The 241,542-nt window shown below is 46.1% G+C and overlaps 4 protein-coding genes, 1 long non-coding RNA gene and 2 other non-coding genes across 30 annotated transcripts; 3 read left to right on the top strand and 4 right to left on the bottom strand.

Annotated features, from left to right (window-relative positions):
• Positions 1-18,190: 18,190 nt before the first annotated feature.
• Positions 18,191-48,779, top strand: OLFML1 (olfactomedin like 1). The gene is made up of 3 exons (XM_043481837.1): positions 18,191-18,807; positions 21,672-21,960; positions 46,686-48,779. The coding sequence occupies exons 1-3, from the start codon at positions 18,679-18,681 to the stop codon at positions 47,474-47,476; spliced, it is 1,209 nt and encodes a 402-aa protein (XP_043337772.1). The 5' UTR covers positions 18,191-18,678; the 3' UTR covers positions 47,477-48,779.
• A 2,841-nt stretch (positions 48,780-51,620) lies between these two features.
• PPFIBP2 (PPFIA binding protein 2) lies at positions 51,621-217,827 on the top strand. Of its 17 annotated transcripts, XR_006272024.1 has the most exons (29): positions 51,621-51,974; positions 84,680-84,773; positions 108,583-108,797; positions 142,353-142,445; positions 146,538-146,651; positions 158,784-158,915; positions 168,311-168,493; positions 171,692-171,784; positions 176,928-177,039; positions 179,168-179,229; positions 180,580-180,655; positions 181,786-181,889; positions 183,898-183,965; positions 185,547-185,604; positions 186,554-186,595; positions 190,207-190,345; positions 191,508-191,540; positions 191,960-192,098; positions 192,753-192,881; positions 200,763-200,913; positions 201,193-201,304; positions 201,513-201,601; positions 201,892-202,014; positions 203,178-203,303; positions 203,945-204,133; positions 205,038-205,214; positions 207,290-207,355; positions 208,438-210,204; positions 216,884-217,827. XR_006272024.1 is itself a non-coding variant. In XM_043481821.1 (28 exons), exons 2-28 carry the CDS (start codon positions 84,710-84,712, stop codon positions 208,507-208,509), a joined length of 2,961 nt encoding a protein of 986 aa, XP_043337756.1. In that variant the 5' UTR covers positions 51,621-51,974; positions 84,683-84,709; the 3' UTR covers positions 208,510-213,414. The 17 variants fall into 17 exon arrangements, 16 of the variants coding, with proteins under 16 accessions (XP_043337756.1, XP_043337754.1, XP_043337759.1 ...); XM_043481821.1 differs by lacking the exon at positions 216,884-217,827 and having other exon boundaries at positions 84,683-84,773; positions 208,438-213,414; XM_043481819.1 differs by lacking the exon at positions 216,884-217,827 and having other exon boundaries at positions 208,438-213,414.
• Positions 105,786-106,446, bottom strand: LOC122449804 (prefoldin subunit 4). Its single transcript, XM_043481845.1, has one exon. The coding sequence runs from the start codon at positions 106,444-106,446 to the stop codon at positions 106,042-106,044; it is 405 nt and encodes a 134-aa protein (XP_043337780.1). The 3' UTR covers positions 105,786-106,041.
• LOC122449805 lies at positions 147,710-153,145 on the bottom strand. The gene is made up of 2 exons (XR_006272027.1): positions 153,070-153,145; positions 147,710-147,911 (listed from the first exon to the last, which is right to left on the bottom strand). It is a non-coding gene; the product is annotated as an uncharacterized LOC122449805 (long non-coding RNA).
• Positions 148,011-148,139, bottom strand: LOC122450678. Its single transcript, XR_006272177.1, has one exon. It is a non-coding gene; the product is annotated as a small nucleolar RNA SNORA3/SNORA45 family (small nucleolar RNA).
• On the bottom strand, positions 201,929-224,942 carry LOC122449802 (NADH-cytochrome b5 reductase 2). 8 transcript variants are annotated; one of them, XR_006272025.1, is made up of 14 exons: positions 224,824-224,942; positions 223,213-223,356; positions 222,897-222,969; positions 219,791-219,897; positions 219,387-219,516; positions 218,768-218,851; positions 217,982-218,067; positions 216,780-216,879; positions 215,843-215,925; positions 215,114-215,216; positions 214,827-214,897; positions 214,297-214,370; positions 211,018-211,095; positions 202,001-202,060 (listed from the first exon to the last, which is right to left on the bottom strand). XR_006272025.1 is itself a non-coding variant. In XM_043481840.1 (13 exons), exons 1-12 carry the CDS (start codon positions 224,935-224,937, stop codon positions 214,311-214,313), a joined length of 1,155 nt encoding a protein of 384 aa, XP_043337775.1. In that variant the 5' UTR covers positions 224,938-224,942; the 3' UTR covers positions 201,929-202,060; positions 214,297-214,310. The 8 variants fall into 8 exon arrangements, 6 of the variants coding, with proteins under 6 accessions (XP_043337775.1, XP_043337774.1, XP_043337778.1 ...); XM_043481840.1 differs by lacking the exon at positions 211,018-211,095 and having other exon boundaries at positions 201,929-202,060; XM_043481839.1 differs by lacking the exons at positions 202,001-202,060; positions 211,018-211,095 and having other exon boundaries at positions 214,071-214,370.
• Positions 224,943-237,688: 12,746 nt separating this feature from the next.
• Positions 237,689-237,791, top strand: LOC122450649. The gene has a single exon (XR_006272155.1). It is a non-coding gene; the product is annotated as a U6 spliceosomal RNA (small nuclear RNA).
• The last annotated feature ends 3,751 nt before the right edge of the window (positions 237,792-241,542 follow it).

Raw genomic sequence — 241,542 nt, 5'->3', positions numbered from 1 at the left:
CTCCCCACTCCGAAAGGTGATTCTCTTTTTTTCCCCCAACAATTCAAAGCAAAGGAGAATGAACCCATGTCACCAAACAGAATCAGAACAAGGACAACCACTGTGCATGCATGCAAGGGATTGGGGGGGAAACTCTAGAGCCAGCCCAAATGCCATATTCTTTATTTTTTTGTATGTTTTAAGTTTATTGATCTTGAATTTTTCAGGGACATAAAGATGGAATTTCAAAGAACATAAGCAGTGGACTCAAAGGAATCCCAAGGGGGCTATATCTGTGACTTGAAAGAGTCCCATAAAACCAGAAAATTTCGGTAAATTATCCAAATACTTATTCTGTCTGGTAGACCAAATACTGACATTTGATTGCATGACTCCCTTACATCAGTGTTCCCAGTCCAGGTTAAAAGTTGTTGGCAGGTGCCTTCTTAGAGGACTGTTTCTATGCATGAAGCCTCAGGGGGACCCACAGTCCCTCAGAGGGGTCCTTTCTGGCTTGGGAGAGGAAAGCAGACTCAGGAGACCCCAGTGCTGTCTTCAAGTCTTCTCATGCTTTTAAGTGCAGAGGGCAGGTCCTTGTGGGAAAAGGCATTTATGTAAATGAGGGGAGAACTTATGACCTTTTCTGACTCCAGAGAACAAGATAAAATCAGTAGTTTGGAGAAGGCAGATTGCAGGTTTGAAGCTGTAATTATGCAGGAGTTAAGGACTGGGAAGGAAGATTAAACTTTTATCCACCACTTGAAGCTATTCTAGTGCATGATCTCACTGCTTTGGGTCCTAATCATAAAACATGCGCCACATTCTGGTAGACAAGCTGGCAGAGACCAGCTGGTCCTTCAAGATGCAGAAGGAACTCAGACCAGCTGAGTGCTGCTTAGACACAGTGCTGCCCACAGTGGAGCTGAGCATCTGCTCTGCCACTGACCAGCTCTGTAACCTCCAGCCCTCATCTTCCTGCTGCTCTCCCAGCCTTCAGGGGGCCCTGCCTGGACCCTTGTAGATTCTGGTGCAGGCAGACCACAGACACAGCCGAGGAAGAACAGCAGTGCGCCTGTGGCTGTACTTGGCTCCCACTCTTCTGGGCTTCAGAGGTCTTCCTGGAAGAGGCAGTCCCCAAAGGACTCAAGCTCACAACAGAAATAGGGCCATGGGAAACCTCTGCCTCGAACTTCCTACGCTGCCCCAGCCCCTCACTCATCTTTACCTCATGGTGCTTGGTATCCCCAGGCTACCATACACAGACACAGGCAGAAATGCAATCATTGCACAGGTGCGGCTCAGAAGAGGCTGGTGCCGGGCTTCGTGTCTCTCCTAGGCTGGTGGGAATGACTTAGAAGAGCAGGGCCCCATCCAGAGCCAAGAGACCAGAGTTCGTGCATCTCTTGGTAGCAAGGAGCCCTCTAGTTCTTCCTATGACCCTCAGTCATGCAACTCTCTGCTCTCATTTTATGCAAGGTTCTACCTCCGTAACCTGGCCTGTAGCCAGGAAAGAAGTCACTAGGGGTGACCCTGCCTCTCCAGGGCCATGGTGTGTAGGTTCAAAAAAGGATCGAGTCGAAAACTACAGCATCAGGTGGAGGGTTTGTTGGGGCTACCATTTCTGATTAAAGGCTGTCACTCACATGCAGGGTTTTTAACTGGATTGCTAGCCTGAGGAAGGCTGAACAAAGACGAGGTGTAGCAGGACACAGCAGAGAGGGCTGCAGGCTGGGCCGGGCCCCAGGACTCTGCTCCTGTCTCTGAAGCTGGGGCCACGCCAACTGCTCCCAGCTGCTTCTCACTTGAAGGCTGGCCTGTTCGTTCTGTGCTCCTTCCATCTCCTGGGTCAGTGTGTCCCTGAGTCTGAGGAACTGCTGTGCCTGTCACTGGGAAAGCCGTGTGGCTGGGGTGTGGCCCAAGCCGTCTGAGACGCCTATCGCCCAGACACCCAAGTGCATACCCTCTGGAGGACGGTTTTCTGTGATTCTCAGAGAACATCAGCTCTCTGGCCACCTCTTCCATTATTTGAGCTCCTTTTTCTGTGGGTTTGTATTTTTAACAAATGAAAGGAATTTGATTTTGAGGATTTCCTGAAGAATCTTTTAATGATCAGTGATGTCTCCTGTGCATCATAAAACCAGAACTGAAACCCTTAAAGCAGAGGAAATTCCATTCTGAATTTAATACCAGTACAGATTCTCCCAGTCCACCCCCAAGAGTTCATCCTTGTTCTGCTTCTTAGCTGGAAGGAGGGAAGAGGGCAGCTGCAAAGAGAGCTCCCTGCAAGAGGAGAAGCCCTGCAAGGGCTTCTAGATGGAGTCATGTGAGATGAAGAAAGGGGAAAGACAGTCTGCATTTGGTTCAGAGTCAGGGCAGGAAAGAGGGAAGATGCTGAGGCTTCTTCCTGGACTTTCATCTTCAGCAACAGCCTGTAATTCCTCGCCTCCGGCTGTAATAGAAATCTTGATCCCAGGAAGCTCTGTGGATTTGTCCATAACCCTCTGGGAGGCTTAGCCCTGTGCTCCTGATAACATTAAGTCAGGTGTCTGGGGCATGTACCTTCCTTCTCCAAACTGCGTAGCTCACGCAAGCCAGCACTGCCCATCTACCAGACCCACATGAGCACTAGCTTGAGATGTGGATTTCTAGGGCCTAATGCTCTGCAGACTGTGGGAAGGATTTTGAAAACAGAACCATTCTATCCATTCTGTCTGTTTAGTCAGTCTGGTTCAGAATATCAATTTATTGAGGGAGGAGGGAGAAAAGTGAGAGGATTTGTGGGCATTTTTTGTAGATGCCCACTCAATTTTTTTTTTTTTTTTTTTGGGTAAATTCCGATTGAAGTCTAAATAGAAAATGGACTAGGACCCTAGCCATAGTCAGAAAAGCCTCTGCCCTCTAGTGGAGAAAGGCTCAAACAAATATTTGTGTTGAATATTTCATTCAGTGTTTGGGCTTGGAACCCTGAACTGGTACCATCCAAGTTGGTGCTCTCTGGGGACATCAGGTAAACCCTTGGCTTTAATTCCTGGGGCTCTGTTCCCAGGGGGTTAAGTGTTCACAGGGCCCCAGAGGCCTCACTTACTTGGGAACCTGCTCAGCAGAGAGGGAGAGGCCAAAAGTAGGTCCTGTTCTGGGGGAGACCCGGAGCCTGTGTGAGACTCAGGTTCCCTTACCCCGACCCCCGCCCTTATGCTGACCACCTGGCCCCGGCGCCCACTGGGGAGGGAGCCTGAGCTGGTGACGTCACCGCCCGGCCAGCCCGTCTTCTCCAGCTGCACTCACTTCTCTCACACCGCCTGAAATCACTCATCTCATTCCATCCTGGAGCCCATTAATTAGTTCCCTCCCCGCAGCTCTCCGCCCTCCATTCCCAAACATCCCCAGGCTAAGCAGACATCGGCAAGACTTCAGAGGCTTTTGGCTGAAATGAAGTTACCAGGCGCTGTAGGAACAGAGACTCCAAACAGGCCACCTGAGTCTGACCAGCCACAGCTGCCTCCACGGCATTTGGTGCCAGCTGGGACCCGACACTGTCCTCCGGGGAGACTCAGTTCATAGGAAACTGCCAGGTGGGTTTCCAAAGCTAAACCAGAGTGATCACTAGCCAGGGACTCTGGTGCACGTGGTGTTTATTTCAAAGAGCAGAGTGAGGCTGTGACTGTCTACCAAGTGATGCCGGGCTGACTGTCCACCCTGGGGCCTGTGGGAAGACAGGGCCAGCTCCGGCGACAGGCAGAGAACAGCAGCACTGCCAGGCACTGGAGACGGTTCTGGCCAGAAGACATTGCTAGTAAAGCATGGGAGATGGGGGAAGAGGCCCAGAACTGAGAAGTCTGTGCTCTGAGTGGATTCAGGCCAGGAATGAGGAGGGAGGAGGGTAGGAAGAGGTGAATGAAGTCAAGGGAGCATCCTGGGAATTTCTCACTCCTATCAAACTGTGAAGTTAATGATAAATGAAGAGGTTGGTGACACAGCAGAGGGTGTGTGGGCGAGAGGGTACCCACAGGTACCCTAGGTGTTTAGACATAGCACAAGCATTTACATATGACTGTCTTGTTTGTTACCTTCTTGGGGATTCTTCCCTGACTTCCCATTTCTTCACACAAATCTCTAAAGTGTTTGAAATGATCCCCCAAATGTCTCATTATCCACTAGAAAAATACCAACCTGCTTCAATAATCTCTTACCCCCAAATTCTCAGAACACTCTTCTTACTGTCTAATTTAAGTCCCTTCTGCAATATGTCTGTTCTTTTTTATTACATCTTGAAACAGCAGTTAGTTTCTGTGGCCACTCCTTATGGCTTCATTTCCACCTCCTTCCTTTTCACATAATCCAAAGATTTGAAAAGATAAGAAAAGCAAATTAACGTGAAAATTAATACATGGAGGGGAAATCATAGAACTTAAGAAAAGAAGAGGCTGTTTCAAGTCACCTAAACGCATCACAGTTTCATACAAGGAGAAGACTCTTGAGAGTCCCTTGGACTGCAAGGAGATTCTACCAGTCCATCCTAAAGGAAATCAGTCCTGAATATTTATTGGAAGGACTGATGCTAAAGCTGTCCAATACTTTGGCCACCTGATGCAAAGAACTAACTCATTGGAAAAGACCCTGATGCTGGGAAAGATTGAAGGCAGTAGGAGAAGGGGACAACAGAGGATGAGATTGTTGGATGGCATCACCATCATCATCACTCAATGGACATGAGTTTGAGTAAATTCCAGGAGTTGGTGATGGAAAGGGAAGCCTGGTGTGTTGCAGTCCATGGGGTAACAAAGAGTCGGACACGACTGAGTGGCTGAACTGAAACCCATATCATCAGGCTTACCTGGTGGCCCAGTGGTAAAGAATCTGCCTGCAATGCAGGAGCCACAGGAGATTCGGGTTCAATCCCTGTGTCAGGAAGGTCCCCTGGAGTAGGAAATGGCAACCCCCTCCAGTATTCTTGCTTGGAGAATTCCATGAGCAGAGGAGCCTGGCAGGCTACAGTCTGTGGGGCCACGACGAGCGAGGAGTCATACGCAACTGAGCCTCCAACCCCCATCTTCACAACTTTTATATTGCTCTTTTATATTGCTAAGTGGGTGGGTGGGTCAGTGGGTGTGGGTATGTGTGAGTACTAGTAAATTATAAGCTCCTTGAGGGCAGGGTCATGTCCTCTTAGCACACTGGCTTCAATAAAAGGGATTGGCTTCATGCAGCCATCCCTTGGCATGCTTATTATAAACTATGCTTAACATTCTTTTTCCTGGAGGAGGAAATGGCAACCCACTTCAGTATTCTTGCCTGGAAAATTCCACGGACAGAGGAGTCTGGCGGGCTACAGTCCACAGAGTCACAAAGAGTAGGACACGACTGAGCACCCACACACGCATGCACTGTTCTTTTTACTTTTTTTGCACCATTCTTTTTTGTCACTAAAACCAGCCTCCTAAGGATTCTAGCTCCGGTTTTCTTACATACTGAAAGGTACTAACCCTGATATTTTTTGACAATATGGTATTTCAGCCCCCCTCGTACATCCCAAGTGGTCTGCATTTTCAAGGTTTGACAAGCATTGGATTGACATCCAATCATGGAGGCTGGAGGATTCAGATTTATCTTTTGCTGTCTCTCTGGGGGTAGAGCAGAGGTAGAAGGGAAGATGGTTTCCTTCTTGAAATGTAGAAGTCCGTCTGGAGTTTTATGCTCCTTATTCAGGGAATCCTTTACAGCCCAGTGAGTGAGAGTCGCTCGGTCATGTCCAACTCTTTGCGACCCCATGGACTATAGCCTGTCAGGCTCTGCTGTCCATGGAATTTTCCAGGCTAGAATACTGGAATGGGTTGCCATTTAGCCTAAGAGGAAACAAAACAAACTTCAGATCCAGAAAAGTCCTTCCTGACCTTCTCTGCCTGTCAAAACTGGCAGAGTTTCCTTGGGGCAACTTGTGGCAGAGATTGGTGAGCAATGCAGATGGAATTGGAGCAGCACTCAGAAGACAGAAGAGAGTGAGATTCTGAAGTTAGCCTATCTGAGCAGGTCCCAAAGGACTCTACTGCGGTCACTGAGTGGGGTCCCCCTTACCCGCTACTAAGGCATGAACCTGGAGTAAAGATACTAGACCCCAAGGTCTAGAAAGGTGCTAAGATTGAAATCAGAATAATGAGCCCCAATCCAGTTCTAGATTCTATACAAGGCAGAGCCAGAAGGAGTTATTGAAACAGATCATGAGCCCAGGAGACAGGGAGATGCAGAGCAGCTGAGTAGTACAATTAGGAAGTAACCTCAAATATTTTCTGAAGCCTGAGTTTAAATAATCCCAGACTATTTCACATGCCTTGAAGGTTGTGTTCAGTCGCTAAGCTGTGTCTGGCTCTTTGAGATCCCATGGACTGCCAGGCTCCTCTGTCCTCCACTGTCTCCAGGAGTTCACTCAAATTCATGTTCACTGAGTTGGTGATACTATCTAACTATCTTATCCTCTGCCATCCTCTTCTCCTTTTGCCTTCAATCTTTCCCAGCATCAGAGTCTTTTCCAATGAATTGGCTCTTTACATCAGGTGGCCAAAGTATTTGAGGGTACCAGCGTGATAAGGAGCCAGTTTTTTTCTAAAAGGATTGGGTGAGTCAGAGAAGGAAAGGGAAAAAGTCAGAGAAAATATAAAAAGCAGATCCTAGAACTAAAAACCCCAGTTGTCCTTACCCAGTAAGTATCAAAGCAAATGCCTAGAAATACCTTAATCTCTGAGAGGTCCCTGTACACAGTATGAGAGCTAATCTTCATAATGTCATGATGTCATTAAAATAATAATTGGCTTTTAAAGAAAATAATGAATGGCTGTAAATATTTGAAAGATAGTTGGGAAGATTTCCATGGAAATATTTAAGGTTCAAAATATTTTTACATTTTCCAAGGAAAGAGAAAATTCGTGCTTTCTGAAAATTGGTTTATGAAGAATATCTCATTCCCCAGCAAGGATAGAGAAAGGAGACTTTGTGTCCTTAGCACTGCATGGCTTGTAAAACTGACACATCCTAGGACTCAGTCTTCGTAGGCTTGTGGGCTGTGCTGAACCACAGTGAAATGGGTCCAACTTTCTGAGGGGTGGAAGGCCCTGAGCCCTTCAAAATAAAATAAGATTTTAAGTCAGTGCTAAAACCCATGAAGTGGGTGTGGGTGTCTGTAATGGAGCTGACGTTTGTACATCATCCGTGTGAATTTCCAAGTGTCTTTCAGAGAGCCTGCTAGGTGGTATGTCCTGGCTGCCAACTGGAAGTGAGCATGGTTTAAGTAAGGGACCAGTTCTGGAAGCAGTTATGAGCCCAGCTCAAGAGGAGATGTGCATTTCTTTCTTTCAGGAGTTAGTCTAAGCAAGGTTGTGTATCTGCACAAGGTTCTAAAGGCTGAGTGGGAGACCTATGGCAAACATAAGCAGAGTAGCAGAAATCAGATCCCAAAGAGGCATGCTGAAGCCTGAGAGGTGTCTTGCTGGCCAGAGCTACTCTTAAAGGGCTATCCGCACTACCTCTTCACCACAAGGGTACCTCACTCACCCCCACTCCTTGGCCTACTTTCTACTTCAGCTATAGATCTTCATTCATGGGTAACTTACTTGCAAAGCCTTCCCTGAGCCTGAGAAATTTATTAGAGAGGAATAGGCAGACAGCCAGGGCTTCAAAACAGCAGAATTACATAATGAGGTTTGCAGACTGTCTCCATCACCCTGTCTGCTGTCTGATTGTTAGACTAGAGGGGTCCGAATGGAGGCTGTTGAAAACAATGCAGACTCTGGCCATCAGCCTGACTCCTCCCTCCCCTTACCCCTCATTTGGTCAGGAACCAAGTTCTGTTCTACCTCTAAATATTTCGCAAAGACTTCTGCAGTTCTTTGATGTTCTTTACAACGCATGTTATCTCCCCCATACCATCAATTCTCCAATATCAGCTGGGTATCCTACAATTCAATTCTGATACCATCTACCTGGAGATAGGGTCAAGTCCCATAGGTTCAGGCCTCAGTCCCACAGGACTGTCCCCACTTCAGATGCCAGTCAAAAGTCTGGGTTCTCACGTCACCTGTGCTTCTGACCATCTGGCTATCAATCAGTGGTTCCCACAATCACCTTCTTGAGTTTGCTTAATTTTCTGGAGCAGCTCACAGAACTCAGAGAAACATTTTACTAGATTACATGTGTTTTATAAAAAGGATATAACTCAGGAGCAGTCAGATGGAAGTGATACAGAGTGCAAGGTGTGGGGAAAGGACATGGCACTTCCGTGCTCTCCGGGATCAGCCTCTCCTGAATCTCCACATGTTTACCAACCGGGAAACTCTCTAAACTCTTTCTCCTTTTAGGATTTCCTGGAGGCCTCATTACAGAGGCATCATTGATTAAATCATTGGTCATTGGTTGTTGTTGTTCAGTGGCTCAGTGTGTGTGACTCTTCGTGACCCCGTGGACTGCAGCACTCCAGGCTTCCCTGTCCTTCACCATCTCCCAGAGCTTGCTCAGGCTTATGTCCATTGAGTTGGTGGTGCCATTGGTGACTAACGTCAACTTCCAGCCCCTCTTCCCTCTCCCAGATAAGGGGATGGAAATGAAAGTTTCAACACTTTAATCACAAGATTGGCTCCACCGACAGCCAGCCCCCATCCTTAGGTGATTTCCAAAGCCATCTCATACGTAATAAAAGACACTTTCATGGCTCTCATCAAAAAAAAAAAACCTCCAAGGATTTTAGGATCTCTGACCAGGAATAATGATGGAAGACCGAATATATGTATTTCTTATCATCAGTCACAATACCACAGCACCCATTTGTCTCACTCCGCTGACACTACTTTTCTTCTGGCCCTCATGATCTCTCCATGAGCCACTGCAGCCTCCTCATCTCCCACCTTGAATTCAGTCTTGTTGCTTTCACCTAGCCTCCAGAGAGGACCTATTTGTGTAACCCACTTCCTTGAAACTCTAGTTGTTCTCTCATTCTTCTTCCCATAGCATCTAAAATATCTGGTGTGTATGTCTTACAAATGTGGCAAAGCCTGGCCTCTGCTTATCCTACTGAAGTGTGTACTATGGCATGTTGCCCAAACCTACCCTTCAGGATGAGGACACTCATTCTCTGAGTTGTGTGAGTGTTGCCACTAACAGCTCACAGCTGAGTCCTTCTCCAGGCCTTGTCCTCAGTCAGAGGAAGCTGCCGCACTTGAGGCTGTATGTGCTCCCTTCCCAGGAACAGCCCTCACCATTGAGTGCTCGGTGTGGGGCTGCCAAGGCATTGGCCCCTGGCCTCCATTCAGGACACATCTGAAGGACCCGTCTAGGGCGAGAACTCCTTGTGCGATCAGTTAGGTTCTGTGTTGCAACTGCATTGCAGTTTAACTTCTCTCTCTGCCCACTCATGCTCCATTCATCCTCCCACAGGTATTGTTCTGGAGAATACAGCCCCAGAAATGTCTTGCATTTGTAGGGGAGCAAAATTTGCCACCCTAAAAGCTCTTTGGCATTTGGATTATTTCAAGTTTAAAACAATCAAGGCCCAAGACTCAAGAAGAACCTTTGACCTTGCCCCTAACTACCTCAAAGAGGACCTCTTCCCTTTCAGGCAGGGAGCCATCTCTATAGAAAACAAAGTATGGACTAGGTGTGATAGATAGGGAGGAACCTAGCAAAGTCTGTTTGTTAAAATTTCTCTCTATGTCCCTCTGTCTCTACATGTCTCAGCAAATGTTTGGTAAACATTTTGTTTACCAAACATTTGCTATTTCATCTCCCTCCGTGTGAATTGCCTTCCTCTCCTCTGAATTCCCAAACTGAAACAGGAGGGAGAGGGGCAGGGCACAACCTTTAAAAGAATGGCATAGCCATGTAATTGTTCAGTCGCTCAGTCCTGTCCGACTATTTGCAATCCCATAGACTACAGCATGCCAGGCATCCCTGTCCATCACCAACTCCCAGATTTATGCTAGCTAGTTGCTCAGTCGTGTCTGACTCTGTGTGACCCCATGGACTGTAGCCCATTAGGCTCCTCTGTCCATGGGATTTTCCAGGCCAGAATACCAGAGTGGGTTGCCATTTCCTTCTCCAGGGGATCTTCCTGACCCAGGGATCAAACCCATGTCTCCTGTGATCCTACATTGCAGGCAGATTCTTTACCCTTTGAGCCATCAGGGAATCCCTCCCAACTCCCAGAGCTTGCTCAAACTCATGTCCATTGAGTCAGTGATGCCATCCAACCGTCTCATCTTCTGTCGTCCCCTTCTCCTCCTGCCTTCAACCTTTCCCAGCATCAGGGTCTTTTCCAATGAGTCAGTTCTTCACATCAGGTGGCCAAAGTACTGGAGCTTCAGCTTCAGCATCAATCCTTCCAATGGATATTCAGGATTGATTTCCTTTATGATTGACTGGTTTGATCTCCTTGCTGTCCAAGGGACTCTCAAGAGACTTCTGCAACACCGCAGTACAAAAGCATCAATTTTTAGGCATTCAACCTTCTTTATGGTCCAACTCTCACATAGCCATAGGACTTGACAAAAACTGGTTAGAACCAACTAGGTCCAAAATGACAGGTTTGACTTCCAGTGGGTTTTGAACCTCATACACTCATTGTAATACATTACCTTATGTTAAATGACACACCCACAGGGGCTATGACAGTTCTGAGGCCAACCATAAAAGGTCAAAATTTGGGTGGTGGACCAGTTCCTGTAAGTCTCCACTCTTTCCCCTATATAGTTGGAATAATCCTCCTACTCATTAGCCTATGAAATTATCCAACCCATGAAAACTAACCACCCCACATTTCAGGGCCACTTGCCTTTTGAGATGGCCCACACTCTGTGGAGTGTGTTTCTCTCTAAGTAAATCTACTCCTTACCTATCATTTCATCTCCCACTGAATTCTTTCTGTGATTGGACATTAAGAACCTGAACTTCATTAAGTCCTGAGATCAGGTGTGTGATCTCAGTTAAAAAACATATGAGTTCGAGTCCCAGTCTGGATTTTGGCTGAGTTTCAGCTATAGGGTTCAAGTCTCAGTCTGAGGTGAACAGTTTCAAGACCACTATCCCCAATATCCTCTTTTGCCTTTTGCTGAAATGATATGTAAGGTGAGGATTTTGGCCATTTTGGTGAGTTACTCTGTTTTCCTGGGTCTCTCCCATGGATACATGTTATTAAACTTTTGTTTGATTTTTCTCCTGTTAGTCTGTCACATTTGAGAACTGACTTATTTGAAAAGACCCTGATGCTGGGAAAGATTGAGGGTGGGAGGGGAAGGGGATGACAGAGGATGAGGTGGTTGGATGGCATCACTGACTCAATGGACATGAGTTCGAGTAAACTCCGGGAGTTGGTGATGGACAGGGAGGCCTGGCATGCTGTAGTCCATGGGGTCGCAAAGTGTCGGACAGAACTGATCGACTGAACTGAACTGAATCTGTCACACATCAATTTAATTCTTAGGACAATCGGAATAACCTAGAGGGAAGTTTCTTCCCCCCTGACACATGCAGATTGCTCTCAGGGTTTGTTTCCTGGGAAGCCTGACCTACAGTACTCTCCCAGCCTCATCACTCAGTCGTTAAAAGGTCACACGGAACTTGTATCAGTTCCTCAAGTCCCTAAGTTCTCATTCATGTGTCTTTGCATTTGCCATTGCTTCTGCCTAGAGCCTTGCACACCTCTCCTTCCTGCTATCCACTTTATAGGACTAATTCCTATTCATCCTTCAAGTTTCAGCTAAGACATCACTTCTTTTGGGAAGTCTTCCCTGATTCTTGGAGCTCAGGATGCGCCAGGTCTGTGCTGACATGGCATTCAATACTACCTCCTATCACTGCGTAATTAAAATAACTGTAATGGATTACAGTTACACATCCATGTGATTGTCTTCACTACTTGACTACATCCTCTGTAGGGCAAGGAATGTATCTACCATGTCATCATATCCCTAGTGTGTAATCCAATACTTGGAACATATTGGGAACTCTAAAATATTTTTAAATAAGTGAATAAAAAGTAGGAAATAAGCCCTAAGTAAGGAAGTAGCAGATAAAGATAAAATAGAAGAGCAAATATATATCTCAAATATATAGGTGGTAAAATCAATAGGTCTTAGTAACCAATTAATTGACTGACAAAAGATAGAAAGAGTCTAGAATAATACTTATATTTCCATATTTATAAGTAGGTAGAAGATAATGCTATTTGCTGTGAGAGAGCACATGGAAAGAAGTTTATGTTTGGGTAGAAATGATAAATAGACACAGCCCAAGTGTGAGATGTCTATTCTCTATACAAGTGTAGATGTCCAGTTGGCTGTGAAAATGGGGTTTGGAGCTCAAGACTCAGGCCTGCACTTGGAAATCATGAGTGTGTCACTCAAGAAATTCCCTTTTCAATTTACTTACTGAGAGCGTCCTGCAGACCTCACTGCAATCTCTCTCCATTCTGTCCTCATATTGCTTCCTCTGCAACTCAGTGCATGCTCATATTAATTTGCTGGAGCTGCCATAACAAAGTACCACAAACTGGGGAGCTTAAAAAAATAGGAAATTACTTCTCACAGTTCCGGGACCAGAGGTTCAAGTTCAAAGCATCAAGAGGTTTGGTCTCCTTCAAGGAGTCTCTCCTTGGCTTACAGGTGGCCTCCTTCTTACTGTGTCTTCACAGGGTGTTTCCCTTGATGTCTCTTTTTGGGTTCAAATTTCCAATTTTTATTAGGACACTGTGAGATTAGATTAGGGTCCACCCTAGTGACCTCCATTCAACCTCATTACCCTTTTAGAGGCTCTGTCTCCAAGTGCAGCAACATTCTCAGGCACTAATCAGCTAGGACTTTAACATCTGAATGTCACAGAGGGACACAGTTCAGCCCATGACACGCCTATGTTTCTTCTCCTCCTCCTTCCTCCCTGCCATCCCTGGGGCAACCAGCCCACACCTCCCCATCAGGGCACCCATGACCAAATGAACCTTCCTCTCAAACTGCCAAGATTCAGACTTAAACATGACCCTGGAAACAGATAAATGAGGAGGTATTCTGCCTGGGATGGGGGTGAGGAGGTGGTAGGAAAACTTGAAGTCTTAAATTTCATAGAGAATGTGGGGGAAATTAGATGTGGCTCTTGTAGAGGCTGAATGTGGGAGATGATAAGAGCTGAAGTAAGAGGATGTAGAGGAACAGAATTTTCTGCCCCAAATTGTGTCTTTTTGGTGTGAGGATTAATTTTGGCTGATTGTTTTGATTTTCAGGCTGCACTGCCCAAACTTAGTTCCTTGACTAGGGGTAGAACCCAATGCCCCTGGGCAGTAGAAGCGTGGAGTATTGACCACTGGACTACCAGTGAAGTTCCACTTAAGTCGTTTGTTTTTAAGGTCCCAAAAGACTCAGAAAGACCATTTCAGTCTCAGTTCAGTCACTCAGTCATGTCTGACTCTTTGTGACCCCATGGACTGCAGCACACCCTGCCTCCCTGTCCATCACCAATTCCCGGAGTTTACTCAAACTCGTGTCCATTGAGTTGGTGATGCCATCCAACCATCTCATCCTCTGTCGTCCCCTTCTTCTCCCACCCTCTATCTTTCCCAGCATCAGGGTCTTTTCAAATGAGTCAGTTCTTCACATCAGGTGGCCAAAGCATTGGAGTTTCAGCTTCAGCATCAGTCCTTCCAATGAATATTCAGGACTGATTTCCTTTAGGATGGACTGGTTGGATCTCCTTGCAGTCCAAGGGACTCTCAAGAGTCTTCTCCAACACCACAGCTCAAAAGCATCAATTCTTCGGTGCTCAGCTTTCTTTGTAGTCCAACTCTCACATCCATACGTGACTAATGGAAAAACCATAGCTTTGACTAGACAGACCTTTGTTGGTAAAGTAATGTCTCTGCTTTTTTATGGAGAAGGAAATGGCAACCCACTCCAGTACTCTTGCCTGGAGAATCACTTGGACAGAGGAGCCTGGTGGGCTACAGTCCATTCACTCACTCACATACCTGAATGGTCTGGTGGTTTTTCCTACTTTCTTCAATTTAAGTCTGAATTTTGCAGTAAGAAGTTCATGATCCAAGCCACAGTCAGCTCCTGGTCTTGTTTTTGCTGACCGTAGAGAGCTTCTTCATCTTTGGCTGCAAAGAATATAATCAATCTGATTTTGGTATTGACCATCTGGTGATGTCCATGTGTAGAGTCTTCTCTTGTGTTGTTGGAAGAGGGTGTTTGCTATGACCAGTGTGTTCTCTTGGCAAAACTATTAGCCTTTGCCCTGCTTCATTCTGTACTCCAAGGCCAAATTTGCCTGTTCCTCCAGGTATTCTTGACTTCCTACTTTTGCATTCTAGTCCCCTATAATGAAAATGACATCTTTTTTGGGTGTTAGTTCTGGAAGGTGTTGTAGGTCTTCATAGAACCATTCAACTTCAGCTTCTTCACGTTACTGGTCGGGACATAGACTTGGATTACTGTGATATTGAAAGATCATTTGACTTGCCCTAATTGCCTAAAAGCATGTAGACAGAGGACCTCTTCCAGGAAGGGAGCTATGGCCATAGATAAGGAAGTATGAACTAGGTGTGTAGATAAGAAGCAATCTAGGAAAATTTGTTAAAATCCCTTTCTGTGGCCCAGTGTCTCTACAAAGCCCAGAAAACCTGTGTTTACCAAACACTTGCTTGTTCATCTCTATGTAAATTGCCTCTTTGAAGTCCCAAATCACTACCCAATCACTTTTGTCTTTAGCTGAGGATGGTATTTAAGGTAAGAACTTCAGTCATTTTGGTGAGTTACTCTGTTTTCCTGGGTTTTTCTCCCATATACACATATGTACATATATTTTTAAATTTTTTGTTTGATTTTCCCCTGTTAATCTGTCTCATGTCAGTTTAATTCTTAGAACCAGCCAGAAGAGCCTAGAAGGATAGAGAAAATTTCTTCCTCCCCACAAGGGGTCTGCTGAGGTCACATTTTCAAGCACTTTCCTTTTGGCACAAAAGCAGCCAATGTTTTATCTAAAGAGACATAAGTAATTAGAGACCACTCCAATCACTCAAGCAGGAAACAAGGCAGTTAGTTGTAAAAGGTTGGAAGGTTGGAGAATGATGTTAAGGCAAAGAGCTATTGGGGGTTGGGGGACAGGCGTGGTGAATAAAAGATAAAGGGGAAAACCAAGGGAAAAAAGAAGAGAGACTTCCTGTTCAGAGCCAAATGATGGATTCTGGTATCCCAGATGGGTTCTGTTGAGTTGGCCTCTGCCTCCTCAAGAATACAAGTTCTCCTCCATACAGACTTTCCCAGAGTCAGCCAGCACCTCTCAGTAAAGTGGAAGGTGCAGGGAGTAGAGAAGGCTCTAGAAATCAGTAGGGTCAGTTAATATGGAGGCGCCAAGCAAAAGGACCACCAGTGATGAAGATGGCGAAGAATGAAGTAATGAAGATGGCAGTGATGAAGATGGTGAAGAATGCCAAGAGGACTGGGGAACTGAGGGAGGGCAGCCTCAGTGGGCTGGTGAGGCTGGGCGTTGATGTGTCCAGTTCTGACTTGTCGCTTAAGGAAAAAGAGCAACTCAGGGCTGGTCTTCCAGATCAAGGACTAGTGACTCAGATCCAGCCACACTGGGGACATGATCGTAGTTGTCAAGGGCTTACGTTTCCTCTCTCAGGATACCAGGGCAGGAGAGCAGAAGGATCACAAGTGTCACACACACAAGTGTTAGTCGCTCAGTCCTGCCCGACTCTTCGCGACCCCATGGACTGCAGCCCACCAGGCTCCTCTGTCCTTGGGATTTTCCAGGCAAGGATACTGGAGTGGGCTGCCATTTCCTTCTCCAGGGGATCTTCAGTTGCAAAGGTGAGGAGCGAGTCACGTGCTTGGTCACTGTCCTCCCCAAGGAGCTTACCGCATTGGTCAAGGCCAGAGACTAAATGTAAGGGAGGCAGAAGAGCCAAGTGAATGATTTTATCCCAACAGCAGGCTGAGGGCACCAGGCCATCTTTTTCTTTCCATTGAGTTAAAGTCTGCTCTGAATAAGAAAGGCCACAGTTAGCCACTGTATATCAGTCAAAGCTGTGACTATCTCCGAGGTGAGTTTAATTTTCCTTTGTGAGATTTCTGGTCATAAGAACATGAGGGTTTCCACTCTGGTTCTGCCTCATGGCTCATCAATCCTAATGGGTTAGGGAGGGGTTCCAGCCGCAGACTTTACTGCCTTGTGAATCACGAGAGTAAAGGTCACCAAGCAAGACCAGGTGTGGGCAGTTAGAGGTCAGAGGCCCGGCGTGTCTCTACAAAGCAGGTGAATGAGGAGAGAGTGTGTGGGGCAGAAAGAGGGAGTGTCTGCCAGCACTGAACTGAGGGTCTCTGAGGCCAAGCTCTTTGGAGCCCCTTTCAGAGGCATGTGGACAAGGGCAGCCCTGGAAGCAGCCCAAGGACACCTGGTACAATAAGGCCTCCTGCTTCGTTCTCACCGAGTCTCCAATGATCCTCTACATGCCATTAGTATTGAATGTATGTGTGTGCGTCTGCGCTCAGTCTTGTCTAATTCTTTATGGCCCCATGGACTGTAGCCCATCAGGCTCCTCTGTCCATAGAATTTCCCAGGCAAAATTACTGGAGTGAGCTGCCATTTCCTACTCCAGGGGATCCTTTCAACCAGGGATCAAACCCGCATCTCTTGCATTTCCTGCATTGGCAGGCAGATTCTTTACCGGTGTGCCATCTGGAAAGTCCCTAGTATTGAATGTATATTTCACTGTAAAAATAATGTAAGCATGCTATAGAAAACCAAGGAAAAGTGTACCCCAAGAAAATGCCGCCTCCTAAAAATTGTGTTTCACCTCCTCTGGATCTTATCCATCTTAGTTCACTATCTCACAGTTAGGAGTTGAGGCATTCATCAAGAAAATCAACCAGAGAAGTATTGGCATAAGACTTATTTTATTTATTTTTTTTTTGGGGGGGGCGGTTCCCAAACTTTTATTCTTTTTTTTTTTTTCCATTTATTTTTATTAGTTGGAGGCTAATTACTTTACAATATTGTAGTGGTTTTTGCCATACATTGACATGAATCAGCCATGGATTTACATGTGTTCCCCATCCTGAACCCCCCTCCCGCCTCCCTCCCTCCTTTAAAAAGGCAGGCGTGAGAGGTTTCCAAAAGAGCCTTCTTACTTGGGGAAGGAGGCTGAGTGGGGCAGTATTTTTAATGAAAATTTAAGAGGAAGGGTCAGCAGAATTTCACCTATTTCAGAGAATTTCTGTGCCCCTTGATGTCCACAGAGAATTTGTTCTAGGACCAGCCCATTCCCCGCACTGCGTCCCAAAGACACCAAAATCCCACAGTACTCACATCCTTTATATGACATGACTTAGTACACTTATATCCGCAGACCATAGGGGCCTAAATGTCATCAAAGATAGTTCTTAGAAGTAGTGATTGTCCTTAAGGATGAGGAACCACTGTCTGCGATGATACCAAGAGGGTGAGGAGGGACAGTTAGGGGCTAAAGTCACTTGAAAGAGAGGTAGAGGAACAACTAATGGGAACAAGGACATGCAGGGGCCACCCTGGAAAATTCTTTTAGTGTCTTTTGCAGGGATCAAATACAAACCCTGGTCTTCTGACTCCTTCTGACTCTTTTCACTTTTCATAGATGCCCCAACCTTCTCCACTTTGGTTAGTGATTGAGAAAGAATCATGAGTATCCTGGACCCAACCACAGTAGGAGAGGTTAAAATAAGTAGGTCTGAACAGAAAAGGCAAAAAATTTGAAGATTTTATTTTACCACTTTGTACTAGAGATGTGAGTTGAGTCCTTTGTATGGCTGGCCTGTTGCTTCCGGTGAAGGGAATTCTGCTACTGGAGAGTGAAAAAACTCAAGGACCTCCTCACTAAGGAGTTCCATTCCTGATGATTTGGCTCTGAAAGTGCCCCTGAATCAGTGATTGTTTGGTTCTTAATGAAACTCTTCTGAACTTGAATTTCATATTCCTCAGCTATCTCCCTGGGTGGGTAGGCCTGTGGCCCATTGGAGCTCTCTTCCCCAAGGGGCAATGGGGCTTGTACCCTGCCTGCTCAAAGACAGAGGTGTAAGAGAGCTTTCATTTTTTTTCCTTGCTGTGCCTTTAAGAGCTTCAGGAATGCAAAGAGAGTCTGGAGGCGGGGTGGGGTCTCCCAAAAGGACTTCTGGGAAAAGGATCTCGGGAATTTTGGCCAGAAACTAAAATGAGAGTCCAGCTCTGAGAAGTTGGGGGTGGTGTGTATGGGGTCAGGGCTGTGATTGGACTGCAGAGTTCTCTAGGGAGGAGGAAAGCAAAAGTAAAAAGGAAAGAGCGGGGGAGAGGGGAGAAACCCTCCCTGCCCCCCTCCCCACCCCATACACGCTCACCCATGCCTGAAGAGGGGGCAGCCACTATCTGCAGAGGGTCCCCTTGTGTCAAAGGTGATTGTAGCAGATGCTGGACCCAGGGAACTCTCTACCCCGAGTTGGCCTGCAAGGCCTCCGGGGACGGACTTGCCAACAGCTGGACTTGATCACCAGCTTGCAAAGTGAGATCACGCATCAGAGGGAGTAACTAGCAGACTTTGCTGTCCGGCTGTTTTTGGAGGAGTTTCTCAGCAGCGGCTAGAAAGCAGACCACCAACTGGACCCTCGAGTCTTCTTCGAGAAGCAGCAGCAGAAGAGATTCCCACCCTGGGTGGTTTGCAGGATGATGCTGGCTCTTAGGCGAGCTTGTATTTTCAGGGCTCTGGTCTTCATGGCCTTCCTGCCCCCACCGCAATGTGCCCAGGACCCGGCCATGGTGCACTATATCTATCAGCGCTTTCAAGTCTTGGAGGTAGGTGGCATCCATGCCCCTGACCCAGAAAACCTGCCTCCCAGAAGTCACTTTATCTTACCCACACTTTCCTACCTATTAGGATGTGTTTTTCCAGATAGTGAATGATAAGATTGCTAAGGGTACACTGAATGTTTTCCATTGTCTAGTGGTTTCTTGAGCAGGGCTTTCCTCTGTTGTCTGATCTGGCAGTTTTTCTCATCTGTAAAATGGGGCCATTAATAGAATTTCTCTTACTAATATTCAGAAGATTTAATGAATTATTTCCTACTTAGAACATTGCCTGGCATGGTGGTAAATGTCTAAAATGTTATTATTGAATTGTTCAGTTTTTAAATTAGGAAAATTAAACATTTTGGTCATGTTTTCTTCATGTTTTACAATTTCAGGAGAATAGCATATTTTAGTTTTCTTTGTGTCTTTTAATGGTGAGACTTTAGGTCACTGTAAATAGTCATGATACTGGCTTACTGAGAAGCTTGTGCTGCTTTTGCTGAACTGGATTTGGTTTTAGAAATGAGCAGGTTTCAGCAGTGTTAAACAGGAAGTTTCGGGGCATTTTTCCCTAGCGTTATAGCTGCCACTTCATTAAAATTTGCAAAACCCAACATTTTTGCAGCAGGGACAGACTCCCTGGGGCAAATGTAACCCTCTGTCCTAACCTTTGACACACCCTGGCATTGACATCAGCTATTTCATATGTCCCGTCTTGCTTTTGTACAAGTTAAGTTTTGATCAATTATTTCCCTTCTCTGAAAGACATGCTTATCTCTGGTATTTATTTTCTATATTTCCTGAAAACTCTTTAAGTCCAAACTATTTGGTTACAGTCAGTGTAGAACACTTCCTCAGAGCAGGCTGCAATGGGTTTCTGAGGTTCAGTGAACCGAGGCCTGGGAGCCACAGATGGAATGTTCCCAGGCCGATGGCCTCTTGCTGCTGCCTCGCTGGTTCTCTCCTCAGAGACCTTCCCAGTCTCACTTTCTTACATGTGCTAGAATTATGCTCAACTGTGGTCCCTCTTCATTTACCACAGACCTGCCTTGGGGTTCAGTGCCAGTCTCATCCTTGCAAGCTCTCCACAAGACTTGAGTCTGCCTGCAGACAAGGGTATTGAGTACAGATGAATACTTTCATAGCTGTGAAGGTGGGCTGAAAAGAAGAGGGTATGATTTATGTAGGTCTTCCCACCCTGACTGTGGTGACCTTAGTAGGGAGTCAAGTCCCAGGTGTCTCCACTGTTGGCCAAGGCAAACCCGTGCAAAGTGATGCGATCCCACATCCAGGGGTTTGTGTGGGGAGGGGGTGGGATAAGAATAAAAGAGGATAGATTTAGACAATTTCTCTCTCCTCTCTCTCTTTCCCTCTCATCCCCTCTGTTTCTCTCTATCTCTGTCTGTCTTCCCTCCCTCTCACTCACTGTCTCTCTCCACACCTTTCTCTCTCTCAAGCTTCTCTCTTTCATTCTTCAGTGAATAGTTTATATCCTGCTGTTCAAAGTATATATTTTTACAGCTTTTGTGGACAGCATTTTGGTAAACCACCAAATGATCTTTAAGTATGCATGCTGACCCAGAAACCCATCCCATTTTCATCCTTCATTCACTTATTCCTTTTTAAAAAATATTTTTAAAAAATTATTTAATTTTCGCTGCTCTGGATCTTTGTTGCTTTGCACGGCTTCCCTCTAGCTGGAACTAGCGGGGAGGGCTTCTCATTGTGGTGGCTTCTCTTGTAGAGCACAGGCTCAAGGTGAGCAAACCACAGTACTTGCAGCATGTGGGCTCAGTACTTGTGGCTCCAGGGCTCTAGTGCACGGGCTCAGTAGTTGTGGCACACGGGCGTAGTTGCTCCGTGGCATGTGGAATCTTCTTGGACCAAGGATTGAACCTGTGTCCCTGCAATGGCAGGCAGACTCCTAACCACTGGGCCACCAGGGAAGACCCCTTAACTTATTCTTTTATTCAGTAAGTTCATATTAAGTGTGGCTATGTGCCAGGTGCTGTGCAGGTGCTGGGGGTAGAGCTTACATCTGGAAATGTATCCTAAGAAAATAACCAGAGAAGTATAAATATGTAAAGACAAATATTTTCTTCACCATTGTTTGAGTAGTGGATCATTGAAAACTATGTAAATGTCCTTTATGTATATGTGTATGTTAGTCACCAGTCATGTCTGACTCTTTTCGACCCTATGGACTGTAGCTCACCAGGTTCCTCTGTCCATGGGATCCTCCAGACAAGAATACTAGACTGGGTTGCCATTTCCTTCTCTAGGGGATCTTCCCATCTCAAGGATCGAACCCAGGATTCCCACATTGCAGGCAGATTCTTTACCATCTGAGCCACCAGGGAAGCCCAAATGTTCATTAGAAAGAGTCTAATGGAATCGATAATGGGATATCAATTTAATGGAATTGTGTTATTAAAATTATGGTATAAATATATATTAATTGGTATTGAAACATGTTCACAATATATCAGCAAATTAAGAATATGTTATAAAACACACATGTAGCAAAATCACATTAAAATATGTTTATATGTGTATGACTAAATGCATAGGAAAACCTAAAGATTTGTACACTAAAGTGTCTATAGTTCTTTGAGTTAAGGAATTATGGGTGATTTTTAGTCTACGGTCATACCACCCTGAACGCGCCCGATCTCATCTGATCTCGGAAGCTAAGCAGGGTCGGGCCTGGTTAGTACTTGGATGGGAGGAATTATGGGTGATTTTTAAAATTTCACCCCCTTTTAGCTGTTTATATTTTAAAAGTCTATTTCTATGAATGAGAGCTATTGACATTACTTGGGCAATTTAAATAACTGGAAATAATTTGAGAATTTATTTTCTGACTGAAGCAAGGACTGCAGAAATGTACCCAAGCAACAAGAGCATACATTCAAGATTTCCAAGAGTTCTCGAAAAACATATCCACTATGCTGGGACGATGTCACACCTACACAAGTGAGTACAAGAGCGCAGTGCACAACCTGGCACTGAGAGTGGAGCGTGCCCAGCGGGAGATCGACTACCTGGAGTACCTGCGGGAAGCTGACCTGTGTGTGGAGTCAGAGGACAAGATGCTGGCAGAAAAGCTAGTCCAAGAAGCCGAGGAAGAGGAGAGGATCCGGACGCTACTAAATGCAAGTAAGAGAACTACATCTTTACCACCCCTTCGGGGGACTTTCCGAACACAGACCTCACACAAGTAGGGAGACTGACCAAGTAAGAACTGGATGTGTGCTCTTGTGGGCACGTGCTAGGAGAGAAATCTTATCAAGGAACAGGTATCCAAAGGAAAATGTATTCTCAGAAAGCAACTTTCCCTTTTCCAGAGAGTTCCTAAAACCTCCATAGAAGATCAGGGTGATGGTGTCAGAAGTCAACCCAGGAAGGGCTTGGTTTGGTAGAGGTGTGTGGTCCCATCCTTCCATGGAGAGCGGCAGGTTGGTGGATTCTCTCCATGCCCTGGGAGTAGGGAGAGTGTGCCAAGAAGCAATATAAAATTGGAAATAGCAAAAGCCAATCCTCAGGGCCAAGGACTACTCTGAATTATTATTGTTTGTGCTGTTGGGATGGTAATGTATTCAAGGTACTTGTCTCCAATCTTGGAATCCATCAAAATCACTTCCAGGCCATTAAGAATAAGGATTAGGAGCTCAAATGATAATAACAAGTATCAAGCAACAAAAACATAAATAAGAAGGAAAATTTCCTGTGCATGAGTCCATCTCATTAAAAACATGAGGGAGACAAGTCCCTGCCTCAGGGGCTGTATTCTGAGATGGTTTCATTGAAAATAGGAAAATGTTATGTGCTAATTATGCCTGCCCCAAATATGAGAAAATTACATCAGGTAAACAAGATATAAGCAGCTGAATGCCATCTTTAGGCCAAGCGTTTCATGTATCTTTTCCATGTAATCCTTGTAAAAGCCCCTTCGGTCATTTATAAGAAAGGTCTTCCAAAAGGAGGTGACTTCTGATCTGAGTTTTGAACATAGTAGTTAGAGAAGGATGAGCAGAGGCCACGTCAAGTGAGGGTGGCAACAGATCAAAAGCGAGCAGCACTTCCACACGTAGATCTGCAGGGAAGGCTGAGTGGAAGCTGTGTGGGGCGGGAAAGTGCCGGGGACCAAGGCTGAAGGGTCCTGTAGCACCCAGATAATAAAAGACCTTGCTTTTTAAGTTCAGAGGGTTGAACTTGACTAAAGAAACAATTGAGAACCATTGAACAATTTTTGAGGGGTGTTTAAAATTTTCTTTTCTTCTTTAAAAAATTCTTATTATTGGAGTACAATTGTTTTACAATGTTGTTCTTAGTTTCTACTGTACAACATGAGAGAATCAGCTGTATGTTCAGTTCAGTTCAGTCACTCAGTCGTGTCCAACTCTTTGCAACCCCATGGACTACAGCATGCCAGGCCTCCCTGTCCATCACCAATTCCCGGAGTTTACTCAAACTCATGTCCATCGAGTCGGTGATGCCATCCAACCATCTCATCCTCTGTCGTCCCCTCTTCCTCCTGCCTTCAATCTTTCCCAGCATCAGGGTCTTTTCAAATGAGTTAGTTCTTCGCATCAGGTAGCCAAAGTATTGGAATTTCAACTTCAGCATCAGTTCTTCCAATGAATATTCAGGGCTGATTTCCTTTAGGATGGACTGGTTGGATCTTCTTGCAGCCCAAGGGACTCTCAAGAGTCTTCTCCAACACCATAGTTCAAAAGCATCAATTCTTCGGTGCTCAGCTTTCTTTGTAGTCCAACTCTCACATCCATACATGACTACTGGAAAAACCATAGCCTTGACTAGATGGACATTTGTTGGCTAAGTAATGTCTCTGCTTTATAATATGCTGTCTAGGTTGGTCATAACTTTCCTTCCAAGGAGTAAGCGTCTTTTAATTTCATGGTTGCTGTCACCATCTGCAGTGATTTTGGAGCCCAAAAAACAAAGTCTGTCACTGTTTCCCCATCTATTTGCCATGAAGTGATGGGACCAGATTCCATGATGTTAGTTTTCTGAATGTTGAGCTTTAAGCCAACTTTTTCACTTTCCTCTTTCACTTTCATCAAGAGGCTCTTTAGTTCTTCTTCGATTTCTGCCATTAGGATGGTGTCATCTGCATATCTGAGGTTATTGATATTTCTCCCGGCAATCTTGATTCCAGCTTGTGCTTCATCCAGCCTAGCGTTTCTCATGATGTATTCTGCGTAGAAATTAAATAAGCAGGGTGAAAATATACAACCTTGATGTATTCCTTTCCCAATTTGGAACCTGTTGTTGGAAGTCTGTTGTTTCATGCCCAGTTCTAACTGTTGATTCCTGGTCTGCATACAAATTTCTCAAGAGGCAGGTCAGGTGGTCTGGTATTCCCATCTTTTTAAGAATTTTCCACAGTTTGTTGTGATCCACACAGTCAAAGGCTTTGGCATAGTCAATAATGCAGAAGCAAATTTTTTTTTTTTGCTTTTTCAGTAATCCAATGGATGTTGGCAATTTGCTCTCTGGTTCCTCTGCCTTTTCTAAAACCAGCTTGAACATCTGGAAGTTCATGGTTCATGTACTGTTGAAGCCTGGCTTGGAGAATTTTGAGCATTACTTTACTAGCGTGTGAGATGAGTACAATTGTGCTGTAGTTTGAGCATTCTTTGGCATTGTCTTTCTTTGGAATTGTAATGAAAACTGACCTTTTCCAATCCTGTGGCCACTGCTGAGTTTTCCAAATTTGCTGGCATATTGAGTGCAGCACTTTCACAGCGTCATCTTTCAGGATTTGAAATAGCTCAACTGGAATTCCATCACATCCACTAGCTTTGTTCGTAGTGATGCTTCCTAAGACCCGCTTGACTTCACATTCCAGGATGTCTGGCTCTAGGTGAGTGATCACACCACCGTGATTATCTGGGTCATGAAGATCTTTTTGTATAGTTCTTCTGTGTATTCTTGCCACCTCTTCTTAATATCTTCTGCTTCTGTTAGGTCCTTACCATTTCTGTCCTATATGTATGTGTATATATATATGTGTATATATACATATGTGTGTATATATATATTACCTCCCTCTTAGGCAAAAGAATAAGGATGAGCCAGTGGAAAATGAACAGCTCCCTAAAAAGCTGACTGGGAGGGAGGATTGGCTATTAATGTAGCCTGAGCTAGAATGTGCCTGAACTTCCATACCGAGGGTCAGGGAGGACCCCAAGCCTGAACCATGGTGCTGGATTGGATCCCTGAGACACTCTAAACCCCTCAGGCCTTGAGGTGGCCCCTTTCTACTCCAGCTAGAGCTCAACAGAGGTCCTGAGTCTGGACTTTCTGTTTTTACAACCCTTGTCCTCTGCCTCATCCCTCACACCCTGGATGCCTAAAATATTCTCTTCCCAGCTCCATGGTGAGTGAAAACTCTTTCAACTTTTTAGGGATTGCTGCTTCCATGGCCATTGCCTTGGGAGCCTTCTTTTGATGATCTGTCGGTTTATGATTCAATAAGCACTTTCTGCCCCCAACTCTTAGGTGGGCCCTGTGCTCATAGCAGGGACAAAGGAGCAAGTGGAACACACTTGTATCCTGCGCTGGCTTTCTCACCCCTTCTCTTGCCTCTGGTCTTGCCTCCTGCTGCCGTCTACTGCCCCGTACATCTTCCCACAACACACACACATGCTCTCACTCCTCGGTGTAGACGGGTTTTGTTGTTTGTCATCAATTATCAACAGCAACAACAAATCCACTCAAATCTCAGCATTTCAGATGGGGAAGGCCCATCACAAAGTGGCCCAAGCTGATGTCTCTTTTCTTCCCCCATAAGTCACCCATAACTTCCCCCATAACTCAATGCTGTAGCAGTTTTTGTACGTATGTATATAGGGTAGCCATTCCCTTCGCCAGGGGATTTCCTTGACCCAGGGATCGAACCTGGGTCTCCTGCAGTGCTGGCAGATTCTTTACTGTCTGAGCCCCCAGGGAAGCCCTGGTGGAGAAGCCACCTTACTATATATAATAATTATATATATATAATTTATATGTATAAATATATATAATAATTATAATAAATATTATATATATAATATTTATATTTTTATAATTATATTTTTATAATTATTATAATTATATATTATTTTATATTTATATTTTATATAAATATTTTATATTTATATAATATTTATTAATATAATATATAATTATATATTATAATTATTACATTTATTATATTTATAATAATATAATAATTATTTAATATAATATATATTAATTATATATATATAATTTTTCTGCCCACCCTTTATGACTCAAAAATGCTGTGGATTTTCCATAAACATTTCTGGGGCCCCCACCAGACGAGTTGGCTCCTAGTGCTCCCAGAGCACCTCATTCAGTCTTCTGCGGCAGCACTAACACTCAGCTACACACATCTGTGTGTATTTGACACCTCACCCAGACTGTGAACATACCTGCCGTCTTCATTCCTGCACTCACAGATCCAGGGTCAGGACCTGCTGAGGAGAAGTCTGTAAAAATTGTCTATAGAAGAGATGCTGATAGCGGCACCCCTCAGAGCGTGGCTTAGGGGAAGATGTAAACAATCACAACAGTGTGGTTAGTGCTCTGACCTGATCTGGACTTTGGGATGCCAGTGTATTCCCCTTCCATGCACTGTTTGTGTTTTACATATTGTCCCCTCCCCGATTGCTTGGGCCGTTTCTCTTAGTAGCTTTGCCTATGTTAGTTATGCTAATACTGTGTAACAAATTACCACAACTTTAGCAGTTTAAAATAGTATACATTTACTATCTTAGAGTTTCTGTGGATTCAGGAATCCAGGTACAGCTTATCTGGACATTTCGTTCAACAGTCTCTCGAAGGTACAGTCAAGGTGTTACCTGGGCTACATTCTCACCTTGAACTTGGGGCCCTCCTCCAAGCTTATTGATGTTGACAGAATTTACCTTCCTGTGCTTGTAGGATGGAGGCCCTCAGCTTCGAGAAGCCATGCCTCTCCACAGGCAGCCCACAATGTAGTTGTTGCTCCTTCAAGGCCGGGAGGAGAGTGCTCCTCTTTGGGAAGTGCTCAGTCCCTGTTTTTTATCTGATTTAGGTCAAGCCCACCTATAATCATCTTCCTTTTGACTAACTCAAAGTCAACTGATTTGGGACCTTTAATATTTTTTTGGCTGCCCTGAGTCTTCGTTGTGGCACTTGGGCTTTTCCTCCAGTTGCAGCGCATAGGCTTCTGATGTGGAACGTGGGCTCTCGAGCATGTGGGCTCAGTAGCTGCAATGCCTGGGCTCTGCAGTTTGTGGCACACAGCTTCTCTAGTTGCAACGTGCAGGCATGGTTGCCCTGAGACATGTGGGCTTTTAGTTCTCTAACCAGGAATCAAATCCACATCCCCTGCAATGAAAGGCAGATTCTTAATCACAGCACCACCAGGGAAGTCCCTGGGACCTCAATTACATCTACAGAATTTCCTTAGTTTTGTCTTGATTTGTAACCTAGTCAAGCAGAACTATCATCTTCACAGGTGCTGCCCTCATTCAAGAGGAGCAAGTTTGTAGGGCATGACCGTGGGAGTGGGAACCTTAGAATTCTGTGCATCCCAGCTGGTGCTGTTTCCTCTACCCACCTTCTTCCCACAAGGCTCCCATCTTCCTGTCTTCTAACCTTGGCCGCTGGAACTGTGCCAGCTCTGGAACTTCCATGGGAATTCTTAAGATTCAAGTCAGAACCCTTGTGTAGCCAAATATGGGATTATGGGCTAGGGAGGGTCACTGGAGGTCACATTAAGAGTTTCTTTCATATATACGTGCTGTCTCAGAGAGTGTCTTTGAAAAACTTAGAAAGATAGGATATCATAGCTTTCTTGGAAAGTTCAACATTGTGTCTTGGGAGATTTCCTAAGAAATTTCAAGCATCAGTCTAAATGGGATGCTGCTGCTGCTGCTACTGCTAAGTCTCTTCAGTCGTGGCCGACACTATGCGACCCCATAGACGGCAGCCCACCAGGCTCCCCCGTCCCTGGGATTCTCCAGGCAAGAACACTGGGCTGGGTTGCCATTTCCTTCTCCAATGCATGAAAGTGAAAAGTGAAAGTGAAGTCGCTCAGTCATGTCCGACTCTTAGCAATGCCATGGACTGCAGCCTACCAGGCTCCTCCATCCATGGGTTTTTCCAGGCAAGAGTACTGGAGTGGGGTGCCACTGCCTTCTCTGAATGGGATGCTAGGGATAATAAATAAGGTAGAGTTACTCTGTAATTAAGCCATTTTTTCTAGTAGTGTCCTCCAGTCTTTAGCCTTTATTTAGACGTAACCCTCAAATGAGGTTCATGTGAGGCCCACAATTCCAGGGATTTTTGGGGCCAAGGTAAAATTCTTAGAGTCTTAACTCTAACCCATGTAGACTGTCCTCTTTCTCCTTCCACCCCCCTCTCTTTTTCTGTCTAACACATAATTTAGAATGCAGTGAGTGAAAGTTACCTAAATACAATTTAACTTATAGTTTAAAGTCACTGCAAGTCTTTGGTACTATAATCACTATAAGTAAAAAAAGAAATTTTGCATTGCACTTGGCAACTTATGGAAAAGCACCACTGGCTCAGATGCCCAGATTAAGAATTTATCTAACAGTCTTTGGCAGATTCCACAGGCTGCATTCTTGTGTGAATCAGAATAGTATTAACCTCTTTTTAACTTGTAAATAGCTTGTAAAGAAAAATTCTCAAGGCAGTGAAAAGAAGTCATTATAGCATTATTTTATTTCCTGTTTTAGTCCAGCTCCTTTATTTGCAAGGGTGCTTGCAAATAACCTCCAACAACCCTCTCCCTACTGAAGTAAATAACTCATATCTTTAGTTAGATCATGTTTCAGAGAAGAAAGTGTATTGCTGCAAATTCACATGCCTCTGGGATCCACTCAGATAGTATAAATTTGAGTGCCTCACATTCAAAACCATTAAAAATCAAACAAAATAAAACAAACAAGCAAAAAACCCACTGGACGCCAAATAAAATGTATTTGTGAGCCAATTCCCAAGGTCCATTAGTTTGTGATGAGTGGAACAAAACATTAAGAGATGTATAGCTCTTAAATTGTAACAGAGAAGAATATCTCCCTCAAAGGAGTATACACAGGTGTAAGCGCAAGATAGTATGAGAGTACTTGTGTTTGTGTATGCACCGTGTATGTGTATATGCAGTACCGTGTATGTGTGTGCACATGCGCATACACAGAAGCTGCATTCACAGGGCAGCAATACCAAAAGTGTACGTCCAGCCTATTCTATGCTGCCTACTGGAGAGTCCCATAGGTTGCTATGCTGCATTCAAAAAGGCCAGTGTACTTCTTGTGTATCCAGCTGGAAGGCCTGTGATCTATGAGGATACCACTAGGACCATCACACAGGTATTAATAGAAGGTCTGAAAATTGTTTATTTATTTATTTTTTAAAATATCTTTTTGGCTGTGCTGGGTCTTAGTTGCAGCATACGGCATCTTCAGTCTTCATTGGGACATGCAGGTTTCTTAGTTTCGGCATGCAAACTCTCAGTTGCAGCACATGGAATCTTAGTTCCCTGACTAGGGGTCGAACCTGGGTTTGATCTCTCATTGGGAGCGTAGAGTCTTAGCCACTAGACCACTAGGGAATCCCCCCTTAAGCTGTTTTAGCTGATGGCTTTTGGCTCCAGGTGGAGTGAACCTCCCCATTCATTCTCTCTCTGACTCATTCATTTATCCATTCACTCAACAGAAGTCTAACTGAATTCCAGAAATATGTTGGCATTATGCCAGGCATTTGAGATGAAACTTTGACTAGGATAACATTCTTGTCCTCAAGAGGCTTGGAGCCAAGTGGGGAAACCACCTAAACCCAGAATAACAGATGGGGTGATGGCTGCTCTGATGGAGGGTGTCACAGAAGCACAGGGGCAGGCGTTAGTGTGTGGACTCAGCAGTCACAGGGCGAGGGCTTAGTTGCTCTGTGGCATGTGGGATCTTAATTCCTTGACCAGGGATTGAACTTGCATCCCCTGCCTTGCAAGGCAGATTCTTAACCACTGGACCACCAGAGAAGTCTCAAACTGAATTTTAATGTTGGAAAAGAACTAATTAAATGGAGAAGAGAGTAGGGGGCACTTCAAGCGAATAACCAGCATATGGAGGTACATAGGCCTAATCGGGCTTAGTGTTCTGCAGACGTCTGGTGTAGGGGGAAGTGGTAGAGAGGAGAAGAAAGAAACAGACAAAAGCTAAACTCCTTTGTGCTGAGCCTCTTCACCTTCTAGCTGTGGAGGATGAAAATACGATGAATAACAGTACTTAATAGTTATTGAGTGCTTATGATGTACCTTGTAATATTTAAGCATTTAAAGGGGTCTTATTGGATTACATCAGGTAATTCTCACAATAAACCTATGTGATAGGTATTAGAATTAGTCCCCATTTTATAGATATGGAAATCAGGGCACTGTGTGAATAAATCATGTGAACTGTGAGGAGCTAATCCCAGAGGAAGATTCAAACAAAGACAGGCTGACTCCTACACATACTAACCGTTCCCACTGTGCTGTTTTGCTTACTCCTATGTAAGCATGGGAGTGTCCCGGCTCAGGTAGGTGTTTTTGGAAGTTCATTCTGGCCCCAGTGTTCAGAATGGACTGGCAGTAGGGGAGTTTGGGTGCTCATAAGAGGGAGAGACTGGAGCCAGGCAGGCCATCACAGAGCTGTCACAGAGGTCCTCAGGTAGAAGCCCTCTGCTCTGGGACTAAATGCCTGCACCCAGGGGCCTTATTATTGCGGGACATGCATGAACACCATGTCACACCTCTGGGTCATTATTTGATGATTCCTACTCATAAACAAATTGCTTTAAATCATTCTTTCAAATCTTGGCCAAGAAGGGTCAATTCCCCTCTCCCTCTAACCCTTGGTTTTTAATTCCCTGCCTTTTCTTCACTTATTTTTAAACAATGAAATTCCTTTGCTTTCCCCACTGTTTGCTCAGTGAACAGAAGAGCCCCACCGCACACTCCTGTGGTGGTAATCTCAGGTGCATTCCTTTGGGCCTCATCTGATAAGTCACCACATCCAATAGATTCTTCCTTCTGAATATCTTTCAACTTTATTCTTTCCCTCTACCCTGCTCTCTCATCATCTCTAGTCCTGATTATTGTACAAGACTCCTAACTGATCTTCCTGTTCCAAGATTTCGTCTTGCATTGCTACCAGAGTTATCATTGCTTTATCATCTTTCAAGGCAAAGCAAACCCCATAAAATAACATTAAGTCCTTTACAACTGACCCTGATCTAACTTTCTTCAAATAATTTGCTTTGTTATTCTCTCTAAAAGTAATATCTGCTGATTAAATAAAAACTATGGACGTAGTATATACTGTATCTGTTGTATTTACGGTTTTATAAAAGATAACAAGCCAACAACTGAACACAGCACCTTTTTCTAGTTTTCTTAAAAATTATTTTTTTATTGAAGTATGGATGATTCACAGTGTTTCAGGTGTACGGCAAAGTGATTCAGTTTTATACATATAAAAATTTGGTTATATGTATATATTCTTTTTTCATATTCTTTTTCATTATAGGTTATTATTATAAGATATAGACTATAGTTCCCTGTGCTGTAGAATAAGTCCTTGTTTTTTATTTAATACATGTATTACTGTCATATCTGCTACTGCTGAGTCACTTCAGTCGTGTCTGACTTTGTGCAACCCCATAGACGGCAGCCCACCAGGCTCCCCCATCCCTGGGATTCTCCAGGCAAGAACACTGGAGTGGGTTGCCATTTCCTTCTCCAGTGCATGAAAGTGAAAAGTGAAAGTGAAGTCGCTCAGTCGTGTCTGACTCTTAGCGACCCCGTGGCCTGATTCCTAATTTCTCTCTCCCGCCCTTCCCCCTTTGGTAACCGTAAGTTTTGAACACAGCAGCTTTGAACATTTCCAGCTTAGTCTTGTCCTAGTACTGTCTATCCCCATCTACATGATTCTCTATGCTATGTTGAACCTGCTATTCTGAAAGCTTACTTTCATATAGTATACTAAAATATACTCCATGCATCTCTACACTGTACATGCTCTTTCCTCAAGTCTAACACACAGAGTAGGGTTCAGTGTTTTCTGACCTTGAGGAGCAGTTTATTGGAAAGTGGAAGCAACTATTTACCAGGGATTCCATTAAGCCTCTTTTTTCTGGTATGTTGTCCAATACTCCTGACAACTCAGCTAGGTAGATACTATTATGACTTCTATTCAGATGGTGAAACTGTGACTCAGAGTTTCCTGCTGTGTTGAAGAGTAAGCACCACCCCCTAGACGCCATCCCCTAGATTCATCTCATTCTCCCTATCTGCTCACAGTTCCCTTACCCTGACCCTGCACCAGGTATCTGCCACAGCAGTGCTATATGACAAACCACATTGAAACTTAGTGGATTAAAACAATCATTGATTATTTCCCAGGACTCCACAGGGCAGCTGGGCAGTTCTATCAGCCTGGGCCAGTCTGAGCTGTTCTCAGCAGACTCCCTAGTGCATCCACAGTTAGTGGCATGTTCCCCAGTGGATGACCAGCTAAGGATGGCCTCAGTGGCTTGGTTCTTCTCCATGTGACATTGGATCTTTTGGAGGCGAACCTGGGCTTATTCTCATGATTCAGGAAGGTGTCTAAGGGAGAGGGCACAAGCATACCAAGATCTGGTTGCTTTCACCAAGTTTTTTTGGCCAAAGCAAGTTCAAGTCTGGCTCTGGAGCCCATCTTTCCAACAGAACCTCTAATAACATCTGTATGAGACTTTTGGTCTTGCTGCTCTTGGAAAGAGGCAGTCATCAAGATGAGTTTTAAAGTATGCAAATATCTATATGAAGGCAATGGATGGATCATTAATGTGACTGAGGGGAGACTGAAGAACCTGTCAGAGGGCTGCTGCAAAGTTCAGGATGAGGTAAGCAAGTGCTACACCAGCACACTTTGAGACAGGATAGAACAGCGTCAGTAGGAGTGATTGCATAGGAAGAATTCATGGCAAAGTGTCAATGACTCTGTTTTATAGCTAGATAAATGGGAGAATGACAGTATCACACCTTGACATTGAGAACATTTTCATCCTTTTCTGTTTAAGTAAGAATATTAAAGGAAGAAAAAAATAACCCACTATGTAGAAACCAAAACCCAGCTTAGTCTTTAAATAAAAATTAAATAAAAGCAAAAAGTGCATAAGTATAAACTTGAAATGCTTAAGATGTTGCAACAGTTAGATAACTAATGCAAAACAGAGGCTGTTTTATCAGAAATTCCTTGGAGGACTGCCCAGTTCCGTGCTTCACTTGTTCATGAGTGTTGACCAGCTTGGATCCTCTAGGACAACAGTTCTCAAACTTTTATCTCAGAAACTCATTACATTAAAAAAAAAATTCAGGACCCTAGAGAGTTTTTGCAGACATATGTTAACATCTCTTGATATTTAACAAATTCACAATTAAAATAGAAAATTTGTAGTATGTGCCAGATGCTAACCTAGGACAGGATATCTAGCAGTGAACATAGCAGATTAGACAGAAAGCCCTGCCTTCATAGAGCAAATATTCTGAGGGGAGTCAAACAATAAATATGTTAGCATGAAAATTTACAATATGTCAGATAGAAGTTCAATACCACAGAAGAAAACCAGCTAAGGTAAGGAGGTTATGGAAAGCTGGTCTCTTCTGAAAGGACACATGTGAAGGAGGTTGGCTGTGTTGAACTCCAGCTATAGAGACTCACAGTGGAAGCTGTGAACTCACTCCCATTCACAGGTCTTCCCAGCTTCCTCACACTCCATGCTGTTGAGCAGCACATAACCATACAAACCAACAGCCATGCATCCTCTGTTTTCTCTCTCAGACTCGATGGCTAATCACCAATAAAGGGAAGCTGGCAGTGCTCTATACTGGGTGCCGTGAAATACTTTTAGAGTTGGGAACCTAGATAAACCTTTGATATGGTTTTGCTGGTCTTCCCAGGTGGCGCTAGTGGTAAAGAACCTGCCCGCCAATCCAGGAGACATAAGAAACACAGACAGGTTCAATTTTTGGGACAGGAAGTTTCCCTAGACAAAGAAACAGCAACCCACTCCAGTATTCTTGCCTGAAAAATCCCATGGACAGAGGAGCCCGGAGGGCTATAGTCCACAGGGTCACAAGCAGTAAGACACGAGTGAAGGGACTTAGCATGTGGTTTTGCTAAAGAGTTCTGTGAAACTCATCAAAATACATAGAGCACGTATTGTATGCCAGGCTCTTTTTAAGCACTCACCCTGGATTCACAGCCCTTCTGCAGAGCCACATCTTCCCATGGCTCACTGTACCATTTCATAAAAGCTGGTCTTCCTGCCCTCCTGCCTTCCATCTAATCAGGCTTTCTAGACAGTGAAATAGCACTTGCTATTGTCCACATGTACCTCTTGTTATCTGAATCTACTTGATTTTTAAGTTGGCCTAGCATGCATTGGGGTAGCAACTGACTGATACTACATTATCTGAATCTAACTGATTCCTGAGTTTGGACAGTAAACAATAAGAATTTCAATAGTGAGTGAGATATATACCATGTCCCAGGTCCTGTGGATAAAAAGACAAATAAAGCATAGCTTCTGTCTAAAATGCTTGCAAGGAAACAGTGAGTATGCAATTCCAATTCAGCCCAAGAATTGCCCTGGAAGAGGACTGCACAGAATGCTTTGGACGCACAAGAAACAGCAAGTAGCTGCTCTGCAAGAGTCAGAGATTTTGTTTTAAAGGACAAGAAGATGTATCCCAAGCTAGCGAAGATGAGCTAAGGAAAAGTAGAGGCAAAGTCTCAAACTTGTGAGAGGCCGTGGCAAGCTTGGTGATTACTAATTAGTCCTGTGTGGTAGGGAAGTGACAAAAGAGGTCAGATGAAGGACCCTGGGTAGCATGCTGACATATCAGAAGTGTATTCTGTGGGAAACAGACTCACAGAGAATGAACTTATGGTTGCTGGGGGAATGGATGCGGGGAAGGGACAGTTAGGGAGTTTGGGATGAACATGCACACACTGCTATATTTAAAATGGATAACCAACAAGGTCCTACTGTATAGCACAGGGAACTCTACTTAGTGTTATGTGGCTGCCTGGATGGTAGGGGAGTTTCAAGGGGAATGAATAAATGTATATGTATGGGTGAGTCCCTTCACTGTTTACCTGAAACTATCACAACATTAACATTGTTAATCAGCTATACCCCAATACAAAATAAAAATTAAAGTTTTGTATGTATGTATATTTACATATATATTTATATATATGTAAATGTAAACATATTGTGATGTAAATGTAAATGTAATGTAAATGTAAACATATGTAAACATATGTATATGTAAACATATACATATTATATATATACATGGGGAAAAATAACTGCCACTAATTTCCAGGACATACCAAATTACTTCAAGTTTTATAATTGACTACTCATCTGAGAGCTGTCATTTTTGACATCCCCCTGTAACTGTCACTTGCTAGGTACTGACAAATGTTTATCAACATGAATACAATTCAGGTGGTTGAAGGAGTCCAGATTTATTTATTTTTGTTGCACTAGGTCTTCCTTGCTGTGTGAGGGCTTTCTCTAGTTTTGGTGAGCGGGGACCTCGCTTTATTGTGGTGCACGGGTTTCTCATTGCAGTGGCTTCTCTTGTTGCAAACCTCAGGCTCTAAGCACATGAGCTTCAGTAGTTGTAGCACATGGGCTCAGTAGTTGTGATTCCTGGGCTTTAAAGAGCAGGCTCTGCAGTATGTAGGATCTTTCTAGACTAGGGACCGAACCCTTGCCACCTGCATTAGCAGGCAAATTCTTAACCACTGGACCACCAGGGAAGACCCAAGAAGTCAAAATGTTATCTTTCATGGTTGATCTCAGCATTGTCATGGCACTGGTGGGTGTGCCGTTTAACTTGCTGATGTATTACAATGAGTGTATAATGAGGGTCAAGGCCTAGTGGAAGTCAAATCTTATGCCATCTTGGGCCTGGTCATTTTTAATCAGTTTTTGTCATATCCTCAATGTCATTCTTTTAAATGTTGTGCTCTGTCCCCTTCCCTTCTGTCTCACAACCTTGAGTCTGGCTTATCACTCAGTTCCCACAACCTAATCAGTTACCTGACCTCTCTTTTTCTGTTTCTTGAATCTGTGCCCATTTTTTCCCTCCCATCACTATTTAGATCTTTCTCATCTGAATTATGCTTACAGACTCTCCACCTGTCTCCCTGTATCCCCTCTCCTCCAGCTCTGCTGCTGCTAAGTCACTTCAGTCGTGTCTGACTCTGTGCGACCCCATAGACGGCAGCCCACCAGGCTCCCCCGTCCCTGGGATTCTCCAGGCAAGAACACTGGAGTGGGTTGCCATTTCCTTCTCCAGAGCATGAAAGTGAAAAGTGAAAGTGAAGTTGCTCAGTCGTGTCCGACTCTTTGCGACCCCATGGACTACAGCCTACCAGGCTCCTCCATCCATGGGATTTTCCAGGCAAGAGTACTGGAGTGAATTGCCATTGCCTTCTCCTCCACCTGTACCCCCAGTTAATTCTCTACTAATAACCAGCACAGTTTTTATTTTTTATTTTTAAATATTTCTTTGGCTGTGCCAGGTCTTTGCTGCAGCATGTGGGATCTTTAGTTGTAGCATGTGGGATCTAGTTCCCTGACCAGGGATCAAACCCCAGGCCCCTGCATTAGGAGGACCAAGTCTTAGCGACTGGACCACCAGAAAGTCCTACATAATCGTTTTTAAAATATAACTGATTGAGTCACTCCCTTACAGAGGGAAAAGTCTCACCAAGTCTGGAGAGTATTACTATTAAATAAGGGGAAAAATATTAAGAATATTCAAATAAGTGATATTTATAAATGAATTCACTCTGAGGCCTTGGGCCAAATTCTATCCTAATTGCTTATCTACAATTCTGCCTGAGGGGTAAACCACAGATTTTCATTCTCTGGTTTGCAAAATGTCAGTATCTCTGTTAAATAATTTGCATCTTGGCTGGACTCAAAGGTTTTCAATTTATTTCAGATCTTTCCTCAACCTTTTACTCCCGCTAATTATCTCTTCTAAGAGAGGCACAGCAGGGAGTTTTAACTTTCCCTGTTACTCAAACATTAGACGTATATTCTCCCCAAATTCCAAAAGAAGAGGAATTTATGAAAAAATTATAGAATATTCACCTGAATAAACTGTACAACATTGAGGCTAAACTTCTCATTTTACAGGTGGGAAAGCTAAGGCTTGATTGATCAAGGGACTTTTAGGGAGTCACATAGAGAACCAAATAGAGTTTAGACCACTGAGGTCTCTGACTCCCAGTCCCAGATTCCAGCTACAAGGGACAGGAGAAAGCTGAAGGGAGCACACAGGGGAAAATTCTGTGCTTTCTTCCCCAGAACTGTTTCCATGATTAAAACCACCTAGCACTCTCTTGTTTTGCAATTTCTTCAAGGATTCTATATTAGAAAAGAGGAGTAGAAGAAGGAAGAAGAATGTTTGTATTAATTACTGCTGTATTTTATCATTTTAAAAAAATATTTATTTATTTGGCTGTGCCAGGTCTTAGCTGTGGCACGGAGTTTTAGCTATGGCATGTGGGATCTAGTTCCCTGATCAGGGATCGAACCCTGGCCCCCTACATCGAGAGTGTGGAGCTTAACCAGTGGACCACCAGGAAAGTCCCATTTCTGCTGTATTTTAAATGAATATTTTATCACTGATGAGACATGGATTGTGCCTTGTTCTTAGCCATAGTCCCTCATAGCTGACTGCAAGTCTGCTGACTTTCCTCCAAGAGGAATGGGTAGGCTGGGAGCTCCCTAGTCAGGGCAGATATCTTATCACCCTGCTAATACACCCCAGGGAGTCCATTGCCCTCATCTCTCCTTCTCTAGGCATACCCAGGCTCACCCATTCTCCACCCCTTCCCTCCATGTGCACATGCCTATCTACCATGTCTCTTGAGCTGACTGGGGGTGTCCTGGCTAGCCCTGCCTTCCAGCTCAGATTGAGCTCAGAGGTTCCCTTAATTGGGTGATCTATCAGGTTACTTATCCAAACCTTTGTTTCTTTTTACTTGGAAAATAGAGATTAAAATATCTACCACTTAGATGAACTATAAGATCTAGATAAGCAAAGAAGTACCTAATCACAGTACCAAGCATATTACATGTATTTGTAGGTGTTTAATTTTGCAAGCTTTTGGACTTGTTCCTCAATAGGGAACAGCTTCTGAGCTTCTCTCATGGCCCATGGGACCACCTCTTTCCCATTAAAGGGATGACCACGTATAGTCCTAAATCCTTGTTTGTTCATCATCTGTCATCACAGAGCTTGTGGGAAGAGGAGAGCATTCACATAAGACAGATTCAGCTGGTGAAACTGAGAAAAGGCATACTGAGCCCTGGCAGAGATAGGTCCTGGTAAACAGGGCAGCCCACCCCTCTCTCTTCCACACCACAGCTCATAGCCCTCAAAGTTCAGCATGGAGGGTGATCCTTCTGTTAGCTGCTCCTGCAGGGCAGACAAAGGACCTTGAGTGCCATGTTGAGATATTTGAAACTTATTCTAAGGTTCCCAGCTGTCCCAGGCTTCTCTACCTTTCCTAGGGATTTGGTCTCTATAACCCAGGCCAACCAGGATGAAGCTGACCCAGAAAGAAAGAAAGAAAGAAAGAAAGTGAAGTCGCTCAGTCATGTCCGACTCTTTCTGACCCCATGGACTGTAACCTACCAGGCTCCTCCATCCATGGGATTTTCCAGGCAAGAATACTGGAGTGGGTTGCCATTTCCTTCATCCAGGAGATCTTCCTGACCCAGGGATTGAACCTGGGTCTCCCACATTGTAGGCAGACGCTTTACTGTCTCAGCCACCAGGGAAGTCAACAGTTGACCCAGAGGCCATAGGAAAACAATCCCTTCATCTGGTAAAGCAGGTCAGTAGTGGGACATGGTGGAAACTGCTGGCTGAGAGACTTTCATAATGATGCTCAAAAGTCAACCTCTGTGCACCAGCGTAGAATTGAATCTCAGAGACAGAGTTTTGGGTGAAGTAGAAAAGAATAGCTTTATTGGTTTGCCAGGCAAAAGGGACACAATTGACTGTTGCCCTGAAAAACTGTAGTCCTAACCTGGGAGGATTTGGCGATTCTAGGGCAGTAGCTGATAAGGATCAAGGTGTGTGCAGGGCCTGCCCTCCTTTAATACAGGCTCAGGTGGTCTCTTGATGAGCTTCTCAAGGTTATCAAACTGTGACCTTCTCTTGAATGAAGAATGCTAACATCTTCCAACCTGACCAACTTTGACAGCATGCTAAAAAGCAGAGACATTACTTTGACAACAAAGGTCTGTCTAGTCAAAGCTATGATTTTTCCAGTAGTCATGTATGAATGTGAGAGTTGGACTATAAAGAAAGCTGAGCACTCAAGAATTGATGCGTTTGAACTGTGGTGTTGGAGAAGACTCTTGAGAGTCCCTTGGACTGCAAGGAGATCCAACCAGTCCATCCTAAAGGAAATCAGTCCTGAATGTTCATTGGAAGGACTAATGTTGAAGCTGAAACTTCAATACTTTGGCCACCTGATGCAAAGAGCTGACTTATTTGAAAAGACTCTGATGCTGGGAAAGATTGAAGGCGGGAGGAGAAGGGGACGACAGAGGACAAGATGGTTGGATGGCATCACTGACTCAATGGACGTGAGTTTGAGTAAACTCTGGGAGTTAGTGATGGACAGGGAGGCCTGGTGTGCTGCAGTCCATGGGGTTGCAAAGAGACATGACTGAGCGACTGAACTGAACTGAGCATCTTCCATTTGTTGGGGATTTTAGTTCTGCAGAAGAGCTCAAAGATACTATTATAGGTATCTCTTGAAGTAAACCAAGACCCTGCCCCAAGGCTGCACTATTGTTTCTTGACTTGCCTTCCTTTTCCCTTGTTAGCAACTGTTCGAATCTGCCCTTTGGAACTCAGGGAAGGTCATGGAGGCTGGAGTCTATTCCCTAGAAACAGGGGACACAGAAAGTCTTTTGAGCCCAGGAGCTCCAAAGGGTTCTATTCAGCTTCAATAGCTTTCCCCAAAGTTTGATCCTGGCCATGGTGTGAGCCATGCAAGTCCTCTGGGAGCAGCCATGGATGGCATGACTGTTGGAAGGACTGACTCTCTAGGACTTGGCTCTCCCCAACCACACCCCTGCCATATGCTGCCTTGGTGACAATATTGTGCCACATTTTTAAATAAAATAGTGCATTTTAAAATATTATAAAAACCCTAAAGTGCTTTACAAATTATTATTACTTAAGTCAGATCTGCAGTCAGAACTCTGGGTGTGCAGCACTATTTAAACCCTAGAAAAACATCTGCTTGAATGAACCTACCTTCCTTACTAATTCAATAGATGTTTATTGAACCCACAGAGCTCTCAGGCAGTAGAGTACAATAGTAAACATGAACACAAAGGCCTTGCTTTTGTGGATCTTATAGTCTGGTGGAGGAGAAGGACAGTGCACTAGTAAATAAAACAGATAACATAATTATAAAACTCAATAAATGGTCTCAAGGAAATAAGAGAGATGCTACAGTAGATCATTTTAAATTTAGATACAGTAGTCACAGGAAGCCTCTTAAGGAGATGAAATTGAAACTGAGATTTGAAGGATGAGTAGGAGCAGACTGTGGAAGATCAAAGTAAAGAACACTCTCAGCAGAAAGAATTTCAAGTGCAAGAGCCCTGAGGCAGAAACAAACTGGACAGCTCCCAGAATAGCCGGAAAGCCAATGTAATCTCCACACAGTGAGGCAAGGTGGGAGAGTAGGGAGGGAGTAGAGGATCAAGTCCCAGCGACAGTGAAGTCGCTCAGTTGCGTCTGACGCTTTGCAATCCCATGGACTGTAGCCTACCAGGATCCTCAGTCCATGGGATTTTCCAGGCAAGAGTACTGGAGTGGGTTGCCATAAGCCAAATCAGATAGATGTTTTAGGCCAAGTTAGGATTTTATTCCAAGAATGGTAGGGAAAAGCTTTTAGAAAGTCAGTCACGTAATTCATGTTTTTATACAGATAACTCCTACTGCTTTGTGGAGAACATTCTGTAGATAAGCAAAAGTAAACTTTCATGTTTTTATACAGATCACTCCTACTGCTTTGTGGAGAACATTCTGTAGATAAGCAAAAGTAAACTCAGAGAGACAAATTAGTGGTAGTGGTCCAGGCAAAAGGTGAGGATTCACAGAGTGCAAGGGGAAAGGAGGGGGTGGAAAGAGGAGGATATAGAAATATATTGAGCATTTTAATTTAAGTATAACATCATAATTTAAAGATAGGTTTACTACCAGCACTTGCCAGTGTGGAAAGATGGAAAGAAAGGAATTAAAGATGACTTCTGGACAGGTAATTTGATTGATGATTTTTGCTTAAAATGGGGAGAGGAAGAGAGTTTGGGGAATAAAAGCAAGAGTTATGATTTGTACAGAGGAAGTTTGAAGGTAGCCAAGTAGGAACATGGAAAAGGTAGTTGGATGAAAAAGTTTGGGGCTAAATTGACATCCAGATAAGATGTCATTCCAGATAGAAATTTTGATTTATTCATTATTCAGAATTTACAATGCTATTCAGAGCCATGGGAAAAAATGAAGTTACTTGGAAAGTTATCGTAAATAGAGAAAAGGTCTGAGGACAAAACACTTAAAGGTGGATGATGATAAGGGACCAGTCCTGAATGACAAGAGAAAAAAAATCCAGAAAGATGGGAGGACAAAGAAAAGCAGAGGTGTTCTACAATCAAGAGAAGAAAGAGTTTCAGGGAGAAGTAGCAATCAAGTAATCAAAGTTTACTGAGAACTTGATTAGGATGAAGACTGAGAATTGACCCTTAGATTTTGCAACATGGAGGTTGTTGGTGCCTTGAGAAAAGCTGATCCAGTGGAATAGGCAGGGGAATTTAGACCTCTGGAGACCTGGAGCTGATCTGCGTAGCTTAGGGCATAATTGGAGGTAAGGAACCTCCTCTTTTAAGGAGTTTTATTATAAAGTGGAGCAGAGAAATGGGGTCACACTAGAAAGCTTCTAGGATGATCTTATAGCCTGGTTATTTACAGAGTGGGAGGTAATTTCAGGTGCTAAGTCCTTGAGTTGGTGAAAGGAACAAGATTCATTGCAAAAGTAAAGAGAGCAGGAGGAAAGGCAAATAACATGGGTTCATGTGCAATTGATTAATAGATTGGTTAGTTGGAAGACTCATTCACTGAGCAAACACTGACTTCCTATGTGCCAGTTGCTATCCCAGGGGCAAGATACACAGCAGTGAATGAAACATAAGACAATGCTCATGTCCTCATGGAGTTTATACTCTATTGAGGGGAGCTGAACAATAAATATGTTAACAGATGAATTTATAATACATCAGATAGAAGATCACAAGCCCTATGGAAAACAATGAGCTAGGATAAGGGGGTTATGCAGAGCTGGAAAAGGGGGCTGCTATTTTTAATAGGGTGATCAGAGGAGACCTTAATGATGAGGGAACATTTGTGAGCGGACCTAAGCGGAGCGAGGGAGGAAGGCATGTAGTTATCTTCAGGAAGAGGGTTCCAATCAGAGGGAACAAAATGTGCCAATTTCCTGAGGCAGGAGTATGCTTGGCACAGTCTGGGGCACAGCAGGGAGGCCAGTGTAGCTGAACAAAATGCTCAAAGTAAGGGAGCTTGCAGAAAACAAGGCAGAGAGGCAGTGGGCAGACAGACAGCCCCGGATGGCCTGGAAGGTAGACCTGAGCTTTACTCTGAGTCAGATGGGAAGTCACTGGTGAGTTTTAAGCAGACAGGGGACATGATCTGACTTATATTTTTCAAAGATAACTTTGGCAGCTGTGGGGAATGGCCTCTGAGGCCAAGGATGGAAGTGTGGCCCCAGGTAGACTATTGCAGTAATCCACGCTAGAGATGATATTGTTCTCTGATTGTGCCTGTTTTCTTAGTGAAATCAGAGGTGAGATCTTCCTAGGAGAGTGAGGAGGCTATGATGGAGGCTTGAGGAAAAAAGAAAAGGTACGGTCATTGTGGGTGATGAACTGATGAAAGAACTGTGGTGGGGTTCCTCACCTCCAATTATGCCCTAAGCTACTCAGATCAGCTCCAGGTCTCCACAGGTCTAAATTCCCCAGCCTGCTCCACTGGATCAGCTTTTTTCAAAGTCACCAACAACCTCCATGTTGCAAAATCTGAGTCAATTCTCCATCTTCATCCTAATCAACTTCTCAGTAAACATTGATTACTTGATTGCTACTTCTCCCTGAAACTCTTTCTTCTCTTGATTGTAGAACACCTTTGCTTTTCTTTGTCTTCCCATCTTTCTGGATTTTTTTTTTTTTTTTTTCATTCATGACTGGTTCCCAAATAACTGGTAGTACATGCAGTTTGCTAAATGCTTACTCACCTCCACCTCTGGTACTTCTCTGGCCATACATCTTTCCTCCTTGTGTCCACTCTCTCTCCTTTCACCATATTTCTTTTCCTCTGACTCCATTTGGCCTCCAGTTGGCCTGGAGAACCTAGGTATTTATTAAGAACAAAATGACAACCCATTGGCACATCCAGTTTCTTATATTGAAGCTTTTGGAAGGATTTGCCGAGGCCCTTGGGATGTTCAGTTCTCCTCAAGAGGCTGTTATACATTCGACTGTCACTCCACCACCTCACCCTATAGCAGTCAGTGAGGGAGACCCAGAGACTTCCTGTGCTTTTCTTAAGACTTTCCTCTCCTACCTGTGATACAGACCTCGGCCCGATTTGAGGGAGACGTACAGGATTTCTCATGCTTCTAGTCAGGCCACCACACCCTGCCTCTGTGATACTGCTCACCTCACAACAGACTGTCTGAACAGGGCCATCCCAGCAACAAGCTCATGACTGGAGCGGATGACCCACTTTTCCTAAAATGACGAGTTGGCATTTACCTAATCTTGACCCATATCTCTCTCTAACTTGTTCACCATGAGAATTCCAAGACCCTGAGGTCTTCTTGAAGATAGCATGTGTAAGGGCCAGGTGGAAAGGAAAGCTTACACCACTTCTGTCCACATCCCATTGGACAGGACATAGATCAATGGGTGCAGCTTGTGTACAAAGGAGGCTGCGAACGTGTGACTGGAGAAGAGGAAAATGAAATGGCACCTGATGAACACAGACATTTGTCTCTGTGGTGACACAGAGATCAAGGGAGGGCTTCTCTGGTGATTCAGTGGTAAAAAAAATCTGCCTGCTATGCAGGAAACAGGGGTTCGATCCCTGATCCAGGAAGATCCCACATGCCAGGAAGCAGCTAGGCTTGTTTACCACAGTTACTGAGCCTGTGCTCTAGAGCCCAGGAGCCACAACTGCTGAGCTAATGTGCCGCCAACTGCTGAAGCCCGTGTGCCTTAGAGCTCATGCACTGCAGCTTGAGAGTAGCCTCGACTTGCTGCCTCTAGAGAAAAGCCCACACAGCAACAAAGATCCAGCACAGCCAAAAAATACAATAGAAATAAGTAAATATATATATATATATATTTTTTAAAGATCGAGGGAGAAAAAAATCTTCAAGAAGGAGGAACTAATCAATATTGCCATTCTATAGAAAGGTCAGCTAAGATACAGACATAAAAGGTTTAAGTTTTCAGTTAGGAAGTCCCTGGTCATGTTATAAAGGGTCATTTTTGTGAAGTTATGGTGAAGTGAAATAATGGGAGGTGAAGAAATGGGTGCAGAGAGTACAAACTATAGGAGACTCTAGTTCTATAAAATGGTAGAGTGAAGTAAGTTGAAAAAGTTGTCTAATTGTGAGAGAATTGATATTTACAAGCTAAAGAACTAGTCGTGAAGGAGAAATCCGAGATAGAAAGGGGAATCATTCATGGAGGAAATCTAGAAGGCAGGAAAGGATGAGACAGGAGTGTAGGTGAACGAATTAGTCTTCACAGGAGGAATGACGTGGCCGCTTCTAAGATTTGTGGGAGGGTAGCAAGGTTAGGAGTTGAAGAAAAAGTCTGTAAGTGAGGAGCAGAAAGTTGAGGAAGTTCATGTCTAATAGTATTTATGTTTGCAAAGGCGTTATTATGAAGGATTGATGGGTTAGTTGTGGGGCAAAGGAAGGGATTTAAGATAGCTGCCATGTGGAAGATGGGCTGAGCATGGAGAGCAGTATAGTATTTAGGGCTCAGTTGACGTTGAAGACCCCTTAGTGTAATGATACCAGTAGGCACCAATGTGAGATTTTCTCCACCAACACACAGCTCTCAAGGGCAGAGGCAGATCTTTGTATTGATCTAGGATCAAAGAAGGAAGGGAATTTTGAGAGAGTAATAGTCTGAGTGGCAGTGAGGAGCTAGAGAAATATAGGCCCCTTCTTTTTACTTCATCTTCTTCCACCTAGTTTAGACCCTTTCATCCTGTTTGGATTACAGAAATTCCTTCTGCTTGGTTTCCCCGATTTTAGTCTCTTTCTCATGTATCTATTGTACACGTGACTACCAGCTTAATTAGTCTTGTAGAATAGCTTGGCCATGTTTCATTCTTATTCAAAAGCTTCAATAGCTCCCTACCTTCCTGGAGAATTAAATCCATATTCCTTAGCTCCACCCTCAAGGTTCCAGGCACAGAGCAGATTTCAACTAGTTTGTTTTATGCATCTAGTTTTATACACAAAGGATTTAGATTATACTGGATGAAACTCTATACTACTTCACTAAGTTTGAAGGACTTTCCCAAATGCAGTTTTGTTAACTATTGGGAAAGTTTCTCCAACCCCTTTCAGAATGTCCTTCAAGGTGACTTTCAAGGGCTAACTCAAAGGCAGGTTCTCCCCTGTATCAAATGACATGTCTCTTCTCTATCCTCTTTTTTGAAAAAAAATCATTTTAAGCTTTATATCTAAAGTCATGCACCTATTAAGCAAGGACCATGCCTAATTTATCATTGTACCCCAGCCCATTGTACCCCCAGCTCATAACACCTAGCTTAGTATCTTGCTTTTTGTTGGTATCCAAAGTCAGCTGACTAAAGGCATGCACACATTCATGAGTACATGAGTAATGAGTCAATGGACATGAATTTGAGCAAACTCAAATTTAGTGAGATAGTGAAGGACAGGGAAGTCTGGCATACTGCAGTCCAGGGGGTCTCAAAGATTCAGACACGACTGAGCAACTGAACAATAACAACAGCATTCTAGTAGGGTTAATAACTGGAATCCTTCCTAGAAGGTCATCTTCTCAAGTTGTAGGGTTGATAGTATAATCGTTATCCTTAGTACCTAATACTGTTCTAAGACAGTACTGTAAGCTAAGTATACAGCAGAAACCTAGTAAAATCTTGGCAAACACAATTGAGTTAGGTGGTTCCATACTCAGTGTGTCACCTTGAAGTGCTCTGGAGAGTGAACAGGGCCTGCTGCTGCTGCTGCTAAGTCACTTCAGTCGTGTCTGACTCTTTGCGACCCCAGAGACAGCAGCCCAACAGGCTCCTCTGTCCGTGGGATTCTCCAGGCAAGAACACTGGAGTGGGTTGCCATTTCCTTCTCCAGAACAGGGCCTAGGACACAGCAAATAGTTATTTATATCTTGATTTGATTAACTTGATTAATGAATGCTCTTATAACTGGACAGCAACTCCCTTCACAGACTCAGTTACTCTTTAAAGTCTTTGATTCATTGAATCCTACAATCATTGACTGATCCCTGTGTGATAATTTAACATTAGACACTGAAGGAAAAAAAAAAAAAGCTATCCATGAGAAAAGCAGACATCTCATATGTTAATAAAGTAACCTCTCCTTTTCCTCTTTTGTGGCCAGGCTGTGACAATATGCTGATGGGCATAAAGTCTCTGAAAATAGTGAAGAAGACGATGGACACAGATGGCTCTTGGATGAAAGATGCTGTCAGTGACTCTCCAAAGGTTTATGTCTTCATTGGGTCCAGAAACAACACTCTCTGGGAATTTGCCAATACACGGGCCTTCATGGAAGATAGCACCAAGCCAGCCCCCCGGAAGCTGATTCTAACACATTCCTGGCAGGGAACAGGCCAAGTGATCTACAAAGGTTTCCTGTTTTTTCATAGCCAAGGGACTCTCAATGAGATCATCAAATATAATCTGCAGAAGAGGATTGTAGAAGACCGGATGCTTCTCTTTGGAGGAGCAGGCAGAGCCCTGGCCTACCAGCACTCCCCTTCCACTTACATTGACCTGGCTGTGGATGAGCACGGGCTCTGGGCCATCCACTCAGGGCCAGGCATCCACAGCCATTTGGTTCTCACGAAAATTGAGCCTGACACGCTGGGAGTAGAACACTCATGGGACACTCCATGCAGAAGCCAGGATGCTGAAGCCTCATTCCTTTTGTGTGGGGTCCTCTACGTGGTCTACAGTTCTGGAGGCCAGGGCGCACATCGCATCACCTGTGTCTATGATCCTCTTGGCACCATCATTGAAGAGAATCTGCCCAACTTGTTCTTTCCCAGGCGGCCGAGAAGTCACTCCATGATCCATTACAACCCCAGAGATAAGCAGCTCTATGCCTGGAATGATGGAAATCAGATCATTTACAAACTCCAGACCAAGAGAAAGCAGCCTCTTCAGTGATGCATTCCAGTGGGCCAGGGATGCTGCGCTCCAGGATCGGGGGCCAGGGCCCCTCTGCAATATACTATAGTATTAATATATTAATAGCATCCCACTAATGGCACACAGGGAGATGAGGGGCTGCAAGTGGGGGATGCACACACATCCTTTTCTAGATGGTACTGCCTTCAGTATCTTCTAAGAGCTTAGATGACAGTCTGTCATTCAAGAATTATCAGGAACTTCCATTACCCATCCCAATGCCCTGGTGCTCAAGGCTTTCCACATCCTGATCCCCCCCACCCAAAAAAAAGAAAGAAATCAAAATATGCATAGAAACGAATGAAAATGAAAACAAAACAACACATCCTGATCCAGCTTACTTCCAACCTTTTCTTTTTAGTCAAGCATTTTAGCATGTACTTTAATAACTCTCCCCACCCTCACCTTCTCAGCCATTAGAAATGTAGGCCACGCCCTCATACTCCTGGCTTTTCTCCCCTCTGGCCTTTGCCCAAGCTCTTTCCTCTTTGACAGTTGCCTATTGATATTCTTCTATTATTCACTGCCCAACTAAAGTCCTATTTTTTTGGATTAATTTTTATTGGAGTATAGTTGCTTTCAATGTTGTGTTGGTTTCTACTGTACAGCAAAATGAATCAGCCCTGCATACACACATGTCTCCTCCCTCTTGGACTTCCTTCCCGTTCAGGTCACCACAGTCATTAAGTAGAATTCCCTGTGCTATAGAGTATATTATCATTAGTTATCTATTCTATACATAGTATCAATAGTGTAAAGTAATATTTCTTGTTGATGTTTAATTTTGATTTCCCCTGGTACTGTCCCTACACCAAGCAAGGCGGTCGCAATAAGAAAGTGAACATATTACCATTTGAATACCACTTTCCAGTTATAAAGTGCCTGCACCTGTGTTAGAACTCATCTCACCCTTATGAGATAGACGGGACAAGCCTTTATAGACAGAGGGTTTCGGTGAGCCATTCCAAGTACCAAAGCTACAAAAGGAAACAGCTAGAAAATACCGCACAGCCCATAATCTTGTCATTGTCCAAGGAAGCATCAAATATGTTTGTTCACCCAACCTTTTCTAAGCAATTTGTTAATTGTTTCAGCCTAAAAATAATGACCTGCCCCTTTACCTATTTCATGCCTGCACAAGATCTTCCTATAGGCCTTTGAATAGCTACTTCCTCCAGAAAACCAGCCTAAGGGTGAGGACCCCCCTGTAGACTCATCTCGCCTTACCTTCCCCTGCTGCTGCTTGCCTGAAACACAATAAAAGTGACACTAAGCAAATAAACCTCATCAGGTTCTATTTGCCTATACGGCCTCAGCAGAAAAGTTTCAGGGAGTGCTGCCTGTGCCTGGATTTACTGTGAACAATCCCCAACCCACTGAGGCCTTCAGTAAGTATTCTGGAATCTGGATGAACACCAGAGAGCAAGCAAGGGCCTCCCTGCCACAGCAGGCGGGCCGCGTGGCACAGGGGACACAGACCACCTGGGCCTGTCTGGAGAGGCCTCTTCCAGCTCTTTCCCACGCATTTGTTCACTCCGGCTGGTTCGGGTCACGCGTGCAGGCTGTGGTGCCAGTCTGTGTCATGTGCTGGGGCCCTGTCTTCCCAGGTTGGTCACATGAGAGGGTTTGCTGTGTGTGTTTGCAGCTGTTTTCCAGCTCTGCCAAGCCCAGGCTGGGACCATGGGCAGTGAAGAGAGGGGTGGTGGTTTTTTTCTTTTTCTTTCCCATAGCGTCTGAGTAGCTGTTTGGCAGAATGGAATTGCTAACCCCATGGACATAGCACAGTTACCCGCAGTTCTAACAGAGTGATACAGAGAGCTCAAATCCATTGTGGAATGAGACAGGTATGAATAAATAAATGTGATATTACCCACTCCATGGAGTGGGGGCCATTTGCTGCCCCATGGGTAAAATAACATTACCTATTTCACAGGGAAAAGGAATGTGCCTCACAGATGAGGGTAGCAGGGGAATTAATCAGAGTGGGATTACACATAAATCCTGCATACACGGTTCCTTTGGAGGCACAGAGAGGCTGCCTGTGATGTGCTGTCTACCATTCATCCGTGATATGCTTTGCTTTGACAGTTATGCAGGGCACACCTGCCACTAACAACCCACTCTCATGCCTTAAATGTCTGCAGCTAGAATCACCTTTTTAGGTTAAGACATTTTCTCTCGGAAGCCCCAGTTAACGGGGCACTTTGTTTCCTGGGAGCCAGGGGTAAACATGTAGGTCTGTGGACACTTCTTGGGCTTCTTTCAGATGAACTTTTCAGTTCTGGTCTCTTGTTGGGTTTTACTGAGGATTGAAGCTCCTAAGATCTAGACCAGTGGTTCTTAAACTTCATTGCACCTAAGAATCACCTGAGGAGCTTTTAAATATTCTGATGCCCAGCTATACCCCCAGACCATTCAATCAGAGCCTCTGGAGGGGGGACCAGACAGTGCTGTAATTTTTAAGTCCCCTCCCTTAAAATGGTCCCAAAGTGTGAATAAGCTGGAAAGTCAGTGATTTACACCAGTTTTAAAAAATTGAAGTATAGTTGATAAACAATGTTGTATTAGTTTCAGGTGTATAGCAAAGTGATGCAGTATATTCTTTTTCACATTCGTTTTATTATAGGTTATTACAAAATATTGAATATAGTCCCCTGTGCTATACAGTAAATCCTTTACATATATATATATATATATATATATATATATATATTAATGTGTATCTGCTAATCCCAAACTCCTAATTTATTCATCACCCCCCTTTCCCTTTCGGTAACCAGAATTTATTTTCAATGTCTGTGACTTACACCATTTTTAAAGATGATTTTTAAAAAGTAATTGTATAGTTCTAAAGAACAGACTAGCATTTTCTGAGGACTGCACGTCCACTAGGGCAATAATACGTGGGATTTGGAAACACCCATGAACTCGTGTGAACCATGGCAGCCTCCTCTATAAAAGCCTCTGAGCTGCTATTTTAAGGAAGTGAAAGAGAACTGAAGAGTGTCCTGTTGTAACACAACTCTTGTGGGCCCCAGCCTTCCTCTGCTGACTTTGCCCTTGGCCTGCCTCTGGCCAGGTTCCTGCAGTGACTAGAGTCTCATGTTTGCCAGAGTGGCTTAAGTTTTGTTCGCATGTACAAGTCTTCTGGGCACACTAGTAATTTCAGACCATCAGGATAATATAAAAAAAGATGTGTCCTGTGGAGTTGATCAACAATCCAGCCTGTAGAAATGTAGATAAAAACTGAGGATAGGGAGGTAGTGACTCCTGCCAGAACTGGGGACTATGCCAGAGTCCTTGGTGTCGATGCCATCTGAGGCCCACAGGGATTTTAATCCGCTGAACTGAGCCACCAAGTTTTGTGGGCCCAGACAGGGCAACAATATAGCAGTACCACCAAAGGGGATTCACGCCCTACACCGGGGAAGGCCTTGAACTAGGTTCCCAAAGGCCCAGTCCTGCCCCGATCCTACAGTCCATTCCTATGCTCAGCAAAGCTTTTGTTGTGCCTGTGGAACCCCCGCCTAAATGCTGGGCGCGGGACAGGACTGCTCCTCCCCAGCTGTTCACAAGAGCGGGTGCCGGCGCCTTTGATTGGCGCTGACCGCTAGAGGGACCTCCACTCCAGGTCGCGGGGTTCGAGAGCGGCCAGATCCTAGGGTGTCTCAGTCTTCCGAACTGCGGGCGCTCAGAGACAAGAAGTGAGATTGCCTTCAGGCCAACCTCAATTTGAACTAGATCGCCTGGGCCCAGAAGTCCGCACACCCAACGGTTGCTGCGCTGGGACTGCCTCTAAAACATTCTTTCTATGACATCTCTTTTTGCAATTCTCGACACAAGTTCCCTTTCTGCTTTTCGCTTTTATTCCCTATGGCCAAGGAACGGTGCTCAAGGGCCGGAGAAGCCTAGGGAACGGGGAGCCGAGGACCGCCAGGCGTCACCCCGGGCCGGAAGGGTGCTGGAGAAGGAGGTGACAAGAGCAGGGGCGGGGCTCTGAGGGGCGTGGCCGCCAGAGGGAGGCGGGGCTTAGGGGGACGGTAAAGTCGGCTTAGGAGGCGGTGCCGGAGCTGGGGCTGGGCGGGGCTGGGGCTGGACCGGCGGGGGCTAAGCAGGTCCGAAGGGGCGGGGTTGGCGAGTCAGGTCGCTAAGGAACTAGAACTCTTGGCGGTTGGGTCCCTGCGGGCTGCCACGGAGCCTAGAGGGAGGGGGCGTGGCAGTGGGGGCGGTCCCGGGGGAAGGTGGGGCGGTCTGGGAGCTGGCGCTCCGGGACGAGCCTCCCGAGTCTCCCGTGGGTCCCCGCCCCCGTCACGTGGGCTCCGGACGCGGCCGCTGCCGGTCGGTCCGCTGGTTGGTCGGTTAGTTGGTCGGTGGGTCAGTAGCCTGCTGCTCGTTTCTCGGCTCTCATGTTCGGAGGTGGGGGGACAAGTGAAAGGCCCGCACACCTGAGCTGTCCGGAGAGGAGCCCCGCACTCAGGTCAGTGGGTTCTCCCCACGCCCCCCGGGCCCACTGCGCAGGCTGAACTGGGAGCCCCCGCTGGGGAATTGCCTTAGGAACCGAGATCCCCGAGTGTGTCCCAGACGCGAGGGCGCGGACCCTCCTCCCCTTCTCTTGCCAGATTGGGAGAATATAACTCCTGGGGATTTGCTTCGCGTCTCCTCCCAGTCCTGTCCGGAGTCTACGGAGTGTCCGCACCCCTACAGGTGCCGGGATGGCCTGGAGATGCGCAGGGTGGCCGGTCATCCCAGTTGTGTGTAGTGTGTCAGAGCTCTGCTCAGTCTGTTGGAGCGGCGGCGTAGTCTAGAGATAGCCCATGGTGGTCGGGAAGCTTACGGTCCGTTTTGCCCAAGCAGATCGGTGTTCCACAGAGCGTGCGTCCAGCTGCAACGCCTTAGCTGAAATCAACTGTGTACTGTAATTAGAAAAATGCAACATGCTTTTCCAAACCTCAAGCCACTGCGTCCCAATATACGGCAAGACGGGGATGGTTCTGTTTGAAAGAGGGTTCATCTCCTTCATGACATCCTGACTCCAGACCTTCAGTTGTTCCTCAGATGAAAATAAGATTATATATTTAAAGACTAGGGCTTCCAAAATGTGCATAAGATCAAAACAGGCACTCTAGCCAGCATTTAGTCCTCTTAAAAACAAATCCAGAGTATTTTTACTTTTAGAGCAGCTGGATGTTTAGTACAGATATGTCTCCCTTTGTATATTTTTGTTCACTTCCTGTCTCATATCTCTTTCTCCCAGTTCCTTAATCAATTATACTACAAATCTGCAATGTTACCAAATTTTATGTTGCATTCTATGAAGTTTAATGCCCAACAACGGCAGTTGGCTGTACACAAAGTTCATCTTCTGCGTGTTCAGTCTTTGATTGTTATTTGTACTACATGAAAAAAATACTTGATTTAGAGGTTATTTCTTTTTTACTTGAGGCTTAGGTAGTCTGTATGTAATCTGCTTAAATTCATATTTAGATGACTTTGAAGTGGGAGATGAGGGGGACTGGTGAACTTTTACTACACTCATTCATAATTTTTACTTAATACATTATTGTTAGTATCACTTGAGATTCAGTGATGTGCCAGTTATTAGCGTATTGCTACTACAGAGATAAACAGCATCATGGTCTCTTTACTGGTTCAGCTATGTGCTACAGGTGCCTGACAAATAGAATGAAATAAATACTATGAAGGAGGTAAGAGCAATGCATTGTGGGAATTTATCTTTCATCTGACTTCGTAAAACCTGGGATAATTTCAGGAAGGGGGTGACACGTGCATGGTCCTGTTGTGTGACATGTGCATGGACCTCGAAGGATTTCTCCAGGCAGAGGTAGGTAGAGTGTGACCTGCCCTGTGAGAACTGTGTAGGCAGGCAAGCACTTCATAGCCTGAGAAGTGGCAAGTGGCCCAGCTTGGCTCCAGTGATAAGTGAGAGACAATAAAGCTGGTGATGAGGAAGAAACCTGTTCCCAGCAGGCCATGAAGGCCAGGTGGAGAAGTCTGGGCTTTGAAATCATGAGCCTCCATAATGGCTTTTAAGCAGGAGATTGATTGATGGTTCTCTGAATTTAAAGTCTGGGACCTTGCCCCTTGACCCTTTCAGCCTCCCTAACCTCTAGCCCAGTGGAGAAAATCCAGTAAATATTTGTGGAATGAATGATCTGGCAACACTTGGTAGCAGTGCTTTTCAACTTTTAACAAGCTTAAGAGTCACCTGGGGATCTTGTTCAAATGTAAATTCTGATTCCTAGGTCGGGGTGGAACCTGACATTCTGCATTTCTCAGAAGTTCTCAGCAGTGCAGCCCCTTCATTTATCTATAGCAAGGATTGAAAAAAAAAAAAAAACAGTTTGCAAACCTGGCTGAGCCTCAGAATTGCCTAGGGAGTTTTTAAATTACTCAGATTAAGTAGGTCTGGCATGTTTTTACCAAATTCCTCTGTGATTCTGATGAAGGCCAAGTAGAAACTGCTTGGTAAGAGACCCTGGGGTTGGAGAAGCCCAGTGGAAGATCAATTAAGATAGAAGTGACTAGGGCCTGTGCTGGACCCCAGAGAGGATACAGGTAGGAGAAACTAGAGAGAATCTATGGGCTAGGGGGCCAGATGGAGAAGTGAGGAGGGAGGAACAGTCCTGAAAGAATTGCGCTTTGGACAAGGAATGGCGTAGCCTTTAGACTGTCAGATTTGTGGTAATATTTGGAAGCTGTTTTTCACTTGGCTATCAAAAACATTTCCTTCCTGATACATAGATTTGTTCATGACACTTCTGCTTGAAATCTTCTGGTGGATCCCCTTTTGCAAAACATGGGGAGGAATAGCTAATATGAACAGCACCGTTGAGGCATTTAAACATTGAGGCAATAAACTTAAAGGTTTATTAAGTTCCCAGATTGAGCACCCTCATTCAAGAAGTATCACTCAGGAAAAAAAAAAAAAAAAGATGTCACACTGTCATCACTTGGTGTGGGCACAGCTAGGCTGAAACTCTTGGCAGCTTTGTATTTTCCTGAGTCACTATTTTTCCTGCTTCCTCCTTCCTCAGAGCAGTTACACTTGTTTTCCTAGCATCATTCTTTGGTTTCAACACTTGATGACACCTCTGTGTCTCAGTTTTTGCAGAATCCACTGCTGGTCCCAGAAGGGTGGGCTGTATCCTTTATAGACTTTGAAAGCCAGGTCTTGCAGATCTTCATGAGGGCCATTCTTCTCTCTCACGCAGTGAATACTCTGCTAGGAGATGCCATCTTAGAGCGTCTGTTTACCTTTAGACCTAGATCTCCTCAAGGCTTTGAGAGTTCCAGGGTGCTGCTCACTCTCAGCTTTATCTTCGGGAAATTTATGATTTCTATTTAGTGCTCCTGGGTAATCCTTACTATGGTGCTTCCTGATAATTCTTACTTCGATTTCCTCTCTCAGTCACAAATACATTTATGCACATGAGAACCCAGCTTTCACTGTGCACAGTGCTTTTAGTCATCATGTTACATGTTGTGTAGTGACCTTGGCTTCTGTAACACATTTGTAGATGGAAGGTATAGACAAAATGGGATAGGCTTGCCTCTGAAAGGTCTAAAGTATACCATCCTTGTTTGGCATTCAGAGTTCCACAGAGGCTGGCAATAATTAGACTCATCAGCTGCATCTCCACTGTTCCCCAAGCGGAGTAGCTTAAAAATGTCTACATTTTGTGCCTCTCTGCCTTTACATACACTATTTTCTCTTCCTGGGAAGTCCTTTTGTCTCTGCTCTTCAAGATGCGTGAACTCTTGCTAATCCTTCAGGAGGTAGATCAAAGTCTTGAAACACCTCTCCCTCCCCAACCCCCAAGTCATTTTTGCTATAGCATCCGGTACAGATCTCTGCTTTGGTACTTAATGCACATCATTTGCATGTCTCTGTCCACACTCTCTCCAAACTCTGAGCTGCCCTGGGGCTGCATCAGCCCTTATGTTCCACCCAACACTCAGCAGATATTGAGGAAGAGTTTGTGGCAGACAAGGGCCTTGAGCTGGCTGGTGTTGCAGTGTTGACCTCAGTAAAAGGGGAAAAAGGCAGGTGGTTTTGTGCTGGAGATAAGGCAAGGAACAAGAGTAGAACCTGAAAGACTAGGACAAGCCTGATGAGTGACCTGCAGAGCTGTAGTCATGGGGTAGGATGGGGAGGGGACTCTGGGAGAAGTGAGGCTGGAGTCTCAGGCTGGGGAGAGATCCTGGAAGGTCTTGAAAGCTGAAGTTAAAGAATTTAAATGTAATGTCGATGACCTTGAGACTAGGTGAAGGCTGTGCTTTCAGGAGGATTCCAGGCTAAGAAGGGTAGGTTGGAGAGACAGGGAGGGGTTTATGAGAATGTACTGTTGGAATAACCCATTGCGGTACTTTAGGACCTAAATCAAGTCAACGGGTGGAGAGGAGGGAACAGAGCTGAATGAGCTTGCCAAGAAATCCTGCAGGATTTGGTAACTGATTGGATTTGAGGGAGAGAGAAAAGGGTCAAACTGGACACTGACATTTTGTGCTAGTTTGCTGGGAGAAGAATGAAGCAATTGTTAGCAGCAAGAGAGCATGGAGGAGCTCCTTGGAAGGGGGAAGGGAGATGAGGATGGTTGACTCCCTTTGGAGTTAGGAGGGAGCCTTGGGTAGTTTCTCGCATGCACCCTATATTTTTACCTGTGAGGATGATGACATCCAAAGAAACCTACCCAGGGTCACCCAGCTGCTGGTGGCAAAAATCAGGCCTTCTGGCCCTCTGGCCCTGGGTTCTGTCCTATGTAGCTCAGTGGGTTTGAACAGATGAGCGCTATCGGAAAGTCCAGATGGACACTCCATTAGGCAATGAAAAATGAGAAAGAGACCAGGTTTGGGGCAAATTCAGCTTGCAGAACAGCTAAGGCTGGAGACTTAAAGGTCAAAGACTCAGAGGGAAGTGTCTGTAGCAGCTAAAGCCACTGCGGGTGTGAAGGCTCATGAGATCTTTCTGTTTTGTGGTGATGGGAAGTAGGGAGTGCTTTGTGGTATCAGCACTCTTATACTTGTGCTTAATGCAAGTACATGGGTATTAAATGGTTTTTCTGGGAATGCAAGCATCAGTTCCATGGAAAGATGTATTCCAAGGACCCAAATATCCCCCACCTTGCCCCCTCCTTATCACCAGCAAGTTTTAGGGACACATCCAAACAGTTATGAGAAGTTGCCTGTGTAGTATTGGAGTGAGGGTGGTGGAGACACCTATCTGGGGAAGGCAGTCAACCTTGAGAACCTTTTATAAGCAAAGACCTGTGTGTAGGGCCAGTATCAGGGATTTAGATGGTTGAGTGAGGGACAGAGCTGTCCGATAAGGAGGGAGGGCCTTGTCTAGAATCTGCACTGCTGCCAAGAGACTCAGTGGCCCTGAAGTTGGATTTCCTCCCCTCCTTACCTTTCCCTTCCACACCTCTCTACCTGGCCAGGCTCCCCAGCCTTTCAGGGTGAGTCCTACCTTTGCCGTGACACAGTGGTTACCTCGATTTGCTAAAGCAGGGCTGGGTTAACACGTGTGAAGCCTTTAGATGATTTCCTGGCATATGATAATTGCCCAATAAAAACAAAGACACAAGAAATGCTGGGATTCAACTTTCAGTCAAACTTGCAAGACTGTTGGTTCTTTTAAGTTATGTAGCTGGGTCTGACAAGTTTCTATTTCACCTTGTTTTGAGTGTGTTTGTATTTTACTGAGACCAAAGTGTGTGCATGAGCCTGCTCACCCATGCTAAAGTATCAGTGACAGCCCTAGATTGCAGACTGGATATTTGAGTTGTCCCTGTCTCTGAAACAGCTTATTCAGAGTCAAGTGGGTGGCAGGCCTACTAACAAACCTCCAGGAAGAGGTTGTCAACCCAGGTGAGGCTATGGGGAACTGATCCTGTCACAGCCACTCCCTCACTCTCAGGGCCATACTCTTGAGCACCTCTGTTTCCCCCAGGATGAGGATAGGTGTAGGCAATGAAGTGACCCAAATCCCAGGATTGCTCTGCTGGTTCAGGGACACCAGTGCCTGCTGGTCACTAGGCATTTTTGGTGGGCATAGTCAGAAGCCCCGCCCAGACCCCCAGCTAAAGACATGAACGCACAGTGCCTTATGAGCATGGTTGGAAGAGCCCACTCAGTTGTGGCTGGGAAGGGAGCACTCTGACAAGGAGGATCATTCCTTTGACTGCACTGGGGTGACCTGAGAGGTCTTCTGAGCAAACGTTTCCAACCTGCTGCTGATAGAAAGGTCCAGAGAGTCCACCAGAAGGAACTCCTTGGGTTGACAGTATGAGTATGTATGTGAGAGAGAGGGAGAGAGAGAGAGTTGTGTAGGAACCAGGGGATCTTCTGTAGGGACTAAGGGAGCAGAGAAGGGCAGAGCCACAGCTCAGGTTTGGAAGACCAAAAACAGGTTACTTTTGTTCCTTGCATGCACACGTGACAACTCCTCTCTTCAGGGCAACTGTTTCCTTCCCGCAACAGGCTGTGTTTCCCCAAATCAGAGGTTTCTGCATGAACAGCTAGCTTGACACTGAACTACTTCCTGGATGAAACAGAGCTGTGTGTAGACTGGCCTCAGAAAGCTGCCTCCAGAGGGAAGGCAGAGAGGAACTTCTGGCTTTGGTGGGTTTTACAAAGGGCTAGTCTCCTGAGGCGGGCAGTGTTATTCCCATTTATGCGAGGGGAACAGGTGCCAGGGAAGGAAAGTTTGTGTGTGTGTGTAAGTTTCCAGAATATTCAATTTAATTTATTGTCCAAACTGGGACACTTCTGAGAGTGAAAGGAGGAGGCAGATGCTGAGCTGGATGGGATCCTGGGATGACCGGACTGTCTCAGGCATCCTGGGATGTGTGGTCTCAAACTCCAAATTCAGTAAATAACTGGGAGAGGGGACAGGGGAGCAAGGGTTAGTGTAGGGAGGGGGCAGGGAGAAGTTAGAACTCAAATTCGGATGAGAAGGGAGAATTCTTTTAATTCGACATTTTACCAAAGCAAAGGAGTAGTTCTTGGCTCTGACACCTGACCTCAGCTCCTTGTCATGAGAAAGTTTTATTACATAAGCTCTTCCTGCAACCAGCCAAGACATCTGGTTCTTCAATGCAATGACGCTCTCCCGGTAACAGCAGGCACCACTGCCCTGCGTGGCCGGCTAGGTTTTCACTGTGTGGCTCACTGGAGCTGCACAAAGCCTCTGACAGATGTGTTGCCCTGCTGCTGGAGACGAGGAAACTGACTCCTCACCCATCCCCTCCAGACAAGGGTATGGCGGGCGGCGGGTGTCCGCCATCCTGGGGACTTGGCCTCCCTCATCTCTGAGGGCTCTGCCAGCTCAGACAGTCCTTCATTTAAATCCTGGCTCTTCTCAGACCTGCTGCTGTTCCTTTGAGCCAGTCTCTCCCTCTCTGAGCTTGAAATTCCTCTCCTGTTATATGGGAACAATAATAGGTCAATTTCATTTGGATGTTGTGAGATGATGATGCGTATTAAATATTGGCTACAAGAAAAAAATATTGGCTACAGTGTTTGGCTCATCATAAGTACTAAGAGGCATTATTAGCCTCCTTGGCTCAGGAAGCCTGGCAAATAGACTTTGTCAAGAGGAGTGGGTTCCATCACCCAGAAAGTTTATTATGAAAGTTCAGAGGGCAAGTATTATCATCTTGGCCTCCAGGTGTGACCCCTACAGTGGAGATGAGCAGGAGGTCCAGGAGGCAAGAGTTCATGGCAGGGTGAGCGGACAGGCTGATTGCTGATGGCCAGTCACCAACGTGCAGGACAAGGACAACAAACAGAGAGAGCTCAGAGCTCAAACCAGCTCGATGGGACATGGCGGGATAAAGGCAAAGTCCTGTCCTTAGGCTCCCAAAATCAATTTGTGCATTTTCTACCCAGCCTCATAAACAGCCCACAGAACTTGACTTAGCTTGGCTGCATTAATAGAAGTCCTGGCTTTAGACCTTGCTGGGGAGGGGGTCATCCTATTTTTCCCTGAAGTGGCCAAGGCAGGTCACACCTGGAGGTGGTTCCCTGGGCACCACACTTTGGGAGCAGTAGAGGAGAGCCCCTTACTGCATCAAAACTGGAATCCCTGTCTTGTAAGCCCTGTAAGGTCCTGGGACAGACAGGAAATACAAAGGTTGTGACTGTGAATTTCAGCTGCCATCTTCTGTGTTGCTCAGAGAGCAGGACTGAGGAGTCACAGTGGTGATGGTAGAAAGGATTACAGAAGAGGCATGTTTCAGTTTGACATGATGTAAGAAATTCCAAAGAACTCAAGCTTCTCTCTAGGGCCAGGTGACTGTTTTAGAGCATGTATTGGAATCTACCTGTAGAGGGTATTGTCCAGCCAGTATTGACTAGAGAGGAATTCGTAAAAATAACAGAGGAGGCAGGCTTTGTTGAAAGGTTGGAGGTCTTACTGAAAGTGCTGTAGGATCTGGAGGGATGAATGGTGTCTTCTGAGCAGAGAAGTAGTGACGTGCAGCCAATGTAGGTGGTGGGGAACCAAGGTGGAAGTCTGGGGAAGGGTGGCCGTGAAGCTGTGAAGAAGCTTCTCCATCCCAGGTCATAGGCTGAAGTCCCACCCAGTGCAGGAGCTGGGAGACTGGAAAGGCTCTGAGGATGTGCCTTTGTGGGCTGAACTTTTGAGGCCATGATCCCAGTGTGATTGCACTGCAGGTATTCCCTGCTGATGCCTTGGCCTGACAGCCTGACTGGGGCACAAAGGCTCTCACAGACTCACGGGCCCTTCCTTGAAGGTTTCGAGAACACAGAGTCCTGGTACCTGGAGGACCAGGGCCACATGGTCTGAGACACTGAGCTCACAGCATCCTAGAGGGAATGGCGGATGTGGAAGGGAGAGGTCCAGTAGGGCGGTGGGCACAACACTGGGAATTCCGACCGACTGTCTGCAGCCTGGGCCACAGAGCCAGCTCCCAGCCCTGAGAGGAGGCAGGGAAGGGCTGTGGGCAGCAGGGCCTTCTTCAAGTAGGCTGAGGTTTTGGGTGGGACATGTGGTGGATTGATGGAGAGTGCTGTGGTTACGCAACGTGGATGCCTGACGGACACACAGTCCCGTCCAGGGTGGCAGGGAGGGGAGCCTGGTAAGGCTGGTAGGAGGCCAAGGAAGCCCCCAGATGAGCATTGTCCCACTGGATCTAGGAAAACTCTTTTAGCTGCAAAAATGGAACATAATTCCTAAGTATCCTAGAGTCAATAGACTTGTGACCTCATTTATTATTTCAGTCATTTTTATGATTTTTTTTTTAAATCATCTTCCATGTGGAGAGCTGTTATAGTGGGAACACAAGATGAGTAAGAATATGTCCCCTGCCTGGATGGAATTTAAGGAATGTACCCCCCACTCAAAGCAGACAGTAATAACCGCAGAGAAAGCATAATGGATGCTCAAGAGAAAAGAGAGGTTGGGGCACCTGGCTTGCCAAGGAGAGGGCATTTGAGGTGTGTCTTGAAGGAAGATTGAACCAGAGACACCCCTTTCTATGGAGGTAAAGGAGGGCATATCTAGCAGAGGGAAACGCAACATACAAAGAAAGGCATGGATAGTGAGTTAAGGGGCATGAGTGGAAAACAGCCAGTGGTTTGGTTTGGCTAGAGCTGGAGGAATGAGGGAGGTTAGTGAGGGGTTGGGGGACTGGGGACTGTCATTTCCTAAGTGTGCAACGTGCATCACGTGTGCTCACTTGCATCTCACAGGAGCCTGTCAGGGCTCTAGCTGAGGACACCAACTTAGGATAGTGACTTTCCCACAGTTCCCTGGCTGACGAGTGGCTGAAATAAGACTGATGCCCAATCTACCTGATCCTCAAACCCATGATCTTTCCACTGTATTGTGCCACCGCATTGAGAGTTCAGATTATTCAGAGTCTTAGGTTTATCAGGAAGATCAGCTCTTCATGTTGAGGCAGGAAGGTGGTCAGACAGCATTAGCCTGTGAGAAGCACTTGGCGGACAGCGCCAAGTTGCCGTGATGTATACTGGCCCCAACATAATATATGCACACGCTTGCATGCACATGCACATTTATAAATTAAATCTCTAAAATAGCAGGAGGTTGCACAGTTGTACATGGTGTCGCAGAAACTGATGTTTCCTGAGCACTATTGGCACTTGCTGATTTCCAAAATTCCTCTATTTTCTCTCCCACTCAAAATATAATCCAAGATAAGCCAGAATCTTTTCTAATTTGTACAAAAAATTTCTTGACTTCAGCTGCCTTATCCTTAGTAACAAGTTCCTTATACCCCACCTGTTAGGACCCCTATGGTGTCAGCTGTCAAGGGATGTTAAGCAAGATGGTGGGTTGGAAGAGTGGGGTGAGGGTGAGAGAGAAACCTGGGTGGTGGCCTCGGTGGAGGTGGGGAGGAGAGGCCGACCATTCTGGAAGCGTTTGCTGGGAGCCTGCCTGTGCAGGGGTGTGGAGTGGGCATGGGGATACCTGTGTGAAAGGAGCATCGTTCGCATTGTTCCCATAGTGTCATGTTCAGGGTCTGAGCAGGGGTGCTGCTGGTGGCTGCCTGCTGAAGTTGGGAGCTCTTTCTAGTCCTGTGGAGTCACCTGTCCTCACCGCTGATCAGTCAGGCTTACACAGGGCCGCTCCTGTCCACTTTGGCCTCCCTCCTGGAGCTGAGAACGCAGACTCAGCCCTGGCAGCCACACCCAGCCTTTGTCCTCAGGGCAGTTCTGGGGTCCTTCAGGCTTCTAATCAGAAGGATTCCCTCAGCCCAGGGAGGAAGCCAGAGGAGACTGCTAAGAAGGCCGATGTGCTAAGGAGGGTGTATGTGGGCTGCAGTGTCTTGGGATCTCGTGTTAACAGGGCACTTAAGGGGTGACAGCGCTCTACCTTCTTGTCCCGTCTGCTCATCCTGAGCACTTGGGAGACTGTTAGGGGCTGCTCCAGGGTCACAAATCCAGGCCTCACATGTCATGATTACTTACATTTCAAAGAAAGGTTTACTTTTAATTTTTTTGGCCATACCATGCAGTTTGCAGGGTCTCAGTTCTCAGACCAGGGATTGAACCTGGGTCCCAGCGGTGAAAGCCTGGAATCCTAACCACTAGGCCACCAGGGAACTCTTGAAAGAGAATTTCAAATAAGCCTGGTTACAATCAAGCGAGGAACGACATTCCCAAGAGGATTCTACAGGCCACATGAAGCATGCGTCTCATTGCATCCCTGTTACACACGTGTATGGAAACCGTTCCTTAGTGACTTGGGAGTATTGCCTGTTTGACTCTAGGTGTCTGTGACAGTGCGATGTCCCCTGGAGCAATCGTGGGCCTCTCTGGGACACCAGTACAAGTTCTCTGTCTCCTTGCAAGGCCATCTCTGAGTTACTAAGGGCTTGCCTGACATCAGTGCCTGGGGCTGGGGACCTTCAGCTCCATAGATATGGTCAGGATTTGGTCCTTCCTCTTCTCAACCCCTGGAATTCAGCCTCCATGTTTGTGATCCCCCAAGTCCATCTCCCCAGCTGTGACTTCTCCGACAGGTGCCTGCCTCCAGATGACTCTTGAGCATCGTAAACTCTGCCTTTCCCCCTCCCTAAGCTGAGTGCTGGGTGAGACTGGCAGAATGGCTGAGGAAGGTGCCGAGGTGCCCTAAGAGTGAGCATGTCATCAACAGGAACCTTACCTTCTGAAGGCCCTGCTAGAGAGACCTAGAAAGCCCAGAGCATGTGCATTATGTTGTACCCAAGCGTCCCCCTAATTAATTGCAGGCTGGCCTCAGGAGATTTGGCAGTTTCTTAAAGTGAGTCAATGTTGCATATATATTTTTTCCTGATCCCATGATTTAGGCCCTGCTAAGGAGTCTTGGCTAACTGGAACAGTACAGTGGGGACATGGTCTCCAAGAGGGGCCAGGCTCTGAGCCATGTGGTTGACTCTGCACCCCCTCCTAACCCTCTGACCAGCCCTGTGTGAGACAGATGGTAATACCTCCAGTACACAGTAACCTAGAGGTTCACCTGTGTTACCCAGGTCAGAAACTAGCCCAGCTCTAAGTAGTGGAGCCAGGATTTAAACCCAGGCCGGTCTGACTCCAAAGCCTGGACTCCGTTGCACTGTGCTCTGCTCCTTCAGGAGAAGGAGGAAGGGGCCACAGAGACCTGGAGCCCGGATTGGGCGGGCGCTGGGCCTCTGGTGTCAGGACTGCCTTCCCCTTCTGTGGCCACTTTACAACACACAGGCTTCCACGCCTTCCACTTTGAGATCAAGGAACTTTTCGGGTGTCTCCCATGGGGTAGTAATGGCCCTGCTTGATGGAAAAGAACGGTTGAGAAAGGTGGAAGAGAGGCCGCCCGGAGCTATAATAGGTGCTCCCACTCCCCTGCCATCAGACTGGCAGACTGCCAGGAGCCAGACCTCATGGATGCCCAGGGAGGCGACACCTCGTGCAGGGCAGTCCCCAGCCGGCTGGCCTGTGAGTGTGTGTGCAGGTGGGGGATTCCTGGATCGCTTTTCTTAGGAAAGTCCCTGAGCCACTCCGGCCTAAGTGCCCTTAAGGGAGGGAAATGATCTGAGTGGCAAGTGTCTTGTGACTGGTGAGCTGTGGTTAAGGGGACTGGCTTAGCCCCTCCCTTCACCCATCAAACGCTGGATTGTTGAATCGCCTTGAAGAGAAGAGGGCTGGGCTCAGGGCTCATGGCTCCTTGAATGCAGCTTGACAGCTGGTCAAGCTGTGAGGTCTTTGGGTTTCCTACCTACAACATACCAATGGTCTCACTGAATGGTCTTCGTCCCCAGGCATGACTTGACTCAGAGCTGACTTACAAAGAGAGAAAGGACTGCTAGAAACTGTCCTTACCTGGATGTTATTTAAGGTCTGGAGATGCAAAGCCATCTCTCTTTGACTAAGAGGGAAGAGAAAACCAGTGGATGAGAACAGAAACCCATGACTCTGGAGAGGAGACTGCCTTCTTCCCATAGGTTTGCCCAGCATACATCCCAGATCAGATGGGGGAGTGTGTTATGTACCCAAGATCAGATGGGGGAGTGTGTCAGTTTGTTAGAGCTGCCTTAACAAAATAACCACAGACTAGGTGGGTTAAGCAAGAGAACTTTTTCTTCTCATGATTCTGGAAGCTAGGAGTCCGAGATCAAGGAGTTGGCAAGATTGGTCTCTTCCGAGGCCCCAAGCTTTGGCTTGTGAATGTCATCTTCTCTGTGTGTCTTCACGAGGTCTTCCCTCCGTATCCGTCTGTGTCCTTATAAGGACACCAGTCATATTGGATTAGGGCTCACCCTAATCATATCATTTTAACTTAATTACCCCTTTAGAGATCTTATTTCTAAATACAGTCACATTCTGAGATCCTAGGGGTTAGGACTTGAACATCTGAGTTTGGGAGAGGGGGACACAATCCAGGGTGTCCCCAATAACAGGGTGTTTCCCAGATTCTCAGTGAACAAGGCCAGGTGTCATGATGAGGGTTGGAGAGGCATCACTGCCAGTTCTGCCAAGGGACCAGAAGAGACAGGTAGACTCGGCCCAGCTAGTGGAGGAAGTGTGATTGGCTTCATCCAAAGGCTCAGCCCAGAACAGTCCAGGCCAAACTATTCCCCGTATGCTTGCTCTCTGGCAGCAGTGGGTTTTGATGGTGTCTTCACCCAATTTCCACGTCCCCTCAGACCTCCAGGGAAGACAGAGTTGCTAATCCTCCACTAACACTCTCTAGCTGGGCCTCCAGAGAGAGCCCCCTTCTCCACTGACCGAGGTAGGAGCCAGGCTGTTGCTGGTGCACATGTCCTGTCTTTAAGGAAATCTTTGGTTGTCTCCTACTGATTTAAACTTTTTATATACAAAAGGAAAGCTATTGCATTGTTTCAAAACTAAACTCTTTAACACATGTTGAAATGAAGCTTCAAAATACAGAATAAATGTTGATTAATTCAATTAGTATTTACCAGGAGCCTGCCAACATTCTGGGGCCTGTGCTCCTCTCCAGGCAGCTTGGGAGGTTCGTAGGAGGTAGCTGGCTGAAGGCGAAAGTTAGGCATGAGGCCCTGAAACTCTAGATGATAGAGAAAACTTGCCAATTCAGATCTGTTTATTTCCTTGTTGCTTAGCACTCTCGAATAATAGAATCAAGAGAAATGCCTGGTTTTATCATCCATTAAGGGAAGTTACATCTTCTCCTATTGGTGCTTTGTGACTATAATTGCATTCATCAGTTCGCCCACGCCAACACCAATCATGGCCAGGTTCCTCTAATGGCAGAGCTGCTTTCGCCTCTGTGTATCAGACCACAAAGAGGGGGACTTCAGGTGTGGTGAAAGTAAGGAAGTGGATACTGGTTGTGGTTCTCTGAGAGGAGACAAGTGAATAGCACATCCTCCTTGCTCTCAAGCATCTTAATTTGGAAGGGGAGCCAGATATATTGAGAAATCATATAAATAGAGCTAGAAGGGAGATGATAAAGGAGAGTACAGCTGTGTCAGGAGCAGAGTGGAGGCAGTTAGCACCTTGGGGCCCTGGGGGAGGGGTGTCAGGAAGGGCTTCTTCAGGTTGGTGCATTTGTATAAAGACTTAAAATGGGTGAGTTTTGAATGTTCAGATGGAGAAAAGCGTCCCAAACAGAGGAGACAGAGAAACAGGAAAATCTTTCTGTATTGAGGGAGTAGGAAGTGACTGAGAGGTGGCTCAGTGGTAAAGAATCCTCCTGCCAATGCATAAGATGCAGGTTTGATCCCTGGGTCTGGGAAGATCCCCTGGAGAAGGAAATGGCAACCCACTCCAGTATTCTTGCCAGGAAAATCCCATGGACAGAGGAGCTGGTTGGATGGACCACAGTCCATGGGGTCACAAAAGAGTCAGACATGATTGAGTGACTCAACAACAGCAAGTGATGGAGAGCATGGTGAGAAGTGCAGCTGGGGAAGTGGGTCTTTTCTGAGAACTTTGATGGCAGAGCTACAGCATGCAGCTTTGTTCTGAAACAGTGGAGAGCCATGAGGGTCTGAGAGCCAAGGAGGAATATCAGGAGCTTTGGGAAACTTACCCTCCCTTCTCTGGGAAAGATGGGTTGAAGAAGGTTGAACTAGAAGCAGGAAGTTGAGGGAAAGCAGCTTTGGAAATCCAGACAAGAGACAGTGAGGGTCTGGATGGTGGTGGGTGAGAGTTTGCTCCGACGTGAGGACTTTCAGGAAAGCTGAACGGTCCTGCAGAAGGAGCATTATCTGCATTGTCAGGAACTTAGGTTCATATCTCAGTTCTGTTGGTCTGTTGGTCCCCAGCAAGGGAAGGTAGAATCTGATGTCACTCTCTGGAAAAGTCCAGATCCCTAAGTGGTGGATTAAAGAAAACAAACTTGTGTTACTTTAAAGAAAGCCTCAAACATACATACAAGTGGAAGGAATAGTTTAATGAATCTGCTTACCCAAAACCCAGGGTCAACACTAACTTCTCACTGGCTCTGTTTTTTTATGGGGTGATCTTTGAGATAAAACTTTTGAAAGTATTCAAGCTGAGGCTGCATTGCAGCATGTCTCTGACTCTGTCTACCATCAGGCCCAGGTGGTGAAATGACTTGATGTCCATTTGTTCTTCCCGGGGCCTAAATTTGTGTGCACATGTGTGTGTGTGAGTGTCCATTTTCTCTGCCATGAGAGGAATTGAGAGGGTAGCTGTCTTTGAACAGTGTGTGCTGGGGCTGAGGAAACAGTCCCCACCTGCTCCCTACCACCAGAGGCTTCTGTCAGTGAGATAGAGTTCTGTCTGCTACGGGGACAGGTGGGTGTGGACCGGAGAGAGAACAGAGGTGAGGATGGAGTGGGAGGTCGGTGTGCTGGGTCAGACACCCTCCCTCATCTTCCTTTCATCGGAGCCTACTTGTGGCCTGGGGTCTGATTCACGCTGACCAGACTGACAGAGCTGGGCTATAAACCAGACACCGACAGACTTATTTACTTTGGCCGATGTCATCCAGTGGCCACTATGAATGCCTGTTTTCCCAGACCGCCTTCCTGGCATGACCACAGCTGGGAAAGTGAATTACAAGGTCATCTGCAGGTGGCTCGGGAGCCAGGCTCCCAGAGAGAGGGCACCCTGTGGGTGGTGGCATGTCACCCCAGGCTGCCGTGGGGCTGCCTTGTAGTGATCACTGCTCATACCCCCAGAGATGGTGTATCTGTGCCACAGACCAACCCTGACCAGTCCTTCTGTGGGCACTGTGGCTTCATCCTTCACTGAAGGTGACCCTGGTTGTCAGGGTGGAGGTGTGTGTGGTAAGTGTACACTTAAATGCCCTCTGAGTTTGGCATTAATTGAAAAATAAGACCAAGAGTCAGACAAGTAGAGACCAAGATATCAATTCCAGGGCTAATTAAGGTGTTTAGAGAATGTGGCTCATAGCACTCTCAGTGTATCTTTTTTTTTTTTAAGGTAAGTTTATTTATTTGTTAATTTTTGGCTGTGCTGAGTCTTTGTTGCTGTGTGGTGGCAGCGTGTGGGAGCTACTCTTCCTTGCGAAGTGCAGGCTCTAGGGCACACAGCTTTGAGTAGTTATGGCTCATGGGCTTAGTTGCTCACAGCGTGTGGGATCTTCCTGGACCACTTCCCTCTGGCAAGGCGGCCCTGGAAACAGAGGGAAGGATAAGGCTGGGCTGGACGGCTCAGTTCCCTCTTGCATTCCCCCCAACCAGATACTCAGTTGCCCTCAGTGAGAATGATCAGGAAAGAGAGACTGGCACGGTCCTCCCACTGGCTGTCCCCATGGCAACACGAAATGGAAACTGAATGAAGGTGTGAGCATGTGCTCTGGGTCTCTGCAAAAGTTCTCGTGCACAGGTAGTGGTGGGAATGCTATCTTAGAGGAAGGAGAATCATCTGGACCTTAAAAAATTAGTTCTGTTGGACAGACTGGAGAAAGGAGCTTTAGCTTGAGGGGACAACATGAAAGGGCATGGCAAAATGAGCGTGCTCACCTGTGGCTGGAGTATCAGGAATTCAGAAAGATGTAGTTGGAAGTGACCAGGCTTGGAGAGGAAGTGCTGCAGAATGATTAAGAATATGACCTTCCAGGGAACTCTCTGGCAGTCCAGTGGATAGGACTCTGTGCTTCCACCGGAGGGGACGCGGGTTCAATCCCTGGTTGGGGAACTAAGATCCTGCATGCCATACACCACAGCCAAAGAAAAAAAAAGAAAATGACCTTGAGATCAGACTGCCTGGGTTCACATCCCATGTCATCTGCTCCCTGGTTGTGTGATTCGACCATGGTGGTTAGTGTCTCCAAGCTTCAGTTTCCTTGTCTATAAAATTTGGATAGTAACAGTTCTGACTATTGAGATAAAAAGTACCATATACATGCTTAACTCAAAGCAGGGTGAGTGCTCAACAAATGGCAGCCATTATTATTACTGTCCTAAGGAAATGGCAACCCACTCCAGTACTCTTGCCTGGAAAATCCCATGGATGGAAGAACCTGGTAGGCTACAGTCTGTGGGGTCGCAAAGAGTCGGACACAACTGAGCAACTTCACCTTACCTTACCTTATGTCTAGGATAATTTGGGATCAGGCTTGGATGCCAGACTCCTGAGCTTGAACTGCCATGGGAGAGGCCAGGTACTGCTCGGGTGAGAGGGGGCCCTCCAGTGTCTAGTTCTAAATACCTGAACCCCAGCTGGGCCAGCTGGAGTGGAAAGGTTGAGACGGAGAAGTGCACCCTTCAGAGAGCGAGGCCCAGGGACGTGGCCTCTGTTTGAAGGTGCGGGAGGTGGAGGGGAGAACCCCAAGAAGTTCAGGGTATGCAGTTCCAGGAGTCTCGGAGCTCTCAAGCAGGGGCAGGACCATGCTGAGCGTTTCCAATCATGCTGAATCTCGGGGAATGCTAAGATGTAGCCAGAAAGTTGGTGAGTATTTGGGTATTTGGGTCTGGAGCTTATGGGAACGTTCTAGTGTTACATGAGTTATAACCATGGAGATGGAATATGGTCTGTCCAGGGGGAAACCATAGAAGGAAACAAGAATCAGCCCCCCACTGCCCACCGCCTCCCTCCCCGGGAAGTGAGTGTAGTTGAAGTGCAGGACATTCAGTGAGGGAAGGACCCCAAGAACAGTTGTTCCCAAATGCCAAAGGAGGAGAGTCCCTGGGGTTTGCCAAGGAAGGTGATCCCAGCCGATGCTGACTGATCTCTGGTCTCATTTAACCTTCACAACCACCTTTGAGGAAGTATTTTTATTTTTCTCATCTTCTATCTGAGGAAGCGGAGGCCCAGAGAGCGGGCGTCCTACCCTAGGACTTGTACGTGGCCAGTGAGGGTCGGGAGCGGGTACTCTGACCCAGGCAGTCTGGTTCTCCAGCTTGTGCTTTAATCTTACCCTGCGTGTACTGCCCCTCTGGGAAATCCGAACTGAAAAACCTCACTGATGAGAGAGCCCGTCAGGCGCGAAAGTGGAAATCTCATCAAGGAGGGAGTGGGAGGTGAGCTCCTTGGCAGCGAAGCAGAGGAGCATGAAATGGTAGCTGTGGGATGCGGGGCCGAGGAAGTGTTTTAGGGTGGCAGAGCCTTTGATGTCTGTAGGGTTTAGGAGGAAAGAGCAGAAGCGGGGTAGAGATGAGGATTCAGCCCAGAGAGGGAATAATTAAGAGGTTGGGCCTCAGGGGTGACAGATTAGGGGGTCAGAGGGGACGCAGGGGAGGTTTGAGGTGGAAAAGGAATTGAGGGATCCCGTTTCTAAAGATGCATGGCTATTTGCTCAAGAGGAGTCTGAGAGGAAGGAAGTTCGAGGTTAAAGATCGGGTGCAAGAGTATCTGATGGAGCTATAAGCGTGGTTTCATGTCGGTGAGCAGGAGGAAGGGGAAACACACCTGCTCTCCAGCTCACTCTGCCTCTCTGATCACGACTTGTCCTGACTCTTCCCCTCCACCCCCACCTTCACATCTGGAACGCAGAGTGAACCGGGGAGCAGGTTTGGTATAGCAGGGGGTGTGGGAGGAGAGAGGTAGGCAGAGATTTAGGGGATGGTCCTGTATGCTGACTGCAAATGGGCCAGAGTAGGAGGCCTCCATCCTCACTGTCCAGAATGAGGGTGTGGTGGAAGGGGAAGGTGAGTCAGAGAAGTTGGGGAGAGTGTTGGAGGATTCCTGAAGTGGGGAAGGGGAGGGACCAGGCTGCCATAGCCTGGTTTACTCTGGGAGGAGGCTTCCATTGAGCCCTGAGAGCTTCTCTGAGAAGGATCCTCCCCCAGGTCCTTGCTTTCGTTGTTATTCTTCAGTCACTCAGTTGTGACCGACTCTTTGTGACCCCATTGACTGCAGCACGCCAGGCTTCCCTGTCCTTCACTACCTCCCGGGGCTTGCTCAAGTTCATATCCATTAAGTCGGTGATGCCATCCAACCATCTCGTCCTCTGTCATCCGCTCTTCTCCTGCCCTCAATCTTTCCCAGCATTAGGGTCTTTTCCAATGAGTTGGCCCTTCTCATCGGGTTGCCAAAATGTTGGAGCTTCAGCTTCAGCATCAGTCCTTCCAGTGAATATTCAGGTGGATTTCCTTTAGGATTGACGCTTTGATGATCTCCTTGCTGTCCAAGGGACTTTCAAGCATCTTTTCCAGGACCATAATTCGAAAGCATCAGTTCTTCAGTGCTAAGTCTTCTTTATGGTCCAACTCTCACAGCTGTACGAGACTACTGGAAAACCACAGCTTTGACTATACGCACCTTTGTCCGCAAAGTGATGTCTCTGCTTTTTAATGCACTCTCTAGGTTTGTCATAGCTTTTCTCCCAAGGAGCAAGTGTCTTTTAATTTCGCCGCTGCAGTTACCATCTGCAGTGATTTTGGAGCCCAAGAAAATAAAGTCTGTCACTGTTTCCATTGTTTCCCCATCTGTTTGCCATGAAGTGATGGGACCATATGCCACAATCTTTGTTTTTCTAATGTTGAGTTTTAAGCCAGCTTTTTCAGTCTCCTCTTTCACTGTCATCAAGAGGCTCTTTAGTTCCTCTTCGCTTTCTGCCATTTAGGGTGGTGTCATCTGCATATCTGAGGTTATTGATATTCCCCCCAGCATTCTTGATTCCAGCGTGTGCTTCATCCAGCCTGGCATTTTGCATGGTGTTCTCATGGTGTACTCTGCATATGAGTTAAATAAGCAGGGTTGCAATATACAGTCTTGGTGTACTCCATTCCTTGCTTGCTTCCGCATTATTGTTGGATAACAGGCAGCATCTAGGTAGCTCCTGTCAGTGGTTCCCCATGTCTGATGGATAAAGGCCAAGTTTTCAGGGTGAGATCCTGTGAGGGGCCCTTCACAGGCTAGTCCTGGGCTCATTTGCTGCCACTCTTCCCCAGTTGTTCTCTGGCTACACAGAGCTCCATGTATACCCATCCCTCCCCATACCTTGAGGGTATGCTCTTTAGTCTTGCAATGTATTTGCACCAATGCCTGCAGTCCACCTGGAGAAATCTCACTTCCTCCGCGAAGCCTTCTAGGATTTCCCACACTGCACTGGTCCTTCCTTCCTCCTGCTGCTGCCCTGCTGTGAGCCTGCTGAACTTCCCTCTCCCAGGAGCACACCTCCTGCTGTGTTGTTGCTTTGTGTGTGTGTGTGTGTGTCTGTCTGTCTGTCTTTCTCCCTGGAAATCCCCAGGGTCTCCATGGTGCCAGGCACCCAGGACCTTCCCCTTGGATGTCGATCAGCTTGAATGAATGGATGACAAGGTGAACCTCATTGTCCATTAGATGCTCAGGAAATGGCTGATTTTTGCAATTCTACTTGTGTCTGAAACTAATACAAACTTGCTTGTTGAGCTAGTGACATTGGAGAATTGACATTTCACAGTTAATTGCCATCTGAACTTAATTTTAGAGAGGATGGGAATTTCAGGGAAATGATGTTTTTCTTCTCACAAAAGCATACCATGGCTGCTTTAAAATTAGACCATTAATTTATGAATTTCTGAAGTCTAAATTGGCAAAAGACAAAATTTGTTAGCTTTGGCTCACAGATCCCAGATAGAGGCCAAATTCTACACGAAGCCTTCATAGTCTAATTGACATGGATTAGAGATGAAAGATTTGTGGTCTGGGGGAGAAAAATCACATAGTCTTAAATTCACTTTTTCTTCCTCTCATAGTATCTACCACAGTGTTTCACCGATGAAAGGGGGGAAAATAGTATTTGTTAAATAGATAATCCAAAAGAGATAATATATTGATTTGGGGGGGGGGTCGTACATTTTTATGAGAACTGTTTCTGTGTGTCTTTTCTCAGGTAAGATACTATCTTGTAACAGAGTTGGAGGTGGGCGATGGGCAGAGTCCCCATGAATAATCACAGAGCAGTGATTAGTCTCATGTCTGTAGGTGGTTTGAGCTCTTTTGGTTTGGACGTGGAAACCAACTTTGCCATCTTCCAGCTCTTTACTGCATTGAGCAAATCAGCAGGATAGGGCAGTGTGGCCAGGAGAGCAGGTGCGGACTTAGGTGAAAAACAGGACCTTGTGGGTAAACTTCAGCCGTGTGACCTTGGCACTGTTTTAATATATTTGTAATCTCAGATGCTTTTTTTGTTCATGGGGCTGGTAACTGCACTACATCCCTCACAGGATTCTATATTACCAAGAAGATTACATGAGATAATGATGTCACAGTCTATTTACAGGGGCTGCTGCCTCTGTAGGAGGGAGGAAGGAAACCCTCTGTGAACTTGCAGACTGGCTTTTACAGCTAGATGGAGACTGCACGAGCGTGGTGGGAACTGCCATCATTTGACGGATGGTGGCTGGCCAGTGTGGGGCTCACCATGATCTCAGTTACATCTTCCAGTGAGGGAGGTGTTTGTTGTCTGGGATGATCCTTCACATCCCAACCTTGAAGGGGACACCCTCAGACAGGCTCTTCTGAGACTCTCGGCAGGAAGGAGAAGAACCTCCCATCCCGACTTCTCTGGGTGGCTGTAGTGAGGATACAAGGATGTACTTGTCTTAAGCACAGTGTTGAGAACCAAACTGGTGGGGGGCTTGGTGATGCTCTGCCCCCTGGACACTGTCCAGCTATCCATCCCACTCCTCCCAAAAGCTCAGATTCCTGCCTCATCACCTGGTCTCCCAATCCCTCTCCTTGATGGAGTACCTGTATCCTTTGTCCTTTGAGATCTGCCTAAGCCATTCGTTGGCAGGCCCACTTTAAGGCCCATGGCCTTGATCCCTGAGATTATTGTGGCCTCTTTACCACAATAATAAATCCTTGAATTGGGGAAAAAGACCAGCTTGGGGGTGAAATGTCAAGAGTAGAAAATGGAAAGTGAGAACAGTCAGGCAGGTAAAGCAGAAGCACTGAAGGAGACTCAATGTCAGCTTTCCCTGTGCCTTAGCCTGGTCAGTCCGCCGTGCTGTCTGGGTGTGAGCCTCACAACCTCTCACCGTCTCACACCCGTTTCCCAACCAGGCCCCTTGCTCCTCCTTGTGGGCGGGGCTCGTGGTGTCTCATGCTCCTGTCTTTGGGGTGGTGTTTCTCTGAAGAAGCCTGCTATTCCAAGGAAGAGAAGCATGCCAGTCCTGCGTCTGGGGAACAGCTAAGCCGAGGGGAGTCAGACTCTGGTGTCTGGAGGTGAGGTTCAGTACCCAGTGCTGTTCATTCCTTTCTTCAGAGAATCATGTTCAGCTTTGGGACTGAGTCCCCTATGACACATTGGTGGAAGAGCTGTTTGGGATCATGCAGCCCTATTTATAGGGCTGTGGTTTGGTGAGAAGGGTGAGTGCTTTTTGGGTAAATGCTAAGTGGAAGCATCTGGGTTCAGATGTGCCAAAGGAGGCTGTTGGAGGAGCAGTGACATGTGACAGGAGCTGGGCAGGGCTTTAAATGGAAGGGCCAGAAAGCAAAAGGACTCCTTCCTGTGGGTTCAGCAGAGCCGGGCTCCAGCGCAGATATTCTTAGGGATCTTTTGGAACTTGCCCAACAGGGAGTGGCTGGGAATGCCCAGTGCACATAACTCACTAACCTGGTACAGTGGGGAAAAGACACTAGGCAAGAAATATTGCATCTGTCCATTGTTGCCAGCTGGCACCACCAGCCTGCACCTAGGTTTAGGACCCTTTGGTGATTCTGTTGGATCTTGGCTCCCACTGGGCCCACTGTCTCACTAATCTGAAAAGTCTGATCTGGGATGTTTAGGTGGGAATGAGAAGCCTTGTGTGTGAAAAACATTTCTGAAGCCAAAAGCTTTAAACAAATGCTTGTTATTAGAGTGACTGATACCATGATTAGATGAGGACAAGTTAAACGTGCTTGTTCACCTTAAGTGGCATTCTTTTATTTTCTCCTGTGCAGTTTTTCTTAGGCTGTTTAAACTTCTATTCACTGACAAAAGAAATCAAGGCTCCACCTCTTTGCTTTTATTAGACTCAGATAGGCAGCCACCAGTTCTGATGGCAGCTTTCTCAGTATCCTGGTCCCTCTGCCCTGCTCTAACTCCCCTGTAGTGTCCTGACAGGATGTCTCTCTGTGTCTGGCTCCTCTGTCCTGGTGGAAAACTATTGGCCATGGCCTTGTCCTTGGGTCCTGATACTACATGGATGTCTGTGGGCCCTGCCATGGCCCTGCAGCCAGGTGTGATGCTTTTCTGCACCATCAGGCCTGTCCCCTTGGGGCCAAAAACCTCAAGGCTGGACAGGATCTCAGCCAGCCTCAGAGTCCCGTGTGCAGACTTGCCTGCCATCCCTGGAGCCTCTCAGCTTCCAGTCAAGGCTAGTGACCTTTATTTCTTCCATTTTTTCCCTTCTGGAATGGGAATGTCTATCCTTTCCCTGTCCAGCTGTATTTTGGAAGGAGACAACTTATTTCACTGATACACAGACAGAAAGGAATTTTGCTCCTGGTCAGCCTCCAGCTGCCTTCCTCAGACAGATGCATGGTTCTCTTCATCCATCTAACAAAAGTAGCTGACCGGCTGCTATGGGCCGGGTGCTGGGCCCCACTCTGGGCTCAGAGACATGGCTCTGCCCACTAGGAGCTACTGCTCAGATGAAGGACCCCACATCGCTAGTGCTCTAGAGTTCTATGAGGGAGTCTGGCATGAGTGTGGAGGGGGGACTGAGCCTGGGCAGTCACATGTCTGAGGGAAGGAGAGGATCCTGGAATCAATGATGCTGGAATTGGGCCTTGAAAGAGGAGAGGGAATGGAGCAGGTGGGAAGGGGGTCTTGGCCAAAAACATTGTATCCTGAGCAAGCCTTAGAGTGAAAGCAGTGGGGGTAAAACTAGTCTGGCTGTTGTATCTCAGGAATTTTAACTGCTGTGGTTGTAAACTCTCACCCAGTTACATGCAAAGGGCTTCCACACTCATTGTCTCATGGAATGTCCACAATCCTACCGCATGTATGTTTCCACCTACATTTTATAATAGGGAAATAAGCTCAGCATGTTAGGAACTTGTCCAAGGTCTGGCCCATGATGGGAAAAAAATGGGCTCAAACGGAAGCCTGGCTACAGAGCACACACTCTTGACTATCTCCTGGGTCCTTGACTTCCTCTCTGGGTGGTTTCCTGGGTGACAGGAAGCAGGTGAATTATTGTACAAGAGCTGAGGTACTATTGTTAGATTTGTGCAAGACCCAATGTGGACGATGAGCCGGGCATGGGGGTGTGGCTGCAGGCAGTAAAACCAGCCAGGAAAACATGGCAGCCATTTTGATGGGAGACGATGTGGCCTGAAGCCAGATAGGTGAGAATGAGAGGACAGATCAGAGAGTGGGTGAGGAAGGAGACTTTACTGGATATGGTGACCAACTGGATGTGGGTGAGGGGCAGGAAGGCTAGGGATGACCCCTGGGTTTCTGGCTTGGAGACTGTGGTGGCATCACTGAGGCAGTTTGGGGAAGACCCTATGTATTGGGGCCCTCTGAGTGTGAGGCCAAGAAGGGGGGAGGTGGGTGTCAGGTGTGGGGAAGGGGATGGGCCACCTCCTCCTCCAAGCCCCCACAATCTCCCAGGCTTTAGTTTCCCGCTGTTTTATGTTTGTTGTTCAGTTGCTAAGTCGTGCCCAACTCTTTGCAACCCCATGGACTATAGTCCGCCAGGCTCAGCTGTCCATGGGATTTCCCAGGCCAGGAGGGGGGATGCTCTCAGGGGCCCAGTCACATGGGAGGCTTGCGGGGAGATGGCTGCGCACAGCTGCTCTCGGCCTTTTCCTGCAAGATCAAAGATGGGGAGATCACATTTAGGTGAGCAGGTTAAGCATGGTGCATTTTGTAAGCCTGTAAGGCCTGTGCTTGCCCAGCTTCAAGATGAAAGAAAGAGCCCAGAGTCAACAATAGAGATACAAACATGAGTAGTTTAATGGAGTAGCTTACATGTCTGAAGCAAGGTCCTGGAGCGACACCCTACCCTGGACAGCAGACAGCAGACAGGACGTGGTGGCAGTCTTTGCTCCCGGGAGAAAGAGAGATTACTAATTATAGGGGGAATTGATGTCAGGTGGGCTCATTAGTTACCGGGAAACCACTAGAGGGACACGCCCCTCACCATCCCTTTGATAAGCTATCATTACCTGGGGCCTGGGGCAAGTACGTAGGAAGGTCAGTCCTGTACTTAAGATAAGGGTGAAGCAGGCACTGGTTGGGCAGAGATGTACAGAGAGCAAGAGAAGAGCCATCTCAAGTGACCTGACTGTACACAGGGTTTTCTGGAAGAGTTGGCTCAAAGAGAAGATGAAAAGTTAGCCGGCATGGGCATAAAAGCTGGAAAGCTGCTGGATTCAGACAGTTAATGCTTAGAATCTGCCTGCTGATGGTAAGACATTGGTTGGGATGGGGCTGAGGTTTGCCATGGTGTATGATGGACACATAGAGTTGCAGCTGAGTAGGTTGAATCAACTTGGTAAGAAGCATAATTCTACCCTGGCTGGTGGTGGGCCCCTCAAACTCTCCACAAGCAGTCAAGTGCCCGGTTGGGAGCTGTGTTTGCAGCCCATCAACTTTGGTCAGTCTCAGGATCACCTGGCCCTCTTCTTACCGGAGCCTGGGCCTCTTGCGCCATTGACTCTCCAGGTGCTTCTAACAAACACCAAGGTTTGAGGAGCGTTGAGTCAGTGAGCCTTCAGTGCAGAGCGAGTAGAGAGGCTGTCTGGAGGCAGGGCAGTCAGTTAGGCTCTTGCCATCCAGGGTGAGGTAATGCCAGGGCAGGTGAGGTTGTGGAGCAGGTGAGATCACCCCCAGCGAGTCTCTGGAGAGAAGATGGCCTCTGGGCTGACTCAGCAGCACTTGGCATCCCTGGTTTTGTCTCCACCGCGAACTTTTCACATGGTTTATAGTGCACCCCGTCTCAGTTCTCCTGGCTGCTCCTCCTCCATCCCTATCATTGGTTCTCCTCCTTGACTGCACATTTATTTGGAGTGTTTCAGAGTCCTGGAGACTCTTTTTTTTTTTTTTGGTCTTACACTACTTTATAAGTTACTTCCTGTGGTTGTTTAAATACTGCCTTTATGCAGACAGTTCCCAGAATATCTCCAGTCCAGATTTCTCCAAATACCTTGAATTTCCAAATGGCTACTATACTCAGCATCTCTGTCTAGGTGTCCCTGGGCATCTTAAACTGAATATTTCCAAAACTAACCTCCTAATTTCACACCCTTCCCACCCCACCCCCTCCAGCATTGTTGCTCCTGCAATTCTCCCCACTCTCCCAGAAGCTCAGGGCAAAAGCCTGGGGTTTTACTTTCTCCTGCCCACGCCTAGCCTATCAGTAGAGTTTACAAGCTTTGCCCTCAACATATTTTAAGGATCAGAACATTTACCACAAGCATTACGGTCCAAGCTACCTTTATCTCTTGCCTGGTTTTCTTGTGTTCACTGCTGCACCCCTCCCCACCCCTTCAGCTCCCCCCCCCCACCCCCAGTTCAAGCAGCAGCCAAAGTAATCCTTTTAAAAGGTAAGTTAGACCCTCCTGTGCTCAAAGCCCTCGACTAGGTGGGTTCCCGCCTCAAAGGAAAAGTGGAAGGAAGGGAGGAAGAACAGGGCGAATCCTCACGCACTTTGCTTTGTCTGTCTGTAAAGGGGGAGAATAATTCCTAAGTGGCACGTGGGGATTAAGTGAGAGAATGTTGGATAAACTCTTAGCAGGCAGCTACAGACACTTGCCTGATATATAGTAGCTACAAGGAGAAATGAGCACCCAGTAATCAAATCTTGACTCTGTGCCAGGCACACCACGCACATTATCTCTTTTAATCCTTCTGATTTTTTTTTTAATCACTACTATATATAAGCACAATGTGAAGGCTCAAATAATCGTATACGATTTGTTAAAGTGGCCATTTCCCCATCTACTCACCCCTATTGCTCTTCCTCAGATGGAGCCACTTCAAACTCCTAGTATTTTTATCCATGTTACTAGAAAAAATGCTTGTTCTGCTACTTTATTCTTTTTTCAGTTGTCATTATCTAGGTGACTTCTGAATTCCCACCCTGGAAGATGAATCAGCTGTCTCTCCAGTCTTGTTTCCATCACTCACAAGCACTTTTTCATCCCCACATCCTGTCAGTGCCATTTCTGTTAAATTCGCGTGTATGCGGTGTTTTGTTGCAAGGACTAAGATTATTTTTACTTTTTGGTTTTCTCAGAGTTCTTTTGTCATTGCTTGGTTCACATTTTCTTATCATGGAATTAAATTCTTCAACTTAATAAATTTCTTAAGCTGTTTAGATGCATTAGATATTCCATTAATTTCATATTACTGAAGAAATCTTAGAGCTTTTGGAAGCCCTCCCACATGGACCAACTGCCCTTTCCTGCTTCTGCATAGCTGTTGCCCTGGCATCTCCCTTGTGTCTCTTATCACATTCTCCATGTCCTTGTGGGTTTATGTCTTTCAAAATAAATTCCTCTGCTATTGTTTCAGTGGGTAGCTAAATTAGATGTTTGACTTCAATCTCCTGTATTTTTCTGAGCTCTGTCTCTTGTTTACTTTCGCTCATAACAATGGTGTCTGTTTTATACTGATTTTATGGAAGAGACAGTTGAGGCTCAGAGAGGTTAAGTAATCTGCCTAAAGGCCCATGGTCATCATGCTGCAGAGCCCAGGTTTTAACTCAAGACTGTTAGGCTATAAACCCTATGTTCTTTCTTGTTTGTCCTTTAAAAAGAACGTTAATCTTGGTTGATATGGGATGTTAGAGAATGTAGGCACTGCCATCAACTGTCTTTGTATATCATCCTTCATCTTTATTGTTATTGTTATTTTTTAATGCTAAAAATGGCTTCTTGCTCTATTATCCCAAAGAAAGAAGTTTCCCATATACTTTTAAGAAGCTGTCTCTTCAGCTGAGGACTAAAAACAGGTATTCCTTTAAATGACCATTTGAAGAGCCAGTCAGTGTGGTTTATGGATGACCAGTAAATTGTGGGGAAATTCTCCGGTTTGTGGCGATAAACCACAAAGTATGTGGTGATACTTCTTTACCACCTGTTGGCCACTGAGGGCCAGAGAGGTCTGAGATGAATCTGAGTTCAGTAGTGGTGGATTCTTGGCTGAGGGTGCCCCCCCGGGTCTTGCTTTGTACAGGGATGCTGGAGCCTATCTGGCTGCCGCTGTGAGGAGTCAGCAGACCCTGGAGGGACCAGGCCTCTAGACCTATTCCTGATCCTCCATGCGGGACACTCTGAGCCTGCCCAAAACACTTGGCATCTCTAACCACCTTTACTGAGAGAAAAGTGGTTTACTACATGGACGTGCAGCTTGCATTTCAGCCTGGATGGAGACAAGTTAAGATTTACTTGCTCAAGCCTTACCTTAGTCAGCTGTTCCTGCCTACTTCTGATCTTCCTTTGCTGAACACAAAGGTATTTAATACCGTATCTAAGTAACTGCCTTAGAGGCCACCAGGTGTTGGGTGGCTAATTGTGGCTCACTTTCTAAACGTCACCTAACCCTGCCCCTTATTCAAGTTCAAAGTGCCAAACAGGCCTTTGTGTGGCGCAGATCACTTGACTCTGACATATGTCACAGCTGGACTCACAGGTGCAGGGTTGGTTTCTCCCTGGCTGGTAGCAGACAGGAGGGTCTGTTGAGGGGAGCCCAACATCGGGCACCATGACAGGTAGGAGGATGACAGCATCTAGAGAGGCCTGTGGGGGAAGAGAAGGATGCATGAGCAATGGACCACACCTTTTATTAAACAACATTCCTTACCTTATCTCTGTAGCTCGGTGTGAGCCAATTTCTTGGCGTGAGAAGACTGCCTGCTCATCAGGGTCAAATGCAGGGCTCTGTTAATAGTCCAAGTGTCCAGAGAGAAAACGGCTTTTGACTGATTTAACTACTGTCACTAGACCGTAGATGGTGTTAAGAGCACTGTGTCCCCCTCTGCCTGCACCTCTCTTTCTTGGGCTTGTGGGGGTGCCTTCGAGTCCTCAGGGCATACCATCAGTGCCTCTGCCGTCCAGCCTGAGTGGCTGTCGCAGCCCGTTCTCATGGGTGGAGAACACGATTTCACTTCCCCTCCCCACCACCTGCTTGGGGGCTGTCCTGCGTTACTTACCCCATTGGTGTAGGATCCCCCTGGATCCTGCTCTCTTTCTCAGCCCTGGGGTTTCTGCCTCTTCCCTGTGCGCCCTCTTCACCTTGCTTCTCCGTGGGGTCCTCCTCACAGGCAGCTGCTGGTCTCTGTGCACATAACCCCCACATCCCCGACGAACCCAGGTTGAACCCCAACGAACCCTTGGGAGATGCTGTGTCACCGTGGGGATGAACAGACACACCAAATTCAGCTGGATGACACGTTTGCTTCCGAGACCCCCAATTCCGTGAGAGCAGGGTCTGTCCCAGGGTGTGTTACTGATGGGGAGCTCGAAACTGGTGAGGGGAGAAAATGACTGAGGCTGCCAGAATGGGAATGGTTGGCAAATGGAGTCATGGCTTCCCTGTTCAGTCAGTGTCTGTGTTCACAGATGGGCCTGGAGGCATCACTCCTGTGGTGTGTTTGGCCCTTCAGTGGGTCCCCCGGTACCCCACACCACTGACTCCTCACAGGGGCTGGCAGAGCCTGTTCTCCCTGCATCCTGCCATCACCTCAGACCCAGGACTGAGCTCATCAGTTGCCCAAAGCAGGTTCCGGCTCCTGAGCGCTCCCAGTCTTACTGGCCCAGGTTCTGGACCGTAAAGATGATACACCTTTGACTCATGTTTCACTTCTTGCCAGCTCCCACGGGTCCACCCAACTTGCCACCTGCCAAGTACAAACTCATCCTTGGGCAGAGGGCCCGTGGGTCGTTTTTATGGCCCTTCTGTTGCAGGTGTCCTAACTGGGCCCTCTGCGCTTGGCACTTTCTATCTGACCTCTCACCTTGCACCCCAGGACTGAGACCCCCAACGGAGCCAGTCTGCTGAAATACAAGGTCCTCTTAAAAAATGCCGCTCAAGCTTACATCTGAGGCCACTTGAGCTGCCGAGTGCGCATCCAGATCCCTGATGCTGTGGGTGTGATTCCAAAGCTCCTCTTGTTGAATTGCCCTAGTCACGCTTACGTAGATCCCATGGAGGGCTTTGACTCATAGCGAGCAGCTGGGTGCTCCTATATAATCTCGCCAACTGTTTTGACGTTTGCCACCTACATCTTGTCTTTACACGCTTCCTTGCCTTTCACACACTGCCCCCCTCTGCCTGGACTCACCCTTACCTGCTGAGAAAGTTCCTTCTCAGCCGTTACAGACCAGGGAAACTGCATACCAGCCTCAATCAGCATACCCCACATTGCATCCTAATTATTCCTAATTCTGTCTTCTCTACTACACTGCATGGTCTGAGGGAATAGGGTTGAGGTCTGATTCATCAATGTCCCCTCCGCCCCCAGTACCCAGCACAGTAGGGTTTAGGCAGTGTTGGCCATACAGATCCATCATTTATTCACAACTATTTACTCTTAAGTTTCCTTGGGCTAGTCACTCTGCTGGGCACACAGGGGTGAGCCAGGCAGACAGGGTCACCAGCTTCCACGCAGAGGGTTTGCAAGGCCAATCAAAGAGGAAACATAGATGGACGAGATACTTTGGAACCGCTGTGCTGCCAAGGGGCTGCTTTAGATGCAGGTGTGCAAGGAAGGCGTCTCTGAGAAGAGACTTCAGAGCTGAGGCCTGAAGGATGAGGATGGATCTGCCGTGCAGAGACCCGGGAAGGTGATCTCAGGGCAGAGCAATGGTAGGTGCACAGTTTCAGGGGAGGCAGAGGGGCTCGGAGTGCTGGGGGAGTGGACAGGGCCTGAGGCTGCCAAAGCAGGACGGTCAAGGGGGTGGGCCTTGTGGGGTTGTCCCGGCCAGATCCTGCCGAGCTGCTTCTGCAGGTCATGGTATGGACTTTGGCTTTCTTCCTGGGAGCGGTTGGGGAGGCCTTGGAGGGTAGGATGGATTTCACACTTGTACTATCTGTATGGCTAAGCAGGTGAAGGTGCTGAGACCGGCTCTCTTCTCTCCTCCCCTTTTCCTGCTGCCTCTTCTCCAACCCCAACCCCCCAGCCTCGCTTCCACTCAGACCCTGAGACCTACATTCACATGTGCTCTGAGCCACCTGGCTGCTCCTTGCTGTGGCCTGCCTGGCTCCTGCCACGCCCCGAGGTGCCAGGGAGGCTCCCAACCCCTCCACGAGCCCCCATTCTCACTCCCCTGAGCTGACTGCACCCTGGTTCTTGCATTTCTGACCCTTTCGTGGCCTTTGCCCTTGTGACTCTGAGCCCTCCCCCTCCCCCCTCCAACAGGTTTGCCTTGATTTGCTGTGCCTACCGCCCCAACAGGGCCAGCCGCTTGGACTTACCTAGGTTTCCCCTCCCTCCCTAAAGCTGACCCACTTTAAAGCCCCTCATCCTGTGAGCTGTCCTGGCAAAAATACGTCATTTAAAAATGGCTAAGGTTTATTGAGCCCTTACTGCATGCAAGACCTGCATTGTTAATGAAATGTTAATTACTCATTTAACTATGACATCAACCCTGTGAGTCTGGTACTGCCATCCTCCCCACGTTGCAGAAGAAGATCCTGAGGTTCAGAGATCACACAGGAAATGGCAGGGCCAGCTTTGAACCCAGGGTATTTAACTGTTCCTGCCTGGTGCCGTCCAGCGTGGTTCTTTGTGGTCTTGACATTCTTATCCACACCCTCTCCAAACCACTTTCCTGTGGTTGCTCAAGTTCCTCTCTTCACTCTGAAGATGTAACTCTGTGGGGGAAAGGAGCAACAGATATGTTGCCTGACCTGCGCTATCCACCCTTGGATCTAGGAGCCCTGCCTCTCTTCTCCGCAGCACTTAGGCCCATTGGGCACACTTGTGGGCTCTGCTGAATGAGCAGACAAACAATAGCACCTGCCTCCAGTTTACAGATGCGAGTTAAGTCTCAGGATTACAACTGCTCTTGTCTCTGCCTGACACCCAGGGAGGGGGTGGGAAGCGAGAAAAATGAGGCAAGGCTGCAGGAAGACAGTTTCGCTTAAAGACCTTGATGAGAGGCAGAGTTGTCTGGAGATGGAACCAATTGCCACCTCTCTCATTAGAAGGGAGGCTCAGCATCAGAGGAGTGGCTAGACAGTGTATTTTTGGAGAAATTCTTCCACGCTGAGCAGATGGGATTCTGCGCCTTGAGTGGTCCTGGGTGGAGTAGGAAGGACTAAAATAGTAAGAGACCGTGCTCTCCCCACAACAGTGTGCCTGAAACCTTCCTAGACGGGGCCCACAGGCCCACATGAGAAGTGAAAGTGGCAGCTGAGGCCTCTCAGCCTGGATCACACCTGCTGTAGGGGAGCACCCCAGGAGTGGGACAGATGCGGGTATAAGACCGCAAATGCCTGCTGTGACCCAGGGCTGCAGGGCACGTCCCGATGGAGTTCTCGCTAGCTGTGTGCCTTCTGCAGCCCTAGGGGAGCCTCGAGCCTTCCCCAGGGTGGCTGCAGCTTCTGGAGCCGGGACTGTGATGATGGTGGCAGTGGCAATTGCTGCCTCGCTGCTGCAGGCGACCCTGGAGAGCCCCAGTGGCTTTTCGTGACAGAAGCAAGTGGGATCACCTGCTAAAGATTCATGGAGTACCCGTGCTGGGAGGTGGCAGAAACCCACTGTGGGCTACTCAGGTTCCTATGAGAGTGCGGTTTCCATGGTGGAATGAGAGGGCTCAGTGGTCTTGGGTATGTAACATGAAATACATGTGCTGTGTTTGAATTTTCAGTAGGAGGAGACAAAGGACAGAAAAGGACTCATGGCTTCTGACGCCAGTCACGTGCTAGAAGCTGCCCTGGAGCAAATGGACGGCATCATCGCAGGTATGCTCAGGGGTCCTGGAGACCTCCACACTGAGAAACATTTTCCTCTCATTGGACTTCTCTTTTGGGTGCAGAGACAAGGCCGCTGTTGGATTTCTTTTATGTTACTGTGTGTGCGCTCTTTTTTAACAGGGCAAACTCAGACTCTCTGATAGCTGGTAAGGGTCTAGGTCTCTGCTGAGATTGCAGCTGCGCCATATATTAGCACATGAATAACTGTCCCACTTTGGATCCTGGCTGCAACAGGTGCAGTGGCTGGCACTGATTTTATCGTGAAGTTTTCAGAGTACAGCATGGTTTCAGTCAAGCTGAAACTTGCAGTCTTGTAGACTTTGCCCTCTGACACCGGTGTCATTTCCCTTCCCTGGCTGGTCTCCAGTATGTCTGTCAGGAACTGGTTTGATATTGATTCACTTAATCACCTGAAGAATGTTCTTTATGCCATATTATTGCAACTGTTTGGCTTCATGTTTGTACAAAGCAGTTAGGAACATTCTCTTGAAAAGATCCAGCAAAGCTGTTTAATTGGAAAGGACTGCAGTGGGCTGTTTGGGCTGATTAACTCCTTGATGGGGGACAACTAAAGCCCATACTGATTGGAACAAGCCTGTCATTGGAAATTTTTCTCTGCAGGCCACAGGCCTTCTTTCTGTCCTTACCTGATACAAGTCAGTGACCTTATTTGCCGACTGGGCATTTCTTTGGGACTTTGCTCCTCGTTGTGTGGAGTTATGGCTGCAGGAGGCATGTTTGGGCTGAGTGTAACTAGAACCCAGGGCGTGCACAGCGCACCTGACATTGCCTGCTGTCTGTCCTTCCATCCTGCAGAGAGACACCCAAGGCACTGAGGGTTCTGGGTGTTTGCGCCTGGGGCAGAGGAGGTAGGTGTTCTGTGTCTTGAAACTTCTGCGTGTTGTGGTGCACCGTTACACGTTCCAGCTGTCATCTGTCAGGCTCTTAATTTCTCAGTGAACAGAAAGGGTCCTCAGGAGGCCAACCAACATCCGGGTTTTCAGAGACTCTGGAGACTGGGATGTCCTGCTCCAGGTTAGGGTCCCGGAAGCCCTACTGAGAGGAGGTGACCAACAGTGTGGGTTTCCTGGCAGTCTTTTCAGAGAGTCTCCCCCGGAAGTTTCCTGTGCATCGTGATCAGAGTCACAGAGTCAGGCTCTCAGACTAACTCAGGTGGTCAGCACTGCCGAGCCCCCGGCCCAGGGGCAAGAAGGAGACTGTGAGAGCCCCTAGAGCAGGCAGAGCTCTTAGACAGCTGGGACAGGTGCGTGGGACACCTCCTAAAGAAGGCAGCCTGTGTGGGGTCACTTCCTCCTCCTGCCTCTGAAGTTCCCCGTGAAGACACCCCTGAAATGACGAAGCGTCTGGCACAGTCCCCTCTGTCTGTGAGCGAGGACTGTGGGTCTGAATACTTGGGGCCTTGGCTTGGTCGGGTGTGGTTCCTGCAGTGGGTGTGGTTCCTGGAGCAGAACCAAGGACTCCCATCCTTGTTCCCTTCTGGCATTGCGTGCTCCCCCCTTCTCCTGCTTCGTTAGGCCTCCACCCTGGCAAACTCCTTTTGGAAGGGCTCCCTGGGCGTCTCTGGAACAGATCCAAGAGTTTTGCTGAGAGGTGGTCTAGAACATTCCAAGGAGTTCTTTGGTTGGAGGAACACCTGTAGCCAGACTGCTTGTTTCAAATCCTAGCTCTGAATCAAGTTACTTGCATGATATGTGCTTCAGCTTCCTCATATTTAAAATGGGTATAATAATAGAACCCGCCTAAGAAGGTTGCTGCGCTTATACATGTAAGGGCTTAACACGTAGCCTGCCATATAGTAAGCACCATAAAATGTCAGCTCTTGATAAATTGAGTTCTCATTTATTCAGGTCCTTATTTCACCCATTTGTGTGCTATGGTTTTCATTGTCTAGCTAAGGCTTGTGCATGCCTCTTAGGCTCGCCTGGGGTCTACAAGATTAATGCAGTCTCTGAGGGGGCTCTGCTCTGCTCTTGCCCCCTTGTAGACTGTCTTCCACAGAGCAGCAGAGGAATCAGATCACACCCCTCTCCCCACAACTCTTCAATGGCTTTGCACTTTAGGATAAACATCTAAAGTCCCGATTATAAGCAACAGTGCTGTATGCGATTTGGCCTTTGGCTGCCTGTGTGGCTGCACCTCCTACACCTTCCATCTGGCTTGTCTCGCTTTAGCATAGGCTGTCTCAGGGCCTGTGTGCTTGCTGTCCCTCTGCTGTAATGCTCTCCAAGTACACTGAGGTCAGATCTCTGCTGAAATGTCACCATGCAGAGGCCTTCCCTGACACTCTCTCAGGTAGCATCCCTACATCCCCTCCCCCATCCTCCCATCCTGTTTTTATTTCTTTATAGCACTTACTACCATCTGACCCATGAGGTTCATATTCGTCTGTTTATTATCTGCCTCCTGCCCCAGAATGTAAGCTCTGTGACAGCAGAGGCTTTGCTGCTGCATCTCCAGTGCAACACAGAATACGTGTTTAATAGATGTTTGGGTCCCATGTGTATTTGATTTACTTTTGTGAATAAGCTCCCCTTTGCATTTATTAGGCGGCAGTTACTGGTTTCTGTACCTATCCCCTGTCTGTCTGCATGCTGAACTTCATTGATTATTTTCTCTCTTGTGTCTTTGGCTCATTCTTGTGGAATAATAAATCACTAATTTTTTTTTTTTTGAAGACTCTGTGGTTAGCATGTCCTGTGAGCCATCTCTTAAGCAGTAATTGGCTCACCCAGACATTTGACAGGAGCTATTTGGCAGATAATTCAACACTGAGGTTATTAGCGAGTGTCTGGAGGGCATATGTTCTATGCCATTTGCGATGAAAAGAGTAATAATTATTGAATACTTTTGTGTGGGATACTTTTCCTCAAGATTATTAAAGCCACCCTCATTTTCAAGTTGACTGGGCCAAGGAGCTTAGGGATTTTTGTGGTTATTAATGTAAACTGCAGTTAGACTGTTGGAGTTCAAATCCCAGCTCAGCCACTTATTACTGGCTGTGGAGTCTTTGGGCAAATTGCTTGATCCCCTTGAGCCTCAGTTTCCTCATCGTGTATAGACAATGGTAATAACAGCGCCATCTCATGTTATTGGGAGGATTAAATTAAGGTAAAGAAGGCAGTTAGAATAGTGCCTGTTACCTAGTAAGTGCTCACCGGGTCTAAATTACCTTGGTTTTGTTGATATTACTATTGACATTATTTTTGCCACCTGAGCTATAGTGCTGGTAAATGACAGAACTAAGATTTGAGTCCAGGCTATCTGAGATCCAAATGTCTTCCTGGCTCGTTTCACTCCTGGGTTGATCTCATGGTGATGTGCAGCAGAACCCCTGGGGTTCTGCAGGACCATCTAGGGAGTTCACTGGGAGGAGGGTCAAAGCCTGTCCTTGGACCCAGTCTGTTGGTCACAGTGGCTTTGCTCTCTTCCCTTCTACGTTCAACTTCCAAGTGAGAGCTCGTTTGCTTGAGCATAGAGCAGCTAGAAGGAAGCTGAAGACTGTGGCACCAACATCATGAATCACGGATTCTGTAGAGGTTATGTCTTTGTGTGAACATTTATATTGTCCTTTCTTTATTTCTATTCTCACACTAATTTAAAGTCGAAGGGTTGTCAAGTACTACTTCCAGCTGGTAAAGGACTCAAACCACTGCATCCTCCCACTTTATGAAAACACAGTTATGCTTATCTTAGTGAAGAAGTTTTTATGGGCTTCCTGCGTGCCCTAAATAGCAAGCATTTATGTAGAAACAAATGGATTCTTACCCAAATGGACACAATTTCCTTCAGTAATGATTATTAATGATTATAACACTGTATAACCAGAACTTTCCCTTATTAATTACTCTACAGTATGACAGGCTACTCTTCATTTTCCAAAACTCTTTCCAAAAGAGTTTCCAGAAGAGTATACTTAGGGCATGTGATATCAATGTGTATATAATTAAGCCTTTAATGCAAAAGAAAAAAAGTGCCCCCTTCTTCTATTCAATGTAAACAGTACAGATGGTGCAAGAGATGATCACTTACAGAAGCAACCAAGCCAGGAAAACTCAGAGGACATCCTGATACACAAGTGCCAAATAGGCCCCTGCAGAGGCAAGCATGGTAACCCTCATCATCGGCAGGCATTCGTCTGCTCTGGAGACATGAAACAAAGAAATGCCTTCTAAGCAGAAGCAGGAAATGAAGCAGAAACATGAAGTGAAACTCCTTGTAAAGCTGAACTCTTGAAATCTGAATGGGTGTATCCTGAGTGTGATTGTATTTAATTAGGACCCGAGAATTTTATACCAGAAAGTTAGGACAAGATGACTTCGAAAACCCAGAACCTTTGTCCAAATGAGTTGTTTCTAATACAAAAGACCAGTATTATAAGTTCCAGTACGATGTTAACCTTTGATCTGGCCTTCCTGTTGATTAGTCCCTGTGATTCAGCCTACAAATAACACCATAATTGAATCACACTGTTGATGATTGAAATTGAACACTATGCTGCTTAATTGCATCCCTGTGGATGACTCTGAGCAACGACCACATACGCTAATTTTATGTAGGGCTTCATCTTTGGGCTAATGGGGTCAGCGGCTGCTCCAGGAGGCTGCGTGTGTATATGACCAGAGAACCTCTGGTCAGGACACAGAGGGCCACTTATTTTTCTTCACTGTGCGGGAGGTTACTCATGGGGTTATCTGCAAGCTCTACCCATCAATGGAGAACAGTTAAAAGAAATCTGTTTAATGACAGTTGAACAAAGAGGTTGCTCTGTCTGGGCCTTTCTTCCAACTCTTCTTTTCTTTTTTAAAGTTTTTTTTTTGGTGTGGACCTTTTTCTTTTTTTAAAGTGTTACTGAATTTGTTACACTATTGCTTCTGTTTTAAGTTTTGGATTTTTGGCCTCAAGGCATGTGAGGTCTCAGCTCCCCAGGCTGAACTTGAAATTGTACCCCTTGCACTGGAAGAAAACTTAACCACTGGACCAGCGAAATCCCTCTGCCAACTCTGATTAGTGTCCATTTTTTGGTTTTTGTTTGTTTGTTTGTTTTCAAGATTGTGTGAGGGCAGAGAAAGTTCTGGTCAAGCCTGGAATTATTCATGTTGGCCCATGAATGATTTTAGCTGTGGCGTTCAAGGCTGATGATGCATCCACACTCTGAACAGTTAGTTGGCTTTATCTCCAGCCTCTCCAAGGCCAATCAATGTGGAGTGGTCATCAGTAACAAAGCCACCTGTTTCCCAGTCAGGACTCAGGTTGAGAGTCCTTTGCTTTGACACTGACCCAGGGAGAGTCGGCAGAATTTTGGAGGTGTCTAGTGGGCTGAGATGTTAAAGGCTGCCCTTGGTGTAAACAGGTTGAGCTGGCCCACAGTGGGGCTGGGAGCCCTGTTGAACAGCTACATTCTGTTTTTTACCCTTGCTGGCAGAGCCTACATCTCCAGCCTCATTTTCTATTCTCTGAAAGTGTGTCAGTAAATTTGGAATTATCATTTGTTCATTAAATATTTGCTTAAGTTTATATTATAGGAACTGACCTGCAAAACTATCTGGACCTTGTATTTCCTCATGTCTTTTCTTAATGGTTAGGGATAGTCAGGTTTTAATTTGTTTTCTATTGAGTTCTTGCATGCTGTATTTTTCTAGATATTTGTGTATTTTACCAGTATTTTCTATTTTGTTAGCATATGGTTGCTTATTGTATTTTATCTTTTTAAGGTCTGCTACACTTGTTATATCTGTTTTTATTCCTAGTATTGCTTATTTGTTTGCCTTCTCTTTATTTTTGGATCAGTCTTGCCAGAAACTATTTTTTAATGACTATTTTCAAAGAATTATTTTTGCTGATCAGTCCCCATAGTAGCTGTATATTATTTATTCTATAAATAGATAAATGTGTGTATGTATTAGCTCAGGTTCTTCAGAGAAACAACCAATAGGGTGTGTGTGTGTGTATGTATGTATGTGGAGAGAGAGCAAGAGACAGAGAGAGACATTTATTTTAAAGAATTGGCTCACATGAATGTGGAAGTTGGCAAGTTCAAAATCTGCAGGGTAAGCCAGCAGCCTGGAGGGCCAGGGAAGAGCCAGCTTTGCAGTTCAAATCCAAAGACCATCTGCTGGCAAATCTCCACTTCTTCCAGAGAAGTCAGGTTTTTTTTTTTTTTTTCTTTTCTATTAAGATCTTCCACTGATTGGGTGAGGCCCACCCATGTTATGGAGAATGGCAAAGGCAATGGCTCCAGTACTCTCGCCTGAAAAACTCCCATGGACGGAGGAGCCTGGTGGGCTTCAGTCCATGGGGTCGCGAAGAGTCGGACACGACTGAGCGACTTCACTTTCACTTTCCACTTTCATGCATTGGAGAAGGAAATGGCAACCCACTCCACTGTTCTTGCCTGGAGAATCCCAGGGATGGCGGAGCCTGGTGGGCTGCCGTCTATGGGGTCGCACAGAGTCGGACACGACTGACGTGACTTAGCAGCAGCACCCATGTTATGGAGGACAGTCTGCTTTGTCAAAGTTTACTGATTTAAATGTTAATCTTGTTGAAAAATGTATCTTCACAGAAACATCTAGAATAATATTTGACTAAATATCTGAGTTTTGTGATCTAGCCAAATTGACACATACAACTATCCTTATATATACGTATATGTATATATAGACATTACGTATTTATGCTTTAACATCCTTGAATATATATTCTTTATCACTTCCTTCTACTTACTTGAATCTATCTGTTCAACTTCACAAATCAATAATATATAATATTATGTATTTAAAATGGACTGCTAACTTAATTGTAGTGGTTAAAGTGGTTTCTGACTCTTTGGGATTTATTGATTCTTGCTTTGTCACTTTGACTGCAACATTGTCTGTTTCTGTTTTGTAAATAAGTTTATTTGTATCATTATTTTAGATTCCACATTTAAGTGGTATCATATGGTTTTTGTCTTTTTCCTTCTGACTTACTTCACTTGGTATGATAATCTCTAAGTCCATCCATGTTGCTGTAAGTGGATTTTCTTTCTTTCTTTTCTTTGGCTGAGGGATATTCCATTCTGTGTGTGTGTGTAGAACATCTTCTTTATTCTTTCATCTGTTGATGGACACTTAGGTTGCTTCCCTGTCTTAGCTATTGCAGATAGTGCTGCTATGAACATTGGGGTGCCTGTATCTTTTCAAGTTACAGTTTTCATCCTTTCCAGATATATGCCCAGTAGTGGGATTGCTGGGTCATGTGGTAACTCTGTTTTTAGTTTCTCCATTCTGTTCTCCATAAGGGCCCCACCAACTTACATTCCTACCTATAGCATAGTAGAATTCTTTTTTCTTCACACCCTCTCCAGAATTTATATTTGTTGACTTTTGGATGATGGCCATTCTGACAGCTGTGAGATGGTATCTCAAGTAGTTTTGATTTGCATTTCTCTAATAATTAATGGTGACATTGAGCATCTTTTCATGTGCCTGTTGGCCATCTGTATGTCTTATGGATAAAAGGCTAGGTGTTTTGCCCTTTTTGGAATGGGTTGTTGCTTTTTTGTTGTTGAGTTGTATAAGCTGTTTATATATTTTGGAAATTAATCTGTTGTCAGCAGTGTCATTTGCAAATATATTCTCCTGTTCCTTAGGTTGTCTTTTTGTTGATGGTTTCCTCTGCTGTGTGAAAGCTTATGTTGACTAGGTCTCATTTGTTTATCAACTATTTTATTTTTTGATTTCTGCACTTCTCTTTCTGCACCCCTTCTTTCTTCACTTCTTACCCTCTTTTAATGTTTGAAAACACAGAATTGTTTCAGTTGCTCAGTTCAGTTGCTCAGTCGTGTCCGACTCTTTGCAACCCCATGAACCGCAGTACGCCAGGCCTCCCTGTCCATCACCAACTCCCGGAGTCACCCAAACCCATGTCCATTGAGTCAGTGATGCCATACAGCCATCTCATCCTCTGTCGTCCCCTTCTCCTCCTGCCCTCAATCTTTCCCAGCATCGGGGTCTTTTCAAATGAGTCAGCTCTTCGCATCAGGTGGCCAAAGTTTTGGAGTTTCATCTTCAACATCAGTCCTTTCAGTGAACATTCGGGACTGATCTCCTTTAGGATGGACTGGTTGGATCTCCTTGCAGTCCAAGGGACTCTCAAGAGTCTTCTCCAACACCACAGTTCAAAAGCATCAATTCTTCGACGCTCAGCTTTCTTTATAGTCCAACTCTCACATTCATACATGACCACTAGAAAAACCATAGCCTTGACTAGATGGACCTTTGTTGGCAAAGTAATGTCTCTGCTTTATAATATGCTGTCTAGTTTGGTCATAACTTTCCTTCCAAGGAGTAAGCGTCTTTCAATTTCATGGCTGCAGTCACCATCTGCAGTGATTTTGGAGCCCAGAAAAATAAAGTCAGCCACTGTTTCTGCTGTTTACCCATCTATTTGCCATGAAGTGATGGGACCAGATTCCATGATGTTAGTTTTCTGAATGTTGAGCTTTAAGCCAACTTTTTCACTCTCCTCTTTCACTTGCATCAAGAGGCTCTTTAGTTCTTCTTCACTTTCTGCCATAAGGGTGGTGTCATCTGTATATCTGAGGTTATTGATATTTCTCCCGGCAGTCTTGATTCCATCTTGTGCTTCCTCCAGCCCAGCGTTTCTCATGATGTACTCTGCATATAATTGTTTATGTGTGTTCATATTCCGGCATCAAGGCCAAGTTCAGTGGGTGATTTTTTTCTAGTGATAGGCTGAGGGTATTGCCCTTTGCTTCCTGGCCTTATGCAAAAGTCTCCCATTTGATCTCTCCCTTTGCTCTGGCCCTAAACTTTGTCTCCTGTTCTCAAGCGGCCCATTCAAGCCCAGGTGTGCAGGGAATTGACCTACAGCAACATCAGCTCAAATGCTCTTTTTCTCCGAGCTACTGAGCTCTGAAAATTTCCTTTAGTTCAGTTGCTTTAAAAAGTATATGTATTTGTCTTTTATAATTTTAGGGTGTCCTTTGGTATTTTTCTGAGTGCAACTAGTCTGTCATGACCTGCCCTATTGCAGCTGTAATACCGTCACCTTCCTTGGTTCACAACCCCTTCCTCCACCTTCAAAGCCAGCAGTGGCAGGGCAGTCCTCATGTCTCTCTCTGAGCCATTCTTCTGCATCCCTTTTCTGATTTAAGAGCTCATGTGATTAAAAATCCAGGATAATATCTCCATCTCCTGATTCTTAATCACATCTGTAGAGTCCCTTCTGCTATATTAGGTAACAAACACACTCATAGTTTCCAGGGGGTAGGATGTGGACATCTTTGGGAGGGTCATTATTCTACCACAAAGGTAATAACTAACATCCCTTACAATGTTGTAAATCAACTATACTTAAATAAAAAATTTAAAAAGAATGGCACCCATTTATTCCCCTGCTTATTTGGCCCTGGTGGCTCAGAGGTTAAAGTGTCTGCCTCCAATGTGGGAGACCCGGGTTTGATCCCTGGGTTAGGAAGATCCCCTGGAGAAGGAAATGGCAACCCACTTCAGTATTCTTGCTTGGAGAATCCCACAGTCAGAGGAGCCTGGTGGGCTGCACTTCATGGGGTCGCAAAGAGTCAGACACGACTGAGTGACTTCACTCACTTTCACAAGGAACAGACAAAGGAGTCAGATAGAAAGAGATCAAAGTATCAGCTTTATCATTATTTAACTGGCTAGGAACCTTAACTTGACCTGAGGCCACAATCAGGATCTTGAATCCACTCATCCTACACACTTCCTTGAATTGAAGATAATCCCAAACTTATAGACTTCCATCTTGCTTGGGGTGGAGCTGGTCTCAGGAAGCTTCTGTGGAAGATAATGCCTGCATATGGGGACAGGCATCTCTACGGAGAATTCCGTCTTTCAGTTCTGTCATCAGAAGGGGTATTCCTCTGTTGAGGAAAAACTCAGTGAGGGGAGATAGGTGGAAACCATTCTCTCCTCCCACAGAAATATGGAGACTGGAATAGTACCCATAATAGCAATTCTTGATTTTTGTTGAGACTTTCTGTATGGCCTAGTCTATGGTAATTTTTTTTTTTTTTTATGGTCATTTTTGAAAAAGGTTTTATATGTGCTTGAACACAATGTACCATCTCTAGTGTTTAGCACACAGTTCTTTGTATGTCTTTTGCTATATCACCACTAAAGTTTTTATTTTGGGGTCTGCTTGACCTGTCATTTCCCAAGGGAGAGGGTATTTTTTATACACTGTGGGATTTGGTTTGTAAATTTGTATTTAGGATTTGATATGTAGGGCTTCCTTGGTGGCTCAGACAGTAAAAATCTGCATGCAATGTGGGAGATCCAAGGGAGAGGGTCGTTTTTATACTCTGTGAGATTTGGTCTGTAAGTTTGTGTTCAGGATTTGATATGTAAGTTCATCAGTGAGAAGGCGTGTAATTTGCCTTTGTAGTACTCAGAACTGCTGAATTGTTCAGTTACAGGGGTCACTATTCACTCTGGTCTATAAGTTGTATTGGCAGCTATCCATATTGAAGCAGTTTGGAACAGTCCCTCTTTTTCTGTACTGGACACAAGAGTTAGATGAGAATTATTCACTTCATGAACATTGGCTAGAGCTAACTTGTAAAAGTATGTGGCATGGTATTTTCACTGTGGAAAAATATCAAATTATGGTTCGACTTTTTATAGGTTTGTTCAAATGGTTTTTTAAATCATTTTATCCGGTGACTGTGTGTATGTATGATTAGTCTTAAATTTTTTTTTGATCAAAAGTATCTATATCAATGCATGAAGTCCTTAGTTTTATCTTTTGAATACTTCGAATTTCACTAATTCAGTGTCATAATTTTTGTATGTCTTTCTTAATATCAACTGGATTCCTTTTTCTATTACTTATATTTTTGCATTTAAATAAGTTAGTTTAGTGCATTAATAATTACAATAGTTACTAGTATATAGGTTTGTTGTTGTTCAGTCTTAAGTCATGTCTGACTCTTTGGGACTTCATGGGCTGCAGCATGCCTGGCTGCTCTGTCCTCCACTGTCTCTTGGAGTTTGCTCAAATTCATGTCCATTAAGCTGGTGATGCCATCTAACCATCTCATCCTGTGCCGCTCCGTTCTCCTTTTGCCTTCAATCTTTCCCAGCATCAGAGTCTTTTCTAGTGAGTCAGGTTTTGCATCAGGTGGCCAAAGTATTGGAGCTTCAGCTTTAGCATCAGTCCTTCCAATGAATATTTAGGGTTGATTTCCTTTGGGATTGTCTGGTTCTGTGTCCTTGCTGTCCATGGGACTCTCAAGAGTCTTCTCCAGCACCACAATTCAAAAGCATCAATTCTTCAGCACTAAGCCTTCTTTATGGACCAAATCTTACATCTGTACATGGCTACTGAAAAATACATTGCTTTGACTAGATGGACCTTTATCGGCAAAGTGATGTCTCTGCTTCTTAATACACTGTCTAGGTTTGTCATAGCTTTCCTTCCAAGGAGCAAGCATCTTTTAATTGCATCACTGCAGTTACTGTCTGCAGTGATTTTGGAGCCCAAGAAAATAAAGTATATCACTGCTTCCACTTTTTCCCCTTCTATTTGCCATGAAGTGATGGGACTAGATGCCATGATTTTAGGTTTTTTGTTTTTTTTCTAAATGTTGAGTTTCAAGCCAGCTTTTTCACTCTCCTCTTTCACCATCATCAAGTGGCTCTTCAGTTCCTCATCATTTTCTGTCGTTAGAGTTTTATCATCTGCATATTTGAGGTTGTTGATATTTCTCCTGGCATTCTTGATTCCAGCTGGTGATTTATCCAGTCCAGCATTTCACATAATGTACTCTGCATTTAAGTTAGATACGCAGGGTGGCAGTATAAAGCCTTATCCTACTCTTTCCCAATTTTGAACCAGTCCATTGTTCCATATCCAGTTCTAATGGTTGCTTCTTGACTCACATACAGGTTTCTCAGGAGACATGAAAGTGGTCTGCTACTCCCATCTCTTTAAGAATTTTCATGATTTAAGAGAATAGCATTGAAACATATACATTACCATATGTAAAACAGATAGCCAGTGGGAGTTTATTGTAAGATGCAGGAAACCCAAAGCTAGTGCTTTGTGACAACCTAGAGGGGTAGGATGGGGAGGGGGTGGGAAGTAGGTTCAAGAGGAAGGGGATATATGTATGCTACTGCTGCTAAGTCAATTCAGTCGTGTCCGACTCTGTGTGACCCCATAGACGGCAGCCCACCAGGCTCTGCCATCCCTGGGATTCTCCAGGCAAGAACAGTGGAGTGGGTTGCCATTTCCTTCTCCAATGCATGAAAGTGAAAAGTGAAAGTGAAGTCGCTCAGTCGTGTCCGACTCTTCACGACCCCATGGACTGCAGCCTACCAGGCTTCTCCGTCCATGGGATTTTCCAGGCAAGAGTACTGGAGTGGGTTGCCATTGCCTTCTCTGGATATATGTATACCTATGGCCAATTCATGTTGATGACACAAATGACATGAATGTGATGGTATGACAAAAACCATCATAATATTGTTAAGGCAGTTCATTTCAGTTGCTCAGTTGTGTCCAACTCTTTGCAACTGCATGGACTGTAGCATGCCAGGCTTTCCTGTCCATCACCAACTCCTGGAGCCTACTCAAACTCATGTCCATTGAGTCAGTGATGCCATCCAGCCATCTCATCTTCTGTCATCCACTTCTCCTCTCGCCTTCACTCTCCCAGCATCAGGGTCTTTTCCAATGAGTTGGTTCTTCACATCAGGTGGCCAAAGTATTGGAGCTTCAGCTTCAGCATCAGTCCTTCCAATAAGGATTCAGGACTGATTTCCTTTAGGATTGACTGGTTGGATCTCCTTGCAGTCCAAGGGACTCTCAAGAGTCTTCTCCAACACCACAGTTCAAAAGCATCAATTCTTCGGCCTTCAGCCTTATTTATAGTCCAACTCTCACATCCATACATGACTACTGGAAAAACCATAGCTTTGACTAGATGAACCTTTGTTGGTAAAGTAATGTCTCTGCTTTTTCATATGCTATCTAGTCATAGCTTTTAACTTTTTAAAAGTCATAGCTTTTCTTCCAAGGAGCAAGTGTCTTAATTTCATGGCTGCAGTCACCATCTGCAATGATTTTGGAGCCCCCCAAAATAAAGTCTGTCACTGTTTGCATTGTCATGTCATGCATGTCATGTCATTGCATTTGTCTGTCACTTGTTTGCCATGAAGTGATGGGACCGGATGCCATGATCCTAGTTTTCTGAATGTTGAGTTTTAAGCCAACTTTTTCTCTGTCCGCTTTCGCTTTCATCAGGAGGCCCCTTAGGTCTTCTTTGCTTTCTGCCATAAGGGTGGTGTTGTCTGAATATCTGAGGTTACTGATATTTCTCCCATCAATCTTGATTTCAGCTTGTGCTTCATCCAACCCGGCATGTCATATGGTGTACTCTGCATAGAATTTAGATAAACAGAGTGGCAATATACAGCCTTGACATACTCCTTTCTCGATTTGGAACCAGGCTGTTGTTCCATGTCCAGTTCTAACTGTTGCTTCTTGACCTGCATACAGATTTCTCAGGAGGCAAGTCAGGTGGTCTGTTATTCCCATCTCTTGAAGAATTTTCCACAGTTTGTTGTGATCCATACAGTCAAAGGCCTTGGTGTAGTCAATAAAGCAAATTTTTTTTTGAGCTCTCTTGCTTTCTTGATGATCCAGCAGATGTTGGCAATTTGATCTCTTGTTTCTCAGCCTTTTCTAAATCCATCTTGAACATTTGGAAGTTCACGGTTCACATACTGTTGAAGCCTGGCTTGGAGAATTTTGAACATCACTTTGCTAGTCTGTGAGATGAGTGCAATTGTGCGGTAGTTTGAGCATTCTTTGGCATTGCCTTTCTTTGGGATTGGAATGAAAACTGCCATTTTCCAATCCTGTGGTCACTGCTGAGTTTTCCAGATTTGCTGGCATATTGAGTACAGCACTTTCAAACATCATCTTTTAGGATCTTAAATATTTGAGCTGGAATTCTGTCACCTTCACTAGCTTTGTTCCTATTAATATTTCCTAAGGCCCACTTTACACTTCAGGATGTCCAGCTCTAGGTGAGTGACCACGCCATTATGGTAATCAGGGTTATTAAGACCCTTTTTCTTTCCCTTATCTTCTTTCCTCAGGTGTTTGTAAAGCCTTCTCGGACAACCACTTTGCCATTTGAATTTCTTTTTCTTTGGGCTGGTTTTGGTTACTGCCTCCTGTGCAATGTTATAAACCTCCATCCATAGTTCTTCAGGCACTCTGTCTACCAGATCTAACCCCTTGAATCTATTTGTTACTTCCACTGTATAATGATAATGAGTTTGATTTAGGTCATACCTGAATCGCCTAGTGGATTTCCCTATTTTGTTCAATTTAAACCTGAATTTTTCAATAAGGAGCTCATGGTCTGAGCTAATCAGTTCCAAGTCTTGTTTTTGCTGACTATATCAGCAAAAGATGAGATTCTCTATCTTTGGTTGCAAATAATATAATCAATCTGATTTTGGTATTGACCATTTGGTGATATGATCATGGTATCCAGTCCTGTCACTTCATGGCAACTATATGGGGAAACAGTGGAAACAGTGACATACTTTATTTTGTTGGGCTCCAAAATCACTGCAGATAGTGACTGCAGCCATGAAATTAAAAGACACTTGCTCCTTGGAAGAAAAGATATGACTCACCTAGACAGCATATGAAAAAGCAGAGATGTTACTTTGCCAACAAAGGTTCATCTAGTCAAAGCTGTGGTTTTTCCAGTAGTCCTGTATGGATGTGTGGGTTGGACCATAAAGAAAGCTGAGTGCTAAAGAACTGATGCTTTTGAACTGTGGTGTTGGAGAAGACTCTTGAGAGTCCCTTGGACTGCAAGGAGACCTAACCAGTCAATCCTAAAGGAAATCAGTCCTGAATCCTCATTGGAAGGACTGATGCTGAAGCTGAAGCTCCAATACTTTGGCCACCTGATGGGAAGAAATGACTCCTTGGAAAAGACCCTGATGCTGGCAAAGATTTGAAAGCAGGAGGAGAAGGGAATGACAGAGGATGGAATGATTGGATGGCATCACCGACTTGATGGACATGAGTTTGAGCAAGTTTCATGAGCTGGTGATAGATAGGGAAGCCTGGCGTGCTGCATCTAGGTGGTCACAAAGAGTTGGACATGACTGAGCGACTGAACTGAATTGAACTGATTTGGTGATATCCACGTGTAGAGTCATCTCTTGTGTTGTTAGAAGAGGGTGTTTGCTATGACCAGTGTATTCTGTTGACAAAACTCTGTTAGCCTTTGCCCTGCTTTATTTTGTACTCCAAAGCCAAATTTGCCTCTTGACTTCTTACTTTTGCATTCCAATCCCCTATGATGAAATGGTCTTTTTTTTTTTTTTTTGGTATTACTTCTAGAAGGTCTTGTAGGTCTTTATAGAACCAGTCAGTTTCAGCTTCTTGGGCATCAGTGGTTGGGGCATAGACTTGGATTACTGTGATGTTGGATGGTGTGCCTTGAAAACAAACCAAGATCATGCTGTCATTTTTGAGGTTGCACCCAAGTACTGAATTTCAGACTCTCTTGTTGACTATGAAGGCTATTCCATTTCTTCTAAGGGATTCTTGTCCACAGTAGTAGATATAATGGTCATCTCAATTAAATTCACCCATTCCTGTCTATTTTAATTCACTGATTCCTAACATGTTGATTTTCAATCTTGCCATCTCCTGCTTGACCACATCCGATTTACCTTGATTCATGGACCTGACTTTTCGGGTTCCTAAGCAATATTGTCCTTTACAACATTACTTTACTTTCAACATTGTACTCTACTTTCACATCTAGACATATCCACAGCTGAGCATCATTTCCACTTTGGCCCAGTGGTTTCATTCTTTTTGGAGCTATTAGTAATTGCCCTCCAGCCTTCCCCAGTGTTAACTCTTTGCAACCCCATGGACTAGAGCTCGCCAGGCTCCTCTGCCCATGGAATTCTCCAGGCAAGAATACTGGAGTGGGTAGCCATTCCCTTCCCCAGGCAATCTTCCTGACTCAAGTAGCGAACCTGGGTCTCCTGCATTGCAGGTGGATTCTTTACCATCTGAGCCATCAGGGAATATACTGGACACCTACCAATCTAGGGGATTCATCTCCTGGTGTCTTGTCTTTTTGCCTTCTCATACTGTCCATGGGATTCTCTAGGCAAGAATACTGGGGTGGGTTGCCGTTCCCTCCTCCATGGACCATGTTTAGTCAGAACTCTTCACTATGACCCATCTGTCTTGGGTGGCTGCAAGCATGCTCATAGCTTCATTCAGTTACCCAAGCCCCTTTGCCATGACAAGACTGTGATCCTTGAAGGGGAGTATATAGGTAGGTATGTGCTTATTTCTCCATTTTATGTTTTTGTTTCTTTTTAACTTTTTTTTTAAAACTTGTTTTTCATTTTGCCTTGCTGGCCTCTGTCGTATTGATCAAGTTGTTTTTATGTCTCTGTTAGGAAGTCAGACATCTATTTCTGTATTTTTAATGCTCATCCTTACATTTTTAGCATGAATCCTTACCACAAAGGTGAAATACAAATATCTTTGTAGAATAATAATTTTGTCTTCCTCTTCAGTAGTATATGAGTCTTATAATGCTTTAATTCCCATCAGTGCCCCGTCTTTCATTGTTTTGTATTCTGGTATCAGCTTTATTTATAGTCCCCCGAGTATTGTGCTATTTATTACTATTCATTGAACATTTATTTTTTATCAGATATCATAATGCATTATTTTACCTAATCTTTATGAAAATTGTGAAAGATAAACAGTGTTTCTGTCCCTTTTTTACAGACAGAAAATTGAGGCATAGAAAGATTAATTGGAAAGCATAATTAGGAAAAAATACTAGATCCATTGGATCTCAAAATCCAAGTTTTTTTCATCATCCCATATTTCATAAACTAGTCTTAGCTGTCAAAGAAAAATGTTGAAATAAAGACCTTAGGTCTGAGTAGTTGTTAGAGAATGTACAGGACATGTGGTCCAGTGGTCTCCATTCTGGGTCTTCAGTGGAGATGTCTGATGGTGCCCAGGGGGCTGGAGATCTGTGTCTTGAGGGTGAAGCTACAGCTCCTCTCTATTTCAAAGGCTCCGCCTGAGTAATAACTATATATACTCCTGTCATATGCATTTTGTCATAGTGTATACCACTGAAGAGCATCAAAAGAAATGGAAAATAGTTCTGGAGGCCGAAAAATCTGAGATCAAGGTGCCAACAGGGTTGATTTCTGGTAAGACCTCTCTAACTGCTTGTGGACTACTTTCTTCTCACCGTGTTCTCACATGCTCTTTCTTCTGCTTGTCTTGGAAGAGAGACAGGGGGCGGCTGCAGCTGGCCCTGGGGAAACAGACCCTGGGTTCAACCACTCTTCGGAGCTGCCCCCCTCCCCTGCCATGTGTGTTTTTTAAACTGACAGTATTTGTTTTGTTTAATGAACAATTTAAACAACTTCTCTGACAGAGTTGATTCTTTTATCCCCCTCCTTTTTGGTTGGTGCAGTTTTTCCTGCTTCATGAAGTAGATCTTTTAAAATCCCTTCAGAAGTACTCTGCCAGCAATAAATTGCATGCATCATTTATGTGAAAAATGTCCTCATTTTATTCTTAAATCTTGAGTGGTAGTATATCTTGTACAGATTATACGTTGGTACCTACCTGAAGATATTTTGTGGTCATCGGGACTTATTGCTGATGAGAAGTCTTTGACAGTCTAATTGTAGAATATCTTTTATCTCTGGTTGCTTTTAAATTTCTTTTATCTTTGTTCTTCAGTTTCACTGTGTTGTTGCGAGGATTTGTTTTAATGTATCCCTTCGGGGACTCAATGTGTGTCTTTAAACTGAGAAGACTGAAGTTTTTTGTTTTGTTTTTTTGGGTGGGGGGCTATTCTGGGTCTTTCTTGCTGCGAAGGCTTTTCTCTAGTTATGCTGCATGGGCTTCTCATTGTGGTGGCTTCTCTCGTGGCAGAGCACAGGCTCTCAGGCGCTTCAATAATTGCAGCATGTGGAGAAGGAAATGGCAACCCACTCCTATATTCTTGCCTGGGAAATCCCATGGACAGAGGAGCCTGGCAGGCTACAGACCACAGGGTCACAAAAAGAATCAGACATAACTAGCAACTAAACAATGATAAATAGTATCCAAACCGCATGGGACTAGCATAAAAATAGACACAAAGACCAAAGGAAAAGAATCATGAGCCCAGAAATAAAACGTGTTTAACACCAATCATCAGAAAATGCAAATCCAATGAGATATCACCTCACACCTGTTAGAATGGTTATAATAAAAAAGACAAGATAGAAGCATTGGTGAGGATGTGAAGAAAAGAGAATTAGTGAGAACTACTGGTGAAAATGTAAATTGGTGCAGCCACTGTGGAAAACAGTATGGAGGTTTCTCAAAAGAATTCAAAATAGAACTACCATGTGATCCAGCAATTCTACTTCTAGGCATATGTCTGAAGGAAATGAAATCACTGTCTCTAAGAGATATCTACACCCCCATATTCTTTACAGCATTACTCATCATAGCTAAGATATGGAAACAACCTAAGGGTCCTTCAATGAATGGATAAAGAAAAAAAGAAAAATAATATATATACATATACACATATATGTGTGTGTGTATCACAATGGAATATTATTTAGCCATAAAAAGAAGGAAATCCTGCCATTTGTGACAATATATTGTATGGATCCCGAGAGCACTATGCAAAGTGAAATAAGTCATACAGAGAAAGACAAATGACCTCATTTATATGTAGAACCTAGAAGAGCTGAACTATAGAAACAGAAAGTTGATTGTTGGAAGCCAGGGGGTGTTGGGAGAAATGGGTCGATATTGGCCAAAGGGTACAAATTTGCAGTTATAAGATGAATAAGTCCTGGAGATTTAATGTATGCATGGTGACTATAGTTTACAATACTGTATTGTATATTTGAAAGTTGCTAAGAAAGCAGATCTTCAAAATTTTCACCACGTAAATAAAAAGGTAACCATGTGTGGAGACAAATGTGTCACTAAAAAAAAATAATAATAATTGCAGCATGTGGGCTTAGTAGTTGTAGCTCCTAGGCTCTAGAGCACAGGCTCAATTTTTGTGGCTTAGTTGCTCCGCAGACTGTTGGGGTCGTCTTGGATCAGGGATGGAACCTGTGTCTCCTGCGTTCACAGGCACATTCACTACCACTGAGCCACCAGGGAAGCCTGAATGAAAATTTTATTGGTGACAAATCCATAACCATTTTCTTTTTCACTGTTGCCTCTGCTTCAATAGCTTCTTCCACCTTCCACTCCAGTAATTCTCTTATCTGTTGTTTAACCTATGCACTTAATTTTCTAACCTGAGTAACTGTATTCTTTGTGTTTTGGTTTCCAGTTGGTTCTTTTTCAAATTTTCCTGTTCTCTCCTCATGCTTTCTTGTCCTTTCATTAAAGTTTCTGTATCTTCATTTTTTACTTTCCTTTAGGTAAAACATATGTCCAAATATATTCCAAAATAGACAAGTACTCATAATATTGATTTAATCACATGTGTATTTATTTATAGGCACTAATTTGTAAACAATTGTGAATGTTTTGTCTCACCAACACATTTTAAATAATACTTTTATTCAAGCACTTTACCTTTATCCGAACGTAACTATTTCTATCATTATAAGAGCTAGTTTCTGAATAAAAATATAGCATCCCAGAGCAGTTGAAGAGCACTTGGGGCTGTCGATAAAATGTAGAGGTGGGGCCTGAGAGTCTGCATTTGCACCACACTCCCAGGTAGTGCTGGAGCTACCAACATGCATCATGCTTTTCACGTGCAGAGTTTGAGAGTCCATATTTTTACTTTTAAGTGGTTGTAAACACAGCACTTTGAAAATTCACATACAAGCCTCTCATCAGTTATTTCATCTTATGTCGAAGAACCCCATTTGTATGATGAAGATCATTTTTAAAAAGTTTACCTTGTTTGTATATATGTATTTCTGAATTGTATAACATATATCATGTAAATGAAGACAGGCTAGTCATCATGCTGCAGTAACAAACAGTCCCACAAGATCAATTGCTTTGAAACAGCTTATACCACAATTTCCCCCACTGCCCCGGGTCTGCTTAGGGCTCTGGTCTATGTCATCATCTCTTTGGAACATGGGTAGATTCAGTTCCCACCATTGCCAGAGGCCGGAGCAAGTGAAAGAGATAAAAGGAATTGTGTTCTGGTTCCTAAAGACCTTCTTCTAGAAGTGACAATGTCACTTTTCATGTTTATTGGTCAGAGGAAGTCATGTGGCTGTGAGTAGCTTCAAGAGGCAGAAGTGTTGTCCCAGTATGAGCTTACGTAGAGATCCAAAACATTTCTGAATAATCCTAATAACTGCTACACATACTTAGTTGCTTTTGAACATGACCATTGAAAGGCTTTCAATAAAATCCTATACTTGCATTGTAGGTTGTTTCATCTCCCCCTAACAATTACTGAATCTGTATTAAATTTTGGTTTTAATGTCCTTCAGATAAAAATTCTCAGGGGTGTCCTCTCTCAATATCAAAACTTGGCATTGATTAATTTGATTTGCTAGTCAATGGTTTCCACTTAAACTGCACACTGGAGTCACCTGGGGAGCTTTTTGTTATCCCAGATCAGCCTCAGACCAATCAAACTGGAGCCCTGGAGGCGGGACTCTGGCATCTGTAGAGGATTTCAGTATGTATATAAAACTGAAGCCCTTTGTGTTAATCTGTCTTCTCCAAAGAATGCTTTATTGTTCAAGATAAAGTAATTGAGAGATTGCCCCCAAAGAGAAACTCTATTAGGTGAGCTGCTGTTTTCTGAGAGGGATTTTAGGGATCAACATCTTGCCTTCTGTTATTGTCACTTCTGTATTTGTTAAACCCAGGTATGAGGGTATGCATTTTCTTTTTTTTTTATTGCTTAACTGATTTTAATAACATGACATAAAGCCCCTACACTTGATATAATTGTTATGCAAAATACATAGATGAATACTGTCTTCTTTTAAAAATATAAAATAAATAAGCAAGACGTGAAAATAGGCAAGTTTCCATTAAATAAATGAAAAATTTAAAAAAAGTTTTGCTTTCCATTTCATTTGAAGAAGGGAAATTATCATTTTAAACAATATTCCAAGTTTATTAAACAAATTAAAAAAAATTTATAAAATGTTTAACTTTCATCAGCTTCAAGGTTTATGTTACTCCCAAATTTTGCATATAACTGAACTTTCAAATCTGCTAACACCCGCTGAATTGATTCCACTCTGGATTCTAAGGCGTCAATTTCTTCTTGCAAATTTTTCTTGGCTTCTTCTAACATTTCTTGTGTTTCTTCTTGAGAATGACTAATGAAAACATCGCCGATCTGATAAGGTATCATTAAGCAGTCATCATCTGCAAGCATGATGTCCTCACAGGCATCTTCTAAGTTTTGTAGTTGTTTCTTTTTTACTTCTATTTCTTCCTTCAGCTCTGTGATTCTACTTGTATTCCGTGCAAATTTGTTTATCTTTTGTTGATCTTCAAAAGTGACATTGACATCTTCTGCAGCCGCCTTCTTCATGGTGGCCGCCATCTTGGGACTGCGCTACGGCGCGAGGCGGGGAGGGCGGCCGAGCGGCCCCGCGCCCGCCCTCGCTCGCCCTCGGCCCGGACCCGCGGCGGACGCAGCGCCGGCTCCACATCCCCACGACCGGGCCTCCGGCCGGCGGCTCCTCGCGCCCGGGCTCGGGGGGACCTGCCGGTATGCATTTTCTTATTTGTTGCGTCTGATAGTCCTGTTTTTGTGTTTCCCTCTGTGATTGTAGTTTTTCCATAGCAGTCAGTTGGCTGTAGAGAATCTGTGTGGCATGTGGAATTGAGTCTTCTGGGTAATTGTTACCTTTGCTGGTGCTAGGTCTAAGGAGTTTCACCATTTTGGACCATTTTCTGAGCCTGTGTATTGATGTAAATTATAAAGAAATAGAAATTAAAGTCTTTTATGTATGTACACATTACATGCAAAAATGGACACAGATACACATGCATTCATACACCTTTACACACACATACAATATTTGAATGGTAAGAAAAAATCCCAAGGCTTTGGGGGCAGGGAGTGGCCCACAGAATGGGAGGGACTTGTCCAAGGCCTCACTGATAGAAAGTGAATGAAAATCTCAGCCTTCCCACATAATTCTGGCCTGACTTATCCTACATTTGTAAATGTGTGTGTGTGTTGGAGTGTGTTCAGGATGGAGAGGCATGACTTAGCATTTGTTTAGAGACTGGGGGTCTTGCTCTACTTCTGTCCATTTTCTTTCCTGAAGTTTTTGACTGTGACCTTTCCTAGGCAACTCTTAATTGGATTTGTAGAAGCCAGAAAGTGCTGAGCACACATCAGAGTGGGGTAACAAGGCCGTCTCCTAGCTCCCCAGAGCCACGGACTTGTTTGTGGATTGTGATCCATAATTCCCTCTAACCTGCACTTTCAGAAAGCAAACCAGCAATCTAAAAGTAATTGTTTCCTTCTGTGTGGATTTCTCATTCCAAAGACTGCCATGGCAAGTAGGAAGTTGGCTTTGAAAAGAGTAGAGGAACCTGGAATTAGACGACAGGCTTGCAGTGTAACCGTGGATGTGGTGGCCCTACAGCCCACATTTTCCAGCAAGAGTCCTGATTTCAAATATTTTATTCTGTTGGCTTTATAAACAATTCAAATGCCCTGGAAATTCCACCATGAACCATATTTTCTAAAATGTTTCTTAACTGATGAAAGCACAGAAATCCTTTGTTAGACTCTGTTGCCCCAGTTTTGGTTTAGAAAATATGTCACCATCTATGCAAAGAAGACTTTTTTTTTCTTCTTCTTTTTTAATGGTGGGGTTTTGAAAGGCAAACACAGTCCTATTTGGGACATACCAATTTAGAAAAAGCTGACCCAGTATCCCAGATCTCCGTGGAAATCCAGGCCTTCTTCCTCTTAGCTATTCATCCAAGTGTGTGTACAGACATCCAGCCAGTTCCCCCTCACAGTCTACTGGGCAGGGGGCATAACTGTGTCAGCCAATGATGACAGGGGCTCTGCCCTCAGAGACTTCACAGTCCATGAAGGGAGATGAAATATGGATACACACAGTGTTAAATACAAGTCAAAGATGTGAGTGTATCAGAGGATATAGAATCACCCAACTGGGAAGATCTAGAAAGATTTTGATTCACTTCTCCTCACCAGATCCCAAACAGCATCACTTCCTCTGCATCCTGTTGATCGGAGCAAGTCACTAGACCAACCCAGAGTGAGGATCCACCTTGGGGTGAGGGGGGTGGAATGCGCACACAAGGATATGCGGCTCTCTGTGCATACAGTTTACCACTTTAAATTCAAAGAAGACACTTTTATTCATCTCACAGCTGGGACTGGCGTCTCACCATTTTAGCACACAAGCACTTGGTCGCAGGTGAGGTCTGGCTGTGCCCTCCTGCTTGTCTGAGCATGTGAGCTTCCCCCAGCCACTCACAATGGGCACAGTCATCTCCTCTCTCATGCCCAACCCAGGATGAAGATTATTCCTGCAAAGTTCACTTTGTGAGTGATTCTGCAAGGCAGAAGTGGTCATGTAGTCTTCTGATCGGTCCCTCTCCCTTCCCCTTTCATTAACTTTGCTCTTTACCAGTTCCTTGCCCATGGCATCCACCATTCTCACCCAGGTTCCTACCTCTCTCGTTCCAGGAACTAAAACAGGGGCAGATATTAGCGATGGTACCTGTGAGCCCGGACCGGCCTCCCCAGCCTCCTACATGAACCCCTTCCCGGTGCTCCATCTCGTCGAGGACTTGAGGCTGGCCTTGGAGATGCTGGAGCATCCTCAGGAGAGGGCAGCCCTCCTGAGCCAGATCCCGGGCCCCACAGCTGCCTACATAAAGGAGTGGTTCAAGGAGACCTCGGTGAGTAGGCCCATGGCCTGGGTGGGGGAGCATAGTCATGGAGTCCGTGGAATGCCATCAGGTTTATCTGAGGTGCCTAGCTCCTCCTCTTTAGGAGTCTGTCGATAGTCACATCCTCATGCTTCCCTCTGAACACTGATGAATTCTTTGTCATGATATGTGTTGTTCAATATTTTCATTACATAGGCTGTCAACCCAGGGTTCTGTAACATGCCCATGCCAGTGTGGTAGGGAGAATAATGATCTTCTGAAGATGTTTACATCCTGATTGCCAGAACCTGGGAATAAGTTTCCATACATGGTGGAAGGGAAGGAATCAGGTGGAATTAAGGTTGCTAATCAGCTGAATTTAAAGTGGGCAGAGTGGCCTGAGTTATCCAGGTGGGCCCAGTGTAATCACTGGTGTCCTTGTAAGAGGAAGGGGAGGCAGAAGAGTCAGCATTGGAGTGATGGGATGGGTGAAGGACTCACCCCCCCACCCCCCGACTGCTGCTGGCTTTGAAGGTGGAAGGGCCAAGAACCAGGGAATACAGGCAGCCACCAGGAGCTGGAAAACTGGCCTCTCCTCCAGAAAGGAAAGCAGTCTTACCCACAGCTTGATTTTAGCCCAGTAAGAACCATTTCAGACTTCTGACCTCCAGAATGGTAAGATAATGAATCTGTGTCATTGCAAGTCACTAAGTTTGTGGTAATTTGTTACAGCAGCAACCGAGATTGCCCACAGAGGAAGGTGAAGGCTCCTGGGGGGGTCTTGGGGGGTCTTGGGTGGGCCTGTTATAGTTCTGGTTTGCAGACCAGCTTCTTATCCCTCCCTCACATGCAGGTGGTTCTTGGTGGTCCTCTCAGACTGATGATAGAAGTCCCCACCTGCTTCTCCACAGGCACTTTTTATTTATTTATTTGCTTCTTTATTTTTGGCCGTGTTGCTGCGTGCGGGCTTTCTCTAGTTGTGGTGGTGGGGGCTAGGGCTACTCTCCAGTTGTGTGTGGGGGCTTCTCATGGCAGTGGTTTCTCTTATGGAGCACGGGCTCCAGAGCGTGTGGGATCAATACTTTGGTCTCGAAGGTTCTAGAGTAAGGGCTCAGTAGTTGTGGCTCACGGGCTTAGTTGCCCTGTGGTACATGGGATCTTCCCAGACCAGGGATCAAACCCGTGCACTAGACTACTGGGGAAGCCCTCCACGTGCTCTTTTAACTAGGTTGGAAATTGCCGGGGAATGGCTTAGGTAGGTTAGTCCTCTTTTTCCCCAGCAGAGGATCCCCTTTGCCTGCCTAGAGAGGCCCTCTCTGCCTGTTACTGTGTTTGCTTTATGCTGCTGGTCCTGGCTTCTGCCCTGTCGTGTCTGACCATCTTCTGCTCACCCCTCTGTGCGGCTGCGACTCTCTAGCTCACTTTACGCCTGGCATGGACATCTGTCCCTCCTTCCAGTCCTGCTAGTGCTGACTCAGGCTGCAGTGTTCACAGAAAATTTTTATGAAGCCTCAAGAAAATGATATAGGTTCATAATTCATCAGCCTGGAATCCTTGGGTCTAGATGCATTTTAGAACTCAGAGCTTATTAAACTTTAGAAAGGTGAGACGGTGCACATGTATTGTATAATATGTACCATTTCTAGCCAGTGCAGGGCAGGAAACACTGAACATTTCTTCAGCAAAACTTGTGAATGTCTGCATGAAGCAGGATAAAGACAGACTACCAATACATAATGTGCAGTGACTGTGTATATTTACCTTGCACAGATGTGCCAGAATTTATGTAGCCACTCCTCTAATATTGAATTGAGATATTTTTTAATCTTTCACTAATAGCGTGGCATTGCTATAGAGACTTTGTCTAGAAATATTTATCTCTAAATATGTTCTTCAGATGGACTCGTGAACGTAGAATTATAGTTAAAGCAGGCTTAACAGATAAAATGCAGGATGTTCTGTTAAGTTAGAATTTTAGATAAACAATATTTTTTAATAAGTGTGTTTCGTGCAGTTTGCTAAGTCTGGCAAACTCTGATCAAAGGTATTAATATCTTTAAGCCTTGTGACACATTTTTTCCAGACCGCTTTTCAGAAAGATTTTGCCCATTTCTATTATCTTTGGCAGGGCTTGAGGTACATCCTGATCAACAACAAGCACTAAGATTGAAAAAACAGCTAATTTCAGAGGAAAAAGAGTTTCATTTTATCTTTCCATTTCTTTGTTTAGTAGAAAGGCTGAATTTTAAAATAAGCTTATTAATATTTATTCTTCTGTATGGTTTCCAAACTTTTGATCTCATACCCCAATATGAAAAAAAATTCATTCTCCAAATATACATATTCATGTATGGAGAATTGTCCTAATGTATGTAAGTTATAAAACATAGTCCCAGATAGAAGATCCTTTTTAAAAGACTGGTTAAGAAAATAGTTTTAATATTTTCTTCACATACACAACCCAGTGATTATTTTGAGTGTCTTGGCTGTGCCTGCTGTAGTCTGATCTGTTAGCATCTATATTCTTGCCTCCCTGACCCTATTTGGGTTTTAGTGCTTTTCTTATATTTAATGACTTTTTACTAGCTCTTTGCTTTGTGGTGTTCCTTTTCCTCACTTTTGTTTTTAAATGTTGTTTTTGGTGAGGTTTTTTTTTTTTTAAATTATAAAAGAATTGTAATTTTATCAGTCTTTCCTGTTTGAGATTCTTTTCTTTCTAGAAAGGCCCTACCTGACCTCAGATCAAATAATATTCACCTGTATACTGTCTCCAGTAGGTTTATAGTTTGATTTGTATTCATCTGCAGTCTTTTTAGTGTGTGGTATGAAATAAGGATCTAACTTTTATAATTTACCAAAAGAGATCCTTAAAAGCTATTTTGGATCTAAAAGCAGTCATGGTGGTGGTTGGTTTTGCAAGATCCATTCCAGAAAACAGCTTGCGTTCAGATTTGCAGATCTGTTTTGGTGGCTGTTTACAACAGTTGGGGAAATGCTTGCCTTGGGATAGATGTTTCTAAAAGTTGTTGCATTCATAAATCTTCTGGTGTAATTATGGCCATCAGCAACCTATGAATGGTGTATTTTGAGGGGGGAGGTCAAAAGTTCATATAAACATTCCAAGATACCAGGGTTGGTTGTTAAGGTTTTGATTCTGGACAGAGACCACCTGTGTGTATTTTCGTTTTCCCAGATTTAAAGTCATTTTACAATCTGGTACACACACAGTCCATAGCAGGTCTTATCTGTATGGAAATAGAATTCAAGGCAGTGAACAAACCCACAGCTCCTCTTTAGATTAATTTTAGATTGCCTTAGCTTGGTACTTTTATTTATTTATTTAAAAATTTTATTTATTTATTTTTGGCTGCACTGGGTCTTTGTTGCTGTGTGTGGGCTTTTTCTAGTAGTGGTGAGGGGGGCTACTCTCTAGTTGCCATGCGTGGTCTTCTCATTGTGGTGGCTTCTCTTTTTGTGGAGCTGGGCTCGGTAGTTGTGGGGCACGGGCTTAGCTGCCCTGTGGCATATGGAATCTTCCCAGACCAGGGATCAAACCCTTGTCGCCTGCATTGGTGGGCAGATTCTTAACCACTGGACCACCAGGGAAGTCTCGATTGGTACTTTTAATTAGAATGTATTGCTGTTCAAATTGTAGTCTATGGACCAGCAGCTTTGGCATCCCCTGATAGCTTGTCTTAAAGAAAAAAAAAGTTAGACTTTGCCTCTCCCCTCCCCAATCCACTGAACCATTTCCAGGTGATTCATATTCACTTTAAAGTTTGTAAAACACTGCCTTAAACCACAGAGACTCACGTGAATTATTACCCACCCCACCAAAAAAAAAAACACACAAAAACACATGTGACTCAGAATTGGAACTAATAAGATAGCTTGAAGCCAAGCTTGTGCCTTCTCATTTCTCATTCATGGTATCTGTGCATCCCTTAGATGTTTGCACTGTTCTCTTTCATCATAAACCTCACTTGTCATAATCTGGCCTAGCATGACCCAGCCCTGCCTCATGACATCTTTCAGTAGGGATTCTTTCTCAATAAAATACAAACAGTAAGGAGGTTTATATGTCACTAACGTTATATGTTATGTTACTAACATATAACTAATATATATGTAATGAACATATAAGTAATAATACATGTATTAGTTATATATAACTAATATATGTCCAGGGGATGGGTGGCCCCAGGGTTAAATCAGTGGCTCTGGGATGACCTCAAAGACACTGACTTTTCGTATCTTTCTCCCTCCCCATCCTCAGGGGTTGGTATTTCCTCAGGGATGTCCCCTAACACAGGGGTCCCCAACCTCCAGGCTGTAGACCAGTACTTCCTGTCAGATCAGCAGCAGAATTAGGTTAGAAATAAAGGGCACATAAAGGTAATGAGCTTGAATCATTCTGAAACCGTTCACCCCACCCACACCCATGGAAAAATTGTCTTCCATGAAATTGGTCCCTGGTGCTAAAAATGTTGGGGTACTGCTGCCCTAAGAAGTTGTGCAAGTTGCAAGAAGGCTACTTGCAGTTCTGGGCAGCCTCCCTTCACACAGATACAGTTGTGTCTAGAGGTAGAACATGTCCTCTTCTTATAAACTAGGGAGGAAAACGTCTATCTGAAACCTCCCAGCAGCTTCCCATATGGTCCCAGTGGTCAGGATTTGTTTGCATGTGCATACCCTAGCTGCAAGGGAGGCTGGCACTCTCATCACAGTGGAGGGGAACCTCTGTCAGCAAGGAACCAAAAAGTGGGGGAAACGAATGGCCCTTAGGAAGATAGCTCACAGTGACTGCCACACATCCTTTAGGTTTGATGTTAGTCGTCTTGTTGACTGACAAGTTCATGTTTTCTGTGTGTGTTAACCCCTGAAGGAGAGAATCTCTTTGACCTAATTCAGAATTTTTGGACTAAGTCCTCCAAGTATATGAAGAAATGTTAAATGCAAAAGAAATAGAAATTAAAGACATTTTCACTTACGCTCAGCTATGGATTAGCTGCTTTTGGGTCAAGTGTCCACCCCAGGGCCAATAATTAGCTGTGGTGAGAGGGAAGAGGATCATGTGGTAGGAATCGCCGTCTTCTGTTCATCAGTAGCTGCAACGGGGATCTTCAGACTCAGATGATGGCGACTGCAGTGCACAGAAACAGGGGCTGCTGAAGGGGCCATGGTGGACGCAGGGGTGTGGTTGGTGCTTACAGCAAACAGCAGGCTAGTCCTGGGCCCCTGCCCTTACATCTTAAGTGGTGAGGGAGCTCTGGTCCTAGTGCACTGTGGTCAGAAAGACTGTGTGTGGGCAGCTGTGTTTCTTTTCTTTTTTTTTTTTTTTATTAGTTGAAGGCTAATTACTCCACAGTATTGCAGTGGTTTTTGTCATACATTGACATGAATCAGCCATGGATTTACATGTATTCCCCATCCCAATCCCCCCTCCCACCTCCCTCTCTACCCGATCCCTCTGGGTCTTCCCAGTGCACCAGGCCCGAGCACTTGTCTCATGCATCCAATCTGGGCTGGCGATCTGTTTCACCATAGATAATATACATGTTTCGATGCTGTTCTCTCAAAACATCCCACCCTCGCCTTCTCCCACAGAGTCCAAAAGTCTGTTCTGTATATCTGTGTCTCTTTTTCTGTTTTGCATATAGGGTTACCGTTACCATCTTTTTAAATTCCATATATATGCGTTAGTATACTGTATTGGTCTTTATCTTTCTGGCTTACTTCACTCTGTATAATGGGCTCCAGTTTCATCCATCTCATTAGAACTGATTCAAATGAATTCTTTTTAATGGCTGAGTAATATTCCATGGTGTATAAGAAGGAGCAGATATACTTGGCGTGCTGGCTGATTTCAATTTTCTTCACCATTTTCCTGAGGGAGGCACCATAACGGGTCCCGTATTTGCCCACAATTCCGACCTTCTTGGTGCGTTTAGCCATGTTAACGCAACCTAGATCCAAGCCCAAGAGCGCAGCTGTGTTTCTTTACAGTGGGGCTGGTTCCTCCTCTGCTGAGTGCTGGCAGAGGTGGGCACAGAGTGGCCATCAGCAGCAAGGGTCCTTGGCGTGGAAATAGTTATAAACAGACCAGACTTGTGGTAAAGATACAAGTGGAACAGAACTGCCCAGAATTCAGGGGTACTGGATTGTGAGCATATCTCCAAAGCTTTGGGGCCTAAAATAGGATCCTCCCTTTCTGGGCAACCAATAGAATGATGAAGAGTAGGCTTTAGGTCTGGAAGGGTGTGGCGGGGGGCTCTCTATGCTGGAGACACCCTCGGGGGCTTCAGTGATAAAGGGAACAAAGGGTCTGGATTCCCTTGTTCTAGGAGAAGTGCATGCTCAGTCGTGTCTGACTTTTTGTGACCACATGGATTCCTCTGTCCATAAAATTCTCCGGGCAAGAATACTGGAGTGGGTTGCCATTTCCTCCTCCAGAAGATCTTGCTGACCCAGGGGTTGAACCTGTATCTCTTGCATCTCCTGCATTGGCAGGTGGATTCTTGACCACTGAGCCACCTGGGAAAGGAACAGTACTGTTACCCAACCAGATTTGTTTGTCTGACACACAGCAAGTCAAACACTGAGGTACCATAGTTTACAGCCAAGAAAGAGTTTATTCTCAAGGTAGCCAAGTGAGAAGACAGGAGAATATGTCTCAGATCTACCTCACTGAAGGTGAGGGAGTTGGAGTATTTATGGGATAAGCAGGGTGGAATGTGAAGTCAAGTGGGCCTTAGAAAGCATGACTACAAACAAAGACAGTGGATGTGATGGAATTCCAGTTGAGCTATTTCAAGTCCTGAAAGATGATGCTGTGAAAGTGCTGCACTCAATATGCCAGCAAATTTGGAAAACTCAGCAGTGGCCACAGGACTGGAAAAGGTCAGTTTTCATTCCAATCCCTAGGAAAGGCAATCCAAAAGAATGCTCAAACTACCGCACAATTGTACTCATCTCACACGCTAGTAAAGTAACGCTCAAAATTCTCCCAGCCAGGCTTTAGCAGTACATGAACCGTGAACTTCCAGATGTTCAAGCTGGTTTTAGAAAAGGCAGAGGAACCAGAGATCAAATTGCCAACATCCGCAGGATTATCGTAAAAGCAAGAGAGTTCCAGAAAAACATCTATTTCTGCTTTATTGACTATGCCAAAGCCTTTGACTGTGTGGATCACAATAAACTGTGGAAAATTCTGAAAGAGATGGGAATACCAGATCACCTGACCTGCCTCTTGAGAAACCTGTATGCAGGTCACCGAAGCAACAGTTAGAACTGGACCTGGAACAACAGACTGGTTCCAAATAGGAAAAGGAGTACATCAAGGCTGTATATTGTCACCCTACTTATTTAACTTATATGCAGAGTACATCATGAGAAACGCTGGGATGGAAGAAGCACAAGCTGGAATCAAGATTGCTGGGAGAAATATCAATAACCTCAGATATGCAGATGACACCACCTTTATGGCAGAAAGTGAAGAGGAACTAAAAAGCCTCTTGATGAAAGTGAAAGAGGAGAGTGAAAAAGGTGGCTTAAAGCTTAACATTCAGAAAACTAACATCATGGCATCTGGTCCCATCACCTCATGGGAAATAGATATGGAGACAGTGGAAACAGTGTCAGACTTTATTTTTTGGGGCTCCAAAATCACTGCAGATGCTGACTGCAGCCATGAAATTAAAAGACGCTTACTCCTTGGAAGGAAAGTTATGACCAACCTAGATAGCATATTAAAAAGCAGAGACATTACTTTGCCAACAAAGGTCCGTCTGGTCAAGGCTATGGTTTTTCCAGTGGTCATGTATGGATGTGAGAGTTGGACTGTGAAGAAAGCTGAGAGCCAAAAAATTGATGCTTTTGAACTGTGGTGTTGGAGAAGACTCTTGAGAGTCCCTTGGACTGCAAGGAGATCCAACCAGTCCATCCTAAAGGAGATCAGTCCTGGGTGTTCCCTGGAAGGACTGATGCTGAAGCTGAAACTCCAGTACTTTGGCCACCTCATGCAAAAAGTTGACTCATTGGAAAAGACCCTGATGCTGGGAGAGATTGGGGGCAGGAGGAGAAGGGGATGACAGAGAATGAGATGGCTGGATGGCATCACCGACTCGATGGGCATGACTTTGAGTAAACTCCGGGAGTTGGTGATGGACAGGGAGGCCTGGCGGGCTGCGATTCATGGGGTCGCAAAGAGTCAGACACGACTGAGTGACTGGACTGAACTGAACTGAGGGTGGTCTTAGGGGAGAGGTGACTGTGAGGAAATCCATGTTCTGTGCAGGTGTGTTTGGGTTCATGTTTCCACATATTGGAGATGGAGACCCTTAGCATCATCTGAGGGTAGAGTTTTCCAATCCTCTGACGTGAAAAGGTCATTTGTTCAGACATCTGCACAGAGTCAGCTTTAGGGTGGTGCCAACCAGCCCCTGCCCAGCTCATGCTGGTCAGGTAATGATTCCAAGTAATTGGAAAACAGCTGGGCTGCATGAAGCTGGAAAGATATTAAAGGGAGGGAAATGGAAGGAAAGAAAGAAACCAAGTGAGCTTAATCAATGAGGGCAGTTTATAAGCAAAAGAGTTTTAACAAGCTATTCCCTTATCTGTTGTTCTATAAGACAAATTCAAGAATTTCTATTATTAGCTTCTGTAAACTCTGTGGGGCACAGTTTTAGTATCTGAGTCTGAACTCTGGGCTTATCCTCAAAGTTGGTGGCACACCAGGGAGCTTTGGACGGGGCTTTTGTACGGGAAAGGTTCCGGAAGTCCAAGGCAGGCAGGCTTCACGGAGCCTAGCCTGCAGAGTAGCATCAATGAGGCCACCCTTTGGCAGTATAAGATTGAGCCCCTCTTTCATGGCTGGCAGACCAGGCCAAGCTCAGGGTCAGGACCTGCAGGAGATGAAGCTGAGGCCCATGCCAGAAGGCTGCAGCATCTCTGCTTTAATGGGAATGGAGCCAAGTTCCAAAAAGGGGCCGCCTCTTTTCCCTCCCTGCAGATAAGCTTGTGGTGACCTGGGGGTGAAGCCCTCAGGGAGAGTGGAGCCTGTAAGGGTCTGGAAACGGCCAACTAGTGAGAAGCCAACCAATAAGACCCTGATGCTATGAAAGATTGAAGGCAGGAGGAGAAGGGGACGACAGAGGATGAAATGGTTAGATGGCATCACCAACCCAATGTCCATGAGTTTGAGCAAACTCTGGGAGTTGGTGGTGGACAGGGAAGCCTGTGTGCTGCAGTCCATGGGGTTGCAAAGAGTCAGATGTGACTGAGCGACTGAACCGAACTGAGTGAGAAAGGGAGGGGTGATTAGACCCAGTGAGCCTGGTTCCTGGGAGCTGCCCAAGCGATACCAGAGCCAGCAGAGTCTCCAGATGGAGCATCTCTGGGGGCTTCTCTAATAGCTGGGTACACACATTCTTCATCCACAAGGCACCAGACTGTCCCATTGTTTAATCAGTTCAGATGTGGGTCTACGGGATTTTTGGTGAAGACCCAAGGTTTTAGGGGCTAAAGTCTGAGGAAACACAAGTAAACCCAGAAGCAGCAGAGGGGAGGGTGGGTAAGGGGAGAGCTTGGCAGAGACCCTCCAGAAGGACTGTATTCTGTGCTCCTTTCTGGAAGTAGGGTTCATGGAGCAAGTCTGGTCCCCCAGGGGAACCCAGGCTCTCCTTGGCCAGGCTGCAGTTTTCCTGCTCGGCGTGTTCAGGTGGAAGGGAATGGACCAGATGAGGCAGTGTGGGAGGGAGTGATGAGCCAAAAGGCCAGCTCTATGGATGTGGGTGAACCTCGTTTCCCTCTTCTGGGACTCAGTTTCCCTACTGGAAACAATAGCTGGTTTGACAATCTCTCTGTAGGATCTGGCCACGCATTCCAGTCCTGCAGGTTAAGGGCTTTAGAGCAGCCCCCTGGTAGCCATCAGTCCCTGCCTTCCTCAGTCTGGACTTTTGTTAAAAATATATTTATTTATTTAGCTGTGCCGGGTCTTAGTTTCAGCATGCAGGATCTAGTTCCCTGACCAGGGATTGAACCCTGGGCCCCCTGCATTGGGAATGTGGAGCCCCTGGACCACCAGAGAAGTCCCTCCGTCTGGACCTTTAAGTTTGCAAAGTAGAGGCAGGTTAGGGAGCCTCTCTTGGTATAGCTGCTCCATGTCAGGGCTCAGCCGAGGCCGTCATCTCTGGAGCGGTGAAATGGGATGCCCTGACTGGGGAGCCTCCTCTGAGCCTGCCCAGCTGGTCTGGAGAAGTGAACCCCATCTTGGGTCTCAGCTCTGTCAGTCCATATATCAGATATTCATCATGTGCCCTCAGTTACCTTCTTAACCAGTCTCTCCAGAAACAAGGAAATAGACCAGGCCCAGGAGGGCACACGGCCACCCCCCGCCCCCCATCCACACAGCCACCTTGTCACAGATGGCAGCTCCTCAAACAAAGGCCCTGCGTTTCTGCCAGAGTCGGCCTGCAGTCTTTCATTCTGGCCAGAGGAGAGCAAATCTGTTCACCATATTGAAAAGCCAGAGGAGTTTAGAAAAAAAAAAAAAAAAAGGTGGGGAGAAGCTGTTTTATGAATTATAAGCTGTCAACTTGAGTTTCTCATGCCCTGCAATTCTCTGTATCTCTGTCCTCCACCCAGGGCTTGGAGTAAGAGATGGATGGGGTATTTGTATGGCAAACATGTTCATTTTGAAAGTTACAGGCAGAAGTTTTATAGGAAGATGTTGGCTTTCTGGATGTTAGAAAAGGGGAAATTTGGTGAATTATTTTTCATTAAAAAAAAAAAAAAGAAGGCGTTGTGAGTTAGTTTCCAGTGTGTGTCCCTCCATAGGTGTGAACCTGAGAGCTCAGACTTTTCTCTCCCAATGGACTCACGCTGGCCTGGTGTGCTGGTTGGAGGAGGGCCTTTGTCTCTGTGCAGTACTGGAAAAAGCCACTAGGTGGGAGTCAGGGACAAATGCTGGAAAGTCTAAAGCTCAAGGAACCCGCTTTCTGTGAGAAAATAGCTGCCTGTTTCCCCCCATCCCCCGCCAGCCACGTTGAAAGAGGACATAAGCTCCTCTCATTAATGAAGCTGCTGGACAGTGTACCTGAGTCAGCTGGCAAAAAGAATTATTTTCCTTGGAATCCAGTGGACCAAGGGTGGGCCTGGGATGCCTCCACTGCGTGTGCTCCCCCCCTTCTCCTTGGGGGAGGAGACCAGAGGGCTGTCTGCTGGTCCTGGGAGCACAGACCTGACCTTCCATTATCAAAGCTAAGACGCTCTCTCCAGACACCTTTAATCCCAGTGCCTTTTACTGGCGCGCTATTACTTAGGATGGCTCTCCATTTCCCATTTCCTGACCTGTGTTTTTCAGGCCCTGTCCTAGAGAGTTTTCCTGTACCTTGGGGACTTTGAAAATATTTTTTTTTCCTGGCATAACACCCCAGACTGGGGGCCTTCAGCCATTACAAACTTAGCAGTTTTAATTTTCCTGAATTTGGGAATTTTTTTTTCTTTTTTCTTTTTTTTGCCTTCTTCCAAGTAATTGTACCTTACTAAAATTCTGGAGATCTGGACTCTTTCAGACCTGACTTGAGACTAGTTCAGTCCCTAAGAACCAATGTTTATAAATGAGCAAGAATGTGCAAACACTGGTGGAAGAGCAAATAAATCCTTCCCCACTCAATTTCCTGCTCCAGGCCCAGGGGACGTGGTGGGCGATGTTGCCGGGTTAGCATGACCTGAGGTCTGAGCATGTAGACACCCGCCCACCCTCTGCTTGCAAAGAGGGCATGCCACAGCCACGGCGCCGGGTGTCCTTCCCTTTCAGGCAGGTAGGAAGGCTCAGGAGGAGTTGTACTTTAGGCAAACTGCTCAGTAGCCTGTGCTCCAAGAAACTTCTGAAAATAGTTTCCTGTTACTCCTCAAATACGGTCATTAAGACTGGCAGGATGAGCATCACTGGGGAGACTGTTAGCCATGCCCAGTCTCGGGCCCGATTCCCGACCTGCTGGGCCTGAATCTGTATTTTTACAAGAGTGCCCTCTGTCCCTAGAGATTCATTATAGAGAGAGAGAGAGACAGACAGACATCATCCTCACCCGGGGGTCAGCAATCTAGGGTCTGTATTTGGCCTGCTGCCTATCTGTTATTCCCTGAAAGCCAAGCATGATTTTTTGTGATTTCCAGTGATTGATGAGAAATCACAAGAAGACTAATTTGTGATGTGAAAATGATGTAAAATTTAAATCTTACTGTTCACACACACAAAAAAAATGTCACTGGAACACAGCCACCCTCACTGGCTTCCACGTTAGCTGTGGCAGCTTTTGTGCTGTAAATGAGAGTCGACTGTAACAAACCAGATGGCCCGCAAAGCCTGAAACGTTTGCCATCTGGCCCTCTACAGGCAGAGTGTGCCACCCCTTCTGTTACCCGTTTTGGAGATGGGTCTTCATGCCTGGACACTGTGGGCACCTGGGCTGTGGGGCCAGGATGCTGTTGCACAAGCAGGACCTTGCAGCCCAGAGGACCGGTGTCCTCAGGCCGTCCCTTCCTCTCCCCAGAGGTAGGCTCACGGTGCAGCATGCCTGTCGAAGGACATAAGCCTGTGTCTGACGTATCAGGGTGTCTTGGCACCTATCACCATGGCCCAGAGGCCAAGGCTCAGCCCTGAGCTGGAGCTCAGGATGCAGGCGAGAGGTCAGCTGACTAGCTCGTGACCATTCTCGGTCCATAGTTGTGCCTGATTCCTGGCCACCAGCAGGAGGAGCAGATCTCAGAACTCCATCCACAGTCATTCCAGCATACATGGGATTCCAGCCAGATAAGCAGCTCTCCTGAGGTCTCCCCACTGGACCCTGGGATGAGTTCCCTGACAGCTCTGACCTCGTAGGTGTGTTTTCACTCCCGCAAATGATCAGGTGCCTGCTCTTTGCCCTCAGCTGGCTGCTTCATGTTCCAGACAGTAATGAGTTGAGTCTCACTGACCTTGAGTTGCTTTTGCGAAGGCTCTGAGGGCTATAGGGTCACTGTAATGAATCTTATTGGTGTATCCTGTGTGGCCCCTGAAGACTTCTCTCTCCAGTGATGGATCCAGGGAGCCCCTGAGGCTCTGCCTCACAGCAGTACAGTAGAAGTGGGACCACCCCCACCCTGCTTAATAAGAGCAGCCTAATCCTTTCCAAGTAACTACTTAGGTGGGATAAAACCCAGGCTTTCAATCTTTGGGGAGTCATGGATCATTTTGATGATCTGATGAAAACTATTTCAGAGAAATAGTGATTTATACATACTCTTAGTGCTTTGTATACATTTTATGGACATAGTCAAGGGCCTGTCTGATCCCCCAAAGCTCCTCTATGACTCACTGTGAGGAGCCCCTGGCTGGGTGGCCTTCTGAGTGAGGGGGTGCAGCTATGGGTTTGATCCTAAGCCTTTTGAGTGCTATTTGTGGATTGAGTTGATTACAATATAAAATTTAGGGTTTCAAAGGAAAAAAAAGAACTGAGGTAAGAATTGCTACATGAGGGTACCATAAAAATATGTCAAGAATTTAGCTGCAGTTTATCTGGATTTCCTCCCTCCTCCTTTCCACCCTCCTCTCCTCTCTCTTTTCCTCCTGCCTCCTGTCCGGCTCCTCTCCTCCCATTCCCTCCTTCCCTCCCCTTCTCCCTGTCCCCTTCCATTCCTCTCTTCCCCTCCCTCCCCTTCCCTTCCTCCTCCCCTCCCTCTTCTCTTTCCCCTTTCTCCCCCTTTCCCACCCCCCCAACCTCCAGTTCATCACACCTGAGTTGAGCTAATAGATGAAGTTGACCCTATCTCTCCTCTCTGAGTCAAGCGTCTTTACCTCTGGGAAACTCATTCCCTCCAAGTAGTTTCAGGCTTATCTTGCCAGTTTAACCATTTGAGCTTCATTCTTTCATTCAAAGATCATTGAAGTTGTTACTGTGTGCTAAGAATTGTGCTAGGTGTAGAAACTGTGCTGGCTGTGAATCAGAGCTCAGACACGTGTCCTCCTGTCTGAAGTGGGAACAGGTGTGGTTGAGTACCACAGGGCCGGCAGTGATGTGGGGAGGGGCTTGGGTACCAGGGAGCCAGCCCCCACGGGCAGTGGGAGGCAGCTACGTTGCTGCCCAGTCCCCTCTTTTCTCCTCTCACACTGGAACCTTCCAAAGGATACCAGTCTTTCTCCAAGGATGTACAGGCCTTTCCCTGTACAGATCCTCAAATTAACTTTGCTTCTTCCTCCCCAGCGCCCCAGAAATACCTTTAATACATGCCATGTGGAAATTCTTCATTTGCCCAGAGCAGGAAGTTGGTTTCAGTTGGTTTGGATGCTGGGCAAATGTGTATTGACCAAATGAAGACTTTTCCAGGTTTTTAGACAGAAAAAAAGAAAAAAAAGGTCTAGCTACCCCTGCAACCTTAGGGATCTTGACTAGCACATCCTGCCCTAGTCCAGGTCAGGGGACCTCGGCGAGTAGGGCCCGCACTGCACTCTGTAACTGGGCCAGAGGCCAGGAGCAGGCTCGAGAGCTCAGGGCATGGGCCGCTGAGCCTGCTTTTTCTTTCTGGCCTCTGATCTGGGTGTGTCTCCAGGAATCTACTCCTCCCCCTCGTGCCAGCTGCTGGCCAGAGCCCTCCTCCTGCCGCCTCTGTGTTCTCTGCGGACGGGGCCAGCCTGCGGGGGACTGTGCTTGTTTTCTGCTTTGTCCTCAGGCCCTGCTTCTGGGTTGTGGACAGCGAAGGTACCGTGATAAGCGGCATGCCTTCTCTTTAGTCTGGGAGCTCCAGGAAACTCCCTGCTGACCCCCAAGGTGCACCGGGGAGGCCCACGCAGTCACAAGATGTGTGTCTGCAAGTCATTTACAGCAGTGGAGCTCAGATCCCTTGCATGTAACCACAGTTCCCCTTGCACCCACATCAAAGACCGCTTTCATAACCAGTCAGAGCCAACAGCCACACGTTGCGGGCTGGGCAAGGGAGAAAAGCTGTTTTTAAGAGAGCTCTTGAAGGAGGTGGGAATGTGAAGAGGAGGGGGGCAGCATGTGGGGAGCGCTGGGGAGACCACCCTGGAAAGCCAGCATGGGACCTGCTAGTAGGAAGGCAGGCCCAGCTCCCGTTTCTTCAGGATACTGCCTTCCCAGGGCTCCTACCCGGAGCGCTCCCTAGACCTCACGGACACACGTCTGGGGTGGGGACCGCCAGCGAGGCAGGCCTGGGACTCGCTCTTTCCCACCTGTCCCCGTGCAGAATGCGGCCCCAGGGAGCCCCGGAGCGATGGCTGGCTGCAGCTCTCCAAGGCGGCAACACGGGATGGTGCCGCCAGCGCCCAGGTTGGCAAACCCCCAGCTGGGCCAAGAAGCCAAACTGGAGCTGGTTCTGAATCTGTTCTTTTTTGGAAACGATCAACTTCCCTCAGGGCACAGTCCGACGCCGGCCTGGAGGAAAAGGGGTAGGCGTGGGCTGCTGGGTGGGGGTCAGGCTGTGTGTGGGAACCAGCAGTCCTCCAAGAGCTGCGCTTATTTTTAGTCCTCTCCCCAGTCCCAGATAAACCAAGAGCAGCTGGGAGCCTCTGGGTAAATGCAGAATGGAGCAGAGACAGGAAACCGGGGTCTCTCCCTAATGAGTTCCAGCCACTCCAGAAGGGGGAAGCCAGACGAGGAATTTTCTTCAGGACTGTTTCCCTCTGGCAGCCTCTGGTATTATCACCAAAAAGAATGTTCCCGTGTGTGTGTGTGTGTGTGTGTGTGTGTGTTTACAACTCTTGTCCAAGTCTGTCTTTCTCCCCCACCTTTTGCTAGGTTCCCTCACTCTGCAGGCTCTGCGTCCCAGAGCTGGTGCCTGTGCGCGTCTGTGGGGGCGGATACGGGAGCAGCACAGTCTGGTCTGAGCTGCTGTGTCTCTGAAACCTCTCAGGGCAAGGCTGAAGGACGCAGGCCAGGGACGTGGGGAAATCTGAACACGGCTTGACGTTCCTGAGGGGGAGGGGGCAGAGGCAAGAAAGAGGAGAGAGTTTGGTATCTGGCCAGAAAGAGGGCTTTTTCAACCAAGGAATCTAACTGCTGACATGGGTGCCCAGCATGGATGGGGACATTGATGTTTACAAGCATTTCGCGTGGCTGAAGCGGGTAAGTGACTGACTGCTTTGTGTGGGTCTCCATCGAGATGAGTGAGGAGAGAGACACTGTGTGTGTGTGCGCGTGTGCGCGTGTGTATTGAGGGGGGAGGTGTTTGTCCAGCGAAGCCCTGTTGCCGCCAAGTTCTCCATGAGAATCTAATTATAGACACTAGGGGAGAAAAGAGTCAGCTGTCTTTGTTTCTCCTCTGACATTCTAGTGAATGAGCCTCTGTGCAGAAAGGCAACAATGAAGTGAGGAAAGTTCCTTATTTTTGACTCTGGCACTTGAACAGTTGGAGGGTCCAAACACCGTGACCCGAGAAAGGCATCCACTGCTTTTTGGTGTGAGGACTCGGAGAGGAAGCCGCTGCCTTTCAACCGCACAGGGTTCACAAGTTATCGGGCTTCTCCCCTGCTCGGAAGTTATCCGGCATGGAAATTAGTCAGCTGTCAGCTGAAAGAGCTGCCGCGTTTCCGGGGGAGGCCCTCGGGAGTTCTGCATGTTTTCCACAGGCCAAGGGTTTGGGTTTCAAGTTGCTCCTGTCTACTCTTTAGGGGGTGAGCTTGAGTGTGTGGGGTGAGCGACTGGGCGAATACTGGGGGCTGGAGTCGCATCCACGTTCACAGAAACCATGCTCTTGCTTTTTTTGTCACCATCTCTGAACTGGCAATGGCAGCCCACTCCAGTATCCTTGCCTGGAGACCACATGGATAGAGGAGCCTGATGTGGGCTACAGTCCATAGGGCCGCAAAAGTGTCGGGCACAACTTAGCGACTAAACAACAACTAAACTGGCAAAGATGGGTATCCATTAATTTTCACATGGAGGCAGGATGTTTCCAGAAGCAGGAATGGCAAAAGCAGCTGACAGATAAGAGATCTGACATTGTAGAAGAACAGAAGGGACACAAAGTGCCCGGCTTGGAAGGTCCCTGACCCCCACACCCCAACGCTAGGCCTGCTGGCGTCTGTGGGCATCCTGTGCACCTCTCACTCAGCAAATACTTACCCAGTTCTGTACTGGGTGTCCAATCGTGAGCAAAAAAGTAGAACCAGTCTCTGCTCTTGTGGATCTTCCATACAGTGCTTGGGGGATGGCAGTCAGTTAAACAGTCCCCAGGAAATAAGCCTGAAATTTACAAGTTGATAGATACAGCCAAGAAGAGGGACTGTTAAGTGGCCATCCCAAAGGACTGTTACTGATTGAGAAGGAGTGGTCAGGACCCTCTTTGTGGAAGTAACATTTCATTGAAAAGTGAAGGAGAAGTTGGAGTGAGTCCGGTGAAAAACAGGGTAAAGAACACACGTCTGAACTCAATGATGGAGGGGAGACGTGGGCGGGTCCCGGAGCACACAGGACGGGGAGGACGGCAGGCAGGGTTGTGGGGTCATGGTTTGTATAATGGGAGACTTGCTGCTTGGAAGTGGCATGAGATACGTTGAGGGATCTAATTTGTATTTTAAGAAAATTACTCTAGCTATGATGTGGTGTATGGTAAGCTGTGCTGCGAAAAGTGAGGCAAATGAACCAAATTAGCTCAAGGGTTTGTTGGGATCAACTAGTACAAACCCCTCATTTAAAAAAGCCCAAGAGGCTAAGAACCTCATAGCTATTAGTGGTGCAGCCTGATCTTCAACCCTGTTCTCTGTCTCTCAGTCCAGTTCTCTACCCTCATTTCTTCGACCAAGTATGTAGAAAATTATGGGTTTAGAACCCAGCAGGAATCCTGTTTGTGCTCAGCCCCTGTCCAGCTTAGGAATGGGGTCATTGTAGCCACCAAAGAGTGTGCTGAGGTGACCAGACGTTTTGGCAAAGATTCACATCATTGTCTTAAGAACTGTAAAAACCTCATTGAAGAGGTTTTGGAGGAGATAAGAGGTGCCCTTCCCATCACTTCGTCTTTATTGTCCTGTATCCAACTGAAGTTCTTTAACCAGGAGTTCTTCCAGCTATGATGTGCTTGGGATCACGCCATGTCCCAGCTGCTAGGATAGATGTTGTACCTTGTGCAGAAGTTCTGTCTGCAGAGAAATGAATCCTGCATGTGAAGCAATGTAAGAAGGCCCTTTCTGTCCTGAGGCCCAGGTTGGCAGCTCTGGCTCCCATGGAAGGAAGGGAAGCGCTAGGTGAGGAGACTTCAGGCCCTCCCCCATAGGTGACTCATAGCAAAACATATTTTTCTTCTAGTTTTAAGGAGCATTAAAAAAAAAAAAAAAACCACACAAAATATTAGATATGTCATAGGCAGTATAATTGATATCTTTCCTATTTTCTACCTGAAACACTACTGTCAGATTCTTCTTTTTAAAATCCCCTTTAAAAAAAAAACAACAAAAAACAAATTCCCCTCTATCCTGTGACCCCGATTATAAGCCTAGGACTTGCCCTTAGTCTGAATGAGAAAGCTCAGTTTTCTGCCTGGTAGGCTTTAAGACACTTTTTTAACCCGGCCTCAACTTACCTTTCACTTTCACCTTTTATATCTGCTCTCACGAGCTCCCAAGTGCACTCCCTGCCTTCTCTGTCCTTTGCTGACCTCATCCCTGTTCTGCACCTGGTGGACTCCAGTCTCTAGTACTTTCCATTTGCCTGGCTCACCCACCCCTTCTCACGTGCTTTCTTAAGTCTCAGTGGCTTAGAGAGCAGGTTTCTCTTAGCCCAGGTTTTGTTTTCTTTTCCCATTTGGCTGCTCTGGGTCTTCATTGCTTTTTTGTTGTTGTTGTTGCGTGGGCTTTCTCTAGTTGCAGTGAGTAGGGGCTACTCTTCTTGTGGTTCTCGGGCTTCTCATTGTGGTGGCTTCTCTCGTGGAGCACAGGCTCTAGGCATGCAGGCATCAGTAGTTGTGGCACGTGGAATCTTCCCAGACCAGGGATTGAACCTGCATCCCCTGCATTGGCCGGTGGATTTTCTATTCACTGTGCCATCAGGGAAGTCCTTAGCCCAGGTTTTTGAAGGTGGAAACACGCTCTCTCTTTCATGTTCCCATGCAGAGGGGGTGGTTGCAGCAGAATAGGTACCTGGATGAGGTGTGACCTGGTAGGAGCTTAGGAACACTTGCTCTTGTACCAGTCCAAGAGGGTAATGCCTCAGAGCAAGACAGTCTTTCAATTTGGAAGCTATAAGGGAGATGTTTACGGCCAAGAATGCACTGAGATAGAGGAAAGCATTTGTGAGAAAAGAGACATTGTCTTGTGGCCTTTAGGGGATGGGATACTGCATATTGTTTTAGTTAAGAACATGCAGTTTGCAGTAAAGCCTAGGTTGGGCTCTTGGCTTTGCTGTGTGATTTTAGGCAGATTACCTCAAATCTTGGATTTCTCCATCTATAAAATAAGGAAGATAAAAGTGCCTGCCACATACAGGTTTTATGAGGATCAAGTAAGATAATGCATGTCAAAAGCTTTAGCAGAGTACCATGCACAAGGGAACATTCAATAAAAGTTAACTGCTACTGGCCATAACCGGGAAGGGAGATCTTGAGCAGATGGGATGTTTGCTTCTCTCCTCGGAGTGCATCTTAGGCCATCATCCCTTCCACTTAGGGCCCCTTTCCATATTGTAGGTCAAAGTCTCAAACCAAAGCCCTATGGGATACAGCTGGGACCTGGCCCACTGTGAGTAGCCGGAGGCCCTGGTGGCTACTGCTCTGGCCAGCTTGGCTATGGCTACTGAGAGAAGGCTGACCAGGGCTGGGCCTCCAGCTCCTTCCCCAACAGGCAGAGCCCTGTGATAAGGTAATCTGCCACGAGCATCCAGAGGGCCTCCGCTGTTCAGCTGTCTGGTTCCTGAGTGACTCGCAAACAGTTCACACCTGCCCTGCTTTGAGATCAGTGGCTCTAACCCACATAGTCCTGAAAGAGCCTCTTAAAATAGCTACAGGCAGGGCCTGTGGGGTTCACCCACTGCCCCCTGAGCAGGAGCTTTTTCCCAGGAACGGAAACCCCAGCACTTGTCAGCATCTTCACACTGCTGCTGGCTTCTAGAAATCTGTTGAAACTGAATTCCAAACTAAAGTCACAACCCTGTCCACCACCGCCCCCCCTCCCAAAAAAAAGAGTCAAAAATGGAGTCACCATGACTCCTCCATGCAATTGGCTTGGGTTCTGTAGTAGAATGTGGAATGAGGTCAGACCGTTAATGTAAGACTTTTTTCTGTGTCATCTGGTGCTCAAATGGTTGATCCAGTAGCCTGGCCACTTGGGCCAGAAGAGCTGGGAAGACATCCTGGCTCCAGACGTTGACTTGTCTTGCTCTCAAGTCAGACTGCAGTGAAGTTGAAGTAGCGGCTTCTGTGACAGCTGCTCCTACTGGCTAAGAGCACAGATCCCTGCGTCCAACTCCTTGGATTCATATCTCAGCTCTGTGTGACCTTGGACAATTGATTAATCTCCCTAACATTCAGCTCTCTTGTTTGTAAAATATGGATAAGTAGTTCAATGTCTGTAAAGTGCTTAGAAAATGCTTCATAGGTATTACGATGATGATCACCTTGGCCACCACTGACAGCTTCTGGTTATTCCAGAGTCATGTGCCCAGCCTTGATTCTGGACAGAGAGATATTTTCAGACCAGAAGGAGGGTGACAGTGGGTGTGGCTACCCAAAGGTTCTCCTGTGCTTGCTTAGTCCTTCAGTCGGTCCAACTCTTTGTGACCCCATGGACTATAGCCCTCCAGGTTCCTCTGTCCATGGGGATTCTCCAGGCAAGACTACTGGAGTGGATTGCCATGCCTTCCTCCAGGGAAAGGCATGTCCCCTGTTCTAGCTGTCCCCAGTTTCCCAAGGGTACATCCCATTTTTAGCCAATGCACCCAGCGTACCCACCCATTATATTCCCCAATATAATTTAGGAGCTCAAATTCTGCCATCTCTGACCACCAGCGCCTGTGACTCCTGTGTACCAGCCGTTTGAAGAGGCCCTCATGCCTCTTCCCAGCTGGGTGTAAAGTGGCATCATACCAGCGTCATTTGCTGAGTAGCTTGCAGGTTCTCCAGAGCAGTGCAGCCACTGGCAGTTCTGTGAGCTGGCAACAGCACGTGGTGGCTGGGTGGGGGGTGTCACTTGGCTCCTTCCTGCATTCTCCGTCCACCTCACCCCTGTATCAGCTCTTTCATACTTTCCCATCAGTCCCCTACCTTGACCCCCTCTCACTTGATGTCACCACCTACTAAGAAATTAGCCACATAGATGAGTGTCTCATCTTCCTTCCCCTTCACCACAAAATGTAAGTGTTCACAACCATTATTTATTAGCTTCCTCTGATTTCACAGATCAAGAGTCCCCTCTCTCTGCCAAGGCTATCCCAGTATCCTGTCCTCCTGACCCAAAGCTGTTCCACATCCTCTTATTCTCTGATTGTTTCTTCTGTTTATTTACTCTACCCTGCCTACTTGTCCCTTGTCCTTGGCAGAAAATGCCTCTGTAATTCTTAGAGAAAAACAAAACTCTCTGACTATGTTCTTCTCTCTCTGCTGCCTTATAGGACTTACGTTCCTTTCATCATCGGGAATCTTGAAATCGAAAGCAGGCTAAAAACTCACCATCTGCACTCCTTCCTGGTTACTTACCCCCAAACCCACCTCACACTGGCTTTGTCCCTAAGAAAGCTTTCAAAGTCCTTCTGTAATGTTCTTATCACCTCTAGTTCCCAAGCAACATTTCTCATTCATTTTCCCCAGAATTCATTCCCATTTGGGCATCTTGTAGGGCTAACAAAATTCTTTTGACCAAAGGATCAGCCCCTTACTTTGGCCTTTACCTACTCCCATATTTTCCACCTATGGATCTTTCATGCCTGTTTGATTCTTGGATTGTCTGAACCTTCTATCTGAAGGGCCAAGAAACATCAGGCAGTTTACTTCTAATGATTCCAAGTGAATCATTAAAAGTCACAGTGCCCCTGCTATCCCCAACCCTGACACCTGATGCTGCCCGTCTCTGACAGGTGTTTTTAATAATCATGAATTAGGTTTAGAGTTGGCAAGATGAGGAAAGAGCGCTACCCAAAGAGGCTCCTGTTTTTATTCTGCTTCTGGTTTTAATATAACCCCTTTGCAAGACACCAGCACACTTATAAATACCACTTCTACAGTCAAGTGCTGTAGGTTCCTTATGCATCCAGCCATGTGATCAAGAGAATTAGCAGAGACTAAGCTCATGCAAGGCTGCTATTTTGGAACAAGATCTTGGTTAATCAAATGCATTCCTCTCTCTTCTGATTCTACTTTCCAGGATGATCAGTTACAAGCCTTCATGCACATCACACCAGCTCCTTGATTGGAAAGCTTACAGATAGTCTTCAAGACATCCTTTGTTTTCTGTGTTAGTTCTGGGAGACCAGAGTAGCTGAAGGGTGGCGATTGGCATGGTTTCATGAATAGCCTAGCTGTATCAGGAAGACTCTCTCCAAAGGTGCTGTTCTCTCTTCTCCTGGGGGAATTCCTTCATTGTTTTCAAGACAGTCTTTCAAGTGAGGACTCCACTATAAAGTCTCTTCACTCCCTTGAAGGTATCATCATTTCGTCCATCCCCTGTGCCCCTGCTGCTGGCTTATCACATCTAACTGTACAACTACAGAGCTTTTTCAAGGCAGGGACTGCCTAGCACAGAGCGTGGCACCTCATAAGTGTTCAGGAATATTTGAGTCACTGAATAGATAAATGAATGAAACATGATTGCATAAACATTGGTTGACCCCGTATTTAATTTGCTGTTTGTGAATTTTGCTTTGCTCTTCCCTAATGGTGAAATATTTGATAGTGACGACCCCACCAGCAACCCTCAGTAACCTCTTACAAAATTGCAACCAAGGGCATAAGGAGGTCAAAGTCAGGATAAGATCTCTTGTTGGACTCCTGGTAGCTAAGGATTTGATTGTGCTCTGTTCACACTGCATTTCAAAGAAGCTCTGTGCCAAAGATAGTGGATTGGCTTAGCTGTTCCTTATCTAGAAAAAGTGGTTTTATAATAACTCCCAGAAGGCCCTTAAACTCCTTAACCAAAATATTGAGGAGAGGTTTTCCTTTTTACAAGCACCTGCCTGCACTCATTCCATTTGGCTTCCTTGCCTGTTACACCTGAACCATGTAATAGGAATTGTAGCTTTTATCTAGTTTTTATTTTTAAATTTTTTGGTTCCCCCCTTTTTAATGTGTAATTTTATTACTTTTTAATTTATTTTTCGCTGCACTGGGTCTTCGTTGCTGCACACATGGGCTCTCTCTAGTTGAGGTGAGTGAGAGCTACTCTCCAGTTGAGGTATGTGGGCTTCTCATTGCGGTGGCTTCTCTTGTTGCAGAGCACAGGCTCTTGGGTGCCCAGACCAAGGATTGAACCAATGTCCCATGTGTTGCAAGGCAGATTATTATCCACTGGACAAGGGAAGCCCCCTCACCCTTATTTTTTAAGGTCTACACTTTCCAAGTTTCTAAAAAGCTTGATATGTGAGTGGTGGTCCTAAGCTTGAAGTATAGCCTTAGTGACTTTGACATCTCCCTGGGCCTGGCAGCCATGGCTCCCTTGAGATGGTTTTCTGGATTTGATATGATCCCCTTGACTAGGCAGCCTGGAAACATGACTGGAGCTGTCTCACTGGCGAGCTGACTGCTTTAGGCTTTTCCCACACTCCATGCCTGCATACCAAATGATACCCCCATGCGACCTCTCCTCCACCCCACCTGACTCTTCTGGAACCAGCTCTTTCCTCATATTCAGTGAGGAGCCATGCTGACAGGAGGTCCCCTAGGACATGCCCCCAAAGGAATGCTGCAGAACTGCCCTCACTCAACACCCCTGAGAATGTACCAGAGCACAGGAGGAAGGCACACCCTCCCGGCAGAGGCCAGCCAGCCTGTGAAAGAGTCAGACTCCTGGGGATTCCTCATGGCCTGCATCTGTGGCACTCTCCCCCTCCAGAACTCTGCAGAGACCTAATATGGCCATCCCTTGGCCAAGCTACTCAGTACAATGGAGGGACCAGGCCAAGAGTGAGCAAGCATTGGGGAATCTGACTGGCCACTAGAGTCAGAGGGTGATGACTCTGAGGAAGCTGCCAGGGGCTTGGCTGGGGGTTCAGCTGGAAAACTCATGTTTAACTAATTGACCTGAGTTTCAGATTGGAACAGAAAAAAAATTTAGGTCTTTATGATCGGTCATTATTAGCTATTGAAATTCTCTTTGTGGTGATCGTAAGCATGTATGTAGCACCGAGGACTTACGGTAGTAGGATGCTCATAGAAAAGAAAGACTGTGGCCATGTAGATATGACTCTGAACGTGGGCACGTTTTCAGGGACAATGGAAAGAACAGGTTCTCAGCTGTTGGCACAGGTTCTCAGCTGTTGGCACCACAGGCGTGATTCCAGAGCTCTTAGCTAACAGTGGGTTCTATGTTGTTCCTTAGGCACTTTGTTTCTTTCCAGCCCCAAAGCATTTGGGTTATTGTTCCCTTGGGTTGTTTGTTCAGATCTTTAGATACTTCATAGGTGTCTATGGGAAATGTTGCCCTTTTTTTATTCTCTTGCACAAAAAGAATGAGTTAATTAAAGTCATCAGTGCAAGGGATGAGCTGTGTCTAACTACGTTTTGGTCTTTTAGCTTAAACAAAGCCATTTAAATGAGTTCCATGTTTCCACGATCATTCAAAAACTGTTTATATTACACAGAGGAAGCATTAGAGCATCTTGCTCAAAAGAGCACTGCACATTTATTCCCACACGTCTTTGTGTTTAATGACCTAACTGACCCTCTCTGTCCCTCTGTGAGGTATGACTTCCTCTATTTAAGCTTGAGATGAGGTGACCTACCTGAGCTTGGGCATGGTTAGTGCAGCCCCGCCTCCTGATTATTCCCAGCTGCCATTCTGCACAGGAGGTCCTGCCTTTTGGAGGAGGAGGCTGTCGGAATTCTGTACATGAATAGGGAAGCCCCGTCCCAACAATCTCCCCAGGGACTCCCCTGCCTTGAAGTCCAGATGAGCAAAGGGTGGGAGCAGGGAAGCTGTAGCTCAGACCTGGCATTTGTACAGCTATGTAGGGCAGGTTATTCTTTCAACATAACTTCTTAAACATGTTGTTAGGTATTGTGTGTTCTTTTTTTTTTTGGCTGTGCTGGGTCTTTGTGGTGGTGCGTGGGCTTTTCTAGTTGTGACACATGGGTTCTGCAGTATTCAGGCTTAATAGTCGCTCCACAGCACGTGGGATCTTAGTTTCCCGACCAGGGATCGAACCCATGTCCCCTGCATTGGAAGGCTGATTCTTAGCCACTGGGCCACCAAGAAAGTCCCTGTTTTTGTGTTCTTACTGCCCTTCATTTATTCATTTCCCATCCACCCTATGTCTTTTAGCCCTACTTTAGATTCCTGTTCATTTTTGTTGTGTTTAACCTATTTTTCTTTGTTTTATCTCTCCTCCACACACATCTAGTTGATGCCCATGGGCCTAATGCATCTTGTATTATTCCCTTCTTAACCTTCTTGCTCTACTGGAGAGGTAGGAATGGAGGCAAACAGGTAGTGGACGTAAAGTCACCTGTCTCACACATGAAGGAGAGTGGGTGCCTCTTTCCTCCCCATGCATCCCACACAGACACGCCCTGTGCCACAGAGCAGATCCCTGTTAGCCCTTGATGATAATCCTGGTTTTAGCTATAGTTGGCTCCGAACTGACAATTCTTCCTTAACAATTGCCAGTTCAAGCAATTCAGGAAACAGTAGGCAGGATCCCTTTGTAACTCAGTACTGTATCCAAGTAGCAGGAATGCTTTCTAGTGAGTGTGTTTCCACAGGAGTAAATTTCACTTACTGGACTGGTCACCATCTGAGACAAATGCTTTAGCCAGGACTTTGGTTGCCTGTAACTGAAACTTGGTTTGAGCCACTACAGGCCAACAGGGGACCAACAGGAAGCGCAGGGTTATATCATTGTCTTTGGACAGCAAGAACCAGGGTGAGAATGCCACCAATCTCTTTCTTGGCTTTCATTTGTGTTTCCATGAATGCTGGCTTCCTAGCTGACTCCTGTCACAAACCAACTTCCTCCACTGGCAACCTCAGAAGGCATGGCCACTGACAACCTCAGAACCTTCTAGCACAACTGCTACCATTTTCTGTTCCTCAGTTTAAAAATTCAGAGGAAGGATTCAACCATCCAAGCTTCGCATCAGAGGCTGGGAGGGGTGAGAAAATCTCCAAGAAGATGGTAACCCTCACTTGTGCCAAATAGTTACAGCAAAGGTAATGATCCCAGCCTGTTGCTTTCTCTCAGCAAGAAAGCAAGAGGGAAACTGAGGGTTTTGTTTTTGTTTTGTACAACTAATGATGCAGGTTTGGGGGGGCATCTTAAATATCCTCTGATAACTCACCCCTAATAAAAATGAAATACCCCCAAGATATGGAAAACCCGTTATTTCTCAAGTCTGCTAACATCCAGCTCTTGGTGTGTGAGGAACTTAACTAAGGGTAAACCCCTTATTCACTGACCCATGGAAGAGGTAGGAGGCAGGACTCAGATTAAGCTTTGTGTAGCCCCAAATGCCCTTTCTATAGAGACTCTGTTCATGCTGGAATCTTGGTGGTCAGTCCTATGTGTCCTGGGCCCATACAGTCCTCTCTCCACCCTCCCACTTCTCTCCTAATGACTGAGGCTGATTAGCTAGCATGCTCAACTCCATGACCCCCAACCATAGATCACCCTGCATGCCTGCTCCCTCATTGTGAAGTCTGTCTCTTCATTCAGAGATGGCTTAGAACATAACCCCACTATAGGCTGTAGACTGCTGGAGCTGTACATTAGGCCTGCCCAGTCCCAGCATCAATAGTATGTTGGGTCTTCTAGAAAGAGAGCCACAGCCTGTGGAGTCAAGACGCTGTATTGTCACTGTTCCCGAGGACTCATCAATGTCACTCTCAAGGCCTGGGAAATACTTTTATTTTTTAAATTGAAGTATAGTTGATTTTATAATGTGTTTCTGTTATACAGCAAAGTGATTCAGTTATATAGATACAGATATTCTTTTTCAGGTTCTTTTATAGGTTATTACAAGATTTTGAACATAGTTCCCTGTGCTATACAGTAGGATCTTGCTGTTTATCGGTTTTATGTACACTCGTGTGTGTATGTTAATCCCCAGTTCCTAATTTATCCCCTCCCTGCCCCCTTCCCCTTTGGTGACCATAAGTTTGCTTCTATGTTTGTGAGTCGGTTTGTTGTTGTTCAGTCACTGTCATGTCCAACTCTTTTCAACCCCATGAACTGCAGCCATGCCAGGCTTCCCTGTCCTTCATTGCCTCCCAGAGCTTGCTCAAACTCATGTACTTTGAGTCGGTGATGCCATCCAACCATCTCATCCTCTGTCACCCCCTTCTCCTCCTGCCCTCAATCTTTCCCAGCATCAGGGTCTTTTCCAGTGAGTTGGCTCTTCACATCAGGTGGCCAGAGTGAGTCTGTTTATGCTTTATAAATAAGTTCGTTTGTATATTTTAGATCCATAAGTAAGTGATATTACATGCTATTTGTCTTTGACTTGCTTAACTTAACATGATAATCTCTATGTCCATCCATGTTGCTGCAAATGGCATTATTTCAATCTTTTTATGGCTGAGTAAGACTCCATTATAAGAATATGTCACATCTTCCTATCTGTTCATCTGTTGATGGACATTTAGGTCATCTCTATGTCCTGGCTAGGTGTACATATATCTTTTTGAATTAAAGTTTTCTCCAGATAAATGCCCAGCAGTGGGATTTCTGGATCATGTGGTAACTCCATTTTTAATATTTTAAGGAACCTCCATACTGTTTTTCATAGTGGCTGCAGCAGTTTACACTCCTATCAGCAGTATAGGCAGATTTCTTTTTCTCCACACCCTCTCCAGCATTTATTATTTGTAGACTTTTTGGTGATGCTCATTCTGACCAGTGTAAGGTGGTACCTCATTGTTTTTTCTTTTTAAATTTTATTTATTTAATTAAGTCTATGCTGGGTCTTTGTTGCTGTGCCCAGGTTTTCTGTAGTTATGGTGAGCAAGGGCTATCTCTAGTTACTCTCTAGTGTATGGACTTCTCATTGCAGCAATTTCACTTGTGGAGGGCATGGGGACTCAGTAGTTGTGGCACACGAGTTTAGTTGCCCCATGGTATGTGGGATCTTCCCAGACCAGGAATGGAATCCATGTCCCCTGCATTGGCAGGAAGATTCTTAACCACTGAAGCAGTAGGGAAGTCCTCATCATAATTTTGATTTGCATTTCTCTGTTAGTGATGTCGATCATCTGGGGAAGACCTGGATGTGGTATTTCTGAGTTGTGTTTTATATTTCCCTTGAAGAGATATGGGTTTTACAGGATGGATTCCTTTATCCAAGACTTTGCCCAGCTTCTTGATAGCAAAGCTTTGATAGAAGCAAAGGTGGCTTGGCTTCAATAGTCTTGGCTAAAGTTTCTGTGTTATTGACAATATACACACAAGAACACCCGGTGCTGATTCATTTCTGTGATATAAGAGAGGGTATATACTTCACTGTCATCCCTCAGTAAGAGATGCAAGAGCACGTGGCAGTGGCAATCTGTAGTTGCCTCTTCACTTCCATAGTGTACACAGATCCCTTGCCTTCACGATATCTCTTGGTCCCACAAAATATTATATCAGGTAACTAACATGAATTGTAGTTTTAAGAATAGCTCTGATCATAGAAAGTTTGGATGAGAAGATTCAGTTTTCCCCTCTGTCACATTTGTAGAAATAACCATCAAAAGAGAAGAGGAGAAAATTTGATCAAATATATGTGTATTACACCTTAGTACATCAGAATTTCATTGTATAGATCCAGCCTAGGGACTAACAATGAGTTGAAAAATGACCTCTTTTTAAAAATATATATATATTCATCAGTGGGATGAGCATCCTTAATAGAGTAGAACTGTACAGAACTCTCTTTAGATCACTTGCTGTCCCAGGTGGGGAGGAATACAAACTTAGCATTTTCTATTAGATTCCTTCAGAATGGAGTGTGACTTTCTCCTTCTCAGTGAAATGTTGACATGGTTCTCTCTTTCTGACTTCATGCATGGAGAGCTGGGCAAACACTCCACCACTGATTTACCTAATAGAGAATGTGGACCAGACTTTTCAGAGACTCCCAAACCTTGGAATCACTCAGGGATCAGTTGATGATCTCAGTATTGATCCAAACCTTCTACCGCAATGCCACTGTTAGAATTAAGGAAGCAGGTGTACCCTCTGACAAAGCAAGCTCTTCTTAAAGTGGGGCAAAGCAGAGTTGTGTTCCAACTCTGTCTTTTTGTTTTTCAATAATTTTCATAACCATCTGGCTTTTTAATGCCCTGATGATACTGACATTTTATAATCCAAGAATGATGCCAACAAGTGACTGAACTTATTGCTCAATTATTGGAAGACAATGCATTTTATTCACTAAAGCTCAAATCCACACCTTTGGCTAATGAATGTTGGCATTCAACAAGGTGATTCTAAAATAATCTTCTTGGCCCTGTTTTCTGATGCTTTCCAGGTTCTTCAAGTAGAAGTGGTATTTTATCCTGGTCTGTGCCCGGTTAAGGCTTGTGTGCAGTTTTCCTGAGAGCTGTCAACCTTGTGTAGAAGAGAAAACACAGGACTCTGAACTTCACCAAAAGCAAAGGATGATAATACAGCAGACTTTTGTCTGGGACATTGTCTCACTGCTGTTTAATACATTTAAAAAACTTGCTGGAGAAGAGCAGTGACTTTTGCACACTCTTTGAGAGGAAGATGCTCTGTTCCTCTAGAATGGTGACTTGGGTTGAGGGAGGGACCTTTCTGCCACGAGCAGCAGTTGCACGTGCAGACTGCCGGCAGAGGACATGCCCCTCAAGTCTGCTGTGTGTGCGCTCAGTCGCTTCAGTCGAGTCCAACTCTAAGACCCTATGGGCTCCTCTGACCATGGGATTCTCCAGGCAAGAATAGTGGAGTGGGTTGCCATTTCCTCTTTCAGGAGATCTTCCTGACCCAGGGATTGAACTGGTGGTTCTTAGGTCTCCTGCATTGGCAGGTGGGTTCTTTACCACTGTGCCACCTGGGAAGCCACTCAAGTCTGTAGGGGAGGAAAAAAGTTCCTAGAACTACTCTTCTAGTTTCTCAAACACTGCTTCTAGCCTTTGAAATATATTTTAATTACTCGAGTAAATATATTTTTGTAAAAAGCTCAAATATTGTGGTTAAAGTAAAAACCAATCTTGACCAAACCTCCCAGTCCCAGCTATTCATAGCCCAGAAATTGTCCCAGAAGAGAGCACTGTTAAGGGTTGTTCTGTAACCTTCCAGACACTTGATTTGTTTTCATACATTTATCAATACTTATGGAACTGGACAGTAATTTTTCTTTATTATTTATTTTATTTGGCTGCTCCTGGTCGTAGTTGCAGCAGGTGGGTTCTAATTCCCTGCCCAGAGATCGAACCTGGGCCCCCTGCATTGGAAGCGCAGAGTTTCAGCCACTGGACCACCAGGGAAGTCCCTGGATAGTATTTTTTCAGTATCACACTGTATGATTCTTTTAATCTTGCTGCTTTCACTATGCAGTATGTCTTTTATTTGTAGGATGGTTCGTAAATACTTGCCTCATATGTTAAGATGCTACAAGTTGTACATGATATTGGTGAACCATAGTTTTTTTTTTAAAATCCTTTCCTCTATTAATGAATATTTAGGTTCATAGAGCATTTTTAAATATTATACTTTAAGTGAACTTTCTTATCCCAATGTATGAAACAAAATTTATACCGATCTGCTCCTCTATTAAGCTATAACAGAGAGCTTACTAATTTAATATATAGTAACTTAGACAATATATGAAAACAACACATGTATATACAAAAGTTTGAATTATAAACAAAAGTATTTGTTAATATTATGAAGCATAATTGGAGAAGGAAATGGCAACCCACTCCAGTATTCTTGCCTGGAGAATCCCATGGACAAAGGAGTCTGGCGGGCAACCATGGGGTTGCAGAGTCCGATACGACTGAGCGACTCACACACACACACACACACACACACACACAACTTAGACAAATAATCCATTTGTGCCTTGTCCATACACTTTGTGCTGCAGTTTCTTTCAGTGTAAAATTAGAATAAAAATAGCACCCTTTTAGCAGAGTTGTGGGAAGGATTAAATGAATTAGTATATGTAAAGTGGTCTCAACGGTGCCTGGCACATGGTGATCTCTGCCTTACTGCCTGCTTTGTGTCTAGAGCACAGTGCTTGGACCACGTTGTATTAGTCTCCATGGAATTGCTTCGATCTCTGGCCCATGAATTGACTAACCTTTGACCTGTTTGAGAGCATTGTACAAGAGCAGTGAGTTCTGCTGGCTCTGTTTACTGTGAGGCTATCACCATGAATGTTGTTTATCCCACTACACAGAGTCTCTCTATGAAAAGAAGGGAAGTTTCTCCCTTCCTTAGGAAGAGTTGTGCTTCTCCTAGAGTCACCTGGAATTTATCATATGAATCTGTGCATCTTTTAACTCAGTTGTGCTTCCCTTTTTCCATTGACTGCTAGAATGGATTCATATCTTTTTTTTAAAATCTACTTCTATGATTCTATGACATGCAGTTTGTGTATTAACTGAACTTACGATGTCAACTTCTTTTTTTTTTTTTGTCAACTAGCTGCTTCTCTGGGTGATTGTGTGGGTAGATCTTTTACTGCATGAACCCACCACTCCATCTGACAGAGGCCCGGGTGGTAAGGTAGTTTATTGGAGTCTTGTGGAAGGAGCCTTCCCTTCACCTCCTGTGGGGCAAGTGGCAGCTGCCAGTGCTGGGTGGCCCTGTGCACGTGCTGACTTTGGCACTGGGTTTGGGCATGCACAGCTTCACTTGGATGCCTGGGTCCTTTCCTTTTTCTCTCTCCTCTCAAAATCACCATCATGTGAGTTCTTGGACAGAGAAGCAATTGACCTGCTGTTAAAAAACTATTTTCCTCTCTCGTTAGGTTCTGAGAAAAGGTTGGTTATAATTATATCTTTGGATACTAGTCAGTGTTTGCCTTTGTGATGACTGGAATATTGATTAATGGAATAATAATAAACTGCTCTCAACACAGAGAAGCCTTTGGTGATTGTCAAGGCCCTTTGTTTATGATATGAAAGAGCGTCCATAACAATGAACAAGACGAAGACTGGAGAGGGGCTGGAGGAAGAGGCAGGGGAATGGCAGGGGTGTCCTGTCTGTCTGGCCTGTGTCTGGCACAGCCGCCCTGGGAAATGGCCCCTGGGCTCACCCTCCCACTGCACCTTCAACAAACAGCTGGTACTTCTCTCAAAAGTGACACCCCAAGGCTTGAATAAAGAATTCTTGGTCCCTGTTTCTTTTTTAGAGCCAGGCCTGGCTCCGCCACCTGCCCTCACCTAGGCAGTGCACTGGGGAAGGGGCAGGACAAGGGAAGGAAGGTGATGTCTTTTCTTAATGAAAAAGGATTGGACAGCCCATTCTGATGATTGGAATGTGGTTCTGATTTGGGCCTTAAACTCACTGTGGAGGGAAGGGTGTGTGGGAGATGCTGGTCCTGTTCAGTTCCATTAGCAGCTACCTCCCTCCTCCCTGCCTACTACCAGGGCAGACACACCCAGAAAGTGACTGCAGCTCCTGTCTCTAGCTCAAGATATTTTATAAGATTTGCCTCTCCTCTGCTGTGTCAAACCTTCCTCACCTCTGATTTCCATGGTTTCTGGCTTCCTTGTATTTCCTGTGTTTTCCTTCTGCTTGGCCCCGGAGATCCTCTGGCAGTCATTTGGGTTCTTCTCAAGCTGTTTCATCTTGGCTTACTCCTCTCAGCTCTAGCACTGCAGCAACTCCATGTCCACCTTGACTGTCACAGCCCTTATTGAGGGGTGAGATTGTCCACTCCCGGAAGGGAACATGTGAGTAGATGAAGAGCCTTGCAGTTGACATCCCTCATCCTTCATGCTCTCTGCAATGTTCAGGATGGGCCTCCACGCAGTAAAGTGTGCCTCGGCTTTGGAGAACCTTGGCAGGAGAGTCAGGAGACGATGTCTGTGCCGGGGTTGTTCCCACAGGGTTCCTTGGTGGATGGTATCAGCTCCCTGGTCTCCTCAAAGAGGTGGACCCTTATTGCTGTTGGTGCAGCTGGCAGGCTGTGCCTCCAACCAAACCAGACCCAACACGCCCAGTCACGTCAAGCACCGCCGGGTCTGGAGTTCCATGAGAGCCTTTCTAGCCAAAGGTGAGGTCATCCAGGGGGTGGTTTTGCCAACTTTCATGGCACACCTATCACTGGCATCTGGTCTGGTCCTCCTTGAAGTGGTTTCGACATCTTGTGGCTTCCTGTTGAGGTGGGTTGTTTGCATAGATAATCAGTGAAACTGTCCTCACCAGTTGCATACTTCATCTGGAACTTGGTAAGATGTTTTGCCAGTTTTTTAAGTGTGTGTTTTTTCCCTTTTCCCTTTAGTCCCAGGTAAATCACCACAGTGCTGCCGGTAATGAAACATACCAGGAACGCTTAGCACGTCTAGAAGGAGATAAGGAGTCCCTCATATTACAGGTGAGTCCTTTCTGGTGGGAATCACTTTGTTCTGTTACCTCCAACTCTGTAGCTGCTTTAAGTGGGAGGGAAGTACTAAGGGTTTTTTCTGCGGGGTTTCTCCTGTTCCCAGAGTGTATGTTTCTCAAAAGACTTTTTCTGAAACAAAGCAGAAAGTAACTGGGGACATAGTTGGCTTTGGGAGGCTGTGAATGGATTCATTTATTTATCACAGACTATGAGAGTACTTCCCTCTATGCACTGGAAGCTCTGTGACCAGGCTGATTAAATGGGGCCCTGTCCTCCAGGAATCTTGCAAAGGAGATAAGATGTGTCCTCATGTCACTAGGAAAACAAAGCTTCTTTAAAAGCCCCAGGATGGATGCTCACAGGATCAGCCTCAGTTCTTCTGGAGTTGGATCCAAACTGATCACTTTGAGGCCAAATCCCTTGGAGCTGTTAACATGGGTTAATAAGCCTTTGGTGATGCTCTTACTTTGAAGAAAAGTGAAAGTGAAATTTGCTCAGTCAGGCCCAACTCTTTGCGACCCTATGGACTATAGTCCATGGAATTCTCCAGGCCAGAATACTGGAGTGGGTAGCCTTTCCCTTCTCCAGGGGATCTTCCCAACCCAAGGATAGAACCCAGGTTTCCCGCATTGCAAGTGGATTCTTTACTTTGAAGAAAGGAACTCCAAAACTTTTCAGAAGCAAAGAGTCAAAGATAGTTTTGGGTCTGAAAACTTGCTTCGCATTCTGAAAAGCTGCGTGCTGTTTACGCATCAGTCACTGTGACTGATGATTTGGAGAATATTAAGACTAATATCTTAATCCCAGCTCCTAAAAAAGAACTTCAAGGGTGGTGGTTAAGACTGATAGTGGAACAGAAGGGAGGAGGCAGGTGTAGGATTCTGGGCCCCTCCCTAGACTAGGGGCCTTAGCTTACAGCACTAAAGTTAGCACTAGTGTTTAGAGGCTACAGTATGTTTGACTTTTCCCCTTCTATTTTACCTTATTTCTTTATTCATTTCACTTTATTTTATGAATAGAAGTATTGATAGAATATATGATTATTTTAGAAACTTTGGGACGTCAAAAAGAATTTAACACGTTGCCCCTTTCTTCCAATCTTTTTACTTCTCCTGTCCTGCCCCTATTTTAAAAAATTAAGCTCAGGCCAAATATACAACTACACAATTTTGCATCCTAGGATTGTTTTTCTTTACTTCATTGATTTATTTATTAAAAAATGTTTGCATGCCCACAGCTCAGTAGACACTGGTTTTAGGTGCTGGGGAGGTAGCTGTGAAGAGTATAGACAAAGTCCTTGTTCTCAAGCTTCCATGCATGTGTGTGTGTGTATGTACAATAAACATCATAAAATGTTTCTGGCGATGATAAATACTATGGAAGAAAATAAAGCAGGATAAGGACTGTGTAGTCAGGGAAGACCTCCCTGATAGGAGGAGACCTAAGGAACTGGGGAGGGAGCCCCATGGAGACTGGGAGAAGCACATTCCAGGCAGAGGAGGTGGTCCATCCAGCGCACACTCTGAGGTGGGAGTGATCTTGGTGTGTGGGAAGAACAGGAAGGGCCTGTGTGGCTGGAGCTGGTGACCATGAAGAAGCCTGGGAACTGCCTTCAGAGAGGTAGCAGGGGCCAGATTATATAGAGCAGTAGAGTGCAGATGTTTTGAGGGGTGTGTAATTTTAACCTCCATCCCAATGACATGACTAATGAATGTGTCCAATTTAGAATTTTGCTACAAACAGTATGAAATTGCAAGCTATTGAAGCAGGAACCTTCCTGGCTGAATTAAGACATTCCTATTTAGAGGACCTAGAGAAGGAAATGGTAGTCCAATTCAGTATTCTTGCCTGGGAAATCCCATGACCAGAAGGAGCCTGGCAGGCTACAGTTCATGGGGTTACAAAAGAGTCAGACATGACTTAGCAACTAAACAACCACAGCAATTTAGGGGACTACAGTTTAATACAGAAGTACTCTCTTTGATAGTTTTAAAATCCCAAATTCTTGAATAATCCTTATTAAAATAATCCTAGCATAGTCGGGAAGCTGCTTACAAGAAAAGTCAGAAGTGGATCGTTGCTGTTGTTCAGTCCCTAAGTCGTGTCCAACTCTTTGTGACCCCACGGACTGTAGGGCGTCAGGTTCCTTCTGGCCATTGTAGTGGTTTCTATTCCTCCAGGAGCTTGTAGACAGGCTGTCAGAGTTGCTCTTACGTGCTCACAACTGTCTCTAGAGGCTCCATGGCATATGGACATGACCCCCAGCATGGGAGAGCCTTGCTTAATTCACAACGCAGCTCAGCCAGACCCAACTCATTGGAGCCCTTGCTCCAGAATATTCTCCTGGGTTTACCTGCAGAAGAACAAGGGGAATCAGACAGGGCAAAATTTGTTGCTTCCAGAATTAAAAGCAAATAAAACCAAAATCTTTTATTAATATATCTTCATTAGAATGTAACTTCTGAATGCAAAGATTGTCATCTTTTTTTTCTTCTTCTTCTTCTACTTTTGTATCCCCTCAGTTTCTAAAATTATTCCTAGCATGTAGTAGGGGCTCAAAAAATATTTTTCTTGAATAAAGGTCACATTTAGAATCTTTACATATTTCGTCCCAATTTTCTACACCTCTCCTCCATTCATAACTTTGACTGAGTATTCATGTTCAGAGTATTCGTAGCCCTGTGTATCCTGAGTTGTATGAGTAGCTGGGCTATAAGCTATAGGAGGCCAGAGACCATGCATTATTCTTCTGGGTACCCCAGTGCATGACACCACAGTTGGGTACAGACTCTCTAGGTATCAGTCTTCACAGTAAGATTAATCACAGCATATCCTTCCCAAACAGAAACTCTGGGACCCAAGGAGCAAAGGCCACCCCTGGAATGCTACTCTTTTGGAAGTAGAGTAAGTAGTTGGAAAGGCCCAGACTGCTGATCATGTTAGGCAGCAAGGATAAGGTGCCCGTTTGGGGATTATAATCGAAATATTAGCACACCATGCATCAGCTCCAGGAATATGTTTCAATGATTCATTAATCACTTAGGAACATAAAAATGAAAGGCTTAAAGCAGTCGTATTCATTAAGATTAGTTCCTCTGTAAAAGGGAGATAATTCATAAAGTTTGTTTAAACACTCATAAAGGAATTCACACTAAGGCTCGTGCTCCAGCTATCTTTCCTTTACAGACTGAGAAATAATTTACCATCATGTATATGTAAATAGCGATGAGTCAACCATTGGTTAAAAACAAGAAGGCTGTAGAAGATCTCAGTTTACCAGTACTTGATTTCTTTATTTTGGCAGAGGTTTCTCATGCGCTTTCTTCCTCTTTCTGCTCTGAGTCACCTTTTAATAACAAACAAGGAAAAAGGGTCCTGAGGCTGTTTGCTGATAGAGAAGGCTATGAAAATCCTCTCAGTCTGTATTTCGGGAACAGTTTAAATGACTTATTGTAAATGGATTTTTATGAACTAACAATTCCAATAGACAGTCTCACTGTTCTTCAGAAAGACAGTTGTTTTCCTGCCACTGTCTACGCAGTGTGGCTTGTATATATTTATGACTTAGAGTCATGTTTTGGCCTGTGAAGCGCAAACCCTCTCTGCAGCCAAGTGTTGTCAGTGCTAATACATGCCCTTTACGTCCCACATTCCTTAATTGCTTCAGAACCCTCGCCTGATAGGTGAGCGGTCCTCACACCCTGATGAGAGGGGGAAGGTCATTGGCTCGTCTGCACAGAAGTTTGGATTGTGCTTCCACGTGAGGTGGCAGAAGCCCTGGCAAGCCAGCCGAGGGAGCCCTGTGGAGGCATAGAGAGCCAGAGTCCAGCCGGGAGGCCACTCTTGTGGCCGCTGGGTGTTTTCCCCCTGAGTCTGTCAAGAGTCGGAAATGTGACTGACCTTGTCAGGGTGGTGGCTGAGACTTCCTGGCCAGGTAAGAAAATAACCTGGGTTTCCTTCATCTAGGACATTTCCACCACCTGCCACCCGCCAAAAAGAATAGCCCTTCTTCTCGCATCCAGGGTCAGTGGTGTGTGGGGAGCCAGTCCTGATCCTCAACCTGTGCTTTATCTCTTGGGACAGGTGAGTGTCCTCACAGACCAAGTGGAAGCCCAGGGAGAGAAGATTCGGGACCTGGAAGTGTGTCTGGAAGGGCACCAGGTGAAACTCAATGCTGCCGAAGAGATGCTTCAACAGGTACGGGCGGGTGAGGCCCAGGGCCTTGGGTCCTGCAGCCGTGTGGGTGAGCCCCTTTCTGGGTCCAGGTTAAGGAGCTCCCTGCTTCCTTGCCAGTCCTGCCTGCAGGGACGGTTGGACGCCCAGCTTGCGGTGTTTACACAGCAGGTGAAACCAGAGGGGGAGGGCGGGGAAGGGCAGGCCTGAGAGGAATAACCTGTCGGGCTGGTTCCACAGATTCCCAAGGCGCTTTCTCCAGGCCTGGTTCAGTGAGGAGCTCTCACTATTCCCCCTCATCTTATCATGCCAACCACATGGGACACACGTTGGCTAACTCCTCATGACCAAGTAGCCCATGGTCTGGCTATCGCCTTTGTCCTATAAGTGGCATCTGGGGTTTTCGAAAGTCAGTTAGGCTTATTTTGTGCCTCTTTCCCACCCTCACTCTTCCCCTACTTGCTCTGTGTGCCTTTCTTTGATAAAATTGATCACATTATAACATAAATAATATTTTAATATAGTTTAATATATATCAAAATGAAAAAAAATTAGCTGCTCTTTTACCTTTTATCTCTTAAATGTCTTCTTGTTTCTCGTGGGTCCTTTTTGCTGTGTGTACATATGATATACAAAAACATATTTGCACCAGAGATATGATTTAGTCCTCAGATTTTCTATGCTTTACATCATAGAGGGAGTGTTTTTTTTTCCAGTTTAAATGTTACTGTTGTTGTCTTTACTATCACTTAAAGATTTTTTTTTTTGTAAAAATATTATAGTGAATTGACTTCCTGAACAATCTGACCCCATTGTAAATAATGAGCAGCAGTTTTTAGGAAGAGGTGTTGAATTTTTGTCAGGTGTTTTCAGAATCTGTTGAGACGCTAATTAGAAATTGTATTTTATGAACTAATGTGATATATCTAGTTAATAGGTTTCCTTAACGTGCATCATTTTTGCATTGCAGTTATTTTGAAAAATAAACCATTACTGAAGTTTATGTGTGTATACTTTGTAGCTCTTGGTATAGTACCTGGCACATAAAATGTGCTCACTAGTTATTTAAAGAATGAAAGTCCTTCTTTTATTTTTTTTATTTATTTATTTTTTTTGAAAAGCACTTAACATTTAATGAATTTCGCAGTATGTGGCTTCAAGCCACCAGGACACAAGCCCCACCTACACCCTTAATTTCTCCTCAGCTCTTCTGCTGAAGAATTTTGCCTTCACGATGACAGGCTGCTTTGGGAGCTTTCCTTTCCCCAGAACTTTGTAGTAACCCTAGAAGAACAGAGAAAAGGGTTTATAATGCACCACGGCAGTCACCAAGAGTATAAAGAAAGATTCCTGTCAATCTACTCCATCTAGCAGCCAGGGAAGGCATGTTTCTGATCTGGGCACTCATGGAGGCACTGATTGCCCTCGCCAGTGAATCAAGACCAGCAGGTTCTATCCGAGGACTCTAGCACACCAGGACAAAAGCTGTCGAGATGTGACTCTAGTCTCGGGCGAAAGTCCTTCTTTTAAAATGAGTGTGTTCAATTAGAAGACTGCTTATAATCCTTTCCCCCAAGTTATAACTTTTTTTTTTTTAAACTGGTCAGCATAAAATTCAAATTATTTCTCTACAGAATAGTAATGAACACAGGCTTTGAATATAACCTCTGGTCTCAGGATAAGTGTCTTACTTCCCAGGTATTTCTTAGCTTTGAGTGCATTTTAGGAACTTTAAAAAAAAAATCAGTATTTTTATGCAAATGTCTTTGTAGAAACTAGTTCCAACAGCTCTGAAACTGTTTGTAGTTCATCCTTTCACTGCTGATTAATAAGTTACCATGTTCTTGGCTTCATTTGATTTTCTGTTTAAATTCAGTGCCATTTCTCTTGCTCATCATATTCCCTGGAAATCTGAATGACAATAGGAGTTCTTTTCATTTTTAAAAGTTGAATCTTCCTTTTGAAGACTCAGGAGAAAAAAAATAGCCTGGTGGAAAAATCTCAAATAGCAGAAAAGCATTTTCACAGAAGTGCATAGGACAACCCACTAGATTATATTTTCAAGAAGGCAGAAGGTACAGTTCTGGGATGGGGACCAGGGAGGAAGATGACGGAATGCTGTTTTAAAAAAAAAAAAAGAACCTAGACAGATGTAGACCAGGAAAACTTGCATGTGGAAGGGAACGTGTCAGAAAAATGGCAGAAGGTTAATGTTTCAGGAAAGTCATGCCTGGTGAGTAACCAACCACATAATCGGAGGTCAGAAAATGGTCCATTGTGGTACCTGAGCTCTCTGACCACCGCCCTTCTGCTCTTCCAGGGCCCCCCGACACCCCTCTAGTGACAATGTTTCTGCTTCCTTATTGAGTCTGTGTACTAAGGAGTTCGATTTGGCTCCCCTCCTCCCTTGGGGAGGTTGCCTTGTCCTCCTAAGCATTATCCCATAGACTGGATTTTAGACTTTTTAAAACAATTATTGTTTTTTTTTTTTTAGTTTTTGGCTGTGCTGGGTCTTCATTGGTGCACAGGGCTTTCTCTGGGTGCAGCGAACAGAGGCTCCTCACTAGCTGTGGTGCCCAGGCTTCTCACTGTGGTGGCTTCTCTTGTTGTGCACCACAGCCTCTAGGATGCAGACTCAGTAGTTGTGGCCCACGGGCTTAGTTGCCCTGTGGCATGTGAAATCTTCCCAGACCAAGGATCAAACCCTTGTCCCCTGCATTGGCAGGCAGATTTTTATCCATTGGACAACCAGAGAAGTTCAACTTTTAGACTTTTTAAAAGTCGTAGGCTCAACTACCCTTTTCATCGTGTTTTTATTCTAAATCTCCTTTCTTGTGTGCTGTGGGTGAGGTAGCAGTCATGTGGTTTGCATGTACCATAAGTGGGTATCTTGGCTTGGTAGGTTTTAGAGGGTAGTAGCTCTTATTTGCTCCCTCTGGGGTTGAAAGATCTTCCTGAACTTAACCAAGTTATTTTTATGCCCATAACTTTGACCATGTTCTCTCAGCCCTTCAAGGGTAAAATGAAAGCAGTGTGCTATTGCACTCCTCTCCTGGAGGATCCTGAGTTAAGTTCTTACGGGGCCTCTGAGGCATCGCGCCCACTCATGTGTTTGCTGGGCTTGGTGGTGCCTGAACTGGAGATGGTTGGGTTGCCAGCTCTAAGTCCCACGTTGAATGTTCTGCACGTGCTAACGCTTCTCTGAAATCTGCTTGATGCTGTTTGAAAAGACGCTTAATTCTTGCACCACAGTGCTGAGGTAATGCCATCTATAGCTTCAAGTGTGTACATAAGTGTCCTCTTAACTGGGGACAGGCAGAGACTTGCCTGATCTGACTGTGATATCCTGGGCCCCGGGCTCATGGTAGAAGCAGGCATGACTCATGTCCTTGAGGCAGATAATGGACGCAAACAATTACCTTTTTCTGCCAGCCCTCAAGACTATTCTTGCCTGAGCCAACTTGGCCTCCTGTTAAAGGCCCAGGAGCTCTGAAGGAGCATGGGGCCTGCTGACTGCACATGGACACTGCTTCCCTTGGGAACGAGTTCCTAGCAGCCCTGCCCTTTGAACACATCCTGTTTGAAGAGGCAGCTGACCGCCCATGGATGCCCAGTGTTGCTAGATATTCCAGTTTTCACAAGAAGCTGGGACTATACATATAAGGATTTAAAGATTGGTCTTTCTGTTTTAACATCTTACTGACCAGAGACATATTAATATGTCTTTTGTTACCTGAATGTTATTACCTGAATGTATAAAGCCTGGAGTGTTTCAATATTCACTAACATAACAAATCAGCTGCAACAGGTATTAGTGCCTGTAAAAATCCCCAATAATGTGTTAAAAAAAAAAAATTGGCAACTAATTTAAATGGGAAAAAGAAAAAAAGTTTGAACCACACAATATTTACCTTCAGGCTAAACCTGGCCCATGGACCTCTGATCTTCAACCTTGATTCCAGACTTGGCCCCTTGGGCCAGCTGGAAGACCACTGTTGAGACAGGGTAGACTTAAGGAAACCCATACTCAACCACGTAACCCAAACCCTGTGCATCCATGGGCTCCAAACCCCACTGTGCTGTCTCTCCCCACAGCTGTTCCCCTGACCAATGTCAGCCTCCCTCCAGGAGCCCAAGAGGGAGGAGGTTAGTTCCACACCCGACTTGTGAGCCCAGGACCCCTCAGCCTGGCTTGGCCTGCCCCCTCTCCTAAGTGCTGATCTCTTTGTTTTGTTCAGTCACTAAGTTGTGTCCAGTTCCTTACAACCCCATGAACTGCAGCACTCCTGGCTTCCCTGTCCTTCATTATCTCCCAGAGTTTGCTCAGACTCATGTCCATTGAGTCACTGATGCCATCCAACCATCTCATCCTCTGTTATCCCCTCCTTCTCCTGCCCTCAATCCCTCCCAGCATCAGGGTCTTTTCCAATGAGTCAGCTCTTCCCATCAGGTGGACAAAGTATTGGAGCTTCAGCTTCAGCATCAGTCCTTCCAGTGAATATTCAGGGTTGATTTCCTTTAAGATGGACTAGTTTGATCTCCTTGCTGTCCAGGGGCTCTCTCCAGTACCACAAATTGAAAATATCAATTCTTTAGCGCTAAACCTCCTTTATGGTCCAACTCTCACATCTGTTCATGACTACTGATCTCTTAGCTCTCATCTGTTTTCTTCTACACACTTACCCATCTGGTCTCCAGAAAGGGAGAGCATGAAGACCTATGGGGATAGACAAGTGAACCAGGACCAAACAGAATCAGCACAGAGACAGGGCCACGTGAGATACACATAGATTATGGATACGTTTGAGGGCTTATCTGTAGTCTGTTGCAGAACATAGGGTGGGAACAGAGCATCCATGAGTACCCCTTGGGACTGCCTGTGATAACACCTACTCTGGTAAGGTCTCTGACTCACTGAGCATGTCTAGATTCCCCAGGGAACCTTCCCCATTAGGAAGAGACATTTCCCAGGAAATGTACAAGTGGGTATTCAAAGGGCCACAGCCTGAAACTATTTTCACTGGTCTGAGTATGGAGCCCACAGGGCTGAGATTTGCCCCTTGGTTCCTTAAGCAGGTCATGACGTCCCTGGTGGCTTTTTCTAGAGCGGCCTCCCTGGGTTCTCTGGGAGGTTCCTCTGCCTCTGATTGCTGACCCGCCTCCAGAGGGTGATGATTTCAGTGGAGAAGAGCTTGAATACAGAGCTGGTAGCCAAAGGGAGTACTTTGCAGAGACCGGCCGTCAGCAGATGTAATCAGTGTCAAGAACAGAAGCCACGTTTAGTGCCAAGAAGAAGAAAGGATAAGGAATCCGAGGTGGGAGGAGGAAAGGCTACAGAGCTCCTTGGAAGACACAGTCCAGCTTTGGGGAAACTGGGAAGGACCTCTGGCTCTATTTCAGTCCTCCTACCTGGCCTGGCGCTCCAGGCATCAGGTAACTTCATTTGTGTTGGCTGCCTCTTAGACGAGATCGGGCGCGTTCAGAGTGGTATGGCCGTAGACTTGGCTGCCTTTTAGGTGAGGTATGTGCTATGCTTAGTCACTCAGTCATGTCCGACTCTTTGCGACCCCATGGACTGTAGCCCACCAGGCTCCCATGTCTATGGGGATTCTCTAGGCAAGAATACTGGAGTGGATTACCATGCAACTAATTTAAATGAAATTTAACCCAGGAATCGAACCCAGGTATCCTGCATTGCAGGCAGATTCTCTACCCTCTGAGCCACCAGGGAAGGTGAGGGGTGGAGAATGACAAATGGAGGGGATTTGGAGTCTGCAGACATGACTTTCTGCAGATTTAACACTTGAGATTGATCTGGATAAGTCAGTGAACCTATGTTCTTATTTATAGAGAAAGAGGATGACAGTGTGGACTCTGCTCTGCCCACCTCTTAGAGCTGTAGTACAGTTCTTCCAGTTTTGTAAAAACTGGACCATCGCATAATGTCCCGGAAAGTGCGGGACCCAGGCTCAGCTCCAGCCCCTGAGTCGAGTGAGGGACCAGTGTGCCCAGATGTGTGAACACAGCAAAGCGTCGTCAGCACCCAGTTCATAAATTCCTAAAGAGCACCTTGAGGAAAGTATTTCTGCCTCAGAAAGGACATTAAACAGAGCTATGCACATCCTCCTGTGGGAACACAAATCTGTCCAGGGAGACAGGGCACTTGTGTCATGAGTGAAGAAAACAGGGATTTGCCAGTTATTCCCTAAAACTCCCTGTGGGAGATTCATGAGGCAGATAACTGTTTTCCTCAGGTTTATCTCATTTGCTGTTGAATCTCCAGACCACAGCGTGAAATAGGTGCTTTACCCCTTTTTACAGATAAAGTAAAGGGACTGAGGTTCAGAGAGATGATTTAGTTAGTAGGGACTGAGTCAAATCCAGCTTGACTATGAGCCCCTCTCCCTGAAAGAGACTTCCCAGCAGGGCCTTGGCCTCTTACCTCAAAGGGCAAAGGGAGACATTTTTCCTTTCAAGTCTTTCCTTGGCCTGTAAAGACCATTCTGGTTTCAGGTTGCCAGTCTGGCTACAGCCCTCCATCATTGGCCAGTAACTCACTGGGTCAGGTTCCACACTTAAAGATGGAGGTAATTGCTTCAAGATGTGGCCCTTTAAGGAGAGCCTAGTTGAAAGGCAAGCTCTTTTTATCAGCCCCACTCAGACTCCGAGCTTTGGAAAAAGGAAATGACGGTTTGCTCTGAGAGGGAAGCTTTTTTTTTCATCTCCAAGAAAGGAGATGTATTTGCCCTTCTGGAAGAGATTACTGGTCGTGGTGAAGTGAGGGGGGTGGGTGATAATTTTGTTCATTGGTTTTCTTCCTAAAGTTTCATTATCCAGTTTCATGGCCCTTCGTAGTAAGAAACACAAACCACCCTCGTCTCATACCACCCTCTGTTTATCCCCTGCCTTCTCTCATTTATACAGGCAGCCTTGAAACAATCAGGAGAGCAGACGTTATGAAACCGCTGCCTCTCATCTCCAGCCCCCTGCCTGCTCATACTGCCCCACCCCCGCCCATTATAGTAGCTGTGTGATTGGGATAGATCCCAGCAGGATCCTCCCGTGGGTCCGAGGAGGTGCCAAACCTTCTAGACAAATAGGCTGGATCCAGAAATCACTCCAGTCTTGGGGATGGGTGCTCAGGATCCAAGAATGTTATTCTTAAAGGGTAACCAGGATAAAAGAAGCTAGCAAGTGACAGGAAAAAGAAAAAAAGAAAGGTCAGAGAAATGGAAAGGGAGGATGGGGCTACACTGATGGGAGGATTCAGGGTGAGTCAGTGAGTTGAGAGCTGAGAAGTGAAAGTGCGGGCATTGGTCCCTGGAGCCAGGACGGTTTCTGTATTCTGCCCGCTGAAGGCAGAAGCTGAGTTGCAGGCATGCAGATGTTTTATTGAGAAGTAACAGGAGGATGAGGAAGAGGCAGCAAGAGTAGATTATTCTGTTCACGGCTTGGCTGTAAGGGGAAGAAGGGAGTGGAGAGAGAGAGAGCCAGTGTTCGCACTCACACCACACACAGAGTATGCCTGCCCAGTCCAAGCACTAGGGAGCTGATGGTGGTCACTGGAGGGGAAGGAGGTCAGGAGGGAAGGTTCTTTCAAATGTCAGAAATTTGATCATGTTTATAGCCTGAGGGATGGAAGCTGATGGTGAGGAAGAGATTAAATGCCTGTCAGATTGGATGATTAATGGCCCCACCCTAGAGGAGTGCAGACTTGGTGGGAACTTCCTCTAAGGCAGTGCAGAGGTGAGGGAGGGCCCAGGTCCCTGTGAGCAGGCTTCACTCTGCTCTACCGGCTAGAGGGAGAAACAGGACTAGGACTCAGAACAAAGCCCAGCGCTACTGATTAACCAGGAAGTAACCTGAGTCTTCGTTCAAGCTGAGTGAGGATGGCATGGAGGACTGTTCAGCCACAGGAAGGTGGGTCAGGTGGGGCAGTTCAGAAGAAAACTCTGGAATCAATGTGTCTTTTAACATATGCTTTTAATGTGCAACCTGGAAACTTACTGGGCTTGGGAGCAGTTCTTTCCTTTTTTTAAAAAAATTTTTTAATTGAAAGATAATTGCTTTACAGAATTTTGTTGTTGTTTTCTGTCAAACTCTGGAACAATTCTTAAGATGGTAGAACCTCACAGACGTTCTGACAGTTGCGTTCAGTCGTGTCAGCCTAGCCTAACACGAAAGGAGGTGTGGGCTTGCTTTCTCTGGGACATGATTCAAGAGAGAGAAATGAGGGATGATTCCAGGAAACTTTGAAACAAAAGGATGTAAGTTCAATGACTGATCAGATGATCTTTAAAAAATCTTTTCAGTAAATATGAGGAGAGGTTATTTGAGGAGAAGAGGGGGAATAGGGTGGGGTTTAGAGCTCAAAGAGAATGGAAAAGATTTGGAACAATCTCTGAAAGAAACCAGCCAGAGATGAATACAAGTTTTGCCAGGCAGTGTTGGAAGATCAGCTGTAATTAGATAGAGTAAATTTGCGTGGAAACAAATTGGCATCATTAAGTGACTTTTACCAGCAGTTCTCAGGCCATGGGGAGTGGAAACATAGGCAAAAGTCTTTGAGGTTTGGCACAGACTGGGCACACTGGTGAAGCAAACACACTTCAGACCTAGGGGCAGGAATGAGTTGGGGGGAGAATTTTCTGGTGCAGAAATGGTTCAATGGAAATGATAAGCCTTAAGGTATACGGTGGCTATGGAGGCAAATACTGCATGAAGGAAGTTGATAAACTAGGAAAATAGGGAGTTATTAAGTAACTAGTAGCCACAGAAGTCGAAATTAAAGATGTTTTGAATAAGTAAAAGTGCTAGTTGAAAGGTCAGAGGATTGTGCCTAGAGGGGAGAATTTCAGAGTTGAAGATTTTAAAAGCAAACATACATTCTGGATCAAGATGAGGGTCAGGTAGTAGTTTAGATGGTAAAGAATCTGCCTGCAATGCAGGAGACCCAGGTTCAGTCCCTGGGTTGGGAAGATCCTTAGGAGAAAGGAATGAATACCCACTCCAGTATTCTTGCCTGGAGAATCCCATGGACAGAGGAGCCTGGTGGGATACAGTCCATGAGGTTGCAAAGAGTTGTACATGACTGAGTGACTAAGCACACACACAACTAGGATAGAGGTCGTAGTACATAACAATGGCTGGAGGCCGTGCTGGGCCTGGAGATGAGGAAGTGGAGCTGGGCTGGGATAAGGCTGGCGAAGGCTGATTTTGAGTTCAGGGACTAGGATGGTACTTCTCAATTTTAATGACCAATACTGGGGTGATGATAATGAAAGGGCGAAGCACATGTTAATAGATGCAAGCTATGAGAGAGTATGTAGAAGTTTTACTAACAGTAGACCATGTGAAATTAAGCAACCCTAGGTTTCTACTTAAGACTTTGGTGTGTCTAATTGAAACGTCCACTCGGAAGGTTAGTATGACCAATCAGAACCCTGGCATTACCAATTGGAATGCTATTGGAGCTTGAATGCAACCAATTTGAACATTGTCTTTGTCAACTTTAACATTGGTATGACCAGTTACAACCTGGCAGTTAAAACAGCCAGAGGGATTCTGGCAATAAAGGAAGCAGAGTAGATTCTTATCTTCAAGAGAGATGCTTTCTGAAGCTTTTTTGATTCCTGCCTGTCTTGGTAGGATTGGGTCAAGATATTGTATATTGGGTCAATATCTAGGTCAAGATATTGTCTTATATCTTGACCGCTAGTCAATAGACAACTGCATAAATACCATCTTAAAAGACTCAAGCACTCCACAGGAGCTGTGTTTTTAACTCTCCTATCCCTAGGCCTTGGCATCTGATAGTTGAACAAATGACTGAAGTGTCATGGAAGAAAATTTTCTCAGTTCTCAGCACTCCAAAGCAATTGTTATTATCCTATGGACCTAGAGTTCTAGAATCATCCCTTTTTCCTTTTGCACTCCTGGCTGGGAAATTTGCACACATTGTACTCAGTCTCTAGCTGTGACTAGAACTTTCAGTTCAGTCGCTCAGTCGTGTCCAACTCTCTGAGACCCCATGGACTGCAGCACACTAGGCCTCCCTGTCCATCACCAACTCCTGGAGTTTACTCAAACTCATGTCCATCAAGTCGGTGATACCATCCAACCATCTCGTCCTCTGTCATCCCCTTCTCTTCCTGCCCTCAATCTTTCCCAGCATCAGGGTCTTTTCAAATGAGTCAGCTCTTCGCATCAGGTGGCCAAAATATTGGAGTTTCAACTTCAACATCAGTCCTTCCAATGAACACCCAGGACTGATCTCCTTTAGGATGGACTGGTTAGATCTCCTTGCAGTCCAAGGGACTCTCAAGAATCTTCTCCAACACCACAGTTCAAAAGCATCAATATAGATAATATTGATCATCAAAAAAGAATAGAACTTTAGGGTCTGAGTTTTATGCCAAAAATCACTCTGGCTTCATCTTTTTTCCTTACCTGCTTTACTTTTTACAGTTTATTTTTTAACTTGAATTGTCTGTTTGCAAACTGCCTCAAGTAGATGAAAGGACCAGTAAATCTTGGGCCTGTTTCTTCATCTTGAAATAGGGATGATAATGTTGACTGCTGAGTCCCTGGGTGGGGGTTTATTGAGACAATGTATGTAAAGCACCCAGCAGTGTTGAGCACAGAGGAGGTACTCAGTGAATGTGTGTCCACCCACCCTGCTGTCAACACTGGGCTCCCTTATCTGGCTAACTCCTTATGACCAAGCAGCGCCACCTTTGCCCTGTAAGCCAGCCTCATATCTGACTGTCTCAGGAGGAGCTGGGCTCCTCAGCCCAGCGCAAAGCTCATTTTGCTGAATTCTTTGGGTTCTAGATACTTACTCCCTCAGGTTAGCAAATGGGTGGTTTGTAGCCTGGCTTTCAGTGATACTGATGGCCTTTGGCCTAGGAAATCGTCTTGTCCAAGTTAAAATCTGTGTCTCATGTGGTTTGGTTTTATGAGGTGAAAACTGTTCAGAACACATGAAATTGTGACTGTAGGGTCAGATTGTTGATATCACCATTCTTGTACTAGGGTTGGGTTGCTTAAGATGATACAGAAAGTTCAGACCATGGCAGGATGTCCTTTCCATCTGCTCACTTTGGTGGTTACCTTCCTAGGGCCTCTGAGGGCCATATCATAGTCTCCTTGCTAGGACTTGTGTGTCCAGTGTCTGTCGGGTGGCAGGATTTGGGATCTCATGGAACATTGCATTTTTGCCCATGGAGGAATGTTACCCCTGGACTGTGGGAAGTCCGCCTGGCTTCCCCCCGCCCCACCCAATTATTTTTATTAGTTGGAGGCTAATTACTTTACAATATTGTAGTGGTTTTTGCTATTCAATGACATGAATCAGCCATGGGTGTACATGTGTTCCCCATCCTGAACCCCCCATCCCACCTCCCTCCCCATCCCATCCCTCTGGGTCTTTTGAGATCCTTCATAGTTCCTAGTAATGCTGAGCAGGTGTTTCACCTATCACCTTTGTTTTTCATCTTATTTATGCTTAGTAAGTGCATGAATTAATGGCAGGTTGTTGTCTGCTACTATTTTAGGCTTGGCAGGACTACTAGGAAAGATACATATCACAGAAGATTCTACTGTAACCATTCAGGAAATAATCACCAGATATCTTCTTCATGTCCTAGCTCCCTTCTAGGTTCATTGCAGTGAGGTCTTACAGTGAGATGTGTGAAAGACTGGGCTGAATATTGAACTAAGCCCAGGAGATGATATGGAGACTTTGGTTTTGAAATATATATTATTAGCATTAGCTTGTTTTTTGTTTGTTTGTTTATTTTGGTGCAGAGACTCTGCTGCCTTTGCTTTAAAAATAGACATGGAGAAATTTTGTTCTCTGCGCCGACCCATCTATTTTTCTCTAACCTGGAAATAACGAACAATGGTTTCTATGGACAAATGTGTTTTTTTGAGAAATGTAGCTCACATTGACTCGGAGCACAGAGGATAGCATCAGGGACTGTGCAATCCCTGAGTGACCCAGCATCAACCCAGGCCTGTCCCAGATAGAAGTGTGGCTCACAAGTAACGGTTTCAGTGTACAATGTAGAGACTGCCTTATGTGCTATGAATGGAGTTACAGTTGTTCCTATTGCCATGGAGGTTTACAATTCTGAAATCTGTTTTTGCCTGCAGGAGCTACTAAGTCGTACATCTCTTGAGACCCAGAAGCTCAATCTGATGACCGAAGTGTCTGAGCTGAAGCTCAAGCTGGTGGGCATGGAGAAGGAACAGAAAGAGCAGGAGGAAAAGCAGAAAAAAGCAGAGGTGAGTGCGATAAACCACATTCTGGGGAGGACCCATACTATCCTAAGCTCAGATCAGAGGAAGCTATCCTAACGTGGCCTTAGACCATCTGGTCAACCCCAAGCCTGACAGCCACTGAGTGCCAGAAACATCTTTGCATCAGAGACTCAGTGATCTGTTAATACCTAGTTATCGGGTTTTGCTGTGGCTGCAGATTTCAGTAGTGCCCAAACCACCCTGTTTTGGCCCTAGGCTTTATCCTCCCTCAGGCTGCTGGCAAGGATGGAAAGGATCAGACAAGACTCAGAGGGACACGAGAGGTCTTCTGTGAGAGATGATCATGTGCTGGGATGGCCACTGTCATTGTTCATGGAGTCTGGAGACATTCTTTAATATGCATTTTAGTGAGCCGGTTGCAACCCCTAGATTTTGTGTTTCTTTTCTCCTGATGGTTCCTGTGGGTGAGCCTATACACAGGCTTTCTCTTAGAGAATGTTTTCCTGTGACTTGTTTTGGTTTTGTTTTCTCAGGCTTCATACGCCATTGACTGGAGCATGCCAGATACTTTTTTTTTTTTTTTTGGATAAATGTTTTGAACAAGGTTTAGGCTTAGAGCTCAGAACAGTCTGCTTTAACTTAATGTAGCCACCTTCTGTGTGTCTCTACTATTTGTATACCGTGCATTCTGAGATGTGACTAGAAGAGTAGCCTTTAGGTTTGGAAATGCCTTGGCTCAATTAACTGACCTAACTGATTAATAACTCTTTGAATTTCAGCAAGTTAACTACTTAATCTTTCTGAACTTCCATTTCTTTACCTGTAAAATGGGTAACTGTGTTATGAAATCAGAAAAAAAAAATAACAAAAGTTAAGTCTCTATTGTATGATCTGACATCCTTGCTTCCATTCAGGCATATCTAAAATCTAAAGGTGGATGTTGTTCCTTTCAATTAAGTATCAACATCATCGTCCTCTGAAACCTGGCACATTTGTGTTTAGTGGGTAAACACTGGTAATGGAGACACTGCTAATATGTGAGGCATGTTCCTTGTGTTGCTTTTGAGAACATGCTCATTAGTAAGAAGTATAATTGCCAAAAGAAAATTTATCTCCATTAAGCTGAGGACACTATATTCTGGTGATTAAGAGTGCACGCTCTTGAATCAGATCTCTTGGCTGTAATCCAAGCTCAGCTACTCAGTAGCTCTGTGATCTTCAGTTCAGTTCAGTTGCTCTATTGTGTCTGACTCTTTGCGACCCCATGAACTGCAGCATGCCAGGCCCCCCTGTCCATCACCAACTCCCGGAGTCCACCCAAACCCATGTCCATTGAGTCGATGATGGCATCCAGCCATCTCATCCTTTGTCGTCCCCTCCTCCTCCTGCCCCCAATCCCTCCCAGCATCAGGGTCTTTTCCAATGAGTCAACTCTTCGCATGAGGTAGCCAAAGTATTGGAGTTTCAACTTCAACATCAGTCCTTCCAATGAACACCCAGGACTGATCTCCTTTAGGATGGACTGGTTGGATCTCCTTGCAGTCCAAGGGACTCTCAAGAGTCTTCTCCAACATCACAGTTCAAAAGCATCTGTGATCTTAGAAAAGTAATTGAACCCCCCCCCCCCCGAACCTCTGTTTCTTCTTCTATAAAATGGAGATTAGTAATACTTACTATTTGCTCAGTTGTTCTGAGGAAGGAAGGAGATCATGTATATGTATAGTCCTTAGCATAGAGCTGGATAGCAAGCTTTCATTAGTTACTCACTGATTGTGTTATTGAGCATGCTAGAAATGGAAATGTAGACCTAGCTATATTATTGACCTACTGCAAAGTTCACACAGACTGAAAGCTTATCTGTGTGAAGTGTCAATTGAATAGACTATACTTCTTAAATGTTCAGAGAGAAGCAACTGGATTTTCTCCAGATTTAGAGTTTTTACCAATATTTCAAGACATGTAGTCACATGTGGATATACATTCAGGCTTGGGGGCGGAAGACTTAAAATCATAGAGACAGCTCAAAACCATGGAAAGAAGGAAGGGAAAGAGAGGGAGGACTATTATGTCACACAACTGGAACAGTCTACGATTTTAAAAGCTGATCACACTAGATCCAGTTGGCTTCACCATGTCATTAGAAATCAGGTTTAGTGTCTCATTTAGTTCTGTTTCAATCCTTGTTCTTGGTTTCCCGGATGGCTCAGTGGTAAAGAATCCACCTGCCAATGCATGAGGCGTAAGAGATGTGGGTTAGATCCCTGGGTTAGGAAGATCCCCTGGAGAAGGAAATGGCAACCTGCTCCAGTATTCTTGCCTAGAAAATTCTGTGGACCAGAGGAGCCTGGCAGGCTACCGTCCATGGTGTCACAAAGAGTCGGACACGAATGAGCATGCATGCGCCAGCCTTATTCTTAGGAAGGCTCTCCCATGTGTGATGAAGGTGGGCAAGGATAGCCTTAGATCCTAGTAGCCTAGCGGCCTCTGCAGAGAGGGAAAGATTCTCTCTTTCAAAGGTTCCCCAGGATTGCATCTCATTGGGCTAGTTTGGCTCAAGTGTTTTGTTCTGAACCAATCACTGTAGTGGGTGTGGGCCCACGTATGGGTGTGTGTGCGTGAGCCTTAGAGTCAGTTCATGGCAGTAGAATGCTGGGTTAGCAATGAGCTGGATCAGTTCAGCTCCTTTCTGGATAAGGAAGGGGAGCCCCCACTTCTGGGCCAAGTACCAGTAATGCAGTCATTTTACTGTTTGCTCTATTTTTTCTTTTCTGAAGGATTATTTTTCAGTCTGAGATTTTGTTTTTGTTTTCCATTAGGCTGTTCATGTATGGGGCACCATAAGCCCTAAGCTCCTGGCCTCAATCCTACCAGATAACAGCCCTTCCCAGCAGCTAGTACAAGCATTAGGTTTCCACGTGGAGGAATTTTTCAGGCCGTTGAAACTTGTGATATTCAGTGAACAGCCCCCTGACCTGAAACAACTTTCTCATTCTTATAATTGAACAGGATCTTTGCTGGTATGTTCAGACCCAACACTACTGTCTGTAACTATCTGGAGCTTCTGAGGCTCAGAGCCATGCAGAGGGCTGCTTAAGCTGCACTATTGTCCTGTGCGTGAAGGTGTTTATTTTGTGTGAGATGTTTGGCCAGCTCAGGTCACTGAGGGTGTAGTAGCATGATTAAAGGGAATGTTGCTTCTCATCCTATGCTGCTGCTATTTTTCTAGTGAATGTACTTAGCCTAAGGCCTGATTGCTTGTAGTTTGAAAGAGGCAAGACTTTTTTTTTTTTTCTTTTTCTTTTGAGGTAGCCAGATCTGAACAAACTTTCTCTGTGTAGCTCAGGGTTTATCCTAAGCCAGTATCCTGCTGCCCTATAGTCAGTATGGAAGTGATTAAGAATATTCATATATAAACCCGAGGACTTTGAGGTATAGGTTTCCTGTTAAACGAATACAATTCTGATAGCCAGCTCGCTCAGGAGTCGCTGGTGACTCTTATGAGACGTGGGTGAATACTGGGTTTCCTGTTTACTGTACCTTTTCTTCTGAGCCTTTTGCAATGGTTCTGGGTCATCCCAGGAGACCCACGTTTGGGCCTGTTAGGTTTATGCCTGAAAGGTAGGATGATAGGAAAAGTGACCAATGTGAAAAGTAATACCACAAATAGGAGGATGGGACATGAAAGAAAGCGATCCAGAGACAAAGGAAAACCTCTGGGTGGCGCACCTATCAAAGTCATGGCCCTTGGAGGGATCTTCCTTGGAGAAGAGCATCTGGCTTCCAGCACTGGGTATGCAGGGAGGCCTGCAGCTGCATCCCCCTCTGCGTGTGGTACCAGAGCAGCCTTCCAAAGGGGAGCAGGGACCCGGCATGTGCTGGAAATGGAGTCAGCCCGATGGATCAGGAATATCACAACGAGAACCAGAAATAGTCTCTAGGATTTCCTGGCAGAAAATGGAATATCTTGTAGCACAGATGCTGTTGTCATGCTTGCTTTCTTCCTATGGGTGGGACCTTGGAAAGGAAGGATTTTGATTTCTGAACTGGGGCAATCAGAATGATGGAGTACAGAGCAAAGGCTGGGATGATTGTGTTTGCTCCGAGAGGCGCTAGCCTGACTTAGGAGAGTTTTACTATTCTTGTTTTTATTTTATGTATTTTATTTTATTTACTCATTTTTATTTGTATGGGAAATATATTCCAACAATTCAGAAATTCAGAGTTCAGAAAGGTATACACAGCAAAATCTCTTCTCCATGGTTGTTCCCTGGCCAGCAGTCAGGAACCCATGTTGTCAGTTTGTTTCATGTCCTTCAGAGTTATCCTATGTATGGATGAGCAAATTTAGGTGGATGAATTATTTTCCTCATTTTTACACGGGTACACATTACTCTAGATCTTTCTCTTTTTTAATAAGCAGAGTTCGTTTCATATCAAGCACATTAAAAATTTGTTTTTCCTCATTCATATTTATGTTTATGTATTATTTCACTCTCTACCCTCATTTATGGGGACAGGAGGAGAAGGGGACGACAGAGGATGAGATGGCTGGATGGCAACACCGACTCGATGGGCATGAGTTTTGAGTAAACTCCGGGAGTTGGTGATGGACAGGGAGGCCTGGCGTGCTGCGATTCATGGGGTCGCAAATAGTTGGACATGGCTGAGCGACTGAACTGAACTGAACCCTCATTTATTTAGCCATTTCTCTCTTTGGGTGGACATTTGTTTCCAAGTGTTTGCTCTTATAAGTAATGCTGTTGTGAATAAATTTGTAAATGTGTGAAGATATTGAAGTGAAATTGAAGGGTCAAAGGGTACATGCATTTGACCTTTTGACAGGTGTGGAGGTGGTATTCCCACCCTGATGTTTCTGAGTGCCAGAATGGTACTAAACTGAGCATGAAGTAAGAGGGAGAAAAACAACTAAGTAAAACTGTGAACAAGTTTAACAGGTAGGATAGGATGAGAAAGACTGATTATGGGAACTGCCCAGTAGTTTCACACAGAAAAGTACCATTTAAAAAAAAGAAATTTGATGGTTAACAAAGCAGGAGTAATAAACAAAATGAGCTGAGATTACAGAGTAGTGATTAGAACCCCATAAATGTCACCTTCATGACACGAGGCCCAAGAATGGAAACACTGCTGCAAAAGGCTCCGCTGTATGGGAGAGAGACAGAGCTGTTGAGAGAGGAAATGGGCCAGCTCTGAAAATAAAGGATTTTAAAGTACATTGAAGTGGCAGGCCTGAGGATGACACACTGGAGAACAGCACTGCTACATGGATAGGGTTTAGAGGAGAGCGTTCCAGAATCGCTGTGGTGCACCTCGTGGTTACAGGAAGCAGAGGAGGAAAATAGATGCACTCCTAATACAGATCGCCAGACCGATGGGGGCAGACAAGGGACAGGGATGGGAGGGAGCGGCAATTTGGAGTGTTCCTAAAAGACCGCTCCAGGCTTCCCTAGTGGCTCAGACAGTGAAGAATCTGCCTGCAATGCAGGACAACCACATTCAGTCTCTAGGTTGGGAAGATTCCCTGGAGAAAGGAATCAACCCACTCCAGCATTCTTGCTTGGGAAATCTCATGAACAGAGGAGCCTGGGGGGCTACAGTCCATAGGGTTTCAAAGAGTTGGACACGACTGAGCGACTCACACTTTTACTTTCAAAAGATTCCTCCAGCTAAACACCTAAGTATTGAAAGGCTGCTTTTTGTTTTTGTTTTCTTCCCTACCCCTCTTGTTTTTAGTTTCTGCCCTGAATGTAGATAAACCAGGAAAACTCCCACTCTGGCTCTAATGCTAAAGCAAAGCTAGAAACTAGTTTATGAAGTAGCAGTGAAGAGTATCTTGGGAGCGAGTGGCCATTGTTATTTTGAGAATTCGTGACAGTGGAGGAGGGGAAGCTTACCACAGACTGCCATGCACTGTAGACTTTGGTAAAGCTTACCTTTGAAAGTTCAGACAAAGAAAAGATGACTCAAAAATATTGAACTACTTAGAAATATAATTATTTCTGACTGTGTAACCTCACAAATAATACCAATAAAAAGGAGAAGCTTAGAGATACCTTGAGAGAAACTAGTTTTCAAAGGGGCTTGCACAAAAGGTTGAAAGGACAAATAAAAGTGCACCTGTATGAACAGTTATCAGGAAGGGCAAACCCCACTCAAAGGGACAGTGACGAGGGCAATAGGAACATTTCCCTTTAAAGTTACATGCTCAGTGAGAAGGTCAAAGAAAGAATGGGCTTGGTTCCGCTGATGTTTCTCACAGGTGCTCAGGTGCTTGCTGTGAGTGAATTTTAAGGAATCTGAGAAATCAGTGAGTTGCTGAAAAACTGGAAGTAACCATTTTCTCCTCCTTCTCTTTTTTCAAAATGGCAAAGAAAGAAGGGTTCTACAAAATTCAGTCTGTTGAGTTTGAAGTCAGCCCTGTGATGGTTTGTGAGAAGCTAGAAGACAAAGTAGGGGTCTGTGTCTGTTAGGAGTGAGTCATGTCTGTTGGGCCTCACTGGTTTGGCCAGGAGTGCATCTTGCAGCTTTAGGCCTGGGAAATCCCCACTTTAGTGAGGCATCACATGTGGAAACACTGCCTGGGATAGTCTTGTGGATAAGATATAGGAATTTAGGATGAATGCCAAAATAGGCATCAGTTCAGTTCGGTCGCTCAATCGTGTCCGACTCTTTGCGACCCCATGGACTGCAGCACGCCAGACCTCCCTGTCCATCACCAGCTCCCGGAGTTTACTCAAACTCATGTCCATTGAGTCAGTGATGCCATCCAACCATCTCATTCTCTGTTGTCCCCTTCTCCCACTTTCAATCTTTCCCAGCATCGGGGTCTTTTCAAATGAGTCAGTTCTTCGCATCAGGTGGCCAAAGTATTGGAGCTTCAGCTTCAGCATCAGTCCTTCCAATGAGGATTCAGGACTGATTTCCTTTAGAATGGACTGGTTGGATCTCCTTGCAGTCCAAGGGACTCTCAAGAGTCTTCTCCAACACCACAGTTCAAAAGCATCAATTCTTCGGTGCTCAGCTTTCTTTATAGTCCAACTCTCACATCCATACATGACTACTGGAGAAACCATAGCTTTGACTAGATGGACCTTTGTTGGCAAAGTAATGTCTCTGCTTTTTGATAAGCTGTCAAGGTTAGTCATAACTTTTCTTCCAAGGAGCAAGCATCTTATTGGTACCCAAATGATAATAAATAGTGCCTTAAGATTCCTGCTAGGAAGATTTTTTTGTAAAGGGTCATGTCATCTGCCCTTAGTCCTCCTGCCTGGTGAGCATTTTTAGTCCATAATTTGGATGCTGAAATAGAAGGCCTTGAAGTTGTGATGACAGGAAGCCAAAGAAAAACTAAGTGGGTCAGTGGACATTGGGATTCATGAAGACCCACACAGGCTGGAGTGATGGATAAGTTGGCAGAAAAAGAGTAAAAGAGAGGCCAGAAGAACCTGAGTAGTTCTGAGTTGCTGAAGGTAAGGAGTAGAAAGAGGGAGCCATGTAGCTTGAGGACAGAGAACACGTGTGTGGATCTGACTAGGTGGTGGGCACTGACCCCTTGTGTGGTGGAGACAGAGCTCCAGCTCATTTGCCTGGAGACGAGGTAGGGATGAGGTGATAAAAACCAGGGTCAGTGGGTCTAGACCCCTCACTTGAGAGATACCAATGAAGGGAACAAGATAAGAATGAGGACAGCAAAGTTCTTGAAATTTACATGAGAGAGAGAAGAACAGGTCTGAAGACCTGCGGGGCCAGTGACTAGGAGAGACTAAGGGTTCTGGAAGAGTGGCCAGTATGGGAAGCATACAACAAAAGCAACAAAAGCCTGGGCTTTTATTGTCAGCCATCGATGTCACGTGGGCCTTCACTGTGTCCCGTGCCCTTGAGATGTTTTTGATTGCTCTCCCAGTTTCTCTCCTTCATTCTTTATGGGTCAAGTACTTGGTGGCAAAAGGATAAGCATTGGGGGAAAGTGAGCTCCCATTTATCAAAGGCCCCTGTGTGCCAGGCACCATTCAAGGTGTTTACCAAAGTCAGCTGAGCCAGGGCGGCCCACCTTCTGACGCTGATTCTGGGTGAAGACGGTGTGGGGCCATCTCAGGCTGATTTAGGTGAGCTAGCTCCAGGGCAGAGTGGCTGGGAGGCCAGGGGCCCGCTTACAACAGCCATGCCTGCAGTGCAGCTCCCCGAGTTCAAGTGGAGCGGCTGGCGTAGGACCCTAGCCCAGTGTCCTCTCAGCCCCAACCTGCCACCTGGACCCAACAAGGTTGGGGGGAGGAGCTTTTCTTTTTAAAGAAAACACAGTTTCTATTGGGGATGGAAAACTTTGCATGCCTGGGCAGGTACCAGGGGGCAGATTCCTCAGCACAGTGCTTAGAATGTCAGTAAAGGTGGGCAGAGAGGGGCTAAACACTGTAATTGGCTGCCACCCTGACCACCCTAGGCTCTGTTTAGATCTATTGCCAGCCATCTCCTTCACTCTGCCCACAGTCTTCCCCAGCCTCTTGGGTATCTTGTTGATGTGAGCAGTACCATCATCCACCATATCACCCAGTCCCTGACTCCTCGTCTCCTTTACCTCCACCCAGGTGAGGGGTCTAGAATGTGCCTACTTGACATCACTGAGACTCGTCCCATCTCTGACCTGACCCAGGCAGAATTAGTCCCTCACCACTCTCCGAAAGCCCCGCCATCTTCCTGGCATAGCACTTACAACCATTTGTGATTTTTATTTGTTTCTCTTCACTCGCCCATGAGTGCCACTGCTTACTATGGCCTTGGGTCCCTGAAGAATGCCACTAGATGTCTGTGGAGTAGATACAATACAGGAAAGCCTAGTGGAGCTGCTAGTCCAAGAGATTCAGAACTAAGTAGGTATGAATTCTAAAAGTTGCAGTATTTTTCCGAAGTTGACATAAATGGCCAAACTGTTCTTGAGGCTTCAGAGGAGTCAGGTGTGGTGTTGGGTGTGATGGAGTGCTTAGGGTTGGGGACCCGTGAACGTGTTGTGTGCTGTATGTCCCTAGTACTCAGGTGTTGGTATGTTTGGGGAGGGCGTTGGTGTGTGTAGACGGGATGTGTCCATATGTACGCCCATCTCTGCCATTGCTGGACTCTGCATCTCGGACGCAGACATGTAATGATGGCCCCCGGTATGGCACGAAGGCACTGCCGGTGGGGGGGGGGGGCGGTTTCAAATTGCAAGACAGGCCTGCTGATGGGGCAGGTGAGGGAAAACACCGCATCTTTTTGTTCCTGTGAAGAGAGCAGGTGATCGTGGACAGTGACCCCCGGGTGCCCCGCTGCACACTTCCGTCCTTCTGTTCTGCTTTCCCAGGGAGTTCCCGTGTGTGAGTGCAGACTGACCCTGAGTGCTTTTTTCTCCTCTCTCTTCCTTCCTACAGTCGGTTCTGAATGTGATCAGTGAGCTGCAGGAGCAGATGTGTAGGCTGCAGCTGGACATCCACAGGCAGATGCAAGAGCGCCTCTCTCTCAGTAGGGACTACCCTGAGGAGGTGGCGGCCGGCGACGGTGCGGCCCGGCCCCAGCCCTGCGGCCAGAACTGTGCCCACGGGGAGGGGTCACCTGTAGGCACCACACTTAAGTATATGGGAGCATGTGTGTGTGGGGCGTCTCATGGCGGAGGGACCGGGGTATCTCCTAACCAGAACCGTGTGCTCTAGCTTAACATGGATCTGCAGTCACTTCTGGGCAGAGCTTGGGACTCCCCCTTGGGGGACATGAGCCGAGCTCTGTGACCCTCCCCCAGCAGGGTCTGAGCAGGAGAGGCCAGCCCTCTGACGGGTGACTGCACTCATTTCCCTCGGGGCTGGGAATGAGGTGTGTCAGGTGCCCCAAATGATGGGGCATTGGTATCAGGGGAAGCTTCAAGAGCTCCCTTCCCAGGTCTGACTCAGACACCAGCTCTTCCTCCTGGGCTGGGAGATTAAATGAAGCTTCGTCTCATGTGATTTCTTTTTTTTTAATTTAAGAAAAAAATAGCATCATGAAAGAATCCTTTCAAGTTTATATTTAAAGGGATTTATCCCCAGTGAGAAAATAGAACACAAGTTTCCATGTATTTGACAACTGTCATCATCTCAGTTTCTGGGGGAAATTCCCCCACATGATCACGTTGAGGGCTCTCACCGCCTCTGGGCCTGTGGAGTGCATCTGACTGGGACTCTGGACTTGACCCCTCGCACTGGGGTCACCAGCGTTTTGTGATGGCAGCTGCACAGCCATGAGCCTGTGCCTCCAAGGCCCCCTACTGAAGAGGACTGGGAAGCTCACGGTCACGGTAGCCATGTCTGTCGGAAGTTGCCGTGATGTTATATCCAACTATGGGACGTGTTGAAAATCTCTACTCTGACTTGGGTGTGAGGGGGCAGGGCTCGGTGGGGAACAAAACGAGGGTCAAGATGAGGTGCAGATTTGGAAAGAGGGGCTCTGACAAGGTGCTGGCCCCATGGAGAGCGGGTCACCCCAGAAAGACTGGTGAGAGAAATGAGAGTGGGCACCAGTGTTTATAGCTCATGATGGGCAACAAATAGCTGAAAAGGAAGAGACTGGGCCCAAGAGGTCACCAAGCCTGGGAGATGGTCCTGCTCTCTGTCCCCATGATGGCCACTCCTCAGCAGTAACCCGCACACTTTGGGTTCTGCCATCAGCAGGCCTGGCGTCCCCCTCAAGCACAGTTAGACTCAGAAAATGATCTTGAATCTGCTACAAGTCACAACAGGCCTTAAATTCTAATGTTGCAGATCAAGGAGGCAATAATCTTAGCTTGAAAGACTGTTTTTTTTTTAAGGGCAGCAACAAATGTTCACCTCAGTTATAAAAAAAATCTTAGTAAACATCCTACAAAGTTCAAGTGGAAGCGATGTCACTTTCTGGTGGCTTATCTCAGAATGTAAAGAGCTCCAGGTCAGTTAAAAGATGGCTTGAGTTGCATGTGTTCATTCATCAAGAAATAATGCATACTTGACTATGTGCCAGAGGTTAGCAAAGCTCACAGAGTTCACGATATAGGAGGAGAACTAGCCATTAGCAGTCACACCGGTAAATGTTTAATTGCAAATGATGTAAAAGATGATACAGACACCACAAGAGTATAGAAGGGAGATCTGAGTAAGTGTGGAGGTTGGGATAGCTTTGCTCAAAGCAGCCTGAAGGATGGGCAGGGATTAACCTGACAGGATTAACCTGAGGGAGCTGCAGGTGTGAGGGCCCAGGTCAGATGGAACTAAAAAGTACGGGCGTGGTTGGAGTATAACTGGGGGGAGAGAGTGATACAAGAGGCAGGCAGGGTGCAGGGTCAGGCCAGGCTGTATTGGTCATGGGTTAAAGTTCATGACCTTTGAAGAGCAGGGAAGGCCAGGATCAGATTTGTGCTTCAATCATATTGTTCCCCTGGATGCCATGGGGCCAGTGGATTCAAGAAGGGCAAGACAACAGAGGACCAGCCAGCAGAGAGACTGTCCAGGCTGTCAGCACTGACTGCTGGATCAGAGTAGCCACGGTAGAGTTGGAGATAAACAAGAGACTGAGGCAATTTCCTTGAAGGTAGAATTTACAAGGCTCTGTAGATTACGTATGTGGAGGAAAGACCAAAGAGATGCCAAGGAGGGATCCTGAGTTTCTGACGCAAGATGGAGATGCCATTTAGTGAGACAGGGATATCTAAAAGGGGGAACTGAGAGTTCCACTTGGGCCATGACAGTTGGAAGAGGCCCAGATGCCATCCATGTGGAGATGTTAAGTGGAAAGTTACATGAGTCTGGAGTTCAGAAAGTCTATGAAAATAATCACTTTTATGCTAATTTTTCTGAACGAAACCAGTCAACAGGACCATTTGTCTGTTAAAGGACCCTAGGTTTGGGACAAGGGTGCTCAGTGGTGTCTTTACTGAAGGGGTACTGTAGAAAGCAGGGGCCCTGGGCTCAGAAGATAACAGGCCTGATTTCCAGCTCCACCATCAGCAAGTTGTTTAAATGTCACCTTCCCAGTCAGCAACCTTCAGTGGCTTCCTATAATATGATCTAAAGAATGGCTTCAGAAGTCTTTATATTCTCATCCAACAGCCTTTACAGTAAGGCCCCACCTTATCTCCTGGCCTCATTTCCCACTGAAGCTGCCCATCCTCTGCTCCAGCCCAACAGGCTGTCTGCCTTCATGCTTCCTCTCTGCCCGCTCCCTAGATGCCTCCCCTCTTCCTCCTTTCTTCAAGCCAACTCCCTCCTCTAGAACACCCAGAACTAGAACACCCAGGCCAGCCTTTACATTTCACACTTTAGCATTTGTCCTTGCAGTGTTTGATTTCTGTCCTCCTGGCTTGTCACTTCACTTCCTCCCTGACCTCCCTTTAGGTTCCTCGACCACCCCGCCTCCTCCGAGGCTGGCTCGGCTTTTTTTTTTTTTTTTGCTTGTCTGTTTCTCTTGCTCCCAAACCCTACCTCTCCTGTCCTATACACATGTGTGCATGGTTTGGGCGCCCCCTACAGGGAATGCAGATGTTAGAAAGGTGGAGAGGAACAGGTTCTAAAAGAAAAAGTTTTCTCTTCCTTATGTCTGAAACTCCAGGCCTCTGTTTTGTAATGGGCACACAGCTCTTCCTGAAATAAGGACCAGCCACCTTTAAAGATCGGAGCCAGCCACAGTGCAGAGTCTGACGCGGTGGCTCCTGCCTTGGCTTCGTCCTCTGTGCATGTGCTTATACAGGGTTGTAGATCCTGGCAACACCCTGTTCTTTAACCATCAGAACTCTGTCTTCCTCACTCGTCTAGGAGTTACTGCAGGAGCTCCGGCACCTCAAAATCAAGGTGGAAGAGTTGGAAAATGAACGGAATCAGTATGAATGGAAACTAAAGGCCACCAAGGTAAGAGGCAGTCCTGCTGTTTATGGAGAGGCTTTGAGCCCAGTGGGGAGGGTCTGTGTCTGAGCCTGGGGTGTGCAGTAGCCTTAGCTTGAGAAATGTGAATTGACCCCACTGTATGCACAGGCAACAGTGCAGATTGTGTAAGCAGATGGATCTAATCCAGGAGGGCTCTTCCCCTGGAGAAAGCCCCCGAGGTTATGAGTTGCTGAAGTCACAAAGTCTCTGTGTCCCACGGCAACCCCCATGCTGAGGCGCTATGAGTGATGAGTTTTAGGGCAGATGAATGCCAACATTATCTTGGCTGCATTATTTTAAATTTAGCAGTCCCTCTAGTAATCAGTTACTAAAAAGAGGCATGTTTTATTTTTAGCAATTCCTAAAAATATGTACTTGTCTTTTTTTTTAACCAAACCATATTTCTATTGAACTGAGGAACTTGCTGTTTAAAGGATACCAGTGATGTATTATTTTTGCAAAATAAGTGTTATCCTTCCCTCTTTTGTTTCTTCCTTCATTTTCTCTACTAGTTGAAACGGATCCAACCCACACATTTATTGTTTTGGCCAGAACATTGTATTTTAAAGCTTTGAATTAGCTTGCACTTAAGCAGTAGGAAATTTCACATTAAAATACAGAGTTAGACTTCTTTGGGGGCAGAGGAAGGACATCTGGGGTTGAGGGAAGGAAGCCTTAAAACCCTGAAGCAGCTTTCCTGCCTGAGGAAGTGGCCTGGGCTACCTAGGGTGCACACACACGCCTGCCTTTCCACCAAGAGCTCTGCAGCGCCACCCACAGGTGTCACCAGGTAGTCCCGTAGGCACTTTCATTTTACTGCTAAGTGAAAGTCACTCAGTCCTGTCTGACTCTTAGAGACCACATGGGCTATATAGTCCATGGAATTCTCCAGGCCAGAATACTGGAGTGGGTAGCCTTTCCCTTCTCCAGGGACCTTCCCAAGCTAGGGATTGAACCCAGGTCTCCTGCACTGCAGGCATATTCCTTACCAGCTGAGCCACAAGGGAAATCCAAGAATACTGGAGTGGGTAGACTATCCCTTCTCCAGCAGATTTTCCCAACCCAGGAATCGAACTGGGGTCTCCTACATTGCAGGAGGATTCTTTACCAACTGAGCTATCAGGAAAGCCCATTTTCATCTTAGAATTTTTTTTTTTCCACATCTAGTTTATACTTTATTTTCCTATAACTTTAAATGATTATAAGAACAATAATCATTAGAGATAAGTTTTAAATCACAAAAATTTAAAGGAGTAAAAATCACTCGTATACCACCCAGGAGTTAACCACTATTAATATTTCCTTCCAGGCATTTCTGTTTTTTTTTTTGGGGGGGAGGTCTCTCTGTTAATTTTTGGTGTTGATAATTTATTCATAATTTTATACCATACTGTTAAAAAAAAAACTCTGAATATCATGTTGATGTATGTATAAGTGTAAATAATTTTCTTGACTACTTTCTTGATGAGGAAACTGAGGCACAGAGTAGTTAGGTAACTTTCCCCAGATCTTATAGCTATTCAGCAGCAGCGCTGGACAATCTGCTTGTTCACTTACTGCTCTGTCTTTATCTAAGTGTCCCTTGTATGCTCTATGAGTCCCAGTCCACAGTTCTAGGAGCATCGTTTCTCTAACATCTCAGAACCTTCTATCACCATGATCCACTCAAGCAAGTCTTGTCTTGGTGAAACCTTTGAAGTTATACACCCCGCCTTCTATTCTAAAACCAAGTAGCTCTTAAATCACCAAAACGCTCTGCCTTGGCACATAGACCTTTGAGATACTATGGGTTATTTAATAACCACCAGGTCTGGAACCCCTCTTTGTGCCAGGATGTGTCAAGCCCTTTGCACACGTTTTCTCATTTGGGCCATAAAGTAACCCAGTGAGGTCTGTTGATTTATTATCTTCATTTTTCTGCTGAGGAAACTGAGGCTCAGAGTGGCCAAGGTGAGATTTTGATCTAGGTCTGTGTCATTCTGTCATCCTAATTCCCTGCAATTGAAACCTGTCTTGTTTGTTAAAGTTCTTTAGTTTTCTGTGCAAAGCTTCTTGGTCCATAAATGTAGCAGTGCAGTGGCTATAGGGCCTGGTCCCTGGGTTTAATTAAGGGAGATGGAGCCCCCCGTCTCTGCTTGGCACCAGTCTGCATGACTTTGTCCCAAATCTCTTGCCACACAGCTCCAGTCTCCGTGGCCATGGAAGTACCATAATTTTTCTGATGGTCAGATGCAGGGCCTCTGTGCTGTTGTAGACTTCCCAGCTTTGGAACAGATACCTCTCTAAGCATAAGAGAGCACCTGTCATTTCTTGCCTATTCTGTGAAAATTGGCATACAGGAAGGGGCACCCAGTCAGTTGGTCTGTAGAGTTGTAAATAAATGACCTCACCCAGACGCAGGCCTCAGAGAGAAGAGCCTTGGCTCTGCCTTGATAGATAGGCCCCTGGACATCACTGGTGTCCACTGTGGGGCCTGCAGACAAGAATCAGGCATGTGGATTCCTAGCAGAAACTAGCTTTCACCCTATCTGCGAAGAAGGGTAGAAATGGGTGTAGAAGGTGCAAGAAAAGAGACTATCTTCCAAGATTAGTCTGACCCTTATAGAAATGAGACAGTAAAGAATCTGCCTGCAATGCAGGAGACCCCTGGTTCAGGAAGATCCCCTGGAGAAGGGAGAGAATGGCTACTCACTCCGGTATTCTACTGGAGAACTCCATGGACAGAGGAACCTGGTAGGCTACAGTCCATGGGGTCACAAAGAGTTGGACATGACTGAGCTAATACTTTCATTTTTCACTATAGAAATGAGATGAATTTGGATAGAGTCCCAGGGCTAAGGGGTTTCCCAGGTGGCGCTTGTGATTAAAAAAACCCACCTGCCAATGCAAGAGAGACATAAGAGATGCAGGTTCAATCCCTGGGTCAGGAAGATCCCCTGGAGGAGGGCAGGGCAACCCACTCCAGTATTCTTGCCAGGAGAATCCCATGGACAGAGGAGCCTGGTGGGCTGCAGTCCATAGAGTCGCACAGTCGTACACCACTGGAGCGACTTAGCACCCATGCACACAATGCTAGTGTTTTCTGAAGCTACTGTCACCATTAATTATAAGCCCATGGGCTCCAAGGCCCTGAGTTAGCTGTGAGAAGCTGCCCCCTGACTGCAAGTCTCCACAAACCGTTTGGCACATCTGGCCTTGGCTGTCCGTACTCTGTGGGTGGAAGCCAAGCAGAGGGACAGTGCTCTGTAGGGACTTCGGGTAAGGAAACCCACTCCTTGCCACCTCTTTGTTTTTACACAGTCCCAATTAAGGGACATTAAGGAAGGTTTGTCCAGACCCTTGGAGGTAGGCTCTGGGTGCCCTAGCCCCATAAGAGCAGCCCTCATCTGTCTATACTCAGTCGAATCCTTCACTGCTCCTGCTTTCTCCCCAGTGATGTACAGGGATAGTTCTTCAACCCTTGGTTTCCTGTGAGGACTGAGTGAGGGTTGATGTAAGAATGCAATGAGCATGGAGTCAATGGAAAGCAGACACTCCGTCCATGTGTCCTGAAACTGAACACAGGAATGTTTGGTGGAAGATCCACCAACAGGCCAGTGATCATTTGGTTACTTGAGATGCTCAAAGATGACCTCATGAAAGGACAAGTCCATACCATAACTTTGCAGAATTAAGGTGGGACACCATTGGGCTACATGGGGGAGGGGTGCTCAGGGAGAAGTATGTGTGCTGTTGTCTGGCTGGGAGTCAGTTCTCACCCTCTCTCTTAGTCTGGCTTGATGTTCAGCAAACTAACTAGCTATCCATAAGGGAAGGAATAGGATGAGAACAGCAATAGATAGCACTGACTGAGGACTTACTGTCTACCGAGCATGAGGCTAAGTTGTTTGTAACTATTATCATATTTACTCCTCACTACAGCCCATGAGCTAAAAGCTATTCTCCTGGCTTTGTAGATGAACCAAGACTCAGAAAAGCTAAACCACTTACCCAACTAGGAAATGAGAGAATCCAAGTTTGTTTGACTCCAAAGCCAGTGTACCTCTTAGGATGGGACCCACCCAGTTCTGATCTTCTCATGAGCATGAAAGGCAGGGACAACCTCGTGTGTGCCTGCATGCTTGGTTGTATTCGACTCTTTGTGGACTACAGACTGCTAGACTCCTCTGTCCATGGGATTCTCCAGGCAAGATTATTGGAGTGGGTTGCCATGTCTTCCTCCAGGGGATCTCCCTGACCTGGGGATTGAACCCGTGTCTGCCTGCGTCTCCTGCATTGCAGGCAGATTCTTTACCCATTGAGCCACCTGGGAAGCCCCTGGAACAACCTCACCTCCTATTATGTGTGAAATTTAATCTGCTGTACTCGGTAGACATTTGGGTACTACCCAGTGCAGCTGCCTACATGAATGTGTGTTAGCACCTGTGTTGTACTCACATGCTTGATTTACACAAGTATGTCCACTCAGCATACCTGAGTGCTTGTATGTAATTACATTTGAGGAAAGGAGCATCGGTGCCTGAGGTTGGGCTGAGGCAGTGGCTGTGCATTCAGGGTAGCAGAGTTTGAGGCAGGGAACTCTCGGCTTACTCATTATCTACTCATGGTGATTTGCTTTCCACTGTATTTCCTGTAAGGGGTGGAAAAATGAAAGATGCACGTACTTGTTACAGTGGTGTACATACATGCTGTCCCAGGAGTATCTTGGGAGGAAGAGAGACTATGTCCAGAAAGAGAGTATTCGTCTTTGGACCAAGGGCAGCCCTCCGATTTCACACTCACACCTCCTCGGGCCTCAGTGGTGTGTGGATTACAGAAGGCAGGGGAGGGAAAGAGTCCAGTCCAGTCAGGGAAGAGGAGGCAGGAGAAAGAGCAGCTAGGAGGGAGGTGGAGAGGGGAGGGGAGGGCCAGTGTCCAGAATGGCCAGGAAGAGCACGTCATTCCCCAGAGCGCCACCTTGTGGGGAGGGCTGTGAACACCTCTCACTACTTGCCTCTGGCTACTTTGCTCTGACCTGTTAACTTCTTAACGGGTCCTAGGACCTGCGGGCCCTGGATTTCTGACTGGAAATGCTTTGTCATGATCTGGTGGTCCCTCTGAGCTGGTTGGATGCCTTTTTCTCTTCCAGGCTGAGGTAGCCCAGCTGCAAGAGCAGGTGGCCCTGAAGGATGCAGAAATTGAGCGTCTGCACAGCCAGCTCTCCAGGTCAGCAGCTCTGCACAGTGACCACGCAGAGAAAGGTAACTGGCTGGTCGGTGACAGTGCAGTCGCCCCTTGGCCTGGGTTCTCTCTTATAAGTGGGCTTGTGAGTCTCTGGGTATGTGAACAGCTGTGTGAGGAGGCACGCGGTGTGCATGTACATGTGTATGTGTTCGTGTGTGCACACACGGGCCTGTAAAGCCCGTCATTTCTCATCCTTTGGATCTCAACTTAAGTGTTACCTCTCGGAAAGACCTATCCTGGCCATCCCACCTCAACGAGGTGCCCCTACTTTTCTCAGGCTCAGTATTCCTGTTGTTTCTTTCATAGCACTTATTATAACCAGTGTTGTGTTTTGCAAAGTCCCTTTGAATAGACTGTTGTCCTTCCTTGGTGGCAGGGACTGTGACTGTCTTACCTGAGAGCATATCCACAGAGCCTCACACAGCATTCAGTCCATAGCTGCCAAGGAATATTTCTTGAATAAATGAAAAGATAGTGAATGGTCCCTAAGGAGTTCAAGTCTTGCTGATTAAAAATAGAGGCTGGATCCTCAAATATTCTTATTAATGTGTATTTGATATTTGCAGCTATTTGCCTTGCATACAAAATAATCACACACCTTCCAGCTTCTCCTCTTGCCCTCAGGCTGCTGAGTGTTGCTGGAGGAGATCATGTGGCCCTGTGAACTGGCTCCACTACCGAGTCTCCTCAGCACGCCTCAGCTTGGATCCCTGGCTGGGGTGGGGAGCCATGCAGCCCTGGAAACAGTGGCTGAGGCTGGAGAAGGAAACAGTGACCCACATGCTCATCCCTCCACCAGCCTTTCTCAGTGTCTTCACCGGCCATTGAGGGTCATCTATCTCCCATGGTCTAATGTGGAGCATGCAGACCACTAAGACACTCTAGACTGTCTATGATGCTAAACTTGGATAGAGAGCTCCCCAGGCCATGACTGCAGGTCAGGCAGGCTTCCCCCTGCACCCTATGCCTCCCCACAGATCACACTTTCCAGGCCCTGCCTGGGGTACCTCCCGGAGCTGATCTTTAGGGCCTTGTCCGGTTAGGCCCTCCCCAAAGCATCAAGATTTGCATTCTTCATCTGGAGCTTACCACCCTCCCCTCCACAAACCACCAAGAGCCTAAGACACCAAGCAGCACTCTATACCTTCCTCTGAAAAATGAATCCCTACATCTGTTTACACAGAGTCTGTCAATCCATTCTTCCTGCTCTTGTTGGCTATAGCAAGCATCCAGAGAGATGGGGTGCCCATTCATACTTTTGTTCCCTTGTCTCCTGAACTTTACTTACGTAGACATACCTATTCTCTGTAAAAGCCAATTTGGGATGGGTATTGGGCTTTGTTTTGGAAAAACTATGTGCTAATTCCTAGACCTCCACCTATTTGGCGGAATGACTCCCAGGCCCTTTAGTCTTTGTCCTTTGACCTGGCTCTCCAGCTAGTTTGTGAAGAATTCCAGAGAGTCTCTGTTGGGTCCAGAGTGGGGGAAGGCCACTGTCATCTACCACAGACTGACAAGGACCCCTGGGCACATAGGGAAATTCTGTAGGTTTACGATGAACTAAGATTGTTTTCCTTGACTGTAGAGTTTGTTTCAATGTATTTATAGATCCATTTAAACATTGTTAGTCAACTCTGACTATGCCTTTCCTAACTGAGCCAAGTACTTGGCTCTTTTTACATAATCATTCTTTCCCTGTCTCCATTTGGCTGGAGACTCTTCTTGTTTTAAATTCTCCTCTGGTATAATCCATGGGACTGTGTGATTCTTGATTCTCTCTGAAACTAGTTAGCAGCCCAAGTCCATGCTTACTCAAGTTATAAAGGATAAATGTCAATTTTCTTCTGGGATATCAGTTGTAAAAAGTTTGGGGGTTCTTCTACAACACCCTTGAGTAAATGACGTTTTGTCCCCCCACCCCCTACAAAGAAATGTCTATAAAGAGAAGACAAAATACCAGGTTAATTTGTTCAATTATCCAACAAATATTTAATGAGACTGTGTGCCAGACACCATCATGGGCTCTTTGAAGAAGTAAGGAGTGATGTATAATTTATTCACACAGAAAGTTGTAGCATCTTAGCAGGTAGAACTAGTTGTCTGCATTTTATATAAATAATTCTTCCTACATTTAAATTCTTTTAGACCAAGAAATTCAACGTCTGAAAATGGGGATGGAAACTTTGCTTGTTGCCAATGAAGATAAGGTAAGATGCCACTGAGCGGCCCTGTCCTTTCCCTGATGACTTTCCTGGTTCTCTTTGGTCCCTTCTGGTCTCTGATACTTTGGGCAGGACTGTGCCCATCAGGACACTGACTCAGGGAAGTGTCAGGAGATCCGCCTCTGCTTCCTAGAAACTCGGCTCAGTTACCTGCTTTTGACTTTGATGCCTGGGAGTTTTGCCTAAATGGAATCTCTCAGAGGCAGAATAAAGCCATGTCTGTTAAGGCTGGTTTGGGGGGAAAAATACACTGAGGTAATTGCTTATGTCATAGCTGTTGCTCAGACTCCTAACAAAACTTGAGAGCCACCCACCAATCCCCCATGTTCATGATCTGGTGGTAGACCCTTCATAAAACTGGCGAGAGACCCATCAGCCTTGTTTGTTCTTCATGTTGAATCCCTGCACAATCATAACATAGCCACCTCCATACTCTGTGCCAGAGTACCTATCTGGCACAAAAGTCAGCTCTAGGGATCACAGCCCTGCATTTTACAGACCAGGAAATCGAGACTCAAAGTGCTTGAGTAGTGTTGCCCAAGGTCAGGTAACAGCAGATAGCAGAGCCAAGGTCATACCCAAGTTTATCTACCTCTGAAATTTGTGTGTCATCCCAAGTCCCCAGCCTTTGCTGAGGAAGCATTGATTCCCTCCGGGAATTTCCTCTGTTATGTAAGGAATCTCAGACTCCTAAGGTATTGAGATAAATACGACAGCTTTATTTTAGTCTTTTTTTTTTTTTTTTGCATGTAGCTCCAGAGGACAATGAGCTTCCCATGTGGCTCAGTGGTAAAGAATCCACCTTCCAAGCAGGAGACACGGGTTCAGTCCCTGAGTTGGAAAGATATGCTGGAGAAGGAAATGGCAACCGACTCCAGTATTCTTGCCTGGGAAATCCCATGGACAGAAGGAGCCTGGCGGGGCTACAGTCCATTGGGTCGCAAAGAGTCAGACATGACTGAGCGACTAAACAAACAACTAGAGGACATACTTGGACCAGGAGGCAGATTTCAATGGCTACATCAGGAGGGTAGGGAGACAGATTCCTGCTTCAGGAAATGTTTGAGCCATTCGAAGGCTGTGTCAAACAGGGATTGTTTTAGAAGTAGAGACTGGACTCATAGCCTTCAGGGAGAGCAGGAGTGCTTACGGCGGCCGAGGAGGCAGACCGCTGAGAACCCAGGGCCTGGACACTCTGTTTCCCTTTGAAGTGTTCTAGAGGTTCCACATAGCTTTTCCTTTCCTTGTGCCCAGAACATAGCCTGGGCCCCAAATCAAATCACCTCAGGTGCCAGCGTTGTTGTTTACTTGGAAATCTGTCTTGCCCTGTGACAGGACCGTCGGATAGAGGAGCTTACGGGGCTGTTAAACCAGTACCGAAGGGTGAATGAGATCGTGATGGCAGCCCAAGGTAAGAGCAGCGGGGAGCTTGCCATCCTCTCCCCAAGATACTCCATCTCTACTGTGTTAAATGCCGGACAGTCCTGCCAGAAGAGTCTTCATCTTCATTTGGAAAAATGCTCTGAAGGAAGATGGAGCTGGTTAGACTGCCCTGGGTGGTGGGAAATTGGCAGCTCTTGATTTCCAGAAATTTTGTCAAGTGGCAGACAGTTGAGAACTTCCAGGCACTAAACTTCCAGATCATCAAGAAAAGAAAGCCACCAACTTGAACCATTGGGAATCCCCACCCTCAGGATATCTATGCATCTCCCTGGCATACTTCTTAGAGGCAGTGAGTGCGCTCAAACCTGGATCCGAAGGCAATTTAGTACCCTCACTGGGATTTAGAGCGTGTCCACCTCCTGGAGAATCTAAAAGCATCCCTAGCCATTGCTAGGACACTTGGGGAGCCTTCTTTGAGTTTCTGGGTACTTGGGTTCCCATAGGAAGTCACAGGGCAGGGAGAGTTGTTTGTGTTTCATAGTTGCTGCCCAGACTGAATGCAGCACTCAGGCAGCATCCGTGTTGTGTGGGCCCCCTGGGGCGTATGCCCGACTGCCTGCCTTGTCGGTCACGCGGTTGACCCAGGCTCCCATTACTGATCCCGAGGAAGCAGCTGTTTCATGGGAGAGGCTGCTGAGGGTGCTCAGGAACCTCTCATTCACGCTCAGCTGCTGCTGCCTCTTGGGGAAAAGCCAACCCCTAGTTTGGGTTGTGGCTGACGGGTTGTCACCCAGGGCCACCGCCAGCCCTGCACTGGCTAATGTGGCACATGTCACAGGCTAATTTCCTCTAATCCTTTTGGATCTCGGGACAGGTCAGGGCCTGAGTGCCTGTGGCCAAGGAATGAGAAGATTGGAGAGGAATAATTGGGGGGTGGGGACTTCTTTTGGTCCCCCAGCATGAGCTTTGACCTTGAAAGGCCTCCTGGAAGCCCTTGCTCAGATGCTCCAATGAATATTCTGAATCACACTTTTAAGGTCCCTTAATGTTTTTCTTTGTCCCTCTTAATGAAGGAGAGACAGTGTTTGAATTTTGTGGTACAATTATAGGTTTTTAAACAAGCCATGTGGTGGTAATGATCTGCATTAATGCTTCCAGGGCCTTCAGAAAGAACTCTCTCAATCAATGAGGAGGAACTGGAGGGAGGTTTCAGGAACTGGAACGCTGCAAATAAAGGCCCCGAAGACCTGTTTAAATCAGAGGTACTGTGTTTCCATTAATGACGTGGGATTTCGGCAGGCCCTGGGAGCTTGCCCTGAACCTGGGGGAGGATCTAATTAGGAACTTGCCAGGTATAAATCTTGACACGTAAAAAAATTGAATCAGTGGAGTCACCCCAGAGTCTTTGGGGAGACACTGAGGGTGGGAGGAGCCAGGGCACAGGCCTGTGTTCCTGTTGGAGAGAACAGCATAGTGGATACTAGACTTCTGAGGATAGGAATTTTCTTTTCTCTTTTCTAAACTTCGTTGCTGTGAGGGCTTTTCTCTAGTTGCAGCAAGTGTGGGCTACTCTCTAGTTGTGGTGTATGGGCTTCTCTTGTCTTAGAGCACAGGCTCTAGAGCGCATGAACTTCAGTAGTTGTGGTGCATGGACTTTGTTGCTCCATGGCATGTGAAATCTTCCCAGACCAGGGATAGAACACGTGTCTCCTGCATTGGCAGGCGGATTCTTTACCACTGAGCCACCAGTCCCAACTTTTCTTTTTCAATTGGTTTCTTTGTTTATTTTTGCCTTTACTCTCTGGAATATGAGCATAGACCAAAGGGTTATTTTTATTTACCACTGTCTCTCCAGGATCTGCAGTGATGCCCAATACCCAGTAGGATTCAACAAATATTTAATGAATGAATGCATCTTGCACATTTGGAGGGATAATGAAATTTTGGAGTGATACATTCCTGTTTCACAGACAACCTCTCTTCCCTGAAGCCAGCATACAGATTTCCTTTTCTCTTGTTTAAAATTTGGTCCAGTTCTATGGCCATCTCTGGACATAGTCTAGATAACACTGGGCAAATAAACTTGTAGTTACAGATCTCAGATGGAGGAGGGACTTCAGCCCAGAATTTTGAAAGTTCTTAAAACTCCAGAACAGTCACACTGAGGAGGGTCTTAGTCCAGCTCAACCCTTTTAATTAAGGGAGGGGCAAATGTGTCACCTGGTGGCCCAGTTAGGTAGTCAGAGCGAGCACCCCAGATTGCTGGCAATAATGGCAGTAACTGATACTCAGTACCCCTGAGTCACCCCTGTGATTAGCACTGTACGTGACTCACCTCATTTATGCCTCATGACACCCAACTGGGGGTTCCTCTTTTATTGTGCTGCAGCCGAGGATCAGAGAGGGTAAGTAATCTGTTCTAGGTCACATAGCAGGTAGGCAGCAGAACTTGGACTTGAACCCAAAAGCTCAGGCTTTTAACAACACTATGTACTATGATGCCAGGGTTCTTTCTATGTAGCTCAAAAAGATACTGGGCTCTAAAGAAAGACAGCCCTTAGAGTCAGTGAAGACATTAAATTGCATCCTTCTCTACCACCATTAGCTCATGTTCATTCCACCTGTGATACCTTTGCTTTTCTGACTTTCTTGCTAAGCCCATTCTCATCTCTCAAGATTCAGCTTAAGTTTCTCCCCTCTGAAGACTCCCTGACCTTCCCACCAATAGAAGGGTCCCTTCTGTTCCCGTATTCTTAATATATTATAGGAGGTGTTGCATTGATCTTTTATCCTAATTGACTTACCCACCTCCCTGATGGCCTGGCAGGCAGTAGATGCTGCTCCTGTTTGTTGATTGACTGTATGAATTACAGTATTGCTCATTACAAGCAGAAATCCACTCCAGCTAAGTTACACGAAGGAATGCTATTGAAAGGGTGCGCAGTGGCTTGCTGAATGAAGGAAAGGCTCCGAGCCAAGCTCAGAAGGGCAGGGCACAGAGATTCGGGTGTCAGGACTAACTTGTCAGGACTCTACTGCAAGGATGTGAGCTTGGGCTCTAGAAGGACAGGCAAGTTGGCCATGGCTTTCAATATAGCTTTCTTGTTGGCATCTTAAAAAAGCAAGGCACCAGTATTGTAGTCCCTGTGGCTATACCCAGAGCAGGAGATGTACCTCCCCAGGAGGAATTGTCCAAACAAGGGGAAAGGATGGTGGCCGGTCTCCAGGCAGTAACTGTTCTTTCCAGTGACTCTTCTGGTTCCCATGCAGGTGTCTCCAAGAGGCAGCTCTCCCACGGCGGGGCCTCCCCCACTACCGCAGAAATCACTGGAAACCAGGTAGGAGGCCCAAGCGTTTCTGTGGAGCTGCTGTGCTCTCAGGCCCCTCTCGGGGCTCCAGACAAGGCAGTGATCACAGTCGCCACGTCCTGGGCCCACCTGCCCTCCCACGGTCAGGGCAGCACTCCAGGCCCCAGCAGCGGCCACGACGGGGCCAAAATGGCGGCGCAGTCACGAACCACGCCCACCTCCCCTGTCTGCAGAAGGGCTTCCCTCCCCACAGGCCGAGGGTCCGGGTTCTTGTCACTGAGCGGAGACCTGGCCAGGGCTTGGGGCCTCGGGGAGGAGGGGGCTGCACCTTCTCTGAGCCCTCCGGGGGCTCCTCAGAGCGGAGAGCTCCCCGTGCGGTGTGCCTGTCATTCCCGCCAGCCCCTCTGGAATGTCCCTCCCGCTCTCAGAGGGAGTCCAGCCCTGTGACAATAATCCACTCTCTCTCCAGGGAGGGCCTTTTCTCCTCACAGGGAGGTTGGGCCAGTTGCTCTGAGGAAGCTTCACACAGCAATGAGCTTATTGTGGGCTCGCCTATGTGGTCACCAACTGCCTCCTGACTGATGGCCCCGAAAATGAACCACTCCTAGTTGACGAGGTCAGCTCTTCAGAACACGTTTCCAAGGAGCCGGGATGTGGAGCTCCACAGCCAAGGGCAGGCTGTCTTTCAGCCAAGTGGCAGGAGTTTGCCCAGAAGGGCGCTGAGTCCCCAGAGCCTAGGCGCTCAGAACCCACCATTTTCCATAAAGCCATTGTTCCTGAGCTGTTAGCCTCAGAGGAAAGCAGTCATGTCAAGGATGGCAACTGGCCAATTCTTAATTTTGCAGAATAAGAAATTTGGTTGATGAGTTCACTCAGAATGAAGTCAACATTGAGTGACTCACACTGACTAGACTCATAAGAGACTAATATACCAACCGATGCTGATTTATTCATATGAACTGAGAAATATTACTGCCAAGGAGACTTGTCACAGGTAACCCTTGTGACTATGGGTGGTGTTGCCACTTCTCTATCCAATTGGTTCCCTTCTCTGCAAAATAGTGCCTGAGAAAGCCGATTCCTCTGAGCAGACTGCTCAGTTCTCACAGAGTTGGAGCAGAGGGACAGAGGATCCCAGTGGGTAAAGCTTTGGAGCTGTGGCCGACGTGCTCATCTCCACTCCTTCCGCCTCCCCCCCCACCCCCAGATTACTCTCACATTCACAGACAAGGCAGTATTGGCCCCTTTTCCTCTCTTTTGACTCCACAGACATTGGCCTTCTCTTATGACCACACAACAGCCAGCACCCATTGATGCCACTGAACTGTGTATTCTTGTTTTTTTGAGGACTGCCAAGGATTTTTGATTTGGGTTTCAGTGATGCTCTCATGCATCACAAACACATTGTCAGACTAGGCCATCCCCAAAGTGGGCCAGTCTCATCTTATGTGTACCGGTTATGATGAGAGGGTGTTGAGTTTTTCCTGACCTTGACTCTGAGCCCAAGATAGAATACCAGTTAAATGTTGAAATGTCCTCTGCACGAATGATACTACGTTTCTCCTTCTCCAGTAACTGTTTCCTTTTTTATTTTCTTTTGTGTTTTTCCAGGGCTCAGAAAAAACTCTCCTGTAGTCTCGAAGACTTGAGAAGTGAATCTGTGGACAAGGTCAGTCCATCAGTCTACCCATAAAGATGACTGAGTTATTTCTTTGAGGTCAGCACAGTGCTGGGACACACAGGTCAGGCGCTGTCCCTACCTCATGGAGGCTTTTATCAAGTTGCTGAGGAGGCAGGAATTACATGAACATTTAGAGAAAACAGGTCAGCTATGGCCCAAGGCATCCTAGAGGCAGGGTGAGTCAGAACACGCTGCCTGGAGTTGATGAGAAAAGATGCTGAGATGGGTGTGAGCAGGTTTGGGGAAATGGTTTGGGGGGCAGGAGGAGGTAAGGTCGGAGGCAGGAGTCAGAGGAGCCAGAGTTCTTAAATCCTGGCCCTATTTCCTCAGGGCACTTGGAGTGTTGCAGAGGTTTTGAATGAGGATATAATGTGGATAAAGGAGATGACCCTGGAAGTGGGTTATGGAATAAAGTAGAAGATTGGAGAGGAAGCTTCTTAAAGAGTCTAGAAAGACATGAGGCGGGCTTTGTGGCTCCTTATATGGGGCTAGCCCTTGACCACATGGGTGCCCCTGTGCTGGAGAGGAGGATCACAGATTCTTGGGCAATGAGGTCATTGGACACACAGGGGTGCTGCCCTGTAGAGCATCCTAGTGACCTTACTGCATAGATCCCTTGGGGTCCAGCAGTGGGCCCGTCTCCCTGGTGATATACAGTGTGAAACCAGGAAGGCAGGAGCCCGCAGCGGCTTTGTTCCCATCACATGCCTCAGGCTCCCTCCGGTCAGATTGCAGCAGCTGCCTGGGATGTCTGTCCATGCGCTTGGACAGTGACCTGTGTTCCCTCCACAGATTGTATTGATCTGACATAGAGATGGGGAGGGAGGGAGGGGTGAACCTTGCAGATTCAGGCCGGCAGGTGGCCCTGAGTTGCTGCCATGACTAATGCAGGTCTCTTTCTCTCCACATAACTGAAATCCTCCTTGCCATCCCATAGTGTGTCGGTGGGAACCAGCCCTCCCCAGTGGTAGAACCCAAGGTATTATACATTAACTGCATGTCCCTGTTGTCTGTATGAGGCTGCGCTGTTTGCTAGTCTTTTTTTCTTTTTGAGTGTGAAAACTCACAGAATTTTATTCTAAAATCCTGAAGTTGACTGTGAAAGTAAAATTTTTATATGTTTAAAAAATTTGTAGATTATATGACTTGCAGTTTCATAAAATTATCAATGGATGTTCTACCCACGGTTTAACATTAAGTAGATTGCTGGGCAACATATCATAAGTGAACAAGGCCCCTGAAAGTCGCAGATGTCAGTCACAAAGGTAGACACTTACTGATGGCAAACTGAGTGAAGATTTAAGTGTGATATTCTAGAAGCCCAAGACCATAAACCACTCTTTCTATACACAGCTCTACACACAGAGCTTTGTGTGGAATCTCTTGGGTTTCCATCTGGCACATCCTCCATCACCTGTTGTGTAAAATCAGTTCCGACACATGCAAAAAGTTGTACCAATTACTATATTCACAAAAATGGCACAAAAGTGAATTCAACAGGTTATGCATATACATACTTCATTTGCATCTTCAACAAAAACAAAAAGATATTCTAACACTAGAGAAGTGAAAAACACTAGGTACCATGGGCTCTCTTGAGTAAGTATCAGTGTCACACAAAGTTATACAGGAATGGGGAAATATTGCCCAAGGAAAAAAATTCTGTTTTTAAAAATGAAACAAGTTTAAGGGAAATCAAGTTCAACTATAGAGATACAAGTCTTTCACATTTCACACTGCTAGTCTTTTCATTTAGCAAGTTACAGCTTTAGTAACCTTAAAATATGTTACCTGTAAGGGGTGAAAGGAAAGATGAGACTTCCTCTCCTGCTTTCTTCTTCCGTGCCGTCAGCTGGATCCTGCGCTTTCATCTCCCTTATCTGTGCAATAGGACTTCTTATCTTCCCCGTCTTATAGGCTCTGAGAAATCCATCTTTAAGGCAGAGTTGTTCTGATCTCTGGGGAGGAAGTTATGATCTCAGCACACAAGCAGAGGAGTGAGACAGCTCTCGTCCTTTCTGTAGTGATAAGTCATGGTTAAAACACCCAAGGGCTCACTCAGCGCAGGGGCATGGATCCTTCTGCAGTGTCCCCGCACAGGGGTGTCTGGCCTTTGCTTTCTGACTAAGAGCTCATGACATTGTAAGACACCCTCTGTATTCTTCTCCAGCCCTGTTAGATGCATGTCTGGACTTCCCTTGAGTGTGCCTCCACTGATGGGCTCTCCCTGTGGAGTCCATGCAATGAGTCAGTCTCCCCTGCTCCTGACAGCTCTGGAATTGGAGTCCTTCAGGCCCTCTCTCAGTTGTCATCTTCCCCTGTGCACGGCTCATAGACCCTTAAAGGTCCTATTCTATATCCTTGGAGCAAGCAGTGAGTCCTCTATGTCATGCCTGGACCACACTAGCCCCCATGTAGATGGGGTCTGCCCCCTGCCTTCCTCGCTCCAAGGACTGATCTTGCCATTACTGCTGTCACTGTAGACCTCGGGTGTGTGATATTCTCTGTGCCTCTGTGTCCTTGTGTGCTAGGCCAGGGGCAGGAATTGTTGTTCTCTGTTTAGAAACAATAAAATTGAGGTTCTGGGGGGCTAAAGAGAAAGAACTTGGCCAGAGTTGGTCTGACTCCCAGCCTAGGCTCTCCTGCTCAAGTGCTCTGCGTCTGTGCTCTTTCAGGGCAGCGGGGTCATCGGCCGTCTGCTACGCCTTGCCTGGGATTTCCACCTGCCTAACCAGGGTCATTCTTCTCAGACTGCGATGCAGGAGTGGCTTCGGGCATTTCAGTTTCCCCTGTGTTGTGTCCTAATGTTGCATCACCTTCTCCAGCACTGAGTCCTTCCTTCCCAGCGTCTCTTCTTGGCTGAGAGAGCTGAGAGCCCTTTCTGGTGCCCTTGGTCCTTTTACTGTCTTTTTCACGTGCCTGAGCTGCCTTTGAAGCCATCTTACACAAGGTTCTGCCCTCTGTAAGTCTCAGCTCTTCAGCATGCTCCTAGGGCAGCCCACATGGGTATAGCCTTGACTGTCTCTGCCCTGTCTTAGAGGAGTGTGTATGAGGATATGACCGGATGCCTGTTTCTGAACCCTTCCCCACTCCCATATCTCCTGTATAATATGGAACTTGGAGTCATGCCCTTCAGTTCTCGAAAATTTGTGAATGCCGCCTTCCCCACAGTCAGTGGTTCCCGGGTCTGACTGTATGTCAGAGTAATCTGAGATGCGTGTTAAAAACACAGACTCCCAGGGTGCACTCCCAGGGGGTCTGATTCATGGGTGCGGTGGGACCTGGGCTTTTATATTTACAAGTGTCCCAGGTGATTATGAACCAGCCTGTGTGGGGGGCTGGTATTTGGAAACTGTTGCTGTTGACCACAAGTCTTAACAGGTCCAATCTGTCCCTCATGGGTCATCATGAACTTAAAGACTGTGTGGTCTCCATCTCTTCAAGTTCCAGTTACTTCTTTACCAGCCAGTTCCTTCAGAATCCCTTGAAAAGTTAGCCCATTATTCTCATCTCTCTCCTGAGCTGATTTATATAGGATTAGTATTCAGTTTTCAATGACTAAATTGAATTTCAAACAATTTCTAAGGCATGCCTTTATAAGGAAACTGAATTCAGAAATTTACTGGGCACTTGGCTTTTAACTAAATGAAAGATCGCAGTCACTGAAGTCTCCCAGTACTCTTCTGACTTGTTCTTTTTGAAATTGGTTTTATCTTTCTTCTTTTCTACTTCTGCGTCTCATCAAGTTATCCACAGTTGATTCCCTTGGTAACAGTGCTTTAATTTCTCTTTTCTTTTCACTCAAGTGAATTTACTACTGTGTTTCCCTCAGGTTTGTGGGTTTAGGGCCCGTTAAATCCTTCTTGACCAAATAAGTGCAATTCTTTTTTTTAAGCGCAATTCTTTTTTTTAAGTGCAATTCTTCTTCATCTCGAAATCAACTTTTCTTTTTGGGACCCTTTCCATGGCCAGAGTCCGAGTACAGGGCCCACTGCCCTGGGGCTGAACCTCTTGCAGACTGTCATCCCAAGTTCCCAGGGAATTCTGTGCTGGCAGGTGGCCCTCTGACCCGCTTTCTATGGACACCTCCCCTGATTGTGTGCTTACCTTCTCACTTCACCTTACCCTGCTATCTTTCAGAGTAACTATTGTGATATATAAATACGATCAATAGATAATATTATCTACTAAGGTGAAGCAATAAGTATAACATTTATTGGAATTCTGGCTTGTATGCCCAGAGAGCTTGAAGGGTAATTCTTGGCTGTTGATTCCTTAACCTCTAACCACAAGGCCAGATGGCAAAGGCTTAGCCTCCTGTTCAGACATGGCTTCCGTCAGCCCTCAATTCAAGCTTGACTCTGTCCCCATCTCGCTATACGGCTTTGGGCAAGTTTCTTTCTTTCTTGGAGCTCTGGTCCTATTGCCTGGCCTGGACTAAATTACCTTTGAGGGGTCTTTGAGTTGGCCTCAGTTTACAAATGGTTCTTGGAGAACAGGGAGTTGTTCCTGCATCCAGAGATTTCCTAACTGGGCTTGAGGTGGAGAGTGACAGCTAATTCAACGTCTCCCTCCCTTTTCTTCCCTTAGGATGGCCCTTTCCTGGCGGAGCACAAGTACCCCACGTTACCTGGGAAGCTTCCAGGAGCCACGCCCAATGGAGAGGCTGTGAAGTCTCCATCTACCGCCTCCCCAGTGGATCCTGCAGGGAGCAGCCCGCTGAGGCTGAGTGAGTGTCCAGACCCCAGGCTGGTGGCTTCTGGTGCCTCGGCCTTGGCACTTCCATTGTTGCACGAGGTCCCTGCACCCTCCCAACCACAGCCCACAATTGGAGAGCAGTGGGGGTGGGTGGATGGGACTAGTCATACCTCAGGGTGATCCCATGTCCGGAGATGATGGCTGTCTTTCTGGGCTCACTATTGCCTTCCAGAAACACCCCAGACCCCAGAGAATCAGGGTGTGTACCCCACCTTCTTTCCACCTGTAATTATTCTACCCCCATTTTCTCTTCTCCTCTGTTCCTCCTCTCTTGACTCCTTCCTGATCTTCCTATTTTTCCTCTTTCCCTCCCTGCTAGACACCACACTCCACCCTCCCTGACCCTCCCCATTCCTCCTCTGTCCTCCTGATCTCTTTCCTGTCTCTGCCTTCCTCTCTGCAGCCTCCCTCTTACCAGTAGGGTGATATTATGTGCTCTTCCAAGGAAGAGCATTTCCTTAGAGAAGTGGAGTCAGTGGTCAGTGGGCAAGGATGCCAGTCCACCAGTAGCCTTTTGGTGCTTAGGATCTGATGGAGGTCTTTGCACAACAGGCTGTATTTCTCCAATAGCAGCAGCAGATCAGGGGGGCCTAGAAGGGAGCATTCTGGTCCTGACAGAGCTTTCCCCACCCCTGACTCCTCATCCCTGGCTGTTCCCGAGCCAGCCAATGTACAGGCTTCTGCCCTTGGCCAGTACTGCCTTTGGCTGCAGAAAGTCCAGATAAGCCCTTGAATGAATGTGTCCTAGTGACACTCAGGCTGTGGACTTTCCTGCATCTTTGGATCATTGTAGTCTGATTTGAGTGAGCTCTGACGTGTGCACAAGATCAGTGGGCGGCCTGGCATATCTGGCCCCCACAGCTGCCCCTCTCCCTCCATGTGTGGATGCCTTACCTGCCAGGAAGTGGCACCTGGAGCATTTGGTCCCCTCTCACTGCAGTGACCCTGCAGATCAGGCTCAGTCACCCTTCACCCCCACCCTTCCTTGTGGGATTATTTTTCTTTCTGTTTGAGTTTTTCCCTCTTGCTCGATGACTCTTGTTTATTTCTTTGCTTCCCTATAACTCTGTTGGGCTGGACTTTGGCCTCTCTTGCTTCTTCATGTGGCTTCTCTGCTTCTTGGTTGGCTGGAGACCGTGGCCGGAGTGTCAGTGCCCCCGTATTAGGTACTGTACCCTTCCAGGTGAGGTGGAGAGTGAGACGCCCTTGCTTGCCTCCCGGGACACCCTCCCTTTCCCAAACATTCAGCCAGGTTCCCCTGCTGCCTGCACTCCCGCGTCTCCCTGGGGGGAGAGAGAGGAAGCTCCTTGCTGGAGTTATCCTGCAAGTACTGGGCCCCATTTGAAGACATTTGCTCACCCAGATTTGAAGTCTTAAGCTCACCAACTCCCCAGAGAGAAAACCTGGAGTGTGCCTGGGCCCCTACTGGTCTCTGACATCTTGCTGTAAAGTTCTGCCCTGAAAGCAGGGCTGGGCAGACTCTTCCCGACTCCCACTGAGGGAATGGCCCAGTCTCGGGGAGAAGGTTTGCAGAGGTCAGGTTCCTTCTTGTCATTCACTTGTCATTTTATTCTTTCAATCTCAGGAGACACAGAAAGTGGCTGGGACGACACTGCCGTGGCCAATGACTCATCCCTGTCATCGGGCACCGAGTCCAGCCCCCAATCTCCCCTGACATCAGATGGTAAACGGAGCCCCAGAGGCATCAAGAAGTTCTGGGGAAAGTAAGTTGGTGGTGATGATCATTAATTACATTGTTTAGAATTAATATTCTTGGCTGAGCAAAGTGTCTCCACAACCCCCCGGTTTAATTAGATGTTGGAACAGCAGTAAGTACACAGTGGTTACATGTAGAGAGAAGACTTTGAGTTATTTTTTAAGGCCCAGAGAAGGAGAACTATGAAAGGCACCCCTTAAGTATAACCAGTTGCCTTACATGTCATTCATTTTAGGCATCAGTCCATCCCACAGACCCTGAGAACATCCTCTGCAGCTTATGCCTCATGTGCTTTGGGGAGATGCATGGTTGAGACCAATTTCTTCCTCCTCAGGGCTCAGTCTGTGTCTTAAGCGATCCTTGAAGATACAGTGCTGAGTCTTTGCTGGCCTTGCTGACCCAGTCTGCAAAATAAGGCAGAAACTGGGGCCTCCTCCCAGGCAGCAACCCTCACTTTGACCCCCCAGGGCGAGGGGCCCCATCCCAGAGGCAGGGTTAGAATTGAGGCTGGGTCTTGATGCTGGCCCTCAGGGGAGGCACTGGGAAGCAGGGCCAAGCAGAGCCCTGGGTGTGGCTTGTGAGGCCCTGTGTAGGGGGAGTGCACTGACCTCAGGCTTCCAGCCTGCCCTCTGACGGCCTCCATGGATTCCTGTCCACACAGGATCCGAAGGACTCAGTCAGGAAACTTCAACACCGATGCCCCAGGGGTGGCTGAGTTTCGACGAGGTGGGCTCCGGGCAACTGCAGGACCAAGACTGTCCAGGACCAGAGATCCCAAGGCTCAGAAAAGGTAAGGCTCCCTCCAGTCCATCTGCAAAGAACCATTTAAAATCCTACACCCCCCCCCCCCAAAAAAAAAATAAAATAAAATCCTACCCAAGATGGAGTGGGAATGGGGGCTGGATGCCCCAGAGCCTCCAGAGATGGAAGGCAGGAGCCCCTAGCCCAGAGCTTCTTGGCCTATCCCTCTGACACGTGTGGACATTGCTCATGCTTATTTCTAGGTGCACTGAGGCAAAGGCAGGGGCTGCCTACAGCCAGGGTGTGGGGTGGGAGGCAGCACTCCGGCCCCACGAGTAAACCTCAGTCTCCTGATCTATGAAGTGTGGGGTCAAAAACAAGTGCTTGTGAAAGTTCTTAGGAGGCTCACGTGAGCTCCTACACATTTAACCGTGGCATCAGCTGGCCATATTCAAGGGTCCCCTTCCCCAGGGAGCCTGGTGGAAAGAGAGCACGGCCTGCCTCTGGGGCAGCCCCTCCTTTCACACAGACCTGCCAAAGGGTGAGAGGCAGCAGGCAGATAGGCCCTGATCCCTCATGACACACGGTACCGAACCTTCCTACTGGGGCAGCTTGGAAGGACTTATAAAGGGATCAGAATGGGAAGTTTTTTCACAGCTGTTCCCATCACACCCAAATAAAAAAAGCATTAAAAACAACAACAAAAAAACTTTTCCAGAGATCGCCCTGGTGGACACCCTCTCGCCACCAGCTTTATCCCCCCGCTTTCCCCAAGTCTCCCTGCTCGGAGAAGAGCCTCTCCCTTCCGACCTGCCCAGGTGAACCTTTAGTCCTGTGTCTTAGGGAAACCCTTTTCCACAACCTCTGCTCCCGTCAGATGATCCCCTCAGTATATCATCTCCCATGGAATATCTCCTACTAAAGTCTGAGTTTCTCAGTCATGAACAGGCTCTGGGGGCCCCTTTCTCAAGATTGGACTGTGACATTTTAAATTTAGCCAAACAGTAAAAAGTAAGAATTTTTTTTTGTTTTTGGCTGCGCTGGGTCTTCATTGCTGCACGTGGGCTTTCTCTAATTGGAATGAGTGAGGGACTACTCTTCTCTGCAGTGCCCAGGCCTCTCGTGGTGGCTTCTCTTGTTTGCTGAGCACAGGCTCTAGGTACACGGGCTTCAGTAGTTGCAGCACGTGCAGTAGTTGTGGCGTGTGGACTTTAGGGTACACAGGCTTCAGTAGTTGTGGCGCATGAGCACAGTTGCTCCGTGGCCTGTGGGATCTTCCCAGACTAGGGATCAAACCTGTGTTCCCGGCATTGGCAGATGGATTCTCATCCTCTGTACCATCAGGGAATTCCAAAATGTAAGGTTTAACCCTCTTAATTTTCATCCCCCTGAGATTGCCAAGTGCCAAGTGCACGTAATGACTAAGATGTGCACAGCTTGCATACTAATTCTAGTTACAACAGTCTAGACCTTAGTGAAGGGAGAGGGATGTTCCCCTGGTGTGGCATGCTGTTCTCAGACCTGCAACCCTGCGGAAGGGAGCACGTGTGGACGTACCCTGCTTCCCCACCCAGCCCCCTCAGGTTCCCAGGCCTTGCCAGGCTCTCCCATGTACACCGTCGGGACCTTTGGTGAGTGTCCCCAGACCCACCCTCCGGATGTCTTGCAGAGAAAACCCGAGCATGCGTAGCCCTCCTGGTCCTGCTCTGCGAGGGTCGTGGATCTGTGTTTACCTTTCTAGTCAGAAATGTAAATGCTCAGCAAATGTTAGTTTTTAGAGGCTAGAGAATCTACGGATATGGTCTGAGAAGGCAGAGACCAATTCAGAGCCATTAGAAAATGAGCCACAGGAAGCGTTTCCATGTATTCCATGAGTATTCTAGTCTACTTGGCAGTCTTCTGACCTTAGACATCAATGGTTCTGGGATGAAATAATAAAGCCACCATAAGCTTGAATGATGAAATTTTGTTCCACTTCTGGCTGTCCTTTGAATTTATTCTTGAAGAGGGGATCATTGGTTGGGTGTAAGAACTTCTCTAAGACCCTTAGGCGTTTTTCCTTAGAGCAGGACTGCGTGGTTAAGGGGCCCATTCACCGTCTGCCAAGTCACTTTGGTGTGGGGAGGCCAGTGTGGGGAACTTTCTCTGCCAAAGGCAGAACTGCAGTTCCAACCACAGAGTTGCTTTGTTTGGATGTCTTTGTGCTTTGTTAATAGTAACAATGGATGACAAGGAGAATGGGAATGAAGGCCTGATGAGACTGTATGTTTATCACAGCTGTGCTTATGCTAACAAAAATGAGCTTGCTGGTGGGAAAGAAAGGCCTTTATTACTCTTAAACAGAAATGTGATATAATTATATGCTAATACTCTCTGGCATTTATAGTTTATAGATATTTAGGTATAGCCTTTAAAAAATATTGTCACCAGTATTCCTATAGGCAAAAGTTCATTGTTACTGAAAGTCTCCAGCCCTCATCCTTTCTTTTTTTTCCGGTGGAACAGTTGTTTGCTAATATAATATTTGATAATGACATTTCATAGGAACGCTCAGGTTATAGAATAATCCATGTTTAAATTTTGTCCTGTGTTGCTGATTTACGTTCCAGTGGACAGAGGAGCCTGAGTGGCCGCAGAGCCAGACATGACTGAGTGCCTCACACACGCACACACAGCACTGCTGGACAGTGAGAGCTTGTAACCTACAACCCTGTCAGCATTAACTATTTGCAGCTTTTCTTTGTTTAAACTTCCAGTTTTATAGGCGTCCCCAAATTACATTCTTATTGTTAATGTTGTTTACATGCTTGTTTCTTCTGTGAATTGTGAGCATTTCTGCCCATTTTTATTTAGGTATGAATATCTTTTAATTAGTTATTTAATTTCTAGTTGTTCTCTATACAGTATAGTAAGATATTAAGCCACATCTAAAAATTGTGATAGATGATTTTTCAGGTTTGTTGCAGACTTTACTTTGATATATGAAATTTTTAGGTTTGTGTACAATAAGTTACCAACTTTTCCTTTGTGATGTCTTTCATTATTTTGTTTTAAAATTTTTCAATGATTTTTTTTCTAAACTGGTTTTAAACAATGAATTTTTCAAAAGTAATTTTTAAAAACTTCAAAAGTCATCTATTTGGAGATTTATTTTGGTGTGTGGTGACAGGTTTTTTCCCCCAAGAAAAAGTAGGGTGTAAATGTTTAAGTCAGGCAGACTTTAAAGCCACATGTTTGGCCCCCATCGCTGGAGGGGTTTTCTGAGTTCGTCTACAGAGTGTATTGCCTTAGTGACTCTAGCTTACGAGGAGTCTCTGATCAGAGTGCTTCCCTGCCTCAGACCCCCTTTCACTGCCTTTGTCCCAAGGTCATTTACTTGTCTGGGCCCCTTCCACAGTCCAGAGAGGGTCTACCCAATGTACTGACAAAGCCGTGTGTTTTGAAATTTTTTCATAAGTAAGACATTTCAAACACAAACAGTTTTGAGACTGCTGACTATTCCAACTTTCTCTTGGTCTACGCTTAGACTAATATCAGATGACAGTGGAATAGCCATGGGCATTCTTGGGATCTGATTTAGGGGAAGTTGAGTTGGGAATCCATTAAGTTTGGGTTTGGTGGAATTACGTTTATGTGGTTTGCAGTCACTTCATGTTTAGTTTACTAAGGTTTCATTAATTAGCTATCCTACTATAAAAATGGCTTCCAACGTGCCAGTGTGCCCAGCACTCTGACACAGAAACTCAAAGTCCCAGATCTCATTCCAAAATGAACTTGTCCTCTGGCATTTGGTTTCAAAAGTATGGGGTAGTGGGAAAAGAAAGAACATTTGAAATATACAAAACCAGAAGCTAGTCTGTGGAAAGTCTTTCCAATCATCAGATTTGCAAAATCCTAAACAGGAGATTTGGTTCTCTTGGTGCTTATTCAAAACAGAAGTCCTCTCTTTTCAGAAAAGGACTAATGAAATACATACAATGATAAGTGCGCCCTGTGTTCTCCGTCTACTATGGGAATGGCCTGTTGGATAAATTGCACTTACATCATTTTAACTGCAATTTAGAAAGATGTTTTGGAACATGTCAGTAAAATAAGTGGTTTGGCTGTATATGAAAGGTACTTTTCTGTCATCTCTAAATAACTTAACACCATGTTCAGCCCCGGACAAGAGTAGGGGAGACCCTGGCACTGACAGAACCCCAGGAGGTGGGAAGGTTGGGTTTGCTACTGTGGGAATGCCACAGGCTTAGGAGAGCAGAGACCATTCACAAAGCGAGAAATGGGAAGATGATGAAGGGTAGAGGAGCATGTCAGAGCTCTAGGATGTTTTGAAAAGGTCTACAGGACAGAGGTATTCAAATTACTGTCTCAAAAACACTTATTTCACCTCAGAACTAAAATGTCTCTCTGATATGTAGAACATTTGTTTCTTCCCAATTCCCAGAAACTTAGAAACTAAACTTAAGAGCTAATAGAATGTGAAATAAAAGTGATAAAGTAAGCACTGAAATTAAAAGAAACTATTCAGATGTTAAGAAAAATATATACACAAAAAATCCCAGATCAAACCAAATGCAATAATTCACCAAGAGCAACAGATAAATTCCAAACAAAAATAGTGAATTTTGTTGTTGTTGCTCAGTTGCTAAGCCATGTCTCACTCTTTGCAACTCCATGAACTGCAGTACGCCAGGCTTCCCTATCCTTTACTGTCTCCCTGAGTTTGCTCAAACTCATGTCCATTGAGTCAGTGACGCCATCCAACCAGTTCAACCTCTGTCACCCCCTTCTCTTGCCTTCAGTCTTTCTGAGCATCAGGGTCTTTTCCAGTGAGTCAGCTCTTCGCATCAGGTGGCCCAGGTATTGGAGCTTCAGCATCAGCATAAGTCCTTCCAATGAATAATCAGGGTTGATTTCCTTTAGGATTGACCGCTTTGATCTCCCTGCTAAGGAACTCTCAAGAGTCTTCTCCAGCACCAGAGTTTGAAAGAATCAATTCTTTGGCACTCAGCCTTCTTTATGGTCTAACTCTCACATCCGTACATGACTACTGAAAAAACCATAGCTTTGACTAGACGGACCTTTGTCAGCAAAGTGATGTCTCTGTTTTTTAATACGCTGTCTAGGTTGGTCAGCTTTTCTTCTAGGAGCAAGTGTCTTTTAATTTCATGGCTACAGTCATTGTCGGCAGTGATTTTGGAGATCAAGAAAATAAAGTCTGTCACTGTTTCCATTGTTTCCCCATCTATTTGCCATAAAGTGATGGGACCCGATGCCATGATTTGCAGTTTTTTGGTGTTGAGTTTGAAGCCAGCTTTTTCACTTTCCTCTTTCACTTTCATCAAGAGGCTCTTTAGTTCCTCCTTGCTTTCTGCCATTAGTGTGGTATCATCTGCCTATCTGAAGTTGTTATTTCTCCCAGCAATCTTGATTCCAGCTTGTGTTTTATCCAGCCGCACATTTTGCACGATGTACTCAAAGTAGTGAATAGGTTCCTTGATTGTTATTCAGTAAAGTGAATCATATGAACACATTGGCAAAAGATGAAGATTTCTTGATGATTTTACATGATATACTTACTTTGACCAAGATGATGTTGCCTAATATGCAACAGCAACAAGAACATTAAATAAATGTCAATTCAAAAAATATTTAAGATAAACACCAGAAAGCTTGAATGCTGTGGAATTTTATAGGTCATATCTAAAGGACACTTGATAGTTTTCCTAAATTTAATGATTCTAAAATTGTATTTAACAATACCATTTTTAAATTGTGAAGCTGAAAGTTTTTTTTTTAAAAACTATCAAAATAACAAATATTGGTCCATTGTGCTAGAAGGAAGGTGGAATTAAGCTTCTCACAGAAAATACAGCCCTGCCCCACCCACAGATTCAAATAACCACAGATCAAATTTCTACTGGTTGAACCCATGGATGCAGAACTCACAAATACAGAGGGCTGAGTGAACTATGCCATTTTATCTCAAGGGCTTGAGCATCCCTGGATTTTGGTGTCTACAGGATCCTGGAACCAATCCCCTAGCAGATACAGAAGGACAGCTATGTTATTGAGTTGTTGACATATGAAGCATGCAGAAAATACCAAATATGAAGGTAAAGCACCATAGAAGTGTATTTGGAATTAATAAAAACTTTATTTTTCAGGGTTCCATGATATTTTTCCATTTTAGTTAGATTTGTAACTTCTGTGATTTTTTTTTTTATTCTAAATGCGGATTTTGTTCCCAATTTTGTATTCAAATTGTGTATTCACATATTCCATCTGCATTCAATTCTTAAAGAGGTCCTGCCCTAACTTTTATAAGGTCCAGGTCTCAAAAAACCTAGATCTGCGCTTATTCATGATCCATTAAAAACCCAGGCTCCAGGCTGAGCGACCAGCACCCGCTCTAAGGTGCACATCATCTCCTGCTTGTTCTCACATGGTGCTTTCTGGTCATCCTGACTCTCTTAAGAAATTCTCTCACTTTCAAGGAATTTTTAAATGCCTCATTCAGGCATTAAAAAAAGAATTGTTTTTTAACCAGCACTTTAGAAGTACTATCTTAGAAGCAATCTTTTGGAATAGCCAGTCTTCTATATTCCGTGAATCCTCCTTTATTTTAAAAAAATGGGTATGAGGTTGCTTTGTCAACCTCCCCGGTACCCCCCACAACTCAACTGGAATTTGAGTGTGCCATTATATTCAGACTTTAAATGAAAAATTGATGTCTTTAAGAATTGATGGCTTTGTAAAACCCAGGCTTCCTGTCTAGGAACATGATCTAGCTCTTCATTTATTCATGTCCTTTTTATATTGCTCAGTTGAGTGTCATAGTTACCACCTCCCCCATCCCCACACACAAGGACCCACTCAATTCTCATAAAGGCAGCTCTTAGACATTTTATAATTTTGGTTGCTATCAGTGGGATTTAAAATTATTGTAACAAAAATATTAGTGCCTGTGCATTGGTATATAGAAAATTACATATGTCATGTAAATATTAGGAGTATGTGTATTTTATAACTAGCCATCTTACTGAGTTCTCTTGAGTTTTCTAGGTAGACAATCATGTCATTCTGAAAAGAGTGGTTTTATTTCTACCTTTCTAATAGCTATATTTTTGCTTTTTATTCTATCTCTTCTTATACTCACTGCAACTCTAACCAGTGTTACTAGTGTGATAAAAAAGTCTTTTTATTGACTTTAATGTGGATGCCCTAGTATTTCATTAGTAAATAAGATTTTAACTATTGATAATCAGAGTTTTTTGTTTTTCTTTTAATGTTTGAGTGCTGATAAGTCTTTCTCTAGTTTTCTAAGCATTTTCATAAAAATGATATTAAACACTGTGTAAAACACGGTTCAGGTGTGGATCTAAATCCTAATGGGGCTGTGACTCTTGGCTTTGGTTCAAGTGTGTATGTATGTGGACTGCGTGTTCGTGTGAGCACAGCTTCCTGTGTATGTGTGTGTTAAATCCCTCAGTCATGTCCCCCTCTTTGCGACACCATGGACTGTAGCCCTCCAGGCTCCTCTGTCCATGGGATTTTCCAGGTAAAAATACTGGAATGGGTTGTCATTTCCTATTCCAGGGGATCTTCCCAACATAGAGATCAAACCCATATCTCCTGTGTCCCCTGCATTGGCAGGCAGATTCTTTACCACTGCGCCATCAGTGAAGCTCTTGAGCACAGCTTCCTGAGGTGCGTGTAACTGCCCCAAGCCCTCAGCAGCTGCAGATCTGAGATTCCCACCAGGTGTTATCCCAGGAAACTCAAGAGTCTGTCTTAAATGAGTATGTTGTGGTTCAGCTGGATCCCATCATGGGGGTGTTTGTTTACACCTAGTCCATTTTCGTGAGGCCCTATTTGTTCAGATGGAGCCCAGGCCCTCATGCTTAACAGGGTCATTTTCTGCTTCCAGTGACGCCAATGCCCCCTTTGCCCAATGGAGCACAGAGCGTGTGTGCACGTGGCTGGAGGACTTCGGCCTGGCTCAGTATGTCATCTTTGCGAGGCAATGGGTGACTTCTGGCCACACATTACTGACAGCTACCCCTCAGGACATGGAAAAGGTACGGGCTGAGCCCTGGGCGAGGAGGCTCCTACTTCTCCCCAAACCAATGCATGGGAAAATGAATTCCCCCCATTCCTTCCCACCCACCACCCCGACAACATGCCCACACGTAGGAAGATGGGCAAAGGAGGCCAAGATTCTGTTACTGTGGGTTGATCCCAGGGCGGTGGGCAGAGGTCTGCTCCACCCATTGGAGAATCTCCACCCAGACACAGGAGCCTCTGAGAGCTGGGCTGCCTGCCGAGATTTCACATCTGTCTCCATCTTTCACTTTCAGGAGCTAGGAATTAAGCACCCTCTTCACAGGAAAAAGCTGGTTTTAGCAGTGAAAGCCATCAACACCAAGCAGGAGGAGAAGTCTGCACTGCTGGACCACATCTGGGTAACACGTAAGGACAGGCAGATGTGTGTTTCTGGCAGCTCCCTGGGAATGTGTGCCTTAAAGGCAGCTGTCTCCTTGGGACAGGCAGGCAGATTACTAAACTTTAGGGGAAACACAGCTGGAACTTGAATGATAATTTGCTGCTGCTTTCTTTTTATGTTTTTTTGCATCCACAGTCTCCCATTTTCACAAGTCTCACTTCCCCATTTCTGTAGGTTGGCTTGATGATATTGGCTTACCCCAATACAAAGACCAGTTTCATGAATCCAGAGTCGACGGGCGGATGCTGCAGTACCTGACGGTGGTGAGGACCTGTCCCCCAGTGTTTCGGTCATCCCCGTGAGCACCCAGCTCAACGCAGGCGTCCCCATGGAGGTTATTTTACACTTGATTCCACCACCTCTGGCATATCCTTAGGGTCTTAAAACAGTGTCATTTGTCACATAAGATGCCCCAAGTAGCAAAGCATGAACTATTGTGCCAAGGAGAACTGTTGCCGTGTCCGTGTTGTTTTGTATGGTCTGGAAAGGCTCCTCATGGGGTGTTTGTCACTTCAGAAGCTCTGGTTCATGCACCAAAACTTTGTTCTTCCAGAATGATCTACTCTTCCTAAAAGTCACCAGCCAACTACATCATCTCAGCATCAAATGTGCCATTCACGTGCTGCACGTCAACAAGTTCAATCCTCACTGCCTGCACCGGCGGCCAGCTGATGAGGTAAGGGCAGGGCGCTACCTGTCCAGGTAGCCCTGAGCCAGGACACCTGTAAGATAGGGTGTTAGAAAACCAGGACATTATCATCACTAAGTGGCTGCGTTTGGGACCACGCTGTGGATTCTTCCCTTTGCTAGGGCTTCATGGTGCCCCAACATGCCTGTGGCCTGAACTCTGTCCCATCGCAGCCACTGTTACCTCCAACGTCCAGCTCCCTGGGGGAAGATACATGCTATGGGCCGGAGGGCAGTGGCAGCAAGTCTTTTAAAGACATTATGATGATTAAAGGGGATGAGGAAGTGGAGCAAAGGAGAGGGTGAGACAAAATGGAAAGATGATGTCAAAGTATGCAGAGGAGTGGAAAAGAGCCTATGAGGAAACTAGGTATTTCAGAATCTCTGGGTAGGTAGAACATTAACTGACCTCCAGATTCACAGGGAATCCATGAGCAGGTTTTGCTAGAGAAGAAATAGTAGAGGTAAACACAGCAACCCGCATCCTGGGGAATCCCCTGATTATCTTCCGTGAACCTCAGAGTTCTTCTACAAGATTGTCGGTAATACCCTGCCTCCTGTGTTCTGGGAACAAGTCTAACCCTGCTTTAAGAGTACTACCCAGCTTCCCAGGGAATTGAAAACTCCTGTCTGTACTCTCCATCCCCTCTTTTCTCCCTGTTCAACAGAGCATGTTTTGAATGCCTTCTATATGTCAGGCACAGGGCTGGGCACCCAGATGCCACTTGAGGGCACTTAGGTGTAAGTATCTTAATCTGTATTCTCCTAAAACATTTGGCCACGCCAGTGAGACCTTTATTCTATAAAACACTCAGCTCATAATCGGTAGTCCTCTTTTAAAGTGTTTCTGAATCACTGAATGAATAACTCCATGCCTTCATGTGTTAGTCTCGAAGTAACCAGAGAGTCAGGGAGTAACGGGATTCTGGAATTAGATATCTGAGTAGAAGATCCTGCACCTTGAGTGAGAGATTAATTTCTTGGAAACTAGGCAGGCTCTCAGGAAGCTGGCATGGAGGCCTGGGTCAGTAGGCATGAGGGTTGGCCTGGGTGAGGCATCTAGGGCTGACTGATTCACAGGGGCTGGCTCCACAGAGGAGCCTGGTAGGACCTGTAGGCCTAACTACTCCACTCTCCTTCTCCCTCTCACAGAGTAACCTCTCTCCTTCAGAAGTTGTGCAGTGGTCCAACCACAGGGTGATGGAGTGGTTGCGGTCCGTGGACCTGGCGGAATACGCGCCCAACCTTCGTGGGAGTGGTGTCCATGGAGGGCTCATTGTGAGTGGCTCTTTGAGCTGGTCTACTTGCCTCGGTGCTCCTGGGGTATTCAGGAACTGACGTCTAAGGGCTAGACATGCCTCCCAGTAAGAAAGTTGATACTTCATCTGAACTCCTTGCATAAACTGAAATCTCAAAGTAGAATTTGACCCCTTGTGCCTGAGACTTAATGGGCTTCAGGGAAATAAGATGGGCTCTGGAAAGACTTTCCCAGCTACAGGCTCAGAGGAGTCCAGGACAAGGGGTCTGCATGAAAACTGCCCATTAACAGGCAGCTCCATCTGCTGCTAGAGGAACACAGGGCTGGGGAGGGAGAGGGCACCTAGATGTCACCTCCTGCTCGTCACGGGACGATCCGTCTCAGCACTCAGAGCTCTCAAGAGGCAAAGCTAGCAGAGAAATGAGGAGGGGGTGGCTTGGATGTCATCCAGAGTGGACCCTGGATGACAAGGGATGAGAAGGGAGACAGCCTTGGCTAAGAGGGCACAGTCACAGAGTCGGGCCCCGTGCCAGGGAGCCAGGGGGTGGGGACACAGGACGAGTGCCCTGGAGGTGCCCGGGTCGACGGGAGTCTGTTCTCAATGCCGTCACCTGGAACCACTGGTGGTCACCACTGGCTGACTGGTCTGATTTCTTCTTAGATTCTAGAGCCACGCTTCACAGGGGACACCTTGGCCATGCTTCTCAACATCCCACCACAAAAAACGCTCCTCAGACGTCACCTGACCACCAAATTCAACGCCTTGATCGGCCCTGAGGCTGAGCAGGAGAAGCGAGAGAGAATGACGTCACCTGCTTACACACCACTGACCACCACAGCCAAAGTCCGGGTGAGTTGCCAGGCCCTTTCTGGGGCGGCCACAGGGACCTGCCTTCTGGCCCTTAACTTGGGCAGCAGATAAGCCAGGACCTGGTGCCAAACCCAAGTGGGCTGCCTGGACGAGGAGGCTCTCGTGACTTCTGCTTTGGCTTCTACCTTTGGTTTGATTTTATGTTACTCTTTGTTAGGCCAGTTCCCAGCCACTCTTGAGTCCAAGGGTATGCAGGTTTCTTTACACAGAAATGATGTGCAGGCAGCATCCGGTCCTCTTTCCTGATGCTACCTTGACTCGTTTTGCAAAGCAGACAGGTTCCTGAGTGTGGCTGCCCTGTGCCAGTCAGAGCTGTCTTACCAACTCAACAAGTGGCCCTGTGGGCAGCCAGCCCTGGGGGTGGCCAGCACACAGCTATCAGAGGTCCTGAGGTCATCTAAGCACCAGCACCACTCACTGGGGCTCTGAATCCCACACTCCCCCGCTGCCTGAGCTGTCCTGCCCACTCAGCACAGCTCCGGTGCTGGAGCAGGCAGGAAGGGCTCTCTGTGGCTGCCCTAGGTGCTGTGAGAAGGCGGGGAGTGCTCCCCATGTGGTGCCAAGTCCTGTGAGCTTGGCCTCTACAGACTGCAGCATCTTCAGGGAGTCCTGAGTCCTCCCAGGGAATGTCAACATCACAGGGCAAGAGTTTTGGGTACAGAGCCTTGGAGGAGCAGCTCTGCTTACTCAGGGCAGTTGGTCTGTTGGCCTCTCCCCAGCAGGCCAGTTGCTTCCAGGAATGCTATTTTTGTGAAGAGAGTTTTTCTAGAAGCAGTTTGCCTTATTCCTTCCCTCACAGGCCTGCCCTAAAATGTATTGTCAGGGTAGCTGCATACCAGCTCAGTCATCTCTTTCTCATCATCTTGCATCTGCTGTGTTTTAGCCAAGGAAGCTGGGATTTTCACATTTTGGAAACATAAGAAAAAAGAAGTTTGATGAATCGACGGACTACATTTGCCCAATGGAGCCCAGCAACAGTGTTGGTGATGGTCACAGGGCCTACAGCGGCACCCGGGGCCTCAGCACACTTGATGCTCCTGAGCTGGATGGGTTGGACCAGGTGGGACCGATCAGCTGAGGCCTTTGTCACCTGTGCTGTCTGTGCGTCCCGAGAGCTCACAGTAACTCCGCGTGTGTCACCATGTAACTCACCTCACCCCCGTGTATGCGCATGACCCGCAGAGAACATTCCAGCCATTGCGCACCCCTGGGCGTCTTTCTCCGAACCCTGCGGGTGGCCAGGTATGGAGCTGCATCTTTGCTAAGGGGCCAGACTTGGGGACTCAGGAGCAAGGACACTTTAGGATGCTTGTACATTTTTGGTAAGTCCGAATGTCCACCTACAGCATTGGTGGCCACACCTGAGCTTGGACACAGGTCCTGAGACCGCAGTCAACCCTGAGGGGCTCAGCTCTCAGGCCCCTCAGCTGCTCCCCGGTGGAGGGCAGTCCCAAGTGCCTTGGGCCTGTGGCCAGAGTTTTGGCTGCAGGGACAGAGCAGGACCTTCTGCTGTGGGGACAATGGAACTGTCGTGACTTCATTCAGAGGTGGTCTCTTTCGGTAATAAAGCCCGTATTTATGTAGAAAGCGAGCAGCACAGCATATCTCTAAGCATGTCCAGGGGAGCGAGGTGGGCACATAGACAGCTGGAGTGCTGCTCGAGAGCCCCCACTGCTGAGCTGGGCTGCAATTTGCGCATGTCCTGGGAAAGGGGGATGGGGCAAGGAGTCACCGCCCCCCCCCCACCATCCTTTGTAGGAGCCTGTGGCCTCACTTTAGGGTGCACCACCCAGTGGGAAGCCCAGAGGCATTTTGTGTCTCACATTCTGCTGTCATGCAGACCCTGAAGCTGGTTTCCATTCTGGCGGGGGGAAGCCAGCCTGCCTTGCTGGCAGGCCTCTGTTCTTGCATGTGTTGTGTGAGTTCCACTGTGACTGCCCTCCCTGGGCCTGTGTAGGGGTTGCTGTGTATTGGCGGAGCTGGAACAGACCTGTCCTCCTGATTTAGAGGCTGACTGACCGAAAGTGGGTCTTCCAGCTGGGCCTGGTGTGGCCAAGGAGGGATGCACCTGCCAGTCTGGGCTCCTGCTCCTGAAATCCCAGTTGGGCGCAGTGCAGCTTTTGGCTCCACTGGGTCCCCTGGGCCTTGTCTGCAGAATCCCGACAGCAGCATCGTAACTGGTGGCCGCAGCAGGCCTCATGAGCCCAGTTTGAACACTGGTTCTGTCCCAGATGGAGGCGAGGCAAAGTACCAGCAGCCTGAGGCCATGGCCTCCTGGCCTCCTTTGAAGTCCAGTTAGCAAGGAATGTGGGCACCAGCTTGCAAGTTATTAGCACGGCTGCTGTTTGATCCCAGGGCCGGGACCGCTGATGAGAGGTGCTCCCCGGGGCTGACAGCTGGGCACGGCAGTTTAAAGCTGCAGTCAGGGCAGGCTTTACCCCTTGTTCCTTTCTTATAGTGTCCTGGTGGGAGACTTCTCCGCATGTGCCTGCTTTCAAACCCTGCATGGGACTGTGATGTCACTAACTCTCTGTGCGGCCTCAAGCAAGTCCTGTATCTCTGGGTGGGGGCCCAGTTTTCCCACCTGTAAAATGATGGGTTATATGCAGTGCCCTCAAAGGGCAAATCTACAACGTCCACAAAGGTTTACGGGAGGAGGAGCAGACTGGCATTGGCTGAGCAGGCGGGGAGGTTCCTGGGATGAGGATACCTGGCTATGCCTACACCGGGGCATCAGTGTCTGAGGTCCTGCTGGGGCCAAAGACTGTCAGTGTGTTCAGCATCAGAAAGGCCTCCTCCCCACCTCTCCCTGCTCCTGGGAATAGCTGGAATGCTGCACCTGTGCTGAAGGGTTGCCCTGAATGGGCCCATCTGTGCCCTGCTCCTGTGTCCCCTCAGAGCTGGCACTGAAGTGGGGACGCAGGAGTGTATGTGACGGCATGGGGCAGTGGAAGCTCTGCCTTTCCCCAGGGACAAGCAGTGTGTGCTTCACCCATGTGTCGCTCCCCAGGGCCTGGCCCACTCCTTGCCCACTCTCCTGGGGAGCAGGCCCAGACTGGATAGGACTCACAAGCCACCTCTGCGAATCCCAAGCTCAGTCCACAAGCGCTGACCAGGCCACTGCCCGTTTTACAGATGGCACCTTCGGAAGGCACCGTGACGCAGATAGGGCTCCTCTCCCAAGACATTCACCGCCTCACGGTAGGACTCTGACCTTCTCTCTATAGTAGGACCCATGCTGGGGAGGCCCGGGGAGTTTGGTGTGGGGCTGGCTTAGCCCTCCTGTCTAATCCAGAGCCTGTAGCACCAGCGCCTCTGATAGGGGAGAGCAGACGGGACTGGGGGCTGGTGCCGGAGCTGAGCCAGCCCAGAGGCCTTCTCCACTGGCCTGCTGCCAGTCTTGAGCCGAAACCAGCTCAAATGTCCTCGGTCTCAGGCCCTCTGTCCAGGCCTGGGGCTGGTGAGGAGACCAAGATACTCAGCAGTTCTGGGTCACCTGCCTCGTCAGCCCAGGCCTCACCCCTGGCCTGATGGACAGGGCTCTGCCCTCTCTGCCCATGAGACACACATTTCCTGTCATGCCTCTGACTTTATGGACATCACAGGCACGAGTCCATCCTGGCAGGTCCAGCTGGGACAAACTGTACCATCTGAAGCAGCTCAGACCCAGGGGAGAGGAGCCACTCTGGAGAGAGACTGACTGTCCCTGTCTGCGACCTTGGGCAAGTCACTGTCTGTCAAGCAGGGCTGATAATATCCTCCTTGCCAGGCCAGCAGGCAGACCAGAGCTGGCAGAAAAAGGCTAGTCAGAGAATAGAATCACGTTGGTGAGGCCCAGTGCCTCCCGGGGCCTGTCCATTCTGGACTGCCCCAGCATAAGCCCACCGGCCACAGCGTCCACCTCGCTGAGGCCTTTGCTGGTTTACTGAGCAGATTATAAAGGCTGAACCCAAGGCAAGACAAGACTGGGGCAGGGGCGGCTCTCCCTGAGTCCAAACAGAATCACTTTTGTCAATTTGTTTTTTCTTGGCTCGCACACTGAAATGAACCCACCCAGCCTTGCCTTTCTCACTTCCAATAGACCTTTGGTGGCCATGAACTAGCACCTTTAAAGGTAGGAGCAATCTACTGTTGATAGTGTTGGCGTCCCTGGGACACCATGAACTTACAGGGCGTTGGTGTCAGGGCCAACCCAGGACCCTGCTGCTCCCCATGGAGCAGCCGCAGGGCAGCCGTGACCTGTTGAACGCTGTTAAGCGGGGCCTTTGGCCGTGTCCTTTCAGACGATGCTGAGCCAGGACCAGCTGCTGACCGACTCCCACCTGGCCACTCCCAGATCTGAGGACTGGAGATGACTCTCTTCATGGCTGGCAGCCCAGAGAGGCACGTGTGTGGGTCCCAAGTCTGCTTCGATGGGAAGCTGGCCCATGGCCACCCACAGAGCCCAGACTGGGCCCCAGGGCATCTCCGACGTGGGTGCTGACAGGACAATGCGAGGCTGTGGAACGGATGTCCACGAGGTGGCCCACAGGTTTTCAACTGTGCTGTGCTCTCCACCGCAGCTTCTGTACCTTTTGTACTTTTATAAGTGGACTGTAGAGTGCTTTTGCAGGGAGGGCAGTGAGAAGCCCACACACACTCAATGACTCACGCCATCCCTAGAGACATCTGGGGACTCTTACACCAAAGGGGGGAAGGGCTATGAGTCACAAAAGCTTTGCTGGAAAAAAAAAATTCTGAATGTTCTGAGCTGGCTGAAGTGGTAGGAAGCCTCCTCCCGGGCTGCTTCCGTATGGAAGCTTGTAGTGCATTTCCGTTCCCAGGAATCTGGCTGGAGCGCCAGCAGGGAAGGAGTGATGGACTCCCTCAACAAGGCTGCCATTTTCTGCAGTGGCGTCTCAGGTGCTCAGGGCTGTGGGGCCTCCCAGCATCTGAGCAGACATCTCTGCGGCCTTTCCCTTGTCAGCCTCAGAGGCAATTTATCTGATCAAACAGCTCCCTCGAGTGGAAGGCCCTTTCCACTGCAAGACATCTCAGGTATGTCCTACCTCAGGGAAAGGCACCTGCTCAGCGGCCACACAATCATCCTTCCCCCTGAGCAATGGCCCTAACTCCTCCCTCTAGCGCCTCTAGCTCTGGCCTCATCTCTCTAACTTCCTCAGGGGGGTCCCTCACCCTTCCTTTCCAGATGGTCCCCTCTGGGTGTTCTCTACACCATCCCTGGAGGGAACTTCCCAAAGCACTGTTTTTATGCTGCTAAGAACTCAGTTCCACAACCACCACAGATTATCATTCAAAAGCCTTAGCACCCAAGACCTCTCTGAATCTTCAGCATTCATGAACCCATGCTCTAGGCTTTGTTCCTACCTTTCCCTCACCAGAATGCATTCTTCTCCTACTCCCTGTCACAAGGCTGGATCCTGTCTGCTGAGGTTCAGGTCAGCCCGAGCCTCTTTCAGGAAGCTTTCACTGAGGGTTGGAGGTCTCCATCCCATGGTGCTGTCTGACCTGAGCACTTCCTGGCTCTCCTTGAAATAGTGTGTAACCTTTCTCCACCCATGCTCAACACAAACTCACTGAGCACCTGTATGGACAGGTTCCTGTACAGACAAGAGTAAGACCTTTCCCCATCTTCTCATTCCCTCATATGTGCAGGCTAAATACCTTCCATTCTGGGCCAAGGAGCACTGGGGATACAGGGATGAATGTCAAGGTCTTTGCCTGGGGGTGTGGATGGTCTGGTGTGGGAGTACAGGTCTGTTTCAGACAGGAGCGTGTGCTGAATGTTACAGATACTCCAATAGAAGTGTCTACAGCCCCAAAGAGCAAATTGTCATTGTTAACGCAGGGCTGGGGAGGGGGACTGAAAAGGCTCCAAGGAAGAGGTGATACTTGAATTTTGAAAGATGAATCAGAGTCAAGTATGCCAGAGGGGAAAGGCACTCCAGGCAGATGGACCTGAACCATCCCAGCACGTCCAAGGAAGTACCTGAAGTTGGTATGACAAGAGCAGAGCTTCTTGACCCCTGCATTGCTGTCATTCGGGGCTGGTAAGTCACTTGCTGGGGCCATCCCGTGTGCTCTAGGATGTCCAGCAGCATTCTTGGTCTCTCCCTCTAGATGCCAATAGCTCCCCTCTAGTTGAGGACCACTGGGCCAGAGAATTGGGTCAGAGAAGGAGGCCCAAGGAAGCAAGGATCTGGTGAGGTCAGCTGGAGCCCAGATCAAGAAAGGCTTGGTAAGCCAGCCTCCCGGAATTGACCTTGGAGATACACGGTGTCCAGGGAGGGACTACTGAAAGCAGTGAGATGTTTAAAGCAGGGGACAGGCATGGCATGATGTGTGTTTAAAAGAAACATCTGGAGGGAGGACCTACCTTACTCATCGTGCAGTGCCCATCACTGTGTCTTTCTCTGAGGATGAACTCAACAGGTGGACGGATGAAGGCTGAGCTGCCACCATCTCCCCCAGCCCCCACTGGCCCGCTGAGAGACTGACCTGTTACGCCACCTGTGGGTACTGCACCAGTGTACTTCAGAGAATTCTCTCGCGCTGTCTTCCTCTATCTCCTGTATCCCTTCACTCTGCCCCGCTACCCACATATACACGTGGTTAAGAAATCCAGTGACACCAAGTTCAAACAATGCTGCTACTATGCCAGTTTTTGCAAAAAGCAAACAAGTTGGAGTTAAACTCAAGTTTGAAGCCCAGCTCTGCCACCTACTGGCTGAATGATCTAGGGACAACAGCTTCATGTCTAAATTGCCACATCTGTAACTTGGAGGACAAAATCCACACATGAGTTCTGGCTCAGCATGGGGGAGAGCAGCCAAGATGGAAGAGTAACAAGACCCAGAACTCACCTGCTTTCACGAGCACACCAAAATCACAACTATCTGCAGAACAACCATCGATAAAAAAAAGACTGTAGAAATCTTCTCCTGTTAATGACATAAAGAAGGAACCACAACGAAACAGGTGGGAAGGATGGACTTGGATACAAGGATACAATCAAATCCCATACCACCTCCCCAGGGTAGGTGACCACAGACTAGGGAAAAATTGATTCTCCCACAAGAGCAAGCGTTCTGAGCCCCACGTCAGGCTGCCAAGCCCAGGGCTCTGGTCAGATGAGCTCTCCAGAGCAGTTGTTTCTGAAGCCGGTGGGGGTTAACTGCAGAAGCCCCACAAGCTTGGGGCAAATAGAGACTCCATTCTTAAAGTTAAGTTACTCAGTCCAACTCTCTGCGATGCTATGGATTATAGCCTACCAGGCTTCTCCGCCCATGGGATTTTCCAGGCAAGAGTACTGGAGTGGGTTGCCATTCCCTTCTCCAGGAGATCTTCCCGACCCAGGGATTGAACGCAGGTCTCCCGCATTGTAGGCAGACACTTTACCATCTGAGCCACCAGGGAAGTTCATTCTGAAAGGCACATACAAAACTCCATGTACACCAGGACACAGAGCAAAAGAAGGAATTTGTTAAGAGCCTGGGCCAGACCTACCTGCTGGCCTTGGAGAGTCTCCTGGAGAGGAAGCGGGCGGGTGTGGCTCACCCTGGGGACAGAGACACTAGTGGCAGCCATACCCGGGAGCATTCGGGAGCCTGAACATGGTTGATGGTGGCAGCTGACAGCTTGGCTTAGTAGCTCAAGGACCACACCCTGCCCCGCGGCCTACAGGCAACAGCACTGGGCCACCTCAGGCCAAGCAACTGGGTGGGGACACAGCCTCACCCATCAGCAGACAGGCGCCTTGTCTAAAGACTAAAGAGCCCACAAGTGCCTCTGGGTTCACCCCTCAACATAGCCCAACGCACCGGAGGGCTAAGACCTGGCTGGTAAAGCAAAAAAACAATTCCCCAACGCAGGCCAGACTGTACCCTGGGACCAGGTGGGCCTGACTAATAGGCCAACACAACCTTTCATGACACCCCAGGTTCCATGCCCAACTGTGTTAGGAACCAATGATCTCAAGCTCTAGGGTCCTTGGCCAGACTTCAGGAACTAGCTCTGCCTGCCAGGAACTGGTTTCATCTGTCAGCAGGTGGGCAACAGCCCCAGAGTCTTTGTGACCCTGATTCTGCCCACCAGTGAGCCAGCACTAGCCCTGGGCCTCCTTGGGTTACCACAACATAAAGACCCATGCTGCCCTCTCAGAGGGAACCCTAGAACATACAGCTTGGGTAAGGAGAGGAATATACTGCTAGGATGCTTCCTACACAAGGCCACTTCTCCAAACTCAAGAAATGTCACTAACCTACCACTTACATACAAATAGTAGTTCAGACAAAATGAGGTGGCAGAGGAAACCACCACTGCTGAAAAGGAAAAAAGGGAAAAGAATGAAAAGAAATGAGGTGAGTTTAAGAGAACTCTGGGACAACATCAAGCACACTAATATTTGCATTACTGGAGTCCCAAAAAGAGGAGAGAGGGCTCGAGAAAATATTTGAAGAGAGAATAGCTGAAAACCTCCCGAACCTGCGAAAAGAAATAGTCACCCAAGTCCAGGAAATGCAGAGAGCCCCAAAGAGAAACATACCAACACATTGTAATCAAAACGACAAAAATTAAAGCTAAAGAGAGAATACTAAAAGCAGCAAATAACATTAAAGAAGGGAACTCCCATTAAACTATTAGCTAATTTTTCAGCAGAAACTCTGCAGGTCAGAAAGGAGTGGCACGATATATTTAAAGTGTGAAATGGAAAAACACAACCAAGAATACTCTACCCTCCAAGGCTGTCATTCAGATTTGAAGGAGAAGTCAAAAGCTTTAAAGACAAGCAAAAGCTAAAAGAATTCATCACCAAACTAGCTTTACAACAAATGTTAAAGGAACGTCTCTGGTGGAAAAAGAAAAGGCTGCCAGTGTAAATAAAATCATGGAATGAAAAACTCACCAGTAAAGGCAAACATACAGTAAAGGTATGAAATCAGCCTCCCGCAAAGCTAGTAGGGACGATAAAAAACAAAAGTAGTAAAGTCATCTCTATCCGCAATAAGCAGTTACGGGATATAGCAAACAACTAGATGCAAAATATTAAGAAGAACAATTGTGAGGGTGGGGAAAGTACAAATGCAGGGCATTTAAAATGCAGTTGAAAGAGATCAGCAACTTAATCATATACATACAGACTGCTGTACAAAAACCTCAAGGTAACTGCAAACCAAAGATCTATAATATAAATACACACAAAGGACTCCAAACGTAACACTTAAGATAGCCATCAAGTCACAAGAGAACAAAAGAAGGGGGGAGAAAAGACCTTCAAAAACAAATCCAAAACAACACAATGGCAGTAAGAAAATATATATTGATTACTTTAAGTGTAAATGGTCTAAAGAAAAGACAGGCTGGCTGAATGGACACAAAAAGATGATCCATGTATTTGCTGCCTACAAGAGGTTCCTTTCAAATCTACAGACACTTTACAGACTGAAAGCGCAGGGAGGGGAAAAGACATTCCATGCAAATAGAAATCAAAAGAAAGCTGGAGTAGCAATACTTATAGATGAAATAGACTTAAAGACTGTTAAAAGAGACAAGCAACCAACGGATGGCTGAAGAAATCAAAGAGGAAATAAATAGCTAGAGACAAATATGACAACACGATGTTCCAAAACCTATGAGATTCAGCAAAAGCAGTTTTAAGAGGGAAGTTTGTAGTGATACAGCTTACCTCAGGAAACAAGAAAAGTTCTCAAACAACCTAATTACACCTAAAGCAATTAAAGAAAGAAGAATGAACAAAACACAAAGTTAGCAGAAGGAAAGAAATCATAAAGATCAGAGCAGAAATAAATAGAGACTACAAAAACATAGAAAATATCAATGAAACTAAAAGTGGTTCTTTGAAAAGACACACAAAAATCGCTAAACCTTTTCCAAGGCTCATCAAGAAAAAAAAGGGAGAGGCCTAAATCAGTAAAATCAGAAATGAAAAAATGTGAAGGATTATAAGTGGCTTCTTCAAGCAACTATGTGCCAACAAAATGGACAGTCTGGAAGGAATGAACAAAGGTACAATCTCTCAAGACTGAAATTTGAATCAGTAATTTTAAATCTCCCCCAACAAACAAAAAGTCAAGGACCAGATGGCTTCACACATGAAACATTAGAGAAGAGATAACACTTACCCTTCTGAAACTATTCAAAAAAACTGGAGAGAAAGGAACACCATCTGAACTCTTCCTATGAGGCAACCATTATCCTAATAACAAAAATCAGACAAAATTACCACAAAAAAGAAATTTTAAAAGTTATCACTGATGAGCATAGATGCAAAAGTCCTCAACAAAATACTAGCAAACCTACTCCAACAATACATTAAAAGGATTGTACACCATGATCAAGTGGGAACTATTCAAGGGCTGCAGAGATTTTTTTCAATTATCTACAAATCAATCAGTGTGATACACCACATTCACAAACTGAAGAATAAAAACCACAGGATCATCTCAATAGATGCACAAAAAGCTTTTGATAAAATTGAACATCCATTTGATAAAAATTCTCCAGAAAGTGGGCATAGAAGGAATATACATCAACATAATAAAGGCTATACATAGCTTTTCATGGCTAGGTACAACTAACATCATACTCAACAGTGAAAAGCTGACAGCATTCCCTCTAAGATCAGGAACAAAACAAAGAGATCCATTCTCACCTCTTTTATCCAACTGTTTTGGAAGTCCCAGCTGCAGCAATCAAAGAAAAAGGAAATAAAAGGGATCCAAACTGAAAAAGAAGTAAAACTGTCACTATTGCAGATGACTATATATAGAAAGTACTAAAGGCATGACCAGAAAGTTACTGGGGGTCACCAATGAATTCAGTAAAGTTGCAGGATACAAAGTTAATATACAGGGATTTGTAATAACCACCCCTAACCCACCCACCACTCCAGAATAGGACTTGGCATTTAGAGGATGCTAACAAAGACACACCTCTTACCTCCCTTTGTTGTGCCAAGTACAAGGAACCTAGGATTCTTGGGGCCCACCTTGACTACTGCCCTGATGTGTATTTTTAACACCATTCGCATTTCAAGAGTCTCCTACAAGAGAAGGAAGAGTGCACATGGAGAGTGCCTGAGCACTCCAATGGGTCTGACCTTAGAAACCGCACTCTAGAAAGAAGGGGGTCAAGAGAAACTATCAGAAGTTGACGTGACCCCACTTGGATTCTCCTGGAGTTCTGCCCCAGCATCTTTGACAGTTCTGACCTCCCAAGCACACAAGATGCCAGTTCACATGTGGAGCAAGCCAAGGCCTTCTACCTGTCTAGCGGGTCACCCTCAGACACACACTCATGGGCTATCTGCCTTGCACTGAATTTTATCTCACTAAACTATGGGAAAAGATACTGAAAGGGAGTCCCTTCAAACCTCACCAGGCAAGGAAGCCCCAGAAGCCCCTTTACCTCCTGCCTCTAGAACCTTTTTCTTAGGCCCACACCAAAAGAGAGGGGTGCCAGCGTACTCGAGGGTACATGACAAGGGTCTTTGGATACTTCCCAGTTTAACGTGGTGAAGCTGAGCTCACTGTGAACCATGAACACGACCAGGCAAATTTGGAAAGAGCCAGAGAGGCTTTAGTAGGTGAAAATCATGTCCTTGGTATAACCCAGTTTCTTCAGGTTAGGGTGCGCAGCTGTCTGGATCAGGGGTGGTGGGCCACACACCAGGATGAGCGTGGACTTCCCAGGGGGAGGGAGGTGCTCCTTGATCATGTCCTTGGTAATGAAGCCTGAGCTGTACTTCCAGTCTGAGGTTAAGCATAAAAAAGCTGTTTGCATCCTTGACCCCAGGCCTCCTACCCTCCCTCCCTTAAGCCTGGGAGCTTTGTTGGCCAAAGCTTAGACATCTGTGCTACTGTTTTCTGCAGAAACCTGAGAGTAGAGGATGTGGGTGGGTCCAGGCAGCCCTCTTAAGTATTTACCCCAGATCCCAGGCTCACTGCTGGGATTCGGAGTCCCTGGCTGGTGTCTGCCGGCTGTAAGCACTGAACCCAATGCACCCGTGTGTGAATCCAGGCAGAGAGCGGGAACTGTGCCCGGCAGAGGGCGCTGTGGTGTCTGGGGGCCGGCCCAGCTGGGTGGCGCCCTCTGCTGGCCAGTGAGCTCTATGACAAGGCAGGCATAACTGCTGTGTGGGAGAGGCAGCCAGCCAGCAGTGTGCGGGCTCTGGGGTGCGGCCTGCACTGCGGTGACCGGGTGCTGGCTGGGGCTGCAGCCGCTGTCTGCGGTTCAGCTTGTGAGGACTGCTGTCCTCGGTGAGGTGACCGGTGCCAGGTGAAGGGGTAAGTGGCCATGCTGGATGCAGTGAGTGCTGACTCTGTGGGATGCTGTGTGGAGTGGGTGTTCAGCATGACCCAGGGATCCCTCTGATGTCACAGGGCAGTGTGTGGAGAGCCGCTGAGACGCTGGACACCTACCCTCTCCTGCCCTTACAAACAAGGCAGCCCAAATCGTCTCTCCCTCAAATTCCTGCATTTCCCAGTAGGGACATAGCCCAAGGCCTCAGCCACCTAGTTCACAAGCAACCAACCAACCCAGGGACTAGTTCCTGGCTGGGTCCAAGGCTGGAGCTGACCCATGGTGGGGACAAACGGGCCCATACCAGCAGGAGGTCTGTCCAGCGTGTACCACAGGCCGAACCGCGTTGGATGAGTTCTGGCAACTTCTTCAAGCTCTCTTCTCATCAAGATATCCTCCTCTGTCTAGGAAAAAAAAAGCAGCATGAGCCATGCTCCTCCAGGGCACCCTACTTGTTCCCCACACTGAGCACGTGAGTCTGCACGTTCCCGCGCCAGTCATCCAGTTCTAGCTTGAGTGCTACCTGCAGACTCTGGGGCAACAAGTTCTGCTGAGGCTCCGGCACAACAAACACCCTCTGGTGGAGGGAAGTGGTGGGTGACTGCCCTCCACTGGGAAGGCTGTGTCTGAGCACTGGGCATCCGGCCCAGCTCCTGCATCCACCCTGAGTGCCAGGCAAGGCAAACTCGAATGACCCAGGATTTCCTACAGGGAATGCGAGGGGCTAAGGCAGTGATATATGACACTATATGTAATCTACAGCACTGGAGAACTACAGCAGAGGAAGACAGAGGCTGCAACCTCCACTGGGGAAAGTGAGCAAGGCCAAAAGATATGTTGCAGGCTCAGAGGTTTGCTGCACACGAGTCCTGGACCTTAAAACTCGTCACAATCCTTGTCCTAACAATTTCAAGTCTAGGATTCTGTATAAGAAAATAATCTAACTGTGATCAAGCCTAGGCACAGTTATTCATCACTGTATCATTTATAACTGTGAAAACTGAGAATAGTCTGGAGAAGGAGATTTAGTAAATGATGGTACAACGACATAGACTGATAAAAATATTTACAAAGAGTAATAATGAGAAGAAAATGCCTGTGAGGTAATGTTGAGTGGAAGAAAATGAAAAACTATAATTGTGACTATACAGCACGTATAGGACAGAGACAAAAAAATGAAGTAAATTATTTAAATGCTTCTGTATTTCCTGAAATTTCCACTAAAGGAAATTTTTTTGGGGGAATTTTATATTGGGGAAAAGCACAGAACTATGTATTAAAGAAGGAAAGCTTAGTGCTTATGGTTGGTTGGGGAGACAGAATTAAAAAAACAAAAAAAAAAAATGGAAAAACAGGCCTAGATTCAGTTTCTCTGGCTGCTAGCGGCCCTGCTTGTAAGCCCTTCCACAGCTGCAGGCACAGAGCAGCATGAGCTCGGTGAGTGCGGAGGGGCCGCAAACAGTGGGACATTATTTTCCTGCTCAGGGCTGACGCAGCAGAACTGACCTGGTTGGCGAAGATGAGGGACATCACGGTCTTGTCACTGGGCTTCCTGGTGATGCAGCGGATGAGCTGCAGCATGGGCGTGATCCCTGGAACACAGTTAGCAGGCAGGCTGGCTTTCCCTCCCCTCTGAGGCTCACAGTCCCTGCTCTACAGCAGCTTCACAGGTTTCCTTGATCTCGATTACTTTTCCCACTTCTGTGCCCAGAACTCAAAGTGCAGAACTACCCTTCATTTTGGTTTTCTCTTCTAAAGCAATAGTCCATCAAAAGCCCTTCTCATTTTCACATGGCAGCATCGGCTTTGAAACTGGACTGCATTTTACGTCCAGCTCCCTCACTGTCTGAGCTTTTTAGTGTCCCCGTTTGTAAAACAGAACCAATGACAAGTAAATGTGAGTCTTTCTTTCAAATGCCCATTATGGTGCCTGGCATATAGTGGTTCACATTACATGATTGCTCTCATCTTTCAGGCATTCCTTTTCAAGGGCTGGGGAACATCAGGCTTGAACAGGATCCAGGAGCCTTTGGGAGCTCATGTGTGGGTCGGCTCAGCCTGCCCCCGCGCAAACTCACCTTAGAAGCTCCAGGGGCTCTTGGTGTAGCCACCATGTTGGTTAAGGGGAGCAGGGCATCCAGGGTCAGAGTCAAAAACTGTCATTGACTTTGCATCCCCATTTCAAACAGCCAGGGGAAGAATCTCTTACATCGCCTCTTCCAGGACCATGACTCCAAAGTGAGAAAGGTCTCAGGGTTCACCCTGTGGATGAAGCCCCCAGTAGCCTCTTACCTGTGCCCCCAGCAATCATTCCCAGGTGATGCACCAGTTTAGTTTCAGGCTCACTCGTTTTGTATGGTTTGAATACAAACTTCCCTGAAATCACAAGAGGGTACTTCTGATGTCTACAACTCTTGACGTGCACAAACATCATCTTGGGTCCCCTCAGCCAGCCCTGGTCCACCAGGGCCCAAAGTGGGAATAGAGCTGGGGCATTCTTAGGGAATAACTGTATCTTTTCTCCTGAGGAAGGAGGAAGGCATACACTGAAGTTAACATGGAGCCTCATACAGCACTCTCACCCATGCTAGTGAATGAGTAAGTGATGAGTGTGTGAGTAAATGGATGAGTGTGCATTCCTTCCATTCATCAACCCGTTATCCATTTTTCAGCAATAGCCAAGTGCCTTTTGTGTATCAGGCATTGTGCTGGAGATACAGTGATGAGGAAATACCAAATCACCCCCTTACCTTCATGAACCTTATAATCTCATAAAGTGGGTATGTGAATGAATGTATGAAGACTTCAAGGACAAGTCCATGTGACTCAAATCTTAGGAGTTTTCTAGAATGATGTACCAAGAGTGGGGATATTCCTCCCAGCTGGAGGCCTAGTGTGAAGCTCCCAGTACCTGACCCATGATAGAACAGGCACCCAGATGGCCCTTGAAAAAGGATGGTGTCCCCAATTTTCATGTTCTCCAAGTACTGAGTCATTTTCCCCCCTTCTGGGTGATTAGGATGTACATTTTTGAAGTAGATCTGAAAAATAAAGCAGCACAGTTTTCACATCTTTAGACCCGAGACTGCAGCCACATACAACTTAGGAATATATTTGCTCCCAGAAACTGTGAGGAACAAATCCACTGTGCTCACGGTTGCTCTCAGCAACCCCTGAAGACTTCACTAGGACAACAGCTTCACTGTTAAATGACACTGCCAGGAAGCCCTGTCCAGGGCATGCTCCCCTTCTCCACCCACTACCCTGAACAGGCTTGTGACAGTGAGGCAGCTGGACGCGGCAGGCATCCTTTACCTTGATGATTAAGTCCACAAAGCCTAGGTCATCATCACTGGACACAGGCGTGTAAGCCCTGACCACCACAACACCGTCAATTTTGGCCAAGAGATGAACATAGTTACCTACAGAAAAGACACCAAATGTTAAGACTGAGCAGGGCCAGCCTAAGCAGGACCAAGGATTTCTCTAAAGCAGGAGTCCCCAACGTTTTTGGCACCACGGGCCGGTTTTGTGGAAGACAAATTTTCCACAGACCGGGGCAGCAGAGTGGTTTGTGGATGATTCAAGCACGTTACATTTATTGTGCACTTTATTTCCATTTAGTGGCAATCTCAGGCTATTCCACCTTGACTTTAGGGTTAGGACTGGGGCTCCTATGGGAATCTAATGCCACTGCTGATCTGACAGGAGGCAAAGCTCAGGCAATAATGTGAGCGATGGGGAGCAGCTGTAAATACAGACAAAGCTCCACTCACTGACCTACCACTCACCTCCTGCTGTGCAGTCTGGGTCCTAACCGGCCATGGACCAGTGCCTGATCATGCCTGGGGACTCCTGCTCTAAAGGATTGAGCTTCGAGGGGTGGGGCGGTGGAGGGTGCATAGTGTGGCGGGGTGCATGGGAGGAGGACCAAGAAGGGAAGGAGTCCAAGTCCAGGATGCCTGGATCCTAGGCCTGCCCTTATCACCACATATGCAACGCTGAACAAGTCACTTCACCCCATATACCTGCCCTGACTCCGTCATAGTGTAGTTGTGAGTTTCAGTTACCAGAAACCTACTGTTGTTGTGGGCTTACTGTGCCCAGGTACTCTGTGGAGCAGGAAGTGCTAACTAAAGTTGGAGACTGAGTATTAAAAATTATAGAAAAGTGTTTCTGTTTTAAAGCAAAACATGCTTCCTTCATAAAGTCACTTCTTTCTAAACTGGATGTATCACTGGGGTCTATGAATGGATCACAGCCCCCTCTGTATCCTGCTGCCTAGGATGGAGCAGGCCTGGACTCACAGGTATGTGAAGCCTCAGGATTTAGATATCCATAGACCATGAGTTCCAACAGAAGCACTGTGTCTCCCTGGCCCATGGCTCTGCTGAAGGGCAGAGTGAAGCTTGCCTCTCCAGGGTAGACATGAGCAGACCACAGTGGCCAGAATCCTATGGATCCTGCATCACATGATGAGCTGGGCCACTCAGGTTTCTGTTGGATCCAACCTGGGAGACTTAAGTGACTAAGGCAATTAGTGGTGAGGGCAAAAGCTGCAATCAAGAGATGGCAAGAGGCAAAGGCAAGGGGAAGTTCTGAGCCAGAGTATCTGAGGGAGGAGAAGCTGTGTGCGCACAGGACAGATGGACAGCATATGCAGACAGAAGCAGAAATCCAGGGGGAAGGACGGAAAGGATGGAGGGGCCCTGAGGCCTGACTGTGGGTTAAGAAAGAACAGGCTTAGGATGGACAAACAAAAAGGTCTTACTGTATAGCACAGCAAACTATATTTAATATCCTGTGATAAATCATCATGAGAAAGAACATGAAGAAGATATCTATATCTCTATATATAAAACCGTGTCACTTTGAAATTAACAGAACATTGTAAATCAATTTTACTTTGATAACATTTTAAAAAGTACAGGCTCAGTGTCTCTGGCTGTGGCCTGGTTGGACACCAGGGATACCCAGGAATAAACACCTGCAGCAGCTTCCTGCTGAGAACTCACTTGATGCTGGAAACCTCAGAAAGGCTCTTTCAGATGCAGACAACCTGGGCCTGGCGTGGCAGAAACCTCAAAGAAAATGGGTCCGCACAGCTGGTCCCGAGCCCCCATCTCTAACCAGCTTCATTTCAGCAGAGCTGGGAAGCATGAAGACTCCCTGAGTCTTCACAGCCGACTCTCCCAGAAGCCTCTAAACTACTTTTTCCACTAACTGTGCACTACCCACACCAGGACTGAGGAGAGTGGGTCATGACAGTTTCTAAGAAATTCTACTTCTCAAAGATTCTCATTCTTGCCAATAGGACTGGCCTCAGAGGCCAGGCAGAGGGCTGGAAAGCAAGCTGACACTCAGCTCTCAGGGCTGGAGAAGAAAGGAAGCAGCAAGGAGGCCCAGGGGCCAGGCGGGCTGCCTGGAGGGTCATTTCCTCACTTGAAGAGGTGACGTCAAGGTTCTGTCCCCTGCACACAGGACAAGCAGGCTCTGGATGAGGATCTCCACCAGGAAGGCAAACAGCACTAGCAGTCTGTACAAAGTTTCAGGCTCTGGGCCTAGCAGAGACTAAGGCTGACTCAGCCATCTGATGGTGGTACAGATTGTTTGCTCGGTCATGTCTGATTCCGTGTGACCCTATGGACTGTAGCCCGCCAAGCTCCTCTGTCCATGGAATTTTCCAGGCAAGAATGCTGGAGTGGGTTGCCATTTCCTACTCCAAGGGATCTTCCTGACCCAGGGATCAAACCTGCATCTCCTGCATTGGCAGGTGGCTTCTTTACCGCTGTGCCACCTGGGAAGCCTGGTGGTACAGATTAGAAACGGTATTAACGCAGAACTCTAGGACTGTGCAGGCTCCTACCCACAATGGGTGCCTCTTTGTGTGCATGGGTTTGAAGCCCCCGCTGAGAATCCATGTACTGGGGTGAGGGGGGGACACCAATTTCCTTCTGCCTCTCCAAACGTTCAGGGCCTTTCTCCCTACAGTAGGGGAACATCAATTCCTCCCATCCCTCCCAAGTGCACAGTACTTCACAGTTTGAATTTCACATCCATCCGTCACTTCTCACAATACCACCAGTAGCAGACAGGCCTGGGAAACCCCATTTTATAGACAGAGGCTCAGAGAGGTGAGGGACCTGCCTACAGTTGCCCAGCAAGGAGCTGACAATGGGATCTTAGACATTCTGACTATAGAGTTACTTCTTTTCAATGCTTATTACAGTATCAGTTTTGTGTCAGCCCAAATGGAACAATGAGAAAGGGAATGGACTGTCCCCCAGCCCATCTCCCCACCTCTCTGAGCTTATGTGGCTCAAGAAAGGTAGCAGGGTAACCTCTGCACCTCAGCCGAGTTTCTGACAGGAGCAGAGTGCCCGCAACACCCAGGTCCTGGTGATGACAAGACCCCACTCACCTACAGGAAGCCCTAAAGCATGGTCCAGGGAGGGCAGTCCAAAGCGAAACCTCCGAGTATTGTGGCTGATTTGCTGATAAAGTAGAGACAGGCTCTGTCAGCTTTCTGGAAGTCTTGCTGGGCAGCTCAGACGCCTGGGAAAGGAGCTCTCCACACACATACATAGACATGTGATGCTCTGGGGAGCAAACCAGAGGCCACGAATGCCCACCCCACTGCCCTGGCCTCCCCAGCCACCACATGCCCCCCCACCTCATCTTCCTCTCACATCACCCACCCCAACCCCTGACAGCAGAGGGGGAGGTCTGCCCATCACCTCTTTCTCAATCAAAGGCAGCGGGTACTTGGTATCAGAGTTCTGTAAGGTGATGTGACGACTCTTCACCACGTTCTTGCTCTTCAGGGCAAGCAGGAGCACAGTGAGCCCAATAACAGTGACAGCAAAGAGCAGGGACGGGTCCTACCGGACAATGTGAGCCGGCCCCTCAGGTCCTGCCTGCCCTGGGCAGGACAGCCCTCAGGCACAGTGGAACCCTCTCTACACCAAAGGCATGTGTGAAGCTGGACTGAGCCTGAAAGAGACTAGGCAGAAGTGAAGGTACCACAATGGAAGGCAGGTGGACCTGGGGTGTGGGGAGGGGCCCGCTGCAGCTCAGACTAGCTGGGAGGTTTTAAGCTCCCAGCCAGATGGCCCAGGAGTGCTAATGTCACCAGACCTTTCAAGCCCATCTGTCTCTATTTGGCTACACTCAAGGGTGCAAGCTCTGGAAGTCTCTCCCCTGAGGTGGAGGGGGTGCTTCTAATACACGATTTGGAATGAAGGCCTCAATCCTCAGGGACAGAGCTAAAGAGAGGGGATTAGCTGTTGACATCTAAGAGGTGTAGGGCTCCCCTCCCCTCCTCCCTCCTTCCAGGTCCTGCTAAGGCAGAGGTAGGGGTGGGGTGAGTATCAGAGCTGCTCCAGGTCTTTGCATAGAATCCACCAACTCCCACTTTTAGCAAGAGTGTCCTTGCTCGCAACCTGCCAGCTCCCACCCCACCCACCCTTAGCAGGAGTGGACATAAATCTTTAAGTTGAAGGGTTCAGAGATGAAGTTATATGCACACACAAAAGGAAAAAAGAAAAAAACAGATGGAACCAGTTGAGACCACGACGGCAATGAATCTGACCTCCAACAGGCCCTGAGTCCTCATTTTACTATATGAGCATGTTAAATGACACACGGATTAGTAGCTGGGCTTTCCTGGTAGCTCAGCTTGTAAAGAATCCACCTGCAATGCAGGAGACCACTGTTTGATTCCTGGGCCGGGAAGATCCCCTGGAGAAGGGATAGGCTACCCACTCCAGTATTCTTGGGCTTCCCTGGTGGCTCAGAGAGTAAAGAATCTGCCTGCAGTGCAGGAGACTGGGTTTGATCCCTGGGTTGGGAAGTTCCCCTGGAGGAGGGCATGGCAACCCTCTCCAGTATTCTTGCCTGGAGAATCCCCGTGGACAGAGGAGCCTAGTGGACTATAGTCCATGGGGTTGCAAAGAGTTGGACATGACTGAGCGACTAAGCACAGCACAGCATTGGTAGCCAGGACCAGACATTAAGGACCAAAAATGGATAAAAAGGGGGTAGCACCCCACTCCCTCATAAAAAGCCCCGCCCCTTCCCCATAGACTAACGCATTTTATCATTGCTACTCTTTAAATACATACTGCCCGCTGGGCAAGGAGTTGGTCTGTGAACTCAGTTCCCTCTTCTCCATTCTTTGGCCACTGATTCAAGCTTGTGCCTTATACTCATCTACTCAAACCCGAGTGGGAAAGGCACTCTCCCTGCCACCAAGCGAGGGCCCCAGCCGATTTGGGATACTGCATTACCTTAGCACCCGGGATACACCCACATCCCTCGAGGCAGGCCAGTGAGGCCTTGGCACTCACCTGCCAGGGATTCCGCGGGGCTTCCGCATCCGCCCCCCCACCCGGCCACCCCTCCAGCGAGACGCCCGCCGGCCCGGGTGGGTTTGGGAAAGGTCCTCCCGGCCGTCCTCTCATGCCGGGAGATCCCCGCCCCACGCTGGGCCTTCTCAGGCTCCGCCCCGCCCAGTGCCAGCCCCTCCCTGGCCGGCGGGGTGACACCGCCCCAGGCCGGTCAAGATCTGCGGGATCCGGCGGACTCTGCCCGGCTCCCGCCCTGGCCTCTCTGGCCGCTTCCCGCCAGGCCCCCAGTGCTGGGAACCCACCCGGAACCAGCAGCCGAACATGGCGAAGGGGCGCTGTCTGGGAGGCGGGGAGCACCCCGGCGGCTGGAGCTAGGCCGGGAAACGGGCACCCAGGACGGGCGGTGGGCCCCTCCGTCGCCCCCACCCTGAGGGCCAGGGTTCCGAAGCTTCTTTCTCGTGGGATTCCGGCTCTGCTCCAGCCCTGTCCCCAGGATCCCAATCCAGGGGCTTCCAGGGCGGAGCTGAGGCCCGCGCTGGGAGCTGGGGGCTGCCTCGCTCCGAGTTTAACATCCCTTGTTTATTACGTGGCTGCCTCCGCATCCTGGTCCTCTCGCCCAGCACTCTGAGCAGCTCTGGTGGAGAACTTCCTCTGCTTGCTTGTTTACACCTGTGGCAAGGCTGGAGGAAGGCTCTGCTGGTCAAAGAAATGGGAATCCACTCCAATTCAGAGAGCACAGAAATATATAGAGCAGACATTCATAGTGAGCTCCTACTCTGAGCCTAGTCCTTGACCAGATGTTTGCGGGGCGCCGGGGTGGGTGGGCAGGGGGGCGGTGACTGAGTTAAAGAGGACAAAGCATTCATTCATTCTCTGTTGGGAAAGATGATAGGTACCCAACACAAGCCCAAAGAGGGTGCAGAATGGCAGGCATAGATAGCTTTGGGGGGACTTCACAGCAAATTTCAGAACCTTGGTGATCCCTTCCCCCATCAATTCTCCCATCGCCTGTGGCAAGGGTAAATCCCTGCCTCCTGGGCCTGAGTAAGACAGAGAAGCCAAGAAATGGACTCCACTCCCAGCCCCACACACCACCACAGGCACGTGCATAATGGAAGCCCCCCACCCCAACACTTGCACATGCCAACGTATCATTGTTACTTCTGGCAATCTATTAATCGTAAAATGATGGTTTATGAGCTAATTCCGTTACCTAATTACTAAGGAGGTTGAACATCTTAAGTTTTTTTTTTTCTCATGGAGTTTCTTTCTTTGAAAAAAAAAAATGCCTGCTTATGACTTTTGCCCATCTTTGTATTGAGTTGTCTTTTTCTCACTGATTTTTAGGGGTCATATATATTTTAGAGATTGCTTCTTTGCCAATTATATCAGTTACAAACGTTTCCTCCTGGTCGGCAACTACTCATCCTTCTTTTCTTCCATAGTGTTTTTTTCTTTCTCCCTCCATCTTTGGATAGAAGTTTGTGATCATAATGTGGTCAAATGTATCAGTCTTTCGTCTTTTCCCTTTATGGTTAGTGCTTTTTGTGACTTATCTATTCCTACCCAAGGTCAAGATATTCTATATTTTCTCTGGCAAGACTTAAAGTTTTTTCCTTTTAGGTTTTTCAGTCACTCAGAATTGATGTCTGTGTACGATGTGAAGTAGGGATCCAGTTTAATTTTTTCTGTATGGATTATGCATTGTCTTGGTAACATTTATTGTATTGCTCACACCTGATCACTAACCTGCAATGCCATCACCATCATGTATTAGTTGTTACATATGAGTTCGGTTCCGGCCTCCCTGTCCTCTTACATTGATCTAGTTGCCCATCTCCTGTGACAATGCCATAGTTCTCTAATTTCAATAGTTTATAACAACTGTTTATAATATCTTTTACTCTTATTTGGGTCTCAGTTCAAATATTACTTCCTTAGAGATGCCTGTTCTAATGCCCCAACTTAAGGAGACATACATATTACATTCTATTCATAGCTGTTACTTGGTTTGTAGCTGCTATTTCTGAGTATTTAATTGTTAAATGTCTGACTCTCACATTAGTCTGGAAATCCCACTATGGCAGAGATTCTGTGTCCCCATGGCTTAGCACAGTGACTGTCACATAGATAACATTTAATAAATATTTAACAAAGGAGTAAATGCATTCATCTCTGCCCCATAGCATTTAGCACACTGACACAGAGTAGATACTTATAAGTACAATTCATGGTAGATGCTCCAGAAATACTGAAGAAAGAACCAATCCTTCCCAAAAGTACTCTGTATGCCTTGCTTGCTTAATTTGTCTGTGTAAGATGTATCACCAGATGATAAACTACATATCTTACCTACTAGCCTACTGTCTTTCTCTTCCTGCCAGGATATAAGCTCCATGAGGACAGGATTTACTTTGTCTGCTTTAACTCCTTGGTCTAGAACAGTGCCTAGGATTTATTGCATGAATGAATGAATGAACTTCATTTTTTCCCTTTGATTCAATTAAAAGTCTTTATTGACTTTGGAATCTAAAGATGCCTCACTTTGTTCTATGGCTTTCTTAGTATTTTGCCTTTACCCTCTATTCTCTCTTCTCATGTTCCCTGTATAGCATGGTCCCTCTGTGTGACTAGAGGGGCAGATGGCACATCTTGCTTTCCTTAATCTCGGGGCAGGATGAAAGTGAAAGTGTTAGTCACTCAGTCATGTCTGACTCTTTGCAACCCTATGGACTATAGCCTGCCAAGCTCCTCTCCAGGCAAGAATACTCGAGTTGGTAGCTATTCCCTTCTCTAGGGGATCTTCCAGACCCAGGGATTGAACCTGGGTCTCCTACATTGCAGGCAAATTCTTTACTGTCTGAGCCACAAAGGCAGGCATTTATCTGGGCTCCCAGTAATTTCAAGAGGGTGATGATTTCCCTATCTCCTCAGCTCTTCTACACACTTTATACGTGTCTCTGAGATGCTCGTGTGCGGCCAGATTTTGGTTCATCTTCTATTCATTTCCTGAAATAGACCATGAGCACATGTCTCACTCCCCACATCCCCAGCTTAGTAAGAGATCCCAGCAAAGAGAAGCCCCTCAGCAAGTGTTTGCTGAAAAAAAAAAAAAAGAAAGAATGAACATCTGTTGTCACTATTTGAGCCTATATAACAGTACTGAGGCTCTCTCACTGCTGAGAATCCCCTGGGGTAAACTGGTGCTCTCAGTTGATGTTTGGAGTATGTGCTTCTTAAATCACCAGCTTGTTGTGGGCTTTTCATTAGCTTTTAACTTTAAAAATGATTTATTTCTATTTTATCCTTTGAACAAATGAGCAACTTTGGCCATTTTAAGCTTAAATTGTGGTAGGCTCAGTAAGAGTCACCCAAATGTACTGCATCCCAATCCTGCCTAATACTGCCTTACAGCTGGTGGAACTGTGGTAGAGAATCCACCTGCCAAACAGGAGGCCCGGGTTTGATCACTGGGTGGGGAGGATCCCCTGGCAAAGGGAATGGCAACCCACTCCAGCATTCTTGCCTGGGAAATCCCATGGACAGAGGAGTCTGGTGGGCTATAGTCCATGGAGTCGCCAAAGAGTTGGACATGACTGAACAACCAAACAGCAACAATATTTATGCTACCTGATCAGAGTTCCACACTGGGCACTTCACATGGATATAAAGCAATGGTAATGCTTTGCTTTCTGGAATGTTTCAACGTGGACTTGTAGAACAGAAATGTGTCATGAAAAATTTGGCAAGCTCCTGGCAATTTGGGGCTGACACAGACCTGATGGGATAAGGCTTTATAAAGGCAAAAGGCTTGAGACCCTGGGAGTGACCAGAATTTGCCAAAAACAGTATCTTTGGGAGGAATCAAAAGCATAGCTTGAGACAGTGTCATGAAATAGAAACAATCACGGACTTAGAGAAAAGATATGTGGTTGCCAAGGGGGAGGGGGTTGGAGGGTAGGATGGAGTGGGAGGTTGGGGTTAGCAGATGTAAGCTTTTATACATAAGATGGATAAACAACAAAGTCTTACTATATAGCACAGAAAACTATATTCAATATCCTATGATAAACCATAATGGAAAATAATATAAAAAAAGAATGGATGCATATATGTAAAACTGAATCACTTTGCTATACAACAGAGATTAGCACAACATTGTATATCAACTATACTTCAGTAAAATATATATATATAGAGAGAGAGAAAATAAAAACATTTCATAAAAGGAGGCTTGAGGCGTCCTGCTCCCATTGTCCTCCCACACCCAGAGGAATCCTCCCTGAGGAGCTCTGTGGGCAGGCCTTCACCAATGATGCTAGTCAATTTCCCCCCAATGTTTATAGCAGTTGCTTCAACTCTTCCCAAACAGCATCTGTTGTGGCGGGGCTGGGGCAGAGCCTCCAGAAGGTAGTGTGTGATTGTGACTTCACAGCTTGGGCTGTGGAGACAATCGGGAGTAACTAGGACAGCAAATGCGGCTTCCAGGGGTGGAGTTCCACCTGCACAGATAGGTGTGGCTGCCTGCCTGGGCTGGGAGCCTCAGACCTATATTAGGAGAAAGGCTGGTCTCCAGCAAGGGAGAAGGGGGAAATGTACCAAAGATAGATATGAAAGAAGGCATTCCTGTCTCCTAGTTGAATACAATCAGCAATTTCTGTTTTTTTTTCTTTTTTTGAAAGCAATAACAAGGGAAGATGGAAGAAACCAGGCTAAAGCTTCCACTCTGAGAATCATGATAAAACATGCTTTTGTAGGGTTTACAAAGCATTTCCCAGAGTGGAAGATATCCCTCTGAAATTATTGTGATCCTTTTACGACCACTTTAGTTTGGAAAAAAGAACCTCCAAGAGATTCCATGTCTTGTGCAAAGTCACAAAGCTAAGACACAAGGCCATGTTCCTGATTGTAGGTCTTTCCCCTATACCACAGCAACCTATAATACAGTCAATGCATAAAAAGCATTTTGTTCGTGAGCCATACAAATTTAAACTCAATTCCTGACTTCAAATTTCAAGAAACCTTCCATTTTTCAGCTGCCAAACTGAAGCCCAGAAATGTCAAATGATGCTTTTGGAGAAAGGACTGTAATTGGGTAATTTGTACTGAGATTTCAGTCTTTCAGAGCCTGCAGTGTGATTAAGAGCAAGTGTAAGTTTCTTCCATTGTGGAAGAGAACTCAGATGGTATAGAAACGTAGAAAGGCATCTTTTTTCTCTGCCTTCTCTCCTGTTACTGTGTTTCACCTGCCATGTTCCCAGCTAAGTTCTCTTCCCCTCTGATCTTCTAAGGAACATTGCCCCAGCAATTCTTCCATCTTTTCCTTTAAATGTTGGTTCCTTCTCTCTGCTTGACAATTCCTGGCAGAGTATATGTGTTCTGTAATTTTTCTCATATTAAAAAAATTGGTGGTCTATTGGTTGAGAATCCACCTGCCAATGCAGGGGATACAACTCTAGAGCCCTCAAGCTACAAATACTGTGTTTGCATGCTGCAATTGCTGAAGCCCATGCCTAGAGCCCATGCTCAGCAACAAAAGAAGCCATGCAACGAGAACCCTGTGCACCCCAGCAAAGAGTAGCTCCCACTCTCTGAAACTAGAGAAAACCCATAGCCATCAAAAAAGACCCAATATAGCCAAAAATAAATAAATAAATTTTTTAAAAAGTCATAAAACCTTCTCTTGACTTCCATACCTACATTGAGATGCTATTCCATTTCTGAGTTTCCAGTTACAATAAAATTTCTTCTTTTTTTCTTTTTTACAATAAAATTTCTTGAAGGAGTTACCTGTACATGTCATCTTAAAATCTGTCTATCCAATTCTCTCTTGAGTCTGCTCCAAAAAAGCTTTCACTCTCTCCACCATTGTTGAGATTTCAACATGCCAGTGGTGTAAAACCTAATGATCAGTTCTCCATCAATTCCTTCTCGTTTCTACCTGCTGTAAACATCGAAGTGCTCCAGAACTCAAATCTCAGCTTCCTTGGCAATCTTGTCCTGTGACAGTTTAAATATCAACAATATGCTTATTCTACATATGTAGGTTGGCTCTTTTCCCCTGAACTCCATGTTCATATATTCAACTGTCCACTTGATATCTCCTCTTGAATGGCAATAGGCAATTCAGACTTAATGTGATCAGATACAAAGTCACAATCCTCCCCCAGAATCCTGTGCCTTATAGCCATCTAAGGAAGTCATCTCAGGAGGAGAATACCTGAGATCAATATAGTCATATGTAAATAGTTCAGATTCTTTCTTTGCCATGTTGGTTAGTGTACATTGTTCAAAACATCTCATTTCAGGAAATGGCAGCATTGTACTTCCAGTTGCTCAGGCCAAAACCACTGGGGTCATTTTTTACATCTCTTTTCATATCTTAATTCAGTCTCCCTGGAAGTCATGTCGGCTCTTAGTTCAATGTCTATCTACTTCTCACCCACGTCCACTGCTTCCACTCAGATGTCAGTTTTTTACCCTGGTCATTGCAATAGTCTCCCAACTGATCTCCTTGCTTTGTCCCATGCCTTCTCCCAGCAGTCTAGTTTCAACACAGGAGCAAGAGTGAACTTGTTTAAATGGGTTGAGGTCCTGCTTCTCCACTTGATGTCTTTTCACCTGGAGGAAAACCCACTGTCTTTTCACTTAGAGTCTCTTTTCACCTGGAGGAAAACCCAATGTCTTTACACTAGCCCAGAAGGTCCCACACAAGCTGTCTTTCCACCCAGCTTCTCTGATTTCCCTGTGTTCATGCCTCTCCTGGCATACTGACCTTCTGGTGGGTTTCTGTATGTCTCAGACATGCTCCCACTCAGGTCTTTAGCACTTGCCATTCTCTGTGGCTAGAATGCTTTAGTCTCCAGATATCGGCCTAGCCGTCACCCTTACCACCTTCAGGTCTTTTCTCAGATGTCTCCTTATCAGTTTTCCCTGGACCATAGATTTTTTTAAATTGCAAACATCCTTCTATTTGGCATTCACTATCACTTATCCCTGATTTATTTCACTCTATAAATTATTACCAACTGCTATATATATTTTTTTACTTCTTTATTATCTGCCTCCCCATCTCCACTAGATTTTTGTCCATTTTGCTCACTGAAGTATCCCTTATAACTAGATACCTGATGCAGATAGAGCCACTTACAAATGTTTGTTGATTAAATGAAGAGAGAAATCTAAGAAGAGCCTAAAGAGCACCCATATCTCATAAAAAATAAAAGCCCTACTAGATCCTTGCAATACATCATTTTAGAGTTCTTATTCTGGATATTTATATTATGAGCTGGGCAGGAATTAGTGGCATAAAAGCAAGTCAGCCTCCCCCACCCCTTAAGTTATGAAAAAAAGACCAAAACTTTTTCAAGATGTGAAAAGATATATAAAATACTTCAGAGTGTATCAAAATTATTATAAACAGCAGTGGTTCAAAATACTTATTTTTGAGCAAACTTATTATTTCAACTACATTGTCATGTTCATAATCTTGTTTCAAGTCAATTTGATTTCATTCAAAACAATTTGGAATCACAGTCTTGTTGGAATGGGTTTTCTGGATGCAAACACCTGAGAACAATACAGTTGTGTAACAGTAGTTCAAATCTTCCCTATTCCACTTTTGTTAATGTATATTGTTCAAAGCAAATATTATTCTAAGAAAACTAGAATGCCTACTATGTGTGTTGTTTGTCTACAGGGGCAAACTCTTGTGGCCCTAGAACTCCCAAGGAGGACCTGAATTGATGCATAATGAGCAAGGCTAGCTTTCTGTAACAGGTCGCACTTTATTAACCATCTTTGAATGTCTACTATCTGCAGGCACTGGGCTAGTCTCACTACAATCCAGGACACTGTTTATAAACAGATTGTGGATATTAGGGAATACCTGAACCTGATCACATTGTTTAGGGTGCAGTATATTGTGCGTAGCACCACGATGTGTCTATGGTTAAGAAATCTATGCTCTGAGTCATTGTATTACACTCTGTCCTGAAGACAGGCTGTTAACATGAGACAGTATTCATGGGGCCTGAGAGAAGGGAAGTCAGAGAGCAGGGCTCAGCTCTGGGGTTTGCTACCCTGCTTGGCATCAGAGCGTTCTGCTTATTGGGAGGGTGACGGGGCTGCCCCTGAGGGTGACGCCTGGTCCCTGTTGTCCTTCAAAAAAGTTTGGCAGCAGAAGTTAGGAAGAGTGGATGTACATGTCCCATATTATATATTCCATTCACTAGAAGTGAACTGCCCCAGCCCTGCATTAAAACACCCACCTTTGTGTTTATATATCCTTCCATTGATCCTGGGACTTGTTTCCAGGAGCCTCCTCACTGAGAAAATTTTGACACAGTTGAGTTTCTGGTCTGACAGGGCTGAGGACCTGGACTCGTTGGGCACCTCCGGGATTTTGTTTGAGAAGCCAGACACTCTCCCTGAAACAGCAACATTTCTTTCATTGGCTCTTAAATCAAGCTTCAACAGGCATTAAGAGCTTTTTTTCTTGCTTCTTTCTTCTTATTTTTTGATCTTGTGCCCAGAATCTTATGTGTAACACAAAAATTAACCCCAGTAATTATGGTGTATGGAGTACCTATAGGACATAGTTAATTTTCTTATGTAGGAATGGGTTTCAGCTTGAGTCCAAGTGGTTTCAGACTCTTCCAGGGATGTTTGAACAGCGATGGGATGGAATTAGCAGACGTCTATTTGCTTAGGGCTAAAGAGATTCCTGAGAAAGAATTTATATTGAGGGAGAATGATCCAGGTATAAAAAGTCTGAGGAGATGACAATTTTAAGGGGTCAATTCTGAGAACATCATGGTGTCTTCCGTTCTTTTTTTTCCAATTAAAAAAATGTAGTAAAATACACATAACATAAAACTTACCATCCTAACCATTTCAAGTGTATAGTTCAGTGGTATTAAATACATTATTATTGTGCAACCAACATCACCATCCTTCTCCATAACTTTTTTTCATCTTGCAAAACTGAAACTATATAATTTTTAAACAATAACTCCCCATCCCGCCCTCCCTGCTCCCAGCTCCAGTAAGCTGACCCAGGGATAGAACCTGCATCTCTTGTATCTCCTGCATTGGAAGGTAGATTCTTTTACCACTGCACCACCTGGGAAACCTCAATTATTAACATACAAATTTTATGTATGTTAATAATAAATCTGGTGAGCATTGAGGAGGAATAATGAATGCATGGTTTATTGACAATAGTCTACCTCTCCAAATAGGATGAAATAGATCTTTTGATGCCATAGAGTTGCCTGCCCTACTCTATGCTGCAATCAGTAGTGATCTGATTCTGGAAAGGAAACTGAAACCCTGAAAATATAAAAGGAAGATCCTTTTCCTTATTTCCTATCTGGAGTGGGATGCTTCTGAAAATCCAAAATAAGTGCTTCTCAAAAGAAGATCCTTAAAACTGTCTACAGAGGGTCCCTGAGCATCCTGAAGATTCTAACCTCACATTGTTCCAGCAACTACACCAGAGGCCCCCTTACCAAGCCACCAGGTGACAACCAGAATCTTTCCCACAGGCTGCCAGCCCCCCAGTCCCCCATGAGCACTGAGAGAGAGGAGAGAGATGGTGGGTGGGGAGCATACCAGCAGGAATCCTTGCCTCCTGAGAAGGGAAGCCAGCCACAGCCCTCTCCACAGCATCCGTGGAGAGAGGGACGCGCAAACCCTGGCAGGCTTCAGAGGCAAGGATGATGATGCCAAGCTGCAGTAACTTGTTGGACTTCTCTTCACCTTGAAGGCAAGAAATCTCTTTGTTAAGATCAATTAATGTCTAGAAAAAAATGGTAGAATATATTTTTAGTGGATATTTGGGCATTTTATTTGTAAAGACAAAGGGAAAGAGGATTCTACTGTGTGAATTAAAAGGTGTGTGATGTTTCTTGGCAAGCTGTCAAAGAAAATTATATTACCCAACATTTATAAGAGGTGATGGCTGTGAGAATAAGAAAGAGGGCCTACTACATGATTTTAATACAGTCCCTTCAAAGATTAAGGCTAAGAAAAAAGTGGCTATTAGGATCATGCTAGTGTACTAGTCCACATCCATGAATCCAGAAGCCAGGAGCATCAGCAGCCCAGAGACTAGCCACTGTACTTGGAGACCATTCTTCTGAAAGGGAAGTCTATCTCTCTTGTGGCTTCTTTGTCAGCTCCTGTTTATTCTCCTTCTTGAGCCATCAGACCGTGGAATCTTGACTTACTGAGATCACCCACAAGCTGCTAATGGCCAGATCAAAAGACCTCTTTCCCCATTCTTAGAGGACTAGGTTTTGTCCAGCATTTTACATTATTGACCATCCTTCTTGAAACCTAAGCTCTCTCCCCAGCTTCCATGCTCTGTCCTGCTTCTCCCCCCCCGTCTTCTGCTCACTCCTTCAGACTTTCCTCAGCTTCTCCTCTCTCCCTTTGCTCCTTTTCCTCTGAAAATAGCCTTTTCAAGACTGCAACCCTCACCCTCATCCATATCTGCGGCCTCTCAAATCACATAACCCGTGGCTGTTTTCCTAATCCCTAGACATCTGTAGCTGGACATCTCACAAGTATCTCTAAAGTTACCTGATATATACTTAATTCATCTGTACCCCTCACACCCTCCCCACATCTGCTTCTGCTATGATATTTCTTTTTTGGGCCAAGAGTACATGCATAGGCAGTATAGTATAGTGGTTAGGAGCACCAAGTTCTGACTTCAGACAGTCCGGACTTGGAATCCCTATTAGGCCACTTACTGGAGCAAAGAAATTGATCACTGGGCTTCGGTCTCTTCATCTGTAAAATTAGGGTTAAGAATAGTACCAATTTCTCAGGTTTACTGAGAGGATTATATGCACATAAAGGGTCTGGCCCAGAGTAAGGAATAAATGCCAACTGTTATTATGGTTTGAGCTTCCTGGGTGGCACTAGTAGTAGAAAACTATTACGCTTAGCTTTTATCTACACAATCACTTGAGTCAGGTACCTGGAAGTTATTTGAGTGTGTGTGACTTTTTCTTTCCTCCATTTTAAGCATTATTGGTCATCAAATCTTATTGAATCTGTGGACACAATGTTTTTTGAAACCACTTTTTCCTTTTTGTCACCCTTGTATTCCTCAGCATATTTTATTTGGGTTTTTACATCTATGCATCTTCTCTACTGTCAGAGCAGTTTTTCTTTAGTACAGGTCTTTTTTTCCTCCTGTGCTAGAAGGGCAATAGTTCCCATCTCTTGACTACAAGATAGAGTCTAACATTGTTAGCGCCAACATAAGACCCTTTACAACCGAACTCAGGCTGTAATTTAAGGTAATCTCCACTCAATTCCCCCTGTCAAAGCACCAGATTCATAGGACTGCCCCTTTGCCCTGATCCCTCTGTGTAGCCTTTCTGATCCCTTGTTCATGCCAATCCCTCTGAATGGAAAGCCTTCCCTTCTGTTTCCTCAAATATCTTCTGATTCTTTTAAGACCCAGCATAAGTGTCTAATCATAGTTAAGCCTTCCCTGATAGCTCTAGGAAGTCACTCCCTTCTCTTTGTTCCCTCTGAACACAGTTCTCACATGTGTCACAGCGGTTATCCCCTTGTACTGAGGACAGTCGCACACCCTTCGTAAACCCTATGCTAGAAATTACAGGTTGTTTTATTTGCTTTTGCATTCCCAGAGCCTAACTGAGAGTCTGGCAAAAGGATGGCGCTCAATGAAGACTTGCACACGACCAAGGAAGTAATGAATGAACAAGGGATCGATTGTGGGGTGGGAAGGGTGGCACCATGCCAGAGAGTGTGGAATTAGTCCCAAAGCGGGGCCGTGCCAGGATGGCTGGGCTTGAGCTGAGGGTGCAGGCTCTGTCTCAGCAGCTGTCTGACTCTGTCACTTCACCTTTATAAGCCTGTTTCTTTTCGTGAACACAGGGTAAGGGTCCTCACCTGTTCACACGTCAGGGGAAGTGTGAGAAACGCTGAGAGCAGGTGTGCAAGTCAGGAGTCTGTGAAGGGTGCTGGGGATGGGAGGTTCCCGGGACACTCGTGTGAGGCCAGTCGCAGACCTGGATGAGGCCCCCAACCTGTGGCCGTGCCCCGCCCTGGAAGCAGCTGCCCATCGCCTCTCACAGGCAGTCAGGCTGGAAGAAGGTGGTGATTCAAGTGAGGCAAGTCTACCAGCTGCGGTGGTGCCAAGTCGTAGTCCACAGGGGTGCTGCAGGAGGCAGGGTAGCTTGCAAATTATGTGACAGACCTTTTCTAATAAGACAAAAAGGAGTGTTAAATAAACCCATGGAAGAAGGGAGGCTCATGGAGCTTGGGTGCTTGAATTCCCCCTGAAGAGGAACGGCATGAAGTGAGGGTACCTGGTCACTCTGTGAGATGGGGTCAGACTGCCCCTTGTAAGTGCCCGCATGGCTCCAGGCAGAAAAGGGTGTCAGTGAGGGATTCCTAAATGACTGTAGCTTGTTCTACAGTCTTACGGGGCAGGAAACAAGGGAAATCTGGCCTGTGGGCAGTAGAGGGTTCCCAAGAGAGGAAGAAGGCCTTGACTGTGAAGCTAGACACAATTGACAAACTTGGAATTGGCTCTTAAATCCTGTTTCTCTCTTTATAAAGAGAAGGAAGACTCAGCCCAAATCCTGTACTCTGTGCCAGAAACACCTATGAATGACCAACCTCTGGTCAATGCTGTGGGAGGCCCATGATCTGTGTGGCTGCGGCAGTCACAATGATGCTGGTGGCCAGGCAGCTGGAGAGAAGGGAGGCTCCAAGGTCTCTTACCTGAGGGGAGCCATTGGCCAAATCATGGATGCTTGCTTTCACCACCCAGGTAACTAGAAAGTGAGAAGGAAAGAAATCACAGATATGGGGCTTGCTTCTGCAGCACATATGCTAAAAGTGGAACGATACAGAGAAGATTAGCTTGGCTTCTGTGCAAGGCGGACACACAAATTTGTGAAGCATTCCAATATTTTTATGTAAAATAGATGGCCAGTGCAAGTTCGATACATGAAGCAGGGCACCCAAAGCCAATGCTCTGGGACAACCCAGAGGGATAGGGTGGAGAGGAGGTGGGAGGGGGTTCAGATTGGGGGGACACAAGTATACCCGTGGCTGACTCATGTTGATGCATGGAAAAAACCATCACAGTATTGTAAACTAATTATCCTCCAATTAAAATAATAAAAAAATCACAGATATGGCCTCATTAAGAAAGTATGGGGTTAGGGGACTTCCCTGGTGGTTCAGTGGCTCAGAAACCATGCTCCCAATGCAGGGGGCCCGGGTTTACTCCCTGGTCAAGGAACTAGATCTCATGTGCCACAGCTGAGTTCATGTGCCACAACTAAGACCCAGCACAGTGAAATAAATATATACAGATTAAAAAAATCTGGGGTTAGGGGGTGGCTCTCCAAGGAGCCCTAGAATCAGAGGGAAAGCAAGGCCACCATCTTGACCACTGCAATAAAGGCAGCAGCCAGTACTTCCAGAAGCCCAATGAGGCTCTAGAGATTGCTCTCTTTTCTATGTACATAGATGATCCTAGGGCTCAGGAACATGAAGCAGTCTGTTTGACATCACTTGATGAGTTAAGAGCTCTAATAGGAGCATAATCAAGACTTGCAGCTTCATTCTAATGGGTTATAGCTATGCATGCCCATCATCTGCAGGAAATAACTCAGAGCCACGGTCTCAAGGCCCTGGTTAGCCGGCCTGTGGGGGTCAGCTGGAGAGACTCAAGAGGGTGCAGCCAGAGGGAATAGGTTCATTACCAATAGGTTTCTGAAATAAAAATAAAGTTTCTATAAAGTGACAAGATACTAGGCTAGTCTAATTTTTTCAAAAAGGTTTTGAAAATAACCAAAATTGGGAAAGTAGAAAATATTACAAGTTTGTAATACAATTTGTATTACAATTACAATTTGTAATACAATTACAATTTGTAATACAAATTACAAATATTACAATATTATGGGGAAATATTTTGTACAACACAAAGCAATTAGTAGGAAAATCTGAGTGTTATATAGCTGTTACTGCTGCTGCTGCTGCTAAGTCGCTTCAGTCGTGTCCGACTCTGTGTGACCCCATGGACTGCAGCCTACCAGTCTCCTCCGTCCATGGGATTTTCCAAGCAAGAGTACTGGAGTGGGGTGCCATTGCCTTCTCCAATAGCTGTTACTAGGAGATGATAAATGATCAAAATTGAGTGAAGGTGAAAATTTTAAACCTGAAAACTAGTAACAAGGAAGGAAATTGAGAAAGTTACTGTTACGTCTTCAAGGAGTAGATGGCTAGTATATTTAATCAGATGACATCATTATTTATTATTCTCCAGTTGTAAGTTTTTGCAAAGCATAGAGCAAGTGGGAAAGCTCTAAGAGAAACTTGCTAAAAGAGTAGATCTTAACAGTTTTCATCACAAGGGAAAACAACTGTAACTATGCCGGGTGGTGGAAGTTGACTATACTTACTGCAGTGATCATTTTGCAAAAATACAAATATCAAACCATTATATTGTATACCTGAAACTAATATGTTACATGTCAATTATACCTCAGTTAAATTAAAGGTGTGTTCTCCAGTTCTTTTCATGAAGAATGATGATACCAAAGTCTGACAAAGGCAGATGATAGAAAACTATAGCCAGTGGTTCTCAAACTTTTTGGTCGCAGGTCATCTTTACACTTTGAAAAATATCACTGAAATTCCTAAAGAGCTTTTGTTTATGGAAGTAATATTTATCAATAGTTAACATGCTAGAATAAAGCAGAAATTTTTTAGATTATGCATTTTTAAGATAACCACAATTAGAACTATTAAGTGAAAGTGAAGTTGCTTAGTCATGTCCGACTCTTTCAACCCCATGGACTGTAGCCTACCAGGCTCCTCCCTCCATGGGATTCTCCAGGCAAGAGTACTGGAGTGGGGTGCCATTTCCTTCTCCAGGGGATCTTCCCAACTCAGGGATCGAACCTGGGTCTCCCGCATTGCAGGCAGACGCTTTAACCTCTGAGCCACCAGGGAAGCCCAAACAAATAACATGTATTCAAATAACCAAATCTTCTAAAACAAAAAAAAAATTTACATTAAACTGGCATTGTTTCCCATTTCTCCAAAACTGTTTAATGTCTGGCTAAACAGAAGACAGATGGAATTTCCTATCTGCTTTTTACATGCAGTCTGTTGAGATATCACACGTTATGTTGTCTCTGGAAAACTCTATGACACATCCCTGAGAAAGTGGGAGTGAAAGAGGATAATATGTGTTAGTATTACTATGAAAGTGTTAGTCCCTCAGTCATGTCTGACTGTGAAGTCATGGACTGTAGCCTGCCAGGCAAAAATACTGGAGTGGGTAGCCATTCCCTTCTCCAGGGGATCTTCCCAACCCAGAGATTGAACATGGGTCTCCTGCATTGCAGGCAGGTTATTTACCATCTGAGCGAGCCCCCAGGGAATGCTGGGAAACACTGAGGGCAGGAGAAGAGGGTGAGGATGAGATGGTTGGATGGTGTTACCGACTCAGTGGACATAAGTTTGAGCAAACTCCGGGAGATAGTGAATTACAGGGAAGCCTGGCATGCTGCAGTTTATAGGGTGGCAAAGAGTTGGACACAACTTAGCAACTGAACAGCAATTACTATGAAAAGCATTTTGACCTTGCAGACCCCCTAAAAGGATCTTGGAGATCCCCATCCGTCTCCAGACCACATTTTGAGAACCTCCACTGTGAGTCAATTTCAATTATGAATGTTGATGCAAAAATCTGAATGAAACATTAGTAACAGAGCCCAGCAATACATTGAAAGATGAACGTATCATGTCCAAGTGGGATTCAGAACCATAGGAATGTTAAGTCTGCCAGGCTCCTCCATCCATGGGATTCTCCAGGCAAGAATACTGGAGTGGGTTGCCATTTCCTTCTCCAGGAGAACTTCTCGATCCAGGGATCGAACCCAAGTCTCCTGCTTTGCAGGACAGCTCTTTACCATCTGAGTTACCAGGGAAGCCCTTAGGAAATCTATTAACATAGATTTAATATACTAATAAGTCAAAGGAGAGAATCACTTAGTCATTACAATAGATGCTAAAAATATTTCACAAAATTCAATATTCATTTTTTTTCAATATTCAGTTTTGATTTAAAGATCTTAGGAAGAGAGATATAATAAAATATGTCTCTGTCCAACAACCAGCCTCCTGTTTAATTAAAATATACTAGAAGCATATTTTAGTGTGAAATAGTGTGAAGGGGCAGACATTTCCCAAGCACTCGGGAACTCAAGTTCTGCTGGGGAAGCAGATTGCCTGTGATGGTGGTGGATGGGGAAGCAGCAGCAGACCCTAGTGGATGTCAGAGATGGTAGCTGAAAAATTAATGATCAGTCAAGTTAAACCACGAGCTTCCACGATGCCCCTTTCCCCAGGTGTACTTATGTATTGGTGAAGCAATGAGCAAAGGTGACTTCCTGGTCTTCCCAGCAATGCTTGGTGGCAATCTGCACACTGACCTGCTATGGCCAAGAACTGACCATGGCCTCCTGCCTCCCACAATCTGTCTGGGAAGAGACCTGGAAAGGGGGAGAGAGAGTGGCTCTGCAAAGCCCACCTGGGAGGGGGCCAACAAGACACAACTTAGCTACCCACGAAGCCTCCTCACCATCAAGTCCAGGTCTGAGCATCTCCCTTGGACTGGGAACTCTAATGATACCCGGAAATAAT

Source organism: Cervus canadensis, chromosome 11 (genome assembly GCF_019320065.1).
Source record: "Cervus canadensis isolate Bull #8, Minnesota chromosome 11, ASM1932006v1, whole genome shotgun sequence".
NCBI lineage: Eukaryota > Metazoa > Chordata > Mammalia > Artiodactyla > Cervidae > Cervus > Cervus canadensis.
Note: the sequence above shows the minus strand (reverse complement) of the source record. Positions and strands in the feature narration are given on the sequence as shown.

Coding starts and splice junctions, on each gene's coding strand:
- OLFML1 (XM_043481837.1), top strand. CDS start 18,679: ATGATGCTGGCTCTTAGGCGAGCTTGTATTTTCAGGGCTCTGGTCTTC. Junction 18,808..21,671: donor AGCGCTTTCAAGTCTTGGAG/GTAGGTGGCATC, acceptor TTCTGACTGAAG/CAAGGACTGCAGAAATGTAC. Junction 21,961..46,685: donor CCGGACGCTACTAAATGCAA/GTAAGAGAACTA, acceptor TTTTGTGGCCAG/GCTGTGACAATATGCTGATG.
- PPFIBP2 (XM_043481821.1), top strand. CDS start 84,710: ATGGCTTCTGACGCCAGTCACGTGCTAGAAGCTGCCCTGGAGCAAATG. Junction 142,446..146,537: donor AGGAGTCCCTCATATTACAG/GTGAGTCCTTTC, acceptor CTCTTGGGACAG/GTGAGTGTCCTCACAGACCA. Junction 168,494..171,691: donor CCCACGGGGAGGGGTCACCT/GTAGGCACCACA, acceptor TCACTCGTCTAG/GAGTTACTGCAGGAGCTCCG.
- LOC122449804 (XM_043481845.1), bottom strand. CDS start 106,446: ATGGCGGCCACCATGAAGAAGGCGGCTGCAGAAGATGTCAATGTCACT.
- LOC122449802 (XM_043481838.1), bottom strand. CDS start 224,937: ATGAGAGGACGGCCGGGAGGACCTTTCCCAAACCCACCCGGGCCGGCG. Junction 218,068..218,767: donor AATGATTGCTGGGGGCACAG/GTAAGAGGCTAC, acceptor ACTGTGTTCCAG/GGATCACGCCCATGCTGCAG. Junction 216,880..217,981: donor CCCTCATCTTCGCCAACCAG/GTCAGTTCTGCT, acceptor TTTTTTTCCTAG/ACAGAGGAGGATATCTTGAT.